The 228,647-nt window shown below is 46.0% G+C and overlaps 4 protein-coding genes across 4 annotated transcripts; 3 read left to right on the top strand and 1 right to left on the bottom strand.

Annotated features, from left to right (window-relative positions):
• Positions 1-33,958: 33,958 nt before the first annotated feature.
• FLT3 (fms related receptor tyrosine kinase 3) lies at positions 33,959-100,642 on the top strand. The gene is made up of 24 exons (XM_052650028.1): positions 33,959-34,424; positions 49,206-49,324; positions 54,667-54,869; positions 58,531-58,646; positions 63,567-63,696; positions 66,852-66,979; positions 67,619-67,758; positions 67,856-68,009; positions 69,259-69,427; positions 78,620-78,723; positions 79,707-79,815; positions 80,080-80,258; positions 81,752-81,858; positions 81,956-82,088; positions 82,170-82,274; positions 86,606-86,716; positions 88,125-88,278; positions 90,021-90,103; positions 91,671-91,798; positions 94,968-95,090; positions 97,705-97,816; positions 98,139-98,238; positions 98,648-98,753; positions 100,520-100,642. The coding sequence occupies exons 1-24, from the start codon at positions 33,959-33,961 to the stop codon at positions 100,640-100,642; spliced, it is 3,402 nt and encodes a 1,133-aa protein (XP_052505988.1).
• A 14,783-nt stretch (positions 100,643-115,425) lies between these two features.
• On the top strand, positions 115,426-123,898 carry URAD (ureidoimidazoline (2-oxo-4-hydroxy-4-carboxy-5-) decarboxylase). The gene is made up of 2 exons (XM_052650347.1): positions 115,426-115,600; positions 123,561-123,898. The coding sequence occupies exons 1-2, from the start codon at positions 115,426-115,428 to the stop codon at positions 123,896-123,898; spliced, it is 513 nt and encodes a 170-aa protein (XP_052506307.1).
• An 8,189-nt stretch (positions 123,899-132,087) lies between these two features.
• CDX2 (caudal type homeobox 2) lies at positions 132,088-137,503 on the top strand. Its single transcript, XM_052650317.1, has 3 exons — positions 132,088-132,628; positions 136,229-136,374; positions 137,270-137,503. Exons 1-3 carry the CDS (start codon positions 132,088-132,090, stop codon positions 137,501-137,503), a joined length of 921 nt encoding a protein of 306 aa, XP_052506277.1.
• Positions 137,504-165,941: 28,438 nt separating this feature from the next.
• Positions 165,942-170,936, bottom strand: PDX1 (pancreatic and duodenal homeobox 1). Its single transcript, XM_052650339.1, has 2 exons — positions 170,528-170,936; positions 165,942-166,387 (listed from the first exon to the last, which is right to left on the bottom strand). Exons 1-2 carry the CDS (start codon positions 170,934-170,936, stop codon positions 165,942-165,944), a joined length of 855 nt encoding a protein of 284 aa, XP_052506299.1.
• Positions 170,937-228,647: the final 57,711 nt, after the last annotated feature.

Genomic DNA, 228,647 nt, shown 5'->3' on the forward strand with positions numbered 1-228,647 from the left:
TCTCTTTTCTTAAAGGGGCCGCGCGCGGGACGACGGGGTGGGCGCGCAGGCCCTCTGACAGGGACTTCGAGGGCGCGGGCTCGGGGAGTAGGGGGTGGGGAGGGGAGCGGCGGCGGCAGCGAACGGGCTGGGAGGACGGAGGGGCCGGTTTATTTTTAAATTCTGCCTCCACTCGCTCTCTCGCGCTCTGGTTCCTCGGAGTTGTTTATTCCCTTTTCCTCTTCCTGAGACGGCCGTCGCCGCTGCGCCTGCGCGCCGGCCCGCGGGGGCTTGTGGGTAGCGGGAGCGCCAACGCGGGAGGGGGAAGCCTGGCCCGGCGTCGGTTGGACGGGCGGGCGGTGGGCGGTCGGCGTCGGAGCGGGCTGGGGGAGAGTTCTCACGAGGCGACAGGCCTTCGCGCTTTCGTTTGTCCTCTTACTTGTAAAGCTAGAGCGTCATTTCTTAATTGAAACGACGAAATTTACGGAATGTGATGGTCATTTCTTGGGGGAGGGGCGCACCTGAGGCCGGAGCCCAAACCCTGGTTCTGCTGGGAGAGGAGCTCCGTCCGTTCGTCGCACTTCCGCGCCTTCACTTTTCCCCCACCCTCCTCTTTTTTTTTTTTCCCCCTTCCAGCTGAGGGTGAGGAGAGCTGCAGAAATGATTGCCTAAAACTCCTGGGCCTTTTATCAAAAAAAAAAAAAAAAACCTGGAAGCAAAGGAGGTTGACTTAGGCAAACCCCCAGCTGAGTACAGCACCTGTTTTCTCTATTTATATTACTGAAAGCCTACAGTAAAATATTATGAAAAAAAATAAGATGCCACCTGGGGACAGCGCAGCAGAGGCATCCCCTGAACGTTTTAGTTCTACCTACGCCCGGGGTTCTTTTCTCCAGTCTAGTCTTGATTCGAAATTCATTTTCAAAGGATAGGGTTTTTCGCGCACCCATTGCTAATGTTATGCTCCGCTGTATTTAAAAAAAAAAAAAAGTTTGCAAGAGTTTTTAAAGAGTTGCTATGAAGGGAAAGTAGTAGTTTTTCTCCTCTGCAGTCGATTTTCTCAAAAGACAGTTGGAAGGGCGGGGAGGCGTTTGTTGGCGGTATTTGTGGCAAACAGAAGAAGGAAGAGAAGCCGGTGTACCACAGTGCAGAAGGAGCAGGGGTTGGGGCGTGGATTCCATAACCCACAAACGGGTAAACCTGGTGATATGCCTTAGCTAAACTAGAAATAACATTGTATTAGAACATGTTTTAATACATGTTTAAAAACATTTTCACATGTATGTCTGTTCAACAAATGCTTATTAATGCCTGTTACGTGTACCAGGAACTGAGCTCAGAGCTGGGGAAGCAAAAGTAAACAAGAGGCATTCTTTTCTGAGTTTGAGATGGTTTGTTTATCCCCTGGTTGGAGAGACACATGGTACACAGGCGATTACAAACCTGTGTGTTAAGTACTAACCTTATCACATTAGCTATTAGAGTGTGGGCTTTCTGGAGAAAAGCTGATACCTTATTAGCAGGAAAGGAGAACATATGCTTTGAATTGGGACATATCTGAGTTTGTAATCCACTGCCTACACTTAACAGCTGTGTTACTTGAGGTAAGTTGCTTCACTTCTCTGTGCCTTATCTATAAACCAGCTAAGAATGGTTAGTTGGTCACTTGATAATGGATAAACTAATAGTGTATATAAAGTATCCAGTGCTTAGTAAGGATTGAGTAGATTGTAGCTATTTCTCTTGGTACAGTAGTATTACTGCTACTAGTAGCCCATGTGTAAGAGTGCAGGAAGGAGCTTTGCAGGCAAAGGGAACAGCTTGAGTTAAAGGCCCTGAGGTGAAAAAGAGCTTAGGTTGTTAGAATGGTGATAGTGGAGAATTGAGTTGGGGCGGGATCATAGAATCCTTCGAAGGCACAGGGAAGGACTAGACATTTTTCTTGAGGACAATAGAAAGTTATTCAGTTCAGTTCAGTCGGTCAGTGATATCCGACTCTTTGCGACCCCATGAATTGCAGCACGCCAGGCCTCCCTGTCCATCACCAACTCCGGGAGTTAACTCAAAACTCACGTCCATCGTGTCAGTGATGCCATCCAGCCATCTCATCCCCTGTCGTCCCCTTCTTCTCCTGCCCCCAATCCCTCCCAGCATCAGAGTCTTACAGGGTTTTAAAAAGTCAAGTAATGGCATAATCAAATTTCCCTTTAGAAAAAAAATTGACTCATAAGAACTATATGATGAAAGTAAAGAAGATGAAAGTGAAGTCGCTCTGTCGTGTCCGACTCTTTGTGACCCCATGGACTGTAGCCCACCAGGCTTCTCTGTCCATGGGATTTTCCAGGCAGGAATACTGGAGTGGGTTGCCATTTCCTTCTCCAGGGGATCTTCCCTACCCAGGAATTGAACCCGGGTCTCCCGCATTGCGGGCAGACACTACCATCTGAGCCACCAGGGAAGCCCAAAGAAGATGAGTTACCACCATTATATTGATGAACAAACTGAAGGTCTAGAGTTACATGATGTTACCAGCTTGTAAGGTGCTTCCCTGGTGGCTCAGTGGGAGAGAACCCGTCTGCCAATACAGGAGATAGGGGTTCAATCCCTGGCTTGGAAGATCCCCTAGAGAAGAAAGTGGCAACCCACGCCAGTATTTTTGCCTGGAGAATCCTTTGGACAGAGGAGCCTAGCAGGCTACAGTCTATGGGGTCACAAAGAGTTGGACACAACTTAGCAGCTGAACAACAGCCACAAACAGCTAGTAAATTGCAAAGCCAGGACTTGTGTTCATGCCTTCTAATTACAAAAGGTGTGCTCTTTCCACTACATATTTGACCATTTCTAAATGATTGTTTGTATCTGTGGATGGCTAAGAGAAGTATCAATGGAGAGAAAACAAAGATTCATTAAATTCATACCATATCAAGCATATCTTTCAGATAAGCCTTTGTTGAGAATCTACTGTATACAATGTACCACGCAGGTTCTGTGCTAGGCGCTGATACACAGAGGTGTATAGGATACATCCTTCGTCCTCAAGAGTTACTGGGGCCATAAGAGAAATGGCAAAGGTAGAGCAAGTCACCCCTCAATACCATGTTTGGCAGTTTCCTATATTAAATCCCTGTGAACAAGATGGAGGAAAGTAGGCTGCAATGCTATGGTTGGGAGACTTCAGTGCTCTTTGATTAGTCAGTCAAAATGTTGAAAAAGCTGGCTCTGGAGCTCATTGAACAATATCCAGAAAGTATTGATAAGTTGATCACATATCAACATGGTCTTTACTGACCTCCTTTGGAGTCTGTTTTTAACCTATTTTTATGAAAAAAACGTTATCAACCACCTAGATGAAGAAATACATGGCAAATTTAGCAGATCTGCAATGTGTTGGGAGACCAGTGGAAATTAGATCCGTTCAGTCATGTGCGACTCTTTGCAGCGCCGTGGACTGCAGCACACCAGGCCTCCCTGTCCATCACCAACTCCCGGAGTTTACTCAAACTCATGTCCATTGAGTCGGTGATACCATCCAACCATCACATCCTCTGTCTTCCCGTTCTCCTGCCTTCAATCTTTCCCAGCATCAGGGGCTTTTCAAATGAGTCAGCTCTTCGCATCAGGTGGCCAAAGGTTTGGAGTTTCAGCATCAACATCAGTCATTCCAATGAATATTCAGGACTGATTTCCTTTAGGATGGACTGTTGGATCTTCTTGCAGTCCAAGAGACTCTCAAGAGTCTTCTCCAACACCACAGTACAAAAGCATCAATTCTTTGACTCTCACCTTTCTTTATAGTCCAACTCTCACATCCATACATGACTACTGGAAAAACCATAGCCTTGACTAGATGGACCTTTGTTGGCAAAGTAATGTCTCTGCTTTTTAATATGCTGTCTAGGTTGCTCATAACTTCTTCCAAGGAGTAAGCATCTTTTAATTTCATGGCTGCAGTCACCATCTGCAGTGATTTTGGAGCCCAAGAAAATATAAAGTCTGTCACTGTTTCCACTGTTTCCCCATCTATTTCCCATGAAGTGATGGGACCAGATGCCATGATCTTAGTTTTCTGAATGTTGAGCTTTAAGCCAACTTTTTTATTCTCCTCTTTAACTTTCTTCAAGAGGTTCTTTAGTTCTTTGCTTTCTGCCACAAGGGTGGTGTCATCTGCATATCTGAGGTTATTGATATTTCTCCCGGCAATCTTGATTCCAGCTTGTTCTTCCTCCAGCCCAGCGTTTCTCATGATGTACTCTGCATATAAGTTAAATAAGCAGGGTGAAAATATACAGCCTTGACGTACTCATTTCCCGATTTGGAAACAGTCTGTTGTTCCATGTCCAGTTCTAACTGTTGCTTCCTGACCTGCCTACGGATTTCTCAGGAGGCAGGTCAGGTGGTCTGGTATTCCCATCTCTTTAAGAATTTTCCACAGTTTGTAATGATCCACACAGTCAACGGCTTTGGCATAGTCAATAAAGCAGAAATAGATGTTTTCTGGAACTCTCTTGTGTTTTCAATGATCCAGCAGACGTTGGCGATTTGACTTCTGGTTCCTATGCCTTTTCTAAAACCAGTTTGAGTATCTGGGAGTTCATGGTTCATGTACTGTTGAAGCCTGGCTTGGAGAATTTTGAGCATTACTTTACTAGCATGTGAGATGAGTGCAATTGTGCAGTAGTTTGAGCATTCTTTGGCATTGCCTTTCTTTGGGATTGGAATGAAAACGGACCTTTTCCAGTCCTGTGGCCACTGCTGAGTTTTCCAAATTTTCTAGCATATTGAGTGCAGCACTTTCACAGCATCATCTTTTAGGATTTGAAATAGCTCAACTGGAATTCCATCACCTCCACTAGCTTTGTTCATAGTGATGCTTCCTAAGGCCCACTTGACTTTGCATTCCAGCATGTCTAACTCTAGATGAGTGATCATACCATTGTGATTATCTGGGTTGTGAGGATCTTTTTTGTATAGTTCTTCTGGGTATTCTCGCCAATACACAATGCGATCAATGACTGATTAGAATTTGTAAATCTCCATCAGCTGAAAAAAGCTCAACAGTGCTAACAAGATGAAACCTCAAATAAATTGAGGAAAACCGAGCAAACACTCTTTAATAAAGCATTGATAATACAGCATCACGCACTTCTCCCCAATCCTGCATCCTCAAAGCAAGTTAGCAGTGTTTTTTTAGAAGCCTTTAAAATGTACATCATTCTTATTCTACTTTGCAAATAAATCCTAAGAAGGTAACTCTAAATAACAAGTTTCATGCTACAGTGTGCTCATTGAAACATAGCGTATGAAAGCCAAAAAAGAAAAGATGCAAACAGTCTAAATTCTAGAACCAAGTGGAATGTTAAACAGTGGACTATTCACAAAGAATATTATGCAGCCATTAAAAAAACAATGAACTGTGCAACAGTGCTTATGATAGTGTAAGTATTTAACATGATGCAAAACTGCATTTGTTGTTTTATTGTAATGATGTAAACAATAAAAAGTCTAATAGAAATAAAGATTAAAGTAACTACCTAAAATACTAATGGTGGTTTTACTGATAAGACAACAGAGAAGGTTCTTCCTATTTTTCCTCCACTTCCCAAATCTGTGTCATGAAACATTATTTCTATAATAGAAAAATAAGTGTTAAAACTTTATTGTAATTTAATCTTAATCTTTTAATTCTAAGGAGTGAGTATATGGGCTTTGTTAAACTGTTCTCTGTATTTCTTATTTCATTTTGTTTTCAAATAAATTAATTTTGTGAAAATATCCTGGACACTTGTTGGCAGTTCCTTCAAATTTTTCACTAGTCTGGTATTTCTCAGGACTCCCCTTGGTGGCTCAGATGGTAAAGAATCTGCCTGCGAGGCAGGAGACCCAGATTCGATCCCAGGGTCAGGAAGATCCTCTGGAGAAGGGAGTGGCTGCCCACTCCAGTATACTTGCCTGGAGAATCCCAGGAACAGAGGAGCCTGACGAGCTACAGTTCATGGGGCCGAAAAGAGTTGGTTTCCACTGAGCAACTAACACTTTCAAAGCATATTTCACAGAAGATTGGTTTAACAGTATGTTAACTGATACAAAGCAAAAGGTTCTGTTATTGACAAAATTTGGGAAACTGAGTTAAACAACTTCTAAGTCTTTTTCAGAGCCTTTAATATGTTGCTATATTATTAATATGCAGAATTTACCAAAATTTTTACTACTTTTCCTTTGAGAAACATTATCCTTGTCATCTGCTTTCTCATTTTTCCTATATTTTAACATTTGTCCACATTGTTCAGTTCCCCCTTTCCCAGCCCTGCTAGCTTGCTTTCTATTCTGTTCAGCCATGAAAAGGAGACTCTGCCTCATCTTAACAGAACAGGGGCCCAACTTCCATCCAGGACCTTTCACTCATGCTCTGAACCTCTCCTAGCATTTCCTCCAGTATATAGTCATTCTCCATCAGTGTCTTCTTTTTTCTGACCTTCTTCTTAGTATGCAAATATGTAAACTGAAATAATTTTTAAGTCATTTATTCCTTCCCATTGTGAACATCTTGTGATCAGAAAAAAGTAATATTTTTCTCCTTTTTTTTAAAAGCCCCGTAAACAGTCACTCCTGCTAAGAGGACTAACTGACACGGCTATGTAGGGGGACAATTTGGCAGTATCTATGAAATTTTTAAATAGTCATACCCTATGGCTCAACAGTGCCACTCGCGGTATCTCCCCTAGAAAAGTACTGTTTTGTTCAAGGAGATATACCTACGATGCTCCCTTGAGGCATTGTTGATAACAGTAGAATTGGAAGTAACCTAAATATTCATAAATGGATCGTGTGTACCATTGTTGTCTAAGACCTATCATTGAATGAAAAAGGCATAATACATATACATATGTGGAATACAGCACCTTTTATGTAAGATCATTAAAACATATTCCTTATAAGGCTATATATAAATCTATACAGAAAGGGCTGGAAGGATAAACATTGAATTGCTAACAAGAAGGGATTGGGAGGAGTGATGAAAGAGGCCTTTAGCTTTATTTGTATCACTTCAGTTTACAAGAAGAATATATGCCTGCTTATGTAATTAAGAATTTATTTTTTAAATTCTCATTCAGTTCAGTTCAGTCACTCAGTTGTGTCTGACTCTTCACGACCCCATGAATCGCAGCACACCAGGCCTCCCTGTCCATCACCAGCTCCCAGAATCTACTCAAACTCAAGTCCATCGAGTTGGTGATGCCATCCAGCCATCTTATCTTCTGTCGTCCCCTTCTCCTCCTGCCCCTAATCCCTCCCAGCATCAGAGTCTTTTCCAATGAGTCAGCTCTTTGCATGAGGTGGCCAAAGTATTGGAGTTTCAGCTTCAGCATCAGTCCTTCCAATGAACACCCAGTACTGATCTCCTTAGGATGGACTGGTTGGATCTCCTTGCAGTCCAAGGGACTCACAAGAGTCTTCTCCAACACCACAGTTCAAAAGCATCAATTCTTCGGCGCTTAGCTTTCTTCACAGTCCAACTCTCACATCCATACATGACCATTCCTTTTTTTGCCCTAACTTCTCTTCACAGGCAATTTATTTGAATCATCCATACATAACGATTATCTTCATCTCCTATTCATCTTTTAATCAAGATTAATCTGATGTTTGTCTTTGCTGTATTAATTTTTTTTTCCCCAGAGCCACCACTGGTATTAGTTAGCAGATTTATTAGTACTTTTCTTCAGCTGTTTTATATTTCCTCTAGAATATTGAGCAGTGTTAACATTTTCTCAGCACTCCTCTTTCTTGGGCTCCAGTCACCAGTGTTTCTTCCACCTCTGCCATTCAGTGAAGCCTGCATGGTAGGCGTTGCAGAAGTATTTGTGAAATACATTTCAAATAATTCACTTATTACAATTCAAGACAACGCATAGGATAACCTCTGAGCTTTAAGCTCGCTTTTGTGAGCACAAAATGTAATGTTAATGAAACAAAAAGATACACCAGATTTGGAATTAAAATAACTGGTTTGAAACCTGGTGTTTACTACCTATACCTGTGCGGCTTTTAAGAAATCCCTTAACGTCACTCAGCTTCAGTTTCTTAATTTTTAAAATGGAACTAGTCCCTGCTTTATGGAGCTGTCTTAAGGACTGAATGATATAATGAGAACTTCATAGCAAAAATAATCTCTCTGCCAGTAAGTAAAAATTTTTATTTGCAAAGTAATTTTAACCACCTTTCTGTGTAAAATAGATCCTACTTCTGACAATTTTTATTCCCTTCAATATTACTTGTTCTAGCGCTCTCATGCATCTCTTATTTGATGATGATGTTGGCAATTACTGTAATGATGCCTCAGATTCTGTAGTGTTTCACAGCCTGCAAAAGCATCAGGCTTGTTCATCACTTCTCCCAACAATCCTGTGAAACAGTTAAAATGAAGATATTGTATTAGTACTGGGATTCTGAGACTTTGAAAAGATCTGTAAAATTCTGTCATTTGCCCCAAAATAAATCAGCTGAGACTCTTGAGGCTCCCTAGTTCTATGGTCTTTCTCCTGAACTGCAGCCATCTCATCAGAGCTTATGTCCTCCCATTCTGTATATTCTTACTGTTATCTTCATCTCACATCAGGATTAAATATATTTTTTCCTCATCCTTCATTGAAATGCATCAAATCCATATTTCATTCCCTTAGATTCTTTCTGGTATCCCTCACGCAAGTCTAGGATTTTGAAACCCATAATTGCACACTAATAGGGAAAGAGAGTAACTTGCAAAATTTTGTGTTCTCTGGCACTAATGTACACAAATGCAGCAATATTCCTATCTTTGGATAGAAGAAATGGAAGTATGTAATAACGAGATTTTTTTCTCTCTTTCAACTGATACTCTAAATGAATATTTCTTTCCAAGTAGTCACCTTGGCAAAAACTAGACTAAACTCTAAATTATAATGTGTTTTTGAGATTTGCTTAAGTACTCTAATCACATTTCTAAAAATATCTTCATAGTAGCAAATCTTCGATCTTAAGGGAAGATTTGATTTTTGGAAATGACTCAAAGTTATCAGAGCCAGTTGTGGGAAATAAAAATTACTGAGCCAAGCCATGTCATTTGTGATTAAAGATAATGATGTCAATAGAAACAAAGCCAATATTCTAGTGTGGATCAAGAGCTGATGCTGAGAATAATTTCATAAAAAATAATGGGAGCATTATTAGAATATATAATCTTCCCATATAACTATAAGTGTTCTAAAAGGAAAGGATTTGATTATATATTCATGATTGCTTTTTAAAAATTTTCTGAGTGTTATTTTTCACACATTTCATATCCCCTAAAATTACATTTTGTAGACAACTACCTACTCACATAGTAAGGCTGCTGCTGCTGTTGTCACTTCAGTCGTGTCCGACTCTTAGAGACCCCATGGACTGCAGCCCACCAGGCTCCTCCATCCATGGGATTTTCCAGGCAAGAGTACTAGAGTGTGATGCCATTGCCTTCTCCATAGTAAGGCTACTGCTGCTGCCACTGCTAAGTCGCTTCAGTCGTGTCCAACTCTGTGCGACCCCATAGACCAGAAGCCCACTAGGCTCCTCTGTCCCTGGGATTCTCCAGGCAAGAACACTGAAATGGGTTGCCATTTCCTTCTCCAATGCATGAAAGTGAAAAGTGAAAGTGAAGTCGCTCAGTCGTGCCCGACTCTTAGCGACCCCATGGACTGCAGCCTACCAGGCTCCTCCGTCCATGGGACTTTCCAGGCAAGAGTACTGGAGTGGGGTGCCATTGCCTTCTCCGATAGTAAGGCTAAAGAGCCCTTCTTTAGGAAGGGTTCATTCTTGAGCATCGATTACTAATAATAAGTTTTTGGTCAACACTAATAAAGACTACATTCAAAATGATATACAATCCATCAATTATGTTTGCTCTGGGATATACTGTGAGAATTACATTTTGTGCAGATGGCCTCCAGGGACATTCCCCCAGCAGCAGACTGCTAGAAGCTTGTGTTAATTTGTTGTTGTTGTTGCTCAGTTGCTAAGTCGTGTCTGAACTGCACGACCCATGAACTGCAGCATGCCAGGCTTCACTATCTCCCAGAGATTGCTCAAACTCATGTCCATTGAGTTGGTGATGCCATCCAACCATCTCATCCTCTGTTGCCCGCTTCTCTCCCTTAAGTACCAATAACGCACGGGTGGGGGTGAAATGTCATACTTTGTGAGTAGTTAGGGATTGTATTAGTGACATCAGCCCAAGTTTAAATATTCTCCCTCAATACATTCTGGACTGGGAACTACATGAGGGTTCATTTCAGTTCAGTTCAGTCGCTCAGTTGTGTCCGACTCTTTGAGACCCCATGGACTGCAGCATGCCAGGCTCCCTGTCCAATGCCAGTACCAGAGTTTACTCAAACTCATGTCCATTGAGTCAATGATGCCATCCAACCATCTCATCCTGTGTTGTCCTCTTCTCCTCCTGCCTTCAATCTTTCCCAGCATCAGGGTCCTTTCAAATGAGTCACTTCTTTGTATCAGGTGGCCAAAGTTTTGGAGTTTCAGCTTCAGCATCAGTCCTTCCAATGAATATTTGGGATGGATTTCCTTTAGGATGGACTGGTTGGATCTTCTTGCAGTCCAAGGGACTCTTAAGAGTCTTCTCCAACACCACAGTTCAAAAGCATCAATTCTTCAGTGCTCAGCTTTCTTTATAGTTCAACTCTCACATCCATACATAACTGCTGGAAAAACTAAGCTTTGACTAGATGGACCTTTGTTGGTAAAGTAATGTCTCTGCTTTTTAATATGCTGTCTAGGTTGGTCATAACTTTTCTTCCCAGGAGCAAGCATCTTTAGATGTGGGTAAATTAGAACTATTTTTGAATCCCAGAATGAAATGTATGGAGTTTATATCTATCTGTAAATTGTATATCATCTTATGCTCTAACTTTTGCTCCATAATTCTATACAAGGTTATTAGCAACTTCCTAGTACTAATCTTGTCTTAACAAATTTTTGGTGCACTAAAAATGAAAGCCTTCCCCTTTGTGGCAATTATCAGTAACTGCTATGCTGTAAGATTTTTTTAGCATGTTCGTGATCCTCAACTAGAAGAGAGAGTCTTTCATTGCTGTATCAACTTTAAAAAATAGTCACAACCTAAAAGTTGAGAGTTATGTTTTATTCAGTGGGAATTTTTAGGACTCCAAGCCCTGGAGGCAGCATTTCAAGTGACCCTGAGAGAATTGCTCCAAGGAGGTGGGGGTAGGAGTTGGGTTATACAAATGTTTGCAACAAAGGACATGTTAAGTTTGAACAACAAACATGTAAAGTTACTTCAGTTGTGTCTAACTCTTCATGACCCACTGGTTTTTAGCTTACCAGGCTGCTCTGTCTATGGGATTTTCCAGGCAAGAATACTGAAGCAGGTTGCCATTTCCTTTTCCAGGGGACCTTCCAGAGGATGGAACTTGTATCTCTTATGTCTTCTGCATTGGCAGGCAGGTTCTTTGCCACTGATGCCACCTGGGAAGCCCAAAGAGTATTGTTAATTAAGGAAAACCCAATATCTCAGGTATGAAGGACAGGGAAGCCTGGTGTGCTGCAGTCCATTGGGTCTCAAAGAGTTGGACAAGACTGAGCCACTGCACAACAACAACAAACATATATCTCAAGTTAAGGAATTAAGCATTTTTGTATGTGTGGGAAGATGCAAGAGGCTGGGCTGTCTGAAATCACTCCTTTCATATGCATCTCAGCTATCTGGGGCTGGTATCCTGTGTTTTTCACATCCTCCTCCTCCAGCTCCTCAGTGCTCACCATAGGGAGTGGCTACAGCCTAATGGCTGCCAGATAGCAGGTATTGTTCTCCTTTCTGGGCTGACTCCAGGTTCAAAAATTCACACTGGGAGAGCTGGAATCACTGATGGCTGTGACATCTTTGTTTATTGATATGGCAGGAAATATTCCATTTCTCTACTGTCATTATACTTATATACTTGTTTCTGTCATATAGATTTTTGAGTCTTTGTGGTAGTAAAAGCAATTTGCCACTTTTACAAGTTTTCAAGGGACTTAAAGACATTAATTCTTATTGTATTCCTGTGCAATACATTAAAATCAAATACAACTTTAACATTAATTGTACCTTGGAAATAACCCCAATAATCAAGTGTACCTTTGTTAACATCTCATACAGCTCCTACCAGCCTTGCCAAAGTTCCTTTGACTTAGCTAAGCCCACTGCACCATCTCTGTTGGTTAAGTAAGGACCCTTATTCTAGAAAACCACTTTAATATTTCTACAATTTATAATAAGTCCATTATTGTCATTTTAGAGCTGATAGTTCTGTATTAATAATTGATTTTACTGTTTCAGAGATTAGATATTTGTTTCAGTGTAGATTTTTTGTTTGTTTATACTCTTTGATGAAAATCTTCAAATTAAGAGACTTGCTGAAAAAGTATATGTATGCAAGCCAGACTCTTAATGAGATATGCCATTAGTAAAATTAAAATGAAACTCCTGAAAGCAAGAAACTTTGTCTTTTGCACAGACTGCTAACCTCCTCACCTCACATTACCTAGCACACAGCAGGGATCTGGAGACAACTATTTGTTTAGGATTTCTGATGTTTGCCTAAATGCAAACAAACAAATGAAAAACAGGAATGAGAATATTAATATCAACCATAGAAAAATTAAAGCCAAAACACTGTGAAAAAGAATATTATGTAAAGATAAAGGTGGTAAACTCCACAAACTAGTAATGATAATTATGACAAACTTTTACACACCAAGTAAATATTGAATACCAAAGTCCAAAAGCACTTAACAATGCAAGAACTTGGTTAGAAACACACACACACGCACACGCACACACAATTATAATACAGTTTCATAAACCTCTTTCAGAATTTAATAGATATGTGGACAAAAAAATCAAAGATATTAATATATTAATAATGTAATCATCTGGCTTGGTCTTTAGCCAAACACAGAACTTTGCACACTAGCACCAAAGTATGTATTCTTTTCATGAAAACATGGAAGATTTACAAAAATCAAGCATATATTTTGCCGTAATCAGGAATCCAAAAAATGAAAGTAAAAGGATGGTAAAATGTATATAACACAAACACAGTCAAGAAAAACTTCTAGATATAAAGAAGGACATTTCATATTTCTAATTTAAAGTCTTCAATAAGATTTAACAATTCCAGGGAATTCCCTGGCAGTCCAGTGGTTAGATTTCTGCACTTTTACTATGGAGGGCCCAGGTTCAATCCCTGGTCAAGGAACTAAGATAACTACAAGCTGAAGGCATAGCCAAAAAAAAAAAAGTTAACAATTCCAAATTTGTATGCATACAATATATACTCAAAACGTGCAATGAAAATTGTCAGAACTAAAGGGAGAAAACAGACATATCCACAATCAAAATGGGAAAATTTAAACATGTATCTCAATGACAGATAAAGCAGACAAAATCAATAGGGAAAATGCAAATATTATGAGCAAATTTGACCAGTTAGGCACTGTACTTCCAATTACAGAATATAATGTATACAGAACATTTATAAAAATGACCATATGCTGAGATATAAAGCAAGTCTTACTGAATTTCAAAGTACTAAAATCATTATAGTCTCTAAGGACAGTGGAACTGAACTAGAAATTAATGACAACATCAAAATACAGTTAAACACATAATTAAAGGGGAAAATATAAACTTAAAAGCATATATTAGAAAAGAGGCTGAAAATAATGATTTAAACAACCACTTCAAAAAGTTACGGAAAAATTCTTATCGAATTAAGCCCAAAGAAAGTAGAAAAAAATAAATAGACTCAATTGTCAAGAATCAATCCTTTGGAAAGATTAATTAAATTAATAAACCCTTTACCTATACTGATCAAGAAAATGTGAAGGCACTGATTTTGGGTATGAAAGAGAGTATTTTACTATAGACATAAACAGATAAAATATTGTAAAAAGTTAATTAACAGAAGCTTTAATTAAATAGAGTCAGGAGACCAGAAGGGGGAGCTTTCATACCCTGCAACAATAGCAGAGCCCAACAGGAAGAAGAAAGATCACTTTTCTTTCTTGGCTAAGACTCAACAACGAAAAGCCATGAATTCTTTGTTTACTGTAGCCATCCCAACCTCCTTTCCTGGTTTGCACCATCTTGGTTCCCTATCCAGGGATTGAATCCAGATCCTCGGCAGTAAAAATGTGGAGTCTTAACCACTGGACTGCCAGAGAATTCCAAACAATAATATGTTTCCATCACTGGTTAGAATTATCATCTCTTTCCACTTGACTTCCCCTTGTGTCGAAGCATGTTGGAGATGTTCAGTTGGAGAGAGAGAGATTGATTTATCTATCACTACGTTGGCACCAACCAAAATTTTTAAAATTTTTGTTGAAGTATAGTTGAATTAGAATCTTGTTTTAATCACTGTTGTACAGCAAAGTGACTCAGTTATACGAATACATATATATATTCTTTTTCATATTCTTTTCCATTATGGTTTATCACAGGATATTGATATTTATGTCAGTACCAATATCCTGTAGCTTTCCTGGTGGGTCAGACAGTAAAGATTCCGCCCACAATGCAGGAGACCTGATCCCTGGGTCAAGATGATCCCCTGGAGAAGGGAATGGTAACCCACTCCAGTATTCTTGCCTGGAGATTTCCATGGACAGGAGCCTGGCAGACTACAGTCCATGGGGTAGCAAAGAGTTGAACGTAACTGAGAGAATAACACTGTTACTCTCACAGGATATTGAATACTGTGCTATACAGTAAGACCTGTTGATTATGGGCTGGGCAGATACTTGTGTGGTTTGGGTTTAGTGGAATATGTTTATGGCACTCACAGTCACTTCCATGTATAATTAAGTCATTGATTATCATCCAGAGTATAGGAATGGCTTTTAAGAGGATTCCTACCTATCCATGCCAACTCACCATGAACCACGACACCAGGATCTAGGACCAGAGCACGTATTACAGTATAAAGCATGCAGTATCTAGAGAGCAGAGGAGAGTCAAGGTTGAAAACATGCAAGCTAGAGCCTAGTCTGTAGAAAATTCTTCCAGCCATCGAATATGTGACATTGTAACCTGGAGGCTTTGCTTCTCATCAGCACCTGGTCAGAATGGAAGTCTTCTCCTGTCAGGAATGTGTTCAGTAATACAACATGTGTAGGGTTTCCCAAGTGGCTCAGCGATAAAGAATCCGCCTGCAATGCAGGAGACCTGGGTTTGATCCCTGGGTGGGGAAGATCCTTGAAGAAGGAAATGGCTATCCACTCCAGGATTCTTGCCTGGGAAATCCCATGGACAGAGAAGCCTGGAGGGCTACAGCCCATGGGGGTCCCAAGAGTTGGACACGACTTAGCGACTAGACCACCACCACCAACGCAACAGGTACAAGCATAAGCAAACCATTCACTATTTTTAAAAGTCCAAGTGGCATAAAATAGAATTTGTCGAAATTCCCATATTTGTCAGACAAGACCTAGGGCAGTTACAAACACAAGCATGGCTTGTGTGAAGTAACACGTTTTCCGCTTCTATTATTGGACTGATTCTTAATATATGTAACACATCTTTTCCATACAAACTCTGGTGGTTCTAAACTAGACAACACGCGACACTGGCACCAATGCAGTGAAATGATGCCGAAATCTTACTGCTTACATATGAAAAGAATTTCATTGTCATTTTCCCAAATTTGACAATGGTTCCAAAAATTCACATGGCAAAACAATCATGAGTTGTAATGCAGAAATTCCAAACTATTAATAATTTTTTAAATTGGCCATGTTTATTTAAAAAAAAAACCTCTGGGAATTTAGATTTATATATTTTTAAAGAAAAATATTCTCTCTGCTTATTTAATTTGAACCCCTAACCCATAAATGTACAAACATTTTTCTCAGAAAGTAAAAAAATTACTTGAAAGCCGAGAAAATTTATCTATCTGGCTAAACATAATCAAAATGCCAAAGATGAAAAATGCACGAGTATTAGGTAAATGACTAGGGGAGTGGATGGGATTTTTTGTCATTGAGGAAGAAGGTTTGGAGCTAGTAATGATACGATGACATTTATGTGTGTGTGTTGTGTGTATGTGTGTATATCTGCCCTCAACTTTCATGGCCAGCTCAGCTCTAGATGGTTGGTTTTTTAATTTCAGAAAGCAGAAAACAAACAAACAGAAGAAAATAAAAGAAGAAAGAGGAATGGAGAAAAGAGAAAAGAAGGGAGAAAGGAAGGGGTGGGCAGAGAGCAAAGACTCACTCTATCTTCTAAGCCTTTTAAGCCCCCACTTTGTTTCAAAGCCCCTGGTGGTTCAGAGGTTAAAGCATCTCCCTGCAGTGTGGGAGACCTGGGTTTGATCCCTGGGTTAGGAAGATCCTCTGGAGAAGGAAATGATAACCCACTCTAGTATTCTTGCCTGGAGAATCCCATGGACAGAGGAACCTGCTGGGCTCTCCACGGGGTTCTCCACTGGCTCCCAATGGGCACTGAATGACTTAATAGCGGTTTTTTTTTTTTTTTTTTTTTAGTGGATGGGAGTGTTTTATTTATTTATTTATTTATTTATTTATTTTTTACTTTATTTTATTTTACAATACTGGACTTAATAGCTTTTAACTTTTGATTCAGAAACTCAGCCTAGGCGGGTTAAAGTTCTCTTAATCCTTGTGCAGTCTCCTTCGCCTATAGCCAGAAGGACACAAATAGCTTTAGCTTTAGGAAAGTAACTTAACCACTAAGATGCCCATTTAGTACGCCCTTGCTGTCCCCCTCTGCTGTGTATATGCATGTGTGCTCAGTCGTGTCCAACTCTTTACAACCCCATGGACTGTAACGCTCCAGGTTCTTCTGTCCATGGAATTCTCCAAGCAAGAATACTGGAGTGAGTTGCCATTTCCTACTCTAGGGCATCCTCCAACCCAGTGATCAAACCTGTGACTCTTGCCTTTCCTGCACTGGCAGGTGGATTTTTACCACTGCGCCACCCAGGAGGACTGCACCTCTCTGTTAAGTATCCAGAAATAGCCTGTGTGTACTATTGGTCCAATCTATTAATAAAATGTAAACTTCTGATTTACGGCACTGACACCACAGAAGGTGGAATGTATGCGCAGGGGGAAAGGGGTGGGATCTATATGGTTCAGAAATATGTATAATCAATGTAGTCATTTTTTTTTTGATAGAAAGGTAATATTGGTTTAAGTGTTGTTAAAAGTTACTTGCCATTTTAACTCTTAAAATGACTTCATAATTCATTAATCACATTGGTTTTCATTCCTAGTGGAGAATTTTAAATCCCCCAATTTTTACAAGAGACAAAAATACAAGTACATCAGTGTCATCAAGGAATTTTAACATTTCAGAGGGACTCTCTGATGACTCAGAGTTCAAATTCCACTGTGCAGAGAATGCTGTCAGTCTTTAGGTTATTAATATAAGCAAAACCACATGAAACTGAAAATATTCTGGTTGTTACAAACTGATAACTATGACTAACAATTCTGTTTTCTGGAAGAAATTTCAGGCAGTTTTTTGGTTTATCTCACACCTAATTTATTTATTTATTTTTTGGCTGCAGGGCTTTTGGGATCTTAGTTCCTTGACCAGGGATGAACCCGGCCCAAGCAGTGAAAGCACTGAGTCCTAATCACTGGACTGCCAGGGAGTTCCCTCCTGGCTAATCTGTGTGTGTGTGTGTGTGTGTGTGTGTGTGTGTGTGTGTGAGAGAGAGAGAGAGAGAGAGTGTGTGTGTGTTTGACTCTTTGTGACCCTATAGACTGAAGCCCGCCAGGCTCCTCTGTCCATGGGATTTCCCGGAGTGGGTAGCCATTTCTTCCTCCAGGGGACCCTTCCTGACTCTAGGATCAAACTTGCATTTCCTGCCTTGTCAGGTGGATTCTTTACCACTGGGCCACCCTCTCTCCTTCCTTTAAAAGTCAGCTGAAGCTCACTTTCCAGACTAACCCCAAATCACACAAATCTAATCAGATGTGAATTAAGGTGCAGACCAGGAAAGGATTAGAAGCTGCTATTAGACTGACGTAATGAAATGTAAGACTTCAAAGGTAGAGGGCTGTTGAGGTACGACCATGAAAAAGTACCGGTCAATTTCAAAGTTGTTGGCAGCGATGGTGTCAATGTTCTTTGAAGGTAGATGGTTGGATGGGGTTACATCACCATGATTGCAGTTGGATGGAAAGGTGCAAAGAAATGAAGAGGGGACTTCCCTGACGGTCCAGTGGTTAGGACTCTTCCAGTTCAGGAAGCGCGGATCTGATCTCTGGTTGGGGAACTAAAATGCAGAGGCAGGACGTGAGGCACAGCCAAAAGATAAAAGAAAAGAAAAGGAATGAAGAGAGTCACTAGATGAAGGTACAGCTGGATTTAGGAAATGAAAAGTTGTGTAAGAAGTTACAGTTAGAAAAGGGTAGCAGTGAAATACATAATGTACTAGATTTTAATTTAAAACCCCCAGACCAAAAACATGATTTGAAGAACTGATCAGCCGAATAAAGACTGGCCTGGGTGAACTATTCTGGAAGGTACCCCCAAGTTCACATCTCCTGACACCAAGCCAGTAATCTGTGATCCTAAGTACCTATGACAGCTAGCCTGAGCTTCTCTTAGTCTGATAAATAAACTTGCAACTCTGGGAAAGTATACAGATAAGCTTTTAGATGGGTAAAAAAAACACGATGGCAAATTAGAGTATTCATATTTTTGAATAGGTACTGTCATAAGTTTTGTAATCATTGTTATAGTTTCTATGTTTTGTTCATGATTTGAGATATTTGATACGTTTTAGAGAATCTGATAGATTTATGTCTTTAAGTGACATACTTAGAAATATTTAACTAATTAAATTTATAATCACAGTTTAAGTATTTAAGGGAACCTGATTGTTAAAATCTACAAGTTTTGACTTATTTTTCATGCAAATACTCCTTAAATGCTGAGGAAGTTTGATTGGATTTTATTAGGCATTTGAGGTGTTAAAAAGAAATAAATTCACTAAATGTGTGACTTATGGTTTGAAATATCTAAGAGAATTTGATAAAACTGTTAAATATTTAGAGATATTTAATAATAAATTATAGTTAATAATTTTAATTTATAAGATAATTAACCAATAAAAAGTAAAAACTGTTCTAAATTTTAAAACAAACTATATTATATTTATAAATAAGATTTGTAAGTTGAGCTCAAAAGCCTCAAAACATTAAGTCCCAAAATTTGCAAACATAACTAAATATTAGTTAAAATAAAAATAGCTGTAAAATGTCCCCAAACATTGATTGACTACAAGAACTATGATTCATCCATGTGATGGAATTTCCATTAAAAATAATTTTGTAGAAATAAATCAACATGGATAGCATTTGATTTAAAAAAAAAAAACAAGCTATGAAAGAGTATCATAAGATGATCCTATTTTCTAAAACTATTAATTTTTAAAGTCTATGTATACATACATGCTGGAGATGGAAATGGCAACCCACTCCAGGATTCTTGCCTGGGAAATGTAGGCAAGAGGAGCCTGGCGGCTACAGTCCACAGAAGTCACAAAAGAGTCAGACACAGTTTAGTGACCAAACAACAGCAACATTCACACACAGAGAAAAATGTGGATGGACAAACATCAAATTGTTAGTAGTTACTAGTTGATACTTACAGGTATTTGTGTATGAGTGTGCCCATTCCAATTTTGTTGGTATTAAACATATATACTTTTGCTAGAAAAGAATGTTCTTTTAAAAGAGGGAAAAATGGAGGTAATAGTGTGGAAGTAGCAACAAAGAACTAGAAGAATGTGGTAGTCCAGGCTCCACTACACCACCATCCCGCCACATCCTTGGGGATTGATTTCAAGACCCTCGAGGACACCAAATTTCAAGGATGCTCAAGTTTCTTACATAAAATGGCTTGGCATTTGCATATAACCTACATGCATCCCCCTTCTGTGCACTTTAAATCACCTCCAGATTACTTATAATCCTAATACTTATAGAGGGAGTTCCCAGGTGGTGCTAGTGGTAAAGAACCTGCCCGCCAATGCAGGAGATAGGAAAGATGTGGGTTTGATCCCTGGGTTGGGAAGATCCCCTGGAGGAGGACATGGCAACCCACTCCAGTATTCTTGCCTGGAGAATCCCATGGACAGAGGAACCTGGCGGGCTACAGTCTATGGAGTAGCAAAGATTAGGATACGGCTGAGCATGCACACACATACTTACGGAACTCACAGCTGGGGTGAGGCAGGGCGATAGAGTGGGCAGTCCAGGGCAAAGCTAGATGGAGAGAAAGGGTTTGGCAGACTGGCAGTGACAGGGAAATGGTGAGAAGGGGAGACGGCTCACTCTGGACAGAAACAGCATCAAGTATTGGTTGTGGACACCAGGTAGAACATAATGGTCTAGTTTACTATGACTGTTACTCTGGGTTATGTGGAAGAGTAGTGGGAATAAGAATAGGGTACAGGCAAGGCTGTTGTTACCAAGAGACTCCCAGATACAGCGGATTAACTACATCAAAGTTCATTTCTCTCGTCAGCATTGTAGAGTTACATATGACACCCAGGCTTTCCGGGTTCCCTTCTGAATCCTAAATACCTTCAATATGTGGCTCCACATCCCTAGGATCCCATTAAAAAAAAAAAAAAAAAGATTTATTTACTTTGACTGTGGGGCAGCCTTTGTTGCCGTGCAGGCTTTTCTCTAGTTGGGGTGAGCAGGGGCTGCTGCCTCATTGCAGTGCGTGGACTTCTCACTGTGGTCGCTTCTCTTGTTGCAGAGCAGAGGCTCTAGGGTATGGAGGCATTGGTAGTTGTGGCTCGTGGGCTCCAGAGAACTGCCGTAGTTGTGGTGCTCCAGTTTAGCCGCCCTGCGGCATGTGGAATTTTCCTGGATCAGGGATCAAACCCGTGTCCCCTGCATTGGCAGGTAGATTCTTATCCACTTACCCACCAGTGATGTCCCAATGCCGTCTTTATCTGCACCACCAAAATGCAATTATTGTCCTGTCCACCCATGTTGTAGGTCAGAGGAAAGAAAAAGCACGTAGAGAATGCAAGAAATTTCCTTTAAAAAAAAAATGTTTATTTTGAAATAATGCCCAATTTACAGAAAATTTTTCTGAACAGTAAAAACAATTCCTATATCTTCTTCACCAAGATTCTCCAGTTAATTTTTTTTTTTTGCATTTATTCTGTTGTATTCTTGCTCTCTTTATAGACCCAGAGAGACTAGTCCCTGAACACTCTGGTTTGTATTTCCCCCAAAGCACACCAAGGAATTGTTTAAACAACTAAAGAGCCTAAAGAACTATAACAGTGAAATGTAACATGTATTCCTGAATAGGACCCTGGACCAGAAAGGAAAAGACACGTTGTGGTAGATAAAATCTGAAAGATATCTGTGAAAGCTCGGCAGTGTTTGTAGTAATGCTGGTTTCCTGACTTGGAGGTTTTGTATCCTTGTTTACATAGGAAGATGTCTGCTTTGGGGGAATACAAAACAGGGTGTTTAGGGACTAGTCTCTACATGTGTCTATATGATTCATTCTTGGAAGGAGCACCACAGAAATGACTGCGTTCTTCTCAGTGCAGGCATCAAAAGACATTCATTCCATGTTGATCCGTTGCTGTAGGTGACATTAACCTTGATCACCTGGTCAAGTTGGCATCTGCTAGTTTTCTCTGATACAGAGTCACCACTCTGTAATTAATTGGTATTTTGTAGGGAGGTATTCTGTCTGTCGGAGAAGGCGATGGCACCCCACTCCAGTACCCTTGCCTGGAAAATCCCATGGATGGAGGAGCCTGGCAGGCTGCAGTCCATGGGGTTGCGAAGAGTAGGATACGACTGAGCGACTTCACTTTCACTTTTCACTTTCATGCATTGAAGAAGGAAATGGCAACCCACTCCAGTGTTCTTACCTGGAGAATCCCAGGGACGGGGGAGCCTGGTGGGCGGCCGTCTGTGGGGACGCACAGAGTTGGACACAACTGAAGCGACTTAGCAGCAGCAACAGCATTCTGTCTGTAACATTCTTCTATTCCTCATCAAATACCTATCTTCTGCCTTAGCATCCCCTGATGACTTCTGTCTGAATCCACCATCTCTATGAAGGCTACCAAGTAGTAAGACATTGTAACACAAAATGTGGCATCATCATCCGTGGCTTTATGGAAACAAAGTTTTAGAGAGGCCATTGTGATCCTAGTAGGAAGCAGACAGGGATGATGGTAAGTGGGGTGACTATAACAATCTAGGTAAGACAGTTGTGAAAACGATCGGCAACTCAGGGTAGAATGGAGGGAGGGAACATAGTGAAAACATATTTAGGACCCAGCTCCTAATCTATCAATAGATATGATGACAAACTGAATGTGAAGATTTAAGAGAAGTTACTATGAGAGTCACAGATGACTCTGGCAGCACGTCTCAGGAGTAGCACCTTTTGGTTATTCTGAAAATGGGTGAGGCAGGTATAAACCACAGATTGTTGTTGTTCAGTTGCTCAGTCATGTCCGACTCTGTGACCCCAGGGACTGCAGCACACCAGGCTTCCCTGACCTTCACCAACTCCCAGAGTTTGCTCAAGCTCATGTCCATTGAGCCATCCAAACACCTCATCCTCTGTCATCACCTTCTCCTCCTGCCTTCAATCTTTCCCAGCATCAGGGTCTTTTCCAACGAGGTGGCCAAAGTATTGGAGTTTCAGTTTCAGCATCAGTCCCTCCAATGAATAATCAGAGTTGATTTCCTTTAGGATTGACTGGTTGGATCTCCTTGCAATCCAATGCACTCTCAGGAGTCTTTTCCAAAACCATAGTTCAAAAGCATCAATTCTTGGGTGCTCAGCTTTCTTTATGGTCCAACTCTCACATCCATACATGACCACTGGAAAAACCAAAGCTTTGACTAGATGGACCTTTGTTGGCAAAGTACTGTCTCTGCTTTTTATTACGCTGTCTCGCATATTACCTAACTCCAGATAACCTGAATGTTTGGCGTCAAGACGGTGCTGGAAATAGATGAGATGACCAGGAGGGCAGAACGGAGACAGAAGGATTTAACACAGTGGAACACCAGCATATCAGGAGAGGAAGCAGTTAGGGGAGGACGAGCTGACAAAGAGGGTTAAGAAGGTTTCATCTGAGAGGTAAGACAATTCAAAGAAAGTGGCTGTAGTTAATAAGACATTAGTAGATTAACTGGCTACCACCTAAGAGAAGTCTGCAGGAATAGAAACTAACAGATTTCTCCTGGGAGTTGAGAAGAGTGGAGAAAGTGAAATCCCAAAGAGCCCCAGGTAGGCAGGGAGCAGCACAAAGACCCCAGGTGGACAGGTTTGTGTAGGAAGAGTGAGAAACCCAGAACTAATTAGCACCCCCTTCTCCTCCATCAACTTCTTGGCACTGAGCAGGGGCCACTCTTTTTATTCCTCCGCAAAACAGTGTTTCCTTTCTTCCAGCATTACCTATCTGACCTCCCCTCTCACCACCCAGACCCACAGAGGAACAAAAACACCACGAGCTTTACTGTTACTAGACTTGTTACCAAACACATTTTAATAGCTTCAAATATTTTACCTCGAGAAACTACTAGAGAAATAAAAACAAAGCAAAAAGTGAGTGGAACAGAGGTACAGAACTCTGTCCAAACGGCAGTAGAGCAGTGTGTTAGTCACTGTTCTCCTTGAGATATAAATCAGTCCAGGACAGCTCTCGCTCAGCCCCTCCTCTGAGGATCTATGAGATGGCTGCGGAAGTCTCCTTACTTGGGTTGGGTCCCGAATCAAATGATTCCTTTTTTAAACCCAAGGTTACTTCTGCTGCTGACTCTTGCATGCAATTCTCAGTTTCTTTCTTCCTTTTTTTTTTTTGTTATTAAAAAAAAATGTATTTCCTGAGATAAAATTCCCATACCTTCCAAGTCACTCACTTAAAATGGATGATTCAGTGGTTACAGTATATTCCCAGAGCTGTGCAGTCATCACCATCACCTAAGGAAAGAAATGTTATCACCCGCAAAAAGAAACCTCAGATGCCGTTAGCAGTCATTGTTCATCTGGAACGACTACCCCACCCCCACCCCCACCCCCCTGCACCAGTGCTAGGAAACCACTAATCTCCTTTCAGTCTCCACTGATTTGCCTATTCTGGACAACTCATGTTAATGGAATCACATCATCTGTGGTCTTTTGTGACTATTTTCTTTCACTCGGCTTACTATTTTTAAGGCTCACCATGTTGTAGCATCTATCTTTCCTTTTATCTGGCCAAATAATATTTCATTGCATCGATATGCCAAAATTTTGTTCTCCCACTCATCAGGTGATGGGCATCTGGGTTGTTTCCCCTTTTTCACTATGTTCTCGTTGCCGAGAACATTCGTGCACAAGTGTTTGTAAGGATACACATTTTCATTTCTCTTGGGTGTGTACTTAGGAATGGAACTGCCATGCTAAGTTGCTTCAGTCATATCCAACTCTTTAAAACCCTATGGACTATAGCTCACTGGGCCTCACTGTCCATGGGATTCTTCAGGCAAGAATACTAGAGTGGGTTGCCATTTCTTTCTCCAGGGGATCTTCCTGACCCAGGAATCGAACCTATGTCTCTTAAGTCTCCTGCGTTGGGAGGTGGGTTCTTTATCATTAGCATTAACTCTGTGTTTAACCTTATAAGAAACTGCCAGCCTGCTTCCCAAAGCAGCTGCACCATTTTCCAACCCACCAGCAGTTGTAGGAGAGTCCTGATTTCTCTACATCCTCACCAGCACTTGTTAATTGTCTTTTTGATTCTCAGTTTCTTCTTATCAGAACTTTCTGCTTTTCTGTCTAAATGGGAGTGTAGGACTCAGCAAAACAGCCAACTCTGTTATCCCTGAGCCCTGTGGACAAGAAAAGCAAGTCCTTTTTGGGAATTCCCTGGTGGTCCAGTAGTTAGGACTCAGCACGTTCACTGCCACAGCCAGGCTTCAGTCCCTGGTTGGGGAGCCAAGAACCACGTAGAGCCCTATACCAAGGTCACAAGTTTGGAGCCTTATACCAAGGTCAGAGGACAAAAATTTCCAGAATTAACCAAGCTCCATAGCAACAGTTTCCATGAGCCTCCTGATCTAAACCAGCCAGTCTCCTGATGTCATATTAGGTAAAATACCCACTCTACCACCCAACATATACCATCCTAACCAATTACCTAGTGCCACCCTTCCAATAGGAATTTTCTCTGTCTTGAGGCTATAAAAATCGGCTGTGTGTGTGTGTGTGTTAGTCACTCAGTAGTGTCCAACTCTTTGTGACCCCATAGACTGTAAGCTTGTCAGGCTCCTCTGTCCACGAGATTCTCCAGGCAAGAATACTGCAGTGGGTTGCCGTTTCCTTCTCAAGGAAAAATTGGCTACTAGCCTGCAAGAGGTGTCAGCTCTACCTCAAGCCGGCTCGCTGTTCTAACAGCGTCTCCCACTCTAATAAACTGTTCTCTCTTTCTGCCTCATATCTGGAAATTCTTTCCCAACCGTCACTAAGACCATGACAAACCCTGGAAGCCATGTGGGACAGCCAAAACAAAATTAATTAATTAAATTAATTAGTTTTTAAAAAGAAAGAAAAACAAGTCCTTTTTTAATATCTGAAAATTCCACTGCTAGGATTTGGGCCAGCCTACACTGACCAGCTGGGAGGAGGGCATGGCAACCCACTCCAGTATTCTTGCCTGGAGAATCCCACCGACAGCGGAGCCTGGCGGGCTACAGCCCCTGGGGTTGCAGAGTCACAGAGCCGGACACGACTGAAGCAACTTAGCCTACAGGCACACTGACCAGGCCTCCCTGTCTTCAACCCTCCTATAGTCCTCTTTCTCTGCTTCCTTAGGGGGAGGGGCTAGGGTGCTATCCTGTCCTCCGGCACCAGTTAGTCCCCTTATTTTCCTTGCCCCTGCAGGGATGTGGCTCCTCCAAGTCCTCTTCTCTTGGCTGTGACCATAGAGCCACTTTTGGTCTCCCCTGATATGTAAATGGATCTAAGTTCCCTCTCTCATCATCTGCTTCCCATAGGCCCACTCCTGTCTATTCCATTTGTCTGATGTATGTTAATCAGTTGGGTGTTAAGACTTTCTTGGTTTGCTAAAACTCCACCCCTTTCCTTCAATTTTGTTTTTATTTTCATTATATATTTATTTTAGCCTAAAACAGGTCATACTATATAGTTTTGTATCCTTCTTACCTTAAACTCTTTGAAAGCATAATTTTTAAAAATTGAAGTACAGTTTATTTGAGCTTCCCCTGTGGCTCAGTGGTAAAAAGAATCCGCCTAAAATACAGGAACCACAAGAAATGCAGGTTTGAGCCCTAGGTCAGGAAGATCCCCTGGAGAAGGAAATGGCAAACTGCTCTAGTATTCTTGCTTGGAGAATCCCATGGACAGAGAAGCCTGGAGGGCTACAGTCATAGAGTTGCAAAGAGTCAGATACGTCTGAAGCAACTGAGGACGCATGCACACATAGTTGATTTAGAATGTGTTAATTTCTGCTGTACAATAAAGTGATTCAGTTATATATATATGTACATTTAATATATGTACATTTTATATATACATACATCTTGTATATACATTCTTTTTCATTATGGTCTATTATAGGATATAGAGTATAGTTCCCTGTACTTTACACTAGGATCCGTTTTTTATGCAAGCATAATTTTTAATTGCTCCCATTTTTGTGTTAACTTCCAAGTTATCCAGATTATATATCCTTGCAAAACAAAATATCAATTTGAAATCTATTTAACATAGCAATTAACAACTAATCTGTAAAGGAATCATATGCATTAATTTCTAGGCATTGATTTCAAAGGAGACCAAACCAATCAATTCTAAAGGAAATCAACCCTGAATATTCATTGGAAGGACTGATGCTGAAGCTGAAGCTCCAGTACTTTGGCCACCTGATGCGAAGAGAAGACTTATTGGAAAGACCCTGATGCTGGGAAAGATTGAGGGCAGGAGGACAAGGGGACGACAGAGGATGAGATGATTGGATGGCATCACTGACTCAGTGGGCATGAGTTTGAGCAAGTTCCAGAAGATGGTGAAGGACAGGAAGTCCTGGTGTGCTGCAGTCAATGGGGTCACAGAGTCGGACATGACTGAGTGACTGAACAACAGCAATTGATTTCAAAACTGATTTCTTGTGCATTAAATTGCATCCTGCCTCCTCTGACCCCAACATATTTTGGAGTTCTAACCCCCTATATCTCAGAATGTGACCTTATATGGAAGTAAGTTCTTTACAGAGGTAATCAAGTTACAATGAGGTTTTTCGGATGGATTCTAATCCAGGATGACTGGTGTCCTCATAAAAAGGGGAAATTTGAACACAGAGACAGATACACACAGGAAGAAGTGAAGATGGGAAGATGAAGACAGAGAGCAAGGTGGTGCAGGAAAAGCCAAGAAGTACCAAAGATTGCCGCTAAAGCCTCAGAAGCTAGGAGCACGAGGCATGGGACAGATTCCCCTATACAGCTCTCAGAAGGCAACCTACCCCATCTTCATCTCAAATCTCTTGCCTCCAGAATCATGGGACAATAAATATCTGTTGTTTAAGCCATTCAGTTTGTGGTACTTTGTTACAGCAGCCTTAACAAGCGAACACATTATCTGTTGTCAAGAACTGTAAGAAGATGATTATTTAGATCATCTTAGACCTAAACAGCTATCACAAAATTCTGCCATCAGGGTTTTGCAGTTCCCCTGTTTGCATCTCGGAAAGAGTTCCAAGGGTTATGTTCTAGGTCATCTCATTCAGGTGGGTCAGTAACATGACAGTAAAGAGTAGCTGATGACATCTAAGGAAGAATAGTTATCTTCTGCACATTCAGGATGACTTCACTGATCCGTGGTTTCAAAGTCTTCCCCACTCCCCCAAATCTTTTTATTATAGAAAAGTTCTAAAAGGAGTATAATGAGTTTACTGAACTATCAGGCTTGATGTTAGTCTCGCATGGTCAGTTTGATTCCTCCACTTAAATCCCCCATGTCAAATTACTTTCAAGAAAATCTCAGACTTTATATCATTTTAAAGCAGCTTTTTTGAGAACTAATTGACATGTCCTATAGTTTGCCTACTTAGTGCATAAGTCCAATATTTACAACATTGTGCAACCATTGCCATAATCTGATTTTAGAACATTTTCATCATCCCAAAAAGAAATCCTGTATTCATTGGCTGTCATTTTCTATTCTTCCCTCAATATCTCCATTTTATGTCATTTTATCCATAAATATTTCATAGACACTTATACAAAGATGGGAACTATTTTAAAAATACATACAGTATCATTTAGCATGCAGTAAAATTTTAAATAATGATTATTTAATATCAAAGATAAAATCATTGTCACATTTATTTGATTATTCTCTACATATTTTTCACTTTGCTTAAATCAGAAGCCAACTAAAATCTTCACATTGCTCACTTCAGTTGCTTGATATTCTGTTCGTTTTCTTTTAAACTGTAGGTCATGCCTCCAACTCTCTCTTTAACTTTTTTCTTACAATTTTTTTGTTGATGAAACCAGGTTATTTGTTTTATAAAGTTTACTAAGGTCCAGAATTTTCTGACTATATCCTTGTGTCATTGTTTACCATGTTCCATTGTCCTATGTGTTTCCTATAATGTGGTAGTTGAATTTTAATGGGGTTTTAAACCCTTAAAATGATTTTTGTTTGTTTAGATAAAATTTTTTCATAGGTGGAAACGTGTCAAACTGCCACCTTAGATGAGTTTCTTTTACTATGAAATATATTATTCACTGCTACAATAAATAAAAATTATATTTTAAAGAAGAAGAAAATGAATATCCAGCATCCATCACAAAAGGTAAAAAAGCAATAGAGTATTGCCAGTAGCTAATGATATCTCTTTTCACCCTATTCTAGGGGTAAGCATTATTTTGACTTTTTTTTATTTTTGGCCGTGCTGGGTCTTCGTTGGTAAGTGGACTTTTCTTTAGTTACGGTGAGCAGGGCTACTCTTTGTTGAGATGCGAGGATTTCTCATTGCGGTGGTTTCCCCTGTTGGTGAGTACAGGTTCTAGGAGCTCCAGCTTCATCAGTTGTGGCCCTTTGTTTTCCAGAAACATGTGGGATCTTCCTGGACCAGGAATCGAACTTGTGTTCCCTGCATTGGCAGGCAGATTCTTATTCACTGTACCACCAGGGAAGTCCAATCCTGACAGTTATTCCTTCACTTTCTTTATACCCCTTATGAGTATATTTCTAAAGAGAATATTGCTTGGTTTGCCTTACTCTGTGACCTGCGTTCTCTCCCTCTCAACATGATGCTTTTGAGATTCATCGTGCCATTGCTTGTAACTGCAGTTCATCCATTTTCACCGGTATATGGTTAGTACGTTAGATGAATAGACTCCACTTTATCTTTTCGTTAGTGGACATTTGGATTGCCTCCAACTTTTTGACATTAGAAATGATAATGCTATGAACATTTAAGGTGTACATATGCCCAGGGGTGAAACTTCAGTGTAAGACGTGCAGATGCCCAACATCAGCAATCGATGCTAATTATTATCCAAAGTGTTTATACCAATTTAGACTCCCACTAGCAGTGGACAAGAGTTACCCGTTGATTCGAATTCTTGCTAATGTTTGGTATTGGCAGATTTTGCCAATTGGTGTTCTCTATTGATAAAAGACGAGTAAAACTGTACTATATGTAGTCGATATTTCAACTGAATTCACAGGAATCCTATTCCAACATTCCTTCTGCTTGTCCCTTATTTTCAGGAAACCACAGCACTTCGTATTTTTTAAGTGCCATTAAGGCATTTCACCTACAGTCATTGAAAATATGTCACAGTTTTTGAGGAAGGAGAGAGATTTGTGTAATTTAAGAGCTGGAAAGACACTCGTGAAATCAAGGACTACTGTGCAGTATAGGTATGCGTAGCTAAGCATTCAGTTCCGTTCCTTTCCGTTCAGTCATTCAGTTGTGTCCGACTCTTTGCGACCCCAAGAATCGCAGCACACCAGGCCTCCCTGTCCATCACCAACTCCCGGAGTTCACTCAAACTCACGTCCATCGAGTCAGTGATGCCATCCAGCCATCTCATCCTCTGTCGTCCCCTTCTTCTCCTGCCCCCAATCCCTCCCAGCATCAGAGTCTTTTCCAATGAGTCAACTCTTCGCATGAGGTGGCCTAAGTTCTGGAGTTTCAGTTTTAGCATCATTCCTTCCAAAGAACACCCAGGGCTGCTCTCCTTTAGAATGGACTGGTTGGATCTCCTTGCAGTCCAAGGGACTCTCAGAAGTCTTCTCTAACGCCACAGTTCAAAAGCATCACTTCTTCAGCACTCAGCCTTCTTCATAGTCCAACTCGCACATCCATACATTACGGTGGTGATAATCCAGATAAAACAGATCCTCTGTAGGGCCAGTGCGGGCTTCTCTGGTGGCTCAGTGGTAAAGAATCCACCTGCCAAGCAGAAGATGTGAGTTTGATCCCTGGGTCTGGAAGATCCCCTGGAGAAGGAAACAGTAATCTATTCCAGCGTTCTTGCCTGGGAAACCCCATGGACAGAGGAGCCTGGTGGGCTGCAGTCCACGGGGTCGAGAAGAGTCAGACATGACTTCGTAACTAAACAACAACAAAGGGCCAATGCAATACCCTCCATTCAACCCAGAAACAAGCTCACTCTTCTCTCCTCCCGTTTCTCCCTTCATCTCATTCCTCCTGGTTGCTTCAGGTCACAGGCTCTGGAACCAAAATTTTATACAACGGTGTGCATGACTAGTTGTGCAATCTAGGACTCCAGATAATGTTGGACTAGCTTCCTTGAGTGTCGCTGTGACAAATAAATTAGGTATCATACTAGACAGAGCTCTGGCCACACTTCCGGGAATGATCAACTGGCATCACCTCACCTTCTACACGTTAGCCTAGGGGGAGGAGGAAGGGGGAGGGGTGGATTGGGAGGTTGGGATTACCGGGTGCAAACCACTATATGCAGACGAGATAAACAACAAGATCCTACTGTATAGCCCAGGGAACTATATTCTACATCCTGCAATAAGTCATAATGGAAAAGAATAAAAAAAGAATGTATATATATGTGTGTGTGTGTATATAGGGGCTTCCCTCGTACCTCAGTTGGTAAAGAATCTGCCTGCGATGCAGGAGACCTGGGTTTGATCCCTGGGTTGGGAAGATCCCCTGGAGAAGGAAATGGCAACCCACTCTAGTATTCTTGCCTGGAGAATCCCATGGACAGAGGAGTCCGGCAGGCTACAGCCCATGGGGTCGCAAGAGTCAGACACGATTTAGTGACTAAACCACCACCACCATATGTGTGTATACCTGAACCACTCTGCTGTACAGCAGAAATTAAAACAACACTGCAAATCAACTACACGTCAGTAAATTTTAAAAAATAAATTAAAAATTAAAAAATTTTAAAATGTTAGACTATACCTCATACTCCAAGATTTTCAGTCTATAAAATTTGCCCTTTTTAGAATTATTTTTCTCCAACAATTTCCAGGGAGAATCAGGAGTGCAAAGAAGCCATTCATGTTTCTCCCACTTCCAGTCTCACAGTTTTCTGCCTTGTACCTAAGATTCTTTGACAAAGCAGCACTATCGATTTGATTTTGTGTCCTTGAACAGTGCTCCACCCAAGCCGATCTGTTGCAAACTTGTGACCATCAGTTTCCTTGAAAGCAGTGATCAACCTATAAATAAAGGTAATGCCTTGGATCTTGGCAATTGGAAGGCTTGCTAGCCCACTCTTCTTCCCATCACCAGCCTGCTTCACCACTTTTATTCAAGTCTCACTGAACTTAATGTCTTTCTCTAGTTCTGTCTGACTGAAGGTACATGCTTTAAAATTTTTTTTAAACTTTCAATTGTGGTAAAATGCACATAACATAAAAGCTACTATCTTAAACATTTTTATGTGTACAATTGTGTTAAATACATGCACACTATTGTGCAACCAACCTCCAGAACTCTCTTCATCTTGCAAAACTGAAACTCTGTCCCCACCACACAACAACTCTCCATTTCCATCTCCATTCCGCATCTCCCCAGCCCCGATCTCAACCCAACCATTCTTCCTGACTCGAGAATTTAACTACTTTAGGGAACTCATATGGATAGAACCTGTGTCTGTGTTTTGTCACTTGCTTATTGCACTTAGCATGCCCTCAAGGTTCATCCATGTTGTAGCATTTGTCAGAATGTCTTTCCTAAAAAAAAAAAAAAAAGAAGAATATCTTTCCTTTTTCAAGCTGAATAAGATCCTAGCTGTATTATGTTGTTGTTGTTCGGTCGCTAAGTCGTGTCTGACTATTTACCACCTCATAAACTGTAGCATGCCAGGTTCCATGGGGTTCTCCAGGCAAGAATAGTGGAGTGGGTTGCCATTTTCTTCTCCAGGGGATTCTTCCCAGACCAGGGATCAAACTAGTGTCTCCTGCATTGGCAGGCGATTCATTGCCGCTGAACCACCAGGGACGTCCCAATTGTATGTATATACCATTTTTATCCATTCACTGGATTTTGTTTATCCATTTATCTATGATGGACGTGTGGGTTGCTTCCATCTTTTTGGTTTTGTTAAAAATGTTCCCAGAACATGGTTGTACAGACCATCTTTTCATCACCCTGCTTTCCATTCTTTTGGGTACACATCCAGCATTGCAATTGCTGGATCATATGGTAATTCTATTTTTAATTTTTGGAGAAACTGTCACGCTGTTTTCCACAGTGGCTGCACCACGTTTCAAGTTTCTGTCATGCTCTAGGAGAGAAAATTTTCCTACTCTAGGCTACAGCTAAGGAAAAGGACTGTATGGCCAAGAATGCACATGTCAATTATCACGCTAGATTAGAGCATGATTGAAATAATGAAAAGCATGGAATTGCTAGAACTTGGAGACATTATAAGCCGCGTGGTCCATTCCACTCCATTACTGGTGAGTAAGGGGTGGGTGGGTGCGTGGGGAAATCTCAGAGGATGAGTGGCTTTGTGAAGGTCAAGGGCTGGTTAAGGGAAGACAGAGCCGACATCCTGGGCTTTCCAATCTTCAACTTATTGCAAAGGAAATAATTTCAAGTAGAAATATTATGCAATGAAGAACAAGAATTACGAGTGCAGAAATCAAAGCCCGAAATGACCTGTGTTTTGCTTTTGTTTCTATGGCTGGTGTTAGCTTCCCTGATTGCCTTAGTTGACATTGAAACCGAGCCTGTTTTTCTTGCTGCCGCTGTGGACTGCATCCTGGGCATCCTAGGAGATGGAGCGGGGAGCGCTGGGGGTGGGGGTACAAAGAACGTGGGTCCGCAGTTAGGATCCACCCAGCGTGGACCGCGACCCTCGGCTCGCCCGCGCGCCAGCCTGGGGCGTCCGAGTGCCGCGCGGCTGTAGCACCCACCCTGCGGCCTCAAAGCCGCTCGCGCGCGAGGTGGACGGTGGCTGGCTTCAGCTGTCCCCACGCTCATCGAGAGGGTTCCGGGACTCCCGGCGGGGCGGGGGGTGGGGGGAGCAGGCAGCTCTGGCCGTGCCTCCTCCCCGGCCGGGGGCCGCCGAGCCCCTGCGACCTCCCCGGCGGAACCGCGCCCAGTCTCCCCCTCACAGTCGGGGAGCCCCGGGCGCGGCGGAGCGCGGGCTGCGGACCACGGCGGGCACGTGGGCTCGGCCGCAGCGCTGCGCCAGGCACCGGCGCCCCGGCACAGCCCCTGCGGGTGGGGAGAGGGATGCTCCCCCCCTTTCCACTTTGCACCAGTCCGAGGGAATTTGCGGTCGGTGACGCGCATCCTTAAGCGAGCCACCTGCAGCGCGGGGCGCGCCGCGGAGGGCGGCATCGCAGGGCTGGGCCGGTGCGGCCTGGGGACCCCGGGCTCCGGAGGCCATGCCGGCGTTGGCGCGCCTGGGCGGCCGGCTGCCGCTGCTCGGTAAGGCCCCGCTCGCCAGCTCGAGCCCCCGCGGCCCCCGGCCCCCACCCAACGCGGGCACCGGGCGCGCGCCTCCTCCGTCCCCGCCGCCGCGCGCCTCCCTGCCCCGCTGCGTCTCTCGCTCCCGCGCCCCTCCCCTCTTCCGCGCCCTCCCGACTCGCCCTGAAGTCACCCGCGGCCCCGGCCGGGCCCACCCCGCGTTCTCCTCCCGCTGGTCTCGCGTCGCCGCTCGGGCTCGGGGCCGCGGTCCCCACCGGCCGCCCCGACCCCGCGGGCGGCCTCGCGGAATCGGTGCCTGCGGGGCCCCGGCCGCCCCGCCCGTCCGCCCGCCCGCCCGGCGCGCCCGGGTTCTGGGCCAGCCACCCGAGTCTGCGGCCCCGAGCTGGGCGCCGGGGGACCGGGACTTCATGTGCGCCGACCCCGGTACCGCAGACTCCTGGGTGGCGTCTCCAACTCTTCTTTTGAGGTTTTGATGTCGGGAGTGAACTCTGATGGGAAAAGGCGCCCGGGTTCTCCCCAAAGCGAGTCGTCTCGGGTAACGACCCCCCACCCCGCCTAATGTCGACTGGATCAATGAGTAGATACTTTGGGAAATATTATGCAAACGGGATTTACATCTTAAAATACCCGCTGACCTCTCCTCTTGTACTCGATTTTTATCCTGGCGTTAAACCCCAAGAGGCTTTTCAAGGACTCAGCTGACTGTTCCCAAATAATCTGGATAGCATAATTGTTACCGGGAAAAAAAAAATCCTCTTTACATCCAGTTCATCTGTTTGGAAAGAGGAGAGGGTTGATTTGTGTTTAGGGTGAAGGAGGCAGAGTTTGGGGGGCCAGGAAGCCTCGGATCATGTCCTAGTTGTGCAGCCTTGGGGGACCATCACTCACTGCCCCTGGCCGGCCTGTCCTGCTCTGTCCACGGAGGGAGTCTGGCTGTGTCTTCTCCAGCTCCCAAACCCTAGCAGTCTGTGTTGCATCTTCCGTGGACCATAGAGAAAATACTTCCAGTATAGACGTGCAGGAATTATTTCCAGTAGCTTTTGTTTCAAATAATTCAGAATTATAGAGTTAAAAAAATAAAATAAAACATAAGGGGGGAAAAGAGTAGAAAAGCATCTTGCATTTCCTAAACATCTCTGTTAATTGGTAAATATGTACATTTTTAATGTACAGTACAGAGTTTTTCAGAGTCTATTACAAAAAGTTAGCTTTCTGTTAATGTGTAACATGAAGTGGTAATGGGTTTTTCAGTCACATACAAAGGCTTTCGGAAAGTATAAACATCAGTACATGCAACTGTATACAAGGTGCATTGAATTCTTTTATATTTCAGGACAATATCAGAAATTCCTACATCTCTCTCCAGATTTTTCTAAATGAGGCATAATTCACAGACAGCAAATATGCACACGTCTTAATAGTACAACTCCATTAGGTTTTATATACAGAGTGAGTGAAGTGAAAGTCATTCAGTCGTGTCCGACTCTTTGTGACCCCATGGACTGTACTCTGGCCTGAATTCTCCAGGCCAGAATACTGGAGTGGGTAGCCTTTCCTTTCTCCAGGGGATCTTCCCAACCCAGGGATGGAACCCAGGTCTCCCACATTGCAGGCAGATTCTTGACCAGCTGAACCACCAGGGAAGCCCTTTATATACACAGGTACCTGCTCAACCATTATTTCATAAAGATAACAGAGCAATTCCAACTCCACCACCTCTGATTTACCACCCACCCACTCCCCCAAGGTAGCCACTATTCTGACTTTTTTTAGAGAGGAAAAAAAGTGGTTTGAATTTTATTAGAATCACACTGGTTTAGTCACATTTACTATTCTGACTTCTGATTCCATGTTTTTTCCTGTTTTTTTGAACTACATGTAAACCAAACCATTATTATGGTTTTTTTTATGTCCAGTTTCTTTGACTCAGCAGTGTGATTATGAGATTCAACTTTGTTCTTAATAACTGTGGTTTTTTGTTTTTGTTTTTTTCAATTGCTAGGTGCTATTTCCTTAGTATGACTAGACTATGCAGTCTATCCATTCTATTGTTGAAGAACACTTTGTGTGTCTCCAATTTTGTGTAGCGAAGAGTATAACAGTCCTGTGAATACTCTTCTACATGTTTGGGGACAGAAACACTCATTTCTTTTTGGATGATAACCTCAAATCAGATTCCTAGATTATAGAGAAAGGCATATGTCAGTTTTGGTAGATATTGTCCAGCAGTTTTCTGAAGTGGTTGCACCAGTTTACCTTCCCACTAGCAGCGTATGGAGCTCCTTGGCACATCTTTGCCAAGACTTGCCATTACAGACTTCTTTGAATGAAGCAATAAAGTAAGAGACTAAAAAACAAGGACTTTAAATGTTAAGAAAGTTCTAACTACATTGAATTATCAGATGCCATTCCCATTTCCCTTATACTGTAAGCTCTACCTTTCAAGAAGAATGATGAGGTTTTCTAAGTAGTGCTTAAAAAAAGGACACAGACTCTTCATGGCCCTAACTGCATTCTATACTGATCATAGCTAGGAGGAAGATTTCAGGATCTCAGTAGCTGTGATAACTGTTTCATTAGTGTTGGAAAATTCATATTCAGAGCTTTGACTTCCACATTTAGTTGACATCCTTTGATCTTGCTGCTTATCTTACTTTGTTTGCCTGTGACCTGGTAGCCGAAAGGGGACCAACTCAGAAGGAGGTAGACAGAAGGGATGCTCGGTAAAGTTTGGATTGGATGGGGACACCTGATGACCTGGTGTTAAGATTCCCTTTCATCCTAAAAGCCTCATTCTAATCCATGCCATCCTATAAGTTTAGACTGGCTGTTCATTTCTTCTTGGTTACTTTGAATGGATCTATAGTAAATTATCCTCTTAGGTTTTATTATTAACTATTTGGCTCCACTTTTTATCATTAAAAAGGCACTTTCATTAACCCTTTAGTTATCGGTAAAGATTTCGTTCTTGTTGAAGTTTCCTGTTGTTTAATTGAAGAACAGTCAGGTAATGAGATCTTAAGTATGGGAAAGGAAGACATTTATATTCTGGGGGGTGAGGGGGAAGATGAAGAGGGAGCCTGCATGAAGAAGAAAAAGAAGTTTATTTGACAAACTTTTATTGAACACCTATTTCAGTGCTAGGCACCATGAGGGTACAAAGATGTAAAAGATGGGGACGGGGGAACATACATATAAATAGTTAATTCTGTTTTTAAAATGCATGGTCATCGCCTTTCTCCAAGAAAACATTTCAGCACAAAGTTTGCTTTCAGTTATTTAAACCTTCCAATACAGTTGTCATGATCCATAGATACCTATAGAAGAAAAATAGCGTGAATCCCAAGATTTTCGTTGCCTGCTGCCGCTGCTGCTAAGTCACTTCAGTCGTGTCTGACTGTGTGCGACCCCACAGACAGCAGCCCACCAGGCTCCCCCATCCCTGGGATTCTCCAGGCAAGAACACTGGAGTGGGTTGCCATTTCCTTCTCCAATGCATGAAAGTGAAAAGTGAAAGTGAAGTCGCTCAGTCGTGTCCGACTCTTCGAGATCCCATGGACTGCAGCCTACCAGGCTCCTCCGTCCATGGGATTTTCCAGGCAAGAGTACTGGAGTGGGGTGCCATTGCCTTCTCCATTTCATTGCCTAAGACTACTTAAACATGGATATTACTGGATTTAATGGTTGTGGGAATGAAATGACTCTTCCATTTGAAATTTTTAAAATGGACTGTTCCAGAATGAAATATGGCCATTTATTTTTTAAGATTCTAGGAAGAAGCAATTTTCCAAATGGTTCTTTGAATAAATTTGTTGGCTGCATTTTCCTCCCCAGAGAGCATCCCTGCTCTATTGAGAAGCCCACAGGATGGCTCAGCTTCATGACTTTCTCTGCAATTCCTTTTATTCCCCACATCTTTTTCATCCTCTAATGAAACTCAGGAAGCGATGTGACAAGAGCCCTTGTCAGTGTTCAAGATTGTGATCTCTCTGAATCTCCAAATAGCCACCAGATATTGCCTTAATCTTTGGGTCAAGATTCTGATTTGGTTTGAAAAAAAAAAACAAATAATCTCAAAAGTATTGTATTTTATCATTGTTCTTTGATTTTGAAAAGGACCTTGAAGAGGAGAGGAATAAGAACTTGGGGGAGGGAAATTGAGGGGCTGGAAACTAGCTTGGCCTCATTTTTAATTTGCTTAGCGTGTTCTTGCCATGATGTTGTACCCTTTGCTATTCACTTCAAAATAGCAAAGTCTTGTGAATCTCACAAGACTGAATAAAGCTTTTGGTTTTCATCAAGATGATTTTGTGATCTCATTATTTTTCACATATTGATTTCCAAAAAAGTCTTAGCTTTATCTTAGGTGGCCATACTTCTATGGCTGAAGGTTTTTCTGTTGTTTGGGGGTCAGTGAGATTTACGTATACGTGATTGAATCACGTCTATGGCTAGATCATCCTTAAGCCTTCAAGTGATAACAGCTTTTGTAGAACTCTCTGATGATCGTTAGTTGGAATCACGCAATTCTGTTCGATGGGTCCCAATACATGTAGAGGAAATTTAAAAATAATATAAAGTACACACACACTGTTCTTTTGTGGCTAGAGGAATTGCATAAGATCCAAAAGAGGAACTATTATTATTTTTTTAGGTTAAACAGTGAAAGTATTTTTTCACTGCTGTCGTTATAAATCCATTGGTAGCCAAGAATCTGCCATAAAAGTATTTGCAGCCTACTTTAAAACAGGATATTGTCATTATTTCTTTAAACCATTATGATTTTTAAAACTTTGATTTATTTTTTTTGGCTGTGCTGGATCTTCCTTGCTGCTTGGGCTTTTTTCTTTAGTTGCAGCTACTCTCTAGTTGTGGGTGCGCGGGCTTCTCATCACCATGGCACGGACCCTAGGCGCTTGTGTTTCAGTGCTCGTGGCAGTGGGCTCAGTAGCTGTGGCTCCTGGGCTCTAGGGCACAGACTCAGTAGTTGTGGAGCACGGTCTTAGCTGCTCCTCCACACGTGGGTTCTTCCCAGATTAGGGATTGAACCCGTGTCTCCTGCAGATTCTTGACCACCCAGTTCCCAGAGAAACCAGTGTGTTCTGATTGTTACATACCCATTGAATTCAGTCTTCTGCTGCTTTGCTATTCGAGTTACAATGTTCCTAATGTTAGGAATTCTGTTCTTGGAGGTGATGCAGTTGAATATGTTAGGGTGAGCAACACAGTCAGAAAACCTGAGTTCTTTATTCTGGCCAGGAATGTCTCTGCACTTAAGCTCCTCATTTGTGAAAGGGAGATAAGCAATATCTTACCGCTTCATCAGATAATACCTGTAGAGTGTAGCTTCATTCCATGTTAGACAGGTGCTTTGCAGAAAGAGAGATGCCTCAAGTTGGAAGGAATCGTCAGGATTTAGTTACATGGTTTCTCTCCTTGCCTTCTTAGACCCTTGGGAGCACCATGTGGGCCAGCCAGGTGCCACATAGTTCAGATTCCTGCTCACAGTTTAATGTTGGGGGTGTTGGTGGCACCGGGTAAGCACGTAAAAGGAAAACTGCAGTGTAATTTTAGAAATAAGGACCGAGGTTGAGTCTCCAGCACAGACTGAGAAGATAGAGCAAGGCTTCCCAGAAGAGGTGGTGTCAAGTCTTGATTAGAAAGTTAAGACTTGGGTGTTTCCCTAGTGGTCCAGTGGCTGAGATTTAGTGCTCTCGATGCAGAGGCCCCGGGTTTAATCCTGGGTCGGGGAACTAGATCCTACATGCCACAGCTAACTCTTCACATGCCCCAACTAAGATCTAGCACAGCCAAGTAAATAAATAAAAGAAAGGTAAGACCTGACAGGGGAAGGGGAGAATAAGGACTTTCCAAGCAAACAGGACAGTGAAGAGAACAGTAGAGAGGTCAGAATCACGGAGCAGGTGGACTCTGTAAGTCCATCCTGAGTTGCTGAGGCACAAGGTAAAAGGCCCCCAGGATCGGGGAATTCTCATCTAAGAAGCTGTCAACTCAGAAAATGAAGCCTGTTCAATGGGTAGCTTCCAGAGGCTCAGCTGTGTGTGATGTGTAAGGAGTGTTTTAGGGATGTGATAAAGGACTTGGGTGTTCTTCTGTGGCCCAAGAGTCTCTGGAGGGAATTCAGGGGGTCCACTGTGTCCTTTAGGGTGTGTGTATGTGTGTTTATGTGTGTGTATTGTGTGTATGTGTGTATATGTGTGTATTGTGTGTGTATGTGTGTGTTTGTATGTGTATATTATGTGTGTGTGTGTCTCTGTGTGTATTGTGTGTATGTGTGTATGTATTGTGTGTGTGTGTATCGTGTGTGTATATATTATGTGTGTATATCTGTGTATTGTGTGTATGTGTGTATATATTGCGTTTGGTGTATATGTGTGTTTGTGTGTATGTGTGTGTATATCGTGTGTGTGTGTATTGTGGTTGTGTGTGTGTATTGGTATGTTATGTGTATGAATGTATGTGTATATTGTGTGTGTGTTTGTGAGGGTTAATTGCTTTCATCAGATTTTTCAGCGTGGTCTGTGACTCAAGAAAGGGCGAGGACCAGTGCTGTAGGCTGTTTAGGGGTTTGAAGGTGAGGAGTGAGAGCATGTCGGAGCACTGGCATGTATTCCAGAGGACAGTTTTGGGGTCTGTGTCGAGGATGGATGTCAGGCAGACAGGACGTGGCAGAGAGGTCAGCAAGGAAGCAGTTGGCAGTCTTCCAGGCCAGACGCGACAAGGACTGGAGTAGGGGCAGTGGTGGTAGAGAGGCAGGGCCATGCAGAGCTGTGGGGATTATCTGGAGGTCAAAATGTCACGGCTTGGCAGCCGCCTGGATGACGGGAAATGGGGGAGAGGGAGGAGTTGAAAGTGACGGTTTTGGGGACAGTGGGTGTGCTGGCGCTAACAGGGGAGAGGGTAGGGGGCAGAAGGAAAGGGGGGGTTCAGTCTGAGTGTAAGGTTCCTGGGGGCCACCCAGATATATAGCCATACACATAGGAGGTATGCATGTGGAACTCCTGAGCAAATGGACTGTCGTTTATTAAAATCATGAAAAAGAGCAGAGACTGGCGAGGATGACAGCGATGAGAGTATCCCAGGTGCAAGGAAGAGCACACGAGGCTCCTTCCCTAAACTCACACTGACCACTTCTGGCTCCGCTGGCTGCCATGTATATGGGGTGGGAGAGTTCCCCACACCAAGCAGTTCTTGGGCACCAATTGGATGTCCTACGGTTTAACTCAATTCTGACACTCTCTCCCTGGAGATAGCGTCAGATCCCACAGGTTAAAGGCTCAGAGCCCTCTTGACCCCCGTCAGACGTCAGTGTCAAGTCCAGCTTGCCACCAGCACAGGCTGTAAGTCAGAGGTTCCCAGGAACCCCTCCTTAAGTTTGATGACTTTGCTGGAACAGCTCACAGAATTCAGAAAAACAATCTGCTTGCTAGATTCCTGGTTTATGATGAAAGGATATAACTCTAGGATAGCCAGGTGGAAGAGTTGCAGAGGGCAAGGCGAGGGGTGTGGGGAGGGCTGGAAATGTCATCCAATTCACCAAGCCGGAAGCTCACCGGATCTCTCAGTTCAAGAATTGTTATAGAGTTTAATCAGCACACTCCCCTCCCTGTTTGCCCACAGGTCACCCCTCCAACCTCTTAGGACAACCCCCCCAGCCACCACCGCCACTCCTGGGGCTGCAGAGGCACCCCGCCCTAAGTCACCTTGTTAGCAATAAACTCTGGAGTGCCCAGAAGGGGCTCATTGTGAGTAACAACAGAGATCCCTGTTGCTCAGGAAATTCCAAGGATTTTAGGAGCTTTGTGCCAGGAAAGAGTGTTTCCCAGGTGGCACAGTGGTAAAGAACCCACCTACCAACGCAGGAGACGCAGTTTCAATCCTGGGGTCAGAAAGATCCCCCAGAGGTGGAAACGGCAACCCACTCCAGTATTCTTGCCTGGAGAATCCCATGGACAGAGGATCCCTGGGGGCTACAGTCTATGGGGTCACAAAGAGTCAGACACGACTGAGCACGCATGCATGGTGCTGGGAAAGACCAAATACGTTTTGATCTAAGGCCAAGTATATTTATTATATCACATGGGTCTACTGCCCTCTTTTACCAAGTGAGGAAAGTGGGACCCCGAGAGGTCAAATGATTTGCTGAAGTTCCGGGTTATCACAGCAGGTAACCGGCTCCTGAAACACCTGACTCTGAAAGCCAATGGGACTTGTGTCCAAGAGACCCTAGCAAACAAAGAAACAGTTTGTAAAGGGTTTGCAAAGACTCATTGTGACTATACCCCCAGGCTCAGTGCTGAGGCAACAGACAGAAATAGCCTTCTCCCAGTCTTTTCCTTAAAGAGGTCTATTTCAAAACAAACAAACAAAAAAACTTTTATTGAAGTATAGTTGGTTTACAATGCTGTAGTAGTTTCTAGTGAACAGCAAAGCAATTCAGTTATACATATGTGTATATACATATTCTTTTTCAGATTTTTTCCGCTACAGTTTATTATAAGACAATGAATATAGTTCCCTCCACTATACAATAGAGCCTTGTTGTTTTTCTCCTTTATATATAGTAGTGTGTATCTGTTAATCCCAAGCTCTTAATTTGTCCCTACCCCAGCCTTCACCTTTGGTAACGATAGTTTGTTTTCTATGTCTGAATCTGTTCGTTTTGTAAGTAAGTTCATTTGGACCATTTTTTAGATTCCACATGTAAGTGATACCGTGTGATATTTGTCTCCCTCTGTCTCATACTTCACTTAATATGATAATCACTAGGTCCATCCATATTGCTGCAAATGGCGTTATTTCATTCTCTTTTATGGCTGAGTGATACTCCATCGTACATGTATACCTCATCTTTACCCGTTTCTCTGTCGATGGGCATTTAGGTTGCTTATGTGTCTTGGCTATTGTAAATAGTGCTGCTATGAACATTAGGGTGAATATATCTTTTTGAATTATCATTTTGTCCAGATATATGCCCAGAAGTAGGATTTGCCGGATCATACGGTCACTCTGGTTTTTGTTTTCGGCCGTTCCCTGTAGCTTGCAGAATCTTAGTCCTCCGACCAGGGATCAAACCCAGGCTCCCGACAGTGGAAGCATGGAGTCCTAACCCCTGGACCACCAGAGCATTCCCTCTATTTTTATTTTTTTAACTAACCTCCATACTGTTCTCCATGGTGGCTGTACCGATTTACATTCCCACCAACAGTGTAGAGGGGTCCCCTTCTCTCCATACCTGCTCCAGCATTTATTATATGTAGACTTTTTGACTATGGCCATTCTGATTGGTGTGAGATGATACTTCAGTGAAATTTTGATTTGCATTTCTCTAATAATTAGCGATGTTGAGCATGTTTTCATGTGCCTATTGACCATCTCTATGTCCTCTTTGGAGAAATGCCTATTTAGGTCTTCTGCCCATTTTTGATGGGTTTTAAAGAGGTCTGTTTTCAACCTAATTTAACATACATCTAGGAGGGGACTGCAATTCTGCCTGAGCCTGGCGAGGCTGGATGCACCATTTACACATTTCGCCTTTGGTATCTCTCTGAAAGGAGGTTATACATGTATCTAAAACCTTAGCCTTTGTGACTGGCACCCAGAGGACACATTCCTTGATCTGGTGGCCAGCGGGACTTGCATTTGTGGGTCCCACTGATCTGTAGTGAACAAAGAAACAGTTATTAACTGACTATCCTTCAGGGCTCAGCGCAGAGAAAGCAGACAGAAACACTGGCTCTCATTCTTTCCCTGAAAGAGGTCTGCTTGTGTATTTTAAAAGCCACTGCCTGAGAGTCCAGCTTCACTGTGCATCTAGGTACTAACTGAGATCTTCCCTTTGTTGTTGTTGTCTTTTGGTTGCTAAGTTATGTCTGACTCTGAGACTCCTTGGACTATAGCACACCAGGCTTTCCTGTCCTTCGCTGTTTCCCAGAGATTACTCACACTCATGTCCGTTGAGGCAGTGATGCCATCCAACCATCTCATCCTGTCAGCCCTTTCTCCTCCTGCCCTCAGTCTTTCTCAGCATCAGGGTCTTTTCCAGTGAGTTCTTCGCATCAGGTGGCCAAAGTACTGGATCTTCAGCTTCAGCATCAGTCCTTCCAGTGAATAGCTGGAGTTGATTTCTTTTAGGATGGACTGGTTTGATCTCCCTGTGGTCCAAGAGACTCTCAAGAGTCTTTGCCAGCACCACAATTCAAAAACATCAATTCTTCAGCACTCAGCCCTTTTTATGCTCCAGCTTTCATGTCCATACACGACTACAGGGAAAACCATGGCTTTGACTATATGGACCTCTATCGGCAAAATGATGTCTCTGCTTTTTAACATGCTGTCTAGATTTGTCATAGCATCCAAGGAGCTATTTCCTTTTAATTTCGTAGCTGCAATCACTGTAACCAGTGATTTTGGAGCCCAAGAAAATAAAATCTCCTCCCCTTTAGGACACTGGCAAATCATGACACATCCTTACTACTGGGAGCCAATAAGCACAAAAAAGGTAATTTATGAAACTACCAAGAACTCCTTATTGGCAAATTCAGACTTAAATTGAAGAAAGTAGGGAAAACCACTAGACCATTCAGGTATAACCTAAATCAAATTCCTTATGATTATACAGTGGAAGTGAGAAATAGATTTAAGGGACTAGATCTGATAGACAGAGTGCCTGATGAACTATGAACGGAGGTTTGTGACATTGTACAGGAGACAAGGATCAAGACCACCCCATGGAAAAGAAATGCAAAAAAGCAAAATGGCTGTCTGAGGAGGCCTTACAAATAGCTATGAAAAGAAAAGAAATGAAAAACAAAGGAGAAAAGGAAAGATATAAGCATCTGAATGCAGAGTTCCAAAGAATAGCAAGGAGAGATAAGAAAGTCTTCCTCAGTGATCAATGCAAAGAAATAGACGAAAACAACAGAATGGGAAAGACTAGAGATCTCTCCAAGAAAATTACAGATCCCAAGGGAACATTTCATGCAAAGATGGGCTCGATAAAGGACAGAAATGGTATGACCTAACAGAAGCAAAAGATATTAAGAAGAGGTGACAAGAATACACAGAACTGTACAAAAAAAGAGCTTCACAACCCAGATAATCACGATGGTGTGATCACTCACCTACAGTCAGACATCCTAGAATGTGAAGTCAAGTGGGCCTTAGAAAGCGTCATTACGAACAAAGCTAGTGGAGGTGATGGCATTCCAGTTGAGCTATTTCAAATCCTAAAAGATGATGCTGTGAAAGTGCTGCACTCAATATGCCAGCATATTTGGAAAACTCAGCAGTGGCCACAGGACTGGAAAAGGTCAGTTTTCATTCCAATCCCAAAGAAAGGCAATGCCAAAGAATGCTCAAACTATTGCACAATTGCACTCATCTCACATGCTAGTAAAGTAATGGTCAAAATTCTCCAAGCCAGGCTTCAGCAATACGTGAACCATGAACTACCAGATGTTCAAGCTGGTTTTAGCAAAGGCAGAGGAACCAGAGGTCAAATTGCTAACATCCGCTGGATCGTGGAAAAAGCAAGAGAGTTCCAGAAAAACATCTATTTCTGCTTTATTGACTATGCCAAAGCCTTTGACTGTGTGGATCACAATAAACTGTGGAAAATTCTGAAAGAGATGGGAATACCAGACCACCTGACCTGCCTCTTGAGAAACCTATATGCAGGTCAGGAAGCAGCAGTTAGAACTGGACGTGGGACAACAGACTGGTTCCAAATAGGAAAAGGAGTGCATCAAGGGCTGTATATTGTCACCCTGCTTATTTAACTTATATGCAGAGTACATCATGAGAAACGCTGGGCTGGAAGAAGCACAAGCTGGAATCAAGATTGGGGAGAGAAATATCAATCACCTCAGATATGCAGATGACACCACCCTTATGGCAGAAAGTGAAGAGGAACTAAAAAGCCTCTTGATGAAAGTGAAAGAGGAGAGTGAAAAACTTGGCTTAAAGCTCAACATTCAGAAAATGAAGATCATGGCATCTGGTCCCATCACTTCATGGGAAATAGATGGGGAAACAGTGGAAACAGTGTCAGACTTTATTTTTTGGGGCTCCAAAATCACTGGGGATGGTGATTGCAGCCATGAAATTAAAAGACGCTTACTCCTTGGAAGGAAAGCTATGACCAACCTAGACAGCATATTGAAAAGCAGACATTACTTTGCAAACAAAGGTCCATCTGGTCAAGGCTGTGGTTTCTCCAGTGGTCATGTGAGAGTTGGACTGTGAAGAAAGCTGAGCACTGAAGAACTGATGCTTTTGAACTGTGGTGTTGGAGAAGACTCTTGAGAGTCCCTTGGTCTGCAAGGAAGTCCAACCAATCCATCCTAAAGGAGACCAGTTCTGGATGTTCATTGGAAGGACTGATGCTGAGGCTGAAACTCCAGTACTTTGGCCGCCTCATGTGACGAGTTGACTCATTGGAAAAGACTCTGATGCTGGGAGGGATTGGGGGCAGGAGGAGAAGGGGACGACAGAGGATGAGATGGCTGGATGGCATCACCGACTCGATGGACATGAGTTTGGGTAAACTCCGGGAGTTGGTGATGGACAGAGAGGCCTGGTGTGCTGCAATTCATGGGGTCGCAAATAGTCGGACACAACTGAGCAACTGAACTGAACTGAACTGAACCAAGAACTAAGCCTGGGTGGAAGGATAAGATTTCTTCTACAAGAGGCTATTCTGTGAAGACTGGCTGTTTTATCTAATCCACAGAAACCAACAGAGATAATCAAAGAAGAAGAAAGAAAGGAGTGTGTTTCAAACAAAAGAATAAGATAAAACTCCAGAAACAAACCTTAGTGAAATGGAGATAAGTGATTTACCTGTAAAGAGTTCAAAATAGGACTTCCCTGGTGGTCCACTGGTTAAGAATCCCCTTGCCAAAGCAGAGGGTGTGGGTTCCATTCCTTATTCGGGAAGATTCCACATGCTGTAAGGCAACCGAGCCCATGTGTCACAACTACTGAGCCCACACTCTAGAGCCTGTGTGATCCAACAAGAGAAGCCACGGCAATGAGAAGTCTGATAACCTTGACTAGGGAGTAGCCCCCACTCTCTGCAACAAGACAAAGCCCACAGGCAGCGAAGAAGACCCAGCGCAGCCAAAAATAAATAAATAAATAAACAGTTGTTTTTTTAAAAAAGATTCAAACTAACAGTCATAAAGATGCTCACTGATGCTCCCTGAGAACAATACATGAATAAAGTGAGAATTTCCACAGAGAGAGAAAGGTTAAGAAGAATACAATAACTGAAAAATTCGGAAAAGAAGTTCACCAACCAACTAGATAGAGTGGAATTCATCCAGTCAGAGGAGCAATAAGGGAAAAAAGAAAAGAGTGAAAAGACAGTTTAAGGGACTTAACAGATAACATCAAACTAAACTGATAGTCATATTATAGGTGTCCCAAAAGATGAAGAGAAAGAGAAAGGGCACAACATTTATTCAAAGAGATAATGGCTCAGAAATCCCCTCATCTGGGGAAAAGCAACAGACATCCAGGTCCAAGAAGTCCAGAGACTTCCAGATAAGATGAATGTAAAGAGACCTGCTGAGACACGTTATAGATACACTGTCAGAAACTAAAGACAAGGAGAAAATCCTAAAGGCAGCAAGAAGAGAAACAGCGGACCCTCTGTAGTACTGTCAGCAGATTTTTCAGCAGAGACTTTGTAGGCCAGAAAGGAATGGCATTATATATTTGAAATACTAAAAGAAAAAAACAGCTAACCAAGAATACCTGGCAAACTGTCCTTCAACAATTCTTTAAAGAATACTTCCTGATTTCATTAATTTGGCCGTGTTGGGTCTTAGTTGCAGCATGCAGGATCTCTTTCACTGCAGTGCACGGATTCCTTGGTTGTGGTGAGTGGGCTCAGTAGTTGTGGTACGTGGACTCCAGAGTGCACTGGCTTCAGTGGTGGGGCTAGCAGGCTTAGTTGCTCCAAGGCACGTGGGATCTGCCCAAACCAGCGACCAAACCTGTGTCCCCTGTATTGGCTGGTGGATTCTTAACCACTGGGCCACCCGGGAAGTTCCTAATCAGTTTTAAAGACACATACAGACTAAAAGTAAAGGGATGGAAAAAGATACTGCATGCTCATGGAAACCAAAAGTGGAGACATCTATACTTACATCAGAAAAAATAGACTTTAGCCAAAGACTGTCATAAGAGGTAAAAAGGGTCAATGAAAGAAAGGGTCACCCCATAGAGGATATGACATGTGTAAATATTTATGCACCTGACATGGGAGCACCTAAAGAAATTAAGCAAATAAGCAAATGCTAACAGACCTGAAGGGAGAAATAACAATGCAATAACACAAAGGGACTTCAGTACCCCAGTTTCAACAAAGGATAGATCATCTAGACATGGAATCAATAAGGAAACATCGGACCTAACAGACATTTACAGAACATGCCATCTAACAGCAGTGAATATACAGTCTTCTCAAGCTCACTTGGAACATTCTCCAGGATGTTTCTGATCACAGAAATCAGCTACAAGAAGAAAAGTGGGAAATTCAAAATTATGTGACGATAAAGCAGCATTTGCACGTTTTGTATCTCTATGTCACGTTTTGGTAATTCTCACAATATTTCAAATGTTTTCACTATTATTATAGTTGTTTTGGTGATCTTTGATCAGTGATCTTTGATGTTACTACTACAGTTCACTGAAGGCTCAGATGATGGTTAGCATTTTTTAGCAAGAAAGTATGTTTTAGTTAAGGTATACACCTTGTATTCTTAGGTATAATGCTGTCGCACGCTTAAAAGGCTACACTGTACCATAAACGTAACTTGTATACGCACCAGGAAACCGTAAAGAAAAAAATGGCTGGTATACAAATAACCAGTCCTCAGCTGCACTAGCCTCACTTCAAATGCTTGATGCTAAATGCAGCTAAAGACCACCCTGTTGAACAGCACAGATAAGGAATATTTCCATCACCCAAGAATGTTCCCTTGGAAAACACTGCTGTAAGGACCTCTGCTCAAGATTTATAGTAAGACTTGCCTTTTGTGAAATTATACTTCCTGCGTGCTTTCCTGTTGGCCACTTTCCCTTGATTACATTTTGTTTTATTATAAGATGAATACATATTTTCTTTTTAAGGTGTGCATGTACCAACATCACTGCCTTTGTTTGCTTTCACAGTTTTTTCTGCAATGATATTCCAGACTATTACAAATCAAGATCTGCCTGAGATCAAGTGTGTTTTAATCAACCATGGAAACAATGATTCATCAATGGGGACATCATCTTCGAATCCCATGGTAAAGTAATAGTAAAATGACAATTTTAGCTATTTTCTCTGGAGACCATATTTTGTAAGCTATTGAGACCTGCTATGGCTTATGAGCTTTTCTTTTTACGTATTTAAGTAACTATGCACTCATATGGGGTATTGATGAGCATCTCTCCTCATTGTTACCTGGGACTCCATCCCAACAAGAGTCACATTCTCTTTGGGCTTAGATTTTGGAAGGACAGTGATACTCAGAATGAATAAGAAACAAAGATTTCCTTTTCTCCTTAAAATAAAGCCAGGCTTCTCTCTCAAGCCCTGAATCTCTAAATTTCCAACTGCCTCCTGGGTTTACATAAATAGATTTTTTCCATTTGCTCATTAAGACCCACCTATATAATTTACTTCATTTCTATTTCCCTAAACATCTTGCTTTAATGGATTTCTGTTTACAGCCCCATCTAGATCCTAAGCTTGAAAGCTCAGCCTCACTCTGGACTGCTTCCTTTCTCTGCCCTCACATTTGGTCAGTTACCAAGTCTTATCAATTTCCTTTCTTTCCTAGTTCTTATTTAACCACCTCATATTCTCCAGTCTCCCTGCTGCTGCTAAGTCACTTCAGTCGTGTCCGACTCTGTGCGACCCCAGAGACGGCAGCCCACCAGGCTCCCCCGTCCCTGGGATTCTCCAGGCAAGAACACTGGAGTTGGGTTACCATTTCCTTCTCCAATGCATGAAAGTGAAAAGTGAAAGTGAAGTCGCTCAGTCATGTCCAACTCTTAGCGACCGCCATGCGGACTGCAGCCCACCATGCTCCTCCATCCAGGCTCCCTGCCACTTCCCTAATTCCAGCCCTCATAGTCACAATAATATTGTAAGTGACTTCTTCCTTCTACAGTTCAGCTCAGATAGGGCTGCTGGACTTCTTTTTTTTTTTCTCTCTCTTAATTAATTTTGGGCTGCACCGAGTCTCTGTTGCTTTGCATGTACTTTCTCTGGTTGCAGAGATCTGGGGCTACTCTAGATGGTGTGCTCAGGCTTCCCTTGCGAACACAGGCTCTAGGGCATGCAGGCTTCAGCAGTTGTGGCACACAGGCTTAGTTGTCCCATGGCATGTGGGATCTTTCCCACCCAGGGATCGAACCCGTGTCCCCTGCTTTGGTAGGTGGATTCTGTACCCCTGAGCCACCAGGGAGGCCCCCAGACTATTCTTCTTGAAGCATAGCTACATTCTTTACAACCTGGCTTGGTCTTCTCATGACTTCAACCGACGTGCATATCACTCCATAAACTGGCTCTGACGCCTTCAAGTTCCACCCTTGTTTCTCATTACTCTTCTTAATGCTACTCAGCTAACATAGCCTAGGTGTTTACTCAAATGAAGGAAACTTAAATAATCAAGAAACTGAAAATATTAGAAGTCTATATACAATAAAATGTGAACATAAATTAACCAATTCTATTGTTTTTATCCAGTTCTGGATTCATACAAAGCTATAGTTACTCTGTTTTCTTTTATAGAATACACATAACATGGAAGCATAGTTTGTTTGTTTATTTACTTACTTATTTGGGTTTAAATTTTTAACAGATGTTGGTGTCATTAACACATTGGCTTGTTAATAATTAAGACATTTGGCATACATGATATTTTAGTGCAGACAAGAAAAAATTTTACTATTATTTGCTGTGATGTTTTAAACTTTTAGTGTCTTTTCAATGTGAGAAAATAGCTGCACACATTTAAGTGCTTTCTTATAAATCACGATCTTTAAAAAAAAAAATCCATGATGATTGGTCTTGGTTCCTAGTAGTAAGCTCTGTATTATCTTTTTTATGTAGAATAAATTGTATTCTTATGCAATATTCAGGATTGTATTAAGACCTAGTAGTTCCTAAACCACATCAAGCAACCATCCTAACCATGGAAAAACTGAACTTTCGCCTTCCTAAAGCTGAAGCCACTCCTTCTGGATATTTTCCTACTTTGATGTGAGATGGATTATTAGGGTGTCAGTGGCTTTTCTCAAAAGCAGTTTTGATTTCTTCCATAGTTCACGGTTCTCAGATGAGACATCTTTCTAAAACTCATAGTTCACAGGTTTTTTGAAGAACCAAGCACTCTTTAGTTGACTAAGCTGGCCAAGGCAGCTCTAATAAATAAGCAACTCCATCCTGAGCTGTATCACAGTATAGCCTGGAATCAAAATAGGATTATTTTACTGTTTCCACAATTCACTTAATTGTTATTTCAGATCTGAGATTTCCCATCATTATCATTTCTGTTTGAAGATTAAGGTGGTGTGTCCTGAGTTTCTCCCCTACAAGGCTACTATTTTTCCTTTGTAGTTAAAAAGGATTGTGGGGAGATACAAATATTCTGTTTCTTCTCTGTTTTTCACCCACTGATTTTAGCATCCACTGGTGGATCTTGCCTATAACCATTATTACTGTGAAGTTTTCCTAATGATGAGCTTCTTAGCCCCCTTGTTCCCTAACTGGAATTAGGGAACAATTCCCTAACTTGTTCCTAACTGGAATTCTTCTGCGCAGAAGAGCTGTGTCTTCTCTCCATGTTATTTATTTAATCAGTCTAGACTTATAGATACTTATTTTATTGCATGGATTATAGCCCCAAACTAACACTTTATTTTGTGGCTCAGATATTTCCAGCTTTGGTCACTGGGAGCTACTTCAGCTTGGTTCCTGTGTCCTTTCAACATGTCCCCATAATTTTTGAAGCACACCCTTACTTTTTGGCACTACAGCATAGTTCAGACTCATCTTGTATTTTTCCTTTGCTGGCCCTGGAACTAACCACTTCTCCAAGAAGCATTGGTTTCATGGAGAATAGTATTTAGAAACCAAGATCTGAGAGCTGAGTGTGCTTATTGCTCCTGAGCATTGTTGCTTCTGGGTCTTCTTGGCAGACACAGGTAGGCTATATATGCTTGTATACTGCCTGCACCCCCCATCCATACAGACTATATTTATCTCTTTATCATCTCTATCTATCTATGTATCACCATGAATGCATGCTGATAACTGTGAATTCAATTCAGCACCGAAGGATTCATTCTACCTTTCTCTCTTTCCTCAGTTGTACTTCTCTCTCTGACAGTAAGACCCCTGGCTTTCATTATCTGAAATAATCTACTTTATTATCATTCAATAATAATATTCATTTCTGGTGTAAATGGCAGCCCACTCTAGTATTCTTGCCTGGAGAATCCTGTGGACAGAGTCTGTAGCCTGGTGGACTACAGTCCCCGGGGTCGCAAAGAGTCGGACATGACTGAGGCGACTTAGCATACACGTGCTGGTGTGTCAGAATTGCTAACCCACATCCCAGTGAGAAAAAGATTTACCAACTAGAATACAGTGCGTGTGTGCTAAGTCTCTTCAGTCGTGTCCAACTCTTAGCGACGCTATGGCCTGTAGCCCGCCAGGCTTCTCTGTCCATGAGATGCTCCAGGCAAGAATATTGGAGTGGGTTGCCATGCTCTTTTCCAGGGGATCTTCCTGACCCAGGGATTGAACCCATGTCTCTAACGTCTCCTGCATTGGCAGGCAGGTTCTTTACCACTAGCGCCACACTGGGAAGCCCCTGGGAATACAGTACTTGTGTGCAATTCTTTTTGTCTTTAACCTCATACCATCCAAAGCATTCTTTTCCCAAGTTACTTAGGTTTGTTCCTTTCTTTCCCAATCCCTTCACTCTGATTATGTTAGTTATTTGTGATGCAGTTAAGTTCACTTGGCTTGCATTCCGTTTTGAGTTCCCCCATATCCTGGTTGACGTTAATGATTTATTTTGTGCGTATCTGAAACGTGATTATGGTCCTGAAAGCTAAAGCTATGTGATAAAAGACATACTCAGAGAAGTGTCGTGCCTTCTTCATCCCTACTTCCAAGTTTCCTCCTTTCCCCATCTATCTCCTGTACTGAGCCGGTCCCTTAAGTTTTTTATGTTAGTCCTGTATTTCTTGTGCACAAATGAGCAGATACATGTGTATTGTTTTAGTCACCTTCCTTGTTACCCAAAGGATAGTGTAACTGAAAGTAGAAACATTTTGAACCCAGCTTTCTTCACTTAGCATCTGTCCAGGAAATCACTGCAAATCAGTTCATGGAGCTTGTCCTCATCCTTCTCTATAACTGCGTGTCCTCGATTGTGTGGATGGACCACAATTTATTCCATCACTCTGCTGTGTATGAGCGCTTAAGTGCTTCCCTGTGTGCAAGCACTTAGGTGGTTTCTAATATTTTGCAATTATAAATGATGTTCAATCAGTTGTTGGACGTACAGTCTTCAAAATGGGATTGCTGGCTGAGAGGGTGAAGTGCATAATAGTTCTATTAGGTGTTGGTGAATTCCAGACCCCCCCTAGAAGGGTGCACCAGTTTGTCTTTCTCCAGCAACGTATGAGAGTGGATATTTCCTTATAGCCTCACCAACAAAATTTTGCTAGTGTGATAGATAAGTGCTATCTCAATGTTGTTTGAGTTTTTCTGATCATATGTGAATTTAAACATTTTCTCATGTGTTCAAGAGCCATTCTTTATAATCTTTTTGTGAATTGTCTGTTTATTTCTTTTTCCCTTTTTTCTATCATGTTTTTGCTTCTGTGTCTCTCAGTGTTAAAAAAAATTCTTTACATATTAGGGGTATTAGCACTTTATTTGTCATATGCATAGCACATATTTTCTTCTAGCATGTCAGGGTTTTGTTGTTGTTCTTCTTGCTTTACTTTATTCTGAGTCCATCTTTTAATATCCAACTCAGTTGCTGCACTCCAGTGGAGCATCTCCACCCCCACTGTCCCTGCCTGGAAGTCACTTCTCCCTGCTCTGAAGGTCCAGAGCCATTAAATGCACCTTCCAAAGTTGTGCACGTCTGTTTATCAGGCACATCACATTTCACTTTGTTTTGCTATTTCTTCCTGTTGTTATTGTTCAGTGGCTCAGTTGTGTCTAACTCTTTGTGACCCCATGGACTGCAGCACACCAGGCTCCCCTGTCCTTCATCACCTCCTGGAGCATGGTCAAACTCATGTTCATTGAGTCGGTGGTGCTATCTAAACATCTCATCCTCTGCTGCCCTTTTCTGAATTTGGGGGTAGCACAATTCAACCTATAACAGTCTATAAAGCATTTTTAGAAATGCAGCCTAAAATTATCTGTCTTTTCCTTAGAGAATTATAAATGATATGAACTTTAGTCAGTGGTATGTCCTCCATGGGTTATGATGCGCTCGCGTGTTGTATGCAGGATTTCCACATGTATGTATTTGGTAAAGTTTCCAGCTAAAAGGAAGAGTTATTAAACCTGCCCTTGTAGTAAATTCACATTGTTTCATCGATGGCGTAGGCATCAGAATCCCGGGAAGACCTGGCGTGTGCCTTGAGGCCCGAGGGCGCAGAGACCATCTACGAAGCGGCCACGGTGCAGGTGGACGTGGCTGCGTCCATCACACTGCAAGTGCTGGTCTCCGCCCCAGGGAACACTTCCTGTCTCTGGGTCTTTAAACACAGCTACCTAAACTGCCAGCCACACTTCGATTTACAAAACAGGTAAGTGGGAGCCAGGGCGGCAATGTGTAACCACAAGGATTTTTGGAGGAATACTTTCTTCCCATTAAAAAAATAGACATTCTTGCTTCATTTGGAGTTTCTTTTCAAACTGCTGTAGATGTCCATTGTAACTCGTATCTCCAGTGAAATAAAGTGAACCAAAAAATTAGTTAAGTCATGGATTCATGACATTTTATAGCAGTCAAAATGCACAGGGTAAACAACACAAAAAGTGAGTCCTAATGTAAACTACGGACTTAAGTTAATATCAGTATTGGTTCATCACTTGTAGCAAATACACCACACGTATGCAAGATGTTAGTAACAGGAAAACTGGGGGTGGTGGGGCGGATGGGGAAGGATGCGTTCAGGATCTCTGTGTTTATGCTGTTTTCCCATAAATGTAAAATTGAACTAAAAAATAAAGTCTATTAATTTAAAAAGTTATATAGACGTATATGGTATATTTAGGGCCTAAGACAGAGAAGGTGACGGCACCTCACTCCAGTACTCTTGCCTGGAAAATCCCATGGACGGAGGAGCCTGGTAGCCTGCAGTCCACGGGGTCATGAAGAGTCAGACATGACTGAGCGACTTCCCTTTCACTTTTCACTTTCATGCATTGGAGAAGGAAATGGCAACCCACTCCAGTGTTCTTGCCTGGAGAATCCCAGGGACGGGGGAGCCTGGTGGGCTGCTGTCTGTGGGGTTGCACAGAGTCGGACACTACTGAAGTGACTTAGCAGCGGCAGCAGCAGGGCCTAAGAAGGGCTTCCCAGGTGATGCTAGTGGTAAAGAATCCACCTGCCAATGCAGGAGACATAGGAGATGCAGGTTCTATCCCTGGGTTGGAAAGATCCCTTGGAGGAGGAAATGGCAACCCACTCCAGTATTCTTCCCTGGGAAATCCCATGGACAGAGGAACCTGGTGGGCCACAGTCCATGGGGTTGGACATGACTGAGATTCTGAGCAGCCAGGGCCTAAGAACGTAGTGATAGCTGACAAAATGTAAAACAAATAGTGAAAAGGATTTTAAAGGTGGCTGTTTTCAAAAAATTTTATTTACGTATTTTATTTTTGGCTCCACTGGATCTTCATGGCTATGCATGGACTTTCTCTAGTTGCAGCGAGTGGGGGCTTCTCTCTCACTGTAGTGCAAGGGCCTCTCATTGCTGTGGCTTCTCTTGCTGGATCACACAGGCTCTAGAGTGCAGGCTCAGTAGTTGTGGAGCACGGGCTCGGTTGCCTCACAGGATGTAGATTCTTCCCAGGCCAGGGATCAAACCCAAATCCCCTGCATCGGCAGGCAGAGTATAAACCACTGGACCATCAGGGAATTCCAATGGCTTGTGTTTTCATTAGTCTTAAAGATAAAAAATTAGAAAATTTCTCTTCCATTCTGGTTAAAGTAGCAAGGAGCTGACTAGTTAAAGTAGTGAGAAGCTTCTTTCTGGGAATTGTTTACCTGTTTTGTTTCCCAGTATGATGAGCAGAATTGCAATGTGTGATATCATGAAACATTAGAAATTGACCTCTGTGTGGCGAGCATTGGTGTCAGGATCGAGAAACACGTCTTAGATTGACAGCAAAGCCCTGACTCTGACCCTGTGCTGACTGCAGCCCCCTGCTGTCCATGACCAGGGAGGGTAGGAAGCAGGCGGCACGGGCCATTTGAATACCCACTTACTAATTCTACAATGCTTTATTCTCTAATTCTTGGGTTGTTCTGGCATCCCCAAACTAGCAGAGGCATTGTCTTTCTAGAAGCAATGCAGAAAACGGCCCCTCAATGACACAGAGGGCTCCATGCCACCTACCTGGGACACGGGAGAACACCCATGATTGGCTTGTACCAAGGATTCGAATTTGTCTGTACAAGGTCAGACCAACATTGAAGTAGTTTTCAGGCCAGTAGTTATAATTCTGAAGTCTGGTTCTAAACCTTAGAGCACATTCATTTTCCTTTCCTCTTTTGAGGCCATATTACTCACTTCTCTTTTTTTGCTTACGTTTACCTTGGGGTTAAAGCAAAGCACTCTGTTATTAAGAATTTTGCCTTAAAGAAATGTTCCAATAATTTCACTAAAATCTAATACCACATGATGTTATCACTCTGTGTATGCTAGAAAGCATGTAAATGATCATTTTTTCCACACACCACAGAATTCCAGTAAAACAAAATGAAATCTCTTCTTAGAGACTAATATATATACATATATATTATATGTATATAGGTATATAGATATATAGATATGCATATATAAAATGCCACAACAGCTCTTGGAGTGAGACCAAAAAGAAAAATAAAAAAATTAGGGTTCTTTTTACTCTGCTGAAAGAGTGCCTTTTTTTGTTGTAGGTCAGGCAGCCAAAGTCATAGGTCTTTTGTGGGTTAGTTAACCTAGTACCAAGACATTTTTAGCAACTTCTCCATAGCAAAGAGTTACAGAAATTAAGGGCTTCCCAGGTGGTACAGTGGTAAAGAATCAGCCTGCCAATACAGGAGACACAAGAGACACGGGTTCGATCCCTGGGTTGGGAAGATCCCCTGGAGAAGGCAATGGCAACCCACTCCAGTATTCTTGCCGGGAGAATCCCATGGACAAAGGAGCCTGGTGGGCTACAGTCTATGGGGTCACAAAGAGTCAAGACACAACTGAGCACACGTGCACACACACACACACACACACTCACACAGAAATTAAATCCGCTCTCAGACTCAGATCTGATAACCATCTCAGAGTTTTGTATGAGATCTCCAAGAGTTCACACATGATACTAGGAATGTGAAGAGTTCAGAGAAAGAAAGCACGTCAAAACACCTGCATGAGCAAAAAATACATATTTGTCGTTTGGTCGCTAAGTCGTGTCCGACTCTTTGTGACCCTATAGACTGTAGCCCTCCAGGCTCCTCCGTCCATGGGATTCTCCAGGCAAGAATACTGGAGTGGGTTGCCATGCCCTCCTCCAGGGGATCTTCCTGACCCAGGGATTGAACCCACATCTCTTACATCCTCTGCATTGGCCTGCAGGTTCTTCACCACTAGTGCCCCCTGGGAAACGAAGGCCCCTAGCCAGACTGATCTTTACCAAGTATCTGAAGACTTAGAAATACTCACATTGAGACATCTCTCTCCTTGTATCCATGTGATGTATCAGTGTGATTATTATCTCATAGGAAAATGCTTTGTGTCTGATTTTACTTGAATTCTTCCCCCTGGAGGGATAGGGCACAAAACGGACTATTCTTAGTCTCAGCACATCTTGCTTGTTCCGTCATGTGGTTCTGCAAGCGGGGCACCAAGGCATGTGACCAGGTGGCTGGCAGACAAGCCTTCGGAGGATGCTTTGTCGTTGGCAGGAATGCTGCCCTGATACCAAGGAAGGCATCCCACCAAGTCTATGTGGTTTTAGCAGGAGTTTTTCCTCCAAGGGGCTTGGGTAGCATGAGGTGAAGGCGCTCACTCCGCAGGGAGGGACCGGATCAAGGTCAAGGTCAAACTAACAAGGCCCAAGCTGGGTGTCGGGCGCAGGACAGGAGCTTTGTTCTCCACGGAGATGAACCAGAGCTGCCCAACTGCCTTCTGACTCAGTGTGAAATTTGATGGTTTTTGTTTCACACGTTTTCCAGATTAACTAGTTCTCTTTCTTGTGTTTCAGAGGAGTTTTTTCCATGGTCATTTTGAAAATGACAGAAACCCAAGCTGGAGAATACCGACTTTTGATTCAGAGTGCAGCTACCAATTACACAGTATTGTTTACAGTGAGTATAAGAAGTAAGTGCCATTTGCTCCTAGGTTTTCTCAATATTCTAAAGGGGTGGTTGGAATCTAAGAGCTCTTACCAGGTGCCCCAGACAGTTTAACCAGGTTTCCCTAGGAATGTGGCTGAATTAATTGAACTCAGTTCAACTTCCCCCATCACCTATTGAGACTCTGCTGTGACCCACAGACTGAGAGTGAGCGCTCTTCAGAACCTCTATTTTAGGGCTGCCCATTTTTTTTCACTGACGGACGGATGACAGGGAAGAAGTGGAAAGCATTTTGACCTTACAGTCAGAAGACCCGAGTCCTTATTCTGGATCTGATGTGACTGCTTTGGGCAGGTCACGGCATCTTCTCTGAGCCTCAGTGTTCTGATCTGTAAAATGGGGTTACACAGACATATCTCACAGGATTGCATGAGCTTAGGCAATGAGAATGTCTGTGTCTGCTCCGTCCAGCAAGGTAGCCACTGGCCACAGGTGGCTGGTGAACATTTGAAATATAGCCAGTGTGACTGGGCATCAAAGTTGTCACTTTATTTAATCTTAATCAATTGAAAGTTGACTTTAATAACCATACGAAGCTGGCGGCTGCTGTGTTCATTGCAATCCTCCCATTGCTATGCAGACCATCAGGAGCAAGGCAGAGGTTCTCACCCGGGGTGTTGGGGGGCCGGGGGAGGACGGGGACACAGCTGTGCTGTTGGCAAAACCACCTCTGGCATGTCTTCTGGCTTCTCCTTCTCTCCACCAAGTTCTGCCAGGCCTCGAGGTTGTGCAGACTCAGCCTTGTAACCCTCCCAACTGCTTTACCCCACACGACAAACGGGGACTAGAGGTGGTGCGTTCACATGGATCCCGCTGCCTTTAGGGGCCAGGGCAGCACTCCAGAAGCTCTGGTTCATCCACTGTAAATCAGGCTCCCTGGCTGCACCTTGGTGTGACTTGCAGGCAGCATGTGCAGTGCCTGTGCGTCCCGGCCCATAGCGGTGCAGGGCTCAACGACCAGAGGCTGAGCTTGGCCAGGTCTGCACTCCCAGCCTCCCTGCCCTGGGTCTTGCAGTCAGAGCTGCAAACAGCAGAGCCATTTAGATTCCCACAAGGCTCATCTGAACGGGGCTGGGGACACGGTGTTAGGCTCCAAAGTCAGCCTGTCAGGCAAAAGCCAGGCAAAGTCAAAATTGGTCATCGTTTGTTTTGAAAAGCCCGCCAATTACTCTGATATGTAAAGAACCAGAGCCCTAGAAGGTCAAAAGTCAAGAGGTACCTCTCATTGCTCTTTGATTTTAGTCTTGTTCCTGACCCCTCCCTAGTCCTGCACTCCACTCTGTGAGACAGGAAGCCCTCAGGTTGGAAGAGAATGAGAGATTTTTTTTGCTATTTCTTTCCCTCAGTTTTTTGCCAAGTGTTGAATTTGTATAAAGTAAATATGCGTCTGCTGTCTTTATTATACTTAGGGCAACTTTTTTTTAACTGAAGATTTACAATGCACAAATGAAAGGAAAAAGATTTACAATATAAAAATAGCACAACAATCATTCAAGTAAGTTGCAACTGTTTTTAACGGTGCTGCTGGGTGGTGGGATTCAAAAAAAATCAGGTGGGTTAGACTTGGCAGCAGTCAACATGAAAAAGAGGAAAGGGTTTAGCGAACCACAAGCTCAGTATTAACCAACAGTATGTTATGGTTGCTAAAAAAGGAAATCAGAACCTTGGCAGCATTCGCAAAAATGTAATGTCTGGGTTAAGAAAATTCGTGGAAAATTACTATTTACAGTTCTACATTTTTGCAGATGAACATTGACAAAACAGAGCCACCAGGATAGTGAAGATCTTGGAATTCCTTAAGTTAGGAGAAGCTAAGGGAATTAAGAATGTTTAGCAAAGAAAAGGAAATATTTTGAGGAAAGCAGAAGATTGATTGCAGTGTAACGTAAAGGAAATTCTTCTGATGTGAGTCAGGAAACCTGGGCTAACTAGTTAAAAACATCTTCGATGGCAGTGGTCTTCCTTACCCTCAGGATGATTTTAAATATTGGAAAGATTTTCCCATGGAAGCAAAGCTTCACTTAAAAAAACAAAATTGCTCTAGAGGGTAGACTTGGGACCACTGGTCAGAAGCTACAGGAAGAGACAGTAAAAACTATGATACAATGGGAAAAGATGTTTGCAATTCACATAATCAACAAAGATTGAATAGTCATAATAGGTAAAGAACTTCTATAAATCAATAAGAAAAAAACTAGCAGAAAAGTAAAAGACGTGAATAGATATTTCACTATATAGTAAACATATTAAATTAATGGCTGAGACATGCAAATTAAGACCGCAATGAAAGGCTTCCCTGGTGGCTCAGTGGATAAGAATCCACTAGCCGAGGCAGGAGACATAGGTTCGGTCCCTGATCTGAGACGATGCCACATGCCTTGGAGCAGCTAAACCTGTGCAATGAAACTAGTGAGCCTATGCCCTAGAGCTGAGGAGCCACAGCAACTGAAGCCTGTAGGTTCCAGAGCCCGTGCTCTGCAGCAAGAGATGCCACGGCAAGGAGAAGCCCACGCACCGCAACTGGACAGAGGGCCCCGCTCGCTGAAACTAGAGAAAAGCCTGCTCAGCAACCAAGATCCAGCACGGCCAAAAATAAATAATAAAATAAATAAATTTTTAATTATCTTAAAAAGACCACAGTGAGATATGATTTTATACCCACCGGATGGTTGGAAACAAATCATCATCATGCGTGGATCCACACCGTAGGGATCAGAAGGTTCACTCCGAGGTCTAACTCCGAGGTCTATTGTTAAAGGAGTGTACACACCTGCCTTGGTAGAAATGCACAGGATGTTCATAGCACCGCTGTTGGTGATTCAAACTACAAGAAACACCCAAATGTCCCCTACAAGGACATGGAACAGTAGACTGTGAGATATCCACCAGTGGAACACAGGTAGTGGTAGCAAGGTGAATGAAGCATCAGTTCAGTTCAGTTCAGTCACTCAGTCGTGTCTGATCCTGTGACCCCATGGACTGCAGCACGCCAGACCTCCTGTCCATCACCAACTGCTGGAGCCTACTCAAACTCATGTCCATTGAGTCCGTGATGCCATCCAGCCATCTCATCCTCTGTCGTCCCCTTCTCCTCCCACCTTCAGTTTTTCCCAGCATCAGGGTCTTTTCAAATGAGTCAGTTCTTCGCATCAGGTTGGCCAAAGTATTGGAGTTTCAGCTTCAGCATCAGTCCTTCCAATGAACACTCAGGACTGATCTTTAGGATGGACTGGTTGGATCTCCTTGCAGTCCAAGGGACTCTCAAGAGTCTTCTCCAACACCACAGTTCAAAAGCATCAATTCTTCGGCGCTCAGCTTTCTTTATAGTCCAGCTCTCACATCCATACATGACTACTGGAAAAACCATAGCTTTGACTAGATGGACCTTTGTTGGCAAAGTAATGTCTCTGCTTTTGAATATGCTGTCTAGGTTGGTCATAGCTTTTCTTCCAAGGAGCAAGCATCTTTGAATTTCATGGTTGCAGTCACCATCTGCAGTGATTTTGGAGCGCCCCCAAAATAAAGTCTGTCACTGTTTCCACTGTTTCCCCATCCATTTGTCATGAAGTGATGGGACCAGATTCCATGATCTTAGTTTTCTGAATGTTGAGTTTTAAGCCAACTTTTTCACTCTCCTCTTTCCCTTTCATCAAGAGTTTTGGGTTAAGCGTAGCTACATGCATGCAAAACCATGGATGAGTCTCTAAAATAAGGTTGGATAAATAACTGAAATTGTGAAGGACTGCATATTGAGTGATTGCACGTGTTGAAGCCCAGAAACAAGCAAACAAACCAATATATTGTTTGGGGCCACCCATCTATGTGATACAGACATTTTTTTAAAGTTTGAGAATGACAAACACAAAATTCAGGATAAAGTTAACCTAGGGTCAAGACATGGAGAGAAACACAAAAGTAGATTCAAAGGTATTTATGATTATCCCAGTTATTAAGTAGAGCATGGGTCCATGGATCTTCATTTTCATTTATTATGCTTCAAAATTTACTCTTTGTATATCTTTGGTGTATATATATTCATATATATATATAAAGTATTATAGTACTTTAAAAGAATTGATTATAAGGGAGAAGATTGAAATTTAGCGTTCTTTTAAAAAAAAAAAGGTTCCAAACTGGAAGGATCTACTCTGGGAGGTCATGAACTCCTGTCGCTAAGGGTTCCAAGCAGAAGTAAAGATGATATGATAAGCACCGTGGGGAGGGGGAGGGGAAGATAGAAGGAAGGAGGAGGGGGGAGGTTCAATGTGATTAAGAGGCTAAAATAAACCTCTTAATTCTGTTTCAATTCAATCTTCGTTTGACTATATTTCTGCCTAGTTCTAGATAAAATTGTGGGCAGAAAGTGTTAGTTGCTCAGTCGTGTCCGACTCTTTGCAACCCCATGGACTGTAGCCCTCCAGGTTCCTCTGTCCATGGGGATTCTCCAGGCAAGAATACTGGAGTGGGTTGCCATGCCCTTCTCCATGTGGGCAGAAAGCTGAGCCTCAAAGCTAGATAAGTATGTGTTATAAACTTTATGTTATTTCTGCTCTTCTTTTTCCCATGCATATTGATATTTGTTTTTTTACCTGGCTTCCCTCCACTAAACTTTAGTTGTCTTTGGATTCATGAAATAGCCAAAGACATTAGCTAAGAGAATAAATGCCAGTCAGCATTTCAGCCTGAGTTGAGTTTAATATATTGGTGAGGAGGGGCTATGTTATTGTATATATTTGGAGTGAAGTGGAAGATACTGCTAGAGTACAAGAGATTAACTTTTCTTGATGTAGAATTCTTCTTTTGAGGAGACTAAGTAATTATTTTTTAATGGTTTTCATATGAAACATTTTTAATATTAAAACATGAATAATTTATAATGCTTTAGATACACTGCTTTACACATTAAGAAAACCTTACTTTAGAAAAATGGAAAATCAGGACGCCTTGCTCTGCATCTCAGAGAGTGTTCCAGAACCGACGGTGGAATGGGTGTTCTGCGATTCACAGAGTGACAGGTATGATGTGAGAACGGCTCTTGTGACTTTCTCTAATATAGTTGACATCATACTGCATGTACAAGTTATCACCATGTTAACAAGAAACGTGGCCTTTTAAAGCATGATTGGTGTGGACTTCCCAGGGGGATAGTGGGGGCCATGTCTTAGTGAGGGGGCCTTTGGAGCCCCTCATTGGTCATGTCACTGACCCGTAGGACGCTCCCTGCATATCACAGGACATGAATAAACGCCCTTTAAGTTACAGGGTTGTTGACTCTCTAACTTAAAGTTACAGGGTTATTGACTCTGTTGGGGGAAAAAGAAAGGTCCAGGGCTTCCCTGGTGGCTCAGTAGTAAAGAGCCATCTGCCAATGCGGAAGAAACGGGTTCAATCCCTGATCAAGCACATAAGCCCAGGCACCACAACATTGAACCTGTGCTCTAGAGCTTGGGCGCCACAACTACTGAGCCCACGTGCAGCGACCGGCAGAAGCCCGCATGCCCTAGAACCCGTGCTCCGCAACGAGAGAAGCCACCGCATTGAGAAGCTGGGGTACCCTAACTAGAGAGTAGCCCCCACTCTCCACAACTACAGAGAACGCCCACACAGCAGCACAGATCCAGCACAGCCAAAGAAATCAATAAAGTCATAAATGGTTGTTTAACTGTTGTTGTTTTTTTAAAGAAAAGGTCCAGACTTTTGAATTTTTTTACTCTTTACTTTTACCTTGTTTGGCTGCACTGGGTCTTAGCCGCTCAGGACCCAGTTCCCTGACCAGGGAAGGATCCCTGGCCCCCTGCATTGGATGCATGGAGTCTTAGTCCCTGGGCCCCCAGGGAAGTCCCAGGTCCAGGTTTTAGTGAATAATTCCCTATAGGTAAAAAAATCCCCTGTGAATGAATGTTTAATTTGTGCTTATTCCATGTATTCTGAAAGAGCAGATATGATTGTTTGAAGATGTAGAATCTGCCTGGGTCTGAACCCTTCTGTGCTTATACCTGTGTGGCCTTGAATGAGTTACTTAACCCCTTCCCACCTCATTAGAATCGTGGGGCTGGTAGCGGTCTGTACCTTATACGATCACTCTGATGAGGAAATGAATCGGTACACGTGAAACGCACAGAACAATGCCTGGTAGATACCAAGTACCTTATAAATGTGTTATACCTAAGTGTTCACAAAGTAAGGATTCATGCTGTTTGAGCTAATTAAAATGTACTAAACAACTTTAATTGAAAAATGGGACTAAAGAGAAGGAGAAAAAAAAAAATCAGGTTGCCAAATGAGAAAACTGGGATCCCACATTTTGAAGGAAAACGAGATTAACTATAGATATAAATGTGTGAACAGGGAAGAAAAAGATTAGAAAGCTACACACAGCAAAATAGTAACAATTGGTCATCTCATGGTGGTAGGAATATAGGCAAATTAAAATTCTTTTCTTTGGGTTTTTCTGGATTTTCCGAAATTTCTATAATAAGCAATTATTGTCATCTTAAAGATTAATTATTATTGGGACTTCCCTGACAGTCCAGTGGTTTAGACTCTGATTTTCCAATGCAGGGGACTCAGGTTACATCCTGGTCAGGGGTCTAAGATTTCCCTTACCACTTGGCCAAAAAAAAAAAAAAAATTATTTTTGTAATTTAAAAAGAATTATTGTTGTCATTTTTAAAAGTCAAGGAATAATGTGTAAACAAAGAATTTATGTGACTGAAGTGATAAAGAGGAGAAAAGTGACTATACACAGAAGCTGTATATAGTCTGTGTATAGTCACAGAAAGCTGTGACTATTCCAAAAGCTGTACCTACTTTGGGAAAGGTGATAGTTAGGGAGGTGGGAGAGGGCAGGGAGAAGTCCCTCAAGTCCCCGTGCGTGTGTGCTAAGTTGCTTCAGTCCTGACTCTTTGCGACCCCATGGACTGTAGCCCGACAGGCTCCTCTGTCCTTGGGGATTCTCCAGGCAAGGATAATGGAGTGGGTTCCCGTGCCCTCCAGGGGATTTTATCAAACCTGAGTCACCTGCACTGCAGGCAGATTCTTTAGCACTGAGCCACCAGGGAAGCCCAAATCCCCAGGTGGGGCTGGCTCCTCTCAGGTGACACCACCCTCTCCTCTGTGAGCTGTGGGGACCCTGGGCACTTCTGCAACCCTGGCCTCTCTCCCTCTCACTGCTTGTCCTCTTCAGAGCTTCAAAGACCCTACACCTTGTTGCTGTATTAAAACCTAATTGTGCTTTTCCTTTTCTCCACTTTCTTCCCCACCCCTTTTCTGTCTTTTCTCAATTCTTCCATTCATTTTCTCTGTTTAACAACAACCAAGAGGTCACCAGACACGAAATCTTTTTTAAAATAAATGTTTATTGTAGTATAGTTGCGTTACCGTGTTGTATTAGTTTCTAGTGAGCAGCAAAATGAATCTGATCTACATGTACAAGCACCCCCTCACTTTTGGATTTCCTCGCCGTTCAGGTCACCTCAGAGCATTAAGTCGAGCTCCCTGAGCTATACAATATGTTCTCATTTGTTGTTGTTTAGTTGCTAAGTTGTGTTCAACTCTTTTGGGACCCCATGAACTGTAGCCCGCCCGGCTCCTCTGTCCATGCGATTTCCCGGGCAAGAATACTGGAGTGGGTCGCCATTCCCTTTTCCAGGGGATCTTCCCGAGCCAGGGACTGAACCCTTGTCTCCTGCATTTTCAGGCGGATTCTTTCCTCTGAGCCACCACCCTGGACTGTCAGGGAAGCCCGTGTTCTCATTAGTTATCTGTTTTATACATGCTGTTACCTATTCTACACATGCTATTTTCTATCTTATACATACTATCAATAGTGAGTGTATATATGTCATCCCAGTTTTCCAGTTCCTCCCCCTCCTTTTCCCCTTTAGTATCCATACTTTTCTCAAAACCTTTTGAACTCTTTTATTATGTGATTCCTTCCAGCGTTATTCTAATTAGGTGAGGTGATGAATAACTAACTAGTTCCCTTAAGAATTCCGTGGGTGGTGCGGGCACCTTCACTATGAATTGGTTTGCCTTGTGACCTGCTCCTATCTTTATTTTCTTATCAGGCTCTTAAACTCTACAACCTTTTATCTGGTTCTTCTCCTGAATACTCGCTTGTCATTTTAAAAGGTGTTTAAGTCAACTGACATTTCTTTTTTAATTGCAGCTGTAAAGGAGAGAGTCCAGCTGTCGTCACGAAGGAGGAGAGCGTCCTCCATGAGTTATTTGGAACAGATATCAGGTGCTGTGCAAGAAATGAGCTGGGCAGGGAATGTACCAAGCTCTTCACTATAGGTAAGACCGTCATATCGTGTCCATTTTCTGTGACTGTTCCTTGGAGACAGTCTGGGACTAATCATCACCCCTTAGGTCCTCACTCAATTTCAAAAATGCTATAGTTCCTTCAGGTCATTTTCAGTATAATATTATGGATTCTTTCTGTGCTCATTTCTTCATAAGAGACTACTTAATCTCTGAAAGATCCTTTTATTTTGGATAGTTTGTAATATTTAAGATGCCATTAAAATATTTTTTAAAAATTTATTTATTTTATTTTTGGCTGTGCTGGGTCTTTGTTGATGCACAGGCTTTTCTCTAGTTGCGGCAAATGGGGGGCTACTCTCTAGTTGGGGTGCACGGACCTCTCACTGTGGTAGCTTCTCTTGTTACGTAGCACAGGCTCCAGGGTGTGTGGGCTTAGTAGTTGCAGCTCCCAGGCTCTAGAGCAGAAGCTCAGCAGTTGTGACCCATGGACTTAGTTGCTCCATGGCACGTGGGATCTTCCTGTGTCTCAGGCAGATTCTTTAGCACTGAGCCCCCAGGGAAGCCCTGAAATACCATTAAAACCTTTATTCTGCAGAATGTTCAGGATATATTGTGTGGGGCAGGGGGGGAATCACTTTCCTTCTTACCCGGGATTTTTTCATCTTCTAGATCTAAACCAGACTCCTCAGACCACACCGCCACAATTATTTCTTAAAGTAGGGGAACCTTTATGGATAAGGTGCAAAGCCATTCACGTAAACCATGGATTCGGGCTCAGCTGGGAATTAGAGAATAAAGCACTGGAAGAGGTGAGAGGATGAGCTTGTATTCTGAAATGCAGAAAAATGAACCAAGAATCCAGGTGGAAATCACTCCATTCAAACTCTGTTTTATATTAAAATCTAGGGCAGCTACTTTGAGATGAGTACCTATTCCACAAACAGAACTATGATACGGATTCTGTTTGCTTTTGTATCATCAGTGGGAAGAAACGACACTGGCTATTACACTTGTTCCTCTTCAGAGCATCCCAGTAAATCAGCTTTGGTCACCATCCTAGGTAATGCAGCTGCGCACATAATCTGTACTCGTGTTTTTATTTGTTTTAGTGTGGAGTGTAAGGTAGGTGCTGCAAATTCTGCTTTCAGTATAAGGTTAGTATCAAAAAGATGAGAGAGAAATTGAATTAGGATAGCTTTGTGAAATCAATACAAGCTGCCCCCTCCCTTCCTTTTCCGGTTAAACGAGCCTGAGCCTGCTTGAATGCCACTGTTTTTGCACTCATCACATTGTAATGTGACCCTCTGTTTGCGGATTTTTGTCTTCCAATAGGCTGGAAGGTTCCTAAGGACAGGAATAATTCCTTCTATCCTTGTAGTCCCAGACGTGGCTGAGAGCCAGACGGAGAATGCACCATTAATAAGCACTTGTTCTAAGAACTACCTGAGAACTGCCCCTCAAGGGCAGAGAGCAGTGGCTGAGAAAACCCAACAAATACTTGTTTGGTCACTTGGTTGTGTCCAACTCTTTTGGGACCCCATGGATTGTAGTCTGCCAGGCTCTTCTGTCCAGGAGATTCTCCAGGCAAGAATACTGGAGTGGGCAGCCACTTCCTTTTCCAGGGGATATTCCTGACCCAGTGATTGAACCCATGTCTCCTGCATTGGCAGGTGGATTCTTTACCACTGAACCTTGAAGAAATGGAAATTTGGGTGGGCTGTGTAGGATCTGACAATAACCCTGCTGTAAGTAATCTCAGAGACAGCAATAAATTTTTTTTAAAAAAGTGATCTCTGAGGAGGTGGCAGCCTTTAGCCACCTACTTTGAAAATGCTGAGAAATAAAAAGATTCTCTTATCAAACTAACAAGGAAGTATTCCCCAGGGAAACCTTGTGAGTATCACTGGCTAGACTGTTCTTTTATTTGTGCCCTGAGATTATTTTATGTAGGATAAGTCACGAGGAGGCCCTTCTGACTGAGGGATTGTAGGTGGGTCCCTCTGTGTCCATGGTTCACCAGGTCTGGGGGAGTCCTCCAACCCCTTGAAGTTGTATGCAAAATCAATAGATGTCTTTATACATTTCTCTGGGTAGAGCATCAATTATTCACATCTAATTCTGAGCGGAATCAGAAGGTGACGTGCTCAGGCTTCTAACTGGGACAGGACTCATGTGTTTCTTGTTGGGCTATCAAATCTCAGTTTTCTTGCTTAAAACTGATGAATAAAAATTTATCTTCTCAATATATTTCCATATGAATCTCATTATCTAATTTAGAAATGCATTCTTCTTCTTTTTTTTTTTTACAGAAAAGGGATTTATAAACGTTTCCAAATCAAATGAAGATTATGAAATTGACCAGTATGAAGAGTTTTGTTTTTCTGTCAGGTTTAAAGCATACCCACAAATCAGATGTACGTGGACCTTCTCTCGAAAATCATTTCCTTGTGAGCAAAGTGGTCTGGATGATGGGTACAGGTGAGTCCAAGAGGCATCGTCATTCTTGGCCAGACCCTTCTGGTTACCCTGGAGTTAAAGTGCTATCATGCTGATACGGAAGACAAGCAAAGCAGTGGACTTGAGGGCACAATGACAACTCTTTAATCAGTTCAAAGAGTGCAACCTACACACAAAAAACAGAAAGAGCCATTATCAGTTTGAGTGCGGCATTTTCTGAGTCACCCGAGAGTTACTTCCTATTTGAGGCTATGTGCTACTGGTACACCAAGTCTCTCTCAGCCCCTTGGCAGACGGCTGAGGAAGTAAAACCCCTGAAAAACCGAAAACGCTACCTATAGGTATATTGATTTGAGTTTTCAAAAAACAAACACAGACGTAACCCAAGGATAAATGCTGAAGGAAAATCTTATTTTCCTGAGGGTTTGTCCAACTGCACTCAAGTTTCTCTTAGGGGAGAAATTCTTCAGTCCCTCTTTGGAAAATAAAAATCAACATGTTTTTGATTGATAGTTGAAGGATAGTTAATTTGCAGTGTTATGTTAGTTTCAGGTGTACAGCACAGTGATTCATTTATACACATTTTTTGCTGTTGTGTAGTCGCTATAGTCATGTCTGACTCTTATGCAACCCATAGACTGTAACCTGCCAGGCTCCTCTGCCCATGGGATTCTCCAGGCAAGAATACTGGAGTGGGTTGCCGTATCCTTCTCCAGGGGCTCTTGCCGACCCAGGGACTAAACCTGAGTCTCCTTCATTAGTAGGCTGATTCTTTGCCACTGGGAAGCCACCAGGGAGGCCTCTTACACATACATATATCTTCTCTTTCAGCTTCTCTCCCTTTATAGATTATCACAAGGTATTGGGTGCAGTTCCCCGTGCCATACAGTAGGTCTTGTTGTTAACCTAGTTTACATATAGTAGTGGGTATATGTTAATCTCAAACTCTGAATTTATCTTTCTCCCTCAAAAAAACAGCTCTTCCTTGTATGTCCTATGGGCTCTGATGTTTCTTATCTCTTAAAACTAATCCCTGGTAACAATGGTTTCAGGATAGACTATGAGCTGAGAGGCACCTGTCCTGTCTTAAGTGAGTCGATGGGCTTATGGTAAACCACTGATTCTCAACGTGAGTCCTTAAACCAACTGTATAGTAATCATCTGGGTGGATATTAAAACATGTGGATTCCTTGCTCCCATTTCAGACACGATGAACCAAAATTGGGGCGCTATGCCCCAAGGCTACATTTTTCAAAAGAATACTGCACAGTTGATTCTTGGTCCAATTTTTATCACAATATACTGATTCTGCAGTGGTTTTCACCATCGAAATATATTTTTCTTGACATTACAGCTGACTTGCAGGACACTTGGAGCACAGCTGAACGTTGTTTCAAGGTGCCGTGTCAGGGCTTGGATTAATCGCCTTTGCTAGTTGCTAGCTGTTGAGTTTAGATGCTGAAATTTCAGTCACAAAAGAAACTACGGTCAGAAGTTGGTTCTCTGGGGTGCACCTGTTTCCTTTGCTCTTTAATAACTACACTTGAGTAATCGCAGCGGCATATTGCATCCAGAGTCCATGTGTTTAATGAGAACCTCTGGTGAGTCCTGTCACAGGTCTGGTCCTGGACTGTGCAGTCCGGATCTATCCACGCGTGGCTGTTGAGAGCTTGACATTTGGTGCCAGTGGGGATGCACTGTGACTGTAACATGCACAGCAGGTTTTTAGGACTTAATATGAGAAATAGGCTGTGAAATATCTCAATAATTTTTATCTTGATTATATGTTAAGATGCTAGTATTTTAGATATATTAAGTTCAATAAATCTATCATTACTGTTTACTCCTTTTCACTTTTTTAGGTAGCTAACTGGAAACTTTAAAATTATGCATGTGGCTTGCATTATATTCCTGTTGGATGGCACAGGTCTAGGAGATGAGTCAGAGCTAAGCTCTTTTCATCTTTAAAAGTGTTTTGTTTATTTAATTTTGGTTGTGCTGGGTCTTTGTTGCTGGGCACCGGCTGGGCACCGGCTTTCTCTAGTTGCAGAGAGTGGTGGCTACTCTTGGTTGAGATGCTCAGGCTTCCTACTGAGGTAGCGTCTCTTGTTGAAGAGCCGTGGGCTCTAGGGCATGCCGGATCAGTTGCCCCACGGCATGTGGAATCTTTCCCAGACCAGGGATTGAACCCATGTCCCCTTCATTGGCAGGAGGATTCTTAACCACTAGACCACCAGGGAAATTCAAGCTCTTTTCATCTTGATTCTTCTCTGTTTCCTGATAACCATGCTATTCCATACCCCAAAGTGATTTGTAGCTGATCCTTGTTTGCTTTTTTATTTTTTAAAAATAACTTTTGGTTTAGAAGTCAGTTAATTTTTTAAATATTTTACTTATTTCTTTATTCAGCTGTGCCAGGTGTTAGTTGAGGCATGTTCCATGACCAGGGATTGAACCCAGGCCCCCTGCATTGGAGTCTTAGCCGCTCAACTACCAGGAAATTCCCTTATGTGCGTTTTAAAAAGCACTCTGTAATTCAGAGTTTGTATGGAACTGTCTATCCTCTTTTGCCCAAACCTCCTAATGTTCAAAGCATTCATTTTTAAAGTAATTAAGAAGGCAGCCTTTGGATGGACTCACAGTCCCCTAACTCAGGGCTTCTCAACAACAGACTGTTGACATCTTGGGCTGGGTAATTGTCCACTCAGGGTGCTGGGGGCGGTGGTGGTGGAGTCTTTCTTCTGTGTGGTAGGATATTCTGCCGAGTCCCAGGTCTCCTCCCCATGGATGTCAGTAGCACCACTAACCCCACTTGTGACAGCCTAAAATATCTGTGGACATTGCTGGATGTCCCCTGGTGAGAAAAAGTTCCTGTGGTTGAGAACCACTGCCTTGGAGGGGGCGTCACCCCATTGTCATACGCCCTTATTCTCAACCCTCAAACTTCTGAAAGTAGAAGGCAGAGGGCCAGTCGTCCTGCTAGTTGAGTTGACTACTTGTGTTTAGGGTGTCCGTGCTGTCCCTTTCCCTCTTCTTTGTGTTGTCACCCGGTGTCAGAGAAGCTCTTAGTTCTACAGGATTCTCTTGCAACCTTGATTCAAAGAGACAGATGATCAGTTCAATTTAGTTCAACAAATATACCTTTAATACCTTCTCAGTGGGCTCAATGCCTTCAGGGGCTACAAGTGTGAACAAGGTGATGTCTCCCCGTCAACTCCCTCAAGTTATGCAGGCTCATTTAAGTGCCAGGGGCCACCTGGGAGGTCGTTGCTATTTGTGCTGGTGACACCTGGCACCATTCTTAAGATCTGACAGACTCAACTGATTAGAGGACCGTGTCTCTGATATATATGGGTCTTGGGCCAATCTAGTTCATCTGGTTTCATTCCATGATCACAGCCTGCATCCCTGACCCCAAGTAGTTATCTTCAAGAGGCAGCTAAATGGATAAATTAGGGAAGATCCTGATGCCTAGGGTGATTGTACCTCTCACCCCTAGTTACCGGGTGATACAGTTAGCCTCTTGGGTGTTGAATCGCTGTTGATAGGCACTGCCATTTTCCTGTCTTTTTAGAAAGGCATTGTACAATGCCTTGTGCTATCGTACAAGGCAACAGCTATTTAGTAAATAGTCAACAGCCATTTAGTAAATGAATGAATTCATCATCACCTCCCAGAAATCAACTCAAAATGTGCACTCACCACTACACTTAACGCTCAGTATTTATTTTATTTAAAAAGTTCTTGAAGAGCTACAATATTAATTCATCATTTAATTGATGAAAATGATGCAGTGAGTGTGATGGCCCACTTGATTCATAATGCCAGGTGACACAGAGCCTCCTTCATCATGAAAAAGACACTCAAAATATTGAATAAAAGATGAATGACCAAAAAAATTGAACACAAGTGCTCTCAGTATCTTCTGCTTTGTGCATGAGGCTCTGTGTTGTCATTGGGGGTGCAGACTAAATTCTGAGTTCTTTTCCATTTTTTATTCTAAAAAGTTCCCAATTTACTAGTGAACTCAGGGGATAACAGAGTCAGCATCCTTTACCCACCACTCAGTTTCGACTATTTAGTCAAACTGAATTTTGTTGATGAAGTATAGAATTTTCATCATGTGGCAGGAGAGGACTTTAGAAGCAAAGTGCCACCAGTCTTTCTGTGTAACCGAAAGGTCTCGTAATAACAGTACTCCTGAAAAAGCTTTGGTGTGGTCGTGTGTGTGCCAGAAATCGAGCAGCTTCCCCCACCTTCACAGCTTCGTTTCTCCAATTTACTTCCTCAAATATTGCACTGAGTTTATTAGGGTTTGCCTTTATGTTTACGTTTTATGAAATTGTAAGTTTCCAGCAGCCCTGATAACCAGGTCTTGGGAAAAGGTTCTAGGATATTTCGTCCGTTCGTTTGCTTAATTTCCTATCTCTGTAGACTTATAAACAAATCTGCCTTAGCTTTCCTAATTTCGTAAATACACACACACACACACACACACACACACACACACACACACACAAAACAACTTATTAGGATGTTATAATTATTTAAATAGTCTCTTCTGAGAGACTCTCCTTAGGCATGCCAGATTCCTGTATTTTCTTTTTTCCTGAAATATATAATTTTCCAATTCTACCAGTCTGAGTTCTGCCCACAACAGGCATTAACTGAGTGCTTCCTGGTACCAGTGGTATGGTAGAGTGTGGGTTCTGAGTGATGAGCCACGGTCCTTCTCGGGACAAACAGAAAAGCCAGCTCTCAAGTCAATAAATGATATGTGATTGCAGGACTGCATTGAGCTTCTTTGGAAGGACTGTTTTGGTTCCCTGAAGGAGATGAGCCCTGAGTGTAACAAACACAAGGAGAAGATGTTTGCTTGTAGTGAACAGTGGAAATTTCCAAATCCTGCCCACTCAGTTGTAAGGTACTGACCAGGTCATGAAGCCTCACCGAGAACAAAAGAAACTTCTTTGAGCCCTTGCGATGTGCCAGTGTGCAGAGTCCTTAATACAGATCATCTCATTTGATCCTCATCATTCCATTTTATGAAATATGGAAACAGGTTATGTTACTTACCCCGGACCTGGGGCAAAGTCAGTCCCTTTCATTCACTCTTATTTTCTGAAATTGCCTTAAAAAGAAAAAAGATCTAACACCCGCAATTCCACCACCAGGGCTTATATTTCAGACTTTGTCTATGTAACTGCCATGATAGAAACAGAAGTATAGGTTTTTGTATAAACATGAAATTAATTGTGCCATTTGTCACCCAATTTTTCCCTTTAAAATATCATCTCTTGCTGTGTGAATAAGTGTATTATTATTTACATGATCACTTTTATGGCTACATGGTATTCCACTTTTCAGAAGATTTTATTTTGTCTAACTCCTTGATGGGCATTTACTTAAGGTTTTTTTTTTTTTTAATTTGCGTCTTTGTTTTAATGTGACTTTCTGACAAGGTATACCCCAGAGTAAAGCTTCTAAATGTCTTTTTTATTCAAAATGATTCCCAGACTTAATAAGGCTCATAGTAATGATGATCTAACGCATTTATCATGTTTACTATGTGCTAGGCACAATCATTGGAGAAAGAAATGGTAACCCACTCTAGTATTCTTGCCTGGAAAATCCCATGGACAGAGGAGCCTGGTGGACTGCAGTCCATGAGGTCGCAAAGAGGCAGACACAACTTAGCGACTGAACAACAACTAGACACTATTATAAGCAGTTTATGCAAAACTGCTTTAATAAAAATTTAACAAAAGCTACTCTAACAACCATATAAGGTAGATACTATCTTCACTTTGCAGATAAGGAAATCAGAACAGAGAGTTTCAGTGACTTGTCCAAGGTCACACCGCTGGATGATAGCAGTGGGCATTAGTCTCTCAGTCATGCCCGACTCTTTGTGACCCCGTGGACTAGAGCCCACCAGCCTCCTCTGTCCATGGGATTTTCCAGGCAAGAATACTGGAGTGGGGTTGCCATTCCCTTCTCCAGAGGATCTTCCCGACCCAGGGATGGAACCTGGGTCTCCCGCATTGCAGGCGGATCCTTTACTGGCTGAGCCACCAGGGAAGTCCGGGAGATAGCAGAGTCAAAGCCTGTGTTTGTAACCATCACTCTGGTACTGCCTCTGGACACCAGTTCATTTCAAATGTTCAAGATTCTCACACCCAGCGTGTGAGAGAACAAACATACAGGTGTGCGCTTTCCTCCTTTGAAATGTGCCATGCTTCACTATTGGGGATTTTTCTTGATTTAAAATGTTTTGAAATTTTTCTTTTATTATATTTTGGCCATGAGGCATGTGTCATCTTAGGTTCCCCACCCAGGGATCGAACCCACGCCCCCTGCATTGGAAGCGTGGAGTTTTCACCACTGGACTGCTAGGGAAGTGCCCACTATTGGGTTTTTAATGATTGTATTTCCCCAGGATTCTGAGCTACCCTGAAATAAAATAAAAGCAAGCTTAGTATTATGTAAAGTGACATAAAATCAGCAGCACCTCTCCCACCCCTGTGTCTGACCCTGGACAGAAACATGTGTGGACCAGGTTCAATTTCAGCCAGACTGTGCCCGCTCCACACCCCACTGTCTGAGTGGGCAAGGTCTCCTGATGGGGCCTCCCAGTGCCACGAAGAGCCCCTCAGTCTTGCCAGCCCCCGACTCTCCGGTTTCAGAAGCTCTCAGCTTCCCCAACTTGCCCTTTATTATTCCCTATCCTCCAGTTTGTCTTTCATCATCCCTTGCTCTTTGAACAAAGCCTTCTTTCTAGTGAAATTACTCCCCGCGCTGCTGGAAGTACCTGTGCCTTCTCAAGTCCTCCCCTCTGGCCGCTAAATGAAAACTGAAAATCACCTGCATTTTGCTCATAACAGAGGAGAAATCCCTTCTCATTTGTACTGAGAATACATCTTAGTCACCAAAGGTGTTTCACCGTGAACTCGTTTCCTGATCTCCCATCTCCTGCCTGCTGGCCATTTTCAGAAAAGTCCCAGGGAAAGAGGAAGTTTTGAAACTCCCTGGTCCTAACTGGTTAGTCCTCCTGGAGTTTCCAGGGGAGGGTCAGCACTGCAGTCATTGCCCTTGAAGGGGTCAACTGCCATAAATAGGACAAGTGGACAAGTGGTTGAGGAGGACTTGAATATGCAGTTTTTTTGGTCCGGGCTGTTTCTATGACCAGTTTCCCACCTGGAAGAGCGAGAACGTTTCAGATCCTATCTCATCTATCCATGGCAAATCAGGCTCCATTCAGACAGCACAAGAGACTTAGGAGGGAAACCGTTCAAAAAAAGATTTCTGGGACTTCCCTGGCAGTCCAGTAGTTAAGACTCTGCACTTCCAATGTTTGATCCCTGGTCGGGGAACTAGGATCCCACATGCCAAATGGTGCAGCCGAAAAAAAAACCAAAACAATGCAGTCTCCACTTAAAAAAAAAAAAAGACAAACCAGATTGCTTTGGTCTACGCAATTATCGATTGTTGTATTGGTCATTTCTTTATCAAATTGAATGATGCTTTTAGCATGGTCCCTGGCCAGCCAGACTGGCTTCTCTTTTAATCTCTTGTTCCTTTGCAGAGCCTTTGGCTGTTGTCCAGTGAGAATTACATTTTCGCTTGTGGGCGCTCACATCTTCCTCTTCTCGGACCACTTAAACCCTGCCTTCGTAAAGTCTGGGAGTTGCATGTAGTGTTGCTTACTTTTCTCCCTAAAGTTATAATTTGCCTTTCCCTCCATCTTTCTGTCATTTTCCACTGCAGCAACCATTTCCTTCTTGTTGTCCCGAAGTAGGTCAAGATAAGAAAGTCCCCTTTCTGCCTCTTCAGCCTTCTTATTAACGAGGCAAACAAAAAGCTTGTTAGATGCTCGCTCACTTGGTAGGAAATGGAATCTCCCATCACTGTCCACAGTCAGAATTACCTTTGAGCTTCCAAGTTAAGGTTGCAGAATGTTGGTGTCGGATAAACCGGTACTCAGAAGCTGCTCTGGCGGTTGCTAGGCGGATGGTCCGACTTGGGAATCAGCTGGGATTCTGGTCTCTTTCATCTTCACATCTGGTCCAGCACCTCCTGCCTCCCGTGGTCCTGGTGCCTCTTAGGTTGGCTGTTTCTGCTCCCTCCCCGTTTTCCCTGCCTTCGACAGCACTCATCTTTTCACACTCTGAGCTCTTAAGTCTGATCTTTTACTTCTCTCCTATGACTTCCCACATTGCACGGTAGCTGCATATTTACTTGTCTGCCTTTGAACCCTTCGTTCTGTGAGAACAGAAATCTGATTTTTCTGACTGACTGTTGTATTCTGGATTCCTCCCACAAACAGCCTGTGCCATTGATGGGAGAATGAATGAGTGAATCCATGAATGAATGAAGGACTTACTGGGTTACTTCCCTCCCATACACTTTCCTGCTGCATTTCACTCTCAACTGAAATACTGTTCATCACTTTCCTCTCCTGCTTAGGAGTCCACAGCATCCCCTCCCTGCTTTCTCCATCAGGTCTAAATAACTAGGTTGTTTTCCAGGGTCCTTGATCAGTTGGCCCAGGTACAATGTACCTGGTAGGTATGACGGGTAATCCCCCATACCAGATACCTGGTTGGTATGATGGATGAGCACTCCAAGTAGATACTAGAGCCTGCTGATACCACCCAGAGATTTCTGGACAAACTCAGTGGATCTGAGCCCTCGTCGCTGTTAATTGCTATGGGAGTTAAGGGCTGGTCATAGGTCCTACCTTGGACCAGCTTCAGAGAGCTGTCCTTTCAGGAAGTTGAGGGGTCATGGGCTCTGCCACCCGCCAAGGTTTTTCCATGTTTCTGGGAAGTCAGACTAGTCTGGAATGGATGTAACCATAGTGGCTGGAACCTTCTTGTCTCTCTTAGGAGCCCCAGCCTGGATCAGGCCTTCTCAACCTTTAATGTGCATGTGAATCACAAGGAAATCATCTTAAAATGTAGGCTGTCAGTCATTAGGTGTGGGGGAGGGGCAGAGCTGGGACTTTGTATTTCTAACAAATTCCCAGATAATATGGAGGCTGATGCTGCCTGTTTGTAGACCACACTTTGAGTAGCAAGTGAAGACACCACCTCCACTGAGCTTGAGAGACTGAAGTGTCTCCAGGGAGACTCTTCCCAAGCACACCATCACTCATTTCAGCATCTCCTCAAAGAATCTGGCTAAGTCTGTCTTTAACTCTTTTCCCAACAGCATATCTAAATTTTGCAACCATAAACACCAGCCAGGACAGTATATCTTCCATGCAGAAAATGATGACGCCCAGTTCACCAAAGAGTTCACACTGAATATAAGAAGTAAGTGAAGAGGGTGGGATGAATGGGGAGAGTAGCATGGAGACATATATTACCATATTAAATTAGACGGCCGGGGGTGGGGGTTGCAATATAAGGCAGGGAGCTCAAACCAGGGCTTTGTGACAACCTACAGGGGTGGGATGGGGTGGGAGGTGAGAGAAGGTTCAAGAGGGAAGAGACGTACATATACCTATAGCTGATTCATGTTGATGTATGGCAGAAACCAACCCAATATTGTGAAGCAATTATCCTCCAGTTAAAAATAAATAAATCGAAATTTAAAAAAAGAACCAGAAGTGAAGTAGTCAAGAAATTTTATTTCACTCTTGTGACTCCTTAATGATGTATTAACTCAGACCAGAAAGAGCTAAGCAATGGCTTAGGGAAGGAGTGTGATGAAACTGTTTTGACCTGTGGAAGTGTTCTGAAATTGTACCTTCATATCTCCTGGCTCTGTTGATACACAGACCTCTTTGCGGGCTCATCCTTTTAAGTGAAGATGCTGAGTCCATGTCCTCTCTGAAGGTGCTTTAGTGTATCACTTTACTGGTTTTAGTACTTTGAAAGATCATGTTAAGAAAAAGCCAAAAGTCATACTACCTGCCATTTAGTCATTTTAATAATTTTTGTTTCTTTGGTCTATGAAAAGAGGAGAGTACCTTTCGTTGGACTTTTTCTGCAGATGCTTCTCCTGAAGCTAAGACTCATTTTAGGGTGACCAAGTAGACAGAGTCCACACCTGCATTCTCTCCAGGAAGGGTCTAGTGATGGACAGGGGTTGCTCCCCAGAGAGGTGGTAGGGCTGCCTGCACCGAAGGTGACAGGACAAGGGGAAAGGACCCCCCTCTTTGAGTCCTGCCTGAGACAGCCTCCAAGAAGCACAACTGCTTAGAGTGCATGGGCAGCCTATATAAACCTGACTTTGAAACCCTTTCTGAAAAGCGCACTGCTCCATGAGCTTGTTTTCCTCTTGTTTTCGACAGGGAAACCTCAAGTGCTGGCTGAGGCATCTGCAAGTCAGGCTTCTTGCTCCTCTGATGGGTACCCTATACCATCCTGGACCTGGAAGAAGTGCTCAGACAAGTCCCCCAAGTAATGAAGACCTTGGCCTCTCTTGTGTTAGAAGAATATGAAACTCTCTCTGACGTACTGACGCTTTCTCGTGAATTCAGTTTAAGGAGAAACGCTAGAGCATTTCAAATGCTTACCTTCCTAGTTGATCATAATTCTCAATGATCACAGATTGTTTCTGATAACCTATAATAGATGTGTCTCTTACAGACCCCATTAGAGAAACCCTTACTTCCAATCTGATGACAGTCATGCCCCTTTGACTTCTCTGCCATTTATTTTCAGCTGCACAGAAGAAATCACAGAAGGAATTTGGAATAAAAAGGCCAACAAGAAAATGTTTGGACAGTGGATATCGAGCAGCACGCTGAACATGAGTGAGGCCGTCAAAGGGTTCCTGGTGAAGTGTTGCGCCTACAATGCCCTCGGCACGTCCTGTGAGACAATCCTTCTGAGCTCACCAGGTAGACAGCAGTCGCTATTGAAACATGCCACCTTCTGGAATTCCCCACTAGAAGTTAGGCCCTGTCTTTGGCTTTTATTTGGGGGAGTTTTACAAGAGTGTGCAGATTCAGTGTGTGAGACGAGAAGGCTTTTTGAGTCAGGCAGGAATCCCCACTGAATATACATGTTCTGTAGTTTAAGGGCAGAGTGACTTCTGCTGATGTTACTGTAACTCATGAATTCAGGTAATGTGGGTAGAACCCCAAACTCCTGGTATAGTGGGCATCTACCCTGACGACCCTGGTGCTCAGTGGTACGGAATCTGCGTGCCAAGCAGGAGTCTCGAGTTTGATCCCTGGATCAGAACAATCCCCTGGAGAAGGAAATGGCAACCTGGAGAACCCAGGTTCTTGCCTGGAGAATCCCATGGACAGAGGAGCCTGGTGGGTTACAGTCCCTGCGGTCGCAAAGAGTCGGACGTAACTTAGCAACTGAACAACAGCAACAGCAAACAGAGATCCGGATCCAGGGAGATGGATTTAGTCATTTGGAGTCTTTACCTCTTTCCCTTTCAGTTGATCTCCTTATTTGCCTTTTAGCCTGCTGTTTTATCATTTTTGGTTTGATATTTAGAGCCCTCTGAAATTAAGCAATTCTGAAACCTGGCCGCCTACACTAATGGTTTAGAATCACCAGCATCCCCAAACTAACTTCCCCACATTCATATGACAGCTTCACTGTGGGAACACAAGTTTCTTTTTTTTTTTCAAAATGAGGTATAGTCGAGTTACAATGTCGTGTTAGTCTTGGGTATACAGCAAAGTGATGCAGTTTTATATGTGCATTCTTTTTCGAATTCTTTTCCATTATAGTTTATTACAAAATACAGAATATGTTGATAGTTCCCTTTGCTGTAGAGTGGGACTGTGTTGTTTGTCTACTTTATGTCTAGTAGAAAAACATTCTTGATTCAGTCACATGTGTGACTTTTCAGATTCTTTTCCACTATAGTTTATTACAAGATATTAAATATAGTCCCCTGTGCTATAGACTAGGACTGTGTTGTTTATCTATTTTATATATGGTAGACAGATTTCTTCTATTTTTTTTTTTAATCTGGCTTGACTATCCTATGGGTTTAAATAGATGTAATCCTGAAAACCCCTAGTAAATGATTTTTTAAATTGGGCTCAGAGGATTTCCCTGACCAACCAGTGGTTAAGACTTCATCAATGCAGGGGGCATGGGTTCCATCCCTGGTCAGGGGACTAAGATCCCACAAGCCACAGGGTGTGGCCAGATAAATAAATAAAATGGGTTCAGAATCATCTAAAATTTTCTGGGAAGGAACTGTCCTTTATATGAATATGGCCTGACTTTTCTGTGGGCTTCTGTGCGTAGAGGGCTTGTAAGCATCACAAATAACAGCCCCTCAGGCAGGACGTGAGAGGTTGTAGCGAGCCTGCGATCTCCGGATTCTCACCCACTGCTCCGGGATCCTCTTCCGTTGCAGGGCCCTTCCCTTCCATCCAGGACAACATCTCATTCTACGCGACAATTGGCCTCTGTCTTCCCTTCATTGCCGTTTTAACCATGCTGATTTGTCACAAGTACAAAAAGGTAAAACCAAAGGTTAAAAAAAAAAAAAAAGCCGTCACTGTGTCCCATATCTGAAGAATGCCCTGTGGCTGACTGACTTATTATTTCCTCTTGAAAGCAATTTCGTTACGAAAGCCAGCTGCAGATGGTGCAGGTGACCGGCTCTCTGGATAACGAGTACTTCTACGTTGACTTCAGAGAATATGAGTATGATCTCAAATGGGAGTTTCCGAGAGAAAACTTGGAATTTGGTAAGAATTGGATGTTTCGCCTGTTTCCTTCCTGTGGGAAAATCCTCAACGAATGCTCACTCACTCACACGTGTCTTGCAGGGAAGGTCCTGGGATCGGGTGCTTTTGGAAAAGTGATGAATGCGACCGCCTACGGAATTAGTAAGACAGGGGTCTCCATCCAGGTCGCAGTCAAGATGCTGAAAGGTACCGAGACGCGCCGAGAGGGGAGGTGCCGCCTGCCGCCTCCTCTTTTCCATCATGGGTATGGGTACGGCTTGCCCGGCTTCAAAGCTTAAAAGGGAGTGTGTTGGGGTTGGTGTCCACTACGTCATGAATGTAAAACTCAAGTCCACCTCCTCTTCCTCTCCTCTGTGTGCTTAGGTGTTTTTCTGCTTTGGGGTTACCATTGCTACAGGCAGCTGTGTGTCTTACGTGGTGACATGAACTCTGGGTAGAAGAGGGCATCGCCTTCTGTATCCCCACTCGTTTCTTAGCCCTCCCTCCCCAACATCCTCCGTGAGCATCATTCACTTAGCAAGAGCGCCCCCAGCTGGCTCTAAGTGATCATGACCCGCACCCTCCACTGCCCCACCGTGAACTAAGTCTAATGGGCATTTTTCTGTCCTCACGTAATTCGCATTTTCAGCACAAGTTGGCGCGATCGACGGTTCCCTCCACCTTTATGTGCTCTCTTCCTTCAGTTTCCATGGCGCCGTATTCTTCCGGTTTCCTCCCACCCTCTGACTGCTGCACTGTCCTTGGCTGCTCCCTCATCTTCTCATCCATCTCTCACGTGGAGTTCCTGAAGGCTTGCTCCGGGTCCCACTTTCCTTTCCACTCCTCACCCTCAAGGGCTGTCTCAACTCGCCCATGACCTCATCCCGTGTACCAGTGGTTCTCACGATTGCATCTCCCTGCTAAGCTTCAGGTTATGTCCACATGCCTGACTGTCTCCAGAGTCCCTCAAAGACAGCCTATCCAAAGTGGACTCTTCCAACCCTGGCCCTTGGGCCCTCTCTCATCAATTGGTTACAAGTACCAGTGACTGGCCACAGGCCACCCAAATTGGGCCAACCAGGAACTTAGGACTGACTCATCCTAGAAACTATCCTCATTGTAACTATTCCTATCAGGCTTCCTGCAGGTGCCTCTTGAGCCCATCTTCTTTTCTCTTAACCTCTGTTACTGCCTGTCTCTTCCGAATGGATGCACCAGCCTTCCAAGAAGCTACTCTATATGCACTCTTACCTCCTTCTGGATTCTGAAGCCCAGGTGATACTTCTGATATGCAAAACTGATCACATAATTTTACTACTTAATCTTCCCAGTTGCTTTCATCTTGCACAGTCCACACAGCCCAGCACGATGTGGCTGCAGCTTGCCTCTGCCCTTGCAGCTCTCAGTTCCTCTGGAGGGCCGTGTTCTTCCCACCTCAGGGCCTTTACACATCCATCCTTCCCCTTCCCCTTTCACGGCATCACCGCCTGCTCCTGTAGATCTCAGCTCAGATACCACTTCCTCTGGGAAGCCATCTCTCACACCCCAGATGAGCTCAAGTTCCTTGCTAGATGCTGTAGCTCAGCTCCCTGTGGGCTTTCCCCACCCCCGATAAAATTGATCACAACTATAATTACGTGGCTGTTTATTTATTTAGCTAGTGTGTTAGCTGCCCCAGTAGTCTGCAAGCCTCATAAGGGCAGATCTGTATATTTTGAATGCTGTCCTCTATCTCTTTCTTTTTCTTTTTTTAAATTTCACTGGAGTATAGTTACTATGGGGTTTCCCAGGGGTAAAAAAATCCATCTGCCAATGCAGGAGACGCAAGAGACGTGGGTTTGATCCCTGAGTCGGGAAGATACCCTGGAGTAGGAAGTGGCAACCTGCTCCAGTATTCTTACCTGGAGAATTTCATGGACAGAAGGAGCTGGTGAGCTATAGTCCATGAGGTTGCAAAAGAGTCAGATACAACTGAGCGCGCACACACACACATAGTTGCTTTGCAATGTTGTATTAGTTTCTGCTGTACAGCAAAGTGAGTCAGTTATACATATACGTATATTTCCTCTTTTTTAGATTTCCTTCCCATTTAGGTCACCACAGAGCATTATGTCAAGTTCCCTGTGCTCTACAGTAGGTTCTCATTAGTTATCTATTTTATACACAGTATCAACATTATATATATTTCAATCCCAATCTCTCAGTTCATCCTACTCCGACACCCCTTGGTATCTATAAGCTTGTTCTCTGTGTCTGCTTTGCAAATAAATTCACCTGTACTGTTTTTCTAGGTTTCACAGATAAGTGATATTCTATGATTTTTTTTTTCTCTTTGTGACTTACTTCACTGTTTGACTGTCTCTAGATCTGTCCATGTCTCTGCAAATGACACTGTCTCATGCCTTTTTATAATATTCCATTGTACCTCATCTTTATCCATTCCTCTGTTGATGGGCATTTAGGTTGCTTCCATGTGGTCCTCTTTCTTGATCTTGGCCCATCCAGTGACTTCAGGACTTCTTTCTCATCCTTCCCACTCTGAGTTCACTTGGTTAACTCCTGTTTTCCCTCAGGTCTCAGCATAAACATTTAGTATCCCTTTCCCACCCTCCCCAAGTCTGAGTTAGGTGTCCCTCTTGTGTGGGACAGCATGCTACATTCATTTTCCACGTGGCATTTATTTTTTATTTTTATTGAAGTATACTTGATTTATAGTGTTTTCTTAGTTTCTGCTATACAGCAAAGTGATTCAGTTATACATATGTATACATTATTTTTTATATTCTTTTCCGTGATGGTTTATCACAGGATATTGAATTTAGTTCCCTCTGCTATACAGTAGGACCTTGTTGCTTATCCATCCTGTAGATAATCATTTGCATCTGCTAACCTCAAACTCCCAGTCCACCTCTGCCCCATGCCCCTCCTCCTTGGCAACCACAAGTCTGTTCTTTACGTCTGTGAGTCTGCTTCTGTTTCATAAATAGATTCGCTTGTGCCATGTGGCATTTACGACACTATGTTGTAATTCATTTACTTGTCTCCCCTTTCAAGGAGGCTCTGAGCTCCAGGAAGACAGGGGCCGTGTGTTTCTACTATTTATTCCCCCAAGTCCTGACACATTGCCTAGTAGGCATTCAATAAATACTTGTTGAATGAATGAATGAAAGTCAGGGTAGTGGTATATGAAAGTACTTTGAAAAAGTTAGGGTCGTTGTAAAGTATGTTCTTTGAGTCATGAGGAATAGGACATGGACACCTGAGAGGCACGAATCCTTGTACAATGTGAGGCAGTGGGAGATGGGACGCAGAGTGGGTCCTGATGTGCTCAAAGAAGGATGTCACTCCTAGGCCAAGAGGTTGGAAATCCGGATGCTTCTGAGAGCTTGCACAAGTCAAAGGAGATGCACTGCATCTCTAGAAAAGCCGCATAAAGGCTAGCATCTTCCAGCATGAAACAATGGCACCCAGAAATAGCCAATCAAATCTCCATTGAATGTAAAGAAGTGGAGGGGTGGGTGCCTGGTGGGCAAGATCCTGAGACCCTGCCCTGGCCTCTAGGGCTCCAGCACCCTCCCAGCAGCGGCAGGTGTCCTGACTACCTGGGCACATTGGCCTCAATGACAGGAGATCTTTAAATTCACCAGTAAGTACCTCCATGCCACATTTCTAAGCCAGATGCCAAGTAAAATTTGCTAAACTATCTAGCCTTACTCCAGGGGAAGTAGTAGATACATTCTAGCCTAGTCAGCAGTGATGGTCCTCATTATCAAGTAAGGAGTTTCTTGAGAACTTGGTCGGTGAGAATTGGTCCTCTCGGACCTTCTCACCAGGCTTCCCAGGCGGCTCAGCGGTAAAGAATCTGCCGGCCAATGCAGGCAATGTGGGTTGGTGGGTTCAGTCCCTGGGTGGGGAAAAACCCCAAGAAAGGAAATAGCAACCTGCTCCAGTGTCCTTGGCTGGAAAATCCCATGGACAGAGTAACCTGGAGGGCTACACAGTCCGTAGGGTCAGAAACAGTCAGAGCCAACTTAGCAACTGAACACTCAGGCAGCATGCGTGACCTCCTGACCGCTGGATTCCTGACAGATTTAAGGTTCTAGGTCTCAGGATCACAGGCTGGAACCCTCACTAACATGCCCATCTTGTCACTCTATGACTTCAACAAACCAAGAGTCAAAAAAAAAAGAAAAGCATGCTTCTCCCTTCAGCGTATTCATTAACTTCTACTGTGGAGGAAAGTCATGTGTTATTATTTTTTTTCTTTTCTTGTTTAAGGGTCAGTTCTAAAGGTTTTTATGTTGCAGGTAGAGAGAAGTTCAATAGAAAAAGCACATTATTTAATTCAACTTTCATGCTGCAATCTTTGAAATTCTGCCTTAAAACATAGTGTATTACTATTCAAAATGTATGCATTATTGAATGTATTTTAAAACTGTTATGCAAATCTCTGAACAGAGGAAGATTTTAATTTATCAAATAATCTAAAATACCTATTTTACTTCCATTTTTCATCTGTGATGCCCTGCCATTGACAGAGAAAGCAGACAGCTCGGAGAGAGAGGCGCTCATGTCTGAACTCAAAATGATGACCCACCTGGGCAGCCACGAGAATATTGTGAATCTCCTGGGGGCGTGCACCCTGTCAGGTAACCGGTTCCCACTCAGGTCACCTAGAAGAAAACATTTTAGCCTGGAGACAAAGATGGTGTTTATTGTCCTGTTTCTCTCCTTTTTGCAGTCACAGTGTGGGCCCCCAAACCCGAGTGGGATTAGACATACAGTGCTTCAGGGTTAGATGCATCAGTGTAGACAACGCCAGTCTTCACTGGGCAATGTCATTGAAGTCTAACTTACTTAAAAGGAGTTCCCTGGCTATCCCGTGATTAGGGGGCTTCCCTGGGTAAAGAATCCGCCTGCAGTGGAGGAGACACGGGTTCTATCCCTCGGTCAAGAAGATCCCCTGGAACAGGAAATGGCAACCCACTCTAGTATTCCTGCCTGGAGAATCCCATGGACAGAGAAGCCTGGCAGGCTACAGTCCATGGGGTCACAAAGAATCAGACACGACTTAGGCACTGAACCACCACCACCACCAGTAGTTAGGACGCAGCATTTTCACTGCTGTGTCCAGGGTTCAATTCCCGGTCAGGGAACTAAGACTCTGCAAGCCTCGTGGCGTGACATGGCAAAAAAATTAAAAAAAAAATAATAATAACAACGTCGCAAGCACATTTTGTGTGTCTCTCTCTACCTGCCCAGGAGGTGCTTCTCCCTGGCTGCAGAGCTTGGCCACTGCCCCTACTGGGCTGCTTAAATAAGGTGCAGCCATGGAGGGCCTTCAAACTCTATTCTTCGAGAATTCAGTGGAGCCCATGCTCTGATTCTCTCCCTTCTGCCTGGAAGTGCCCAAACCCTGTGCCCAAGCACACTCCTTTGGGATTAGCAGCCAGAAATAAGGAGAAAATGGATTTAAGAGGTGCGTGCGTGCTAAGTCGCTTTAGTCAGGTCTGACTCTTTGCAGCCCCGTGCACTGCAGCTCACCAGGCTCCTCTGTCCATGGGATCTCCAGGCAAGAATACTGGAGTGGGTTGCTGTGCCATCCTCCAGAGGATCTTCCTGACCCAGGGATCAAACCCACATCTCTTGCTGTCTCCTGCATTAGCAGGCAGATTCTTTACCACTAGCAGCACGTCGGAAGCCCTTTAAGAGGTCACTAGGGATATATTTCTCCCTCCTCAGGCAAACCACAAATCAGCATATATTTACCAAGTGGTCCCAGTGCAGGCAGCATATTATTATCCATTGTAAACTGGAGAGTCCTGGGGGCCAGTGGTTATTGGCTGAGCCAAAGTGGAAGGCAAGAAGAGACAGCTTTCCTAAGAGTCTGGACAAAAAACTGAAATTGACTTTAAAGTCCAAGATGAGATAGGTTCAGAGAGAATTGTCCTCCCACCTCTCCCCACCAAGTTCTTAGAGTGGGGTTTCTGCTACACTGATGTCTAAAAAAACTGTTCGGTGTCTGTATACCTGGAATTAAAACCATCACTATTTCAGGACCAATTTACTTGATTTTTGAATACTGTTGCTACGGCGACCTTCTCAACTATCTAAGAAGTAAAAGAGAAAAATTTCACAGGACGTGGACGGAGATTTTCAAGGAACATAATTTCAGTTTTTATCCCACTTTCCAATCACACCCTAATTCCAGGTAAGAGACTTATAATAATACATTACAGAACAGACAAAGTATGATGGTTAAATGCACCCCACCAGCCAGTTTCTAAGGGCCACTGTCCAGCACAGCATGGTCTGTGTGTTTTAAGACCTAGGAAGGTCATTTATGTTTGCCATAGTTTCCCTGCTGATTTGAACAATGAGGTTTCCCCTGTCCTACAGTTCAGGCCCTGTAGCTGAACCAGTGATTTCAGCCCACTTGCCCCTAATCACATCCTAGACATATATTCAGTTTTAGGAAAGGTGTGTAATTCAATCTGTCAGGCCTCCTGGTTGACATATGGATATTGGTAGGAAGAAAGAGCGCCTTTCCCAAAGCCCCTGTTATATTCCTAGAAAGTAGTGCAGGTCCTGGGAGTATCGCACAAAAGAGCTCTAAAGTCATAAAATGGATTTTGAAAAATTAGGATGGATTGATTGGCATAACGATGGGAGCAAAATAAAGTCGGGGTGATGTTCATCTCTGTGCTCTGCCATCCGTGGGCTCCTGAGTGGTTTGTGGTCCCCACAGGCTGTAGGTTTGGCAGAACGCTCATCCTCATCCTTAGACATTTCTTGCTGATTACTTGAACGTTGTAGCTCAATAACACCCTTCTCAGAGTGAATTCACAGGTGCTCTGATAGAATGGTCCTCAATCTCTAGTGCATTTCTATTTCCCTCCTGCATGAAAGCTGTCCCTTTTTCTAGAGGTGGATTTGTTAAAGACTTTTAACTTTATGGGGGGAATGTATGGAGGGTGCATTTGAGATTCCTTGTTTTCTTGGCATGTATGTTTCTGCACATGCCTCTGGCCTTCTAGAGCTGAGACAGACTAACATCCTGAAGCCGGGGACCCCATGGAGACCCCAGGCATGTCTTTGTGCAGCTGCCCATAATGATTCACAACAATATTTCCTTCTGTGCTCATTTCTCAGTTCATACAGACCAAGAGAATTCTGTAATGTCATCTGTGTTCTGTGACCAACAGTCTTTGGTTAGTGACAACTGTGTTGGTCAACTCAGCACCTTCGATTCATTCCAGTCACTGGATATTAAAAACACGAAGCAATTACTTTTGGAATATTTGTGGTCTGAAATCATTAAGCCATTTTGTAAAGATATGGACATTGTAATTAGAGTAAACTCTTATGCTGGAAAAATGGAATCATTGTATATCATGCATACAGAATTCCTCAGTGAAGAGTTCTACGTTATACATAACAGAGATTCTCAGTGTTACTACTTGTTAATTGCACAGGGAAAGGAAATGAGCTTTACAAAGCCCAACCTGGGGAAAAAAAAAAAATGAAACACTGAAAGTTCTCTATAGAAGATTTGCATGACATGGACTTTTATAGGGAAAGTCACACTCCTTATTAGCTTCGTTATTTCAGTAAATCATATTTATCTCATCCAGCCTAATTTCTCTTTTATGAAATGTGACTTTGATACCCAGCTTGTAGGCTTGTGGGAAGCACTGAGTGAGGTCCTCTTTGAACCAGAAGATTCCAGACAGAGAATGGGAATCACTCTTAACCTAGTTTGATGGACAAGCTCAATTACACAGATGTTTTTAATGTCCACACACAAGAAAAGGACATGTTGATGCTATGCTTTTAATTTAAAACCCCATTTGTAATTGGAATTCATTTCTTTGATGAATTGTATATTTTAAAATAAAATCTCTACTCAGAAGAACATAAATAATGGTATAACTTTTTTTTTTTTTTAAATAGTATGCCGGGTTCAAGAGAAGTTCAAATACACCCGGACTCAGATCCTATCTCAGGGTTCAATGGGAATTCATTTCAGTCTGAAGGTAATATTTTATTCTAAACAGCGCTTCCAAATAGAAACAGATGCAAAAGTTCTGTGTTTACTATTATATTTTTTAAAGGTGCGTAAAGGCAAAAGTATGCTTTTCTTTGCTAATATCATCTATAGACTTCATTAATGCATATTTGCCCTAAAGGTAGTGAAAAACCATCAATGTATGTATTATGAATTTCATGTCAATGTTTCAGCTAATAAACATGAAGGGCTGGTTTATTTGATCAGTCAGGTTATTCTTTTTAAAAGTCATAAATTAATTAGAGCCACTTATTTCCTAGTAAGTGGAAGCAAGGATGAGTTCTGGAGTCAGATGGAAGTCAGGTCAACCCCCGGGTTCCCCCACTTTCTGGCTGGACGACTTTGAACAGCTGAGCCACAGTTTTCTCACTTGTAAAAGGGGGCTAATCAAACTCCTCATTGGACTCTTAGCAGGATTGACTAGAAGAACATTAAATGCACAAACAGTTCATAATATGTGGTAGATAACTGGTCATTCTTTTCCCAACGTGGCAAAACTACCTAGCACAAAAGAAGGGCATCTGAGACTTCCCTGGCGGTCCAGAGGTTAAGACTTTGTGCTTCCAATGCAGGGGGCCTGAGTTCAATCCCTGGTTGGAGAACTAAGATCCCCCAAGCCATGTGGTGCCGCCAAAAAAAAAAAAGAGAGAGAGAAGAGCATCTGAGAGCTGGAGAATTCACTCCTCTAATCAAAGAGACTGTTTAGGTGACTCTGCCTAGGCTGCGTGTATGCGGATGCGAGCATGCTCAGTCGTGTCGGACTCTCTGCAACCCCATGGACTCTAGCCCCCCAGGCTCTTCTGTCCACAGAATTATCCTGCCGAGAATACTGGAATGGGTTGCCACTTCATCTTCCAGGGGATCTGGAAGTCCCAGATGCTTTTCTTTTGCACTAGGTATTTTTGCCACGTTGGGAAAAGAAAGACCAATTATCTACTACATTTTATGAACTGTGTGTGCATTTGATGTTCTTCCAGTCAATCCTGCTAAGAGTCCAATGAGGAAAGTTTGATTAGCCTCCTTTTACACATGAGAAAATTGTGGCTCAGCTGTTCAAAGTCATTCAGCCAAAAAGTGGGGATCAAACAGATGTCTCCTGTATTGGCAGGAGGATTCTTCACCACTGAGCTGCCTGGGAAGCCTCCTAGGCTTCACAGTACTCTGCATAAATAGGTTAACCCTGGTGCCACCAGAAAGATGATATAACAGCTGCATTTGTACACGAGATGCTCACAGAGATTTATAAAGTAACTTCTTTTTTTGAAGTATGGCTGATGTACAATATTATATAAGTTACAATATATATTGTACAGATGTAGAATATGGTGCTTCACAATTTTTAAAGGTTCTGCTCCATTTATATTCATTATATAATATCAGCTATATTTCATGTGTTGTGCAATTTATTCTTGTAGCTTATTTTATACATAATAGTTTGTACTTTTAAATCCCCTGCCCCTATTGTGCCCTTCCCCCCTTCCATAAGGCAGCTTCTTTGCATTTTGGCAAAAATGAGGACCAGTTCTATTTTACAGATGAAATTGAATACGAAAACCAAAAAAGGCTGGAGGAAGAAGAAGACCTGAATGTACTGACCTTTGAAGATCTCCTTTGCTTTGCATATCAAGTGGCCAAAGGAATGGAATTTCTGGAATTTAAGTCGGTAAGCTCCTTTTTAAAGGCAAAGCTCACAACAACAACAAAAAGATAATTTGGAAGAAGAGGTGCTGGTTGGGTTTTTTTTTTTTTTCTTGTTTATTTTAACTTGCAACCCTTCAAGTCTGTCTTTCCCTCCTGTTCACTGTTGGAGTCACCTAATATGTTACCGGGGCTCTTGGCTAATTATAGTATAAAGGTCTGGGATCCCTTATTCCATGATGGCTATCCCAAGCATCTCAGGCTGCCCAAAGTCCCTGAAACTTCCAGACAGGAGGTCCTCAGGAATCCCACCTCAATGCCACGTATAGTCATGGCCAAGATAGTCACTGCAGGTTGTTCAGCCTGTGTCCTGCATTTGACCCAGGGGATGAGTGGAGGTTCAGATCCTGGGGGCCTTGTTCCTGGCCACCTGTGTCTGCTATGAGAGCCTGCTAATCCACTGGGGCTGCTACATAGACACCTCAGAGCATCCTTGTTCCAGGGACTCTACCCTAATTTTGCATTCTTTCTATAGTAGTCTTTCAGCCCTGCCCTTTCTCTGACACGTCAAATGTCTGCTGCCTGTAAGCCGACCTGCAAGCCACTTCTCTGGCTACTTGCTTTCCTGTTTTCTTACCGTCTTACTTTCTCTTTATTTCCCCAATGTCTTCCTTCCCCATTACCTTTTCCTTTTGTGTCTCCTAGTTTCTCCCTCCCTTTCCTCCATGCCCCTTTGCACTCGCCGCTTTTCTCCCTGAATTTGAAGAGAATAATTTCAACTTTTTTCTTTCTTTCTTTAATAATGTACTGTCTCAGGGACTTCCCTGGTGGTCCAGTGGTTAAGACTCCACATTTCCACCACAGGGGATTCAGGTTCCATCCCTGGTCAGGGAACTAATCCCACATGCCAGGTGGAGTGGCCAAAAAATTTCATAAATAAATAAATGAAAATTTAAAAAATGTGCTGTCTCTAATATAATGTATTACGTCGACTATATCCCAGGTTTAAGAAAAAGATGAACCTGGAATAAATCAGTAGCTTTGAAGGACAGGAAAAATTTCTATTCACAAGAACAACCAAACTATGAAACAGGTTGAAATAAACAAGAAACATGTAAGATCTACATGAAGAAATGTGTGAAACTCGGTTAAAGGGCAAAAAGGGAGACCTGAATAATGAGTTCTGTTTTGTTCATAGAGGAGAGATTCTATGTTTAAAAGTCAGTTCCCTCCAGATTAATTCTAGTTAACCCCAATTAGCATCCTAAGTTTGTTTTTTTTTTCTTTTGTGGATGTTGAAAGTATTGGGTTGGCCCAAAAGTTCGTTCGGGTTTTTTCCATAGGACGTAAAGGAAAAATCCAAATAGACTTTTTGGCCAACCCAATCAATATATGTTAATGTCCCTGCTTTGCTTTTCCAACGTTGGGCATCCCTGCTCTATAGTTAAAAGAATCGCTGTCTCCTAATCCTTCCCTACCCCTCATCCAGGGACATATTCCTCTCCTGTCTTCACAGCGTGCTGCTGAGTCCCTCTCTCACGCCTGCATCTGCAATAGCGCTTTCACCAGTTTCTTTACACACGCTGATGGCATCTCCCTAGATGGTCCAGCCCGGTTGCTGGACCTGTTGTGGGACCCGGTTGCCTGTTGTTAGGTAAATATTCAAACTACTCACAATTGGAGGTCAAGGGGCACTGCCTTTTACCCCCCTGGGCTTGTTTTAATAAGAATGTTTGCAGCATATCTGCTTTTTTGGAACTCTCTCCCCTGTTTTCCCTCTAGGCAGGTCCCTCTGAGTCACTCTCTTCCCTTTGTTTCCTCCCTACTTCTCTGGCTGCCCCTTGGTTTCCTCCGCGGCTGCATGAATCCATCCTGCATTGCCTGCTGACTGGTGCCAGGCACCATGACAGGTGCCAAGATACAGAGGCAGGTCTTATCTCTGATGGGGAGAAAAAGAAAGCAGAGATGCTACTAGACTGAGATAAATACTATGTTCAGCTAAGTTCTGGGAACCCAGGGGAGAAACACGCATGTCAGACCCAAGGATGGAGAGGCCGTGCAGAAAAGATTTTCTGAACAGAGTTCATGCTGGGGCTGGCAGAGATTTTATTTTGTAATATTTTGGAGAAAAAAAAATAATTTTTTAGTAGTTGTGGCTCCCAGGCTCTAGAGTACAGGCTCAATAGTTGTGACACTGGGGCTTAGTTTCTCCCAGACCAGGGATTGAACCTGTGTCCCCTGCATTGGCAGGTGGATTCTTTTTTTTTTTTACTTATTTGGATGTGCCAGGTCTTGGTTGTGATAAGCGGCATCTTTGATGCAGCGTGCAAGATATCTAGTTGCAGCATGTGGGATCTAGTTCCCTGACCACGGATCGAACATGGGTCCCCTCCATTGGGAGCATGGAGTTTTAGCCACTGGACAACCAGGAAAGTCCTGGCAGGCAGATTCTTTACCATTGAGCCACCAGGGAAGCCCAGGACTGCTTCTCATTCCACTTCAGTCAACCTTTCCAAACTTCTAGTATTTTTCCCGAATTTTTGAAAATATATTGTGCCATTTTATTGTCAAAGCTATTTTCCATTCCAGTCAAGAGAAACATGCTTGTCTCTGCCAGAAGCTCCCGCACCCCTTTCGGAGCCCAGCAGAGGCCGGGCTGCTGTGTCTCTCATTTACAGCCAGGCGTGTACCTGGTTTGCTTGACCTGCTTTCTCAGCACCTGGCTCCTTGGCCTCTGGGAATGTTCCCCAAGGAGCACCAGTGGCTGCAGCCACAACAGCTGACTTGTGCAAACACTGTGTTACCCATTGTGATGATTGCTCAGGACTCAGTAAAGATAAGATGCCTCTATGATCTGCCCTTCCATCATCTGTAACTCCTGCGGGCTCAGTTGCATCAGTTGTGTCTGACTCTGTGCGGACCGCATAGACAGCAGCCCACCAGGCTCCCCCGTCCCTGGGATTCTCCAGGCAAGAACACTGGAGTGGGTTGCCATTTCCTCCTCCAAAGTATCTTCCCAACCCGGGGATCGAACCCACGTCTCCCGCAGCTCTTGCATTGCAGGCAGATTCTTTACCATCTGAGCCATCAGGGAAGCCCTCTGTAAGTCCTACTGAACTTGAAATGATAGGAAAGATTGTCCTCTGTGAAAACATACAACCCAATAAATCACACTCCCGTCTCGTTCTTTCTAGTGTCTTCACAGAGACCTGGCAGCCAGGAATGTCCTGGTGACCCACGGGAAAGTGGCGAAGATTGCTGATTTTGGGCTGGCTCGGGATATTATGAGTGATTCCAACTACGTCATCAGGGGAAATGTGAGATTCCTGTGTCTTATGTAGTATTATCCTGTTTGGGGGGGAGTTTTATTTTACTTAATATAATTTTATTCTTTTTTATTGAAATATGATGGAAAAGTATGAAAAAGAATGTATATATACACATATGTGTATGCATAACTAAACCACTTTGCTGTACTATATTGAAATATAGTAGAATTATAATGTTGTGTTACTGTACAGCAAAGTGACTCAGTTATGCATATATATATGTGTACATATGCATTCTTTTCCATATTCTTTTCCATCATGGTTTATCACAAGTATAGTTCCCTGTGCTCTACACTTTGTTTTGTCATTGCTAGTCTAAATATCTGCACTCACGGTAGTGCATTTGTGATTTATGATAACTTCAGAAAACTTCCTCCCAGCAGTCTACTTCCTTATGCTTCGAAGGGTTTTTTCTGCAGCATCAGGGACTATCCCATCTGTAACAAAAGTTGAACAAAATGGCATCACACCTATCAGTCAGGGCCTTAGAGTGCAGTCCACACTTAAAAAAAAAAAATCTTGTTACTTGTACTCATTTTATTTCCTTTAGCTATAAAGTGACAATTGTGTTATACTTTCGATCGTGAGAATAGGTAATCATTACAAGACAGCATTTACAATACACATAAATTAAACATTAAATGTACATTTTAAAAAGGAACAGTATTTAAATCAAATGTTAGTTGCCGAATATTTGTCATCCTGTTACTGTTATGCAAGGACACCTAAGACATCACTGATGTTTGCGTTTGTGTGCTCACTCGTGTCTGATCTGCGACCCCCATGAACTGAGGCCCACCAGGCTCTTTTGTCCATGGTATTTTCCAGGCAAGAATGCTGGAAAGGGTTCCCATTTCCTCTTCCAGGGGATCTTCCCAACACAGGGACTGAACCCTCAGGCGGTTCAATTCTCCTGCAGGCAGGTTCTTTACCACAGACTCACCTGGGAAGCCAAAACATTACTGAATCTGCTGTTAAAAAACTGAGGACAGGTATGTTACTTATAAGAGAACTCCTAAAAGTACTCCTAAAAGATGATGAAATTGCGTATAGCTGAACGAATATGGTTTTTAAGAATTACAATACCTGGATTTCAGCTCCTCTTCTTTCTAGCTATTCATTTTTATGATTTCTATCTGCTTTATTGTCCCTACTCTTGAAGTAAGAATAATGACAATGAATGCTGGTATTGTGGTTACCGGGAGCTAAGTGCTACGCTAAGTATTCCAGGTATTGACTCAGTCCTCAAAGTACCCGTTTGTGGTTGAGGAGACGGGCACAGAAACGTCACTTGCTGAATGTCGCACAGCGCACGGGTTAGATCGTGAATGGTCTAAGCCACAGTCTACGCACAACCACAGTGATTCAGTGTTTCCCATGAGGATTACTCATTTACCTCGTAGCACTGTGGGAATAAACTAACAAAACCAACAGGGAAGAAAGGGTCTGTGGAGGGTAAACATACAATAAAGGTTACAAATCAAATTAAACTGTGTTCCCACTAGAATCAGACACTCAGCTGAGTTTGGATCTGTGCCTGCCTTATTGTACCTGCAGTCATAAATAGGATGAACTAATGGCTTTGAAGTCGTCACCCTCCTAGCTGGTGGTTTCTTAAGCAGGAAAGCCAATTCCATTTGGAACCACAATTAATTCCTTTAATGAATCAAAAGAACCAGACTGGCCAGCTTGATTCTCCCAGCTCATCCTTTCGAAAAGGATTTAAAACAGGGTTTCTTTCTTGAGCTTTGATTTTACTTGGCAGATTAAACGTGCTCAGTGAAGGGTTCTCAATCCATGAAACAGAGAACGCTTCAAAACTCTCAGCCCCAGGAACCTATCTGTCCCTGTGTCTTGATTCTAATCTGAGGCTACACGCATTTGAAACTCTGCTTTCAAGCTACTGGGAATGACTGAAGCCACAGACGCCACCTGGTGTCATTTCTGGAAGCCATGTCGTGTGCTACCTCACCGCATTCCTGTGGATGAGATTTCCACTAAAGTTCTTCCAAGAAATGCTTTGACAAAATATTCCACTAATTCACCAGCATCCACTTACCTATGAGGAAGTGACTGGCTGCTCCTCACTGGAGGGAGGGGGAGGGGAGGGAGGCGGGGACGGGGAGGGAAAGTCTACTGGAAACTTACCAACCCCAAATGCAAGCTTGAGTTTTAAAGAAATAAAGTTTGTTTGTCTAAGGCTAATGTGTTACAGTATTAATTTGACAGTGAGAAACGTCCCCTTGGGAAATAAGATTTTCTCAGGGAGGCAGTAAGAGTGCCCTTAGGGAGAGAATGGACTTCCCTGGTGGCTCAGACGGTAAAGAATCGCCTGCAATGCTGGAGATGTAGGTTGGATCCCTGGGTCAGGAAGATCCCCTGGAGGCAGGCATGGCAAAACCCATTCCAGCATTCTTGCCTGGAGAGTCCCATGGACAGAGGAGCCTGGCGGGCTACAGTCCATGGGGTTGCAAAGAGTCAGACAGGCCAGAGAGACTAACACTAGGGCGAAAACAAAGGTGATCATCTCAGCAACTGGAGGAAAGAACGGATGTTTATTCATGGAAAATTCACCATCGACTTCTGCTTGGGTTTTATGCAGGCCCGTCTGCCTGTGAAGTGGATGGCTCCTGAAAGCTTGTTTGAGGGCATCTACACAATTAAAAGCGATGTCTGGTCATACGGAATATTACTCTGGGAAATATTCTCGCTTGGTAAGACTCGCAGTTCCCTGGGCTTTTGTATTCTGTGCCCTCTGCACCCGTCCCCAGCTCCTATTTCAAAGGGTGGAGGAAACGCCCCTTCCCAGAGCACCCCCAGTCTTACTTCTGTTGCAGCCTGAGCCCCTTTATGTTTATCGCTGGTGTCTGTCTGTCTGTCCTATAACCTGCTCTCAAGCAGGAACATGGCTTCTGCTAGAAGCCCAGCACCTTGCAGTGCTGGTCCAGGAAGCGAGGATCCGTGTGTTTGCTGATTGAATAAATGATAAAGAAATGAAGGGTGAGCGGGTGGTCATATGCCCTCCTGTTTTTCCAGGTGTCAATCCTTACCCTGGGATTCCGGCTGATGCTAACTTCTACAAACTCATCCAGAGTGGGTTCAAGATGGACCAGCCATTTTATGCCACAGAAGAAATGTAAGTACAGCTTGGACTGAAAAGTGGCTGGAATCAGAAATGTACAGTCTGTCTAGTTCCCAGCGCATGAGAAAAAAAGTAAAACTCCGTAGCATGAAGTTCCCATGGTTCCTTTAAAAAAAGAAAAAGAAATTCTTCCTTTTGGTTTCAGGAATTTCTGAACACAACTGAACCTTTTTCTCGGTTTCAGTTTTTACTTGAGGGACCCTTCTGAATTCTGATCCACACTGTATTTGTCCAAAGGCATCATCTAATTTGTCCTTTCTGATATGAGTTCTAAGTCTAGGACAGTACTTGCCTCAAGACAAACACGCCATAAATAAGTCGCTCCGCAGTAGTAAATGGTGCTTTGTTAAGTGGAAAGTCACCCAAGATTTCCTGTCTTGCTCCTGTTCTGTTGTCTTTGCAGATACTTTATAATGCAATCCTGCTGGGCTTTTGACTCCAGGAAACGACCATCCTTCCCTAACCTGACTTCATTTTTAGGGTGTCAACTGGCAGATGCAGAAGAAGCGGTAGGTAGCAGTACAGTATTTCATAAAACATCCTTAGGAAGGAAAGAACTCCACCACTCAGAACTCTCATGGCTGATTTGCTAAGCACTAAATTTAGTTACCAAGCCGCCTTCCTCATCACAATTGGTCTTGATCACTCCTTAAAAGTTACATGGGGTTAGATATGCTTGTGGACAAGTATTTTAAGGGGAAAATATTTAAAAAGGCTTTTCCTGAAAATTTCGATCAATTGATTAAGAAGTTAAGTGCTTTTATGTGACCAGTGCAGAGGACGAGACCAGAAAATAGAATGTAATCCCTGTCTCCAAACGGCACTGAGCTCTCCTAACTCGACAGCAAGCCTTCACATGGAATAACTGTACAACTCAATCAGGTAATAAAGAGCACAGGCCTGGAGTTCTGGGAGCCTGGGCTTCCCAGGTGGCTCAGTGGTAAAGAATCTGCCTGCCAATGCAGGAGACACAGGTCCCAGGCCTGAATTGGGAAGATCACCTAGAGCAGGAAATGGCAACCCACTGCAGTATTATTGCCTGGGAAATCCTATGGACAGAGGAGCCTGGCGGGCTATAGTCCATGGGGTCGCAAAAGAGTCAGACACAACTTAGCAACTAAACAACAATTTAGCCCAAAGACAGACAAGGTCATGTGTGCACTTTTCAGTTGGTCAGCTATGACCAGTTCATCAAAAGCTTAACTATGGTACATGAGTACCGTGAAACCCTAGGCTGCCATTAAAAAGATGAGAAGTGCCCATGTGTAGTAAATAGTGAAAAGATGTACCACATGTAACATAGGAAGGACATATTAGTAATTTTTAACAAGGATCTACAACAGAATCTGCTGTCTGAGCCTCCTGAGACAAAATTGTGTTTGAACAGCTATCTACTGTAATGGTGATTTCAGCTTTTTTTTCGCCCATGTATCTGTCTATATCGCTTAGAAGGCAAAACGAGAAAGGGGTAAGGGGTGGCAAAGGATGAGATGGTTAGATAGCATCACCGACTCAATGGACATGAGTCTAAGCAAACTCCTGGAGATAATGAAGGACAGGGAAGCCTGGTGTGCTGCAGTCCATGGGTTCACAAAGAGTTGGACACAACTTAGCGACTGACCAACGATTGCTTAGTTTATCTATATGAATGTGTATTAACGTTACAGTGAGACAAAAAAGTGGAGCTGTTTTCATTTGAACAAAAATTTTAAAGTCACTAAACTCCCAAGTGAAAACCAAGAAGTCTGTTCTCTGTATTTATTGTATAAAGAACAGATCTCTTTGGGGGACTTTCTCTTTTTTAAAAAAATTTATTTTATTTGAAATATAGCTGATTTACAACACTGGGTTAATTTCTGCTGTACAGCAAGGTGATTGAGGTATACATATATATGCATTCTTCTTCATTTTCTTTTCCATTTTGGCTTAATCATAGAATTGAATATAGTGCCCTGTTCTGTACAGGTAGGACCTTGTTGTTTATCCATTCTTTATACAAATGGCCTTTCTCTTTTATGGTTTTTCTGCACGGCGTTAGCATTTCTAGACTGAGATTCTATATCTAAGAGAAGAAGCAATAATGAAATAAAATATTTGACTATGACTTGATTTTTCCCTTAATAAAAGGACCACATTTGCTTTGTCCATTAATATGTAGACTATCCTCTATGATCTATATGTAATAAAAGCAAGTAACAATTTGCAATGTAGGCATGTGACTCGGCAGTCTTAGTCATTAGGTGGTGATGTGTGTCCATCTCTTTCCCATACACAGATGTATCAGAACATGGATGGCCGTGTTTCAGAGCGTCCTTCTGTTTACCAAAACAGGCGACCTTACAGCAGAGAGGTGGACTTGGGGCTACCCTCTCCTCAGGTTCACACTGAAGATTCCTAGAGAAACGATTTAGTCTTAAGGACCTCATCCCCCCTGCCTACCTTAAATAGGTTGTATAGATTGCCAAAATAAGATTAATTTCATCACTAAGTGAAAATATATTCTCAACTGCTGCTTTGCTGGACTTTTCTCTAGAAGCTCTCTGTATTTACTCTTGTTTCCAAAGGGACTTTTGTAAAATCCAGTCATCCTTTGCACAAGGCAAGAAGAGCTGTAACGTTACTGAAGCATCTACCTTCATCCAAAGGCCTTCCCAGGCTGGCTTGAGTGAAAATTGTCTACCTGAAGTATAGTATACTCTTGTAAATACAGAAGACAAAAGCATTTTGCTAAGGAAAAGCTAATATGATTTTTTAAATCTGTTTTAAAATAATATGTAACTTTTTCAGCTATTTAGTGATATATTTTATGAATGGAAATAAAATTTCTACTATAGAAATGTTCATTATTGAGTTGTTTACATGGCAGATTTAGAGTGAGACTTAATGCAAGTCATGAACCTCCTGAAACCCTGTGAGATATGTTGCTTGTGCCTGTGTGTTTTTTTCCTTTGAAGAAGGCTGATTCCTTCATCAGATTTTTGAAAGGCTCCATGACTTCTGCCCCTAGACTGGGTGAGGAACAGCTGATGGTCATGAGCTTTACCAAAAAAGGTGCCATACACTGTAGACTTCCAGAGCCTACTTCCTTTTAGAAACAAAAACACAAAACAACATTAAGCTGAGATTCACTCATGATGTTACATGGAATTGTGATTATACAATTAACACTATTTACTCATTTTCACATGATGACATTTGAAGTTTTTAGGGGTTGGGTGGGGTCATGGCTTCACAGATAAAACCATAACTCCTCCTTAATAACATAGCTTTTGTAGGTACCAACTATGATATTGAAAAGGCAATCTTTTCTTAGGGAGGATGGCATTTATTTTATCTTTTAAACTTATTTTGTTGAAGTACAGTTGCTTTACAATGCAGTGTTAATTTCTGCCATACAGCGAAGTGATTCAGTTATTAATTTACTTATTCTTTTTCATTGTGGTTCATCACAGTTTCCTGTGTTCTACAGCTAGACCTTGTTTATCCATATTCTCTGCGTAATAGTTTGCATCTGCTAATCCCAAACTCCTAATCCAAGGAAGGATGGCATTTCAAAACCTCTTAGAAGAGGGGGTGGGGAAGGGAAGGACTGGGAGCTTATGATTAGCAGATGCAAACCAGTATAACAGGATGGACAAGCAACAAGGTCCTGCTGTATAGCACAGCACTATATTCAACATCCTGTGATAAACCATAATAGAAAAGAATATGAAAAAGAATATATATATGTATGACTTTTCAGTTGGCTCTACAACAGAAATTAACACAATATTTTAAATCAAATAGACTTCTATAAAATTAAAAAAAATAAATAACCTCTTCTTTTTTTCTTCTTTTTTTTAAATTCCGTATATATGTATTAGTATGCTGTACTGGTGTTTTCTGGCTCGCTTCACTCTGTATAATTGGCTCCAGTTTCATCCACCTCAGAACTGATTCAAATATATTCTTTTTAATGGCTGAGTAATACTCCATTGTGTATATGTACCACAGCTTTCTTATCCATTCATCTGCTGATGGACATCTAGGTTGCTTCCATGTCCTGGCTGTTATAAACAATGCTGTGATGAACATTGGGGTACATGTGTCTCTTTCAATTCTGGTTTCCTCAGTGTGTATGCCCAGCAGTGGGATTGCTGGGTCATAAGGCAGTTCTATTTCCAGTTTTTTAAGGAGTCTCCACACTGTTCTCCATAGTGGCTGTACTAGTTTGCATTCCCACCAACCGTGTAAGAGGGTTCCCTTTTCTCCACACCCTCTCCAGCATTTATTGCTTGTAGACTTTTGGATCACAGCCATTCTGACCAGTGTGAAATGGTACCTCATTGTGGTCTTGATTTGCATTTCTCTGATAATGAGTGATGTTGAGCATCTTTTCATGTGTTTGTTAGCCATCTGTATATCTTCTTTGGAGAAATGTCTGTTTAGTTCTTTGGCCCATTTTTTGACTGGGTCATTTATTTTTCTGGAATTGAGCTGCAGGAGTTGCTTGTATATTTTTGAGATTAGTTGTTAGTCAGTTGCTTCATTTGCTATTATTTTCTCCCATTCCGAAGGCTGTGTTTTTACCTTGCTTATAGTTTCCTGTGTTGTGCAGAAGCTTTTAATTTTAATTAGATCCTATTTGTTTATTTTTGCTTTTATTTCCAATATTCTGGGAGGTGGGTCATAGAGGATCCTGCTGTGATTTATGTTGGAGAGCGTTTCGCCTATGTTCTCCTCTAGAAGTTTTATAGTTTCTGGTCTTACGTTTAGATCTTTAATCCATTTTGAGTTTATTTTTGTGTTTGGTGTTAGAAAGTGTTCTAGTGTCATTCTTTTACAAGTGGTTGACCAGTTTTCCTAGCATCACTTGTTAAAGAGATTGTCTTTAATCCATTGTATTCTCTTGCCTCCTTTGTCGAAGATAAGTTGTCCATAGGTGTGTGGATTTATCTCTGGGCTTTCTATTTTGTTCCATTGATCTATATTTCTGTCTTTGTGCCAGTACCATACTGTCTTGATGACTGTGGCTTTGAAGTATAGCCTGAAGTCAGGCAGGTTGATTCCTCCAGTTCCAGTCTTCCTTCTCAAAATTGCTTTGGCTATTCGAGGTTTTTTTCATTTCCATACAAATTGCGAAATTATTTGTTCTAGCTCTGTGAAAAATACTGCTGGTAGCTTGATAGGAATTGCATTGAATCTGTAGATTGCTTTGGGTAGTATACTCATTTTCACTATATTGATTCTTCTGATCCATGAACGTGGTATATTTCTCCATCTATTAATGTCCTCTTTGATTTCTTTCACTAGTGTTTTATAGTTTTCTATATATAGGTCTTTAGTTTCTTTCAGTTCAGTTCAGTTCAGTTCAGTCGCTCAGTTGTGTCTGACTCTTTGCGACCCCATGATTTAGTTTCTTTAGGTAGATATATTCCTAAGTATTGGAGAAGGCGATGGCACCCCTCTCCAGTACTCTTGCCTGGAAAATCCCATGGATGGAGGAGCCTGGTAGGCTGCAGTCCATGGGGTCACGAAGAGTTGGACACGACTGAGCGACTTCACTTTCACCTTTCACTTTCATGCATTGGAGAAGGAAATGGCAATCCACTCCAATGTTCTTGCCTGGAGAATCCCAGGGATGGGGGAACCTGCTGGGCTGCCATCTATGGGGTCACACAGAGTCGGACATGCCTGAAGCGACTTAGTAGCAGCAGCAGCATTCCTAAGTATTTTATTCTTTTCGTTGCAATGGTGAATGAAATTGTTTCCTTATTTTTTTTTTCCTACTTTCTCATTATTAGTGTATAGGAATGCAAGGGATTTCTGTGTGTTGATTTTATACCCTGCAACTTTACTATATTCATTGATTAGCTCTAGTAATTTTCTGGTGGAGTCTTTAGGGTTTTCTATGTAGAGGATCATGTCGTCTGCAAACAGTGAGAGTTTTAATTCTTCTTTTCCAATCTGGATTCCTTTTATTTCTTTTTCTGCTCTGATTGCTGCAGCCAAAACTTCCAGAACTATGTTGAATAGTAGTGGTGAAAGTGGGCCCCCTTGTCTTGTTCCTGACTTTAGGGGGAATGCTTTCAGTTTTTCACCATTGAGGATAATGTTTGCTGTGGTTTTGTCATATATAGCATTTATTATGTTGAGGTATGTTCCTTCTATTTCTGCTTTTTGGAGAGTTTTTATCATAAATGGATGTTGAATTTTGTCAAAGGCTTTCTCTGCATCTATTGAGGTAATCATATGGCTTTTATTTTTCAATTTGTTAATGTGGTGAATTACATTGATTGATTTGTGGATGTTGAAGAATCCTTGCATCCCTGGGATAAAGCCCACTTGGTCATGGTGTATGATATTTTTAAAGTGTGGTTGGATTCTGATTGCTAGAATTTTGTTAAGGATTTTTGCATCTATGTTCATCAGTGATATTGGCCTGTAGTTTTCTTTTTTTGTGGCATCTTTGTCAGGTTTTGGTATTAGGGTGATGGTGGCCTCATAGAATGAGTTTGGAAGTTTACCTTCCTCTGCAATTTTGTGGAAGAGTTTGAGTAGGATAGGTGTTAGCTCTTCTCCTAATTTTTGGTAGAATTCAGCTGTGAAGCCATCTGGACCTGGGCTTTTGTTTGCTGGAAGATTTCTGATTACAGTTTCAATTTCCATGCTTGTGATGTGTCTGTTAAGATTTTCTATTTCTTCCTGGTTCAGTTTTGGAAAGTTCTGCTTTTCTAAGAATTTGTCCATTTCTTCCACGTTGTCCATTTTATTGGCTATAATTGCTGATAATAGTCTCTTATGATCCTTTGTATTTTTGTGTTGTTTGTTGTGATCTCTCCATTTTCATTTCTAATTTTATTGATTTGATTTTTCTCCCTTTGTTTCTTGATGAGTCTGGCTAGTGGTTTGTCAAAATTTTATTTATCCTTTCAAAGAACCAGCTTTTGGCTTTGTTGATTTTTGCTATGGTCTCTTTTGTTTCTTTTGCATTTATTTCTGACCTAATTTTAAAGATTTCTTTCCTTCTACTAACCCTGGGGTTCTCCATTTCTTCCTTTTCTAGTTGCTCTAGGTGTAAGGTTATTTATTTGACTTTTTTCTTGTTTCTTGAGGTATGCCTGTATTGCTATGAACTTTCCCCTTAGCACTGCTTTTATAGTGTCCCACAGGTTTTGAGTTGTTGTGTTTTCATTTTCACTCATTTCTATGCATATTTTGATTTCTTTTTTGATTTCCTCTGTGATTTGTTAGTTATTCAGAAGCATGTTATTCAGCCTCCATATGTTGGAATTTTTAATAGTTTTTCTCCTGTAATTGAGATCTAATCTTACTGCATTATGGTCAGAAAAGATGCTTGGAATGATTTCAATTTTTTTGAATTTATCAAGGCTGGATTTATGGCCCAGGATGTGATCTATCCTGGAGAAGGTTCCATGAGCACTTGAGAAAAAGGTGAAATTCATTGTTTTGGGGTGAAATGTCCTATAGATATCAGTTAGGTCTAGCTGCTCTAGTGTAGCATTTAAAGTTTGTGTTTCTTTGTTAATTTTCTGTTTAGTTGATCCATCCATAGGTGTGAGTGGGGTATTAAAGTCTCCCACTATTATTGTGTTATTGTTAATTTCCCCTTTCATACTTGTTAGCATTTGTCTTACATATTGTGGTGCTCCTATGTTGGGTGCATATATATTTATAATTGTTATATCTTATTGGATTGATACTTTGATCATTATGTAGTGTCCTTCTTTGTCTCTTTTCACAGCCTTTGTTTTAAAGTCTATTTTATCTGATATGAGTATTGTTACTCTTGCTTGCTTTTGGTCTCTATTTGCGTGGAATATCTTTTTCCAGCCCTTCACTTTCAGTCTGTATGTGTCCCTTGTTTTGAGGTGGGTCTCTTGTAGACAACATATATAGGGGTCTTATTTTTGTATCCATAATAAAGAGAACTCCACAAACTGCCAGAATACAGAAAGGCCACCCCAAACACAGCAATATAAACAAGATGAAGAGACAGAGGAATACCCAGCAGGTAAAGGAACAGGATAAATGCCCTCCAAACCAAACAAAAGAGGAAGAGATAGGGAATCTACCTGATAAAGAATTCCGAATAATGATAGTGAAACTGATCCAAAATCTTGAAATCAAAATGGAATCACAGATAAATAGCCTGGAGACAAGGATTGAGAAGATGCAAGAAAGGTTTAACAAGGACCTCAGTTCAGTTCAGTTCAGTCGCTCAGTCGTGTCTGACTCTTTGCAACCCCATGAATTGCAGCACGCCAGGCCTCCCTGTCCATCACCATCTCCTGGAGTTCACTCAGACTCACGTCCATCGAGTCCGTGATGCCATCCAGCCATCTCATCCTCGGTCGTCCCCTTCTCCTCCTGCCCCCAATCCCCCCAGCATCAGAGTCTTTTCCAATGAGTCAACTCTTCGCATGAGGTGGCCAAAGTACTGGAGCTTCAGCATCATTCCTTCTAAAGAAATCCCAGGGTTGATCTCCTTCAGCATGGACTGGTTGGATCTCCTTGCAGTCCAAGGGACTCTCAAGAGTCTTCTCCAACACCACAGTTCACAAGCATCAATTCTTTGGCGCTCAGCCTTCTTCACAGTCCAACTCTCACATCCATACATGACCACAGGAAAAACCATAGCCTTGACTAGATGGACCTTAGTCGGCAAAGTAATGTCTCTGCTTTTGAATATACTATCTAGGTTGGTCATAACTTTTCTTCCAAGGAGTAAGCGTCTTTTAATTTCATGGCTGCAATCACCATCCCCAGTGATTTTGGAGCCCCAAAAAATAAAGTCTGACACTGTTTCCACTGTTTCCCCATCTATTTCCCATGAAGTGATGGGACCAGATGCCATGATCTTCGTTTTCTGAATGTTGAGCTTTAAGCCAACTTTTTCGCTCTCCTCTTTCACTTTCATCAAGAGGCTTTTTAGTTCCTCTTCACTTTCTGCCATAAGGGTGGTGTGATCTGCATATCTGAGGTTATTGATATTTCTCCCGGCAATCTTGATTCCAGCTTGTGTTTCTTCCAGTCCAGCGTTTCTCATGATGTACTCTGCATAGAAGTTAAATAAGCAGGGTGACAATATACAGCCTTGACATACTCCTTTTCCTATTTGGAACCAGTCTGTTGTTCCATGTCCAGTTCTAACTGTTGCTTCCTGACCTGCATACAGATTTCTCAAGAGGCAGGTTAGGTGGTCTGGTATTCCCATCTCTTTCAGAATTTTCCACAGTTGATTGTGATCCACACAGTCAAAGGCTTTGGCATAGTCAATAAAGCAGAAATAGATGTTTTTCTGGAACTCTCTTCCTTTTTCCATGATCCAGTGGATGTTGGCAAATTTATCTCTGGTTCCTCTGCCTTTTCTAAAACCAGCTTGAACATCAGGAAGTTCACGGTTCACATATTGCTGAAGCATGGCTTGGAGAATTTTGAGCATTACTTTACTAGCATGTGAGATGAGTGCAATTGTGCTGTAGTTTGAGCATTCTTTTGCATTGCCTTTCTTTGGAATTCGAATGAAAACTGCCCTTTTCCAGTCCTGTGGCTACTGCTGAGTTTTTCAAATTTGCTGGCATATTGAGTGAAGCACTTTCACAGCATCATCTTTCAGGATTTGAAATAGCTCAACTGGAATTCCATCACCTCCACTAGCTTTGTTCGTAGTGATGCTTTCTAAGGCCCACTTGACTTCACATTCCAAGACATCTGGCTCTAGATTAGTGATCACATCATCATGATTATCTGGGTCGTGAAGATCTTTTTTTTACAGTTCTTCCGTGTATTCTTGCCACCTCTTCTTAATATCTTCTGCTTCTGTTAGGTCCATACCATTTTTGTCCTTTATCGAGCCCATCTTTGCATGAAATGTTCCCTTGGTATCTCTAATTTTCTTAAAGAGATCTCTAGTCTTTCCCATTCTGTTCTTTTCCTCTATTTCTTTGCATTGATCACTGAAGAAGGCTTTCTTATCTCTTCTTGCTGTTCTTTGGAACTCTGCATTCAGATGCTTATATCTTTCCTTTTCTCCTTTGCTTTTCGCCTCTCTTCTTTTCACAGCTATTTGTAAGGCCTCCCCAGACAGCCATTTTGCTTTTTTGCATTTCTTTTCCATGGGGATGGTCTTGATCCCTGTCTCCTGTACAATGTCACAAACCTCATTCCATAGTTCATCAGGCACTCTATCTATCAGATCTAGGCCCTTAAATCTATTTCTCACTTCCACTGTATAATCATAAGGGATTTGATTTAGGTCATACCTGAATGGTCTAGCGGTTTTCCCTACTTTCTTCAACTTGAGTCTGAATTTGGTAATAAGGAGTTCATGATCTGAGCCACAGTCAGCTCCTGGTCTTGTTTTTGTTGACTGCATAGAGCTTCTCCATCTTTGGCTGCAAAGAATATGATCAATCTGATTTCGGTGTTGACCATCAGGTGATGTACATGTGTACAGTCTTCTCTTGTGTTGTTGGAAGAGGGTGTTTGCTATGACCAGTGCATTTTCTTGGCAAAACTCTATTAGTCTTTGCCCTGCTTCATTCTGCATTCCAAGGCCAAATTTGCCTGTTACTCCAGGTGTTTCTTGACTTCCTACTTTTGCATTCCAATCCCCTATAATGAGAAGGACATCTTTTTTGGGTGTTAGTTCTAAAAGGTCTTGTAGGTCTTCATAAAACCGTTCAACTTCAGTTTCTTCAGTGTTACTCGTTGGGGCATAGACTTGGATAACTGTGATATTGAATGGTTTGCCTTGGAGATGAACAGAGATCATTCTGTCATTTTTGAGATTGCATCCAAGTACTGCATTTCGGACTCTTTTGTTGCCCATGATGGCTACTCCATTTCTTCTGAGGGGTTCCTGCCCGCAATAGTAGATGTAATGGTCATCTGAGTTAAAATCACCCATTCAAGTCCATTTTAGTTCGCTGATTCCTAGAATGTCAACGTTCACCCTTGCCATCTCTTGTTTGACCATTTCCAATTTGCCTTGATTCATGGACCTGACATTCCAGGTTCCTATGCAATATTGCTCTTTACAGCATCGGATCTTACTTCTATCACCAGTCACATCCACAACTGGGTATTGTTTTTGCTTTGGCTCCATCCCTTCATTCTTTCTGGAGTTATTTCTCCACTGATCTCCAGTAGCGTATTGGGCACCTAATGACCTGGGGAGTTCCTCTTTCGGTATCCTATCATTTTGCCTTTTCATACTGTTCATGGGGTTCTCAAGGCAAGAATACTGAAGTGGCTTGCCATTCTCTTCTCCAGTGGACCACAATATATAATGAATAATGCAATAAATGAGATCAGAAACACTCTGGAGGCAACAAATAGTAGAATAACGGAGGCAGAAGATAGGATTAGTGAAATAGAAGATAGAATGATAGAAAGAAATGAATCAGAGAGGAAAAAAGAAAAAAGAAATGAGGACAATCTCAGAGACCTCCAGGACAATATGAAACGCTCCAACATTCAAATTATAGGAGTCCCAGAAGAAGAAGACAAAAAGAAAGACCATGAGAAAATACTTGAGGAGATAATAGTTGAAAACTTCCCTACAATGGGGAAGGAAATAATACCCAAGTCCAAGAAACCCAGAGAGTCCCAAACAGGATAAACCCAAGGCGAAACACCCCAAGACACATATTAATCAAATTAACAAAGATCAAACACAAAGAACAAATATTAAAAGCAGCAAGGGAAAAACAACAAATAACACACAAGGGGATTCCCATAAGGATAACAGCTGATATTTCAATAGAAACTCTTCAGGTCAGGAAGGAATGGCAAGGCATACTTAAAGTGATGAAAGAAAATAACCTACAGCCCAGATTACTGTACCCAGCAAGGATCTCATTCAAATATGAGGGGGAAATAAAAAGCTTTACAGACAAGCAAGAGCTGAGAGAATTCAGCACCACCAAACCAGCTCTCTAACGGGATCATACTTATCAATAATTACCTTAAACGTAAATGGGTTGAATGCCCCAACCAAAAGACAAAGACTGGCTGAATGGATAAAAAAATAAATAATCTCTTAAGGGAAAATGAAATTAGATTCTTTTTAAACCCAGCTCTTAGCACAAAGTCAGTTTTCGTTTGGGTCAAGTTTTGTCCTGGACATGACTACACATTTTTAAAAGTGTCAGGATACAATTAATGATCCCCAGAGTTTGGGGCCGGGGTGTCGCTCCCTTCTGATCAGCCCCTGCCTCCCAGCCCTTGCAGGAGTCTTGCCAGTAGGTGGCACCCTGGCACTACTGTTTTCATCACGGCAGCCTGGCTGCCAGTACCCCAGCCTGCCTCCGAAAAAGCAAATTTTAAGAAGCAGAATTAAAGAAAAAGCCAACCGGCTGATTAGAGGGAAGACTAACCCTCTATGCAGACGACTTTGTTTATTCACCTACTGTGGGAATGACGGTCCATTTTATGTGCATTATTTACACCAGTAGTGGAGCAGCCTGGGGTCAGGCTGTCTCCCGGGACCTGGAATTTACCAGTGCCTTCTACACCTTGCATTCATCTGTCCCAGGATGTACTTCTGACCATATTCTTGGAGCACCTGCTCTGCTTCGCGTTGTCTGAGCCTGGACTGGCTTCCTGTCCTGAAAACAAAGGCTCTGTTTCTTAGAGATTTCCAGGAGGAAGAGAAATACCCCGAGGGGCTGGTCTGTAGCCAGAAGATGACTAGGTGACCTCATTACCACCTCAGCCCTCCTCCCACCCCTTGTGTTCCTTCCTGATCTTTCTTCTCACTCTTCAGCTCTTCATGAAGGACCACCGGCTCCATAGCATATGTCTGAACTCACCTGCCACGCCCACTATCCTTTTCATCAGAATAAGTGACTTGTCAGAATTAACATTTGTTTTCCCAGATGGCTCAATGGTAAAGAACCTGCCTGTCAAAGCAGAAGACGTAGAAGAGACGGGTTCGATCCCTGAGTCGGGAAGATACACTGGAGGAGGAAATGGCAGCCCGCTCCAGTACTCTTGAAGTCCCATGGACAGAGAAGCCTGGCAGGCTACGGCCCAGGAAGTCACAAAGAGGCAAACACATCTTAGCGACAAGACAACAACTGTCTGTACCACCCTCAGCAACACGAAAAAAAAAAAAGAGGGGCAGTTATCATCTGGAAAAGCATATAGTTTTTAGCTCCTCGAGACCCAACATGTATTAAAATTCCAATTATCTTAAAGAGGCAGAAAAGTCTCTGATGATCTTTTTCTGCAGTAAAATATACATAATATAAAATTTACCACTTGAGCCACTTTTTAAACTGATGTATAGTTGATTTACAATGCCTTAGTTTCAGGTGTGCAAGAAAGTGATTCAGCTACATACATATGTATCTGTATATATATTCTTTTTTGAATTTATTTTTTATTTTATATTAGAGAATGGTTGATTAGCAATGTTGTATTAATTTGAGGTGTACAGCAAAGTGACTTAGCTACAGATATGATTTTCTTCAGATTCTTTTCTATCATAGGTTATTACAAAATATTAAATATAGTTCCCAGTGCTATAAGTAGGTCCTGATTTCTTTATTTCATATATAGTAGTGTATATACCTTTTAGCCATCTTTCAGTGTACAGCTGAGTGGTATTAATTACATTCACATTGCTGAGCAACCATTCTCACCATCATTTCCAGAACTTTTTCATCTTCTCAGACCAAAGCTGTCCCCGTTAGACACTGACTCCCTATTCTCTGTGTCCCCTCCAACCCCCAGCCCCTGGCAGCATGTCCTGCTTTCTCCTCTTCTGAACTGGGCTACTCTGGGAACTTTATATAAATGGCATCATGCAGTATATGTCTTTTCATAACATAATGTCCTCAAGGTTCACTCTGATAAATTCTGTATATTATACTGATTTGTCCATAACACTATTCCAGAGCTGTGCTGAAGGTGTCACATGGATTTTCTCATTTAACAAACTGGGTGGTAGTAGCTTGTTCCGTGACAGTTTAACAGTGAAACCAAAGCTTAAGCTTGAGAAGGTTAAGTCACTTAGTTGGCTCCACCGAGATACTAACTGCAGACCTGACCCATCCCCCATGCCTGCTGCTTCCTCACGGCCTCAGCGACCGCTCTGGGCTCCTTCAGCCAGAGCTTCACTTTGCTTCAGCTCAGCCAATGGAAGGAGTCTGGTAAGAGGAGGATCACAGGAACTCCAACTCCCAATTTGCCTCAAATTTTAAAAGTAGGTTCAGGAAAGCAATTTGCCTTTCTGGTGTATTCTATTGAGAAAACGTCTGCCCTATCCAAAAAAATATTTTTGGAAGAAAAAAAAATCATCTCCCTAAGCTCTGCTCAAGAAAACATAAGGGTTGTCACTGAAGGGAACAGATGCTTGAAACAGTTAAACTAAAAAAAAAAAGAAAGAAAGAAAAATTTGACTGTTTAAGAATTTTCTCCATGGACTGCTAAAAGTCTCTTACCTTAAAAGAAAAATTATACTAAAGTCAGATACAATAATACATTCAGCCCAGGACATGAGAATCATATCTTACAGGTTAAATGGAAATTATGAAGCTACATCTATCTATAAATTAAGTTTAGAAAATAACATCTTTGGAATGCTCCTGATGGTCCAGTGGTTAAGACTTCACCTGCCAATGCAGAGGTTGCCCATTTAATCCCTGGTTGGGGAGCAAAGATCATACATGTCTTGAGGCCAAAAAAACCAAATCATAAAACAGAAGAAATACTGTGACAAATTTAATAAAGTGTTTTAAAATGGTCCATATTAAAAAAATCTTGAAAAATAAATCAATAATGTAAAATTTAAAAAGAAAATAACTGCGTTATCGATATATAATTCAAATAACATACAATTCCCTTATGTATACTGTACAGTTCAGTAACTTAACTTCTTGCTGGGGTGAGAGTGGCCTGACCTCTGGCCACTTTACATTTCTTCATTTTGACTGGAGGAGTCAGACAGGATTAACAGAGCCCAGGGTCCTTCCGTGGCCTGGTTGGCCAGGTTCCATATAGGAATCTGGTTGGATTTTTGTGGGTTTTGTGCTCAGTCGTGCCCAGCTCTTTGTGACCCCATGGACTATAGCTTGCCAGGCTCCTATGTTCATGGGATTCTCCAGGCAAGGATACTGGAGTGGGTTGCCATGCCCTTCTCCAGGGGATCTCTTGTGTCTCCTACATCTCCTGCATCGGCAGGTGAATTCTTTACCACTGCACCACCTGGGAAGTCGGTTGCTTCAGTGTCCAGGACTGTTTAATACCTTAACCTTAAGGCTTCCTATGTTAGTGGGCTGTTTGGAGTTCCATTGTTATACAACAGATAACACCAAATAAAAGGTTAGGCTCCTGGTCTCTGCCCCAAATGCAAGGCCCGTCCCACTGTGCATATCAGCATTTCCATGAGCTAAGAAGTTTCCACTTGCAAATTCAGATGTCTATCTCTCCCACTGCTTCAGAGGAGCTGAGAGCCGCCAGGCTCCAGGCCCAGGCTGCTAGTGCCTGGGGCTTGGTGGGGAGGAAGGACCCTTTGTGTGCAGAATAACAGGTGGAGGAAGGTAAGGGTCACGCATGGGGAGGGGAACCCTTTCTCCTTTGCCTTCTGCTCAGTCTTCAGTTCCTCACTCCTCTGCTCACTCTGGGGACCAGGAAGGGGATAAGACTTTCGACAGTTGCAAGGGACTGGGGGGCGGTTGCTGGACAGACCTTACCCTCCCTTCCGGACAGTCAGCTTTGAGGGCGCCGGGGAGGGAGATCGGAAAGAAATTCACACTGGCTGTCAGCCTGTCTGCAGGGAGCCTGCGGGGACAGGAAAGGGCTGTGTTGGCTCTGGTGGCGGAAGGGACAGCAGAGGATGTTCTGTGGCTGGTCCTCTGCAGACTTCGTGCAGTCAACATTGTATCAGCCGACACCTCTGTAGTGCGATGTTAACAGGAACACTGCTAAGTTAACTTGCTTTATCTTTGCAAAAATCCCATCAGGCAAATACTTGTATTATGTCTACTTTACAGACGAAGAAACTGAGGTTCAGAAAAGTTTAATAACTTGATGAATGCCAACTAGTAGGGGGCAGAGCCTGGATCCAAGCTCTCCTGGGACCAGGCCCTCCACACTGGGCTGCCTGCCTGAAACTTCACACATGATACAGGATCCAGTGTGTGTTCATATATCTATGCAACGTATATGATAGGCAATACATATCATATATATCGGCTTCCCTGGTGGTTCAGTGGTAAAGAACCCGCCTGCCAATGCAGGAGACATGGGTTCGATCCCTGGGTCAGGAGGATCCTGGAGAAGGAGTTGGCAACCCACTTGAGCAAGGGAAATGTCATGAACAGAGGAGCCTGTCAGGCTACAGTCTATGAGGTCGCAAAGAGTTGAACACAACTTAGCCATCCCACCACACACACACACACACATGCATATGACTGTTGTTTAGTCACTAAGTCACCTCTGACTCTTTGCGACCCCGTGGACCGTAGCCTGTCAGGCTCCTCTGTCCGTGGGATTCTCCAGGCAAGAATACTGGAATGGGTTGCCATTTCCATATCCAGGGAAGCTTCCCAACCCAGGGATCGAACCTGGGTCTCTTACATTGCAGGCGATCTCCTGTATCATTGTGGGTTGATTCTTTACCAACTGAGCTACCAGGGAAGCTCTGTGTGTGTGTGTGTGTGTGTGTGTGTGTGTTGCTATACATATTTATCTTCCTCCGTATTTGAAGACATGGCCTGTAATGATGGTACTTCTGGCACCAGACTTACCCTCTTTGAAAAGCAAAGTTCCTTGACTTCTTTGCTGTCAGTTCTTCAGTCATGAAACAAATACAGTAAGCAGGCAGGCTAAAATGTTAATGGCACCAGAAGGCTAACTGGCTTGAATGCTGAGGCTGAATATGGCCTCTGCCTGCTTGGATGGTGGGAAGAGTTTCGCTGGACATGTTTCCCCCTCTGCAAGATCCCTGCTCGCTGGATTAGACCTTAAGCCTGTGTTTGTTGATTGCACAAGAACTCTGGATCTCTGCTTTTCCCAGAGGCATTTAAAACATGCCAAGCTGGTGTTGCAAAAAAAAAAAAAAAAAAACCAAGCCTGTGCATTCAGCAAATATAATTCGACGAGCAGAGACGTGTCAGTCACTCACCCAGAGGAGAGCCCAGTCCTGCCACCGCCGCTGGAGCACACGCCATGGACATTGAGAAGGTCAACTCCATGGGCTTCGGAGAATTTGTGGATGTGTTCGGAAACGTCATCGAGAGATGTCCTCTGATCGCGGCCGCAGTTTGGTCCAAGCGCCCGTTCTCTGGCTTGGGAGATTTAGAGAAGCACTTTTTTGCCTTTATTGATGGTCTTCCACTGTCAGGTAAGGCTTTGGGGTTGGACGCTGAGAGGCTCCACAGACGGATTTCAGGTGTGCTTATCAAAAAGATAGGGGAGGGAATTCCCTGATGGTCCAGTGGTTAAGACTCAGGTTTCACTGCGAAGGGCCTGGGTTTGAACCCTGATTGGGGAGCTAAGATCCCACAAGCCATCAGTTCAGTTCAGTCACTCAGTCATGTCTGACTCTTTGCGACCCCATGGGCTACAGCACACCCCCTTCCCTGTCCATCACCAACTCCCGGAGCTTACTCAAACTCATGTCCCACAAGCCATAGTGTGGCCAAGAAAGATTTCTTTTAAAATGGGGGGAGGGGAGGTCTTGTGGCTGTTTTGGATTTTTAAACACAATTTTTAAAGGTTACTTTCCATTTAGTTATTACAAAATATTGGCTGTATTCTCCATCTTGTATGATATATTCCCGAGCGGATCTTAGACCCAGTTGTCTCAGCCTCCCCTCCCCCGTCCATCATGCCCCTCCCGCCTCCCCTCCCCTCCCCACTGGTGACCTCTAGTTTTCTCATCTGTGAGTCTACTTCTTTTTTGTTATCAAACTGTTTTGAGATGTTTGAGCCTAGTCGCTTATCCCTGGTATACACATTTACTTGTTTTTGCTGTAAGGCTTGGTGAATTTCTTCAGACTTTTGCAAAAGAGAGTCAAACCCTTGCAGTGTTAAGTGGACAGTAGAGTGAAAGAAGGTTCATTGGCTCAGGTAAACTGGCTGTTAAATATTAAAGCTCTGGGGTTACCAGGAAAGAGGAGGCAGCCACCTCCTCTGGCCTCAAAGCTGCTCAGGGACCAAAGGTCAGGCTAGTGTCCCCCTGCCCCGCCCCACCTCAGCCCTGCGTTGGCTTTGGGAATGTCCCTTATGCAAGAGAGGAGACCGCTCCATATCAGACTATCTGAGGAGCCTGGGGGGGAGAGAGAATGGCTGACGTTTTACCAGAAAGGGCCGGTTTGGACTAGGCGGCTGAGGAAAGTAAAGTCCCTCAGGTCAGCAGCTCCCTGTGGGTGTGAGGTAGAGGGGGAACGACAAAAGTCTGAAGAAATCCCTCTGGAGAAAGGGGTAGAAAATGCCCATTTCCTTTGGGTGGAGAGAGAAAAGGAGGCCCATGGGGGTGTAAGATGGGGAGAAGAGGGAAGTTTGGGGGCGAGTCAGAAGGACACACAGCCTCCCAGGGGTTCACAGGCCAAAGGTCAGCGGCCGAGGCTGCCTCCCAGGCTGTCCTCAAGGTCCCTGGAGAAGCCTGGACTGGCTGAGGGGACCTCGAGGGGACAGGCTATCTTCACAGAGGGGCTTCCACAGGGAGCTGGGCTGTGGGCGCGGCGCTCTTCTGCACAACAGTCCTGGCCTGTGAGCCCAGGGCTCCAACACCCGGCCCGGCAAGGTTTCCAGAGGTCAAAGGGAGCCTCCCAAACAAGGGGCTCCTTTATTTCATTTTAGGTACATTCAGGACGAGGGGAGGATGAGGGATTAAACCAAGCTGACAGGAATGTGGAGGCCCTGACTTCCCAGCGGCCCAGTGGTGAAGACTCCGAGCTCCCAGTGCGGGGGGCCCCGGGTTTGATCCCTGATCAGGGAACTAGATCCCATACCTGCTGCAAGTAGGAATGTAGAGGCCCTGTTGACCCTCACCCACTGCCTGTCCAAAGCTGAACCCGCAGCCCCCACACCCCCCGCCGCAGCCCAGCTGGCTGCAAACGTGAGGCTGCAAACCGTATCTGGGCCAGTGTCAGACTCCCGTCCCACCCCGTGGGATCATATTTCAGAACACTGGAATGAATGAAATCCTTCCTAAGGGGATGTTGGAAGATGGTGGAGCCCGGCACTACCCTTCCCCACACACTTTAACTGGGGTGACTTTCGAAGCAGGTCAGTGGGACAAAACCACTGGAGGGAGTTGGAGCCACCTGGGCGTTTGCTTGCTTCTGCACTCCAGGCAGTTCTTTGAGGGACCTCCCTGCTGGTAGAGCTTGCTTCTCAGCCCTGTGCTGGTGGCCACACTTGCCTGGGGCAGCTGGGAGTGCAGCCCTCTCTAATCACCTTCCTCCTATCTAATCGTCTTCATAGCATTAAGCAAGCAGAGTTAGTGGTGGAAATAATGATGATAGCCCCTAAAATGCATTTTCCCCTTACTATTGCTGTCTTTCAAGCACTTTTCCCAACATTTGGCATTTACTAACTCCCTTAATCCTCATAATAATCCTATAAAATAAGGATTATCATTAGTATCCCCATTTTACAGATAAGAAAACTGAGACAAACCCTGATAACCCAACAGCTTTTGAAGAATTTTCTGGAAATTCAAAGGCAAAATCTAGAAACAGTTTCTAGGGACTTCATCTATTCATTCACTGATGTATTCAATAACGTTAATGCTTGATGTGGGGTTTTATTTTTATTATTATTTTTTATCTTTTTTTTTTTTTTTTCTTGGCTACATTTCTTGACTTGCAGGATCTCAATTCCCAGGTCAGGGATTGAACCCCGGGCAGCAGCAGTGAAAATCCAGAATCCCACCAGGGAACTTGCTGGTTTTTATTTTTTAAAGTTTTTTGTTTTTTTTAATGTGGACCATTTTAAAAGTCTTTATTGAATTTGTTACTATATTGCCTCTGTTGTTTGTGTTCTGGCTTTTTGGCCAAGAGGCATACGGGATCCTAGCTCCCCAACCAGGGATCAAACCCATACCCCATGTGTTGGAAGGTGAAGTCCCCACCATTGACTGCCAGGGAAGTCCCCTCCCTAGTTTTTAAAATAATCAAGTAAAAGTCTAGCTTTTATTCTTAAATGTTTGCTCACAACCCCATAGACTATAGCCCCCCAAGCTCCTCGGTCCGTGAAATTCCCGAGGCAAGAATACTAGAGTGGGTTGCCATTCCCTGGATCTTCCTGACCCAGAGATTGAACCCATTTCTTCCTGCATTGCAGGCAGATTCTTTCCGCTGAGCCATTGGGGACAACTTACTCCTTAGATAGTAAACAACAAACTGGGTGTAACAGAGTCTTTGAATCCTAAAACTAAAAGGGACCTTATAGAGATGTTCAGGTTATGACGATCTATCTGGTCAAGGATTTATTTTAGATAATCTAAGAAAACCCTCTACCATTTAAAGAAAACTGAAAATTCTGTTTCAAGAGAAAGCAAAGGTTGACTATTCATTTACTATGGTGATTACTGACCAGTAGGTGGCAGTATAGGACAATATTTCGCTCCAAAACTAATTGGCCAAATACCTTTTCAAGCCAATCAGTTCCTGATTCCCAAGCCAGAGGAATGGCAACAATAAAGGGAAGAAGGTTCGCACGCACGCGCGCGCGCGCGCGCGCGCGCGCGCACACACACACACACACACACACACACACAGGGCCAGTAATGAACAAATTCAATAGTGATTTGTATTAAACATCAAAGAGCAATAAAAATGTCATACCAGTTAATCATGCATCTTTCTGTGGCATTTCAGAATAGCAATAATGCCATGATTCATTACTTAATGCTTATTTCAGAAGATAGTTGTTGAAAGCATCAAAGAGTTGGATACCGATAACTTCCTTCAATGCAGGCTATAAGGTATTTATATGAGGCTATTATGATGTGTTCGTTCAGTCAAAGAATATACAGCACTTTCTCCCCAGAGTGTCAGTCAATAAACACTTGCGAAGTGCCTACTCTTCCCTGGGGAATTGTCCCCGGCCCTGGAGTTAAAGCCATGAACAAGACAAGTCCCTGCCTTCAATGAGCAGACATTCCAGTGAAGAGATGCAGGATTAACATACATAAAAAGGATCATTTCAATTCTAGATACTATGAGAGGAACATTTGTATTAGGATAGAACATATGTAATAAAAGAGGTCTTTCTTAAGAAGTGACAAGAAATACCAGGCGGTTGGAGAATGGTGGAGAGTGGGGGGATGCGAGGAGAGGGGTCAGGTGGAGGGCCTGCAGCAGCAGTAAAATCGAGAGGCGACGGTCAGGTGGACTAGGGTTGGAGCAGGAGAGATGAAGAGACGTGGCCGGATTTTCAGGACAAATTTTAGAGTTAGAGCCAACAGGTGTTTTTAATAGATTTGTGGCAGGAAGGCAGGTCAGAAACAAAGAGAAATGAAGGATTATTGTGTTGTTTACCTTGTGTCTGACTCTGGGACCCAACGGACTGTAGCCCGCCAGGCTCCTCTGTCCATGGGATTCTCCAGCCAAGAAGACTGGAGAGGTTGCTATTTCCTTCTCGAGGGGATCTTTCCAACCCAGGGATCAAACCTGCGTCTCCTGTGGCTCCGGCGTTGGCAGGCAGATTCTTTACCACCGAGTCACCTGGGAAGCCCGAAATGAAGGATAACACCTGTGTTTTCTATATGAGCAGCTGAGTGGGTGGTGATCTGTTTTCTGCAACGGGGACGAGTTCAGCACTGAGAGGACAGGATGGCGAATGGGAGCTTGGCAAGGCTGAGATACCAAATAACCATCCAGAGGACAATGTTGAGTGTTCAGTTGGCTCATAACAAAGGAACTCAGGGGAAAGCTGAGGACTAGACTAGACCCAGGTGTCATGAAATAATCGATGGCATTTGAAGCTAGGGGGCTAGATGAGAACGCTTAGGGCATCCGTGTGAATCAGAAAGGAGGAGGTGTGAGGACTGAGTCCGGGAGCACTTGTGTCGCTGATCTGGGCCAGTGATGAGAATAAGTGATGATGGGAATCTTCCAAGGAGAGAGGGCCGACCACATGACATGCTGCCAAGAGGCTGAGAGAGAAGAGGCCAGAGCACTGGCCGTTGGCTTGAGCAAGCTGTCATTGCTTGTGACCTGAGGAGTGCAGCCTGGCAGGCTGGTGGGGCTGGAAGTGCGATGGGGTGAGCCTGGGAGGCAGGGAGAGGAAGTGGAGATGCCCAGGAGACAGTCCCCAGGAGCAGCTGTGCTGTGAGGAGGAGCAGAGACACAGGGAGGAACTAGAGGACCACAGGCAATCAAGAGAGGGCGCTCGTTTTCTTTAGGGGTTGAATGCTTCTAGGGCCGGTTTGTGTGTTGATGAAGTGGCAGTGATGGTGGGCGGGCAGGGGGATTGATGGTTGAAATCGTAGCCTTTGACGTGGAAGGAGGTGCTGGCTCCCAGAACACAAGTGGAGAGAGAGGCTGGCCCAGGCCATGCACGGGACAGGAGGGCGGGCACACCAGCTGGGACAGTGTGGGGATGCTGGAGGACGCTGATGGGCTTCCAGGCCAACCGCCTGCTCTTCAGCAGCCGCCACTGTCTGCTAATAAGATGAGGACTCTTCAAGGGGCAGAGATTCTTGGTCTGTAGTTGCAGCAAATAATGCCTATCCACACCTGCATCTCCAGACCATCCCATGCCAATGGCAGAGGCAGTGCTGTCTCAGATTTTAGGAGAGACTGAAGGACAGACAGTACTGAAAGGCCTGAAGTGAGACACCCAGCCAGGTTTGGGCACTCCAGGTAGGGGGACTGCAGGGCTGAGGTGGGGAGGTGGGGAGTACCCAGGCATGGTCTCCAGCCTCCTATTGGGGCTTAAGGCAATAGGGGATGCCCCAGCTGCGGATGCAGCGCTGGAGGAGGGACAGAGCTGTCCGGCAGGAAGGATTGGAAGGGGCGTATCAGCGGTTTGGGGCAATAAAGATGGAGTCCTCGGCTCAACGGGCTCAGGTTCTATTTCTCCAGAGCTACCATTCCCTGCCTGCCTCCTCACACCATCTTCTTTTACCTACATTTGAGGGCTCTGTGTGTGTGTGTGTGTGTGTAAATCCTCTTTTCTGATCTCTTTTCTTCTCTTTGCTCTGCGCTTCTCTCATCCCGCTTGTCTCCCACCACCAGCGGAAAACATGCTCAGTACTGGGCAAACATTAACCCCAGGTGATGTTTTCAAGAGAGGGAAGAGCCCAACAGAGTGAGAAGCCAGGTGTCAGGGCCAGAAAGAAGAGGCAGGTCTGGGATGCGGGCGGCCACCCACAGGACCGGGGTTCTGCTTGGGGCCACGCCACCGGGGGACAGACCCAACCCCTGGCCAGGTCCTCCTAGCAATAACCTCGTTCCCTGCGCTGGAGCCAGGACTCCGCAGAGTAAGAAATGGGGGGAGGGTGGCGTGGGGGGGACGCTGAGGAGTTCAGTGAGAAGGCGGGGTCTTGGCCCCCTTACCCCCTCACCCCTCTGAAAATCTGAATAAACAAGGAGGGGTGCAGGGCGGGCCTGCGGTCAGGGCCTGTGAGCCTCCCAGACCCCCGCTGCCCACGCCCATTTGGGGGGGTCCAGACTGGGTGGGTGTGGAGCGGATTCAGGTGGCGCCCAGCCTCAGGCTTGGGCAGCCTCCACAGCACAGCCGCCCTCCAGCCCACGGCTGGGGGCGCCCAGGTAGGGACTTTATCACCGACATTTTCACATCACCCGGATGCACTGAACGCGGGGACCAAGCGCCCCAGCTTTGCAAGGCCCAGGAGAGATATTCTAAAATGGGGGGTATTGCCAAAATGGGATTACTGGTGACCTGAGTTTCATTTTAAACTGCGTTTAATCTTGAAGGGGCAGCCAGTGCTCCAAAGCCAGTGGTTTGGAGTCCAGGAGCCCCACGCAGGCAGTTTCCTGGCTCAATGACCTTGGGCAGGTCACCTACTCCTTTCTGAGCCTCTGATGAAGCCTCTCTTCAATGCAGAAGTTCCCCCCACCCCAGTTCTCCCACCTCTCAGGGCACAAGTCCACAAGTCAACAATCCCAGTTGTCCTTTAATTGGGCAGAAACTGTAAGATTTAAGCAGGAGGAGTTTATACTCTAATTAAAGGAAGAGTCAATCAGTGATCCCCCGTTTCCAGAGGAGCCTCACACCTGTCCTCAGCCCCAGGGACAGAAGCTTCCAGCCGCAGGGCAGCCCAGTTACACTGAGTTTACTAGGGCAGGTAATATGGCTATTTATTGAAAAACTGCTAGCATCAGGTGCTGTTTGGGTAAATGAATTGTCTCCAATCCTTGCCACTCCTCAGCAAGCTAGGTGTCATCAGCCCCATTGTTCCCATCGGGTTCCCTGTTTAGCATATCTGAAATCTTGCCCAGCCCCACGGATTCTAAATCTCCCTTTAGAGAACTAAGTAAAATGATTGGCTAGGGCTCAGGAAAACCCCCCTGGATTAGGACTTGAAATCGACGGACTCACACCACGGGTGGCCAATTTCAGGCCAGTGTTCAGGGATGAGGAGAAGCTGCCTTCCCAGGAAAGGTTGTTCTCCGCGAATTGTTTTGAGATCTACCGTGGGAGAAGGGAAACGAGCCTCAGACACGGTGGGTGGTGAGTGGTGCTGTTTTCCTAGAAGGAGGAAGCCACTTTCGTTCAAAGGGCCGTAGGATTCGGCTGGAAATGGGTTTCTTTGCAGTTAATCATCTGCAAAGCTCTTTGCACGCCTGATTCCAGAAGCCCAGAGCTCACACTTAGGGTCACAAAACCCTGGGCATTTATTTGCCAAGCTCCAAGGATGTTATCCCTGTGGATCCTCCCCGCCCTTCTCCTTTCCAGAGCAAAACCCATTCCGTGGCTTTTTCAGGAAGTCTTCAGGCCCTTGTGTCCGGCCCTCTCCGACATCAAAGCCCCCCTGAGAGCAAAGGACTTTGAAAAGATACGAAACGCTCGGGTTCCCTTATCGCGTCCGCGCTCCCTCCCGAGCAAGTCGTAAATTCCGAGCCTCCGCGGCCGCTCCCCGCCGCTCTGCTGGCCCCAAGGTCTCAAAGGACAGACTTGTCACTTCCCGCCCCGCCCCCGGGGCCCCGGCCGAGGCCGAGTGAAGCGGGGTTGGCGGGGCGCAGGGTTCAGGACGAGCTGGAGGGGGCGGGTGCGCTGGGCGCCCCGATCTGCCCCTCATCACGTCCCGGGACCCTGCTCTTCTCCGAAGCCCTTCAGGGCGCGATAACGCGCTCCCACCGCCTTGTGTCTGTGCTTCTCCGCAGGCCAGGAGGGCGTCCTGCGCTGCCACCCGGAGCTGGCGGGCCGCCAGCTGCAGTGCGGCCGGCTCACCGCCGAGTCGCAGCGGGAGCAGAGCGCCGCAGGCCTGCAGAACCTGGGCGCGGCCGAGCGGCTCCGGTTCACCGAGCTCACCGCCCAGTACCGCACGCGCTTCGGCTTCCCCTTCGTGCTCGCCGTGCGCCTCAGCGACCCGGCGGCCGCGCCCCGCGAGCTGGCGCGCCGGCTGCGGTGCCCGCCGGCGCAGGAGCTGCGCACCGCCTTGGGCGAGGTGAAGAAGATCTGCCACCTGCGTCTCGCCGACCTGCTCGGGGAGCAGCCGTAGCGGCCGAGCCAGCGGAGGACCCCGGGACGCAAGTCGGGACGCGCCAGGGCCGCGGGCGCGCGCGATGCGCTTAGAACGGAGTCCACCCCCGCTCACGGAGGCCGGGGCGAATCGAGACAGTCGCACGAATAACGAGCCCTTCTGTACCCCTCCCCACACGCGCACCCTTTGCCAAAATATCTGTTGATAGTTTCGGGCTTTGCCACCGATGTATCCAGCTCACTGCTCCAATTCTTCACTCCCGCTGCGGCCCGTTGACACCACCAGCCTATGCGGATTCCAAAGCGCTCGTCCAGCTCGTTTGGGCCCCGCACCCTCTCCTGCTATACCCCCAGCCGCAAAACAAAACGGACAGAAAAGGAATCTTTTATTCTCCAGCGATTTGTCTGTTCTTTTTTTTTTTTTTTCCTTCTCCCACCTTAGTTGCTGCGCCGACACTTACATGAGAGTGGAAGGAGTCTCTCTGAAACTTGGACAAACACAGGAGCTTGAGCTGGGACTGACAAAGCAGCCTACGGGGATGGAGGGCGGGAGAGAGCCCCGTGGGGGCCGGCGTTGCGGAGGCACCCGGTGGGGGACGGCAGAAAAGGCTAGGAGTGGGGCTTCTCCAACCTGGATGGGCCTGAAGGTCCGGGGCCCTGTAGAACTGATAAAGCGGGGAACGGAGGAAAATCGGTTCTGGCCAGGGGAGGCCCGACCTGGGGTTCCAGAGCCCCAGAGAACTGGTGTCTAGCGTGTCCGCTCACACAGCAGGAGCCCACCACCTTTCTCTCTCTCTCAGTCATACCCATCAGAAGGTCCAACAAACCCCAACCAGCGCTCCTTAGGCTTCTGTTGGCAGAGGGGAAACAAGCCATGCCATCCTCGTCTCCGCAGAGGGAGTAAGACAAGAAGGCGGAACTGGCCCTTCTGAAGACACGAGCCTCCATTAGCGACCAGCCGGGGTCTGCAGGGCAACAAGAGCAATAGAATCTTTCCAGAAAAAGCAATGCCGCAGCACCCTTGGTGGGGGCTAAATTCCACAGACAGAAGCCGCTGTGGTAGCACGGGAATTTTAATCCAGGAACCCCGCTCCCCTTTGCCAACTTACAGGTGTTGCCTGCTAGTGGTGAGGGTGAAGGCCGGAGGCTGGGGAGGGCGGCAGGTGGGGAAGCCAGGAGGTGAGCCAAGGCCCCACCGTCGCTGTAGACCAGGGCCGGCAGCGGGGTCAGGGGAGTCCCCAGAGCCTTCTCTGGATGTGGGAATACCAGGTGTCTATTACAAAGGACCTGGGTGCAAAGGTGGGGCCCCTGGGCCTGGGGCTAGACGCCTGCCTCCCTCTTGCTGGGGTAACCTGGGGGCTTTCCTGACCCAAGTGAGAAACCTGCTGTTTGGCAAAGAAGATTTTCTGGCCCTGATACAAGGACCTAGGGCTGGGCCTGAGACTGAGTATGATAAACTATATTGAAGGCACCCTACCCAATCCTAGGGTGAGCCCACCTTTTAGACAGAGGGACCCCATATAAATATGCTCAGGCTAGGACAAGTGGGAATCCCCAGGGCCAGATCCGAAGCCCTATTTTTAGAGGTGAGGAGCTGCATTTTGCAGGGCTCAGGCACCATCTGATGTCTACTATTACACAGTTAACATTTTGAGGGCTTAAAGCTTGTCTGCAAAATTGTTTGTTTCTTCAGGAGGGGATACAGGGTGGGGGAAGGTGCTGAACCCGCCCCTTCAAAAGAGCTGGGGGAGAAAGGGGAGAGCCTCTACCTAAGCCCTGAGCGCTGGCAGAGGACCCGGGGGGCGCGGGGAAGACCCTGGACACCCCACACCCACCTCCATCCTCCTGCGGGCGGCTCTCCAGAGGCTGCCAAGGTCTGGCAGGGCAGTTTTCTTCTGCCACGTCTTGGCTCAGATAGTGATGTCCTGGGCTTGGGCATGTTTTCTGGTTTCTGTGCTCCTGGTGCGCAGGACGCGGGAAACGAACCAACCGGACAGTGAAGACACGCGAACTTGGACTCGGGCTTCAGCAAAGGCACCAGCCAGGACCGCTGGGTGGCCCGGAGACGTCGGGAGAGGGGGTGCAGAAGTGGTGGTGCAGTTTCCGGGGTGAATAGTTAATATCCGTACTTACTAATTCATTAAAAAAAAAAAAAAAGCACAACGGCAACTCTTAAGAAAAGTCGGAGAGCGAAGAGCTGATTTCAGTTTCAGTGACTCTTCAACCCCTCCACACACACTGCCTCCCGAGGTAGGGGTGCTGCTTTGCCCACTGCCACTCCCCCTTGAAATGTTCAAGACCAGCCAGCAAGCAGAGGCCCCAGGAGAACGCTCCCGCTGGGAACTGCCAGCCCCGGTCCCACTCACCTATGTGATGGGAAACTGAATGGGTGGTCTCTTTCCATCACCCATGCAGGTAGGACCCTTTGGGGTCGTGTGTCCAAAAGAGGTACTGGGACACTGCTGGGGAAGTAGAGGATGAGGAGAAAGACAAGGTGATTTCTTTGCATTCCTTTTACTCATTTTGAATTTGACACATTTCCAGGGGTCAGCCACAGGATGTGGGTTCCCATTCAAAAAATAAAGATGAGCTCTTTTACAGAAAGTAATTTACTGTGGGATAGATGGATACTTTTGCTGGCAATTGAAGAAATATCTGGATGGAGTTCAATTCAATAAACTTACACACTGCAATTAGCAGGTGCCCCTGAAAAGGAGAAATATAATAAATAGGACTTGGAAAGCAGAATTGTCACAACATCTCAATCTGATTGTTTTGAAACTATTTGGTTCATGGGGTGGGGATGGGGAGTTTGGCTTCCCCCCCGTGACACCAGTCACCAGTCGGTTTGGGGTTGGGGAGGCGGTTTCCAGGGTGGCACCCGAAGCCTTAGTAATTATTAACATTTGCACAGAGTGCTCCTGGTTACAAAGAATGCACCTGTGTATAGCTCATTTAATGTTAGTGACCGGAACAGCTAGCTGTGTGACCTTGGGAAGGTCACCCAACCTCTCTGGGCCTCAGAGTGCTCCTTTGTAAAATGCAAAGGCTACAGACATGAAGTCCTTTGTCCTACCCCCACCCCCCAACTCCCTAACCCCTACCAGAGTTCCCTGGTGACTCAGACGGTAAAGCGTCTGCCTACAATGCGGGAGACCCAGGTTCAGTCTCTGGGTTGGGAAGATCTCCTGGAGAAGGAAATGGCAGCCCACTCCAGTATTCTTGCCTGAAAAATCCCATGGACAGAGGAGCCTAGTAGGCTACAGTCCATGGGGTCGCAAAGAGTTGGACAAAACTGAGCGACCTCACTTTCGACTTTCGTCTCTAGAGAGTAGCTTCCAATGGGGCCAGTAACCCAAGGAGAGCTGCACCCTTACCTGAGCCCCTTCCCTCTACCACATACACCTTACTTTGTAGGGCTTCCTGGGAACATATTTTCATATGACAAACAAAGGTCATCACCTTAGGCACGAGACATCGGTAAGGGAACAAGCGGTAACTCCACACCAAAGCCATGTGATAGCATTTAGGTGTTGCTGGCCCGGGGGCCGGGTCTTCTCCACAGTGAGCATTCCCTCTCAGACTTTTAATTCTTGCTCTGTGCTCTCGCATCACACAGAATTAGACCAAGTCGTACAACATCCACAGACTGATTCTAGCAGGATGGGTGGGGAGGGCTGGCGGGAGAAGAAAATAGGCAACCACCATTTATCCCCATAATTTGCAGCCAGTGGGCAAAACCAGATTTCTGCACCCAAATATCAGCCCTTCGTCCGAGGCTTTTCTTTTCCTAGCTCTCCTTGAGCGGAGGGAGAAAAAAAATTATTTCTTGCCCCTGGATGAGAAAGCTCACTGTTTTATCCACTCTCCTGCACCCTGAGTGTTAAACGTCTAGCCCACCGATGACCTCCACAGTTTCAGGAACTCTCCCGCAGGTAGGCAGGACAAGAGACTCAGTTTGCTCGGGGGGAACATTCTTGACTCCCTTGGGTGGGGATGAGCCTGTGAATGAAGCCGGGCAGCTGTGGGCAGCTGCGGCCCCTCCCTGCTGTTCAGGATGAACACGTTGTGCTCCTTTGTGGCCTGATGGAACTGAGCAGGCAGTGGACTCTAGGGAGACCCTACAGAGAGGACACTGTGACTGATCTCTCTCCCAGAGATGTTAGCGGAGCAGCAGGGCAGCAGGCTTTCTTCTCAAACCACCCCTTATAGAGGCTTCCTTTATGTGAGGGGATTGCTGACTTCGTGCCGTTGTTGGCCCCAAAACTCTCCAACTCCAAACTACACAGCGACTGAGTAGTTTTTCCCACAGCAGTGTAGACTGCCAAGCTGAATGGTTTTATCAGACAACACTCTTCCTTGTTGCGCTTCCTTATTTCTCCTGGGAATTCAGGTCAGTGCAGGTTGAAGGCTTCCTGTGCAGGGCAAGAGAGGGAGTTTGCAAGGGCAGCTCTCTTTGGATCATTTCCTTGATCTGAAAGGGTTTCAGAAAGTAGATTCACTTGCTAAGGTGGAACAGACAGCCTGCCCTACCTCGGTGTCAAGGGTCACAGGTGCCCCAGTTCCAGGAGCCACAAATACAGGGAAAAGCAGGGTCCCCCCACCCCCAGGCTGGAGCAAACACTGGGGACCTTTGAGCAGAGAGGCAGCCCTGTCAATGATCTGTGGATTCAAGGAGTGTCTCATCTCCCTGGAAGAGTGGCCCGCCCCTTCCGGTGCCTCCTGCTCCCCACCCAGCTCTGTTCCCCTGCCCTTGCCAGCAGCCAGGATCCTGGAAGCCTGGACCCTCTTGGAGGAATGTGGAGTGGCTCCGACACTGTCAGTGACCAAGAGACGTCCCTTTGATAACCTAAGTGGAGCCTGCCCCCAGTCTTCGGGACACTTTTATTTACCTGGGTCTCTTTCTTCCCACCCTTTCCTGCCCTAAGCAGCCTACTCAAGCTCCGTGGGGTCACAGCCTCAGGCCCAGCCCCACCCCAGCCCCAAACTTCCCTATGACTTGGAGACCCAGGTACTGGTAGGCTGGGCCAGAGCCTTGAAGAGTGAAGGCTGGGGACAGCCATTGAGGGTGATTCTCAGCTCAAGCCAAGAGGCTCTAAGGAAGGCACCAGGCACCTTGGTCTCTGCTGGAGGCCTGTCCCACGTGGCACCTGCACTCCCCCAGGGCCACACACCTGCACCCAGAGGCCGGAGGAGCTGCCTCCCCTCCCCCACCCAGAGCAGGCTTCCAGAGGTCAGGAACCCGACAAAGGGCTCTCAGAGGCTAAGCCATGGTGATGAAAAGACACCAGGGTCTCTTCCCATCAGCCACTTTGCACCCCTCTCTGATTGCTCCCAACAGCCTGCCCCTGCAGGAACCCAGATGGGCCCCCTCTTGGCTGAGGGAGCAACCCAGACATGAGGGGATATTTCCACTCCAAGGAGCTTGTCCAAGGACATCATTATTGCTTCCTTCCCCCTCACCCCCAGCCCAGGGCCCAAAACCATGGAGGGGCCATGCTACTGCCATGAGGGCCCATTTCTTCATGAAGGACACCAGCCAGTGTCCTCTCTCCAGCCGTCACACCCCACACCCCAAGTGAGCATGGGCCTCTCTGAGATCTGGCGTGACCCCTGGGGCCAGATCAACCCAGGCCGCTCCCAAAGCATTTGGGCAGGCAGGCCAGGGCCCTTTCTCCAGGGCAGAGCGGAGACACAGCTGGAAAACCGGGACAATTAGCCAGCGGCCGGCGGCCATAAAAACGCAGGAAGCGGCCACCGCAGGGTGGAGGGGGCTGGCTGTCCCCAATAAAGCGATTGTCCCAAAGAATGCCCACATTCCGAAGACTTGGGCGCAAGCCTGGGCCTCGGCTTCCAGAGCTGGAGGCTTGGGAGGGGGCTGTGGGGGCGGGGCGGGGGGGAGGCGGAAAGAAGGATGGTGTCTCCCAGGAAGAGGAGGAAGATGTTTGCCAGATCAAACGTCTGCAATGCTCCCACCACTTAACCTCCCACATCCCGGCCTCATCGAGGTCCACAGACTTCCCCCCAACCCCACCCCGTGATCCCCCTCCCAACTCAGTGACTTGGATTCTGTAACGGGCTTTGTAATTTGTTTCCTATTTTATTTCTCAAGAGGTCCAATGACACTCAGTTCTCCGGGCCAGGCCCGGGGAGATCCAGAAGGATGATCTGCTACAGCCTTCACCAGTTGATTGCCCAGTTTGTTACCACCCGCCCCCTACATTTTAACCTCTTTCCTTAGGAAACACAGAGGACAGGAGGGACCAGCAAGGAGGAGATCCGAAGCCCTGATCCTGCTGGGGGCCTGGCCTCTCGGAACTCTGCGGCCTGCCGGCTGTCCTCTGTAAAGTGGAGATGACAAGACCCGCTCTATTCCCGATCTGGGGAGATGTGAAGATCTAGGAGATAAAGGACACTGGAAGGAGCTCCAGAGATCACACGAGGAAGTGACAAACACCAGAGACCACTCGGCGGCGAGAACCGACAAGGGTGGATCTGCAGGAGAGCCATGCGCCCCGCTGGTTCCCGGAGCGCTCAAAGCCACCCAGCCGGCCTGCCCAGCCCACTGCCCGGGCCGCTGCAATCCTCAGACCCTGGTCTGGCAGCGCCGTCTGGACTCGGAGCAGACAGAGGTAGATTGGCAGCCGCAGGCCCCACTCCCCGCGGTCGCTGAACCGAGATGGGCACCTGCCCGAGCGAATCTGGTCGCCCTGAGCTCCTGTCCTCCGACTTGTCCTGGCGGGTCCCGAGCCAGGCCACACAGTATAGGTCCCCACGGCCCCCACTTCCAGCCCTCGACACAGTGCTTCCAAATCCAAGACCATTCCCCACTCAGGGGTTTTCAGAAACAATCATCAGTGATGGCTCAGGGGGCTCTTCCCAACCCCTGGAGATGAAAAACTATTTTCTCTGGAGAAATGTTTTACTTTGCAAATGAGAATGGTTTTAAGCCATTGGTATGTTGTATGACATATACATACCTAGGTAGACAATAGCAGAAATCCTAGAGTCCCTTTTCCTTGATTTTAAACCACGTATTTAAGTATATAAACATATAAGTGTAACTTGATTAGTTTTCACAGGCAACAAACACACCACGACCCACCTCAAGAAACAGCAGAACTCTAGCAAACCCTCCTGCTCCCCTCCATTACCGCCCTCCCACCAGCCTGACTACTACCACTCTCTTCTCGGTTTGCACTCAAGATTTCTGAATTTGGAGTGTAAATGCTTTTTCAAAAAAATTAATAGCTTTGAGTCCCAAATGTGAGATGAACTCAGAGATGCAACCTGCAACTAGGGTCTTAATTTATCTCGTGTGGGGGGGCCAGCTGTTTCCCTAGGGAAGAAAACAAATGATCAGCGGTGACAGTTTGGGGGGCACAGTCGGCCTGGCCAGGGGCGCAGAGGGGAAAGGAACAGGCTTATTTCTCCCGGCTCCACCCGTCACCTCCCAGGCTGGCCAGAAACTCTGTCATCAGAGCAATGGCTTCCCTTTTTGTCTTTGGGATGGAAGGAGCTTCTTCTAGACACTCCCTCCCTTCCCTGCAAATGCAAAAACACGACTCCTCAGTTCCTGAACCCCGATTCCCACCAAGGTCGCTCTCCCCACCCCTCCACCCCCTTTTGCAAGTCTCTAGATTCCATTCTTTGAACCCGTGATTGGAGGTTAAAGTGCACCAAGGTTGGAAGGAGGAAGCTCTTAACAATAAAGGTTTGAATATTTAGCTGTGATGGGTCGCAGCCCTCTCGAGAGCTCCCCCCCCCTAATCTTTTAAAATGCAAATCGTGTTTCTAGGGGTTGTGCGCCGGGTGCGCGCTGCGCCTCGACGTCTCCAGCCATTGGTGTCTGTGTCATTACTAATAGAGTCTTGTAAACACTCGTTAATCACGTAAGGCCGCCGGCCTGGGGCTCCGCACGCCAGCCGGTGGCGGGTCTTCCCCGCCTCTGCAGCCTGGTGGAAAGGAGGTGGGAGGAAAGAAGGAAGAGAGAGCTGGAGGGAGGGAGGGAGGGAGGAGGCAGGCCCGAGGCAGGGACCGCCTCAGAGGCAGAAGCGCCGCGAGGAGCCGGCGGAGCTTCGCGGGCCAGGGAGCAGCCACCCGCCGTTCCTGCCCCCTCGGCCCCTTCGCCAGCGCGGCGCCCCCCGGCAGCCTCAAGCATCAGTCCCTGGGCAGCATGGTGAGGTTCGCCGTCGGGCCCTCGCCACCATGTACGTGAGCTACCTCCTGGACAAGGACGTGAGCATGTATCCCAGCTCCGTGCGCCACTCTGGCAGCCTCAACCTGGCCCCGCAGAACTTCGTCAGCCCCCCGCAGTACCCGGACTATGGCGGATACCATGTGGCGGCCGCGGCCGCCGCCGCCGCCAACCTGGACAGCGCGCAGTCCCCGGGGCCGTCCTGGCCGGCCGCCTACGGCGCTCCGCTCCGCGAGGACTGGAACGGCTACGCGCCGGGGGGCGCGGCGGCCGCCGCCAACGCCGTAGCGCACGGCCTCAACGGGGGCTCCCCGGCCGCCGCCATGGGCTACAGCGGGCCCGCCGATTACCACCCGCACCATCACCCGCACCACCACGCGCACCACCCGGGCGCCGCGCCCTCCTGCGCCTCCGGCTTGCTGCAGACGCTCAACCCCGGCCCCCCCGGGCCGGTCGCCACCGCCGCCGCCGAGCAGCTGTCGCCGGGCGGACAGCGGCGGAACCTGTGCGAGTGGATGCGGAAGCCCGCGCAGCCGGCGCTGGGCAGCCAAGGTGAGCCGGCGGGCGCCGGGGGAAGGCGCGGTCCCTGCGCGTCAGGGGACTCAGCGCAAGGGGGACGGGGCGGGGCGACGGCGTCTGGGGGCTCTGGACCCTCCCCCCCGGGGGTTGCTGCTCTGGCCCCTGCGTGGGGGCTGGCCGGGTAGGGAGTGGAGGTCCTGGTCTCACGAGCCGCGTTCAGTGTAAGGCAAAGGGGAGGCTCCCTCCTTCCCACCGCCCTTCCTTCGTAAGGTCGGGTCCTCAGACCCTCGGGAGACTCGCGGGAACGTGGCGCAGCGCGGCTGCAGCGCAGTGATCGCGTCCACCCGGCTTGCTGCCGCCCGCTCTCGCTCGGTGCGCGGCTGCCGGGCAGCTCCCCAGGGCCGGGCTCTAGGGGGACGCCGTCCTTCCCTGTCCCGGCCACTCGGGAAGAGCTTGGGCCGGGGCGGGGGGCGAGAGGGCGGCGCGGTCGCGCGAGGAACCAGGTTTAGCCTTTGAGGCCAAAGGTAAGGATCGGAGCTGCCGCGCTGGGGAAACCGGGCGAAGCTGCCGAAGCTGAAAGAAGGTGTTGGTCCTGGGAACTAAGTGGGGAAGAGGTGCGGCGCGAGGGTGGGGGGAACACCCGGGTCTTCAGACCTTTGATCTTCGCAGGGGTCATTTCAATCAAAAGCCGGAGGGCTGGGACTGGACGCCCCGGGAGTCCCCTCGTATCTGCAGAGGGAGAAGGGGAGGCAGGGGTAGTGCGCGCTCAGCCGCTGCTCCAGCCAGAGGTCGTTTCTCCGGAACCTTACTTCATAGGATCTGGTGTGTGTGTGTGTGTGTGTGTGTGTGTGTGTGTGTGTGTGTGTGTGTGTGTGTGTGTGTGTGTGCGCGCGCGCGCGCGCATATTCGTTTAACGAGCTTGCTGTGTGTGTGTGTGTGTGTGTGTGTGTGTGTGTGTGTGCGCGCGCGCGCGCGCATATTCGTTTAACGAGCTTGCCCCAGAGGTGTCTCTGCAGAGATCCCGGGTTGGCGGGACTGAGCAGGCTCGTGGGCTCCGGGTCTGCCGCGTCCGGCGTCTGAGTGTGTCCAGTGGGGAAGGAGCTCCAGTAGGTGTGGTGGGAGAGTCCTGCTGGCTCCGCTTTCCCTCCGTGAAGCCTTTCCCAGCCCTCTGCACTTCCGCTTTTTCCTCTTCCCTCCTTTCAGGCCCAGCCCGGCCCGCATGCAGGTTATGGCCACTTTGCAGGGGTTTTGTAGCCGATTACAGTCGCATAAATCAGAGCAGCCGTTGGGGGCTGTCTCCTGGGATCGGTGTTTTGCGTCACTGCGCACAAGCCGGGACCCATCACCGGGCGAACTGCGGCGGTCCGGGGAGGAGGCCTCGGGGCCGACCTGAGGGTCGGCTGGGTCCCTTCCCCCGAGAGGAGGCGCGCTCGCCTGGACAGAGAGCGCGCCCGAGTTAGGCCCTTGGCTATGCTGAGCCTGCCTGGGGCGCCGGCCTGCGGTGCCGGGCCGGGACCCTTGGTGCGTCCCGGGAGAATGCGCGCTGAGCGGGCCCGGGCGGGGGGAGAGGGAGGCGTGCCACCGGAGCCTGGGCCGCGGGGTCAGCGGAGGAGAGGCCGCTGTGAAGTCCCGCGCCAAGGTGGCAAGGCCGCTGTCGGCGCCGGGCGCCCTTGTGATGTTAATGTGGGGCGGCCCGCCGGCCGGAGCCCGACTCCTCTGCGGAGCCTCATCCGTCAAGGGGCGAGTGGGGAGGGGGGGCCGGGTGGGACCCGACCCAGCCCGCTTTGATATACACCTTCCCATCCCTGCCATTGTCTCTTTTAGGGCCCGGAAAGAGGGTGGTGACTTTCGCAGTCAATAATGAATTCTGACAAGTCCCTCTCATCTCTCCCATACTCCAGCCCCCTCCTTGGTTCCCAGGGGGTGCGGGGCATCTCCAAGGTCCTCGGGGCTCGAGCTGCAGAGCTCTCTGGGGCCTGGTCGCGCTGCCCCGTCCTCTCCGGATACTGAAAAGACAGCCCCCAGGCAGAGCCGCTCCCGAGGGCCCCAAGGCGAGTCCCGCTCCTGGAGAGTCCGGCTCGGAGAACTCCCCTGCGCCTGGCTCTCCGGCCCGGGGAGGTGTCCTTTGTGGCTCCCACCTGGCGCCCGTACACCATCTGCGTGGTGATCTAGTCTGATCCTCAGCTTGCCCCTCTGTACGCAGGGGCCACCACCGCGGGCGGGCTGGGGGAGGTAGCGCAGGTTCCCGGGACGTGTCAGCTGCCTTTCCTTTCCCGGCGGGCGCAGGGTCGGGGCCACCGCGCGCATTCAAATACGCCCGCCGCGGTGTTGATGTTAATGCGCCTGGCGGGGAGGGGGGATGAAGGCCGGCCCGCCATTTGCTCAGTAGTGGTAATTCAAACAGAACGCGGTTGTTATTAAGGCATTGAAAGGGCTTTTCTTTGATAAGATCGCCTTGTCCTGCATTGTTTGAGGCTGTGTTCTCCTTTCAGCGGCTCCGGGGAGCTCCCTCTGATCCGGCCTGTATCTTCCCAGGGCGCTTTTGTTGTGGTTTGCAAAGGGTTTTACCTGAACAAAGTCGGCCTGCGGGGCATTAAACACCTCAGAGCAACTCCCCAGACCCTTTAGATCTTCCTGCAGCCCCGGGGCACCGGGCGATTGAACCTGTTCTTTTGGGGGAGAAGACCCCGACCTGGGGCCGAGCGAGAACACCTCCTGAGTTGGGGGGTTCTGCCGAGGGTCGACCCGGGACAGACTCGGTGGAGACGCGGGGCTCCGGCCTGCTCTGACTGCAGTCGCACTATTTGTCAAGGCCCTTCAGTAAAACAATCAATGCAAGGTTTAATATGTTGACTCAATCCAATGAGCAGTAGATCACTGGTCAGGATAGCTCTGGCAGGGTTTGCAGCAGAAATAAATGGAGGATTAAAAAGAAAAGTGTGCCAACCCAGTTTCGCCCAGGTATAGAGCGTCCCCAGCGAGAGGAATTAGCGGCCTGCCAGACCCCTGCTCAGAATTCCGCGGGATACGCTGGTGAGCCGGGTTGGGGGGGGGGGCGGTGTGTGCGGTTTCTAGTGACCTGAGGGGACAGCTGTCAGCTGCTGCACCCCCTTTCCACTTCTAATAAAACAAACAGAAAAGGAATCCGCCCCCCACCCACATACCCACAATCCCAGCTGTTTTTCACTGTGAGCTTTTTTTTTTTTTTTTTAACCTCTGATGGGCCTGCAAATCTGAATATTCCCAGAACTGTTTTCCTTTTGGGCCTCATCAGCTCAGGTGCTGTATCTGCTTTACAAAACCCCTGATGGGGTTCTGCTATCACCTGTATGAATTTTTCAGTTCAGTCGCTCAGTCCTGTCAGACTCTTTGCAACCTGTATAAATTTTAAGTTTCTTTAATTTTCAAAAACCACTTACTTCCAAGACTAGGTTAGCTGTCCTGAATAGCGCTCCCCCGCACACACACCCCCTCTGGAGGGGGTCATGTCAGACTCAGCAGGAACCAGCCAAACCTCGGCCCCCCAGGGCGATGGAGGAAGAGAAATGGTTCCTGGGTTAGGGAGATTTGTCATTACCCATGACTGATGGGCTGCCCTGCAGTTTTCGGGGCTAACTTCGCCTTCCTTTACAGTGAAAACCAGGACGAAAGACAAATACCGGGTCGTGTACACGGACCACCAGCGTCTGGAGCTGGAGAAGGAGTTTCACTACAGTCGCTACATTACCATCCGGAGGAAAGCTGAACTGGCCGCCACACTGGGGCTCTCAGAGAGGCAGGTGGGAACCCTCCAGGGCCCCGTCACTGCCTGGGAGGGTCCAGTGGGAAGGGTTAGAAGCCAGGCCCCAGGATCCACCTAGTTCTGTGGGCAGACTAAGCAAGATGATCGAGAGACTTCTCCTTCTAGATGCTTTTTAAAAAGGCTTCTTCCACGTCTACTTGTCTTTTTAAATAATATATGTATATATATATATATATATATTTTTTTTTTTTTTTCTATTTCGGGGGACCTGGGAGGTAAAACACACACACACACACTGAGTGTAGTTTAATGCAGAATCCGATTTGGGTCAATAAAGACTTACTCTCTTTGTACTCAGCTCTTTATTGGGGGAAAAATTAATGTAGGATACCAGCCTCTGTGCGGAAAAACTATGGAGGGGTGAGGCTTAGCTCCTGAATGCTCTAGATTGTCAAATTCACAGCCAGGAAACCCCTCATTAAAACTCATTCTCAGCCCCAAGGCAAGGACTATTACATTTCCGTTTAGCTTTGAGAGGCCAAAGGCTGTCATTTTGAAGTACATCTAGCCCTAGCCTCCTTGCTTGGTATAGAAAGGGCCTGGCAGTTTCTGTCTTCCTTGGTTCTGAGACTCTGAACTTTTCCAGTAAAGCTGTAGATAAAGGTTGCTCTGGAAAGCAACCTGAGGAACAAAGAGGGAGAGAGAGGCCCTTCCCACTTGAGACTGCATTGAGCTTGGGAGAAGCTCCAGCACTGGGCTGTTATATGGGCTGTCCCGTGAAAAGCTGGGTGAAGGGCTGTTGTCCTTTGGGTGCAGAGGGGACCTCTTTGGCTGGAGAAGGAGGCATTGGATCTAGTGTCAAATACCGTCCCTTTATGCTTTCGCTATCTTCTTCACCGCCTTCTGTTTTTCTCCACCTTTTTCATTTCCAGGTTAAAATTTGGTTTCAGAACCGCAGAGCAAAGGAAAGGAAAATCAACAAGAAGAAGTTGCAACAGCAGCAGCAACAGCCACCCCCGCCTTCTGGGCCACAGCCTCCGCAGCCACAGCCAGGTCCACTGAGAAGCGTCCCGGAGCCCCTGAGCCCCGTGTCTTCCCTGCAAGGCTCGGTGCCTGGGGTCCTGGGGCCAGCTGGGGGGGTGTTAAACCCTACTGTCACCCAGTGACCCGCAGCGGCCTGCAGGAGCAATTCCAGGCTGAGCCACAAGGAGCATGGACTCTGCTAGAACCCTCAGGAAAGACCCCCTCCCCTCTCACCCACAGATGTTTACCAGCTGACCTGACCCTCAGAGCAGAAACCAACGGGGGCCTGGGGGAAAGACGACTGTGGTTGGGGGCCTCAAGGATGACATTCTCCTAGATTTTGACTTTTTCCGTTCTGACTCTTTCTGCCAAGCGAGGAGACGGGAAAAGACACCCAGGCTTCCTTTAGTACCGGCGGACACACTGCCTGGACTGGCGGAACAGACCAGCCTTTCAGCCCCCTGCTCCTCAGCTCTTGGCCTCCCAGATCTGCAGGATACGTCTCTGGTTGGAGCTGAGGCAGGAAAGGGGCTCAGGGGACTGCCAGGGATGGAACCAAGATGGTTAGGTCTACTGACTGCCCTCCAAGGTCCCCCTGGCCCTTCTCACCTCTAGGGCAGGCAAGATTTAAGGCAGCTGAGACTGAGACCTGGGCCCACTGAAGCGTGCAGAACCCCCAGGTCTTTGTCTTTCTTCTCTTCCCTTCCCAGTGCAGGAAAGGCTTGGCTGGTGTATGTGCGTGGTCTATGGTGGTGTGAGAGGGTGGTTGCTGGACTCCAGGCCTGACAAGGAGGGGGGTGACCCTGGACAGGGCCTTGTTTAGAATGCCTGTCACCAGAGCCTCTCTGGGCTGAATGTATGTCAGTGCTATAAATGCCAGAGCCAACCTGGACTTCCTGTGATTTTCACAATCTTGGGGCTGATGAAAAAGGGGGAGTTTCTGTTGTTGTTGCTGCTGTTTGGGTTGTTGGTCTGTGTAACATCCAAGCCAGCATTTTAAAAGCCTTCTGGATCCATGGGGAGAGAAGTGATATGGTGAAGGGAAATGGGGGTGGGGGTGGGGGTGGGGTGGGGGGTGGTATTTGAACACGGTTGAATTTTTTTTTTTCTAAAAAGAAAAGAGATAAAGGAGCTTTCCAGATTTCAGATTCTGTATTTATCGCCTATCAGGTTTTGTCTGAAATTATGATTATTTTTTAAAGAAATGAAATATCCTCTCTCCTTGCAAGTTAGAATTAGGAAAATCAGGGCGGGGGTGGGGGCTGGAGAAGGTTATCTGGACAGCCTCACTTTACCCCAGAGCGCCAGAAGCCTGGGGGAGCGGTTTCTGAGACCCGCCCTCCCCCCAAGCCGTAGCCCAGCCCTGCCTTGTGGAATGCATGGTTCTCCTGGGGGTGCCTGTGGGCAGGACGCACAGCTGAACACCCAGCTGCTTCTCAGCTAGGGGAACGGTGGGCAGTGGGCGCGAGAGAGCCCCTCACTGCGTCCCGTCAAGTCCACACGGAGGCCATCACGCTCAGTCCCATTCATCCGTGAGTCTCTTCTCCCCAGGATGCCCAGCATTCAAGTGAAAATACTCGATTCTATTTCCCTAAGGCAAAGTTTCCGCGAACGTGCGTACTAAGTTGCCCCCATGGACTGTAGCCCGCCAGGCTCCTCTGCCCATGGGGATTCTCCAGGCAAGAAGACTGGAGTGGGGTGCCATGCTCTCTTCCAGGGGAATCTTCCTGGCCCAGGGATCGAACCCGGGTCTCCTGAGTCGGCAGGCAGGTTCTTTACCACTAGCGCCACCTGGGAAGCCCAGGTTCCCACGACCGTGTTCTGTAAATGGCCTGTCTTGTCCAGGGCTGTTTCCTTTTACCCACCCTCCCTCCCCGGTCTCTCCCCTCTCCCGGATAAGAACTGGGAACCCAGCAAAGGGTTCGGCTGGGCACAGGGCTGCTGCCCTTGAGGTTTCTGGTCCTGGAAGCCGCGGAGCCGGGCGCGCTCAGCGGCAGCGGGGCCCGGGAAAGGGGTCTGTGTCCCCTACGCGGCCGCTCCGGCCCGGATCGGCGCCTCCACCGAGGGAGGAGGTGCCCCGAGGGCTGGGCTGGACGGGCCGAGTTGCGAGGCAGGAATGCCCCCTGCAGCATCGCCCCGATTCCGCGGCGCTTCCGGGAGGCGCCTTCCCCTCGGCGCCTGGGACCTGGAGGCTGGGGGCAGGAGGCCGCGTGCCGGGCCCGGGGCGGGGGCGGCAAGGCAGCCGGTGGTCCCCGGGGGCCCGGCGCGGTTGCTATGCGTTGCCGTGAAACGCCTGTCAATAAAGCCTGTTTGGACAGTGGAGCGCGAGCACAAGGGTTGTTTGCTTAGTGGTTAGAGGTCCAAAAGTCGGCACGGTCCCGCCGCGAGCGATCACACGGGCCTCCCTTTCCCGGGGAGCGGGCCCCTAGAGCCGACACCCGCGCGCTCCGAGGGCCCGCCGGGACCCCCCACTCAGGGCGGCGGGTTGCCCGCCAGTCCTCCCCGCCCCCGCCGCCTGCGAGGCCGGGAATGAGGGCCGCGCCCCCCTACGCCGAGACACCGCCCCGAGAGCCAGCCCCTAGGGAACCCACGCGGGGACGCGGCGCGAGGGGGCAGTGCGGCCGGGAGAGGCCTGGGAAGGCCGGCGTCCGGACGTCAGGGTTCATTTGTGAGCAGAGGGCCGCGCGGGTCCGAGTGCCGCGGGCGCTATGCAGAGGATCGCAGGGGCGAGCCACTGGGTCCCCGCGGCGCCCTGTCCCCGTTCCGGCCGCCAGGGGGCGCGCGCGCCCTAGGAAGAGCCGAGGCCCGGCCCATGCTGCTAGCCACCTCTGCAGGAAGGGGACGCAGTTGAGACCCAAGGGTGCAAGCCCCCAGACCTCTCCCACTCCGCTGCTCCCAGACCCGCGTGGAGAGCCTTCCCGCCGCGGCCACGGGCCCGGGGAAGCTAAGTGCACACTGGGTCAGGTGCAGAAAATTTTTTGGATCTGGTGCATGTTTAAGAAAAGCAAATTTAGGGGAGGGGAGCTGTCCACTCTTCTGGAAGGGTCTTTTTGGCGAACTTCCTTGGTGATCCAGTGGTTAAAACTCCACGCGTCCACTGTTAAGAGCGCCAGTTCGGTCCCTGATTGGGGAACTAAGATCCCAGGGTGCCCTACTCCCCCAAAATGTCTGCACAAGACGTTTCTTTTAAAAAAAATTTACAGAAATATAAGTATGATATTAATTTATGGGAGAGCGAGAACTTAGGATAAACAAAGGGGGAAATGCAGCAGTATTGTGGAACTCATATAAAAAAGAAGGTATATATGTAGAGAAAGCAGGCCAAGTCTTTCTTTTTCCTGTAAACAATTCATAATTTTATCATATTCATCTTATAAAGTTAACAAGATGGACTGCTAGTTGAAAGCCATGAAAGTTTCAGTGAGTTTCCTTGCTCTGATACTATCAGGCAGGAAGCTGACAATGATCAAGAATACTGATCTTCAACAGAAATCTAAACACACAAACAGCAATATTCTGGCTGTTGTTATTCACAACCACCCGGGAAAAATAAGAGGAGGAAAGGAGCAGAAATAAAGCTCAGCTACACAATCTTAGAAGAGATTATGGGTTTTTAAGAGCACTATTCACACCTTGTTTTAGAATCAGTTTAAGAACCCTGGGAAGATCACAACCTCCCAGCCACCACTTTCTCTATCTGTAAATGGAGATCAAATGCAAAGTAAGCAGATGCAAGTTATGGGGTACACTTATGATTACACCCAGATAATGACATGAACTCCTCCTCTTTTTTTTTTTAGTCATGAATCATCTTCTCTGAAGTGCTCAAGGGTCCTTATAGTGGATGTTTGAACAAGGATCATTTTTCAAATTATTAGAGAATAATTACCTTCCAGAAGTTTTCCTCCTGTATTTAGCTCTGCTTACTTTGTCAAAATAGCCCCAAGTCTGTTGTCTCTTGATTTCCATTGCCTATGTGTCTGCACAAAATCTCAAGTGGCAAAGCATGAAAATTCCAGATGAGAAGATGAGTTATGGCTCTGCCCAGCTTACCTGTCCTTTCGTCTACCAGGAAAGATGGACCCAGGCACTTCCAGTTATATTTAGGAGACTCAGATTAGTTGAGGATATCAATCAGAATCCTTTAACCCAGAAGAGGCACAGAAGCAGATACTCTTCCTCAATTCAGTTGAGTTCAGTTGCTCAGTCATGTCTGACTCTTTGCAATACCATGGACTGCAGCATGCCAGGCCTTCCTGTCCATCCTCAACTCCCAGAGTTTACTCAAACTCATGTCCATTGAGTCAGTGATGCCATCCAATCATCTCATCCTCTGTTGTCCCCTTCTCCCCGCTTCAGTCTTTCCCAGTATCAGGGTCTTTTCCAGTGAATCAGTTCTTCACATCAGGTGGCCAAAGTATTGGAGTTTCAGCTTCAACATCAGTCCTTCCAATGAATATTCAGGACTGATTTCCTTTAGGATGGACTGGTTGCATCTCCTTGCAGTCCAAGGGACTCTCAAGAGTCTTTTCCAACACCACAGTTCAAAAGCATCAATTCTTCCATAGCTTTCTTTATAGTCCAACTCTACTTAAGCGGTATTAAAAGTTTTGTTATTTTAATACCTTAATATAAATTCTGTACTCTGCCAGGAGCTGGGCTGCCAAACCCCCGCCCCGCCAGCTGCTGTGGGTTCAATTCTTCAAGCCTTCCCTTAAAGTCATTTAATATGAGCATTTTCTTCTAACATCCATAATTTTCCCCTACACAAAAACTATAGCAGCAGATTTTGCATTAAATTAGTATTGGTTTGGAGGATAAGGAAAACATTCATACCTAAATAATGTAGGTTACCTTATACGTATTTTAAATTAGCATTTAAATTATTTTCTTAAATTCTATTTAGACTATACAATCTTCCAACCCCCATAATTCTCACATTTAAAGTTTGTTGTTTTTTTTTTTTTCCCAGGGAGGGGGTGGACTTTTCCTTTTCCGTCTCCTCTTCAAGAGTTGACTATGATTTTAGGAAATCAAGCAGGTTTTATTGCTAACTGGGACAAACCGAGTGGTGGGCCAAAACAATCACTAAATATTTTCTTTACTTATGCACCAGAGGAAACACACACTTCTTCTATCATTCACTTCTTGAAGGTTATGAAATTAGATCTAGGAAAATACCCTCAAGTTCTAAATAAAGAAAGTAGAATCTGTCAATTCTAGAGATTATAGCCACATTTACTTTGCCATTCTTCTTGGAGGTATCAGTTTAAAGAAGGTGGGAACAAGTACACAGGTGACATTTCAGGTTTGTGTCTCTACTACTCAAACATTTATTTTAACAACAGTTTTTTTCAAATTGAAGTTTGTCACTAACCTTGGTTGATACGGATAATATCAATTAAGTCCCCAGAGCTCCAAAAATAATGACTGGTGTGGGCTTCTCTGGTGGCTCAGACAGTAAAGAATCTGCCCGCGATGCGGGAGACCTGGGTTTGATCCCTGGGTCGGGAAGATTCATTCGAGAAGGGAATGGCAACCCACTCCAGTATCCTTGCCTGGAGAATCCCATGTACAAAAGAGCCTGCCAGGCTACAGTACATGGGGTTGAAAAGAATCAAGACACCACTGAGTGACTAATACTTTCACTTGTTCTTTATTGAGGATACTGGTGATTCTGTGCTTGAAATCTAATCCATAAACCAGAACACCACCAGTGTGATCCATGAAGAAGAGTTCCCTAAGATTCAGTGATAATCAAACAGTCCCCCCTACACACAACTCACACGTACTTAAAATAATATTCAGGTCATGTACTGGGTTTATGGGTCAAGTAATTTTATTGGTAAGAAGGAACCTAGGCATTTCATGCCTGCCCCCCTTTCATGATCAATACCAGAACATTTTTTTTTCCCATTGCATGCCTTTTAATATCCGTGTTTTAATTTCTAGGAAAGAAATTCTTTTCTAATTGTTCATGTGTTATCTCAGAGCTTTCAGGACAGTCTGCTCTCATAACACTTTGTATCTGCAGTATGGCAATAATAGGTTTTATACAAGGGGTAGTTGATAAATTCCTCTCCAATCTCAGGAAAGCAAACAATGAAAAACCAAGTAGGAGCTAAAGTCATTGTAGTATACTGCAAACAATGGCTTGTTGGTTGGCACCTGAATAATTTTAATTTACTGACAATTAGTAGAATCAATGACAAAGATTGAGTATTAATGCCTAAACCACAGATTAGGAGCTGTAAAAGTTGACGTGGGCAGGCTCTGTCTTTTACTCATGAAAGACAGTATATGTTCTTTCACTTTGTGTATCTAGTGTATTAAGAACAACAACCAGGACAAAATTCATTGGCTCTAGATTCTATTTTTAGCCCTCCCTCTATTTTCTAGGCAAAACTCTGGTAGGGTGTATGTGCCCTGCCAGAGGCAAACAGAAAAAAAGACACAGTTAATTGAGAACAGAAGAGACCATTGTCCAATACATAGCGATATAAAAGCATACATGCAGGACAGAAGAAAAAAAAGACTGCTATCTGGAATCCACATGTATTAAAAATAAAAAGAATAACGTTCCTGCTCAAACCAACTTACTGAAAAGAATGCAAATTTCAGAAATCCAAATTCCTCTAGTTATTTTCATGTGTTCCCGTTATTACAGTTTTCATCATAGCTATGAATCTCATATAACCGCCTTTATACTTTTAGGTACCTGTGAGTGATATATTGTTAAACACAGTAGATGTTGATTCTCTGTTGGTCCTGATATTCAGCCAACAACCAGCATTTATTCCCCATTTCTAGGCTGAGAGTCTTGAAACGCACCCACGTGGTTATGATAGCTGCGCCCGGGGTGGACACATGGCCAGAACAGGGAACCAGAAGGCAACAGGACCAGACAATCGGGCCTTCTGAAGCCGTTTAGGGAATAAATTTTTAGAGGGACATGTATCAGCGTATCAAGCGGGGCGCTACTTTTACAAATGTCAAGCCACACGGGACAGGCAACAGGTTCCTCCCTTAGTGGGAACTTTTAGCTTGTCCCTACCTCGCGCCTTTATCTCAGAGAACGGACTGCTTGGATTCGAGTCTTTGCAAAATGTTTTAGACAGAAAAAAAAAAAAAGCAAACCTTGCTCATGCCCATATAGACAAGTCGTCTGAAACAGGCTTGGGGGTAGGGGGCATTCGGCCAGTTATGGAGGCGTCAGTGTGCGGCCCCAGCCATCAGGGAAGATGCGCTCAGGTGGCCGGGGCCTCTCCGCTCCCCCTGCGGCCCGGGCTCATGGATCAAAGTGGCGGACCCCTGCCCCAGGCAGCCGGACCCCCAGCGGGCGTCGGGCGCAGGTGTCGCGTCTCCCCGCCCCGGAGCCGCGCCGGCTCCTTTCCCTGCGGGGAAAGGCAGTCTGCTGGCGTCCGGGCGCCTCCGGAGGTGGAGGCGCAGCGAGGACCCTGCGGGGAGATTCCAAGCACGTTCCTTTTCTTCTTCGGAGCAGCTCCATCTTCACCGCCGCCTGGTCGTCACGGTGAAACGGATTTTTTATTTTTCACTGCGCGCCCGCTAGGAGTGGGGCGGTGCCGAGCCCCGGGCCCCGGCGAAGGGCGCGCGCGGCGGCCTCCCGGTGCTTCCAGAGCGCCCTGCGCGGGAGGGACTTGACCTGGAAGGTGAGGTGGGAGGCGGGCGCGCCCAGCCCCGCACCGGGCCGGGCAGGCGCCAAGGGCCCGGCAGGCGGCGCTGCTGCCCCGGCGGAGCGGCCGGGTCCCGGGGCGCCGGCGGTGCCCAGGGCCCGAACGGGCGGGGCGGGAAGCGGGGTCACGGCCGGGGCGGCCCTCGGTGCCTCTCTCGCCTCCCGGTAGAGGGGCGCGGGCCCGGGATCCACGGCCGGCGGGATCGCGCGGCACCGCGGGTGGAGACGAGCCCACCCTTCCTGCCTCTCCAGGCCGCGCAGGCACCTTGCCCCGGGGGCCCCTTCCCGGCCGGGCGAAGAGGCCACGTCCCCAGGAGCCGCGGGCCCGGTGGGTGCCTCCCGTCCTCGAGCCTCTTCTCGCAGACGGACGTGTCCCTGGTCTGCCCGGCACGGGACTCCAGAGAGCGTCCAACTTAACGACTAGTGAGGGCCGATCCCCGACCCGGGCCCGCTTTGGGGGGGGGGGGGGTTGGGGGAGGGCGGGATCACTCTGGTTCTAAATAATTTACTCGCGGCTAAATAATTTACCCAGGGTTTTCTCCTCCTGCCAACTCCCTCCCCTACACCCCTGCTCTCGACTTCCTGCTTTGTGCAGCCCCGGGGAGAGAAGGGCCAAGTCTACATAAAAGTTAATATTAATAGCGGTGGAGGCGACGGCAGGTGCTTCTCCAGACCTCCTCGTCCCCTCTCGCCGCCTCCTCCTCCAAGCCCCTTTTAAAAAATTGGAGATGGTCCTTGTGCCTGAGGGACCCTTTCTGAAATAAGGGCTCTGGGGTGAGCAGCCTGTAGCCACGTTCTTTGTAAATCGTATCCTCCTTGCAGTCTCCCTGGGCGCGGAAAGTGGCAAAGGTCGGGCGTGCACCCGGCGGCAGCAGCGTCCGCGCGCCCGGTTCGGCTGCAGGGCACCGAGTCAGATAAGCGCGCAAGCGAGTCAGCAGGTTTGACGGGAAAGATACCCAGCAGGAAGGGGACGGGCTGAGCAAACTCGCGGGAGGGGTGTATTGGGGGGAGGGACAAAAAAGTTACAGGCGCAACAAGCCCGAACTATGGAGAGAATTCCTAGTAAAGCCACGGCTGTCCTTCTCATCGCAAAGCCTGGCTGGGTTTAAGTTTTTACTAACGCCAGTTGAAGCTTTCCACAAACAGTTCCTTCCAACAAATTTAAACAAGGCAGAGACATGGGAAAAGTTAAAACTCCCGCCCCTCTTCTTTCATTGGGCTTTCCTTGTGGCTCAGCTGGTAAAGAATCCGCCTGCAATGCGAGAGACCTGGGTTCGATTCCTGGGTTGGTTAGATCCCCTGGAGAAGAAAAAGACTACCTACTCCAGTGTTCTGGCCTGGAGAATTCCATGGACTGTATCGTCCATAGGGTCGCAAAGAGTCAGACACGACTGAGCGACTTTCACGTCTTTCCGTCCCATCCCTCTGGGGTACCAATGTTAACATCCTGGGCTACATCAACCCAAGAATTTTTTGTGCTTAGGCTAACATGTATCACATCTTCCAAACTTATCTCTTTTCTTGTTCTTCCTCTGTCTCTCCTTTAAAAAAAGTTGAAGTCATATTTTTCTTTGTGACTTGCTTTTATCAGTCAATAATACATCTTGGGGGCTTCCCTGGTGGCTCAGATGGTATAGAATCTCCTTGCCAATGCAGAAGAGGAAACCTGGGTTGGGAAGATCCCCTGGAAGAGGAAATGGCAACCCACTCTAGTATTCTTGCCTGGGAAATCCCACGGACAGAGGAGCCTGGCAGGCTGTAATCCCTGGGGTCGCATAGAGTCAGACTGGACTGAACACACACACACATTGTTGATTTACAATATTGTGTTAATTTCTGCCTCCCCTTCAAAACAGCAGGAACTGACTAAACAACAACAAAGATATCAAGGGCATTTCCCCAGGTCATTATATGTAAATCAAATTGACTCTTTTAAATGGCTGCTGCATTGTAAATTTAGATGCCAGAACTTAACTCATTCCTTATTCACCAATTTCTTTGAATGTTTATTTTGTTCTAGGTGCTGGGAAACAGCATTAAGAGCACAGATAAAAATCTTAGGTCTTGGGAAGCTTATATTCTAGAGGGTAGAGACTGATAACATTTTTTTTTTAACTACTTCCCTTCTACTGACAGATATTTATGTTGCTGTCAGCATTTTCTCATAAATGGTACAAGTGTAAGCATCTTTTTACATATATTCTTTTGTATATTTATATTTTTAAAAGCTAGATAACTCAAACTGGAAATCCTAGGTCAGAGAAAATTATCATTTTAAACTTTTTTTTTTTCATTTTTTAGCTTTAATAAATATAGACATTACTTCCCCAAAGCGTTTAACAAGTCACAGTACCTCCCAGCTGCCTATAAGTGAATTTGCCTTTCTCCATGGTCTCTTTGCACTGAAATTATTGCTTACATTTTTTAACTCTGATGGTAACTAGTTTAATTTTATGTTCCATAATTTACTAAGCAGGTTGAGGATATTTTCTTTTCTTTTCTTTTTTTTTTTTTTTTGCATTTCTTTGTGGCCTGCTTGCATCTATTATTTTCTAGTAAACAGATGGAAAAGAAACAGAGTGTTTACACATCCCAGGCCTTGCACTTGATCCTTTAAATTATTTCATTTAATCTTTGCAAATGAAATAACAAGCTCCGGGAGATGGTGAAGGACAGAGAAGCCTGGTGTGCTGGGGTTGCAAAGAGTCGGACACGACTGAGCGACTGAACAACAAATCTTTGCAAAACCCAATGTCTAGCCCTATGAGATAGATTATGATCCAGGCCTTTCTGATGTCAAGTGTGTGTGAAAGTGTTAGTTGCTCAGTTGTGTCTGACTCTTTGCAACCCCACCGACTATAGTCCGCCAGACTTCTCTGTCCATGGGATTTCCCAGGCAAGAATGCTGGAGTGGGTTGCCACTCCCTTCTCCAGGAATAGAAGAACCAGGGATCAAACTCAGGTCTCCAGCACTGCAAGCAGATCCTTTACTGTCTGAGCCACCAGGGAAGCCCTTCTGGGTTAAACACCGTGTTATTTAAGCTTCCACTGAGTCTGCTCTTTGAATGGGGCCCACTTTCTAAGTATGAAGGCAAAGGAAGAATCATAAATGGTACATAATTATCAGAAATATCATTTTCAAAATTTAAAAGCAAATTAAAAATGACAAAAGTATTTGCTACAAAAATGTCAGTGGATTGTTTTCCTTGATATATACAGAATTCAATGCAAAATAATAAGAAAAATTCTAGACTGCTAATGAAATATCATCAAATAACTTAATACTGAAAAAAGTCTAATACTCAGAGCTGGTGAGAGAAAGATATGCAGGCACTTCCTATACTAATGATAAAACTATAAATTGATATATCTTTGGCAATTTGGCAATATATTTTAGAAGTCTTAAAATACACTCAAGTTTAGTAATTTCATATCTAGAACTAATCTAAGGAAATAACCAGAGATAGGGAGTTGGAAACAAGTGTCTAATATTAATATTTTGAGCAACTAAATTATGGTATACCCATTCACTAGAATATTGTATAACCATTAAACCCACTGTTTTCAGTATTATTTAATGTTTTTTATTTAAGTTTTCAGAGGAATTTTTTTTTTTTGTCTCATACATCAAAAAAGGCAGAGCACAAAAGAATTATACAGTATGCTCTTCTGTGTACTTATATATCTAGGCTGAAAAATGGCCCTCTAAAAGACATCAACAGGCCAAGCTCTGGAAACTGTGACCTGTTACCTTGTGTGGCAAAACCCAAACAAGCCAAGAAAATAGACACTGAAATCAAAACCAAACCAAACACCAAAACCCAGAAATCCCACCCCAGATGCAGATATGATTAAATTCAGGACCTTGAAATGGAGAGATTACACTGGACTATTCACATAGGCCCTAAATGCCACTGTCAGTGTCCTTTTCAGAGAGGCAACAGTAGATTTCTCTCTCACATGCACACATGAAGGTGATATGAAGCAGCAAGGAGAGATCTGAGGCTGGCCTGGGAGACGGGATTGATGCAGCTGCAAGCCAAGACCTGCCAGCAGTAGCAGGAAGAAGCGATGATGAGACCGTCACCCACAGTCTCCAGAGTGCAGCTCTGCCCCCATCCTGCTCTCAGTCTGGTTTTGGACTCTGGCCTGAAGAACTGTGAGAGAATAAATTTGTTGTTTTAAGCCAGCACATATATGATAATTTCTTACAGCAGCCACAGGAAACTAATATGGTGGTGTCTCTTCTGCTGTATCACAAGCAACTTGAAATTTAGTGTCATACAGCAGGCACTTTGTAATGTCCATGGATTCTGTGGATCAGGAACCCACATGGGATACAGCAAGAATGGCTTGTGTCCACTCCACAATGTCAGGACCCTCAGGAAGACTTGAGTGGCTGGGGCAGAAATCATCTGGAGGTTGCTTTGTTTTAAATTATTTTTAATTTTATTTTACATCTTTATTTCTTTGGTTGCACCACTCAGCTTGCAGGATCTTAGATCCCTAACCAGGGATTGAACCTGGGTCACCGCAGTGAAAGTAATGAATCCTAACCCACTGGACTGCTCGGGCCTGAGTTCTTTTATTCAGGTATTTGGTGGAGAGGCTGAAAGGAGCCAAAAGTTGGGATCACTGTGGATGGTTAACCTCTTCCTGTGGCTTGGACCTCCTCCCAGCAAATTTAAAAAGTGTGAAAACCACTTTTTCCATTGTGGTGCAGAGCTCTGGAAGTTAGTGATCCAGTGAGCAGGAAGGTGGCTCTGTGGCATATTACGATCTACTTCAGAAGTCACTTTAGGGCTTCCCTGGTGTCTCAGCTGGTAAGGAATCCGCCTGCAATGCAGGAGACCCTAGTTTGATTCCTGGGTCGGGAAGATCCCTTGGAGAAGGGATAGGCTGCCCACTTCAGTATTCTGGCCTGCAGAATTCCATGGACTGTATAGTCCATGGGGTCACAAAGAGTCGGACACGACTGAGCAACCTGCACTCACTCACTTGCAGAAGTCACATAGTGTCATTTTCAATCCATTGGTTGAAGCACTGACACATTTCTCAAATTGAAGAGGAAGAGAATAAATGTACCTCTCTATGGGAGGAATGTCAAAGCATTTGCGGCCATATTTTCAAGTTAGTTCCGTGCCCACAAACTATTTACATTCTTCATGTGCAAATTCTCTCCTCCTGAAGTTTTGTCTTTCCTATTAAGGCACTGGGTTCAGGCTCGGGTGACGGGCCCCTGATACAAACCAGGTCCTGGTGGATGCTGGACTCCTTGACTTCAGCTCTTTCTTTGGGTTTGGGTCCACTTAATCTGAAAACTGATGAATTAGAGACAAGTTTTCTGTAACTTCTCCCTCAAATAAACCTGACATATTAATATAATCGGGCTTCCCAGGTGCCACTATTGGTAAAGAACTTTCCTGCCAATGCAGGGGATGTGGGTTGGATCCCTGGGTTGAGAAGATCCCCTGGAGGAGGGCATGATGACCCACTCCAGTATTCTTGCCTGGAGAATCCCAGGACAGAGGAGCCTGGCAGGCTACACTCATAGGGTCTCAAAGAGTCAGACATGTCTGAAGTGACTAAGCATGCATGCGTTAATACAATGGTGGGACAAGTATAGGATAACTGCTATAGATACTCCTGTTCTAAAGTGGAGAAAATAGAAATGCAGAGCCATCACTGGTTTTATGAATTAGAGACTGACCCTTCAATCTCTCTCTTAAAAAAAAATCTTAACAGTTTAGTTGTTGAAGAAAACAGGTTTATTTGTCCCATGCAGCAGTCTACACTCTGATTTGCTGATTATATCATCATTAATCATTGTATGATTCTATTCATAAATAGAAAACTATATTCCCCATCCTGAGATAAATGATAAATGGAAGTATACAACACGCATGAAGAGTTATTCTTTGAAAACATAACTGTATCTCTTAGCCAAAAGTGGGGAATCCAAACAGGCCTCCTGAAATCTCACCAGAAACTATATTAAAGCAGGTCAGAGCATAGAAGTGGTAAATAAAGTGAAAAGTGTAAAGAAATCTATGGGCCATGTTGGTATCAGGGGAGGGAAAAGAAAGAATCATATGCATTGGGAAATTATAACCTCAACAATGAAAACCCAGTAAGAAGCAAAAGGACTGGATAGGAAGAAGGGAGATGCTAGCTGCACTGAACTCCTTCATGCCTCCGTTCCTGTAACGAGTCCTTCCCTATTTGCTAAGCACCGGCCGAGCACGGGACTGTGTGTTGTGTGTCATAGCACTGGTAGAACCACTAGAGGAAAGTCAAATGGAAGAAGGAAACGCTTGGGAAAGAAACATGGAGACTCTGTACAATTCCCTGGAAGTTTGTTTGGCTTAGTGTGTTCCAGAATTGCAGGTCACTTGGCTTTCTTGGATGATGGACTCTTGTCAGAGTTGATATGAGAGGTGTGATATCCACGCCAAGGGGAACAATGGCAGGCTGACTAACGGCCCCAAGCAAGGCTGGGGGTCCTAACCTGGAGCCCGCGCGGTGTTGCGTTACAAGGTGAAGGGATTGTGGTTAAGGGTCTTGAGATTCGGACAACCATCTGGAGCATCACGAGGGTGTTTATGTGGGGAGGAGATTTGGTGACAGGTGTGCTGACTGTGGAAGCAGGGGCTAGTAGGGTGGGGGAAAGGGCGGGAACCCAGGAGTGCAGGCGGCCTCCAGAGCTGGAAGGGCTTCCCAGAGGACCACGGCCTCCAGACCTGTGTTTAGACAACAGTTTAGACATCGACCTCAAGAACTGTTAGAGGATAAGTTTGTGTTGCCTGAAGGATGAGATGGTTAGATAGCATCACCGACTCAGTGGACATGAATCTGAGCGAACTCCTGGAGACTGTGATGGACCGGTAAGCCTCCCGGCGTGCTGCAGTCCATAGGGTCGCAAAGAGTCTGACACGATTTAGCAACTGAACAGCAAAAACAAAAGCCACTAAATTTGTAGTAATTTGACAGCAGCAATACCTTCAAAGCGGCTCTACAATTCCCATGTCTTTTCTTTCTGGCCTCCAGGACTTGGTCCATTCTCCTCTCTCTGCAGGGAACTTCCTCCCCTCTCCAGCTCACTTCCTTAAAACTCTGTTAAGATTCCCCAGATCCCCCAGGCCTGGTGTCCCCTTCCTCTGTCTTCCTCAAACACTTTGCATAAATCTGTGTTCAGGCACCATCGCACTGTTATAATACACCCTTTCCCTTGTCTGATTCTTGCATTTGATGATGGACTTATTGAAAGTAGGGATCCTATATTTTCTCTTTTTCTACCCCCAGTAGGGACTTCCCTATAGCTCAGATGGTAAAGAATCTGCCTGCAATGAGGAGACTTGGCTTCCATCCCTGAGTCAGGAAGATCCCCTGGGGAAAGAAATGGCAACCCACTCCAGTATTCTCACCTGGAGAATTCCATGGACAGAGAAGCCTGGCAGGCTACAGTCCATGGGGTTGCAAAGAGTCGGACATGACTGAGTGACTAACACAATTGGCACAGGGTCTGATAAATAGTAAGTATTTCATCCAAGCTTATGGAATAAAAACCAACCATGAAACGGAAAACCACAGTAAGGAATCACACCATAGGAAGCCCATGATAAAGGCGACTCAGTCCACAGTCCGGGATTCTCTGGCAGGGGTCTGACAGGCACAGAAGGATGGGGCCGTGTCTTCCTGCCCCCACACCCTCCCACCCCTGGAGGCGACCTTCCCTCCCCCAGGCATCTTGATCTTGACCTGTCCAGGCTGCCAGCTTCCTTAGTCCAATGGCTTCCCAAGTGCTGTGCCTCTGGTTGTGGAGGCTTCCACCTCTGAGGATGACTGATGAGGTGGAGAAGGGTTTAGGGCCTCTGAGAGCAGTCCCTGCTGCAATGTGATACACTTGTTACACTTCTTGTAGGAGAAGCAGACAGTTTAGAAAGGGTTCTTTTAAATCATGTCCACTTCTTCTGGACACAAAAAGTAAGGTTCAAATAAGAAAAAGGTTGAAAAATCATCTGTTATCTCTACTCTCAATCATGAATAACATTAAAAATAAGTATTATTAATGTTAAAATGAGTACCCTATGGTCAAAAATACAGACAAAGCAGAAGACCCTAATGTAAAATGTAAAAGAATACCCAGTTCCATAACCCAGAGTTAGCTACTTATCAATATTTGGTTATATTTTTAGAAAATGTCTATTTATGTATTTATGTGGCTGTGCCAGGTCTTAATTGTGGCATGAGAACTCTTAGTTGTGGCATGCATGCATGCTAAGTCGCTTCACTCATGTCTGACTGTGGGCTACACATGGACAGGCTCCTCAGTCCACGGAATTCTCCAGGCCAGAATACTGGAGTGGGTAGCCTTTCCCTTCTCCAAGGGATCTTCCCAACCCAGGGATCGAACCCAGGTTTCCCCATTGCAGGTGGATTCTTTACCAGCTGAGCTATCAGGGAAGCCCATATTAATATAAAGCAACTCAAAGTTCTCAACAACAGTAATATAAGCAAATAACAAAAATTCCACAGATCAGTTAATTTCTCCAAAAAAAACCCTTAGTCTTGTTTTCACAAATGGCTAAACCTCTTGTATGGGGGACGTGCTTATAATTGTACATGGGCCATATGGTTTCACAAACCCTCAGATATTTGATATACAGAGGACAAGGTTAGAGGTTAAAGGAATTGATGAGGACTCTTCTAATATGTGTTTGGTTACTCAATAAATACTTGCATTTTTAAATAGTGAAAATAACACAGCTAAAATGAGCTCTTCACCTGCTTTTGCTAATTACTGGCTGAACTAAGACACCTGGAGTCTTGAGTTTCTGGCCCGTTCCTCATCCCTGAGGAAATGACAACAACGTGGCACCCTAAGTGACAGAGCCTGATAAATAAACAGTATGTGTGAAGTGATTTTATTTAACCCCCAAGGTTAAATAATGTTCAAGGTGAAGCCATAGAATTTACCTGTCAATATGGGACTTAGTTGTAACTGTTTTCAAGAATCTGATGTTTGTGGCTGATTTATTTTCTTTAAACATACTTGTGTTTCCAGAATCAGCTACAAGGCTGGCTTTGGAAAAGCAACCTCCTTATTTCCAGGAGAAATGGGTTACAATTTGCAAAACAGGTTGAAAAGTTCAACATTTGAAATGGATTTCATATCTGCCTACACAGCTCAGTTGGCAAAGAATCTGCTTGCAGCGCAGGAGACCCAGGTTTAATCCCTGGGTCGGGAAGATCCCCTGGAGCAAGAAATGACAACCCACTCCAGTATTCCTGCCTGGAGAATCCCACAGACAGAGGGGCCTGGTGGGCTACAGTCCATGGGGTCGCATGAGTCAGACATGACTTAGCAACTAAACAACCACCATTTATATGACAAGGGAGAAGATACAGATCCCACAACAAAGCGCAGTGAAAACCTTACAAAATTCACTCACGTATTCCACCCTTGCTATGACTCAACTATTTTACCTTTTCCTTCCCAGCATCTTAACACGGGAAAGAGTTCATAACAGGCCTGTAATTCTAGGACATGAGTCTGAGCAAACTCCGGGAGACAGTGAGGGACAGGGGAGCCTGATATGCTGCGGTCCACAGGTTCGCAGAGTCGGACCTGACTCAGCCATGGAACAATTGTAGGGCAGACTGACTGATTTTGTGTGTGTGTGTGTGTGTGCTGTACTCTGTACCATGTGGAATCTTAGTTCCCCAGCCAGGGGTGGAACCCACACCCCTGGTATTGGAAGCACAGTCTTAACCACTGGACCATCATTGAGGTCCTGGGACTGAGTGATGGATACTCTAGTTAATTTGTATTTTCATCCATTCGTTCAGCAAGTCTGTCCTGAAGACTCTGCACCTGCCAGGATGCTGTGCTGGGAGCTGGAAGTGCACACGTGTGGCCCATTGGCTCTCATGAGTCTCTCTAACCACAGTCTCCCGTGCTGAGCATTAGCTGGGAGGCTGAAACCTACATCTCCCAGAAATCTGAGGAGCAAGGCCAGTGGGCACAGTTAAGTTTCCACCAGCGAGATGCACTCACGTAGTAACTGGAAGACAGAGAGGGAGGGCAGGAGCCATTCTTCCTGTGATAGTCACGGCTGACCCATCCTGTGAGTGTTTCCGTGGGCACATTCCACACTCCACCGTTTGGCCATCATCTTCTTGGATGTGGGGCTGCCGTGAACAGGTCAGCAGCCTCCAGACCTGTCCTGACAACCATGGTAAGAAGACCCTGAAGCCAAAAGTCCAGTGAGGGCTTGTCTTTCAATGGTATTGTGAGTGCTGAGTTACCGTTAGTTTGAAACACTTCAAGTGGTTTCTATTTTCATACTGAATCTTTTCAGATAAAGAAATAGGGTTGCCCTTAAGAAACTCACTCCCTATTTGAGGAGAAGGACTATGCCAGGTAATGAGGAAGATGATAAAGGTGTGAATGCAAAGGCACCATGGGGGTAAAGAGTGAGAGCAGGGCCTGGGGAAGCGGTGTCCGAGGCGTCTATTGTGCCGTGAGTGCGCAGTCACTCAGTCGTGTCTGACCCTTTGTGACCCCGTGGACTGTAGTCCGCCAGGCTCCTCTGTCCTTGGGATTCTCCAGGCAGGAATACTGGAGTGGATTGCCATGCCCTCCTCCAGGAGATCTTCCAACCCAGGGATCAAACCCATGTCTCCTGCAGCTCCTGCATTGCAGGCGGAATTTTTTACCACTGAGCCACTGGGGAAGGGGTGTCCCAGGCATCCATTACTGTACTGCAGACGTAGGGGTCCACGCTGCTCACAATTTTCCCCGTTGACTGGGCTGGGCAGCTCTGCCGACCTCACACGACTGCAGTCAGATGGTGACTGGGCTGGGGTTTTCCAGAGGCTCTGCTGAGACACCCCAAGGCCAGGGCTTCTGTCTCCATCTGTCCCAGGGTAGCTCCTCTCCAGGCAGCCTCTTTATACAGCCTCATCAGCAAGGTGGCTTCCAAAAGCACATATGCCAGGCCTTCCTCTAGGCCTGAAACTTGCACAGCATCTGTTTTACTGCAGTTTTCTGGTTCAAGTCATTGGCCCGGCCCAGCTGGAGTGAGCCGGGACTACACCAAGATACAGAGACAAGAACCCTGCTTCACAGGTGTCACAGAAATGAGCTGCCATAGAGAGACTCTCTGGAAGTGTGGAGAAGTCCATGGAGAACGCCCAGTGGTTGATGAGCTAGTGGACTTGACAGAGAACCCAGGGCTTGCTCCAGAGCCTGGCAGAGCTATTACTTGATAAACCTCGGTGTTAGGAAGGGTGGGGGGAAAAGGGAAGGCAGGTGAGCACAGGAAGGGTGAGTCGGTAGCCTTTCCAGTCGGAGGGAAAAGAACGTTGCTTAGAGGCAGCCCTGGGGGTTTGGGACCCACACGAGTACTGATGGGCTCAGAGAACCAAGGGGCCTGAGAGTCCAGCCTGAGGGACCTGGACTTGACCTTCAGACTGGAGGCCCATGAGCAGCTTTGCATCATGGAGACACATGCGCGTGTCAGAGGAGCCCTCTGGCCTAAGCCAAGTGCAGGGTGGATGGGGAAAGGGGCAGCCTGAGCCAGTGAGACTCCCGCAGCGGGACTGGAGAGGATGGAGGAGGGTGGGGCGGAACCAAGGCGGTGAGGAAGCTGGGGAGGAAAGAGACCTGAGACAGTCCTGGAGGGGAGAATGAACAGACCCGATATTCTATGATCTAGATGTGCCTAAGAGGATTTGAGGGGCTTCCCTGGTGGCTCAGTGGTAAAGAACCTGCCTGTCAATGCAGGAGACACAAGAGACACAGGTTCAATCCCTGGGTCAGGAAGATGCCCTGGAAGAAGGCAGAGCAGTTCACTCCAGTATTCTTGCCTGGGGAATCCCATGGCCAGAGGAGCCCAGTAAGCTACAGTCCACAGGGTTGCAAAGAGTCAGACACAACTGAAGTGATTTAGCACACGCATACACAAGAGGATTTAAATACATAGAGGACATTTATCATAATATGGGGAATTTTCCTCCATATATTTTTATTATAAAAGAATAAACTATATGGGACTTTTCTGGTAGCTCAGTCAGCAAAGAAACTGCCTGCAATGTAAGAGACCGGAGTTCCATCCCTGGGTCGGGAAGATCCCCTGGAGAAGGAAATGGCAACCCACTCCAGTATTCTCACCTGGAGAATCCCATGGACAGAGGAGCCTGGCGGACTACAGTCCTTGGGGTCGTAAGAGTCAGACACGACTTAGTGACTAAACCACCACCACCATGAAATACACTGAAGGCCCATTTCCATGCCAGAAAGTAATTTTTACATACGTTATTTAACTCTTACCACAATCCTGTGAGATGGGTATTTCCTCCAATTTACCAGTGAAAAAGCAGTCTTAAAGATACCCAGTCATTTGACACACAGTTCAGAAGAGCGACAAACGGTGAAAGCAGAAATAGAAGCCAAGGTTGGGAGACACGTTTAGCTTTTGGCTTTCGAACAGACAAGGCAAACAATACCTTGTACAGTGTTCACGGCCTGATGAAAGTAAGCAAGTTTGTCCAAGCAAACTTCCTTCTTACACTAAATCCCAGCACGAGGGCTGTATACATTAATGAGTACTGTTTTCTTTGGGGGCTTCGCAGAAGGCACCAAGCTATGATGTCAAGTTTTCAATGCAGACTCTTGGTAACAGTGGTGGAGACGTCAAGCTGTCCCCAGTATCCGTGATACCCTTCTTCCTTTAATGCTGCCCCTTCCCGTTTTTAATTAGACAAACGACCACGCAGAATGGAGACTATACTTTCCAGCCTGCCGCGCAGCCACGTGGTTTCATGTAACTGAAGTCCTGTTCATGACGCGCAAGCAGGTGTGCTGTCACTTCCTTGCAGTGTCATTCAAGAAAAGGGGACAGTATTCCTTTTTTATTGTTGCAGACACATCGCTGCACAGCAGCACAGAACAACACAAGTGTGTTACCTCTCAGTTTCTGCAACCAGCAGGTTTCTCTGCTCTGGGTTTCACAAAGGTCAAGGTCAAGTTTCTGGCCAGCTGGGCTCTGCTAGGGAGGCTCTGGGAAGAACTCCGGTTGCTCACAGAATCCAGGTCCTGTGGTTGCAGTACCGAGGTCACCACTCTCTTGCTGACCTTCACCTGGGGGCAGCCCTTAGCCCCTGGAGGCCTCTGGCCAGCCCTGGCTCGTGGGTCCTGCACCCCAGGGCTGGCCAGAGGCACCTGCCACACATGGAATCTGACGCTTCTGCTGCCGCATCTCTTGGAATCCAGCTGGAGAAAGCTCTCTGCTCTTAAGGCTTTGTATGATTAGACTGGGCCCACCAGGTAACCCAGGATTAAGTTAAGGTCCCCAGCTTAACTCCAACTGTAAAGAGCCTTTTGTGCTATAACGGAACACATCCACAGGTTCAAGGGATTACGAAGTGGACATCTCTCAGGGATCAATATTCCACCCATCACAGGGGCCTACCCTTTGTCCTTGTTTCTTTCCTCCTGATGCTTAGACAGTGGGTGTTGTAGCTGGAGTGCCCTATGGAACCATGAAATGGGGGCAAATTTAGCAGTATCAGAAAGGGAAGTCAGAATAACCTGTGCTATGCTCAGTCACTTGTCGAGTCTGACTCTTTGTGACCCCATGGACTGTAGCCCACCGGGCTTCTCTGACCATGGGACTTTTTCCAGACAAAAATACTTGGGCAGATTCCCATGCCTTCCTCTAGGGTATCTTCCCATCCCAGGGATCGAACCTGCACCTCCTGCATTGGCAGTGGATTCTTTACCTACTGAGCCACCTGGGAAGCCTGGGCCCCAGGCAACTCTGGAGCAATATTCCAGTCCTGAATCATCTGTCTCCACACTTCCATGTAGGATAGAAATTAATTTCACTCTTCAACCTCAGATATTTTGGGTTTCCAGTAGTCACAGCCAAAGCTAACCACACAATAACATCAAAGGAAATGACTTATTAAGGAGGTCTGGGACAATCGCCTATCTTGGGGAGCCTGGGGGCCCCTAAACAAATTCCCCTCTGTCAAGACACTTTCTTTGGTCATCAGACGATCCCTAAATTAGTTAAAACATATGTGCCTTACACATACTGCTAGATAACTGGGGCATCAGCACTGTCCGAAGTGTAACTTCAGCGTGACTGGCTTCTGCCTGTATGACAGAGTCGGTGGTTGATTTGTGCTTCTGCCTGGTCATCACCAACGTGGTTTTTCAGTCCACACACTCTCTTGTGAAGATTCGGAATGAGACCTAGCTCCCCATCAGAGGAGGCTCTGAGGTCCCAGACAAAAGGGCACACATCTGCTTTGTGTCACTTATCACCTCTGAGGTCCACTGAGCAAAGTGCTGTCCTTGCTCAAGTGAGATGTGAATAATCTCAGTTTCTGGAGGAAACACACCAACCACCCATGAATGTACTGTACACACATGATCACCCATGTATGCACTCTACACACATGATTTCATTTAACCCTCAGCAATCACCTGAGAATGGGCTTCTCAAGTGGCTCAGGGGTAAAGAACCCGCCTGCCAATGCAAGAGACATGGGTTCAATCCCTGGGTGGCAAAGATCCCCCAGAGGAGGGAATGGCAACCCACTCCAGTACTCTTGCTGGGAAAATACCATGGGCAGAGGAGCTTAGCGGGCCATAGTCCACGGGGTCAAAAAGAGTTGGACATGACTGAGCATGCATGCAGACTGCAGATCAATCACAGGAGGTGTCATTATCAGTAATTCACAGACAAGTAGACAAGCTCAAAGGGATTAAGTTATTTGCCCTCATTCAGAATTGCCATAAATAGTAGATGCAAAAGGAGAAGTTAAACCCTGAGAAACAGCACTGTTAATCTCTGTATTTCTTCAGATATCCTTCCCTCTCTCCTCCACTGGATCTCAGGACATCGGGCAGCATGAAAGCTGGCTTGCACTTTATAACATCTATGTGTTCTTGTGTTTCCTCATCCAGAGGAGAAATAATCTACTGTACTTCTGGTCTAGCAAATTAGACTTTCAACATTAAATTAAAATAATATATTTGTTTATTGTAATAAATTCAATTGTATTTTCTATTTGTTTTTAAACCTTGGAGCTTATTTTATACCTTTTATTGCATTTCTAGAACTACCAAGGTGGAAATAGTTCCATGTAATATGTCAACTTCAAATTGGCAATATTTCCAGACATATCTAGACATGTGAAACTTCTGAATTTTTTAGAGCATGTGTAAATAGGATAAATGATTTTTCAAATTCTCATTCCCTTGGGTGTAAGACTAATTGAGAATTCAGAAAAATAACGGATTTCAATTGCTATAAATTAATCACAGCAAAAATACTGTTACAACTTTATGTGTGTAATTATGACTAGATGTGAGAGTTCAGTGTGTTCTATGATGTTGGTAAGAATCTTGACTGAATTCTGATAATATGGCATATATTTAAGGTGTCCAAATGGCAACCCACTCCAGTATTCTTGCCTGGAAAATCCCACAGACGGAGGAGCCGGGTAGGCTACAGTCCATGGGGTCGCAAAGAGTCGGACACGACTGAGCTACTTCACATCACATCATGTTCTGCATTTAGGGAAAGACTCTAAGCAACTCTACTGAAAAGTGAATTATAGGTTCTTCCCCAGCAAGCCAGTGGTTGACTCCATGCTCACAATGCAGGAGGCCTGGGTTCCATCCCTGGTCAGGGAATTAAGATTCTGCATACCACATGATGCGGCCAAAAAATTAAAGACCACAAAAGTGATGGCATTTCACGTATAAGGAAAAATAATTTTAACTTAAAAAGAAATAAAATTTGATTACACCTATTCTCTTTCATGATATGCAAACATAGCACAGTTTAATAAGGGAACTTGGCATTGACAGGTCATCACTAGGTAATCCAAAAGACCCGTATCAGTCACTTCACTCTTAAAACAGCTACTGGTAGCCACTATTCGCAGAGCCTCACCTCTTTTTCCTACTAGGAGTCAACCGCAGATCACGTCTGTGGCTCAAGCTATCCTCCGGTGGTAATTTCCTGAAAGCTGGCTGCCGGCTGAGAGGCTCCATCACTCCCAGGAAGCCCTTCTGCTTCCCGCTGCACTGCCTCAGTATCCCGTAAGGTTCCTTGCTCCCACATCTAGCTTGTCAGAAGGGCTTTGAGTAAAATTTGATTAGTGTCAACTCAGTATTTCCCTCTTCTGACTCTTCAAAGTACTGGATTTTCAGGATGGTTTCTCCGTCTATGAAGTATGAAAGACTCAGTTGTGAACTTTTTTCTTAGAAAGAAAAACAATTTCAATTCCTTAGGCAATTGTGCAATACTTGAGCCATCAGCCAGCTTCTACTCAAGTCCCCAACATGTGTTCTTCTGAAGACTGATTTTCCTGCCAGAAAACACTGTGTCAACACACAGAATTGACACAATTACCTGAAGGGCCAGTTTGCATCAGAAGCAATGTCATCAGGCTGTCCTGGGTGGCGGAAAAAAGTGTATAGGAAGGTGTCCCTGGTCCCTACACACACACTGATCAGTGCCACCACTGCAAACCCCGGTAAGACACATCCTAAACACATGCACACACATGCACACAGGCCAACAGACAAACCGAGAAATGAAGATGGACGCTCACCCTAAGGCATACGCACGCCGACATGGAAACAGATCTGGAGAGAAAGAAAACAAGGAAAAGAATGGGAATGAAAGAACAAAGGCAAAGGGCACTGCAATAGATTTCACTTCAGCAAATGCACTGAACAGAATTAGCGGAAGGAGAGCAGACGGAGAGAGTGACAGCGCTGGCCTGAGGGTCAAGATTAACCTGGGAAATCAACACAGCCTTTGTTGTGCAAAGGGAGAAATTAGAGGAACCCGAGTGACTCCTGACTACCGCGATAATCAGTCCAACCTGCGTGACTGGGAGGGACATCAGGAGCAGCGGTGACCCCGCTTTCCAAAGCTGGGTGCTTTCAGGGCAAGCACTGCAGGCTTACGGAGGTGCCGGCCCAGAGGAGGCGCCCAGTCAAGAGCCCGTTTAGGCGCCAGGCCCGGATCTGAAAGGGCAAGCGAATTACAGATGCCACACCCCGAAATCACCTCGGTTTCAGATGTGGTTACCGCCTGGTATGAACTTGGCTTTCAATGTGAGAACTTCTTGGTGAAACCGTTAGCAAATCTACAGGAAGGAACAATACCGCAAGAGAAAAGGGGATTTTGAGCACTGTGGCCCGTACCCTGAGATCCCGATGCTCCGCACCAGGAGGCCCGGGGTTCACCGCGGCTCGCGCCCTCCATGGCTGCTGGTGGCGGCGGTGTGGCGCGGGGCTCGCGCGGGGTCTCCAGAATGCGGGAGGGCAGCTGCGGCTGAGCCTGGACGGTGCCGCGGCTCCACGATCGTACCTTACGGCGGACGGCAGATTCCGGGCGGAGAGGTGGGGTCCGCGGCCCCGCGCTGATGCCCTGCGCGGGGCGGCGGGCGTGGGTGCGCGGGCCGGCCCCGTCTCCCTCCGCGCCGGGCCGCTGTCCGGGCGCCCGGGCTCCGAGCGTCCACCGCGAGGACGAGCGCGCCGCGCCCAGGAGCGGAGGGAGGCCGCTGGCCCCACCGGGGAGGTAGGTACCGCGGTCACCGTGGGTCCCGGCGCCCGGCGGTCCCTTGAGCCCCGGCCGGCTGACTCTTTTTTCGGGCTCCAGGGAGGGCCCGTCGTCGTTCAGGCCTCCTCACCCGGGGGACCTGGGCCGCGCGGGGGTTCGTCTGGCAGCTCCGGGCGCCCTCGGCCGGCGGTTCGCGTCCGCCAGCCCACGGCCGAGGGCGGCCACGCGGACTGGGAGCGCACGTCCAGCCGCACGCGGGTCTGGGACCTGGGCGGCTGGGGGTGCCGGACCGCGCGCCCCATCCGGTCAGGTGAGGCCCCGCGTGGCTGCGCCAGAGCTCTTCCCCTCCTCGCTGGCTTCCAGGCCACCTGACGAGTCGGGCCCGCCCTCCGCCGCCTCCCTGGATCGCCCAGGTCTCCTGGGGGGCCGGCCTCCACTGGCAACAGGATCTCCTCTCGGCCTCCCCTATCCCTGTGCGCCGAACAGCAATAAACTTGAAGGACACCACCTCATTTCATTCTCGCGTTGAGCCCATTATATTCCAGAATGTTAGTCGCCCAGTCATGTCCGACTCTTTGCGACCCCGACCCCATGGACTGTTGTCTGCCAGGCTCCTCTGTCCATGGAATTTTCCAGACCAGAATACTGGAGTGGGTTGCCATGCCCTCCTGCAGAGGATTTTTCTGACCCAGGGATCGAACCCGGGTCTCCTGCATTGTAGGCAGATTCTTTACCGTCTGGGAAGACAGAGGAAACGGAGAACTCAGGGATTTGCCTCCGGGCCCGCGTAGCTAAAGGGATAGAAGGTGATTGGAGCCCAGGGAGGCGGAACTAAAGCCGGGCTTCTCGTGCGCGGAGGCGCCGGCCCCGCTAAGCTGGAGGCCGCAGGCAGGCCGGAGGCAGACTGCGCTCTCCACTCCAAAGCCCGCCCCGGCGGCCCGGGCTTCTCCTTGGGATGCGGAACCCTGGAATCCCGAGTCTCCGCCGGAAACCTCAACATCTCCTTGGTCTTCGAGCTCAAATCCCCTTTCCTCCACCAACTGGGAGGCTGAGCTCCAGAGGGTCCGCTTTCCGTAGTATCTCCTTCCCAGTATCAGCTGCCCCGGTGTCCGGCGAAGACAGCTGCCTGGTCAGGGACGTTGCGGGCAGTCTAAGTGTACTTACGAGGCACGCCGGCGTGAAACTAGGACGTGCGCAGTAAAGGTCAGTGGGTACGTGACCAAGAGGGGATCTGTCGAAGGAGAAAGGCTGTGGGGACAAGCAAAGAACTGCAGCCGCAGTTCCCCAGAAAACGACCGCGGTTGTAAAACAACTATTTTACAGGGATAACTATTTTCTATTTTCTAGATACTGAATTAAGCGCGTTGCTTGTGTTCTTTGGTGTAAACTTCACAGCTCTGTGAGGTGCGTCCACGTTTCAGATGAGGAAGCCCAGGAACGGGGAAGTGGAGTCATTTGATCAGAGTCACAGCCGGTGTTTGAGGGACCCCAGGTCTGAACCCAGAGGTGCTGGACTCCCGAGCCCAGGCAGGTGCACAGAGGCTGCAGGGTGAGGGCACTGGCTGCCTTGTGAGGTGTCTCACTGACGAGGAAGAGCTCCTTTCTGATGCACAGAACCTGCTTCTCTTTGGACATTGTGACTCGATTTCTCTCAGAAAAACAAAAAGCAAACAACCAAAGGACAACAAAACAGCAAAACAAGCAGAGGCGAAAACCACCAACGAAACAAACCTTTCGTCTTTTTGCTAAAGAAAATATCATCGACTCTTGGGCGTGAGTCCATGTCTCAGGACAGACCGGTGGGAGCGCTGGGGAGGTGCCTTCAGGCGCACAGCTGGGCCAGCCGCCCGTCCAAGGGTTGTGGGGAGGACGGGGTGTCTGGAGGTCGGGAGCCCACAGAACTGTGGCCTGTGTGCCCCCAACAGAAGCCTCCTGGCCCCCCGGGCTCCAGGGGCGGGGACTCATCCCGACTGCCAGCCCTGGGCGTTTCTCTGACGGCCTGGGTGCCAGCGGTGCAGGGAGGCAGCTCTGACACTGTACCTATTCATGGACAGCCCCCATCTCCAAACCCCCCATCTCTGGGGCCTAAGAAATTAATTCATCTTCAGAAGTGACTCCTAACTTTAAAATAAAACAAATCCGAAAATCCACCCGCTGATAGGCTTTCTCAACCTCATAACCCAAAGGTGATGTCTTAATTACTGACTTTTCTCTGGGTAGTGCCAGAGAAAATATGCTGTTTTAATTTTTTTTTTAATGAACTGGAATCATTGCTCCACAAAAAGGGTTTGATACAAAGCGAGGGGAATCAGTCTTGATCTCTTTCCAATTATCTGTATTTATTCATCGTTTCCCACAAACATCACTTGAACACAAGACCCAGACCCTGAAACAACCAACTGACCTGGAAACCAAGGACCTGTTTGTAAAGAACTGTGAGGTAATTTAAAAACTTTAAATAAAAATAGCCATTTCCACACCCCCCCACCCCAAGCTTCCCAACCACATAAGGATGTGGAAATCACGCTCTCCATAGTTTCCAAGGTGAGTCAGGCCCCCCTGCTTACCTCCGCAGTCTTCCCTGCCCGGAGACCGGGAACTAAGTGCACACCCACATATCTCTGGCAGCAACTGATCAGGGGGCCTCTTTCTCCCCCAAACCTCCAGGTCCCTCCCACCTCACCAACGGGGCGGGGTGAACGCTGGAACAATGGGGTTACCCCTACCCCCTAGCCCTGCTGCTGCCCTGCAAGGCGGTCTCGTCTTCAGAGAAAAGGAGTGGAGGCCGAAGGACGTGCAGTGAGGTGTCTGGTTCTGATGGAAAGATTGAAAAGAGAAGAGGAGGAAGAGGAATTATTCTATTCCACGAGCATCCATTTCACTAGGTCTTTGAAACTTCGGATGTTTCCTTTCAATTATTTCTAAAGTAAAGGCAGAGAGACCTTTAGAGTAAAAATGGCTCTGTTTCCGGGCAGATGAAGGGGCTCCAGCCGGCTCGCCTGCTTGTGTTGGGGCAAGGTTCCTATCTGTATAGTTTTTATGGTCTTTTTGAAGAGTTGGCTTCTCTAAAAAGAGGTTCAACAGCCCAGACGTTGCCAGTCCCAGCAGTTTCACACGAAGGGGCCCCGGGCTTTACAGAGAACGTCTCTTCTCCCCGGGGAGGGGGACAGCGTCTCCCCACGGCTTCCCGGTGGGCACGGGCGCCTCACAGCCCCCGGGTTCCCCCCTGCAGCCTGGGCCGGTGGTCACACCCGGGGTCCTGGGTCCGCTCCTCCCGCCTGGGCGAGTCTCTCACCGAGATTCTTGCGGTCGCAGGGGCGCGACACTGGAAGGCTGCGGCGATGCGCTAAGGCCTGGCGGCAGGCGGCCCTCTCGGGCGGCGGCGGGGCCCGCGGGCGGCACGGCACCGCCGGGGGGCGGCGGGGGTGGCAGCGCTAGCAGCTCCTCGCCGGAGGTCACCGCGCAGTCCTGCTCGGGCTCCGCGTCCCCGCCGCCCGCAGCCGGGGGGCCGCAGCTGCGCTTCTTGTCCTCCTCCTTCTTCCACTTCATGCGGCGGTTTTGGAACCAGATCTTAATGTGCCTCTCGGTCAAGTTCAGCATGACGGCCAGCTCCACGCGGCGCGGCCTGGAGATGTACTTGTTGAATAGGAACTCCTTCTCCAGCTCCAGCAGCTGCGCGCGGGTGTAGGCGGTGCGTGTCCGCTTGTTCTCCTCCGGCTCTGCTGCGTAGGCACCGCCTGCGGGCGACACCGCACGTGAGTGTGGGCCCCCCCCACCGACCCCTGGCTCCTCCCGCCTGCTCCCACCCTTGCAGCTCGATCCTTCGGCTCTGGCCCTTTCCCCGCCGCTCTGGCCGCTGAGGTCCAACCATCTATCCATGAGTACAGTCTGGGGCTCAAAGGCCTTCCCCAGTAAGGCTGTCTTTTCTTGGAGGTCCTTTATCTCCTCGTGGCTCTAACAACCAGTGGTTCTAGAATCACGCTGTTGGGTTGATGCTGATTAAAATGCACATAGTGAAAAAGTGGAAGTGTTAGTGGCAGAGTGCTGTCCCACAGACAGGCTACTGTCCTACAGACTGTAGCCCGCCAGGCTGCTCTACTCACGGAGTTTCCCAGGAAGAATACTGGAGTGGGTTGCCGTTCCCTTCTCCAAGGGATCTTCCCTTCCCGACCCAAGGATCAAACCCAGGTCTCCCGCACTGCAGGCAGATTCTTTACTCTCTGAGCTCCCAGGGAAGCCCAAAATGCACATAATAAGAATCTAAACCAACTGGATTCTACAAAGGCAAAAAATGTCTTTAAATAAGGACTTAAAACTTTTCTGATGACGACTTGTAGTAAGAAATGTATTTCAAATCATCACTCAGTTCACATACTGATATAAACTGACATATAAAATATCTAGGGCACTAAACCAAACTTTACCACATATGATGCTGTCTAATTTTCCCTATGGCTTACTGGCTTGTGCTTAGTCGTGTCCGACTCTTTGTGACCCCATGGCCTGGGGCCCACCAGTTTCCTCTGTCCATGAGGATTCTCCAGGCAAGAATACTGGAGTGGGTTGCCATGCCCTCCTCCAGGGGATCTTCCCAACCCAGAGATCAAACCCAGGTCTCCCACATTGCGGGCATATTCTGGAGTTTACTAGTTCATTAACAAATAATAATAATAAAGAGGTCTCAACACAGTAAATTAATTTCACCAACAAATGGATGCAACCTTCTGTTGGAAAGACCTTGAGCTAATAAGAATCCGGAGGTTATGACATGTATTGTTGTATCTCATATCATATATCTCTCTATAGTTATGTTGTTGTGATCAGCAGCAACTCAAGAGCTGGTAGATTCTCTGCAACTTTCGTTCTGACCTCAGCTGGGTCCCTGCCCTGGACCAGAAGGGGAGCCATTCTGAGCCCGAGGGACGGTCACTGTCAGCCCCAGCCTCTGCATCCAGGGCCTGAAATACTGGCAGAGATGAGAGGAGAGGCTCCCTGGGAGGGGAGGCTCAGGCCTGACCCCCCTACTGGGGAGCTGGGTACCCCATTGGGGAGGTGGCAGTGGTGGGTGGTAGAGGAACCCAGGCCAGAGAAGCAACAGCCAGGCCCAGCCCAGTGGATTAGTGCCGCTCGCTGAGGCTGCGATCCTCCAGGCCCTAATATTTTCCTTTCTGGATGAGACACCAGCTGCACCCGGGCTGTGGACTCTGGGGCAGTCGGTTCCCCCAGAACACCAGGAACAGGTCAAAATCATCATTTCCCTTGTAGGGCAGACATTTCTCCTATGCCTGTATGCTAAAGTTGAAAAGCTAGTGTGTGTGTTTGCTAGGAGGGTTAACCACCCTGTACAACCCGCTGGGGTTTTCCCCCAGACTGAAAGGGGGTGCCCAGAAGCCAAGGCGGAGGCTCAGGTCTGAGTCAGCAGAGTCCTGCTTGTTGGGGACATCTCAGAATCTTAACACTTCAAGCCTTTCTTGGTTTTCGAGAGAAATGAGGGAGCCATTTTGATGTATGGCAGAGACCTGCACAATATTGTAAAGCAATTATTCTCCAATTAAAAAATATATTTTTAAAGAAGAACATCTAAAAAGTTCCTTCAGAGTCCGTAAATTCAACCTGCAATCTTGCAGGGTTGGCCCGTTTTCACCAGCCTCACCACAGTGCTTTGAGAGGCTCCGAAGGAAGGGCCCACTAACTCAGGGGCCCTGGTGCAGGATGGGCTTCCCGCAGTGGCTCCACGGTAAAGAATCGCCTGCCAGTGATGAGGGGTCGATCCCTGGGTTGGGAGGATCCCCTGCGGGAGGACATGGCTACCCACTCCAGTATTCTTGCCTGGAGAATCCCACGGACAGAGGAGCCTGCAGGCTGCAGCCCATGGGGTTGCAGAATCGGACACAACTGAGTGAGTGAACGTGAAGGTGTTGGATGAAGGCTGCTGGTGGTCAGAAAAGGGAAGAGGTCAGTTTGTACCTTTCTCTGACGCGTGGGGGGGTGGGGTGGTATTTAGGGGCAAGCCCACCAGTGAGGTGGATGTAGTTCATTTTTTAGGTTGAGGGTTTTGGAAGTTCATATTGTTATGAATAATCATACCCGATTGATCTGTGAATAAAAACCCTTCGGGTCACTTCTTTCTCCCCAGGGGCGTGAAGCCCCTCTAGGAGCGGCCAGGCAAGGGTCACGGACCTTGAATTTGGGTTCCTTCAGAGTTTCCAGGGAGGACTGAGCTGGTGCAGCAGCATTCTGGCTGGAGGAGGGCCCTCCCCCAGGTTGGAGGGCCCACTGGCACAGGTCTCTCTGACCCTGGTCCTCCAATCCAGGAATGTCACCTCTCCAGACCTCCCCCCATCACCCCTGCTGCTATCTTTCCTTCAGGTTTTACACTGTGACCCCTTCCGTCCACAGGAGTCCAGGAGGTGGGGAAGTTACCCCACCTCAGAAAGTCTTTTTCAGAACCTCCCTCGAATTTTTCCTGAGGAAGCTGAGGCGGAGGACCAGGAATTGGAGAAACGCGTCCCCAGTGCGCCAGGCGGCTCCTGGACCTCCCGTCCAGGTCCAGGCTCGCCGGCCTCCCGCCTCCCAAGAACCTTGCATTTCCCAAGGCTCCGAGGCCTTTGGCGGCAACTTCGCAAGGGCAGGATAAGGGTCTGTCCCGGGTTTGGTTGGCGCGGAGGAAGATCGCAGCCTGATTTGGGTCTCTGTCCTGCCTCAGGACTTGCCTGAGACCCCACGGAACCTTCGGGAGAAAGGTTGAGAGAGGCGAGCCCCGGGGACCCTGGGCAAGCCCGGATCCCCCAAAGACCCGCCTGGCTTCGCCAGCTCACAGTCAGGCAGGTCAGTCAGGCCGGGCAGACTAGGGGCAGAGGATTCCCGGGGAGGGGGCACCTGCAGCCTCGCCCCGCGACTCCCGACTGTTAGCTGGGAGGAGGAGAAAAGTCCATGGCTTGCAAAGCAGGTGAGCCTGGAAGGGGCTTCCGCACGGAAGCGGTCACGCGGTGCCGGCGGTGCAGGCCGCGCGGCCGGAACTCGCCGCCGGGTCGGGCCTGGAAGGGACCTGGGGGCGGCTCCGGGCCGACTTTCCGGTACTGGCCAGCGCGAGGGACCTCCCGAACCGCCTGTGCCAGGAGGGCATCTCCCTCCTCAAACTGCCTTGCTGGGAAGCAGCCTGTGTTCAAAAGTGAGCTTCCCCATGCCTCTCCATCGGGGGTGAGTGGACAGTCCCCGGCCTTGCGGTGAGCCCCCTCCCGGCCCAGCCCCGGCCTCTGGATACCTCTGCACGCCTGGCTATAGTTTTCCTTCCTTGCTTCTCTCCACCTACTAGGTGTCCCTGAGATGGTCTGGCTTGCTTCACAGAAGCCGCTAGTAAGGGGGGTGGGGGGTGTGGAATTCAGAGCGAGATGGAAGCCGGGGCTCTGAAGCCGGGGTCCGGAGCATCCCAGAGCCCCGCTCGGTTCCCTCGACGGCACTCAGGAGTCCTGGGCTGGGGGCGAGGGGGGCGGGGAGAGGCCCGCTGGACGAGGATTGGAAGGTCCGAAGCCTTGAACTCCGCCAGACCTAGGCTGGTGGGAAGCGCGGGCTCCTGGAGTTCAGCGGACAGGGGAGGAAGGGGTTTAAACTCCCAGGAAGAGCGCTGAGTAGAAAGGCCGCTCCAGATTGAGCCAGGAAAAAAAAAAAACAACCACACCACCACCACCACAACAAAAAAACACTCTTCTGTGCGATATGGCCTTGTTAGCTCCCCTATGGTTTAGTGCGACTCTAGGTTATCCGGGGTGGGGGGCTGGGGTCACAGACCGAGAGAGGGTCCTGGGAATCGCTTGGAGAGAGGGGGCAGTAGAACGGAGAGCGGGGTGAGGACAGAGCGGCTGGGGGCCCAGACTCACCTGCCCACTGGCCTTTCCACGCATGAGCCTTCGTAGACTTCATCCACGGGAAAGGCAGCTGGACGCGGCCGGGCTCTTCCAGGGCGCCCGGCTCGGCTCCATCCTGGAAGGGCCCGGCTGGCGGGTGGGCGAGCGCGAGCTGAGCCGGGAGGTGGTGGTGGAGGTGCGCCATCGCGGGATCGTCGGCGAGCGGAGGCACCTCGTATGGGGAGATGTCCGGGGGGCTGCCCTGCTCCAGCGCGCCCAGGGCTCCGGGGAACGGCGGCGGCGGCGGCGGCGGCGGGGGCTGCCGGCCCATGTACAGGCACGCAGGGGGGCTGGCGCTGAAGTCTGGCGCCGGGCCCCGCTGGAACGCGCAGGGGTCCTTGTACAGCTGCGTGGCCGCGTAGTACTGCTCCTCGCGGTTCATGGCTGCCGCCTGGGCTTGGGGACCCAGGAGAACGAGCTGGGGCCGGGGACTTGGAGCCGCGCGGCGCTGGCACTCCCGGCGCCACCCCTGCAGCTTTGACAGCTCGGCGCGGCTCGCGGAGGGCACCCGGGGCCGGCGGGACGGGCGGGCGGCCGCCGCGCCATAGGCTCCGCTGTGCCCCACGTGGCTCTGCCTGAGGCCATTATTGGCCTGGCCGGCGGCCTTAAGAAGCCAGATCCGGGTCCCCACGAGCCCCCTGAAGTTTCCGTTTCTCCCTCGGCTCGGTTTCCTGCACACACTTGAAAGAACAGTGCCAAAGTGGGGCCGGAATGAACATTCAAAGTGGGGCAGGAACTTCTATTCGTTTATAGAAATATGTTTCATCACCAACAGTCTTTTTCCTTGTATGTTTCATACTGTACATACTAGTTCATTGATATAGTTTACAAGTATATACATATATTGAGGTTGTAAACAGACTTTAAAAATATTGTTAGGGAATATGGTCCAAAAAAATGCACAGACCTCAGCCCCACAGGTCAGAAGCCGTTGGTTCTGTTTTAGTTGTGCAATTTGTACACGCTCATGAGTGATGTCAGTGAGGTTACACATAAAGATCCAGGATTCGCAGTGTGTTTTTGCCTATGGTTGTGCTCTGGGGATTTCTGGAGTGTAAACTATAACTTCAGAAGCATTCACAATGGCTTAAAAAACTTTAATTGAAAGGCACTATTAATTTTTGATTTGGGGGAACTGAGGCTCATTTGGTCAACTCAGAATGCAGGTTCCTACTGGGGCAAGGGGGAAACGAAGTTGCAGCCCCTCTCGTGTCTGGCTGGGGGAGGGGGCTGGCACCCTGTTTCCAGATTTGCTAGTCCCCCAGGAATCCCGAGACCTGGCGGGAGTTGGGCGGCTGCAGAGTCGACTTCTGGGTCGGATGGAGACAAGGTGCTCAGAGCACTCCACGGTCCTCCCTGAATAGAGACGCTTTTGCGAAACCAGTGGTGCTCACGGACTATCTCGAGGTCGCATTGGCACCAAACCTTGGACCCACGCCACCGACCCCTTCGCCCTGGGCATTCTGAGTGTCCTGAAGAAATGAACGCAGTCTTCCAACCCCCAGGCGGGTTTTAGAAACCCTGGACCCCTTTGCAGAGAAGCCTTGGCAAGAGAGAGCGTGGACCACCAGAAACCAGCAAGAGAAAATCACTGCAGTGACTTTCCTAAACTGCAGACTGCGTCCAGTCCTTTACCAGGTTTGACCAGATTTTAACAGACTGGTGGAAAACACACTGCTTAGGCAGTGCGTGCGCTACCCCGAAATATGCCTCGTTTTCATTAAAAAGCAAAACCTAGTTAGGGATCTGAACTTCTCGGCAGATTCCTTCTGCGGTGAGATGTTGGTGCGGGCGTCATCTGTGCTGGGATGAGTAAGCGCTGGCCACCGAGGGGTCTGCCCGAGGGTGGGCACGCGCGCCGCTCCGGGGCCCTCCGAGCGCCCCTCTCACCGAAGCGGCGTCTGAGAGAGGCGGGCGGCGGGGGCCAGTTCTGGCGATTTCTTCAGGGAAAAGGGCCACCTGCAGTCCGAGGGAGCCGGGGAGCGAAAGGCCGTGGGACCCGCGCCCCTAATCTCTCCGCGCCCCCATCAATGAGTCCATTGTTCCCGGCGTCCGCGGAGGACCCGCTATCGCCGGCCGCGAGCGACCACATCGATCCGGAGGGCAGGGCCGGAGGGGTGGCCGGGCCGCCGCGTGTTGACCCTCGGAGATAATCGGCTCGGTCGCCGCGGGTTGACTTGGCGACGTGGTTATGAGCAGACGGCAGCACCGCTTGGGACAAAGATCGGGCACCTTTCCCCTCCCCCTCCTCCTCGCGCTCGCCCCTCCGCAGCCCCCCTACTCCGCACGGCAGCCCCCGCCTCCCTCTCAGCTGCAGCCCGCCTCCCCCGGCCCTTTCCCTCTCCCCCTCTCCCCTCCCCAATGTGTTTACTTTGCACTTCTCGTCTAATTGCACATTTCTGTAAATTGGTCTCCATTTCGATGCTTCATTTGCTCCCATTTAATATTTTTGCTCGGTCCTGCAGAAAGGAAAGGGGCACTCAGCAGAAAGCCAACCCGCTCCCTGCGCTCGCTGGCAGAATCCGGGAATCCGGGGGGCCAGGACCACCGCCGCCACAGGTGGAGAGGGGGCGGTGGAGGGGGCTGAAGGTGGGCCGCCCGCACCTTCCCGCTCCCACGTAAGCGTTTTCTGCGGCTGCTGCTGGTGGCTGCCCAAAGAAGCGGCCCGGGAACCCGAGGTCAGACGGCCGTTTGTTGTTGCTATTAGGTGGGACAAGGTTAGAAGATTTGGGGATCGCCTGATTATCAGGCTTATACAGATCCTCGCCAGCGAGCTGGGTGGTGCGTTGTGTTTCTTCTGTGGACGGGGCTCAGGGTGTCATAAAAGCGCCAAATCCATTAAACGTGAAATGCATTTCCGCTCTCACTCCCGCTGACGCCCGCGCCCCTTTCGCCTCCCACAGCCCCGGCAGCGATACCGAGCCATTAGGCGAGCGCCTTCTCGAGCCATTTAGCAGCAGCTCTTATGGATAAATAAACAGAAAAGGCTGTAAACCAATTAAAGTGTGGACAGTGAAAAAGTCGTTTATTAGCAGGACGTCCTGATGGCTGATACTGGCGGTCCTTGCCTGCCCTCTCCCCCACTTCCCGGAGGCCCGGCTCGCGAACGGAGGTCACCTTGTCCTTCCATCAGTGACTGAGTCTTCCTCGCTGTTTTCACAAGCGTGCCAAAGGATGAATTTGGTTTGGCGATGAGAATTTTTAAGCCATCGTATTCCATTATAAAGGGAAAACAACATATGGTCATCATTTAGCTCCGAGGGTGCGTTTGTGATGTATTTGTGTGCAATTTAATTTGTTAGAGTGTATTCTTTATAGTTAACTTGCTATTAAATGATACCCGGAGGTGAAGCACTAAAGCAAAGGATGTCCTCTATGAGATGAGGACATTCCTTCCATAACGTACCTTGATTTTGGGTAGGTGACTCAGTGTTTTTTCCCCCAGGTCCATTATCCTTCCTTCCTACCCCGGAGTTTCCTTAGACTCTGGTACCCAGGTCTGAGAGGGGCCAAGGAAAACTTAACTGGTTCAGGAAAAAGGACCTCAGACTCTGAATCAAAGGCTTTCCATTGGTGGCTAGGGCAAAACAATCAAGCATAATTCAGTGGAGAGTTGAAATTATTTTCCAGATAATTCAGTCAGTTTACCGCTAAATATCTAGTACAATGTTAGTTGTTCAGTCGTGTCTGACTCTCTGCGACCCCATGGACTGTAGCCCACCAGGCTCCTCTGTCCATGGGATTCTCCAGACAAGAATACTGAAGTGGGTAGCCATTCTCTTCTCCAGGGGATCTTCCCAACCCAGGGATCAAACCAGGTCTCCTGTATTACAGGCAGATTCTTTACCATCTGAGTCACCAGGAAAGCCCACATGTCTAGTGAATGCAGTCTACAGGTCTAATTTAATTGGACAGTTGTCTTGCTCCCCATGTCATCGGCTCTGCTCTCTTTACACATGGGAAGAGTGGAATGGGCATATGGGGGCGGGCGCTGTGACCTAGGACTAGGCTTGGTGCCCCTCCTCCCCAGACACCAGCCCTTTCCTCCTGTTTTTGTTTCATCCTTCTGAGGCAGTCAGTGTACTCTGCAGCTGAAAGAAAAGTGTTCCAAAGGGCCTAAGCTCACCCCTCCTCCGTCCAGCAACCCTGTGGCCGGCCCTGCAGCTCTGGGCTCTCCCCTCTGGCCTGCTCTCACCCAGACTCCCATCTGTGCTCAGTCATCCCCAGGCCTTTCATTTCTCTGCTCATCTTAGTCCTGGATAACCAGCTTCTTGCCTTCACTGAGCTTCCCTTTCTTAGCTCCCTGCTCCCTGCCTCACCGTTTCCTCACTGATCCTTTGTTCTGGGAGCCTTTCCTTATCCCCACATTCCTGTTGGATCCCAAAGAAGCCTTGACCCACACTTTCCTGAACCATTCTGCATTTCACTTGGCTTATTGGTTTGAAGGAGGAATATTTTCAATAATATTTATTCATTAAACACCTATACAGCTCTTACTATGCCTGTCTGCAATTTCTTTGAGTTACAGAAAGTCAGGAGTGAACAAGTTTGGACTTTGGTGTATCAGGTAGAAATCTTAGGAGCTGCGTATACCTGTATTCTGAATCTGCTCTGCACCAGCCATGTCCCTTGGCAAGTTATACAACTTCACCAAACCCTAATTTGTGAAATGAAAACAATGGCAGTGCTCTATAACATATACCCATATAATAATAACATCACACTCTCTTGCTGTGTAGTAGCACTAAGGAAATACTAATTTTTAAAATTATTTTTGTGAGATTTCAAAGAGACAAAATGTCTAATGTTTGTGGCAATTCATAGGCACTCAGTGGCAACCCACTCCAGTACTCTTGCCTGGAGAATCCCATGGATGGAGGAGCCTGGTAGGCTGCAGTCCATGGGGTCACTAAGAGTCGGACACAACTGAGCAACTTCACTTTCACTTTTCACTTTCATGCATTGAAGAAGGAAATGGCAACCCACTTCAGTGTTCTTGCCTGGAGAATCCCAGGGACGGGGAGCCTGTTGGGCTGCCGTCTGTGGGGTCACACAGAGTCGGGCATGACTGACGCGACTTAGCAGCAGCAGCAGCAGCATAGGCACTCAGTAAATGGTCCGTCTCTTCCTTTCTTCCCTGGCGTTGCTTTTCACACACCCGTGCCGTGTTCAGTCACTTCAGTTACGTCCAACTTTCTGTGACCCCCTGGACTGAAGCCCATCAGGCTCCTCTGTCCATGGGATTTCCCAGGCAAGAACACTGGAGTGGGCTGCCATGCCCTTCTCCCGGGGATCTTCCTGACCCAGGGACTGAAGCTGTGTCTCCTGTATTGCAGCTGGATTCTTTACCTGCTGAGCCTTGGGGGAAGCCCCTTTCATGCACTTTCAAGCATTTAACTATTGGTAATGGCTGCAGACTGAGAGTCTCAGAGCTGTTACCAGGAGCCCTTGACTGCAGACATTCCCGGACAGATAGGCCTAGAGAGACGTACTCAGGGACACAGAGGAAGCACTGGGTGGATATATGCCGTGTTTTAGGGGAATGTGCCCTCTGCTTCAAGGGGAGAGAGGAGGGGAAGAGGCTGTTGGCACCAGCTCCAGCCAGCCCTGAAGACATCACATGGGGAGAAACAGGGCTGAGGAGATGCAGGGGCTCCTCCTTCTCCTTCTTCCCATTCCTCCTCCTCTTCTTCAAGGAGAACCTGAAAGAATGACCTGAGTCCATCACATCAGTGCAGGGATGAACTCCCCTCACCCCAACCCCCACCACCAGTAGGTGAAGAACGCAGGATCTAAGCCCTTCTGGCAGAGCAAAGGCCCTCTTGCCACCGTGGTTCTTCCTTGGTGGCTCAGGTAATAAAGAATCTGCCTGCAGTGCAGGAGACTGGGGTTTGATCCCTGGGTCGGGAAGATCTCCTGGAGAAGGGAATGGCAACCCACTCCAATATTATTGCCTGGAGAATCCCATGGGCAGAGGAGCCATGCAGGCTACAGTCCATGGGGTTGCAGAGTGGGGCATGACTGAGTAACCAACATTTTCACTTTCCATTTCTAAGCTGCTCTCACAAACTCAGAGGAAGCTCTCCTGTGGTCCATGAGAGGAGGATTCCAGAGGAGGGCTCTAGTGTCTGGACTGAGGCAGGGCTGGAATCCTGCCTTATTTCTGCCTCCTCCAGATCACGAAGATGATCATTGCAACCCTGGTCTTCTTTGTGAGGCTGTAGAAACACCCTTGTGTTTCCTCTGCTTGTCACCCAAATCTAAGATGCAGGCAAAAAGTGTTCAAATTGGAAATCTATGGGGAGGGATATGAGAGAGTCAGCTCCAGGCTCAGGACACACGGCTGAGACCCTCAGTCTTGGTTGTCCGAGGCTGATTCATGCCTTCGCTGGCAGTGATTAAAGTAAAGGCTTGTTGTTTGACTGTGGTCTCAGCCCCACTGAGTTTGCCCCTTAGTAATTCTTCCCATGGTAGGTGTCTCTTATCAATGTATCCTCATGCAGAAATAAGCTGTATTTGAATATTACATATGGAATAAATTTTCTCCAATTACATATGGAAACATTCTATCTTTAGGCAAAACTCACAGAGGTACAGACTGCTGCCAATCAATGAAATCACATGGGTTCAGTGTTTCTGGAAGGGTGATTCACGAACTGTATGTGTGAAATCACTGAGATGCTTATAACATGTCATTTCTGACCACAATCCCAACCTACTAAATAACCACATGGTGGGGGTTGGGCCTTGGGAATGTGCATTTTAAAACACATCCAGGGTCATTCTCCTGGGCTTCCCTGGTGGCTCAGATGGTGAAGAATCCATCTGCAATACAGAAGACCTGGGTTAGGAAGATCCTCTGGAGAAGGGAATGGCTACCCACTCCAGTATTCTTGCCTGGAGAATTCCATGGACAGAGAAGCCTGACGGACTACAGTCCATAGAGGTCTCAAAGAGCCAGACACCACTGAGCAACTACAAACACTTAAACTATAGTTTATTTGCTCTATGGAAGGTTATAGATATTCTTAAAAGAACAAGCATGAAGCACAGACATCCAAATTAAAATCACAAATAAAATCTGTGTCGTAAGATTGTCAGGAGATGAAAGTGAGGAAATGTATGGAAAAAAGCCCAGGTCAGTGCAGAAGGCATGCTATTTGAATCTCTGCATGGACAGCATACATGCAAATCCTAAACATTTTCATAGATTTCCTTTCTCTCTCTCGCACATTCATTCTTTCTTTTCTTTTCTTTTTTAAATTATTTATTTAGCTGCCTCAGGTCTTAGTTGCATCATGGAAGGTCTTCCGTTGCAGCCCTCAGGCTTTCTAGTTGTGGCCCGTGGGCTCAGTTGCCCATCGGAATGTGGGGTCTTAGTTCCCTGACCGGGGATCAAACCCATGTCCCCTGTATTGCAAGGCAGATTCATAACCACTGGGTCACCAAAGAAGTCTCCATTCATTCTTTCTTTACTTGAGTAAAGATTTGGAAAGAATTATCGTGACCTTACTTTATTATCACACTTGCTCACGCTTACACACTGAGCTCTTTAGAAAGAGTGCGATTCTACTTAGGGTGTTAACATGGCTCCAGTGTGGGCTCAGAGAAGTTGAGCTGGGCATTTCTAGCCACAGCAGCTAACCCACAAGGGCAAATAAAGGGAGACAATAAAACCAAAGCAGATTGATCCATCTCCAGGCAGTACCATTAACTTGTGTTTTAATGCCTTACGTTCCCTACGCCGAACATAACCAAATAGCTTCCTTTAAAGGTAAATGAATTTTATATAATTTGCAGCTAATTCCATTTAATTCTGCCCACATGCACATGTGATAAGGGAATGTTAGGCTGGTCAATAACCACAGGCTAAAAGGGGCATTCAGGAGGAGGCTAGTGTTTGATTTCCAAGTGGTCTGGCTCAGCTCTGAGAAGTCCAGATTACTGTGAGTGTGTTGGTTTCTTGGTTGTTTGCTTTCTGTTCTCCTGGCTCCTGAGTAAAGAGCGGTGAGAAAACACTGAGATCCCATCTGTCACAATGAGGCCAGTTACAACAATAACAACTACTCCTTTTTATAAAAATCATTCTTAGTCTGACAAACTCCCTTTGGACTGCAGGGAATCAGGAAGAGTAAAAATAATAGAATCAATAACAACTTTGTTATCTAGTAACTTAAACAGCCCTTGCCCGCCCAGGACGGCAGAACAGGCTTTCTTATCTTGGAAACAGGAAAACTTTCTGGATAGTAAATTATTTTTCACAGAATGTTTCTCACTGGATTAGGTTGCTAGAGAAAGTGCCTAAGGTAAGAACCATGCCAGACGCAAACCACTTAGACACTATTTTAAAACGTGGGACGGAATTTGGGTCTTTACATCTAATATATGACTTAAAAAAATTTTTTTTCAGTGTTTTTTGTTTTTTAAAGAATATTTCACTGCCTCTGGGCTTAGTTGCATGGTGCTGGGTCTTTTTTTTTTTTTTAAGCTTTGTTTATTTTTTGGCTGTGCTGGGTCTTCATTGCTGCATGCTGGCCTTCTTTAGTTGTGGCGAGCAGGGGCTACTCTTCACTGCTGTCTGTGGGCTCCTCATTATGGTGGCCTCTTGTGTTGCAGAGCTGGGGCTCTAGAGTGTGTGGGCTTCAGCAGTTGTGGCTCATGGGCTCAGTAGTTGTGATTCAAGGGCTCTAGGGCTCAGGCTCATTAGCTGTGGCACACGGGCTTCGTTGCTCAGCAGCATGAGGGATCTTCCTGGACCAGGGATTGAACCGGTGTCCCTTGCATTACAAGGCAGATTCTTAACCACTGGACCACCAGGGAAGTCCCTATTTCTTCTTTTTATCTGATAGATCATCAGCAGTTGTACAGTTATATGAACTTTGTAAAGCTTAATGTGAAACTCTCATTTAAGTATCTGAGTCCTCTGGTCACCTTGACTGTCATTCCTACGTCCATCCTTACCCTGCGTGAGGGCTTTCCTGGTTCACACCCGAGTCTTCAGAGTCAGGAAGTGCTCTCTGTGCTGAAAGATCTAAAATAAAACAGCAGGGAGTGGGCCTGGTTTGATTTGGGTGTTCCTTGTTTATTTCTTGGCATGTAAATATTTGTGACTCTGCTCAAGAGTCAAGTAATATATCTTGGTTTGAAGAGAGCCATCTCTCCTACAATGCAGGCATTCGTATCAGCAACTAACTCATGATGACACAGGCACAGAGATTCTCCTGGCTTCATTCGTTCAGATAGTTGAAGGGAACATAGAAGCTGAGAGGCTTAGTCTGTTTTTAGTGCTCCGACCCACACCCAAGTTGTCGCTTGGATGCCAGGCTTTCAGAATTCCAACTGGTTCACATTTCATTGTCATTCTAACACCTTACATAGCGTGTCCTTAAAGTCTGAACACAAACAAATGTACATGACATTTTGTATTCCATGCACACAAAAAATTTTTATCTCTGCATCCCAGATTTTATCGACTAGCTTATATATGTAAACTGACCGAATTTTTATTGTTTTTTTGAGAGGGAAAAAGGCACACACACATAAACCTAAAATTCAACTTAGGGGAAGAAAATCTTTTTCTCTTTTTACGAATGCTGTATTGTCAAACATAATCAGTCAGCGTTGTCTGCTTCATTTACGAAGCAATTTATTAGACGCTGCCAACATGGTCACAGTCAAACCTTGAAGTTTCTGAAAGTCGGAGTCAGAGATTGCCATGAACCCAGATAAACAGCAGTGTTTTCTTACCTTCCCAGCAAATTGTGACAGATGATAACAAAAAAGGCAAACACAGTCTCTAGCCCCTAACCTGGTGTTATCTGTCACCTGGCATGTAATTACACAGAATTTGGAGTTTTCTCAAGAGAGAGGAGTGACATTATTTGCCTTTATTTATTTATATGACCAGTAGCCAAACTTAGATATAATAGCTAGAGAAGTTCAGTAAGGAGAAGTACTTCCTGGGAATCGTTCAAACTTCCCACTTTCTCCTGCTGGTTCTTTATGAACCTTTCCCCTTCAAGCCCCAGGGCCATTTTTAAAGAGAATACTGATCTTAGTCCATCTACTCTTTTTTTTTTTTTTTTTTAGTTACTATTTCTTTCTCTTTCCCCTGCACAATAATTGATTAGCACTTATCATTACATCTCCCCCTTTTTTTTCTTTCTTTTTTAAAATTGAAGTGTAGTTGATTTACAACGGTGTACCAACCTCTGTTGTAAAGTGACTCAGTTATACACATATATACATTTTTAACTGTTTTATTATTATTAATTAATTTATTTGTGGCTGTACGGGGTCTTCTTTGCTGTGCGTGGGCTTTCTCTAGTGGCGGCGAGTGGGGGCTACGCTTCATTGCAGTGCGCACGCGCTTCTCATTGTCCTGGCGTCTCTAGGGCCCGCAGCTTCAGCAGCTGTGGCTCCCGGGCTCCAGAGCACGGGCTCAATAGTTGAGATCCAAGTTTTCAGTTGCTCTGTGTCATGTGGGATTTCTGGACCAGGGATTGAACCCGAGTCCCCTGCTTGGCAGGCGGATTCTTAACCTCTGGACCACCAAGGAAGTCCTCCATCTATTCTTTATAATATTCTAGGAATTGGATTCTGCTTACTGCTTGATAGGGTGAGAGGGAGGAACTGGAGACGGTTTATGTAATATATTTCCGCTGAAAAAATAAGTTAACAGAGTTGAGTAATGTTTCCACCAGTTCCCCCCCACCCCCACTACCCCCACCCCTCCCCACCCCCACCCCTCAGTACATTAGGTAAAGTGTGGCGGAATAGTCTTGAAAAGAAGTAGGTAGGCATATGGCCAGATTGGCTCTTTCATCTAATTCAAACTCACTTTTCTCAAAAAATGTACTTGAAAAGACTCAATTTTGTTCAGCTCTTAAGAAAATAACTAATTAGGGAAATAGAAGCAATTAGCACCTTAGCACCACATTTTGTACACAGCCTCACATCTATCAGGTTATTATGTTTCCCAGATTCATCTCCTTTCTCTTACCTTCTTCATCCATGAGGGGCCCTGAAGCACTTCTGTTTATACCAAGGGGTCCTGGTAGTTCTTTCTCATTTGGTGCCTGGAAGGGAAACACGGTATTACCATCAGTAAGCAAAGACATTGAAGCCATAGTTCTGGTTTTGCTGTTTCACTCAACTAGCTCTTTGAGGTTGTATTAAATGCCACCAATCATTTCCCCAGAAAAAGGCACAGTGTGTAAGCACACAAAATTCTGCATGAGATTTCAGGAAATTCATAACTCCCTGCCTATCCAGACCTGTCCACTGCCATCCTTCACAAGGCAAGGTTTACCTGGACCTGGTCCATGCCCAACTTGTGCTTTCTGTGCCCACTTGCGGCATTTGGGTTGCTGGTGCAGTCCACTAGCTGGAACTTTGCAAATGGTGAAGGTGAAAGTCAGTCTTTCTCAGTCTGACTCTTTGCAACCCCATGGACTTATACAGTCCATGGAATTCTCCAGGCCAGAATACTGGAGTGGGTAGCCCTGCTGCCTTGTAAATATTCACAATGATCACGTTTGTTTATTTGACTGAATACTCATGCTATGTACAGAGGACTTATACATAATTACTACTCAACTTTCCGGCTGTAGTTACCTGTTCCATGAGGATAATAAATGTGATGAGATCAAATGGGTGAGTTTGGAGGAAGTGAATTTACAATTCTAAGGTTGATTAGGGATTCATAGCCTTACAGATACATCGAGCTGTGACTTCAATCTGTTGTCATAAATGGTAGTTGGGTTTAATAAGATTGTTCTCCCCTTGACAAAACAAAACAAAACAAAAATGAAAAAGGGACTTCGCTGGAAGTCCAGTGGTTAAGACTTTCTGTTTTTACTGCACAGGGCACAGGTTCGATCCTTGGTCAGGGAACTAAGAACCCATTTGCTGCATGGTGCAGCCAAACAAAAAGATTGTCTTCCGCTCCCCCTTTCAGTAGACTCTTGTCTGTCATTTCAGTACCAGGCACTGTGGCAGGCTGTGGGGATAGGGCAGAAGAGGCCATGAGCCCCACCCTGGGATCCAGTCTTCAACTGCAGCAGTGGGAAGGAAGCGAGCTCCTAAACACACACAGTAAAGAACTGCAGGTCCCCTGAGACTGTGGCTCTGCAACCTCTTGCTGGAAGCTGGTGATCACACTGCTCACAGAAAAAGACACTCAGCTTTCCTGTGGGGCGCTGTTTTCAGTTTTTCCCTGAAAGCAGGTAGGGTATCCTCTGGGCCCATCATCTACTAGCCATTTGACTTTGGACTTTCAGCTGACCAGGGTTCAAATTTTTCATCTACCAGGTGGCAGCTTGGCCAGTGGTTAAAGGCATGGACTCTGTCCTGGTTTGAATCCCAGTGTAACTACTCGTTAGTTGTGTGACCTTGGGGAAGTATCTTAACCTCTCTTTACTTCAGCTTCTCCTTCTGTAAAATGGGAATAATGATAGTACCTACCACAGAATTGTATCCCGTGAGTGAATAATAAATACCCAAGAAACATTCCAAAGAGAACACACACATAGAGTGTCTAGCTCTTCACTCATTTATAGTCAGCAAATGTTTATGGATTGCCTACACTGTGCTAAGGGCTTCCCTGGTGCCTCAGTCGTGAAGAGTCTGCCTGCCAGTGCAGGAGACCTGGGTTCAATCTCTGGGTCAAGATGGTCCCCTGGAAAAGGGAATAGCTACCCACCCCAGTATTCTTGCCTGGAGCATCCCATGGACAGAGGAGCCTAGTGGGCTGCAGTCCATGGGGTTGCAAAGAGTCAGACATAACTGAATGACTATTTCTTTTTCCCCTAATGCCACAGGCACTGCCTTAGCAAAGGTTGGGTCTCACTAGGCTGTTGTGACTGATGTCCACTGAAGCTCTCTGCTTCTTGCTTCTTCACACCCAGCATGTGTACATTACCAATAGAATTATTTTTCTTACACTATGTATTTTATAATTTCTCAGTCTAAAAGCTATTTTCTCTCCTGCCCATAAAACCAATTCCTTAGCAACACGTGGTGAATGCTGACACTCTTGAGTTGTGAGAGAAATTCCTGTTGGTTTAAACTACCCAGTCTATAATAATTTGTGATAGCGGCCCTAGGAAATGAAGAGAGACAAATCTCATCTTTTTGCCCATGAAATGATAATAATAATAATACCTCATGGGGTTGTTGTGAGGGTTAAAAGAGAAATTATTGATGGAGGCACAGATAAAATTTGCAGGTTCTTTCTATTTGTGTTCACTTTTGAGCAATTTTTTTTTTTTAAGATCACATGATTTATCTCATTACTCTTCCCTGTTTCACTCTATAGCTCCTAAGATGGGGAAAAAACCTCCCAGCACAGAGGTGAGCATACCTGGTGGCTAGGTGAATTTGGAACCTCAAGTAAGATATTCTTGAACCTCTGCAGCCTGGAAAATTCCAGTTCACTTCAAGGAGGGTGAATAAGTTCTTATGATGGATGTGCAAACTGGCTGTCCAAGTGTCAGTCATTTTTGTAACAAAGTGGCCTTACCTCTGTCACGCAGGTGTGTCCTTAAGTGGGCCTGGGAGACATTCCTAATGTGTTTTCTCATACTTGGCAGAGATGTTCAAAGAATCTTAGTTTTTAGACCTAGATGTGCTAAAAAATGATATCCAGAAAATTTAATGAATTCACTAAGGCTATAGAGCTATCTCAGAAAATTACGTTTGTATGTTTTAAATGTACCTATCATATATTTACTGTTACACAGAACGTTTTTTAAAATTCTTTTTCCTAAAGCTTCAGTTCAGTTCAGTTGCTCAGTTGTGTCCAACTCTTTGCCACCCCATGGACTGCAGCACTCCAGGCCTCCCTGTCCATCACCAACTCCCGGAGTTTACTCAAACTCACGTCCATTGAGTTGGTGATGCCATCCAGCCATCTCATCCTCTGTCATCCCCTTCTCCTCCTGCCCCTAATCCCTCCCAGCATCAGGGTCTTTTCCAATGAGTCAACTCTTCGCATGAGGTGGCCAAAGTATTGGAGTTTCAGCTTCAGCATCAGTCCTTCCAATGAACACCCAGGACTGATCTCCTTTAGGATGGACTGGTTGGATCTCCTTGCAGTCCAAGGGACTCTCAAGAGTCTTCTCTAACACCATTTTACAATTTTGAAATTGCCAGGCTTTTGAGGTTCTTTGACTCAGTTTGATTTCAGTTCTTATCAACTGTTCCTTCATTTAGGACCATACTATCCCGTTCATTTGATAAAAACACTGTGCCGCTCTGCTTGTGTGCTGAGCACTGAGGGCGCATCCTCAGGTTCGGCTCTAGAAGGACGTTCACCTGAGTCAGGTACGGGTCCTGAGACTGAGCGGGGATGACTGAGGACACGCACAAGCCAGTTCCCCATGTCGCCTTCTCACCCTGCACGAGAGGGAGAGGAAAGAGCAGTGATGGCATTCTGTCGCATGACTGTCACGCACCGTGACCCTGACGCGCTCTGCCCTAGTGGACAGAGGGAGGACCAGTGCAGGCTACTTTAGACAGAATGTCTGTTTCCTCCCCAAATTCCTGTGGTGAAATCCCAACCCCCAGCGCGAGGGTGTTTGGAGGAGGGGCCCTTGGAAGGTGCTTAGGTCAGGATGATGGAGCTCTCTCCTGTATAATAGAGACCTCAGAGAGCTCCTTGGTCCTCTGCCACGTGGATGCAGAGAGTGGAAGCCTGGGAACCAGGGAGCAGGCTCTCATCAGGCATCGAATCTGCTGGTGCCTTGATCTTGGAGTTCCCCACCTCCAAAACTATGAGAAATAGATTTCTGTTATTTGTAAGCCATAGCCGCCTGAATGGCCAAGACTCAGGACGAAGCCGTATCAGCGCGCCCTGGCTCAGCGCTTCTGTCTGGTCCAGGGCATGCCGGATTCTGCGGCCGTGGGCACCATCAGATGCGGACCCGCAGATGTTAACGCCATGGCTTGGACGTTCTGTCTCTTCACTGAGAGGCAGGCAGTGAGTGCGCAGAAAATGATTATTGGTTCTCCTGCTCACCCTCCCTCCCAGCTTCCCAGGCTTCCCTCTCTTCTTACATTCCTAATTTAGGGGTCACTATTATGCTAAATCCTGAGGATTTAAAGATGGATTAGGCATAGCCACTGCTACAGGTGGTTTTATTGATTTGGAAAATTCTAGCAAAAGAGATTTCTAACTAATTATTGCCTTCGTCACTCCCTTTTTTGTTTTTTTGTTTTATTTTTTCCTGAGGCAGAGCAAGCGCTTGGCTCAGAGGCCTGAAAGGAAGGAAGAATGAGTGCAGGAGTGGACTGTGTTGGAAGGTCCAGGGTTTAAAGTGGGTGGGAGGGTGGCCGGGGAAAGAGGACGGGGCGGGGTGGGGGTGGGGCATAGCTTTTCCAGGGATTGATTTTTAACCACCCCTACTCCCATCAGTATCTTGCACAGAGCTGGTTAATTATCAATTTTCATGAGAAACCAAAGCTGCCTAACTCTTTAAAGGTATTTGAATAAAAAGCAGGCTACACATGATACGCCTTCAGTTCATTGTATTTTGTGGAATTGAATGATTTGTCCATTAGAATAGTTACTACAGCAAATAACAGGTGTTTTACCTTTACCACTTTTTTTTCTTTTAATTTTCTCATCCATCTACTTGCTGCTGCTGCTGCTAAGTCGCTTTAGGCGTGTCCGACTCTGTGCGACCCCAGGGATGGCAGCCCACCAGGCTCCCCCATCCCTGGGATTCTCCAGGCAAGAACACTGGAGTGGGTTGCCATCTCCTTCTCCAATGCATGAAAGTGAAAAGTGAAACTGAAGTCGCTCAGTCGTGTCCGACTCAACGACGCCATGGCCTGCAGCCCACCAGCATCCTCCGTCCCTGGGATTCTCCAGGCAAGAGTACGGGAGTGGGTTGCTGTTGCCTTCTCCACCATCTACTTGATGGAGCTTTAAACTTTTTTTTTTATAATTTCTTAAGCTTTAAAAAAAATTTTATTTATTTTTAAATTGAAGGATGATTGCTTTACAGAATTTTGTTCTTTTCTGAACCTTTGCCATCTCTTTTGGCTGTTTCTCTTCCCTTTCCTTTTCACCTGCTTTCTTTAAAACTGATAAAAATTTCTATAATTCCCATTTCCCTTGCATATGTGACTGAAACTATATGTTAAATAGCTGTTCTTTTAGTAGTTGCCTTAAGTTTTTTAACATCCATTATGATCAGAAGGTTTCTTTTTTTAATGAACAAGGATTGTTTTTATTTAACTAGCTTATTTATTTGGCTGTATTAGGTTTTTGTCGAGGTACACGGGATCTTTCGTTGCGTCTCTTGGGCTTAGCTGCTGCGAGGCATATGGAATCTTACTTAGCTCCCCACCCAAGAATTGAAGGTCCTGAATTGGAAGGTGGATTCTTAACCACTGGACCATCAGAGAATCTTCCTCAAAATTTCCAACAGTGTCTAAAGTTATCTGAGACTGCTGCCTGCCTCAGAACGAGACCAGGACAACATTGCAGTTTAATTACCCAGGCAACCATCCCTTGTATTCCTTGTTTTTTTTTTTTTTTTTTTTTTTGTATTCCTTGTTTTATCTAAGGACTTTGTGTCATCTTTCTAAAATCCCAGAGTTAGGTCTCTGGGTTAACAAATGTTTAATTGACTATACCAACTTATTTTATTCATTTCCTGTCTCATTTCTTGCATTTCTATCCTTCCTTCTGAAGTTATTGTCCTTCTTCAGATAATATTCTTTTAAAGAGAGTATGGGATAGGGTAGGGCTTCCCCAGTGACTCAGGTGGTAAAGAATCTGCTCTCCATGTGGAAAATCCCTTGGAGGAGGAAATGGCAACCCACTCCAGTATTCTTGCCTGGAGAATCCCATGGACAGAGAAGCCTGGTGGGTGACAGTCCATGGGGTCACAAAGAGTCAGACACGACTGAGCGACTAACACTTATGTTTATGGGATAGGTAAATACTCTTTGCATATTTACAATGTTTTGATTTTACCTTCTCCAAAACATTGTAGTTGCACTGGATCTTCTCTGCTTGTCTATCCGAGCCCACTCTTCACCCTTCTTCATTCTGGTCTGTGATCTGGGAAGTTGACTTTTTATTTTTTTGGCTGTGGCCAGGTAGCATGTGGGATCCTAGTTCCCTGACCAGTGATCAAACCCACACTTCCTGCACTGGAAGCTCGGAATCTTAGCCACTGGACCGCCAAGGCTGTCTTGATGTATTGCACTGACACGCCCTTTTATCCCCCCATTGGCAGTTGGGTTTAGTTAATAAAAGGCTCTTGGAGGAGATCAGACTTGGGGTCTAGGCTAGAAGGTGTAGACTCACTTCTCTCTGTTCCTCAACTCCCAGGACAACAGTAAATTCTGGAAACAACAGAAGAGATGCAAAGGGCAGCTCTGAAAGGAGGAAAGAAGCAGGTGGGCAGGTTGGGCGCCCCAGGACAGAAGGAGCAACATGGTGACATGAGTATCTGACAGCCACTCAACCAACAGAGAGAGAGGACTCGAGGCTGATGCTTCCTGACCACCAGTCTAGCGACAGAAGACAGCTGAGGTAGGCTCCTGGATCAGACGGACGACCCACAGACAATACTGTGTGGACCCAGCAGCACAGGCAAGTGAGATAGATAAATCCAGAAATTCACTGACAAAAAGTGACCAAGGGACATTCTCTTCTCTGCCTGGCCAGAGGGCCCCTCTCCCAACGAGAGACACCAAGAAGCAGGATGGCACTGACCAAGGGATCCTACCACAAGCAGGCAACGTGGAAGCCTTACTGTTTCTATGGGCCTGAGATGCCCATGTCCCACCCCTGGTTCCCGAAAGGTGTAGGTAGCCTGGCCTCCAGAAGCTCCTTCCGCCCCATTAAGCAATACATGCAGAGATGAGCAGAAGCTCCAGGTGCACCGTGAACCAAGCAGACCAAGATAATACCACAAGGGCTCTAAAGGTTTACCCGTCTTAAGAACCAGGGCCCCCCAATCTAGACAAGAATCTGTGTGCCAAATCTAAGCCAGGTGGCTGCTTGCTGAAATAAGAGATTTAAATAGCACCCAGAGCCTTCTAACATAATAATCAAATGTCAAGGATATAAGTAAACAAAATCACCTATCACCAAGAGCCAGGAAAATCACAACTTGAATGGTAAAAGACCATCAGCTGGTACCAACACCACGATGAATTGGATATTGGAATTATCTGGCAGGTATTTGGAAGGAGTCATCATAAAAATATTCAACAAGTAATTATAGGTTCTATTGAAATGAATGAAAAAAAAAATCTTAGCAAAGAAGTAATTAACAGAAAAGAACCAAATGGGAATGATAGAACTGAAAAGCAAAGTAATCACAGTAGAACTCTTACTACCTTAGCTCAACAGTAAGTAGAAATGACAGAGGATAGAATCAATGAACTTGAGGACAGATCAATAGAATCTGCACAGTCTGAGAAACAGAAAATAGACCGGAAAAAAAAGAGCAGACCTCAAGGATGTGTGGAAGAGTAATAAAAGATCCAACATTTGTATCATGGGAATCCTAGAAGGAAAGATGTAAAAGAGGGGCTGGAAAAGTGTTTGAAGAAATAATGGCTAAAAATTTGATTTGATAAGAGACATAAACCTACAAATTTAAGAAGATGAGTAAACCCCTAGTAGGATAAATCTAAAGAAGTCCACACCAGGATATATAATCAAACTTCTGAAAACTATGACAAAGAAATACCCTGAAAACAGCCAGGAGAAAAGACACATCATCTGTAGGAAAACACCAGTTTGAAAGACAACAGAGTTTTCGTCTGAAACCCTGGAGGCCAGAAGGAAGTGGCACAACATTTTAAAAATACTGGTAGCAGGAGACTGTTAATTATGAGTACTGTGTCTGGTGAAACCATCCTTCAGAAGTGAAGTGGAAATAAAAGACCTCTGCAAACGAAGGAGGACTGAAAACCCTTGCCGCTAGCAGGCCTACCCTAGAGGAATTGCTAAAGGAAACCAGGTTAAACCAGAGATGAAAGGATAAAAGAAGGAATCTTGGAGTGTTGGGAAGGAAGAGCAACAGAAAGATGGGTGCAGACAACCGACTATTCTTCTTACGAGTTTTATGAATTGCATTTGGTGATTGAAACAAAAATATAACAAGATCTGGTACTCAAGACAGTGATGTTTAAAAGTGGGTCGCTGTTGTTCAGTCGCTAAGTTATGTCCCACTATTTGCGACCCCATGGACTGCAGCCCATCAGGCTTCTCTGTCCATGGGATTTCCCCGGCAAGAATACAGGATCTTTTCTTCTTCTCCAGGGGATCTTCCCACCTCAGGGATTGAACCCATGTCTCCTGCTTGGCAGGTGTATTTTTTTTCTTTATTACGGAGCCACCTGGGAAGCCCATAAGCAACATATAACTAAGCTTTTCTTTCTGCCTTTCCCCAGGTGACCATCCTCATCTTTTACCTTAGGCTTTAGTTGCTCAGTGTCCGACTCTTTGTGACCCCGTGGACTGTAGCCCACCAGGCTCCTTTGTCTGTGGGGATTCTCCAGGCAAGAATACTGGAGTGAGTCGCCGTGCCCTCCTCCAGGGGGGATGCTCCCAACCCAGGGATCGAACCTGCATCTTCCGCATTGCAGGCAGATTCTTTACCTACTGAGCCACCAGGGAAGCCCCTCTTTTACCTTAGCCTCTTCATTTGTTTACTTCCATATTTTATTTTGTTATTTGCTTTTTATTTTTGCTGATTGATCCAGTTAGTCTGTATTCTCTTCTCTCCCTCATGTTAATGTGGAATTTTTATTGTGCTTTCCCATTCAGCATTCCTATTCCTAATCATTGTCCTTACTGCTGAAGTCTTCCCCAAGACGGTATTACTTCATTAAGTTTCCTTTACCCTCGTGCTCTCTTTAGCCTCCATGAGAAGACAGTTTTAGTGTTACCACTTTTTTACATATGCCTCCTGCCAATTCCCAATTCCTGGATATTGCTGAGACGAACATTACTTTTTGCCCCAGACTATTATTAGGCTTCCTTTGCAGTATGTCTCATATTTCAAGGTTCCTTAGTGTTCATAGTACACCTTCCCAGTCAATTATTATCCAGTTAGATTAACAACCTATATTGCAAAGTTCTTTGCCTACCATCGACTCATTTCCTGTTTCCTTCCTCTATCAGTTTTTTTTTTTCATCTCCTTCTCATCCGAATTCTTCCTCCTCCCTCTTCTTGACAGAGTGCTTTCTGGAACCTTTTCCTCAGGTTATGTGAAGGTTGGTATCAGAACCGTTGCATTGCAGAAAACATCTTTCTTTCAGCCTAGCAAGTAGATAATATCTTGGCCTATGATACATCCTAGTCTTTGCCGCGTAGCAATTTGTCCACATTAATCCTCCATTCCACTGACTTCTGCGGCTGCATTGAAGTCCAGTGCTGGTTGATTTTTTTCTTCTTCTATAGATAACTTGTTCTATTGGTCTAGAAGCATGCAAAATTTATCTTTAACTTTGGCATTTTGAATTTTACAAGGATATGCCTAGGTATGTGCCCTTTCTTAAACCTGCATAAATAACTCTGGAAATAGCAAACATTTGCTGGTTATTACTTTACCCCCCTGTTACATTTTTGTTGTTGCTGTTCTAGTGTTCATGTTGCTTGTATATTGAATCTTTAGGACCTATCTTCCAAATAACTTTTGTTTTCTTTTGCATATTCCTTCCCTTTGCATGTTTGTTCTAGTTTTTGAAATGATTTCTTCCATGTGGAGTTTAACACCATGATTTTTTAATCTCATGAGTGGCAATTCTGTCCTTAAATTTGCCTATTTAAATTTTAAGTTTGGGAAGAATTTTATCTTTAAAATTTCAGGAGTTAGTTGGCTTAATGCTTTCACTGAATCTTCTTAAATGCTAACTAAGGTAATGTTAGTTACTCTAACTAATAACCTCTCAAATCTTGGCCTGTAACAGACAGAAGGGTTTGTTTCCTGAAGTCATTCAGGTACCTGTACTGAAACTCTGACATCTTCACTGGTTTAGTTGCTAAGTCGTGTCCGACTCTTGGCAACCCCATGGACTGTAACCCGCCAGGCCCCTCTGTCCATGGGATTTCCTAGGCAAGAATACTGGAGTGGGTCACCATTTTCTTCTCCAGAGGATCTTCCCGACCCAGGGATTGAACCCAGGTCTCCTGCATTGCTGGCAGATTCTTTATCAACTGAGCTATGGGGGAATATTTGGTTTAAAAAGATAGATAGAGACATTGTGAGAAGGGCATCTGAAAGCAGGTGGGTGAGTTTTTAGGCTCAGTTGTTATTGGTAGAGAACAGAAGTGATAGCCACGTACCCCAGCAAATGGAGATAAATCCAGAAATCCTTGCCTGGCTGCTCTACCTTTAGATAGCAGCTGAGGGTCCAGGTTCCCAGCTTACCTGGCAGTGGCCTGAGTCTTGCTTCTGCTAGTTATTTCCGGAGATTCTTTCTCTGCCCTCTTCCTGTGCTTGCGTTCTCCCACGGGGGAGCACAATGAGCATGATAGTTAAGAGCTTGTCCCCAGAGACAAGATCAGATCCAAGTTCAGTTCAGTTCAGTTGCTCAGTCGTGTCCAACTCTTTGTGACCCCATGGACTGTAGCACGTCAGGCTTCCCTGTCCTTCATCAACTCATGGACTCAAACTCATGTCCATCCAGTAGGTGATGCCATCCAACCATCTCATCCTCTGTCATCGTCTTCTCCTCCCGCCTTCAGTCTTTCCCAGCATCAGGGTCTTTTCAAATGAGTCAATTCTTCGTACCAGGTGGCCAAAGTATTTGAGTTTTAGCTTCAGCATCAGTCCTTCCGATGAATATTCAGGATTGATTTCCTTTACAATTGAATGGTTTGATCTCCTTGAAGTCCAAGGGACTCTCAAGAGTCTTCTCCAACACCACAGTTCAAAAGCATCAATTCTTTGGCCCTCAGCTTTCTTCACAGTCCAACTCTCACATCCATACATGACTACTGGAAAAACCATAGCTTTGACTAGACGGACCTTTGTTGGCAAAGTAATGTTTCTGCTGTTTAATATGTTGTCTACTTTGGGCATAGCTTTTCTTCCAAGGAGCAGGCATCCTTTAATTTCATGGCTGCAGTCAGCATCTGCAGTGATTTTGGAGCCCCCCAAAATAAAGTCTGACACTGTTTCCACTGTTTCCCCATCTATTTGCCATGAAGTGATGGGACCGGATGCCATGATTGTAGTTTCCTAAATGTTGAGCTTTAAGCCAGATTTTTCACTCTCCTCTTCCACTTTCATCAACAGGCTCTTAGTTCTTCGATTTCTGCCATAAGGGTGGTGTCATCTGCATATCTGAGGTTATTGATATTTCTCCCGGCAGTCTTGATTCCAGCTTGTGCTTCCTCCAGCTCAGCGTTTCTCATGATGTGCTCTGCATATGGGTTAAATAAGCAGGGTGACAGTATACAGCCGTGACGCACTTCTTTCCCGATTTGGAGCCAGTCCACATGCGTGTTCCATGCCCAGTTCTGACTGCTGCTTCCTGACCTGCACACAGATTTCTCAGGAGGCAGGTCAGGTGGTATGATATTTCCATCTCTTGCAGAATTTTCCACAGCTTGTTGTGATCCACACAGTCAAAGGCTTTGACATTGTCAATAATGAGAAGTAAATGTTTTTCTGGAACGCTCTTGCTTTTTTGATGATCTGACAGATATTGGCAATTGATCTCTGGTTCCTCTGCCTTTTCTAAATCCAGCTTGAACATCTGGAAGTTCTAAGTTCACATACTGTTGAAGCCTGGCTTGGAGAATTTTGAGCAATACCTTGCTAGTCTGTGAGATGAGTGCAATTGTGTGGTAGTTTGAACATTCTTTGGCATTGCCTTTGTGTGGGATTGGAATGAAAACTGACCTTTTCCAGTCCTGTGGCCACTGCGGAGTTTTCCAAATTTCAGTGCAGCACTTTCACAGCATCATCTTTTAGGATTTGAAATAGCTCAACTGGAATTCCATCACCTCCACTTGCTTTGTTCGTAGTGATGCTTCCTAAGGCCCACTTGACTTCACATTCCAGGATGTCTGGCTCTAGGTGAGTGATCACACCATTGTGATTATCTGGGTTGTGAAGATCTTTTTTGTACAGTTCTTCTGTGTATTGTTGCCACCTCTTCTTAATATCTTCTACTTCTGTTAGGTCCATACCATTTCTGTCCTTTATTGAGCCCATCTTTGCATGAAATGTTCTGTTGGTATCTCTAATTTTCTTGAAGAGATCTCTAGTCTTTCCCATTCTATTGTTTTCCTCTATTTCTTTGCACTGATCACTGAGGAAGGATTTCTCATCTCTCCTTGCTATTCTTTGGGACTCTGCATTCACATGGGTGTATCTTTCCTTTTCTCCTTTGCTCTCTTCTTTTTTCAGCTATTTGTAAGCCCTCCTCAGACAACCATTTTGCCTTTTTGCATTTCTTTTTCTTGGGGATAGTCTTGACTGCCTCCTGTACAATGTCACAAACCTCCATCCATAGTTCTTCAGGCACTCTGTCTATCAGATCTAATCCCTTGAATCTATTTTGTCACTTCCACTTCCAAGGGATTAGATTTAGGTCATATCTGAATGGTCTAGTGGTTCTCCCTACTTTCTTCAATTTATGTTTGAATTTGGCAATAAGGAGTTCATGATCTGAGCCACAGTCAGCTCCCAGTCTTGTTTTTGCTGACTGTATAGAGGTTCATGGTCCACTGGAAAAGGGAATGGCAAACCACTTCAGTATTCTTGCCTTGGGAGCCCCATGAACAGTATGAAAAAGCAAAAAGGTAGGACACTGAAAGATGAACTCCCCAGGTCGGTCAGTTCCCAATACGCTATAGGAGATCAGTGGAGAAATAACTCCAGAAAGAACGGACGGACGGAGCCAAAGCAAAACCAACACACAGCTGTGGATGTGACTGGTGATGGAAGTAAAGTCCGATGCTGTAAAGAGCAATATTGCATAGGAACCTGGAATGTCAGGTCCATGAATCAAGGCAAATTGGAAGCGGTCAGATCCAAGTGCTGCAGCACTAACTGCTTTGGATCTTTGCACCAGCCGCTTTGAACGGGCCAACTCTGTAAGCTTATTTCAAACTTCAGCTCCCAAATGAGGTAAGAACATAGTGGCTGCCTTACAGGGTTTGTCTAAGGAGTAAATGAAGCTATGCTGTCACCACCCGTTAGCACAATGTAACCTGAACAGACTCCAGATACACTTGCTACCGTGAGCGTGAACGGTTCCAGCACTTCAGGCTTTGAGCTGTAGGTTTTTTCTGCAGACAACTCCCAACCCAAGTTTCCAGCCCCAGCCATTCTCTTGAGCTACAGGACAACATTTTCCTTTCCAGCCAGACAGTATGACCTGGAATATTCTGTCCGAGTGTGGGGTCCTTCACGGAGCAGCTCAAACTCGCCTTCTTAGTCTTGGCTCCCATACTACTCTGCTGTGAATACACCCTTGTTGGTTTGGACAATTTTTTTTTTTTTTTTTACTGTTTCTCTTCCATTCCTTCTACCTGGAACATTTTCTTGGCTACTTCCACTGGCCAAAGATTTAACACATTAGGAATGTGCTCAGATGCCATTTTCCTCAGATCTTCTGCAATGAAGAACTCCCACAACTCGGATTTTTTGTAGAAGTTTTCATTTTCTTGTCACTCGTGGTGCCGCTCATGACGATAACCTCTGTGCAAGATCCTCTCAGCTGCAAGTGACAAAATTGTGTGTAGGCTCAGAAAGAGGAAGGTGCAGGAAGAGGACAGAGAGAGAATCTCAGGAAATAGGTAGGGGACCTGGGATATGGAGGACACCTCAGGCGCAACTAGATCCAATCTTTGGGCTAGTTATCAGGGCTCTCGGCTGCTACCTCTGACTTCACTTCATTTATTTTCTTTAAATCACTTTATTTATTTATTTTTGGCTGTACTGGGTTTTGTTGCTGTGTGGGCCTTTCTCTAGTTTCAGTGAGTGGGGGCTGCTCTCTAGTTGACGACACACAAGATTCTCGTTATAGCGGTTTCTTCTGTTGCGGAGCACCAGTGTCTGGGGTGTGTGGGCTCAGCAGGTGCAGCTCCCGGGCTCTAGAGCACGCAGGCTCGCTCAGTAGTCACGGCCCAAGGGGTTAGTTGCTCCTCGCCGTGTGGGGCCTTCCCCGGGCCAGGGATGTAACCCATGGATTCTTCACCACTGAGCCACCAGGGAAGCCCTAACTGCATTTCTTTTTGTGAACTGGCTCAATTCTCACTTACCGCGAACTGGTTTCCTCTGTGAAGGGAACATGGAAGAATGAAATAATTTTGGACAAATGAGTTATATCTTGGTAGATAACATTCATGCAAAGAACCCAAGGCTAATAGTAGACTCCACTAAAGGCAATAGTTGGAAACTTTTTTTTTTTACCTAAGTTACTTGTAAATAGAAACATTGACTTATTTGTCTTTCACTTTGAACTAAAATTTCCTTTTTGCTAGGAACTAGGACTGAGTGACTTGACTTTCACTTTTCACTTTCATGCATTGGAGAAGGAAATGGCAACCCACTCTAGTGTTCTTGCCTGGAGAATGCCAGGGACGGAGGAGCCTGGTGGGCTGCCGTCTATGGGGTCGCACAGAGTCAGACACGACTGAAGCGACTTAGCAGCAGCAGCAGCAGGAAGTGAACTTGGGCTTCCCTAGTGGCTCAGACAGTAAAGAATCCGCCTGCAATGCGGAGACCTGGGTTCGATCCCTGGGTTGGGAAGACCCCCTGGAGGAGGGCATGGCGACCCCTCCAGTATTCTTGCCTGGAGAATCCGCATGGACAGAGGCAAAGAGTCCAACACAACTGAGCGACTAAGCACAGGAAGTGAGCTAGGAAGCGAAATTGGAGGAAACCATCACAGCACTAATTATTGTGTTTGTGGTGCAGTGAGAGTGATCAGGTTGAGATGAGGTCATGAAGGTAGACTCCCCGCCCCCACGTTGGAACTAGTGTCCTTGTGGGAAGATAAGAGACCAGCATGCTCTCTCTGCCAGGACACAGCAAAAAGCTGGCCATCGCCAGGAGGAGGGCCCTCGCCAGGAGCCAGATCTCCTGACGCCTTGATCTTGGACTTCCCAGCCTCTGAAACTGGCAGAAATAAATGTCTTTCGTTTAAGTCACCCAGGCTATGGTACTTATTACAGTAGGCCATGCTGACTAAGGTAACCAGTTATTTGATTCCAACCCAGGGATAGAACCCAGGTCTCCTGCATTTCAGGTGGATTTTTTACCGTCTGAGCCCCTAGGGAAGCCCAAGTTCACTTTCTAGTTCCTACCAAAAAGGAAACTTTAGTTCAAAGTGAAAGACAAATAAGTCAATGTTTCTATTTACAAGTAACTTAAGTAAAAAAAAAAGTTTCCAACCAGTTTCTTCCTTCATTAGGCAAACATTCATCGAGTTCCTATTAGGTGCCAGGTGCTGAGGGTTCACACACAAGCATATCCAGCTTTTTCTTTTGAGTCGTTTGCAGGTCAGCTCTGTATGTCACGGCCGTTAACTACTTAAGTCTGTGTCTCTTAAGAACGGGAGTATGTTCTTACAGACAGAGTACAGTTATCAACCTGATACCTCTTTGTTGATATAATTCCAGTTTCATCAGCTGAGCTAGTATTCCAGTTTGTTGGGTTTCACGTTTATCTTTAGCCTCTCTTAGCCTGGAACATTTCCATAGTCTTTATTTGTCTTTTATAACATTGACAGTTTTAGAGAATTCAGTCCCTCCTCCCCTCCCATTTTCCTGATAGAACATTTTCCATTTTGTGTGTGTCTGATGTTTCTTGTGTCCTTCTAAGGGCGTCACATCTGCAGACACATGATGTCCAGTTGTCTCTCATTGGTAAAGTTAATTTTAATCATGAAGTTGGTGCCAGATTTAGTCATTACAACTAATAAACAATCTGTGGGGAGCCATTTTCAAAAAATGAAAAGTCCTGTTCCTCATCAAAATTTCCCTCTGATGTTGGCGTCTAGTGGTGGTTATTTTTGAAAAATTTATATATTCCATTTGTGATAATACATATTGTGACGTTTACATTGTATCCATTTTTAAGTGCACAGCTCTGTGGCGTTAAGCACATTCAAACTGTTGTGCAGCCATCCCCCCACCATCCACCCACAGATCTCCTTTTATCTTGCACAACTGAAACCATACCCATTAAACGATGACCCCATCCTTCCAGGCCCTGGCAACCATTCTACTTCCTGTCTCTGTGAACTGACTACTTTAGAAACCTCATATAACTGGAATCGTTTGTCTTATAGTGATTGGCTTATTTTGCTTAGCATAATGTCTTCAAGATTCATTCATGTTGGATCTGGTGTCAGACTCTCTTTCCTAAGATTCCATTGTCTGTGTCCATTACATTTGTTTACTCATTCATCCACTGGTGATTCTTGACCGATCCAGTTTATACCCTGGTTGCAAAATGACAGATTTCCAGCTGTGGAATCCCCTCCACATTTACTAGTTGGCCCTCAGCACTCTTTCTTTTTTCACCATTCATTTATCTATTTATCATTGTTATAAACACATGAATCCCTATTTTGGAGTGATTTCTAATTCATTACTATACTATTTTGGGGCTCAAATTTTATGCCAGATGTGGTCTGTAGGAGCCCTTTCAACCTGATTTTCATGACATGCGTCTACTGTATTTTACAAAGGATTTCCTTACATTCTGGCATTACGTGACACTCCAGGCTCATCTGATATCCGTTCTGTCAGCCCTGGAATTAGCCATTTTCTGAGATCCTCTTGTTCTTTTTGCTGGGGCATGGAGGTAGAGATCAAGCTCTGGGGTCTGGATGCTCATTACTACTGGGGTACCTTGCTTCTTGGGCTTCCCTTGTGGCTCAGCTGGTAAAGAATCCGCCTGCAATGCAGGGCACTTGGTTTGATCCCTGGGTTGGGAAGATCCCTTAGAGAAAGGAACAGCTACCCATTCTAGTATTCTGGCCTGGAGAATTCCATGGACTGTATAGTCCATGGGGTTGCAAAGAGTTGGACATGACTGAGCGACTTTCACTTTCACCTTGCTTCTTAGCTGTTTCAGCAGATAGTCCTGAGAAATAGAGACATGTATCTACACACAAATACACCAATACACAAACATGTGCACAGACAGACATGTGAACACTTACCAGGTACATATGCACATTATCATCTACATATATGTATATTTTAAAAAGGAGTTACGTCACTGTCTCCAGTCTCCACAAAGTTCTTTCTGAGCTTCCCATATTCCATATTTTATGAACTTCTTCTGTAGTGAGAACTGGATCTCAACAGCATCAACATTTTTACTCATTTGCTTTATCTTATATGCAGCCATGAAATTAAAAGTTGCTTGCTCCTTAGAAGAAAAGCTATGACCAACCTAGACAGCATATTAAACAGCAGAGATATTACTTTGCTGACAAGGGTCCGTCTAGTCAAAGCTATGGTTTTTCCAGTGGTCATGTATGGATGTGAGAGTTGGACTGTGAAGAAAGCTGAATGCCAAAGAACTGATGCTTTTGAACTGTGGTGTTGGAGAAGACTCTTGAAAGTCCCTTGGACTGCAAGGAGATCCAACCAGTCCATCCTAAAGGAGATCAGTCCTGGGTGTTCATTGGAAGGACTGATGCTGAAGCTAATTCCAACACTTTGGCCACCTGATGTGAAGAACTGACTCATTTGAAAAGACCCTGATGCTGGGAAAGATTGAGGGCAGGAGGAGAAGAGGGTGACAGAGGATGAGATGGTTGAATGGCATCACTGACTCAGTGGATGTGAGTTTGAGCAAGCTCCAGGAGATGGTGAAGGACAGGGAAGCCTGGTGTGCTGCAGTCCGTGGAGTTGCAAAGAGACCATTGCTGAGTGACTGAACAGCAAATAATATATATTATGATATAATATTGGGTAAAAGAAACTGAGGTAAATAGGCCTTTTGAGTGAGATGTCATGTTAATCCCTCTGGGAGTTGGCTGTGTTTTCTCTTTGCTGTAGCTGTGGTTTCCAAGGCTAAAATGTCTTCTCATGTCCTTGATTTTGTTTCCTCAGGTGTCTTTAGGTTTCTCTAGAGACTGATTCTTTTTAAAAATATATTTTAAACAGTTTACTTGGCTGTGCTGGGTCTTAGCTGCTGCGTGTGGATCTTCGATCTTTGCTGTGAACTGGCCTGTGAACTCTTCCTTGTGGCTTGTGGGGTCTAGTTCCCTGGCCAGGGATCGAACCCAGCCCCCTGCATTGGGAGCGCAGAGTCTCAGCCACTGGGCCACTGAGAAGTCCCTAGAGACTGATGCTTAACTAGCGTCTGAAGTGTGCAGCTCTTCCGGTTGCGCTCTCCAGGAGAACTGGCGATGTGGTGGTAAAGTATGGAAAGAGAGGAGGCCTTATACAGAGCCTGGTATTAGGTCTCAGTCTTCTAGGAGCCCTGAGTTGTGACATTCACAAGTCACCACTCACCCCGTCCTCCCTGAGGAAAACTAGAGTGGGCTGGGCTTGGGTATTTCCCTTTCCTTGGGTCCGGTAAAATACTTTCTCTTGAGGCCAGGCTGTTGCGGAGGACAGAGTGCTCTGAGCTTATCTCACAGTGGTTTCCTTCTGTTCCCTCTGCGGACCTGGTGGGATTCCTGGAGGTAAAAGGCAGGAGAGTGTGGTGTCCCTATGGAGAAGGCAATGGCACCCCACTCCAGTACTCTTGTCTGGAAAATCCCATGGGCGGAGGAGCCTGGTGGGCTGCTGTCCATGGGGTCGCTAAGAGTCGGACACGACTGAGCGACTTAGCAGCAGCAGCAGCAGTGGTGTCCCTAAGACTAGGCTTTAGGAGTTTTCTCTCTCCAGCAGCCCTGTGCTCAGACTCTAGAAACTAGTCTCTTATTTTCAGGTGTTCCTGCCAGACTCCAGGTGCAGCTCTGCTCCTTGGTTGCTGTGATTTTCTGCATCTGTCTGTCTGTCCCTCCAGTCTTCAGGGTGTCAGCTTGCCCTGTGACCTTAATTCTTTGGTGGGTCTGAGAAGCAGTGCATTCAGCTTTTTTTTTTTTCTTTGTGAGGTTGGGAGTTGAGAGTGATGAGTTCCAAGCTTTTTACATGTCAGACAAGAACCTTAAAGTCAATGCTATTGATTTTTGCGTGTTAATTTTATATCCTGCTATCTTATGGAATTCTTTTATTGTTTGGATTGCTCTATCTTTGATTTTCTAGCATTTTCCAGATACGCTGTTCTGTGATGTGCAAACAGAGATAGTTTTTTTTTTTTTTTTTTCCTGGTTGCACCATGCAGTATGCAGGATCTTAGTTCCCCAGCCAGAGGTGTGACCCATCGCCCGGCTGTGGAAGCTTGGAGTCTGAACCACTGGACTGCCAGAGAAGTCCCTGGCGAAAATTTAAAGCACTCTTAATAGCCACTAATGAAGATATGTGGAAATGAGTATTTTTTAATTTTATTGGTGGCTGTGTTGATTGATGCAACTGTTCTGTAGGTTAATTTGACAATAGGTAAGGAGAAGGCAATGGCAGCCCACTCCAGTACTCTTGCCTGGAAAATCCCATGGACAGAGGAGCCTGGTAGGCTGCAGTCCATGAGGTCGCTAAGAGTCGGATGCGACTGAGCGACTTCACTTTCATTTTTCAGTTTCATGCATTGGAGAAGGAAATGGCAACCTACTCCGGTGTTCTTGCCTGGAGAATCCGAGGGATGGGGGAGCCTGGTGGGAGGCCATCTGTGGGGTCACACAGAGTCGGACACGACTGAAGCCGCTTAGCAGCAGCAGCAACAAAGCCTTAAAAATCTGTATATTTTTATACAAAACTAAAATTTTGTTTAGGAATCTTTTTAGTTACCTGAGAAAAATTTTGTCAAAATGCTAGATGGAAAAAGCAAATTGTTTATAATGAAGTTTAAAAACTTAGATTTTAAAGGAATGTCAGGGAAGAAATTTAGGTTGAAGCACATCAAAGCATGTATAGCAGCTATTGTTGGATGGTTGTATTATGGGTGCTCTTACTCACTTTCTTAATTTTCCAGTGATGCACCAGGAGTATTTTTGTAGCTAAAAAATAATTCATTTTATTTTAACACAGGCTGCTTAATACCTAAACCTGTGCCTGGTCCATAGGGGGCATATGATAACTATTTGCTAAATTGAATCGTTCCCTGGTTACTTAGCCCACCCACAATTAAAAAAAAAAACAATTAAAATCCTCTGTTTCCGAAAGGGATTTAAAAGTTGATCCACATAACACTTAATCCCTGAGTACATATGAGTAGAGTAATTCATTAATTATCTAGGCTTTACATTTCCCAGGAAATATTTAGAGAATTTAGATATTGGTGTAGCTAGATGTCTTCTTGGCACCAAAGTCAAATTTTAAAACTTTCATATGTCAACAAATGTTTTTAAATCACTTCTGCTTAGGTTCCTCATATAAAAAAATTATATGAGCTTTCCTTACATTAAAGTGTAAGAAACTTTCATACTCAGATTATTTTAGGTCTGTGCATAATTGTCTTGTAATTTCACCAGGGAACAATTTAGGTGTATCTTTTCATAAAGGGCAGATTCTAAAACTGGAAAGAGTTACTGACCCCATAAAATGTCATAAATTCAACCTTGGGTTCTCACATCTTGCAGAAAGGGATTTCTCAGAGAGGGACTTTTTATTAACAGCAAGATTTCACAGGAGGCTCTTTGGGTAGTGCGCCTGGGGTATCTCTTCCCAGGTCCCTGTGTGAGTGTGTCAATTAGTAAGCTTGCTTCTGTGGCCTAAATGCCCTGTGCTCTTGAATTTCTTTTCTCAAATATTCAGGGATTCTAAAAATTCAGCTCAAAAAGAAAACCCGACACCACCTACTAGCGCCCTCTAGCGTTACATTATCACCAGTTCTTTGAGTTTTGCTTGCTGCTAAGTCACTTCAGTCGTGACCGACTCTGTGCGACCCCATAGACGGCAGCCCACCAGGCTCTGCCGTCCCTGGGATTCTCCAGGCAAGAACACTGGAGTGGGTTGCCATTTCCTTCTCCAATGCATGAAAGTGAAAAGTGAAAGTGAAGTCACTCAGTCCTGTCCGACTCTTAGCGACCCCATGGACTGCAGCCCACCAGGCTCCTCTGTCCATGGAATTTTCAGGCAAGCGTACTGGAGTGGAGTGCCATTGCCTTCTCCGAGTTTTGCTTAGCAAATGCTTTTTTTAAAAAAATTCATTTTTTTAAATTGAAGGATAATTGCTTTACAAGCAAACACTTTTTGAATCAAGCATAAACACTAGCTCAAGATGAATAAAGCAGTCCCTGCCATGACTAAACTTTGAGTCTAACTGAGAAGACCGACATTATTTGGGGCATGTGATGTGAGGAGAACATGTCATAAATACATGTGTCATTTAGCCCTTGTATTTTAGCACAGACTTGAGAGAAACAAGATTCCAGACAGGAAGACCAGTTAGACTGCTGATAAACTAGTCTCAGCCATCCAAACGTAAAACTCCCTTTCTAAGTTCAAAGTTTAGTATTTATTTGTCTAGTCATTGAATAGTTGGGGAAAAGCTACTGTATTTGCATTGGTTGCCTGTCCTTGGGACAATTGGGATATCATGCCAAAATTATTCATTTTAAACAAATATTTGAGATTCTAAGGACTGTCTCTCAATGTAAGATCATCTTATGGATGGTTGCTGTCAAGCGTTTTTAGCTTCCTAATACAAGTCCTTTGGGCTTCCCAGGTGGCACAGTAATAAAGAATCTGCCTGTCAGTGTAGGAGATGCAGGAGACTCGGGTTTGATCCCTGGGTTGGGACGATCCCCTGGAGGAGGAAATGGCAACCCACTCCCGTATTCTGGCCTGGAGAATTCCATGGACAGAGGAGCCTGGTGGGCTACAGTCCATGGGGCCAAAAAGAGGTGGACAAAAATGGCAACCCACTCCAGTACTCTTGCCTGGAGAATCCCATGGAGGGAGGAGCCTGGTAGGCTACAGTCCATGGGGTCACAAAGAGTTGGACACGACTGAGCGACTTCACTTTCACAAGCTACTGAGCTCACGTTAAGTCCTTAGGAATAATTTTAACTTCACTCTCAAATTTCACTTTCCCTTGTTCCTGACAACTATAAGATAATCTGTTGCATCTCTGTCATAAGTCAACTGAAGAGGATCAATCACAAATTATATAAAAGTGATTCTAATCAAGACTGAGAAGAGGTCAGTTATAAAAAGGATCATGTGGATTTTGAATTAACTGTGAGTTTCATTTGTTCACATTACTTCTAGAGGTATGATTAGATTGTTACCCTATTAAACTTGAGGCCTTAAACATTCTCTGTTGTCTAAACAATAGACTCTATTATTTCTTTCTCTCCTTCAAATCTCAAAGTTGTTGAAAAGATGTAACATAGGTAAATTTCCCTGGAGGAAATTTTTCAGAAGAGAAGTATTGAACCTCAGCATTAATGATTCTTATCAGCCTTTCAGTGCTTCTTTAGCTGAAGGGTTCAGAGGTCCAGATGCATGTTTCTGGCAGAGGGTACATTATATTTTAGAGATGTATCCATGTGCATGGGTGTAGGCACATTTTATTCATTTTAATTGGTGTTCAGTCATCTGTTATGTAAAAGTGAAAGTGAAGTCGCTCAGTCGTGTCCGACTCTTTGCGACCACATGGACTGTAGCCTACCAGGCTCCTCTATCCATGGGATTTTCCAGGCAAGAATACTGGAGTGGATCGCCATTTCCTTCTCCAGGGGATCTTCCCGACCCAGGGATCGAACCTGGGTCTCCTGCGTTGCAGGCAGACGCTGTACCATCTGAGCCACCAGGGGAGCCCTCTATTTTGTGACCATACCATAATTTTCTCATTTCCTGTTGTTAAACATTTAGTTGTTGCTTGGTGAATTGTTCCTTTATTATGCTCTATTATTCTGTTAATAATTGTTCTATTATTATGTTCCTATAAATGCAGGGCAGTTCCATCACTAAGAATTTTGGAGCTAAGGCTTCTGGGTTTAAATCCCACCTGTGGAATCTTGAGAAAATTGCTTAAGCTAGTAGTGTCTCAGTTGACTCCTCAAGAGATATTAATAGTACCTATGCAGACAAGCGTCTGTCTGCAATGTGAGAGACCCGGGTTCGATCCCTGGGTTGGGAAGACTCCCTGGAGAAGGAAATGGCAACCCACTCCAGTACTCTTGCCTTGGAAATCCCATGGATGGAGGAGCTTGGTGCAGGCTACTATCCATGGGGTCACAAAGAGTCGGGCACGACTGAGTGACTTCACTTACGCAGACATGTCTTTGAGCCCTTTGACACTGTTACCTTATTACCCTGGCATTTACTGTTACGGTAAGTCTGTTGAAATTTCTCGGTAGATAATGTATCTTTTTTTTTCTTCTATCTTTTCTTCTACTATTGTCCCTTTATCCTTAATGCTCTCAAGTTTCACTGTGTGAAATTTATTTTAAAAAATTGTCCTGCTTGATACTCAACATGCACAGAGAACACATTTCTTTAATCTTCACAAAGTATCTGTGCTATTTTTAAAAATGTTTCTTCTTTATCATGCCATTCATTCTTTTGTGTATTTTGGAACTCTTGTTAACATGTTTCTTTGACTCTCTCCATTTTATTTCCAAGTCTCTTTAGTTCTCATTATTGCCTCTCTGTACTGCATTCTGAGTTAATTCCTCAAAATTATTTTTCAGTTCACTGACTTTATCTTTGACCATGTTGTGTGTTGAGCATATTCCACTTGTTGAATATTTTATGTCGATGGTTGTATTTTTCACTTTTAAGATTTCTAGTGGTTTCTTTTAAAAAATAGATCCATTTTTTAAATTTCTACACATTTGTTTTATACTTTATTTTTCATTTTCAATTAAAGTTATGAGTTTATTTCTCTCTTTAAAAATCTGAGACATATTTTTATATATTTTTGTCAGACTACCTTATAATATTATTTTTATATGAAGTGATTCCATATTCTAGCTGATTTGGTTAGCTTTTGTTTCTTTTTCTTTTTTTTCTTACTAAAAGTTTTTAGGCAATTGATTGTTTTAACTGGTAAGAACCAAACTACCTAGAAGGTAAAAGTTGTAAGAGAATGGCAGTGTTGACCAAAGGGGAACTTTAATAGAATAAGTTTGCTTTAAACCCCCAACTTTATTTGATGTTCTCATATTCAGTGGTTTAATTTGGAAAAACAAAAAGGTACCTGGTGCCTATGAGTATTCACAGATTATTTAGCGTGCCAAAATCAATAGGAGAGAGAGAGGACTAGAGTAATGCATTAAATAATAGTGAATATTGCGCTGCAGCAGTATGGACATTGCTAAGCCCAACTGTTATGTTTCTTTCTGATTAAAAACATAATACTGTGTCTTAGATTAAGCAAAAATCAGCAAGTCTTGCCTTCTGTGGACACCTTCTATGTGCTGCTGGAACTCGGTATTTTGATCTCTACCTTCCGTTTCTAACATCATAGAACCATTTGACTTCCCACCATCCAGGAACTACAGTGGCTATTTTCCTTATCCGTGACTTGACATCTTCTCACTTTCATCTTTCTTTATTATTAATTTTAATTTTTCTCAAGTTATAATGCACATAAGAATCTCCCACTTCTACCGCTTTGTTGGAAGGGGTAAGCAATTTCTTATTTCTTCTTTCCCTCCCTTTTCCTCAAAGGCAACCATTGTTACCTAATTACTTTGGTATTTACATCCCTGTCTGCTGCTGCTGCTACTGCTGCTGTCTCTTCAGTCGTGTCCGACTCTGTGCGACCTCATAGACTAGAAATCATTAAATGGCTACATGTTCTTTCTTTTCTGATTAGGCATTTTCTGTTGATTTTCCACCATGATAAGTAATAACAACACCCACTCATACAGCACTTAGGATGTACCAGGCACGTTTCAGGGATGTTTCCCATATGTTAACTTATTTAACGGTCATAACAGCTCTGGGAAGCTACTGCTGACTTCTCTGAAAGTTCAGCTGGGTCTGTCTGCTGGAAGACCCCCACCTGACCTCTCCACCTGGCAGGTTCAGGGGGTCACGATAGCTGGCTTCACCCAGAGGCAGTGTCCTAACACCAGAAGTCACACAAGGTCACTCTCACAATTCCGCTACTCTATTGGTTCACGACTGCACTACTGAATCTGTATCAGCCGGCCCAGATTCAAGGGGAGGGGGAAGTAGGCCCCACTTCTCAATGAGAGCAGTGCCAAAAATTTTGGGACCATGTTTTCAAATGACCATAGTCCATCCTCTGGTCATGAATTATTTACATTTATCCTACATGCAAAGTGCTTTTCTTCTCCCAAGAATCCACTGAAGTCTCTTGACCCACTAAAATCTCATACCGTTACAGCATCAGAGTCCAAGGCTGGGTCCTGCCATCTAAGCTGGGTCCCCAACCAGAAGAGGTTTTACGAATGATCTTTCTTGAGTACAGTGCCTCTCTGAAGATCTGTGAATTAAAGAGTCATGTGACTTGCTTTCCACTCACTTAAACTACTGTGTTAGGCATGGGATAACTTATAGATACTTATAGATATCTATAATAGGTACATATATATAATATAGATATTTATAGATATAGATATCTATAGATATCTTATAGAAACTTACAGATGCTTATAGATACTCCTGTTTTAAAAATAGGGGACTTCCCTGGTAGTTCAGTGGCTAAGACTCTGAGCTCCCAATCCAAGGGGCTAGATTTCGATCCCTGGTCAGGGATCAGATCCCACGTGCTGCAAGAAGACCTAGAGCAGCCAAATACATTTTAAAAAAATAAAATAAAAACTGGAAAATGGGAGGCACAGAATTTTGCTGAACTTTTTGCCCCTTTCAACAAGCGTCTGCTTTCCTTCTTTTCCCAAGAGCATTTCCCTCATTCTCCTTTTAAGCCACCACTGACAGCCTGTTTTGAGGTCCATCAGGCTATTATTAAGTCTCCTCCAGTCCCCTGAGCTCTGAGCTTTGTTTGGCTCAGTCCCAAAGCCAGTCCCGCACGTCTAAGACCTGTTTTCATATTGAGCACCTCACCTCCAGCGCCAAAATCTGTTTGTTACTGTAGCTGTGTAACAAACCACCCCTAAAACTTAGTAACTTACGGCAAAATACAACAGGGACTTCCCTGGTGGTCCAGTGGTTAAGAGTCTGCCTTCCGCTGCAGGGGACACAGGTTTGATCCCTGCTCAGGGAACTAAGATCCCGCATAGTGTGGAGCAACGAAGCCCAGGGTCCACAACTAAAGAGGTCTGTATGCCACAACTACAGCGTTCCCCCTCCCCAGCCCCCAAACTGACAAAATACGACAAACTAGTGACTAACAAAAAAGCAGCAGATACACAAACAGAGAGAACAAGCTAGTGGTTCCGAGTGGGGAGAAGGAAGGGAGGAGGGCAACAGAGGGGAAGGGGACCAACAGGTACAAACGCTTATGTATAAAATAAGCCGCAGGGTAACTCGCACAACACAGGGACTGTAGCCAATATTTTATAATAATCATACTGGAGTATAACACTTACAAATTGGGACTCCCCATATTGTACACCTGTAACTTATGTAATATTGTACATCAACTTACTTTAATTAAAAAAAAAACAAACCACCAGCCCTATAACTCTCCTCATGATTTTGTGGAATAAGAATTTGGGAAGGACTAGGGGGAAGCTCTTGCTTGAGGTGGCCTGTGTGTTGTCGAGGCCAGATACCTGAAGTCTCGATGGGGCTAGATGCTCAATGTGGCTCACTCGCGTGGCGGGTGGTGGACACTGGCTGTCAGGGGCCGGGAGCTGTGTGTGGTTCTTTTCCAGGCTGGTACCCGGGGTATCAGCACCGGAGATGCAGCGCTGTCGGACTTGTGACGTGGTATCTGGTTTCGCCCAAATCGAGCATCTGAAGGCCAGCTTCCAGTTTCATGGTGTTTTCTAACCTGGCCTCAGAAGCCACACGAGCCCTCCTCTGCTGAACTCTGTTGGTTAGAACAGTTGTAAACCAGCCCAGATTCAAGGCAAAGGGTCACAGGCAGCACCCCTCATGAGAAGGATGTGAATTATGGGCAGGGTGCACGATTTTTAGGGCCTTGTCCTCTTTTCCACTCTGTTGAGCGTGTGCTCTAAATGAATTGATAGACTCCTCCATGTCTCTTCTTTACATCGTTAGGAATCCTGGGACTAGAGCTCTGTGGACTGTGGGAGCCTGGAGCAGCCAGGGAGCAACTCGTGGATGAGTGGCCAGGACCGTCCGTGGCTGGCGGCGAGCGGGAAGGTGGCCGGAGCTGCAGAAGCACGGTAGGGAGAGGGCGCGTCATGCGTGTTCTGTGTGTGCGTCGACTTTATCACTCGCTCGCCTGGGAGAACCATGTTGCTTGTTCAACCACACAAGCACTGTCGTGTACAGCTACGGGAAGCTTGGATTTGGGGATTAGCTGATCTGTGCGTCAGTTGTGGCTGGTTTCAGAGCGCAGGTGTGGCGCTGGTGTGAGATGCACAGCCAGTGATAGGGGTGCCTCTGAAACTTTCTGCGTGGTTGTGCACTCGTGCCCTGGGACTAGAGCTAAGGAACAATTCCCTTATTCTTTCCTGAACTTATGTAATAGGACCTACCTTTCCCGGCTCAGCATTCTGACGATGTGTTTTCAGGGCCTAGGTTCAGCCCTATCTGTGCCTTTCCTTGGATTTCACAGTAACTTATTCTAATAGATTCCCTCCCCCCTTTATATTTTAAGGTAGGTGGAGTTAGGTTTCTGGCCCTTCACTTGAAGACCAGCCCATCATCCAGTCCCACAGCTTCTGAAATCGTGGCCCCAAGTCTCTGCTTTTCATACCATGTTGTCTTGTGAGCTCTCTTGACATGTCTTCAGTTTTCTGCTAAACATCTTAATTTGGATATTTCTTGCATTTCCACCTCAATAGTTGAAGTTTAAACTTATTTTCTCTTCCCAAACGCTTCCCTTTCTTTCCTGGCTCCATTATTTTTAGTCAATCCAGTCGTCCAGACTAACACTGCACATCTCAGAGTCATCGTTTCTCTTTAATTGAAGCATAGTTGGTTTAAAATGTTGTGATAGTTTCTGGGGTACAACAACGTGATTCAGTTTCATATATATACAGTCTTTTTCAGATTCTTTTCTGTTATATTTATTACAAGATACTTTGTTTAGTTCCCTGTGCTATACAATAGGATCTTTCTCTTTATTTTTTTTATATATATAATAGTTTGTATCTGCTAATCCCAAACTCCTAATTTATCCCTTCCTGACTTTTTTAACTTGAAAGTTTTTAGTGAAGAGCTAACATATTCCCACAATTGAAATTCAAAAGGGTACAGATTGAAAGAATTTCTTCCTGTCTTTTCCCTGTGCATCTCAGAGACAGCCCATGATATGAGTTTCCTGTAAAATCAGAGATAATATGGAAATATGTGCGACTACCCTCTTTGTCCGCTCCGCATACATTACATTGTTCTGCAGCCAGCTCTTTCCACATGACAATGCATTTTGGAGTTCATTTTGTATCTGTCCTTTTTTTTCCCCCTAATGATGATGTAGGCTTCTGTGGTGTGGATACACTTACATTTACTAACTCATCCCCTGATGATGGGCTTGTCCTGTAGGTTTCATTCTGGTGGGCTGGTCTGTGCCCAGTCTGACTCAGGGTTGTGAACTTGTCTGTGGCCACTCAGAAATCAACCCTGAATTTCCACTGGAAGGACTGATGCTGAAGCTGAGGCGCAATACTTGGCTACCTGATGTGAAGAGCCGACTCGTTGGAAATGACCCTGATGCTGGGAAAGATCGAGGGCAGGAGGAGAAGAGGGTGACAGAGGATGAGATGGTTGGATGGCATCATTGACTCAATGGACATGAGTTTGAGCAAACTCTGGGAGATAGTGATGGACAGGGAAGACTTGCATGCCGCAGTCCATGGGGGAACAAAGAGTTGGACACGACTGAGTGACTGAACAGGAACTACTTGGGGTCAGGGCAGAATTTAGGTGCTCAGTGTGGGCATGGCCAGCCCTTCAGAAGGACCCTGAGGGGGTCGGCAGCAGGTGGGTACAAACAGCCAGGGTCCTAGAGTGGGAACCCCTAATCCTAGACCAGGGCCTGGACCCTTTCAGGCAAAAACTATCTTGATAAGATTTCCCTTGGACCCTAGGCCATCTTCCCAAGCAGTGGGGGCCTGTTGGCCTCCTACAATGCTGACAGCTGGACTGAAATGCAGGCACTTGAATGTGGGCCCTGTGCTGTGTTGGGAATGTACGTACGTGGGGGGCTGGCTCTGAGCAGTGTGCTTTTAAGGATTCAGCTCCTGGATGTCTGGTCGGTCGACCCCACTGTGGTTAAGCTGCCAGGCCCCTGTGTTCCTGACTTGGCCTGATAACAGTGGTCAGCCCACAGCAACCTAGCCCTTCGCCAGGTGGGGGAGGGTCTGAGCATCTCTGTGGGGTGGCAGAGGTGGCCGGTGGGTCAACCCAGGCTGATGCTGCTGCTTGTGTGGGCAGGACTGCCCCTTCTCTGACCTGCCCGGGAAAGACCCATGTCTGACCGGCCCTTCTCTGTGGCCGGGCTGGGGAGGCCTGGAAGGAAAAGACAGTCACTCCTCACTCCTCACTCCCCTTTTTGGCTTGGATTCTGGTTCTGCTCACGGGAGGACAGGTGGTAGCCCTGGGAGCCTGCAGTGCCTGTGTAAATCCGTTCCTCTGCCCTGGGGTGCTGGGGCCCTTCGGAGCTGCCAGAGGAGCAGCGTCTCCTGGGCCTCATTTCCTGCTGTGCCCTCTGCATGCTGTCATCTCCACTCTCTCTGATTCTGCAGCTGACGCTCTTGGGAACCCTGATGGTTCAGGAGGCTTCCTGGGCACCTTGCTGTGCTTAGTTGCTCAGTCGTGTTTGACTCTTTGTGACCCCATGGACTGCAGCCCTCCCTCCATGGGGATTCTCCAGGCAAGAATATTGTAGTGGGTTTCCATGTGCCCTCCTCCAGAGGATCTTCCCAACCCGAGAATTGAACCCCGGTCTTCTGCATTGCAGGAGGATTCTTTACCGTCTGAAGCCCTCCCTGGTGCCTTTCCTGGGCCCAACTCAGCCTGGGCTCAGAGGAGCTGCAGGAGGTGGGGTGAAGCCCAGAGCTCCCCAGAGTGCATCCCGCCTACGTGACCAGCAGCCAGCAAGGGACCAGAATGGAGTCTGGGTGAGGAAAGGTCACGTTGAGGCAGAGGAGGGTGTGGGGACGGACGGAGCAGATGAAAGGAGGGCGTGGGTTGAGAGAGGTCCAGGGTCCGTCCCAAGGAGTAACTTGAAAGCAGCGCAGGACTCGGTTGGAGAGAAGAGAAGGGGAGAAAAGCCACCGCTGCTGTCGCTGCCCATGCAGAAACCTGAGCCTGACGTGGGCAGGACCAGCCCGGAGCCGGGAATTTGCCATTCCTCTCAGCTGCGCCAACAGCACACCACCTCCCAGAAGCTGCTTCCTGTACTTGCCTTTTTGTCTGACACGTGCCTGATTGTGCCTTTTTCTTGAAAGGAGAATCTGGGTCAGTAGCCTTAAGCATGTAATGCGGAGCTTAGTCTGTGTGAAGGTGGAAGAAATGTGGACCCCACGGAATGTGACTCAAGGGACTGGGAAAACCCAGGTGGCCTAGAGGCAGGCCTGACACCTGAAATGCCGCCATCCCGGTGTGTTCCACGGGGTCAGGAGCCATCTGCTCCCTCCCGTGCTGTCAGCGACCCCTGGGATGGATGACGGCTGCAGGTGACAGTGACTGTCCAACCCGCACTGGGGGCCAACCCCCCAGGGAGTGTGGATGAAGGAGGGGTATGAGTGAGGGGGTGGGAAGAGCAGAGGCTGGGACCCTGTTTGTTGGGCAGCCCTGAGCAGCCGTGACCTGGTGCCCAAGTGAGAGTCTCGGCCCTGCACCAGGCTACAGCCCAGACCTGCTCAATCGGAAGATTGTGAGTCGGGCCTGGCAGTCTGGCTCAAACAAGCCCTGCAGGTAACACGGACTCACGCCCAAGTCTGAGAGCCTCCAAGGGAACGACAGCTTTCTTTTTAAAAAAATTTGAAAAAACTGATTATATTATTCTTCTCGGTGAGACTCAAGACAACATTACATCTAGAGAGAAAGAAGAGACAGCTTTGAGTGAGGAATGTTTAGGAGTTCATTCACTCTTTTACGTGATCGGAAAACTAATTACAAAACTTGATCATGCGTAAAGCCAAGAAAATTTCAATAACTACAGGACAAAGACCCCCAGGAATTCATAGCAAAAAATATAGCCCCTTCAAAATCTAACAGCTTATTAATTTTATAAATGCTTTCTACATAGCTCAGAAAGAAGCACAACTTGTTTGGGAAGAGTGAAAGAAGGCTGTTTTCTCGACTGTCTTTTACTCCCTGACATTCTCTGCCCTTGAAAAACCTGTCACAACAAAGTGGTGTTGGATTGAAGCTCCCGACTTTGGAATGTTTTCTGGGGATCCTTGCCCTTGGCCCCATCTACTGAAGCCCTTGTCATCCTATCGTAACAATCTCAATTTGAAAACAGACTGAATACAATTTCTAACTCTGGCTCTGCCACTAACTGGCTGGGGAAACCCCAGCAAGTTACTTGACCTTTTTGATCCTCAGTTTCCCATCTGAAAATGGGGCTAATCATAGGATCCACCAGACCAGGGCTTCCCGAAGGTCCCTGTGCTGTGTATACACGGTAAATGCTCAGAGGTGGGTGTAATCCGTCAGTCATGCAGTATCGTCTCAACCTGGGACTTCCCTAGCCGTCCAGTGGTCAAGACGCCGTGCTTCCTCTGCAGAGGGCGTGGGTTCAATCCCTGGTCGGGGAACTATGATCCCACATGCTGCACAGTGAGGCCAGAAAATAAAATATAAACTTGAAGAAGTTAGACTAGACCTCAAGGAAATCAGCTTGAAATGATGGGCATGGAAGGCAGGTAAGGTAAAAGTGTGAAAGTGTTTGTTGCTCAGTTATGTCCGACTCTTTGCAATCCCACGGACTGTATGTAACCTGCCAGGCTCCTCTGTCCATGGGACTCTCCAGGCAAGAATACTGGAGTGGGTTGCCATTTCCTTCTTCAGGGTATCTTCCCAACTCAGGGATCAAACCTGAATCTCCTGCTTTGCTGGTGGATTCTTTACTGTCTGAGCCACCAGGATAACCCCAAAGTAGGAGACCAAACAAGTAATACTTGTGTATATGTTTAGGCTCTGAGACATGTTTGGTTACTCTGATCCTGTGACCTTGACATTGTGGAAAGAACTGGGAAATAAAAGAATATCTTATAAACAGGCCAACGAAGCTTTCAAGGCTGGCGAATGTCTTCTGCCCCGCCTGCCAGGGTGTGTCTCCCAGCAGAAAGAATGGTGGGCAGCAGCTGCACCAGGGGTCAGGATGGGGGTCGTCACTCTGCAGATTTGCGCGCTTGCTGGACGAACACACCTGGCTGGCAGGCTGACAAACAGACCTACCCCTCGTCCCCCACGGTTACCTCCCCACAGAATGATTTATGGTCGTTCAGTTTCCATTTATAAAACTGACAACGTTCCCGCTGATAAATATGATATACGTGAAATTCAGCAGCCGCAGGGTAAAAGCCGCTGGCCCCATGGCGACATCTGGCCGCCTGGCGAGGGCGTCATCCGGTGCCCTTCACCCCTTGGCGTGCTGACTGCTGTTCAGTGCAATAAAGAGAGTGTAAGGTCCATGGGGGCATGATGACAGCAGTCAATGCAACCAGCAGGTCCCACGGCTGGGGCTGATCCCAGGCAGAAACATTTGGAGTGAAACTCAGGAAGAAATGCCCTGCAGTGGTCCTCACACAACAGTGTGTCCTTGCAGCGTGGTGTAGGGATGGTGACCTGGGTTCAGTTCCTGGGTCGGGAAGATCCCCTGGAGGAGGGCATGGCTACTCACTCCAATATTCTTGCCTGGAGAATTCCACGGACAGTGGAGCCTGCTGGGCTGCAGTCCATGGGGTCACACAGAGTCGGACATGACTGAGTGACTAACACCCAGTGGGGATGGTGACTTTGATGGTGAAGGGCACAGCCGGGTTGACTGTGGAGTGGCAGGTGTTTTCACACAGATGGTCTGCAAGCACCTCATGCCCACCTAGGAGAGTGGTCTGTGTGACTGCAGTTCCAGTGGGGAATCGGTGCTGCCTTTTATCTGCAGATTTCAAGGTTCTTGATGTGAGTCATTCCTCCTTGGTGCCTCCTATGAGTGATAGCCTTCATTTTTCCAGATAAGGAGCCTGTGCACACGCTGGGCACTGGCCCCATGGGTCACTGAGTGGCTGACTAGCGCTCACCTGTCCCTGGCAGGTACCCTGACTGTCCTGAGTCACCGGGATGGCAGTCAGAATGGGGCAGGGTGTACCAGGAGAGGAAACCAGGACCTAGAAGAAACAAAGCACAGACTTCTCTGTGCTTGGTCCCCAAATTTGGTGTATATCTAAATCAGTCATCAAGTGTGTTAAAAATGTGGCTATCTGGTCAAACTGGTTTCTCTAAGTAGATCTGGGTTAGGGTGGGGACCAGAATTCTGTATGTGAACAAATGCTGCAGGTGACCATGATGTACACCCACATGTAGCTGATAAGGGTCAATAAGTAAGGGACCCTGGGGTGGAGGGGGCTGGGGGCTCCCACAGGACCACACACTTGGGGGTATCTACCTTCACAGTGGCCACCAGCCCATACAGTCCCTGCCTCCGTGCAGGCTCAGGGGTGTCCTAAGTGAACCCCACTGCCCTCAGCACAGTGCTTCTCAACGTGTTTAGGTTCTGGTGCACCTTTGAGAACCTTCCTGGACTTCCGTGATGGTGCGGTAGGGATCCACCTGCCAGTGCAGGGGACAGGGCACGAGTCTGATCCCTAGTCTGGGAAGATCCCACATGCTGCCTGGCAGCTTAGCTCGTGTGCCACAACTACTGAGCCCGCATGCTGCCGCTACTGAAGCCCATGCTCCTAGAGCCTGTGCTGGGCACGTAGAGAAGCCACGCGATGAGAAGCCTGTGCGCCACAGCTAGGGCGTCGCCTCCGCTTGCCACAACCAGAGAGAGCCGTCACACAGCAGCACAGATCTAGCACAATCAAAAAGCAAATCAAAAAGTAGATATATTACACATTAAAAATTTTTAAATAAAAATAAAATAAATTTAAAAATTTTAAACATGAAAACTTTCCTAAAAAAACATTCAGATGCCTACACAATCAGGCTGTGATTTCAGGAGTGTCTGTAAGAGGCAGATTCAGTGTTGGGGGAGGCAGATAATTTTCAAGAGCTTAACCAAAACCTAAGAGAATCTGAAAGTAAATTTAAAACAAAATCTTGGGACATCTCTGGTGGTCCAGTGGCTAAGACTCTGCTCCCAATGCAGGGGGCTGGGGTTTGATCCCTGGTCACGGAAGTGGATCCCACATGCTGCAGTGAAGACTGAAGACCCAGCATGATGCCACTAAGACCCAGTGCAGCCAAATAAATAAATAAATGTCAAAAAAAAAAATCTTTGTCTTGCTCAGTCCTACTATAAATAGTGTTTCTCAAGGCTGCTTGGCCCTTTCCAGTGGTTGAGGTTCCTAGTCCATTAGAGGATAAGAAACGCTTCTGGGTTTTTGTTGGGTGGGTCGACTGGCACTTACCAACCAGTTCCATCTCTTTCCAGGGGTGCCTTTCTGATCTCAGAGCCTGCAAAGCTGAAACCCTATTTCCCTTGCTCCCTTGCAGCCAAACATGCACCAGGCTGCATTCGACACGCACTCGCATGGACGTGGACAGGAGTTTGGCACAGGTCCCTCGGAATGCTCTTGGGTAAGCCCTACAGGCAGTGAGGCCACTGCTGTGCCACCCTTTCCCGGGTCCAGCGCCAGCATCCTGAGTGATGGGGGTCGGGGAGCATTTGCAGTACTTGTTTGTTGCTTAGTCTCTCAGTCGTGTCTGACTCTCTGCGACGCCATGGACTGTAACCTGCCAGGCTCCTCTGTCCATGGGATTCTCCAGGCGAGCATACTGGAGTGGGTTGCCATGCCCTTCTCCAGGGGATCTTCCCAACCCAGGGATCAAACCCACATCTCTTGCATCTCCTGCACTGGGAGGCGGATTCTTTACCACTAGCGCCACCTGGGAAGCCCCGATTCAACTATAGTCGAACATAAAATAACAAGTTAAAAATAAAATAAACTACTTCATTTAAAAAACTTAGTAGATTAAATAAGTTTTATTTATTTAAACATGAGCTTCCCTGGTAGCTCAGCTGGTAAAGAATCCACCTGCAATGCAGGAGACCTTGGTTCTATTGCTGGGTTGGGAAGATCCTCTGGAGAAGGGAACAGCTACCCCCTCCAGCATTCTGGCCTGGAGAAATAAAAGCTATAAAGAAAAAAAAAAGACGTAGCAAAGAGGAAACGATGGGAAACTCAGCCTGGGTTGAGGAAGGGCCCCTCAAGTGAGGGGTTGCTTGAATTCAGCCTTGCAGCTTTCTCTCGAGGTTCTCTTGGCAAATAAGCCCTTTTATGATCATTCTCTCAGAGGGTAGATGGTTAATTGCTCAAATGCTATTTGTTGGGTTAAAATGCAGAATTATAATAATAGCAAGCACACCGAGCCCCGAGTGTATGTCAGGCGGTGTTCTCAGCACTTTGGGTGTGTTATTCCGAGCATCCCTGCGAGTCACTTGGTCCCCCTCTCCCTGCGGCCGCTGACGTGAGCTGCCTGCCTCCTGGCCATTCAGCAGTGTGTGTGGCGGAACCCGTGCTTTAAGGACTGTGCTGTTTACCTTTCCTCGTCCCGAGACTGTAGCTCTCACATCGCATTTTCGAGGCACTAGGAAGCTTCTTTTGCTTTTCTTTTCTTTTTTTTGTGAAAATAGACTTTATATTTAGGTTCACAGCAAATTAGCAGAAGATATAGAAATTTTCATACATTCCTCACCCCTACTCATGTGTACATAGCCTCCCCCACTGTCAACATCTCCCACCAGAAAGACACATTTGCTGCAGTTTTTTAAAAGTTAAAACCGTTCCCGGATTTATTGAGGTATAACTGACAAACAAAATGTATATATTCAAGGTGCACAGCGTGATGATTTTATGAGTGTATACTTTCTGAAATGAGCACCGTAGTCAAGCTAATCGACGTCTCACATAGTTACCTTTGTGTGTGTGCATGGTGAGAACATTTACGGTCCACCCTCCTGGCAGGTTTCAAGCATATGAGCACGTGCTCAGTCCCTCAGTTGTGTGGGACTCTTTGTGACCCCGTGTACTGCAGCCTGCCAGGCTCCTCTGTCCATGGGATTTTACAGGTAAGAATACTGGAGTGGATTGCCATTTGCTCCTTTGGGGGATCTTCCTGACCCAGGGATCGAACCCTCGCCTCTTGTGTCTCCTGCATTGGCAGGCAGATTCCTTACCACTGGTGCCACCTGGGAAGCCCGTTCAAGCATAGAAGATGGTATTATTAACTATAGTCACCAGGTTATATGTTATATCCCCAGAACTTATTCATCTTAAACTGAAAGTTTGTGCCCTTAACCAACATTTCCCCATCCCACCCCCACCTCCCCAGCCCCTGCTACCACTGTTTTTGCTTCCTGGTTCTATGAGTTTTACCTTTTTAGGTCCTACATACAAGTGGCATGGTAGAGTATTCATCTTTCCCTGTCTGGCTTGTTTCATTTGCCATTATGTCCTCCAGGTGCATCCATGTTGCTGCAAATGGCAGAATGTCATTCTCGTTTACGGTCGAGTATTATTCCCTCGTACATACACAGCACATCTTCTTTACCCACTCCTCTGTCAGCAGACACTCGGGTTGCTTCCACGTCTGGGCTATTGTGAGTCATGCTGCAATGAGCATGGGGGTGCAGGTGCCTCTTTGAGATGCTGGCTTTGTTTCCTGTGGATACGCCCCCAGAAGTAGAAAAGCAGGGCTGAAAGGAGTAGAGGATTTACTATAGGAACCAGAGCTGGGAGCGGGTGAGGCTGAGACCTGGTTAGTGGGGTGAAGTGGGTGAGAACAGGGACAAACTCGACCCTGCAGGGATTAACTGTAACTCGTGGGAACAAGCTGGACCCTGTGTCTGAGTCTCACTGCCTCCATCAGACCGAAGCTGGCGCCTGCGGGCCTGAAGCTGTACGCACCCTTGGCCCCGCCTGGAGATGTTCTGGAAGGAGACCTGGTGGGAGCTTAGGCCCCGGTGCCGCCCACAGCTGCACATGTGCCGCCACTGTGGGCAGGTGGCAGTGACGCCGGGTCCCCAGCCACCTCCAGGACATCAAGGTGAGCTTCACCTCCACCTCCCAGGCCGGCACGCGTTTCCCTTGTGTCCATCCCTGACTCGGCACCTGAGGAGAAGTGAATCCTGGGAGACGGGCCGCTAGCTGGGGCGAGAACGCCGCCGCACCAGGCCTGAGCCGCTATAACACAGACACTGGTGACCACTGAATGGAAGGACAGACGCCATGGCGGAAGGCACTTGAGGGACATTTTGCGCGTCTGTTACAGACCAGGAGCCCCCGGGGCTTGGTGCTGTGACCTCCATGGCCAGGCAGGACCTGTGTACCAGCCACAGCCACCCCAACTATCTTCGGGGTGTCCTGACTCCCGTGTTCCGTGGAGCAGAGGAGGAGGGCACAGGAGGCGTGGAGAAACTGGCATTCATAGCAGTTGGGAAAGCTCTGGGCACTTTGAACTTTGGTCACTGACTTCTGACCTCCACAATGGATCCTCTATCACTGAACCTTCCATCCAGCTTTTCAAAGAAGGTCGAGGTTCCCTGTTTTGACAGCCCTTGGAGAAATGTGGATGCCACATACGCTGGTTTACTTGTACGAGAACTGGACTTTGGGTTCCAAAGCTTCTGGTGAGCGTATGAGCCTGAAATCCATCCACTGTGACCTGCGGATCCTCTCAGATTAACACCAAAGGTTTGGAGAAAACAGCTTCTGCTGTGTCCCCCTTCTCCTCTATCAGAACAGTGAGTTAGTGGAGGCTCCTAAATATGAAGGAAAATAGAAGCAGAGATTAGTTTGAAGGCACTGGGACCTAGAGGCTATGCTGTCAGCTTTTCCAAAGGGGAAAGGAGTGGAGAACGGCTTTATGAATCACAAAGGACTAGGGCCATTGGGATTACTCAAGAACCTTCAATGAAATATGTAGAACCAGGTGGTGCTTTTCTCTTTTTTGACTGGCATTAAATTGTGGAACCAGGACATAGTTGATGACTCAATTTAATTAGAAAAAAATGGAAATATCTTTTAGCGATTAAAGTTTCAAACCTAAAACATCTTCACAGAAGTCCAGGAGCTCTTGTTCAAAGAGTAAAGGAAAACCATGGGGGTTACTCTGAGGAGGCAGCCTGCCTTCAGGGGTTGTGGTAACAATAATCATATTGAGGCATGCATACTATAACAGTCAATATTCATTTAGGACTTGCCTTGTTGTTGTTCAGTCGCTAAGTCGTATCTGACTCTTTGTGACCCCATGGATTATAGTACACGAGGCTTTCCTGACCTTCACTATCTCCTGGAGTTTGCTTAAATCATGTTCACTGAGTCAGTGATGCCATCCAACCATCTCATCATCTGTCCCCCTCTTCTTCTGCTTTCAATCTTTCCCAGCATCGAGGTCTTTTCCAATGAGTTGGCTCTTTGTTCACATCAGGTGACCAAAGTATTGGAGCTTCAGCTTCAGCATCAGTCCATCCAATGAATATCCAAGACTGATTTCCTTCAGGATGGACTGGTTGGATCTCCTTGTAGTCCAAGGGGCTCTTAAGAGTCTTCTCCAGCACAATATGAACGCATCAGTTCTTCGGCATTCAGCCTTCTTCATGGACCAACACTCACAGGACTTGCTGTATGCACAGCACTAATTACTTTCCATCTGTGATCTCATTTAATTCTCCCAACACCTCTAGGAGATCAGTACTGGTTGCTTCCGCTTAACTGTGGGGGACACTGGGGCTTGGAAATATTGTGACTTGTGTACTGTGCTCCCCCCAAAAGTCACATTGATCAGTGAGTGAATGCCAATGCGCAAAAAAAAAAAAATGCATATGAATAGAAATGTTTGGTACAGTGTCATTTGTGAGTTTGACATTTGAAAAATCTTATGTCTTGCAGTAAGGGTTTGATTAAAGTAATGAAGATACATCCATTCAATGGAATGGTCAGGCATCTGTTAGAAATTATGATGTAGCTGTTCCCTAACTGACATGGGGAAGTGTTGTAGACACACTGACACACACACAACACGGTTACAAAGCAACATGAACGGGCTGACGTGGTTTTGGGAAGCTGATATAAGTTTTGATAAAACTATTGACATCTGTTGGATCATAGAAAAAGCGAGAGAGCTCCAGAAAACATCTACTTCTGTTTTATTGACCATGCCAAAGCTGTTGACTGTGTGAATCACAATAAACTGGAAAATTCTTAAAGAGATGGGAATACCAGACCATCTTACCTGCCTCCTAAGAAATCTGTATGCAGGTCAAGAAGCAGCAGTTAGAACTGGACATGGAACAATAGACTGGTTCCAAATTGGGAAAGGAGTATGTCAAGGCTGTATATTGTCACCCTGCTTATTTAACTTTTATGCAGAGTACATCATGCTATATGCCAGACGGGATGAAGCACAAGCTGGAATCAAGATTGCCGAGACAAATATCAATCACCTCAGATATGCAGATGACACCACCCTTATGGCAGAAAGTGAAGAAGAACTAAAGGGCTTCTTGATGAAAGTGAAAGAGGAGAGTGAAAAAGCTGGCTTAAAACTCAACATTAAAAAAACTATGATCATGGCATCTGGTCCCATCACTTCATGGCAAATAGATGGGGAAACAATGGAAACAAAGACTTTATTTTTCTGGGCTCCAAAATCACTGCAGATGGTGAGTGCAGTCATGAAATTAAAGGACACTTGCTCCTTGGAAGAAAAGCTATGACCAATCTAGACAGCATATTAAACAGCAGAGACATTACTTTGCCAACAAAGGTCTGTCTAGTCTAAGCTATGGTTTTTCCAGTAATCATGTATGGATGTGAAAGTTGGACCATAAAGAAAGCTGAGCGCTGAAGAATTGATACTTTCCAATTGTGCTGGAGAAGATTCTTGAGAGTCCCTTGGACTGCAAGGAGATCAAACCAGTCCATCCTAAAGGAAATCAGTCCTGAATATTCATTGGAAGGGCTGATGCTGAATCTGAAGCTCCAATACTTTGGCCACCTGATGTGAAGAGCTGACTCATTGGGAAAGACCCTGATGCTAGGAAAGACTGAAGGCAGGAGAAGGGGATGATAGAGGATGAAATGGTTGGATGGCATCACTGACTTGATGGACATGAGTTTGAGTAAGCTCCGTGAGTTGGTGATGGACAGGGAAGGCTGGCATGCTGCAGACTGTGGGGTTGCAAAAAGTCAGACACGACTGAGCGACTGAGCTGAACTGATTGATGTAACTTTAAAATTATGGAAAATTACATAGCAAAAATTCCAACATTTACCATCTTGAAGAGACAGGATTCTAGGATGTTAAAATCATTTCACTTTCCCTTCCTTTTCTGAGTGATATAAAGTGTAGAATGAAAGCTTCACACACACCATGAAAACTTCAGTCCCACCATGCTCAAGGGCGCTGTGACCTTGGACAAGTCCTTTATCCCCTCTGGGCCTCCTGTTCCATTTACCTAACAATGAGAAGGTGGTTTAATTTCAACACTGGCTTCCAGCTCTGACATTCCTTTTTGACTTAATGAATCTCATTTCCAGTAAGGGAGTAGGGGCAAGGGGGGAGTCAAAGTTTATCGGTCAAAGGGACTGATAAACAGTCCCTTGGGAAGTTTCTCTCTTATTTTGACCTGTTTCGATTGTTCTTTTCCCATCAGTCGTTTGAGAAGGGAAATCGCCAGAGATGGGTCAAGTCACTCTGGGAAAAGAGCACTTTTCCAGAAAGACAAATTTTAACCTATACATTAAAACAAAACAAGCAAAACCCACTACCCATGGAAACAACACACTCCAGAAACAAAAACCAGCTCCCCAAACACATCCCGCAGGCCTGTCCTGATCCCAAAGGCCCTTGGCGGATTTCTTAAGATCACCTGTCGCTTACACACCGGAATAACAGTAACAATGGCCAGCAGATGTTTTTCGGATCGCCGGAGCGTCTCAGAGCACGTTCTCACACAGAAGCACGGGGAGATCCGGGCGGGGCGGAGGAGGCGGGGGAGAAGGAGCGGGTCCCGGCGCTCTCGCGGCGCGCTCTGGTCGGGTCACCTGGTGGCGCAGGCGCACCTGCCGAGCGAGCCAGGCTCGGCTCTCGGGCGCCCTCTGCCGTGCGCTCCCCGGGCGCGCCCGCCTGGCCGGGCCCGGGGCAGCCTTTTCCACCTGCTGGGTCCCCACAACTCAACGTTCCTGCGCCCCGCAGCCTGGCGCTTGCGGTTCCCAGGGAGCTGAGAGGCCTCGAGCACTGTCTCAGTCGCCTATTAAACCCGCGAGCTTCCTTCAAACCCACAAATCTGCTCTCAGAGGAGAAGTCTTGTATTCTCTGCTCTCCTTCTCCAGACAGACGGATGCTTGTAGGGGAGACCCTTGCTCACTCCGGATGATGAACACAAAAATACTTTCTGCAGTTAAGTGTAAGCATTGAATGTGCTTCTCGCGTATTCTTAAACGGCCCCGCTTGAGGGGGGATCTGAATCTGAGAACGACCCCTCTAGAATCTTCTCACCTGCCTGCTTCCCCTCCCTTCCCACGCCCTTCAATTTTCCAGGGGATGCCGTCACCTAGACCGCACGTCTTCCTGCTAGATGTGTGTGCGTATGTGCTAAGTCACTTCAGTAGTGTCTGACTTTTTATGATTCCCTCTGTCCATGGGATTCTCCAGGCAAGAATACTGGAGTGGGTTGCCATGCCCTCCTCCAAGGGATCTTCCCCAGCGATGGAACCTGCATCTCTTCCCTAGGGATGGAACCTGCATCTCTTCCCTAGGGATGGAACCTGCATCTCTTGTAGGCGGGTTCTTTACCACGAGCACCACCAACCCAGACGTGCAGCAGCAGGAAATCACTAAACCTCTCAGTGGTAACAATATCAACCTCCTCGAACCCACTCGTGTATTCACCTGAGCCATTCTCCTATCCCAGCTGAGCCCTGGGCTTGGCCCTGGGGGTTTATGTCAGTGAACAAGACAGATGCTTTCCTTGCTGTCCTGAAACTTACCACCCAAGGAAGGAGCCGGAGCTGAAAACCAATAAAAACACAAACGGTTGTGTGTCCCCATAGGGAAGGTGACACATGAGAGTAATTTAGGTTGAGACCTCACTGCCAGGGCATGCAAGCTCAGCCTGAGGGATAAATAAGAATAGCCCAGGTGGAAAATGTTGGACAAAGACTGAGACAGGAGGTGTCATAAATTCCGGGAGAGGCTGTGTAGCTGAGTCATCAGGAGTGAGGAGGACAGACAAAAGGCAGAGAAACCCTTGAAGGCTGAGCTATGCAAATAGGTGAAATCCTTGAGTGAAGTGGAAACCGTTGAATGGAGCCAGAGAGGGAGCACGTCCTGCAGGTGGGTGTGGTTCTGGGGAAGGGGGTGGGCACAGGCACCTTCTGGGTCTCTGACTATGGCAGGAAGACTTGGTGGGGGGCAGTCAAAGCTACATCTTAGGGGGACTGTTCAGAAATGTACTCAGGATAGTTGCTCTCCAGGAAGGCACATTTGGTACCAAATGTGTGTATTAATAGCTCTTTTCTTAAAAAGTATTTTTGGCTTTGCCCAGTCTTCGTTACACAGCTCGAAGGACCTTCCTTGCAGCATGCCGGACTCTTAGTTGCAGCCTGCGTGAAATCTAGTTCCGCAACTAGGGAACCCTCTGCATTGGGAGAGTAGAGTCTTAACCACTGGACCACCAGGGAATCCCTTAACAGCTCTTGATGAGGGCATTTATTGAGTGGGTTTTTGTTGTTGTTGTTGTTATTTGTTATTTTTTTATATTTAGGATAGAATGGAAAGAAAGTTGAGAAATTTGTTTTAATGTGACAAGTTCAAATTTTAACTTTATTTTTAATTGAAAAGACAGGGCAGACATACATTTAACTTTGGCAGAGGACTCAAGTGAACACAGGACCTAGAAAGACATAGTGGGTGGGCCTGGGAAGAAGGGAAGATCCGAGTCAAGTCAGGAATCGGACCGGATTCTTTGCTGTCTTTCAGAATTTTCTTCAGGACTGCTGGGGCCCTGATGTGAGAATAACCAGATGCCAGGGAGCTCTGACAACTTGTTCTAACCTTTTAGTAGTAACTGAGATGCTCATAATGTGAGGCGAGCTCAGTATAATAGTTGTTGTTCAGTCACTCAATCGTCTCGACTCTTTGCAACCCCATGGACTGTAGCATGCCAGGCTTCCCTCTCCTTCAGTATCTCCCAGAGCTTGCTCAAACTCACGTCCATCGAGTCGGTGATGCCACCCAACCATCTTATCCTCTGTTGAACCCTTCTCCTCCTGTCTTCAGTCTTTCCCAGCATCAGGGTCTTTTTCAATGAGTTGGTTCTTTGAATCCGGTGGCCAAAGTATTGGAGTTTCGGTTTCAGCATCAGTCCTTCCAATGAGTATTCAGGGTTGCTTTCCTTTAGGATTGACTGGTTTGATCTTGCAGTCCAAGGGACTCTCAAGAATCTTCGCCAGCACCACAATTCAAATATAATAGAGATGCTTGTAATGCTAATGGTGACTTCCAGTTATCCAAGGCATCCAGTTAACTGAGGGCTGCCACAAAGAAAGCAGGGACTCGGTAAGTCAGGCCAACCGTTCAGAACACGAGGGGGACGCTACGTCCTTTGCTGGCTCCTGAAGCCCCCTTTGGGGAGGTGGGGGAGGGGAGGAAGGAAGGACGGAGCCCGTCCCTGGGCATTTCAGATGAGCCCCGGGTTCCCGTGGGAGCAGGGCTCCCCCCATAGCCTGTTCGAGGTCCTTCCCCAGGCCTGGACCTCGTCTTTGGTCGGCTCTGCTCCGGAAGCATCCTAGCTATTGCGGCCGCGCGCCGGCAGGGGGCGCTGCCGCTCCAGTTTCCAGCCGCCCGCGGCGGCGCCGGGGTGCGTCTCCTTAACTCCGCAGAGGAGATGCTGGAGGCCCGCAAACCCCAGGGCCGCGCTGGCAAGGCCCCTCCGAGGGCTGGCCCGTTTCGGAGCGTCCTGTGGGCCCTGGAGCCGGGCTTTCACCAGCGTGGGAACTGTGGTCGGGGCAGCTCACCCTCTGAAGGCAGGCTGTCAGTTCTAGAGCTCATCCTCGAGAGAACACACAGGTTTATAGCATTTTATGTTATCGAGTGTACGGGTCAGGCCGCAAACCGGGCAGGTGGGTTCCCTCTTCTGTGCCATTCTCTAGCACTAGTCCTTTTATCACGGGGTGAGGGCCGGGCTTCACCGCAGGCTTCCGCCGGCGATGCCTGATGTCAGCAGCTGTGCATCGCTGCCGTGTGTGTGTGCACATCTTCTTAAACAGGTTAACCCAGGGGTGGGACCTTCTCCCGTCTTGGGGCAGCTGCCACCCACCCTGACCACGGAGCCGCTGGAGGTTAGAAGCACGTTGTTTTCTGTCCTTCCTGCTCCTTAGATCTGTCAGCAGGGGCACTCCTGGCCTTTGCAGCAGTGGTTGGGGCAGGTGGAGGTGGGTGCCTGGGTTACATGCCTATGGTGGGGCCGTCTTCAGGAACTGCAGGCACTGGGGTTTGTCTTCCCCTAGTGCTAAGAAGAAAAGTTATGACCAAACCTAGACAGCATATTAAAAAGCAGAGACATTACTTTGCCAACAAAATTCCATCCAGTCGAAGCTATAGTTTTTCTTGCAGTCATGTATGGATGTGAGAGTTGGATCATAAAGGAAGCTGAGCGCCGAAGAATTGATGCTTTTGAACGGTGGTGTTGGGGAAGACTCTTGAGAGTCCTTTGGACTGCAAGGAGACCCAAGCAGTCCATCCTAAAGGAAATCAGTCCTGGGTGTTCATTGGAAGGACTGATGCTGAAACTGAAACTCCAATACTTTGGTCACCTGATGCGAAGAACTGACTCCTTGGAAAAGATCCTGATGCTGGAAAGATTGAGGGCAGGAGGAGAAGGGAATGACAGAGGATGAGATGGTTGGGTGGCATCACCAACTTGATGGACATGAGTTTGAACAAGCTCTGGGACAGGGAGGCCTGGTGTGCTGCAGTCCATGGGGTCGTAAAGACTCAGACATGACTAAGCAACTGAACTGAACTGAGTGCTAAGATGTGGCAGGTACTGGGGTGCATGGCTGCCCAGGTGCCCTCCCCAACTCTTCCAGCAGATCTTTCCTGGGAGTGAGGGATCAGAGGTTTCATCCACCCACCCCTCCTGTGTTTTCTGCTCTCTCTAGGACAGGAAGTGGTGGTGGCTGGGTTTAATAAACACAGCTGCAGAAGCTTCAGTTTGCTTTTCCCATAGGGGGTGGGCTTGGTTGATGTGGAGTCCCCCTAGCCTGAGCCTGAGGCCTCCATGGGCTCCAGCACCCATGGGCCTCTCCTTGGGGGACAGTCTGGACAGCCTCTGTGCTGAATGGCCTAGGGCCCACAGGTGCCACCAAGAGTCCAAGATGGTACCCTGTGGCCTAAGCCCATCACCCCATCCCTGACGGGGAATGGGTCTTCTCCCCACTCTCGGTGGAACCTTGGGCCTGAGTGGGGAAACGTGGCCCAAGGTGGGGTGCCTCTCACCTCTCCACCTAATTGACAGCCCGGAATGGCTTTCTCCTTTTCGCTCCCTTCCCCTTCAATAGAGTCCAGCAAATTAGCAAGCTCACCAAGCTGTGTCCTGCTTCATGACTAATTCACATATTTAAATGTGATCGGTCAAAGCCGAACTATTTGATGCCAGCCAAGCGCATTTATCAGGTCAAACTGCTCACAAAAGCTGGAGGGCCGGCGTGGGTCTGAGTCTGTGCAGACTGATTGTGCAGGAAGGTTATTTATTTTTAGTCTCAAATTTCAAAAGCAGGGGGCCATATCAGAGGCTGCCGTGGTTCCCCTGCCCTTCCAGGGTCCAGCTTGCCTCTGGCCGGGCCTCCCCACCCCTCTCCGCCTCCCCCCAGCCCTGAGTTGCGTGTCTCCGATGGGGGCTTCAGAGAATGAATCTACTCAATTACAGCCCTTTTCACGTGACTGAGCAGTTTCAAAGATGCCACATTTTATTATTTGGCGACCCCTGACATCGCAGGTGCAAGACTTCATGGTGGAAAAGTTGAAATTAGCCAAAGTGGACTTTTGCCTCCCATCCTGGTGGCATGGAGAGATGTTCTGGACCTCTCCAGCTGGAGCTGCGTAACTTTGCTGAGTATGTAGGACAGCAAAGTGCCAGCCACGCCCCTCTCCCTGCTCCCCCCACCTACCCCCACAAGCTGGATGGGTTCCAGGGCTGGGGAGAAGAGAGTTAAACACAGAGGTACTGGCTATAATCCCCTTTGGCAGTGGAAACCCAGGCTCCAGCTTCCTTTTTGGGGTGTCTTGACATCAGTCACACAGTGGGTGTGTGGCTTTGGATGACCCAAGGGGAGCGCCATGTTCAAGTGAAACAAGCAAACTTAGTCCCCGGTGCCTAGGCTGCTAAGTGTTGCTGCTGCAAGGTCATGATCGATCAGCACACACTGTCGAGATGGATTTCGTGACTGGCTGGCTCTTCACAATCAACACCCCTAACCAGTGACCCATGCGTGTCCAAGTTTGGGTTTCGCCAGCCGAGCTGCCTCCGCGCTCCCAGCTCAGCCTTTTCAAGCCAACGCGCAGCTTGTTTCTCCGGGTCTATTCTGCATCTTTCACTGGAGCCCAGGGAGATTAAAGGGCATCTTTTTGTATACATCAAACCCGAGAGTAAACAGTTTTGCATCACCAGGCCTGGGGACCTTTGATACTGGATTACGTTTATGAGCTAAGACATGGCATAGTTCAAAGGGAGCCATTCATTCAGGCGACAAGCCAGAGCCAGCCAGAAGTGGGGCAAACACACAGGTCCCTTTCATAAATTATTGTGTTTTTCTTTACCAGAAATTTCAGGC

This window comes from Budorcas taxicolor, chromosome 12, assembly GCF_023091745.1.
Source record: "Budorcas taxicolor isolate Tak-1 chromosome 12, Takin1.1, whole genome shotgun sequence".
In the NCBI taxonomy this organism is placed as follows: domain Eukaryota; kingdom Metazoa; phylum Chordata; class Mammalia; order Artiodactyla; family Bovidae; genus Budorcas; species Budorcas taxicolor.

What these genes read in the sequence shown, in the direction of transcription:
- FLT3 (XM_052650028.1), top strand. Translation starts at nt 33,959, where the DNA reads ATGCCGGCGTTGGCGCGCCTGGGCGGCCGGCTGCCGCTGCTCGGTAAG. An exon ending in AGAATAAAGCACTGGAAGAG is followed by an intron (nt 67,759 to 67,855) that starts GTGAGAGGATGA and finishes ATTAAAATCTAG; the next exon opens with GGCAGCTACTTTGAGATGAG. An exon ending in TGGCAGATGCAGAAGAAGCG is followed by an intron (nt 98,754 to 100,519) that starts GTAGGTAGCAGT and finishes TCCCATACACAG; the next exon opens with ATGTATCAGAACATGGATGG.
- CDX2 (XM_052650317.1), top strand. Translation starts at nt 132,088, where the DNA reads ATGTACGTGAGCTACCTCCTGGACAAGGACGTGAGCATGTATCCCAGC. An exon ending in GCCGGCGCTGGGCAGCCAAG is followed by an intron (nt 132,629 to 136,228) that starts GTGAGCCGGCGG and finishes CTTCCTTTACAG; the next exon opens with TGAAAACCAGGACGAAAGAC. An exon ending in TGGGGCTCTCAGAGAGGCAG is followed by an intron (nt 136,375 to 137,269) that starts GTGGGAACCCTC and finishes TTTCATTTCCAG; the next exon opens with GTTAAAATTTGGTTTCAGAA.
- PDX1 (XM_052650339.1), bottom strand. Translation starts at nt 170,936, where the DNA reads ATGAACCGCGAGGAGCAGTACTACGCGGCCACGCAGCTGTACAAGGAC. An exon ending in GTGGAAAGGCCAGTGGGCAG is followed by an intron (nt 166,388 to 170,527) that starts GTGAGTCTGGGC and finishes TGTCGCCCGCAG; the next exon opens with GCGGTGCCTACGCAGCAGAG.
- URAD (XM_052650347.1), top strand. Translation starts at nt 115,426, where the DNA reads ATGGACATTGAGAAGGTCAACTCCATGGGCTTCGGAGAATTTGTGGAT. An exon ending in TGATGGTCTTCCACTGTCAG is followed by an intron (nt 115,601 to 123,560) that starts GTAAGGCTTTGG and finishes GCTTCTCCGCAG; the next exon opens with GCCAGGAGGGCGTCCTGCGC.